The 222,394-nt window shown below is 36.7% G+C and overlaps 11 protein-coding genes and 2 long non-coding RNA genes across 21 annotated transcripts; 6 read left to right on the forward strand and 7 right to left on the reverse strand.

Annotated features, from left to right (window-relative positions):
* Positions 1 to 30,714: 30,714 nt before the first annotated feature.
* Positions 30,715 to 50,357, reverse strand: LOC124639628. The gene is made up of 10 exons (XM_047177068.1): positions 48,711 to 50,357; positions 40,194 to 40,406; positions 38,756 to 40,014; positions 37,978 to 38,112; positions 37,458 to 37,539; positions 34,588 to 34,692; positions 33,834 to 34,013; positions 32,017 to 32,184; positions 31,425 to 31,581; positions 30,715 to 30,955 (listed from the first exon to the last, which is right to left on the reverse strand). The coding sequence occupies exons 1-10, from the start codon at positions 50,355 to 50,357 to the stop codon at positions 30,759 to 30,761; spliced, it is 4,143 nt and encodes a 1,380-aa protein (XP_047033024.1). The 3' UTR covers positions 30,715 to 30,758.
* Positions 50,358 to 55,442: 5,085 nt separating this feature from the next.
* On the reverse strand, positions 55,443 to 65,299 carry LOC124639841. Its single transcript, XM_047177342.1, has 6 exons — positions 65,219 to 65,299; positions 62,670 to 62,856; positions 62,021 to 62,118; positions 60,992 to 61,082; positions 57,661 to 57,738; positions 55,443 to 55,626 (listed from the first exon to the last, which is right to left on the reverse strand). The coding sequence occupies exons 1-6, from the start codon at positions 65,297 to 65,299 to the stop codon at positions 55,532 to 55,534; spliced, it is 630 nt and encodes a 209-aa protein (XP_047033298.1). The 3' UTR covers positions 55,443 to 55,531.
* Positions 65,300 to 79,055: 13,756 nt separating this feature from the next.
* On the forward strand, positions 79,056 to 104,142 carry LOC124639582 (transmembrane protease serine 9-like). Of its 4 annotated transcripts, XM_047177015.1 has the most exons (11): positions 79,056 to 79,178; positions 88,889 to 89,107; positions 89,774 to 90,126; positions 92,155 to 92,253; positions 92,703 to 92,796; positions 97,595 to 97,699; positions 97,985 to 98,161; positions 100,472 to 100,639; positions 101,542 to 101,698; positions 102,370 to 102,402; positions 103,157 to 104,142. In XM_047177015.1, the coding sequence occupies exons 1-11, from the start codon at positions 79,176 to 79,178 to the stop codon at positions 103,348 to 103,350; spliced, it is 1,602 nt and encodes a 533-aa protein (XP_047032971.1). In that variant the 5' UTR covers positions 79,056 to 79,175; the 3' UTR covers positions 103,351 to 104,142. The 4 variants fall into 4 exon arrangements, with proteins under 4 accessions (XP_047032971.1, XP_047032974.1, XP_047032972.1 ...); XM_047177016.1 differs by lacking the exon at positions 102,370 to 102,402 and having other exon boundaries at positions 79,057 to 79,178; XM_047177017.1 differs by lacking the exon at positions 92,703 to 92,796 and having other exon boundaries at positions 79,057 to 79,178; positions 92,155 to 92,248.
* A 1,601-nt stretch (positions 104,143 to 105,743) lies between these two features.
* LOC124639474 (sex-lethal homolog) lies at positions 105,744 to 128,381 on the reverse strand. Of its 3 annotated transcripts, none has more exons than XM_047176849.1 (8): positions 128,246 to 128,381; positions 127,404 to 127,655; positions 121,329 to 121,544; positions 118,059 to 118,166; positions 117,677 to 117,858; positions 117,089 to 117,176; positions 115,035 to 115,107; positions 105,744 to 108,150 (listed from the first exon to the last, which is right to left on the reverse strand). In XM_047176849.1, the coding sequence occupies exons 2-8, from the start codon at positions 127,482 to 127,484 to the stop codon at positions 107,879 to 107,881; spliced, it is 1,020 nt and encodes a 339-aa protein (XP_047032805.1). In that variant the 5' UTR covers positions 127,485 to 127,655; positions 128,246 to 128,381; the 3' UTR covers positions 105,744 to 107,878. The 3 variants fall into 3 exon arrangements, with proteins under 3 accessions (XP_047032805.1, XP_047032806.1, XP_047032808.1); XM_047176850.1 differs by lacking the exon at positions 105,744 to 108,150 and adding an exon at positions 108,229 to 114,744; XM_047176852.1 differs by lacking the exons at positions 105,744 to 108,150; positions 115,035 to 115,107 and adding an exon at positions 115,914 to 116,212.
* Positions 128,382 to 128,748: 367 nt separating this feature from the next.
* On the forward strand, positions 128,749 to 151,357 carry LOC124639878. The gene is made up of 3 exons (XM_047177384.1): positions 128,749 to 128,962; positions 129,628 to 129,794; positions 148,278 to 151,357. Exons 2-3 carry the CDS (start codon positions 129,652 to 129,654, stop codon positions 151,123 to 151,125), a joined length of 2,991 nt encoding a protein of 996 aa, XP_047033340.1. The 5' UTR covers positions 128,749 to 128,962; positions 129,628 to 129,651; the 3' UTR covers positions 151,126 to 151,357.
* Positions 151,358 to 151,483: 126 nt separating this feature from the next.
* LOC124639879 (ceramide synthase 6-like) lies at positions 151,484 to 174,451 on the reverse strand. 2 transcript variants are annotated; one of them, XM_047177386.1, is made up of 8 exons: positions 174,169 to 174,449; positions 169,708 to 169,822; positions 166,515 to 166,736; positions 164,091 to 164,312; positions 163,200 to 163,318; positions 162,741 to 162,885; positions 162,193 to 162,284; positions 151,484 to 156,116 (listed from the first exon to the last, which is right to left on the reverse strand). In XM_047177386.1, exons 1-8 carry the CDS (start codon positions 174,345 to 174,347, stop codon positions 156,107 to 156,109), a joined length of 1,104 nt encoding a protein of 367 aa, XP_047033342.1. In that variant the 5' UTR covers positions 174,348 to 174,449; the 3' UTR covers positions 151,484 to 156,106. The 2 variants fall into 2 exon arrangements, with proteins under 2 accessions (XP_047033342.1, XP_047033343.1); XM_047177387.1 differs by lacking the exon at positions 151,484 to 156,116 and adding an exon at positions 161,490 to 161,655 and having other exon boundaries at positions 174,169 to 174,451.
* A 1,782-nt stretch (positions 174,452 to 176,233) lies between these two features.
* LOC124639684 lies at positions 176,234 to 179,362 on the reverse strand. Its single transcript, XR_006985479.1, has 2 exons — positions 178,147 to 179,362; positions 176,234 to 177,191 (listed from the first exon to the last, which is right to left on the reverse strand). It is a non-coding gene; the product is annotated as an uncharacterized LOC124639684 (long non-coding RNA).
* Positions 179,363 to 181,327: 1,965 nt separating this feature from the next.
* On the reverse strand, positions 181,328 to 210,312 carry LOC124639677 (ceramide synthase 6-like). 3 transcript variants are annotated; one of them, XM_047177125.1, is made up of 9 exons: positions 209,977 to 210,311; positions 209,123 to 209,243; positions 207,316 to 207,336; positions 190,616 to 190,837; positions 188,785 to 189,125; positions 188,014 to 188,158; positions 187,772 to 187,863; positions 184,352 to 184,612; positions 181,328 to 183,374 (listed from the first exon to the last, which is right to left on the reverse strand). In XM_047177125.1, exons 1-8 carry the CDS (start codon positions 210,153 to 210,155, stop codon positions 184,603 to 184,605), a joined length of 1,131 nt encoding a protein of 376 aa, XP_047033081.1. In that variant the 5' UTR covers positions 210,156 to 210,311; the 3' UTR covers positions 181,328 to 183,374; positions 184,352 to 184,602. The 3 variants fall into 3 exon arrangements, with proteins under 3 accessions (XP_047033081.1, XP_047033079.1, XP_047033080.1); XM_047177123.1 differs by lacking the exon at positions 181,328 to 183,374 and adding an exon at positions 187,202 to 187,340 and having other exon boundaries at positions 184,255 to 184,612; positions 209,977 to 210,312; XM_047177124.1 differs by lacking the exons at positions 181,328 to 183,374; positions 207,316 to 207,336 and adding an exon at positions 187,202 to 187,340 and having other exon boundaries at positions 184,255 to 184,612.
* Positions 199,537 to 200,604, forward strand: LOC124639683. Its single transcript, XR_006985478.1, has 3 exons — positions 199,537 to 200,077; positions 200,166 to 200,301; positions 200,438 to 200,604. It is a non-coding gene; the product is annotated as an uncharacterized LOC124639683 (long non-coding RNA).
* A 299-nt stretch (positions 210,313 to 210,611) lies between the features above and the next one.
* On the forward strand, positions 210,612 to 212,098 carry LOC124639681 (DNA-directed RNA polymerase III subunit RPC10). The gene is made up of 2 exons (XM_047177128.1): positions 210,612 to 210,946; positions 211,061 to 212,098. Exons 1-2 carry the CDS (start codon positions 210,806 to 210,808, stop codon positions 211,244 to 211,246), a joined length of 327 nt encoding a protein of 108 aa, XP_047033084.1. The 5' UTR covers positions 210,612 to 210,805; the 3' UTR covers positions 211,247 to 212,098.
* Positions 211,296 to 212,098, forward strand: LOC124639679 (yrdC domain-containing protein, mitochondrial). Its single transcript, XM_047177126.1, has one exon. It carries the CDS (start codon positions 211,296 to 211,298, stop codon positions 212,040 to 212,042), a length of 747 nt encoding a protein of 248 aa, XP_047033082.1. The 3' UTR covers positions 212,043 to 212,098.
* Positions 212,099 to 212,244: 146 nt separating this feature from the next.
* LOC124639680 (mitochondrial inner membrane protease subunit 2) lies at positions 212,245 to 213,283 on the reverse strand. Its single transcript, XM_047177127.1, has one exon. It carries the CDS (start codon positions 213,118 to 213,120, stop codon positions 212,629 to 212,631), a length of 492 nt encoding a protein of 163 aa, XP_047033083.1. The 5' UTR covers positions 213,121 to 213,283; the 3' UTR covers positions 212,245 to 212,628.
* Positions 213,284 to 213,525: 242 nt separating this feature from the next.
* Positions 213,526 to 216,611, forward strand: LOC124639676 (ataxin-7-like protein 1). The gene has a single exon (XM_047177122.1). It carries the CDS (start codon positions 214,026 to 214,028, stop codon positions 216,132 to 216,134), a length of 2,109 nt encoding a protein of 702 aa, XP_047033078.1. The 5' UTR covers positions 213,526 to 214,025; the 3' UTR covers positions 216,135 to 216,611.
* The last annotated feature ends 5,783 nt before the right edge of the window (positions 216,612 to 222,394 follow it).

The following is a 222,394-nucleotide window of genomic DNA, read 5'->3' on the forward strand; positions in this document are numbered from 1 at the left end:
AAGAGTAGCCGCACACTGCAGACTAAAGAATCGCCCGACAGTTGGCCCGATGGCTCTTCTTATTTTTTAAGGAAATCGTCATTTTAATTAAATTGTTTAGTAGGTCTGATACCGGCCCAATATCAGATCTTTGTAATGAGCGCGCTATCATTCATTTTCATACTGATTCATAAGCCCAAACAAACTATCGGCCGACTAAAAGTTTGTAGTGTGCAGATACTCTAACAGATTGCAGACACAACCAAAATATAGGAAGCTCGTGTAAATTGATTTTACTGAACAATAGCCATTAATACAAAAGGGTCGTTGTCGTCCCGAAGGCAATCAGCAAATAATAATTAGGACTTAACTATTCATACAGAAGCCTATTCTGTTGGGTAATAAAGTAATAAATAGCCTATTAAGTTTCTAAAGCCTTTTGGGGCGCAAGCTTCCGATTCGTGGTTATTCGGGTAGAAATATTTTTTTCATCGACACCGCCTTCTACATATTTTTATTAGTAGACAGATTTATTTTTCATTATAATAAATAATAGAAAGATTTTACTTAACTTTTTTTACTTATCAATAAACTCCAATACGTACCTGTATTGCAATATTTTTACATAGGTATTTAAAAAAATGTTAATTATCTCACAAACAAATTAACTAACTGACAATAGTACCATAGTGATTCTAAATATTTCTCTTAAGTTCATAGGAAAAAAATAAAATACTAAGTATATTATTAAAAAAAAAACGTGCTAAAAACTTTACACTAGCAGTTACAACTAGGTATAGCCCCCTTTTCCCACATAATTATTAGAAACACCCTATATACAAGTTACGTTCCTTTGACTGTAACTTCACGTTAGTTCAGTCTCGTTTCAGTACATTCGCTTACAGGAAATCCTTGATAACTGAAACTAAGAATCTAATCTAATTAGTATTCATTATGGAAGCTTGCAATTGTCTATTTCTGATTCATGCATGAAACAAATTTTAAAATAGCTATAGGTTAATAAGCACAAATACTTTTTTTGTCTTAGAAATGCGCTTACTTTGACAAAAAGTGTACTTCAACATTGATATAATTCATAAATAAGCTCAAACCTGAAACGTTTTTTTTACAAAAGTAGATCAACTAACCACGGTCATATTACAACATAAACAATAATGTTAATTTTCTTCCCCCTCTCTGCAAGAATGAGTAAGAATATTTTTACTGCTTTTCTTTTCAAAAACCAAAACTAAACTATCTATTTTATACAGAACATTCACAACACCTTGAACTATAACAACATTTACTGCCTACGACACTCAATCCAGTCATTCAAAAAACAACCAACACTGCAGTTTATCCGCAACATAATAACGTTAAACCCGCTTTGTTTGTAAATTAGATGTTTTCAGTTCGTATCAAGCATCCCCTGACCCGTCACTTATTTCCATAACAGTTCAACTTACACTCTATATACATTCAAATATTTTTTTCAAAACAATTTGAGTGCCTAAATCAAGAAATATGTGAAAAAAACATCATCATCATCTGCCCAGTCTTTTCCCAATTATGTTGGGGTCGGCTTCTATTCTAACTGGATGCAACTGGGTATCAGTGTTTTACAAGGAGCGACTGCCTATCTGATGTCGTCAACCCAGTATTCTTATCAACACATTTTTTTAGTGTGAAAGTTTTGAGTTACCTGAAAAGATTTTGATGAAACTCAGAATCAGAAATATCAGAGCCAACATAGAAGTTATTTTTATCACAGTGTGTAGTTTTTTCTCTCAAAAAATGGGAGCGTTTTTTTCATTATTTTTGTATTTACACTTAATACTGTAAAAATGACGTTAAGAGATAAATTCAGCACATAAGTAAAGGAAAAGCTTTAAACTTGACTAGTCAAGAGCTTCAAAGTTATCTTTCTATGAAGCTGAAAGAAGAGGGAATGAATGAAAAAAAAGAATGAATGTCTACTCTTTTATTTAACAAAAACATTAAGGTGCGAATGACAGTCAAATTTTAATAAAATAACCAATTCTATGCTATATTGCCTGGACAACAGGGTTGAGGAAGTCAGATAGGCAGTCGTTCCTTGTAAAACACTTGTAAGTAGACTACATCCCAATACAATTAAATACTACCCAAACATTGTTGAAATAAGACTACGCAGATGATGTATCTTCGTTCTTATCACTTTTTAGAAGTCAAGCAGAGTAGTCGACAGCCAACATTGCGTATTTTGAATACATTTGTTACGCCACGTTCTAGCAGAAAGTACTGAAACCACTTTATAGTAACAGCTTATTTAGGTACCATATTCCAGCTAATAAATTCTTGATATAAATAATTAGATGAGGAATTAAAAAGCCTACGATTTCAGCACAAATTAAGAAATCACGAGACTTTGTAATGCAATATTAGATACCTAAACATGTACACACGTGCGAATATATTCAATGTGTGACGTCGATTGACATTCATATTGAATCGGTAACACCTTCAGTTGTTTATTGCTATTTAGGAATAAGAATATTACGAAATATATGCCTATTTACATGGTATGCAGATTAATTGAAATAAGGATTATAGGTAGGATGTAGTGTACAGTGTGAAGGAAATCATTACCCCAGTATTAAAAACGATATTAATCCATTTTCTATGGGGTGCGATGAGTTTTACTCTGTGTTCTTCATACCCTTAGGAAGTAGGTGAAACTTTACAGTAATATATTATGGCTTATATTATACAAGAACCTACATGCGGATTACGTTGTGTCCGGGGCTGTATGTAGTATCCTCGAAAAGCGGGTGAAGCCGCGGGCAGCTTACATGAAAACATGATTTTTATGATGAAATAAAACTCATAAAATTAATTTCATTAAATTAAAGGAACACATAAGAACATGATTTCTATGATGAAATAAAACTCATAAAATTAATTTCATTAAATTAAAGGAACCTAGTCTCCATACTCAACACATACAAACTTAATCTTTGTCAACTCCAAATTATTAATAAGTACATATTATCAACATAACTTCCTTCAACCAAAAGGGGAGATATGAAAATCTATTTCGCACAAGCAACCAGCGAAGCAATTACTTATGCATTACCGAATCACCTGTTAAAGTATCGCATAAGTTTAGTAATCAAAGTTAACTTGTAATAGTTGCTTGCCGAAGCGAACTTCGTAACTTAGTTACGAAGTACGAAGTTACGAAGCACCTGTGTAGCCAAATATTTTGGGTCAGTACCCTCTGTGAGGGATAAAACTGATCTAAGGATATAAAAGTAGTAAGTAATAAGGAATTCAGTATGTTTTGGTTGTAATTTAGAGATTCAGAAAGAAATTTAGAAAGTTCTAAGTATAGATTTAAGTGTTTTGGGATTTTATTTAATGTCTATTTTATGCAAAAAACGTCTGAAGTAACAACTTTAACTTTTTAGTCTATGGTAAATTATAGTAATTATGGTATTTTATAGTCGTAAACTTTGTGAGAATGTACGGGATAATCTCTGGATCTACGTTTACCGTTAAACTAACAAGTTTATCTATTAAAAGTAACTGACTGTATGATATAATATTAGAGCAAACCACTGCATCGGCGAACCCAGATATCATTTGGAAAGTGCACGGCTAGAGACAGACTAAAAAAATGTATTTTTAGGGACGATCATACGAATAAATGAAAAAAAAATGGAATTAGAGTTATTCCACAGGAAATAATCTACTTGATGATCTCAGGAATCAAATAGCAAAACTCTCCCGATTACCGCATACGTCACTTTTGCCAACAACACAAATCCTTATAAAATAAATCAGTGGAATATTTCACTACTTCACAAAGGCCGTTGGCTAGCATAAAACCGTCGGCGACTTATCAATATTCAAGTCGAATGCTAATGTATGCATGTGTTGTATTTGGTATTCTAATACAATGTCTTTGCTTGACAGCTGCAGTCGGCCTGTTAAGACCGTCAATTGTTTTGTATGGTGTATGTTGACGTACACAATGGTTTAAAAAGGACCATGGCTTATAGAGGACCTCGGTTTATAGTGGACTATGGTTTATGGTGGACCATGGTTTATAGTGGACCATGGTTTGTGGAGAACGCTCTTATTTTTGCTAGACTATTCCCAATAAAGGAAGCTGTTTTGACGTTATTTTTTTTACTATTGAAACATATTGGAAATGATATGTAAGTTTATTAACCGTCAGTTGCACATAGCTTCATTAAAGTTAAAGCATTTTCAACAAGATAAAAGTATCAGCAATGGATTTAATGAAGCTTTAACTTTAATGGAGCTTTGTGCAACTGACGGTATAAATCCAATTTTTTTCGAGATGTTATACATAATGTATTTAAACATGCATTCATTCAATTTGGTTGGCTAAGAATTATGACTGATAAAGCTGACTAAAACCAGCATTGAATATCTTAATTTCTTACTGTTAGAGTCATAAAATGCGCCTGTTAAAAGTTACAATTAGTTTAAATACCAAAAAGGGTATAAATATTTCAGGTGTTCAAAACGTTTCTAATACAGGTACTTCGTTCCAATTTTAAAGTGCTATTAAGAAACATCAGCACAGCTTTATTTCAAGGAAAAGACTGAAAGCTACGTAATTAAATATGCATAATTAATAAAATAGGTGTGACACGTTTTACGTAACGCACTGAGTTAAAAAAACGCTGCGTTTTGTCTAAGTTACCATCATAAACGATTGATTTAAAAAAATGTTAAAAAAGAGTAATGCATTGTTTTAGTAGCTCCAATTTTGCAATGGAAATGTGTGTAGACATGTAAAAACTGCTAGAAAGATACAAGACACATGCAACAAATAATATCTGACACTGTCGGTCAATCTTTAAAGGTAAAGGTACTTTAAAAAAACGAAAGAATCGATAAACTGAACATGTTTTACTTTTATTTATTTTATTTTTTACATACAAAAATTAAAAGATAATTATATAGTTGTCTTTTAATTCTTAGATCAACATCATGTGCCGAGCCTATTCCCAACTATGTTGGGGTCGGCTTCCAGTCTGATCGAGTGCAGCTGAGTAGAGCTCGTCTAAGCTGAAATGACGCGCCCCAATATCACACCACATCAAATACTGTACCGCAACATACTATACCAAATACTGTATTAATAATAAATAAAAACGCAACCTTTATTTCACCCAGTGCATCACTTCCACAATGTCTATTAAGCGTTTTCTCTTCATCTCACAGCGCTGAACGCTACGGCTAATAATATATCGCGCTCCATAAAAGCCGACACTTTACCGACTGAATACGGCCTTAATAAACACCTTATCGTTACAAAATGGTTGTCTCAATATTACATAAGGATATTATGTGGTGAATTCAAATTTTATGATGAACTAGCATTTATCGTGGTAATATCCGTATCTAAAAGGGTTAAGAGCACAGTGAGACTAAACAGTCGGCCAACAGTTGATCCGATGGTTTGCAAAAAATGTTTCTTGTTTTCAGTCGGTTTGTTACTGCCTGAATACCTGATTTTTGTGATGTGCGCACTTCCACCTTCATACTAATTTATAAGGCCCAAACAAAATATCGGTCGACTCAAAGTTTGCAGTATGATGAAATGATCTTTCAAAGCTTTCGGTATGCATATTTCTTCTCACAATTGTATAAAAATAGGTACAGCTCTTGTAAAGTATAATCTTGATGAACGCTTAACTTATAAACAGACTTTCATTAGCAATACAAATCATCCAGTATTGGATTATTTAAGTTTTGTACCTGTAGTATTGGAAATAGCATTAAACTTTCGGTTTATTTCGTAGGGCAATGCACCCGGGGATCGTGTAGCCAACAGTGAAATAATTTTATAAATCGACTCAGTAATTTTGGAACATACATATCTTCTATTTAATAACTATCCCTACTATGTATGTTAGGATCGGTTTCCAGTCTAACCGGATGCAGCTGAGTACCAGTACTTTACAAGAAGCTACTGCCTATCTGACCTCCTCAACCAAGTTACCCAGGGCCTGAGTAAGACTGGTTGTCAAACTTACCGACAGATACTTACACGTAAACATACTTAATAGTATTTAATGATAATATAACAAAGTATTTAAAAATAAAAAGAATGGCTATATTGTTCTGTGATGACGAATTTCTTCAAATTGCCTATACATACATATTTTAACTAAACGTCATTAATTCTTTGAAAAAAATACACATTGACGTCATATTGGCAAGCTTTGTATGTGTGAGTATGTGCTATATTTTATTTATATTTACCTACATTCAATACCTTGGACTAATTAATTCTTTTAATTAGTTAGTTGAATGTTTTTCTTTGTCAGTAGATAATTATGCGTGTAATATTTATACAGTATCTATGCGGTAATTGGGTAGTAAGGATTTATGTCCAACAGTGGGCAAAATTGATGTAAAATTTTGTTTTCTCTTCAGAGAACTGTTTGCTTAACTAAGACTCTCTTACTGGCCCTAAGAGTTCTTCATCTAAAATCAGAAAGAAAATATTGTTTATCCCATTGTATACCTTAAGTTAAGAGCTATTAAGCTGAATTTACGTACAACAGTAATCAAAATAGCATATGTTCATAATTACATTTTATCAATTAAAATGAGACCGTATCCCTTAAATAAAGGCAATTTAATTAAATTACTAATCTCAGGAAGACCTTTTCCAAAAATAGTCTACTAATGTCATGTTCCAGCGTTGAACATATTAATACACGAATAGGAAGGTCAAGGAAAGCATTGTTCTCAAACCCTGACCCTTTTCCGAACCTTCAAATTTTATGTAAATCCGGCAAAACATTTATCACAATACACCGTTTTGTTCATAAAACTCGCCTACGTAAAAAAGTTGTTCTAATGGACTGAAGACGGAGTGACTTATATAATGCAGTTAGAGGATTATTGTATGGAATACTTCCTTATCTAGCTAGGACGTTCAAGTTCAAGGATTTTAACATCACATATCTAAGAACACTTGGGCTTTAGGGGTATCGGGTTGCCCGGGTTACTGGGTTGAGGAGGTCAGATAGGCAGTCGCTTCTTGTAAAGCACTGGTACTCAGCTGAATCCGGTTAGACTGGAAGCCGACCCCAACATGATTGGGAAAAGGCTCGGAGGATGATATCTAAGAACACTTGGGCAGTCAGAAAAAGACCAGAAAATACCCTGATTATTGCAATCCCATCACCCGAAAGTCACAAACTAGAAAGTTGGACAACCATTCTTACTAAGGGGTACCGGGTTGCCTAGGTAACAGGGCTAAGGAAATCAAATAGGCAGTCGCTCCATGTAAAACACTGGTTCTCAGCTGCATCTAATTAGACTAGAAGCTGACCCTAACATAGTTGAGAAAAGGCTAGGCACATGAACAAATACGACAAGCATATCTACAAGAAATTCTTCCTAGCAATCGGAAAAATATCCTACATTTTCCGTATCAGAATCAGAAACCACTAAGAAAAAGCAAATCCAATTAAAAGTAAACATTAATTAGAAAACCATTGATTAGTCTCTGCCGGCCGACGGGTGTAATTGAATAATCGGAAAAAGTCGAACGCCGTTTGGGGGCGCCACTGAACAGACCTTACGTCTGCCAGCTAGTAATGAGCAGAGGAACATGGAGCTACAAATTCGATGTAGAGGAACTCCAGTTTAATTTATACTCAGAGAAGCTTTGAAAACTGTATCTATGTTAGAGTACGCGTCGTGTTTTATAACCATGCACCCCTTAGCTATTGTAATTTGTAATCATATTTCATTCAGTAATTTGTGTCCTCGACGAGGCCCTTAGGACTCTTTGTAGACTCCCAACTATGTTACCTACAGAGTAGAAGATACAATATCTCTATTGTGCATGGCAAAACCGCGTAACAAGATTAGAAAGAAACCCTCTGTAAGAAATGCAAATACTGATGGAATCTCTTTGGTATTATTTAAGAAATATCTTTTTAGTTTTTCTTATCTACTTCTATACTTACCTAAGTCGTTTGAATAAGCAAACCTATTCTAAATCAGGAAACTCCATCACAATCCTTCTTCCTTCCTAAGTAGCTCCATGTCCCAACGTAAAATATTAGCAGTCGTTGACTGGAACGTCTATAGAACTAATACAGTTTCTCACAGGCACCCATTTGCTGTAACAGTGCTACAAATTGTAATTGTCACAGTGCTATTTTCTGTCTTCGAGTGTACCTCGACCTCGCTGGTTCTTTTTTCTTTCCTCCGTGTTTAAATTCTGGAGACATATTGGAACTGCGATGTTCCACTGTTTTGTGCTGTTGGGGAGTTAAACGACAATGGTTTTTTATACAATTTTATTAGGTCGACCTGTATGTTGCTGTGTACATAGTGTGAATCTTTCAAACATCGCAGGGACATGAGAATTGACAGTTGTATGCAGTCCTGATGAAAATATCCATATGGTACTGTCGGACTGATCTGATCTGATGATGGAGCTGCAAGAGAATGAACTGGAACTTAATGATGGAACATCCTGACATAGCTGTGTTTGTACTTGTTAGAAGAGTCTTGTTATGATTTTTACGTGCATTTATAAAAACGTGTGATTCTATTGTCGTTTCGTTTCGATGTCATCAGCCAGTTAGACTTGAAATCAACTCCAATATAATTATTCTTAACAGTGCTTTCACACCGGCGAATGTTAAGCCTTTTACACTCGGATAACCTGAACGGAAAATTCGCTAGTGTGGAAACTAGAGTTCATCAAAGTTCTATCCCACATCAGATATTCACGAACCTTTCCACCAAAACTCGCCATTTACATCACCTTTCGTTCATCGCTGAATGATTAACGAAAGAGCTAAGTATTTTCTCCACGTACCGTTCAGTTCAGATGTTCACTCAACTGATTGCTATTGGTATCCATTTTGTAAAAAGACGGCTAAGTTTGAATGATTCATTCCTTTGATAGCTGGGAGTTGAATGAAATTTTGATTTTACGAAACTATTTTAGCATTAAGTTTGTATGTAGCTAAGTTTTGTATTGACTAATATTGGTTTTTCATGAGGATAGATGGCAATATATATGTAATGATGCTAGTATCTAAACCAAATTATGAATGTGAAGAGTTTGTTTGTTTAGTTGAATATTGGTTGATATGAGACAGTGTTTCATTGTTAGATAGCCCCAATTATCGTGTGTGAAGTACCTAAAACCTAACTCAAAGTTAGGTAATTCTGAAACTAGTAACATAACAATACAAAGTCAGGCATATTTATGATGTCCCGTGGGATCTACTTCCTGCATCCAGATAAAAGAGTAGCCATTCTCCTGTAGCCATCCTCAATAAATGAGCTATCTAACACTGAAATTATTTTCCTAATCGGCCCTGTGGTTCCTTGAGATTAGTGCGTTCTAACTTCAGAATATACTCTAACTTTACAATATAGTATAGAACTGTAAATACAACAAACATTTAATTTCGTACAAAACATTAACTTACATAACAATAGTTTAGCACCATAGTTTAATAATACATCCTCTGTCATTCATTACCATGGTTCGCTCATAGAACCCATACAGGGCATCATTTATCACTCCCATAGCGTAAATATCTGTTTGTTCCTACCTCATGCGAATGATTAATTGGTTCAAACCGTCATTTCAAACGTCATACTCATTATCTCATATTCAGAGATCCTTTATTTTACAGTTTTGTAAGATTCAGTGCAAATTAAATTAGTAGTATTAAATTAGTAGTTTTTTATGCATGCAAAAACAGATGATCCAATTGAGTGAGTGGAAATTGAGATTGGGACGAAAAACACTGGTATAGGTACTGAATACGGAAATAAGTAATTTTCTTCTGGGTGTGGGAAGTAGTTTTCCCTCAATAGAAGGGTAATTTAAACTCATTAAAATTATAGTTTGTTTAGAAGTAAAGTAAGTTATGAGAATCCTACTAATATTCCTATTCCTATTAATATTGTAAATGTGAAAGTTTGTGAGAATGTATGTTTGTTATTCTTTCACGCAAAAACGGCTGGACCGATTGATTGGGTATGTAAATAGGTGATACCCTGAATAAGCATATGGGCTTTTTATCAACACACCACGCGGGCGAAGCCACGGGCGGAAGCTAGTAACAAATAAATTAAAAGCAAAGCAAAGTACGATCAGCGACATCTATCGCATCGACTACTCAACAACCAGACTAAGTCAAACTGAAAAATCTATTGAAATGTACATTGAGTAACCTTTCTACGTTAGGTATTCGCATACATTGACTAAATTAGACGTCTTTTACTGTATTGAACTGTTTTCAACTCGTAAATAACTTTATGTATGACGAAACTTTTTCACGTGACTGTACCTAATACATATGTTTTATTTACCGACTTCCCAAAAAGGAGGAGGTTCTCAATTCGGCCGGCTTGTTTTTTTTTTCTATGTATGTACATCGATTACTCCGAGGTTTATAGACCGATTTACGTAATTCTTTTTTTGTTCGACGCGGAATAGCTGCCAGTTGGTCCCATAGTCATCAGGTCACGGATCTGATGATGGAAACCCTGAGAAATCGAGGGCAAACTTCGAAAGTTGTAGGCATAATTAGGGTAAAAACTTGACACTCAGGTGTATGCCTGAAAGCACTATTCAACAGTGAAGGTTTAGAGCTGACCTGATGATGGAGACCAGAGGGGGTCGAGGGAACTCGACAACTGAATATGTAAACTACCCCGTGTTTGGGCTTATATTATTTGTATTGATGAGACCTTTGCAACAGTGAAGGCTTGGAGCTGATCTGATGATGGAGACCAGAGGGGGTCGAGGGAACTCGACAACTGAATATGTAAAATACCTCGTATTTGGGCTTATATTCTTTGTATTGAACAGAACTTTCGACTTATATGAATAGTGACAACTATTCCTATCACTGAAAAGCTGTGAATAAAAAACTTTTTTACAAAAAAATTAAACCGACTTCCAAAAACACTTAAAAGCAAAAAAAAACTAATTTTAGGTGCATCGGCCTAGAAGTCGGTGTCTAATGGATGTTACTAAGTTAATTTTGCCCCCGACTTCTAGGCGATGCACCTAAAATTAGTTTTTAAAAAATAAAAGTAAAATTAGGTTTAATTTTTTTGTAAAAAAGTTTTTTTGCGGTCTACAATCTCACGTAACTGTGACCTTGATGACCTTTATATTACTACTAAAATACGTACTAGGTACTGAAACCTTTCTAAAAGGTGGCCACAGGCCAAAGTAAATCATAAAACAACTTCTAACTCGATAAAAAAAACGGCATCCAGGACACACCTAGGAATTACATTTGAAACTAGCCGACTTCCCACGGTTTCACCCGCGTCCCATGAACACTACTGCCCGCACCGGGATAAAATATGGTCTACGTTACTCAGAAAGAGTGTCAAGTTTCTAACAGTGAAATAATTTTTCAAATCTGTTCAGTAATTTCGAAGCCCTTTAGGTACAAACAACAAAAAATGTTTCCTCATTACATTATGTATATCAATGAGAACCCAACACATTGAAGAATAAACACGATGCTTCAGACCTCAGAAAACTAGCACACATTCCAGACTTCAGCAAACCACCATAAATAATAGTACTAACTGAAAACATAAGCCCACTACACCACACACACATACACACACAACACAGTTCACCCACACATACAAACCGCCATGTAACACATACAGCTGTAAGAATAATGTGACACTCTGCTTAGTTGAGACTGCCTGTAATTCAATAACGACTCGCTTGCTCCGCAAACATACCTGCGACTGGGTGTATAGAGTTATGAATGTTTAGACAAATAGTTTTAAATAATGTAGAAATAATTGCATTGCAGTCATCGCAAAAACATAAAATGGTGACCAAAATTGCCATAATTTGGCTCGTTATACAAAGGCTTTATGACAGACATATTCATGGCATATTTTTTTTTAGGATAGTATAAAAATAAAACCGGCCAAGTGCGAGTCGGACTCGCGCACCGAGGGTTCCGTACAAATCCTGTATAGATAAAAAGTGAGTCGCGCCAACCGTTCAGTTTAGAACAATCATAGTTATGGTAATTTCGTGAGAGTCAAAATAGTTAATTTTTTTTATTTTATAATATAACTAAAATAGTAGGCCAGTACCTTGTAAAAGATATTTTATTAAAGTTATTTATATATAGGGCTGCCATCTCGAATTTCGCCAAACCCGGACAATCATTAAAAAAACCCGGACATTTGGCGTAAATCGCAATTTTTTCCCCGAACGAGTACGATTTTTTTTAAACAAAATAATACCTAATTTGTAATCCATTTACTATTAACAAATACTTAAATTCAATGAGGTGCTTCCTTACATGAAAAGTGTCCGGGTTTTCCCCGGACACTTCTTGAAACCCCGCCCGGACGGCCTCCAAACGAGGACAAATCTGGGGAAACCCGGATGGATGGCAGCCCTATTTATATACAACATTTTATAGTCATCATTCAGAAATCTGATTGAAAATTAGTAAAAACAAAGACATGAATCAAAGTAGATTTAAATCGTGGAGAATGGTATGACGTTTCTTTGAATATAAATATTTTATTAAAATTCCATGGAGACGAATGTCCAGGATCGTTTGAAAAATATAAAAGACAAGCAGTTTCAGAGGATTGTACAGGTTGCAATGCTAGTTTTTATTGTTAAAGACTTTTCATAAAGAAGGAAGATGCCAATTCGGATGACCAGGATCTGATGAGGATCTGGAAACCCTAAGAAATTGAGGGCAACTCTTGAATATTGTAGGCACGCATCGAGTCAAAACCAGACATGTGAGTGTATTTTTGAGGGTACTGGTAAACAGTGAAGGTTTGGAGCTGATTTGATTGTGGAGACTACAGAGAGTCGAGGGAACTCCTGAACGGTATGTTGCAACTACCACGTGCTTGGGCTTATTTTATTCGTATTGGCGGAGACTTTCCACATAGATAGATTTGACTGCCATTGTGGGATCGATAGCAAAGATCAGATATAGCTATGGGAACTCCTTTACAATTTATAACGTAACCTTGTGTTGGAGCTTATTTTATTTTAGGTAATGAGAATTCATTACTAATGGGATCTTTTATTTTTGAGGGATTAATCCCCTAACGAGCCCCAGGTTCAGGTTTTTTTCGAAACTGCCTGACGACTTGTAACTGTCGAATTGTAACAACGACTGCTAGAGAGTAGGATTCGGGGCCGCTGGCTTTACGTTTCTAGAGCCTTGACAAAAGTGTAATTCTGTCCCTTTCTTTGTTTTATAAAGTCGGCTTTATTTTATTTTGTAGCATTTTACAAACAAATCCAACTTCAAACATATAAAAAAGCAACAAGAAAACAAAAGCAAGAAAGAAATTAAAAAGATGTTAGGTGCATCGGTCTAGAAGTCGGTGTCTAGACTCTAGACAAACTCTAGACTCTAGACTCTAGAGGATGCATCTATATATTTATTTAACTACCGAGATCTAGACCGATGCATACCTATAAACAGTTTTCTTGTTGTTTTTAGAAGTTGTTTTTTTTTCGTAAAAACTGTTTATTTTTAACTTTTGTGAAAAGTTCTCGTCAATACGAATAATATAAGCCAAAACACGACGTAACTAAAACATACCGTTGAGGAGTTCTCTCGACTTTCTCACGTCTCTATCATCAGGTTAGCTCTAAATCTTCACTGTTTGATAGTATCACCAGATATACATCTGAGAATTAAGTTTTAATCCTATGCATGCCTACAATTTCTGATAGTTGCCCTCGATTTCTCAGGATTTCCATCATCAGATCCTGACCTGATTACAATGGAAATAAACGGCGAGTATACTCTTTCACTACAAAGAAATGATTTCTCAAATCCGTCAAGCTTGGTCGTTTAAATTCCCCATTGAAATGAGGAAAATATTTGATGTTTACACCTGATTTTCTCTAGATTCCCGTGGTTCACATTGATGCGACTAATGCCATAGTAAATCAGAGCCTTTATCATTATACTGTGCTTAATTTCGTTCGTATCCGCCGAGGGTATGGTTTCCATAGTAAGGTGCCCAACGACCTTTGAATGATTAAAAATTTTTCACAGTTTAGAGGCAATTATATTTAAGAAGCGTTTTATATGAATTTCAACTTGAATATCTCTACGCGTTCATGTGAAAAAGGGTAGGTAGTAAGTTTATAATTATTAAAAAAATATTTTATGTCATGTAAGCAAAAATTATATTTTAATACATTTTAATACATAAAAATGTAACTTAAAATTTATCATTTTCGCAATTTTTCCTTTATCTGTACTATGTGATGATGATGTCCTCCTAGCCGATTATCGGCTACGGCGGCTGTTCTCATGTAAGGAGATTAGCCAACTGCGCAGGACATATTATAGTGCACAAGCATTTGCGCCGACACAGGTGCACTCCCTATTCCTTCACTCTCATAGCCCGATGGGACGGCAATCCGACACGACCGGAAAGAGATCAGGCGCAGGACCGACATTTACGTGCTCTCCGATGCACGGGTGAATCAATCACCAACTTCCAGGCTTCGGGCTGCTTTGTGAAAGTCTTCTAAAACCCACAAAGCGATTTCGGCCCGACTCGGGAATCGAACCCGAGACCTCGTGCTCAGCAGCCACACTTGCGACCACTAGACCAACGAGGCAACACTCTCTCTCTCTGTACTATGTAACGTTGCTTCGTGCCGAATTTTAAGATTCTGAGTTCACGGGAAGTACCTTGTAGGTTTTGATTCCCTAGCGTGTGACGGAAATTCGTCTAAGGTGCCGGTATAACTGCTGTATCTTTTGATCGCGTTAACTTAGAAGTTTGATTTTTTCACTGCCTAAAGGGACAATAGACATAGGTATTTGGTATACATTTCAATTTGATACCTTTATTCGTTCGTGAGAAATAAGGTAGTAAGTTTCATTTTATTAAAATATTTTTATTATATTATATAACTAAAAAAATGTGATTTTCGCAATTTTTCCTATATTTGCATTATATGACAATGCTTCATGCCAAATTTCAAGACTCTGAGTTTACGGGAAGTATCCTGTAGGTTTTGATTCCTATGCGAATGTCGAAAATTTGTTGAAAATATCGACATAATCGGCTGTATCTTTTGATTGGCTTGGCTTAGAAGTTTGATATTTTCACAGCTTAAAGGGACAATAGACCTGAGTATTTCACGTGAATTTCAGCTTGATACGTCCACGCGTTCTTGAGATAAAGGGTCTTGACAGACAGAGGGACAACAAAGTGATCCTATAAGGGTTCCTTTTTTCCTTTTGAGGTACGGAACCCTAAAAAATATTTTTTTATTTACAACAGAAACGCCCAATGGTCAGTTACATTTGTTATACGAAATAAAGAGCATTTACACACTCATCTCACAGTACTCCTGACATACAGAGACAGTATCGTCTTCCAATCATCAGCAAGCAAATCACAGTTTTGTTTGGTGTCCAAAAGTGCATTGTGCAAATGTGTAATGCCTTATTTCTTATGATAGGTCTTCGAGTAAAATAAAAATAATTATCTATACAAAGCGAGATTTCACACTTTAGTTACCTGTTGTAACACAAAAATAATTTCCTTCCATTTCCATGATGCAAAGAATTACACGCCTAATGTCCGTTCTATTTTGTATGAGCTCTGTGGCTAACTAAACCAGTGTGCATAGTACGTCAATTCTAGTTTCTTAATGATGGCCTCGGTACCGTGCGCACGTTTTCATTCCCGCCATTCATACATCACCTCTTTGAAAAGGCAGTACCATGATTTGTAGACAGCTGAAAATTATCTCTACAATGTTGGTATGAATTAATTGTTTAATTAGTTCCGGCGTTTGAATTTGTCGCCATCTACATATTTAAACACTTAAAAATAACAACTTCTAAAAAAACACTAAAAAGGAAAAAAACTAATTTTTAAGGTGCATGGGCCTAATAATATATCTTGTGAATGGAGTCATCACTTCTCGGCCAATGCACCTCAAAATAGTATTTTTGTGCTTCCTAGTATTGTTAGAAGGCAGTTTTTTTTTCTTTTTTTGTAAAATATTTTTCTAAAACTCTGTGAACAAAGTAGTTAGTGTATTTCTCAAACGTATATCAAAAGAGTAAATAGAGTAAATTACGGCAATCGGTTTATGTAGACGCCTTGCAACAAGCGCAGACGTGCCGCAGACTTTGCTAAGCGGTACCGTTAAGGGCAACACATTCTGACACTTGAATTTACTAAGGCCACGAAGGAGAAAAGACTAGCGGAGATGCCCTAACGCAGGTAGGTCACGCGCCTTCAGGTAGGTCAAATACGTCACGACTACGTCACGGCAGGCGTGGCTGGACACCGCCCATATATCGTCCTTTACATCAAACTGACATCTTGTCATGGTTGTATTTTTACCACAATTTCAACAGATTTTATTTGTTACTCGATTAAAACGATGAAATGCGCTATCATTAATTGTAGAAATTGCTCAGGATCCAAACTCAGACATACCATAGGATAACATTTCACGTGTAAGTAATATTTTAGCTCTAAAACATATTTTTTGCTAGAGACATCTGTCGTCGAATAGCTGCATTTCTAGAACCTCTAAGTGAATTTGTATTATTTTCGTATCAATCTTGTATCAATGTATATTATTGGTACCAATTTTTGCCTTAAAAAGCAGCTTCATTTTCCCTTGCATCCTACAAGTTTTTTTATAGATTATTTACAAACCAAAACATATGATATATTATCATGAAAATTTAATATTATAAAAACACCATCTTTCGGTAAGTAGTCGACTTACGTATATTTGAAGTAAAATTGTGTTCATCAAGACAGAGAGACCCGTTACAAAATTAAGTGCTACCAGACATCGAAAATGCAATCACCCATTCTTAAAAAAGGTCTTATTTAAAAAAGCTGCAATTATCTTAAAATTAATCATAACTCTAACTATGTAGATTTATTTATATTCATCACTAGCCGTTTTCCCGCGGTTTCACCCGCGTACCGTGGGAGCTACTGCCCGCACCGGGATAAAATATAGCCTATGTTACTTGCAGATAATATAGCCTTCTAATGGTGAAAGAATATTTAAAATCGGTCCAGTAGTTTTTGAGTTTATCCATTACAACCAAACAAACAAACAAAGTTTTCCTCTTTATAATATTAGAATAGATCAGCAATGTTTTACATAGGTATATCTCTCTTGCCGTACATACTTTTTGAATGTACCTTTACTCAGAGCAACATCGGACACACATAATGTCAGCCACTTAGTGGATGCGCCGTTATGATATAGTTGTGAAAACTCTAATTTGATAAACACTGTCCCTATAATTTTAATTCCCATTTTTCTTGGTGAATTTCGTAATGTGGCAACATCGAAAATAACAACAGTCATCGCAGCACGGTTTTAGACATGTTCTAGAACAAATAGAACGAATTTTCGTGCTTGTGATGCCATAGTGGCTAGTAGACGAACTAACACAATGCCATAAGTTGATACTTAAATTACACCATGGGGGTATTTTAGACCCGTGGTGAATAAAAATGATTTTTCATCGAGTCTCCGTTTAATGGTTCCTAGATACCTATTTCGACTGCAAGCAAGCAATACCTCCTATCTGACTCCGGGTGGATTTTAAAGGGGAACTTAATAATATCCTTATTCCAAGGTATAATGAGATACTGAAAATCTAAGTTTTCTTTTTTTACGGATAGTATCGATTAATAAAGTTTTTTTCTTTTTATTTTGAGTCTAAGGGTAGTTAATAGTAAAAGAAAAAAGATACGAGTTTTTTGTAACAAAAATGTCAGATAGGAGGTATTGCTTGCTTGCAGTCGATTTCATTTCTGGAGGAGTAAATAAATTGTTGTGGGGCAAGTTCTCTGCACAAAATAATACTTATATAACAATTAATTTTCTAACTTTTTTATCTCTCTCTTTTTCTTCGTTCATTTCAAATGAATGCTTCTTTAAACTTTCTAATTGAATTACTATTTTAAAAGAATTATTAATTTTGAGTATTTACTTTACTTTTGAGTATGTCACTAGTGGTCGATGTTAGTTTAGGGTTAGATTTTAATCATCCTATTCCACGCTAGATGGATTTACAAAAACTGGGTGGCTTCCCATAAAAGGCGTATAAGGGTGGAGCACGGGTGGAGCCAGTAACGTTCCTCGTCCCCCGCTCACCCGAATTTTGGCGCGCTGCTTTGTTAGGAGATTTTTCGTTAGGGCATCTCCGCTAGTCTTTTCTCCTCCGTGACTAAGGCTAAGAAATAACGTCACTATTTTTTGCCGTTTAACATGTGCTCGGTTTGTGAAAATATTTTTGGTGGTGCAAAATAATGCACTACATAAACATGAAATGGTTTTATTTATCTTTATTTACATGGAAAATATTTACTCGCTTTTTGAGCGAATAGTTCCAATCTTTGTATTGCCGTCAAATACCTAAGTAATAAGTACTGTCTGAAGTGAAAATGTGAAAGATGTCTGAACGGTCTTACTAAATCCTATCTTAATTTACATTTTGCGTCCTACACCAATGGTGTCCCTGATACTAATCTAGGTGCACTTCTCTTTAACAAATGACACGGCAAGACATGCATAGATCACTGTATTACTTAGATGCAAATCATCTGTTTATACTGACGAGCTCTGAACTCGTACAAACGCTCATCAGTGGCATACTATGTAATGAGTTCCTGTGAGTGACATTATTACGTATGCAGTAGCAATCTAACATGCAGAAAATTATAGAGTACAGGTTTTTTTTTACCAGTAAAAATTGTACTTATAAAAGTACATTGGGTTGATTGTAATTGAGTCATGGAGAAAAAAATTTTTCTTCCCTCCGTGAATTTAGTCGACACAAAACGTTTTTGCGATACCCTTAGTCGGTTGGTGAATATTGTAAAAAAGAAAAACATTTTGTAAGCCTAATAGACCTGTCATACCCAACATTACATTTTTCAGATACCAAAACTAACAAAAATTCAAAGCACAAATCGTGAACTGGATTTTCAAAATGGCTGCCATTGCGAAGGGACCGCTGCGCCGCTGTCAGGAATGGGATCAGATGCTGTGTATCCGAATATCTCACATTGTTTCTTGCTTACGTTGGCAGAAGTAGTGAACCCGAATTTTGAAATTCAATTCGTTCGAGTTGATTTCTGATTGTAACTGTCATTTGTTTTTGGTCCCCGACACTGAATAAAGCTTGTGGCACATTATAGCAGCACCGCAACAGCACGGCTCCACACCAGCATTTAAGTTGTCATTCAATTTAGAGCATTAAATCGTGTATATTATAATATATTTCGTAATGTCAATATGAAAAAGCCAACGGCGAGCAGTCAGCGTGCTTGCCGCTTCCACACAACTCGACTCGCCGCCCGCGTGCTGACCTCATGCGTACAGCGCGCCAACGGCGTGCTAATTGCGCGCCGACTCCGAGCCGGCAGCGAAACAACGTCATTACGTCGTGTTCAATCATAACATCAATCATAATCGTCTTAAAATAATATTGAGTTTGCTGTGACAGCAAGCTTACACCTCGCGGCCGCGCCGACGGCGAGCGGACAGCGCGCCAGCCACGCGCTGTTCGCTCGTCGTCTTAATTCGAGGCGACGCCGTGCTGCAGCCGTGCTGTTGCGGTGCTGCTGTAATGTGCCACAAACTTAACTGTGATCAATATGTCTGTTTGTAGCAATGTAAGTCCTAAATGGATGAACCGATTTGGATGTGGTAGTTTTATTTGACTAAAATATATGTTCTGTATAAAGAGATGGTTCCAATGAAACCAGTTTCAAGGTGCGAACATAAATAAATAAATACATTATTTACGGTCCCAAAATAGTTACATAATTGTAGGATAAGACAGTCCCGTGAACATGGTCCATAAAAACCTGGAATAGTCCTTTTAATTACGTTAGACCCAGAATTTGTGATTAAAAACAACACCATACATTTGGTATTACCTCCTACAAATTCCTAAAGCATTCTTGATCTTCAAGAAAAACTTCGACATCAAAGTTGTTGTCATTCAGAAAGATAAAGATAAAAGATAAAGATACCGTTTGTAATCCCAAATAGGCTCAGCCGTTAATTTGTAAGTAAGGTAAGCTTGAAACACGTTGACAATGAAGGTTTCGGGACACTAATTTGTGATACTTAAACTAAGAGGCTGTTAATTACATTGTGTTTTTCCTTGTCTCTTGGGTTGGGGATTTAAGATAAAAGGTAATGTAATCTTTTTAAAGGTAAGATTATCTTTGAGACGACTCTTGTCGAAGTTCTGAAGGCTTCATGCATGTAGTAGTGTTTTGTTTGTACCTTTTGTCTCGTAGTCAATTCCAGAGCAAAGTAATTTAGCTACCGCGGCCCTGGTACATATTTTTTTAATTTTTTAGAGTCATTAAAAAAAGAACAAAGTAATTTGACGAGAGTTGTTACAAAGATTTTAAACAATTGATTTCACCTACAAGATTTAAACTATCTGTTTAAGCGTGTGGTCGTGCAATCCAAATGATTCTTAAGGTTACTTTTACCTTATCCAAAGTCTCCAAATCAATATGCACTCATTTCCCAAATCGACACAAACTATTGAATTTCCACTTTCCCAGATCCCAAACATTATCTAAACGTGAGGTCCATTGATTTTCCAAACGCTAATAGTAAACACTACTCAAGCTGTAATCACGGGGGACCCATTTAATATAACGGACCCCAGCGGCGACCGACATAATTAAAACCGAGGGTACCTGTGGAAAACAACATTATTTATTGAAATGTCCGGCCTGGCGGTCTCGGCAAACAGTCGTGAACTTAATGAACTTATGGTTTTTATTATTAGCTTTAAATTAAGATCTGTTGGGAGAAAATGTTTATTTTTATATTTTTACTTTAATATTTCCCAAAGCGTACCGTACCGTACCTACGTATGTACCGTGGGAACTACTTCCTGCAAACGGATGAAAAGCCTATAGCTTGAGTTATTATTTTTTCTAAAATCCGTTAAGTATTTCCTGAGATCAGCACTTTCTTACAAACAAACTTTTCTGCTTAAGTTTTAGTTAGAGGATACCATAGAGAAGGCGGCGACGAGATACTCAAAATATCGAAAATCTTTTGGTTACTTAAAAAGTACTCCGCTCTACTTTGAGGAACTATTGGCTAAGGCTATAATAAAACCATTTATTTTAAATGTAGATTGATTACTTCTTGTTTATTAACTATTTACAATGCAGACACGATTCACGCACCACAGTTGAAAAGAAGAGGATGTATGTACTTCAAGTTGTAGTAAGTAAACACTGTCACGTTACCTACGAAGTGGATCACTGAAAAAAGAAAATTCAATCTATACATATAATAAATCTGTAAAAAAACTGTGTCTGTACATTGAATATATCAAAAAAATAATAATTGGGTGGGGTTTAGAAACAGTAATGGAGCACAAATCCAAAAAAAAAATTCTGTCTGTATGTCTGTATGTCTGCATGTCTGTATGTCTGTATGTCTGTATGTCTGTTTGTTTGTACACGCTAATCTTCCGAACTACTGAACGGATTTCGATGATTTTTTCTTTGTTGTATCAGTATTAAGCCTGGTCAACATATAGGCTATAATTTATCTTCGAAACTTGAAGACCTGATGCAGAACTCCAACAGACCAACAAAACTATAAGAGATACAAAAATTGTGCCATGGCAAAAATTGTTTCATGTGATGAGCATTTTCAGCTGAGATAATAAATTTGAAGATCTGGAACACCTGATGTGGAACCCCAAGAGCCCAGCTTCTCTGTACCATATACAGGTATGATGTTTTAGCAAAAGTTGTTCAATTTGATAAGCACTTTCTATTGACTTATACAAATTGAAGATCTAAAACACCTGATGTGGAACTCCAGGGGCCCAGCTAGACTATAGCATATGAAGATATGACGTTTTAGCAAAAGTTGTTCAATTTGATAAGCACTTTCTATTGACTTATACAAATTGAAGATCTAAAACACCTGATGTGGAACTCCAGGGGCCCAGCTAGACTATAGCATATGAAGATATGACGTTTTAGCAAAAGTGGTTCAATCTGATAAGCACTCTCTATTGACGTATAAACATCGAAGATCTGGAACACCTGATGTGGAACTTCAAGAGCAATACTACACTTGAAATGTATAGAAATGAATGTTATGAAATAGGTATGGCGAATCAAAAAAAAGTAATTAGTCCGTCTTTTAGATAACCCTAAAATAATGGACACGTATTTTTCTTTTCTCTCTCTCACAAACAAATAATAACGAAGATACAACACGCTTGAATTTTGTGTTAAGTCACTGCTTAGTACAAATTTTACATACCTAGACGTGGCGTTACGAGCCCCCAATCTCCGACTTTGTTTCGTTATATCTCATTATTATTTTGTATGTCTCTTCCAGACCTCGGGACTACAGAGTTCCGAATTTTTGGGAGGCAAACGTGGGGCCGAAGCCAACACGCTGAAGCCCTTTTGAGACAACTTTAATGAAATGGTGACACAAAACCGACGATTATCCCTTTATACACTATAGAAATGAACCCAAGGACAATCCCCGGTGGACGTCGTTAAAAAAAGACAATCCCCGGTTCTGTGCTAAACTATTGCTGACTATGGAGGAAAAGTACTTGGGCTATTGTGATGGGATGTTAGTGGATGACAATGTATTAGGTACATGTAAAAATGGCAGGTGGAGACTTGCCACCTCACTTAGTGGGCCCCCGGGAACCAGTCACTGAATAGCATCAAGAGGGTAACAGGTACATGAGCGGCTGTAGGGTGAGGATACCTCGGTGGACTTTAAACGCTGATTACGCGCTCCCTGTGCTTACCATGAGGCACCTACCCTCCGAGCAGGGCTACTAATCCTGCTCTAGCGACTCCACTCTGGACGGCCAAGTCAAGCCAGAGGCGTGAGACCTACCCTCGTCATGGTTCACTCCGACCGGCCGGAGATGGGGGACAGTATACTCTCCCTGGAGAACTCAGTATATATAGCCCCGCGGGGTCGCTACTCCCCGTCATCAGCCTCAGATGTCCTGCGGTGCCTGTATCTCATTATTATTGTCGTTATTATCTCAAGAGCCTTTGTCCCACTTATGTTAGGGTCGACTTCCAGTCACGATGCAACTGAGTACCAGTGTTTTACAAGGAGTGACTGCCTATCTGACCTCCACAACCCGGTTACCCGCTCAACCCAACACCCCTTGGTAAGACTTACTGGCTTCTGACTACCCATAACGACTGCCAAGAATGTTCAATGACAGCCGGAACCTACAGTTTAACATCCCCTCCAAATAACGGTCATTGGTATCCAAAATATACGTAGAAAGTACATAAGAACTTAGAAAAGTTGCATTGGCAGGCACTTGCCAGACCTGGAATCAAAGCCGCACGCTCATACTTGAGAGATTGGTTCTCTACCCACTAAACCACCACGACTTCCACTAAGTCACCACGACTTTGTCATCTATTTAATGTTTTTTTACGTAATAATACGTGTACCTAATATTTTTGCCACTCACAACTTAAATGCGGACTAATTAGAATCACCACTTTTATCCCTATGGTCACGTCTATTGCGGTTCAGTTCTCAGCGTTTTGTTTAGTCTGCTGTGCTTTTGCCGTTAAAGTACAAAAATTAAATATATGGAACGTTTCTAATGGTTATGCGTATTCCGTTGTTTCCTAGTCAACGGGCCCTTAAAATTCAATATCAGACTATTCAGATCTTTGATTTTGCTGACCCCGTAGTCGCTGGCATAAGGGACAGGATCCGCGTACGAAGTCGCGGGCAGAAGCTAGTACGAAATAAATACTCATTTTATGATTTACTAGCTTCCGCCCGCAGCTTCACCCGCGTGGTGCATTGATAAAAAGTATCCTATGTTCATTCTATATAGTACCACCAAGAATATGTGTACAAAGTTTCATGATGATCGGTTTGGTAGTTTTTGCGCGAAAGCGTAGCAAACAAATGATTTTTTGCATTGAATATTATAGTATTTCCATCTTTTTTCTTCCATACTCTTCTATATGCCGTCATCTCACAAGTAACATTCTTTCTAACCATGTCAACTTTCACACAGTCTATCTATCTTTTCTTAGTTTAAAACCTTCTAATTTTCCAATTTTACTTCCAATTTTGATATTCTTTAATTGTCTTTTTAAGTAATTAATGCACCTACCATGCTATCTCTGCTCTACATTACCCTAAGGTTGACTAGTGAGAATGCCTATGACATTAAGTCCGCCTTTGTAATTTTAGGATTGCAGCTAAATAAATAAATAAACCTTCCTCCTTACAAAGAAATGCTCAAAATCTTATTACGAAAAATCTAATACTACAAATTGCAAATACAGGAGAACCTAGCACCTTCACCCGCAGGCAATATAAATGCATACGACACCGATCCTAGCTGGAAGTGGCACGTTTTGCTGAGTCGAGACTCAGTTCTGCCGGGTCGGCGCTACCCTTATATTTTACTGGAATTAAAGTAGCTAATGCACCTTCTAGAGGTATAAAATTGGTGGATAATATGTTGAGTTGTGTGTCTTGTAAGTTGCATGTGTGTAGAAATTTTAGACGTGGGATTTTGTAAGATAAGCAATACTTAGTTATATCTTTAATGTACAGACCTAATGTGAAAGATGCAATATCATTAAGCGTTAAAGTTTAATAATATCGAAATTAGTTTCATAAAATATTTTATGTGATTTAAACGGGATTTGCTGTATACATACATACGTTACTCTATTCTGGATAATAAAGGAATATTTATTTTATACTGAATGAGATGGATGGGTCCAGAGTTTATATTCAAGATGGAGCTTTTGCTGTGACACTGCTGACCTCTAAACTGTTGTTTTTGACTGGAGAGAGCCTATCCTTTGATTGGCGAGATATTTTCAATTAAGATTTGAAAAATATTTACGTAATCTTACCAGACCCCAACATAGTCGCTATACCGACCACACACGCTGTACTGAGGAGGAAATGACTGTTTTCTGTTTGAATTACTTTGTAAGTATCTGCAAATTAAGACATTTAGTATGACACGCTGATTAATGTAAGTCATTTCAAGGAAGAATCACCTCCACGAACCATGAATCCCTAAGTTTTATATGTTCAGGGCAAAAAAGGAGTTCAAAAGCAGACAAACTTAATTTGTTTTTTTTTTTTTTTAACTGGCGTGATTTGTTGTAAAAACATTCACCTATTCAAGCAAAAAGATTAACAAAGCCTTTTCAAAAGAAGCTTCAGGCAACAAGCGGTTTCTAAAAATACAAAATAAGTGGTAAACAACTAAACTATACTTTATGTGCTAAACGTTAAAATTTAATTTTCCAAGAAAATTTTCTCTAAGTTTCTGGGAGACAGGTGCAAAACTTGGCGGTATATTTTCAAGAGATTCACCAGATGCTTCGAGTTGGGTTTGTGCAATGGCTGATAAAGGCGTGATGCGATCCTGGTGTAAATATAATTCTAACTTCTTTTAAACGGGTTTTTTATTATGACTGTCTCAATTTTTTTAATCTTGTTTATTTTCAATTATACTTGTGTGAAATATAATAATAATGGCGTCCACGGCCGATTTTAGTCACGGCAGCTGTTCTCATATATGGAGATCAGCCAGCTGCCCAGAACATATTATAGTACACGAGCATTGCGACCACTTAACACATACATTAACACCATGATTACACCATGATACGCAACAAATGAATTATTGTATTTCGATTTCTATAAAAAACTTACCTCTTTCTAAGACCAGTAGTGCAAAATGTATCTCCATAACGGACAGCACGAATATGTACACGCACAGTGCTGTAGACATTAGTATGTAATACTGAAAATAGGAATACAAGAACAAGTATATCAGTCAATCACATTCCAATTGGGTACAAATCTCGCGCTCTCAACAAATGACCAAAAGAGTCCGTAGTTCCTGCGGTTAGTGTTCAAACAAAGATTATCTGCATGTACGGACACTCTTCATACAAGTATGGTAAACCCACTATCGTGAAATTTACATCTACATAACTTTGACCCTGTCAATAATCTTGCAGTAGTGAAAAACTCACCCACATAACTCTCTTTTTGTTCAACTTTATAGAGGTGAGTAACATCATCCCGCTGACCACGAGAATGACTAAACCACCGAAGGACATCAAGCTTATTACTGGAAATATAACAGTTAACAAATTTGATAATTATATAGGCTTTAATAAATAAAACCGACTGTCGGCTGTTCCCATAAACAGATAAGCCACTGCGCTGTACTTATTATTATAGTTAATAAGCATTTGGGCAGACATAGGTGCTCTCTCTATTCCTGCATTCTGATACTTTGATGAGAGGACAATCTGACACGACCGGAGAGAGATCACAAGTAGGACCGATGTTTGAGTCCGTGCTCTCCGATGTGGAGGTGTGTACTATCAACTTTGAGACTCGGAGCAGCCTTTATGAAACATAGTTAAAACCCACAATACGATTTTGGCCTAACCTGGGATTCAAACCCGAGACCCGTACTCGGAAGTCATGCTTGGCGACCACTAGACCACCAATGCAGTAAACAATTATAAAATACTTACACCTAGATTCCTCAGTAGCATACAATTTGTCATAATCACCAGCTATTAGCAAAACAACCAGCAACAATACCGCTCCTATAATTATCGTCGAAACACCAATTAACACGACCATGGGCCGAAGTTTATGCACAAACCCATTTTCTTGAGCAGGAGACCAGGGTTTTTCATCACGCTCTGATAAGCTCGTATGGGAATCCTGCCTTTCATCATGTTTTGGTAAATTTTCTACCATATACGTGTACAGTGTCTGGTCAAGGACTTTGTTGAAATCAAATTCTGGGGATTTCTGCATTTTTGCAGGTTACAGATAGTGTGTATTTGGTTATTATTTTGTACGGTTGTTGCGGTCTATATAATTTTGTGACATGTTTTTGTAGGTTATTTGACGTTTTAGTGTCATATTATTGTATTTTTAAATTATTTTTTCGAAGCCTTGACTTCAGGCATTGCCGAAGATTTGAGGTTGTCTTCATTAAGCAAAAATCTTTTAAAATGAATCTTTTAAGAACATTCCTAAAATAACTTCGTCTAAAATTATTTTGCTGGGCACTCAAATCCATGCTTAGTAATTTGAGTAGAATATTATCTAAGCTAATAGAAAACAGATGACTTTTCTTTCCTACATATACATAAGCATATGTATAAACTTTAATATAAAATTAAATAAAGCAATCAAATAATACCAAAACACAACAAATTCTACCATAAGAAATAAACATACATCTTCAGTTGAAACATTTCCCTGCTCGCTCATTTCCCCGAGTGAAACATAAAGGCCTACCCACACGTATGAGGACCGCACATTGGTTGCCTCAACCGAACGTAATCCAGCGGTGCAGTCAGCTCCATTAAATTAAATACTTAATGAGACTTCGCGTCGTGCTGTCAGGTTGTAACGTGATGCAGAAGTTTCAGGGAAAAATAGAATTTCAGGAATAAGTTGCAAGCTTTTTGGATGTTACTGGTTTGACCTTTCCGTTTGAAACTAGCTTCTACAAGTGGTTAAGTGCGAGCCCTGAAAGAACTTCTTCGTGGACGGAAACAAAAAGTAACTTATATAATCTCAACCTCAACCTCCTCAACAAATGGGCATAACACTGACAGAAGCTTTCAAATGAGACTATAAGTTCCCGAGATAAGCGCATAAAACTGGTATTTTGAATGACTAAATACCGATGTTATCTTTAGTATTTAATTGCTTCACCTTATCGGGATAAACTTTCCTCTGAAAAAACAAAACAAAACGTCAATATTTAACTAGCAGCATGACCCAAGCCTTAATCTCAAAATTTTGCAAAATATTCTCGTCCTTAGAACAAGAAAACTGGTCCTTCTGCATATATTCATCAGTAGTTACCAGTGAAATACTACTTACTTGCCAACTTAACTCTATACTTAAATATTGAGTTTCTATAATATAACACACGTGAGTAGTTCTTTTATGCCACGTATGTACATATAAGCAATTTATTTAATGAGAAAACTTACTTATTATACTTAATTCATCATTGCGGAAAATGCGGCTCAGAGCTTTGTGGAACAAGTCGGGTTTATTAATTTCTGAGAGAAATTACACTTTACTTTTAGTCGATAATGATTTATTCGCATTTTTTTTTCTTTTCTCAGCACTTTTCACTGTAAAGACGAAATAAGGTAAAATATCGTATGAGACTTGTGGGAGAAATAATAAAACGCACAGACTAAGTCAATACGTCTCATTCCAAGGTGCAAATCTAATGGTGGCTCGACAAAAGTTTTCGGGGCTGCGGGATTGTTTGAAAGATTGCCGCGGCTCTAGTACACAAAGGGCTAAAGAAGGAACATGATGGGTTTTAGTCAGTAAGAGTTTGACACTCCCTCATGCTGCACCCACAGTGGGAGAGGTCATACGATGATTTTCCATAAAAAAATATAAGCTCGATAAAAGGTAATTGAAGGCAACAACAACTGGGTGTTAGCCGGTAAGAGTCCGGCTCCAACCACACCCCTCCACCGACCACTGATGGAAAAAAAAGTGCAAACCTAATTCGACAGCTGTATTTACACACCAGCCGATAGTCCGTTCGTTTTTTTTACAGGCGAAACATTTCGAACGACAAAAAAACCTGTGAGCAGAAAATCCGCTGGTGTGAAAACGTTTAGATTCTCAGTAAATTAGCACAGTCCTATTGTTACAGTAGAGCGGTGTATCAAAGTAGCACATCTCACTGTTTACAACTGATCTGAAAGTTCGGCTGTTAGTTTCGCCAATGTTCGAGTACGGAGTACGGGTGTTTGGGTGTTCGACAGTAACTTGCTATCAGTTATTGCGTTGCAAATGTACTTCGTTCAGATATATTGGATTTTGTAGAATAAGATATTATGGGGGAATAATTAGCGATAATACTTAGTTCTGTATCTATTTGTTCTTAAAAAGGGTACCTAAATCTATAATTCAGTCCTCCATGTTATTTATTTCTTTTCAGTATTATTTGTCTTAGTGGCAACAGAAATACATCATTTAAGTATAAGAATTAACTGAGTAATTGTTTATTTATTACACTTTATGTACAATAAAAATGATATATTGGCGGACTCAATACAAGGTATTCTCTACCAGGGTTCGGGAGATAAAACCTGGTGGTACTCCTTATATCATGGGCCATTTAATATGTATTTGATGCCATAATCTTATGGAGGCGTGTAATATGTATAATGCTATGCAGAAATACAAAAGTATTATGAAAGACTAATCCCCCTAGTAAAACCACATTTAAAACAAAAGAGGTAGCTCTTTAACCCAATACAATGTAAGATAGATTCAAGCTACGAAATTAACCCTAACTTAGATAACTAAACCCAGAAGCGGCCAATCTTCATACATTACCTGTTACTTACCTACTGAAACTGCATATAGGGATGCAGCTCGACACTTACGGCCAGTTTCTTCATCAAAAGTTAAAGTTAAAGTAATATCTAAAGTAAAAGTAACGGTCAAATACGTTTTTTCAAGGCTAAAGTGACAGCAAAACTAATAGAAAAATTGAATTTGACCGTTACTTTTACTTCAGACATTACTTTGACTTTTACTTTGGTATTAACTTTTGATGAAGAAATTGAGCAAAATTTTAATTCTCTCAAAAGTCAAAGTAATAAAATTTATTTAAAGTAGACAAATTGCGAATTATTGGTAATGTAACTTAAAGTGATACATTAAAAAAAAATATTGACAGGTAAATCTGAATACAACCACGGCCCGTGGAAACTTCTTCGTGGACCCAAAAAGTACAGGCCTCCTGATAGCTGCGCTATATCTAAAACTGTTTTTTTTTTTCAAATCCGACTTAGTATGAAGAAAGATTCATAATTTTAGAATAGATGTAAAGTAAAAAAATTATGAATATGAGAAAAATATGAATAACAGCATTGTTTTTATTTCATATCGATATTTCATTTAAGTCAATTTTGCGTCCTCGATTAATTCAAAGTTTCATTTTATAGTTAGGAACTCCATCTATATTTTACTCAGAAGTTATATAAACTTTTATTAAAAGCGTGGAATATAAACTTAGAGTTTATTTTAATAGTTTGTGTGGTTTGGATCTCTAGAACTGTTTCTAACAGAAAATAATAATATTCTAGAATCGACTTCTTTATGTATTTTTAAAGTGCACTTAAGATGCATTCAATGCAAGTGTGAGTGGAAACTTGTCTTTCTAAATATAAAATAACTGGTTCTTTATTTTTGTGCTACTTTTCCTCGTAAACGCCTCTAAGGAGTATAAAAGATATATAAAGATATATAAAAAAGATATATAAATTAAGTTTATTTATTATTTTGACCTTTATCTCTACTGTTCTTAGCAAACACCCATTAAAAAGTGTTGTCCGATTAATATTTCAATGGAAAGACCCATAACCGAATAAGTATGTTTTACAAGCTTCCTCCCGCGGTTTCACCGACCTCCTGCCTCCTAGGGGAACTAGGTACTCCTATGACGCCGATATAAAGTAGCTAATGTCCTTTGCTATTATATATTATATGAGCGAGCGCTGAAAAATATAATATCCTTAAATAAAACAACAATATCAATTCTTAAAATGAACTTTATTACAAAAAATTACAGCTTAACCTAATAATAATAGTCAATATTGTCTTCTATCCAGGGCAAGAGTTTGGCTACATCAGTGAATATCACATAATGGTGGGGGTCACAGCGGTACTCGCCCTGCTTGGCCACTGACAAGGAGACAACTCCTCGGAGGTACCAACTTTCTCCTCGCTGGAAGACCATGCCGCCTCCGCTGTCGCCGTTGCACGCTGAGCCACCTGGAAATTGAGAAATAAGACCCGTGAATTTAATCTGTCTATACTTACAAAAAAACACTTTTTTTTTGTTTTTGTTTGTTTGTTCTATAGGCTCGGAAACTGCCGAACCGATTTGAAAAATTCCTTCACTGTTGGGAAGTTATGCTATGCCCGAGTAACGTAGGCATATTTCGTCAGCAACATTATTTGAAACAACCATCAGATTAGGCATTTTAATGTTCGCAGTTGTTTACGTACAGGAATATTTATGTTTATACACCTAGTCCGCAAATGAAATGTGTGCGTGGATACATTTTAACGCCTAATGTGTATGTACATTGTCTCACGCTCAAGACTCTAACGAAAACTATCAAAATCGAAGATATTTGTAGCTCTGCTAAGAGTTTGTCAAACATACAAAGCCTCCCTTTTAGAAGAATAAAACATCATCAACATTAATTAGTGAAACACTAAAAGCATAAAAACTTACTACTCCTATAACCAGCACAATAAGTCTTATCCGAGGTGAATCGACCGAAGAACTCGCGGTAGGAGTTGAGGCAGGTCTGCTGGTCTACCACCGGCATCTCCAACAGGCTGAGCTCCTGTCGCGCCACGCCTGCGTGGTCGTAACCCCAGCCTACCACCTGGAAACATCATCACATTATTACATTAGCTCACACATCAATTTATAGGAGTAATAAGCAGTCATTGTAGCCGAATACGGCGGTGAAACTATATATTACAATAGCTGTCTATTAAACACGGAGCTGGTCTTAATGTATAGAGGTGAATATGGTAAAAGTAAATGTGTGTAGAAAAAGTTTATTTAGTACCAATTCTTTGTAGACTAGGAGAAAACGCCTAAGACGTTACTTTGTACAAAATGTGCAGTAAGTATAAATATTTATTCCAATTAGGTACTGCAGGAAGATGTTTGACATTTTATAAGAGTCTAAAAAGCTTAAGTTAGGGTTAACTTTATTTCACCTTCCATTAAAATTACACACTTTTTCTGTCACTATCCCTTATGAGAAAAATCTGAATAAAAGTTAAAACAACGAAATTTTGCAGGTACTTACGGAACCCTTCTGTCCCACAATATTCTTGAGGTCCATCTCATTCTCAGGCCAGAGACAGGCTGGCTGGACCCAGTCGGAGTACGTGACCAGATCACGGAGCTCCAGTATAGCTATATCCGTGTGGAAGTTTACCGGATCATACTCTGGGGGCACTAGGACTCTGTTTACCTGAAAAATAAGTGCATGTGTTGAAAAATAAGTTCACTAGCTGGTTTTTAGCTGCTTTCCGCAACCGAATAAAGCCTATAGCCCTCCTCGATAAACTGAATATTTGACACTGAAAAACTTTTTGAAATTGGTCCAAAAGCTTCTGAGATTAATGCGTTCAAACAAACTCTTTAGCTTTATATTATTATATGGAAGCATATTGCGAGCGTGATATTGTCTAATTGTTAGGTTTTTATACTACAGCATCAAGTGGTTCAAAACACGCTTTTTGATTGATTTTCTAACCAACACAAAACATAGAATACGGTCCTGAACTTGAGAATAATTAACCAAATAGATTAGAACGCTCGAACCCAACATATTGCACAAAAGACAACCAGAGCGTCACCAAAATATTTGCATAACATTAAGACCCTTCAAATCAGACCTATTCAAATCTGCATTGGAGTTCAAAGCTTCTAAACATGACCGGAACATCACAGGAGCAAGGATCAATCACCGAATAATTAGTTATGTACACGGTCGAAGTTCTCTCAATCAATTAAACGTTACTGGTTCCCTTTTGAACGGGTTTTGATTTTCGTCCGGTGAGCACAAAGGGTGCTAATCCATTTTAGGTAAATCGGATTGAGTGGCCAACGGGAGCATCGCAAACTTTGTACAGTGTACGTTCATACAATATGTATGCAAATACGTGGTGGAGGAAAATATCTAGTAGAAACCAAGATTCAAGAATCTGAATTCGGCAAGCTGCCTTGAGCAAACATGATGCTGAACGCCTTCCTTTGTAGTAGGATAAAAAGATGCTGTAGGCCGATGCTGTTAAAAAAAAAAACAAAGTTAAGCAGACGTTAGGCACGTGTTTAAGAAAATTCTGTATGTATTTTTCTATGTTTGTTTACTTTGTTTATGTATCTATGTTTGCTTAACTTTTGTCGTTGAATCCCGCTAATAATGCATTTGCTGGATAATTTATTGATGCTCCATTAAATAAATGCATAGTTTAACCTACTGTGTCGATTTTACTATGACCAAATAACTCATGCTGCTGTAGTCATCAATATAACAGAGAGAGTGTGTCTTTGTGTCTGCAGTGTCGGAGAAATATGACGCCGAAACACAGGCTTTATCAAAACTCCATTTTGGGCGTTGATGCTTTGATTCCTGCATAGTTGATAGGCTTAAGCATAAAGCGAATTTACCATGTAGATATTTCTATCAGCAATACTTCTGTCTTTATTAAAAAGTCTGTCATATTCAAATTCAAATTTTACTTCTGTAAAGTTTATGTAACTTTGCCAAAAAAAACTACACTATAACCCAAAGTTATAACCATTCCTTGCACATACACCCACAAAACCTATTTTTCTCGTAAACGTGACTCCTTCTTCGTGTGAGAGGAGGCCTGTGTCCAGCAGTGGGACGATAAAAAAAGGCTGTAACAGTATCAGTAAACGTGACTGAATACATAAACTGACATAATGATCATTCAAAATAGGTACAGTTGAACCCACTAATCTCAGGAGCGACAAAACAATTTTGAAAATATTTCGGTATTAGATAGCCCATTCATCGAAGACAGCTATAGGCAATGGCACACACCACGGACTGAAGCTAGTTCTAAAATAGAAATGTATCTGAATACTTACAAATTTCACCTGCACGCCTTCAACCGAAGTCCTAAGGTTATGTTTCCCCAAGTAGACGGTCAGGGTGTTCCTGTTTACTACCCTGGCGGAACCCTTCTTGGTGACGCAGTGGGCTGCAGTGATCACGTGGCGTTTCGACACCAGGGTACCTCCACAAATGTATCTGAAGTCTACCGAGGTCTGGAAGATGGAGAAGAGAAGATGTAGATGGAATTTATGGAAGAGGAAAAAGTGGGGTGATTTGGTAACTGACATAAAGGATGTCAGATATATAAAATAAGAATCCAAATTATATAGTTGGCTATAGAATTTGGATTCTTGTTTTTATGCAAGCTATGTTTAGCTCTTTAATAGATAGTACTCGTAGTATATTTAGTCAAAGTTGCTTATATTTTAACAGCATATAATTGTATTTTATTTTAAGAGCAATTAAAAACGAAGGTATATCTTTTGTTGTGATGTAGTAAATATTGCAAGATGTTTTTACACAAAATTGATGAGAATTTATTATTTTTCCTATTTCATTCTTATAAAGTTTACAAGTTTTTTATTTCTCCGTAGAGTATCTTGCAATCAACATCTAATCAAATGGAAGATTCATTTTATTTGAGACAAAAAAACTATTTTTTTTTACATGCGTATTATTTCCGCAAACAAATGTTATTCCCTTCTTTCTTATTTAAAATTGTTAAAATGCTTTCGACTTAACAAAGTTTTGGTAATATTGTAGGTATACCTAGTTTAGTTAACATACCTGTTGTTGATATAGTGCAATTTGCCAAGGCCACTGACCTTCCAGCGTGGCGAAAGGCTTCCGATGCCTTATATCCTTGTTCAGTAATACTTTTCCACATTCAGGCTGAAACAACACATTGTGTAAATAAGTAATATCTTTCGGAATTTCGCCAGTATCATATACGAACTGCTTGAAAAATAAGATAAGTTCATATAAAAGTAAAATTTGAACGGCTGTCATTAAACATCCTTGGCAGTCGTTACGGGTAGTCAGAAGCCAGTAAGTCTGACACCAGTCTAACCAAGGGGTATCGGGTTGCCTGGGTAACAGGGTTGAGGAGGTCAAATAGGCAGTCGCTTCTTGTAAAGCACTGGTACTCAGCTGAATCCGGTTAGACTGGAAGCCGACCCCAACATAGTTGGGAAAAAGGCTCGAAGGATGATGTTATAAAAGTAAAATTTGAAAGTTTTTGTAATCTCTGGATGTTTTTAACTTAGAAAATAAGTTATTTAAACAAGAGTAAGCCACGTTATCTGTTTGTGTCATAGGCTATATTTTGTTTGGGTACGGGAACTAGTCATATTTATCTAGTTGCCATGGTTATTATCATCCGTGCTAGAAAATCCACCTTCTTATCTCCCCACTGCTGGATACAGGCTCCTCATGCAGAGAAAGAATGTAACCAAAACACTCGTATTTGAAAGACAGGTGCTTTAATCACTAGGCCACCACAAAAATCTATAAACTGAGTTATATGCTTAAAAACTTGTGGTAGCTGGTAGGAGGACAGCAAGTTACGTGCGTCAAGTTGAATTTCGGTATTTCCAACAGGTGTAACAGCTAATATTATTAAGCTATATACTATTGGGAAACTTATAAAAAATAATATAAAAATAAAATAATATAATATAAAATAATCTCATCTCAGTATCGTTAGCAACGTTTAGAATCAGAGTTATTTTGACATAAAGCTGTAGAGGTTGTTTGTTTGTTTGCTTGAGCACGCTAATCTCATAAACTAACAGTCCGATTTGAAAATAAATTACTATGTTAAATAGCATTTATCGAGGGCGGTAACAGGCTACTTTTTATACGGTTATGTGAAGACAAACTAGTTTCTGTTTATGTAGCTACATTATCATAAAATTACGTCAATAAAAATATCTTAGTCACAACGAAACCTAGCTAATCTAATATCTTCAATACAAGAATATACCTATGACTCAGATACACTATTGATCAATAAAATATCCACATATAAGGACTGGTAAAAACCGCAAACTGGAAATCTTGACATATCAATGCAGAACTTTGTCTAAAAAGCTGGCTTTTTGCCATATTGCATATCTAATGTTATTATGAACTATATAAAGAATATATACTGGTTTTCTTGACCTTAAATATTGTACTAGGTAAATATCTACACATAAGAGCAGGCATAATTTTCTTAAAAGAAGGAAAATTTGCAAGTATATTGAATCTTGGCTTTGCATGAGTGTATTAGTGAGTATTACACAAAGATCCGTTCAGTAGTTGAGAAGAATAATTGACTGACAGATCAAAAATACATTTAATAAAGTTCAGTCTATTTATTTATTTATGAGAGGTAGCTTGTCTAGCTAGAAACTTGAGCTATGACGATAAATACCTTTTTTGGAAGTACCCAAAGATCGTGGAAAACAGCACGTGCAAAACTAAGGAAAAGTTAGCTGTTTACTGAGCTCCTTTTATCTATTTTTAACATAAACACTTAGATATATTGAAACAGATTTAGATACAAACATTTCACCGAATCAGGCGTTTGTTTGTTTGCGGACTAACACTTCTAATAATTGTGTAAGAAACCCATCAATTACGAATTTATAGCTGGGATACAAATGTTCTTTTCTGCTTTGGCATTTATTATTGTTTAGGTATTTTATTTTATTTCTGTAACTAAAGGCTGTCTAATGGACGATAGTGGCTAACGTGCTTAAAAACAGTTGTAATTTTTTAGATTTCTTGATCAAAGTACTAGATATTTACATCTTGTTTCTTTAGGAAGCAAGCGAAACCTGTGGGAAGCCGCAAGTATTTCGTATTTAATATAAATAAAGACGCATCTACTTCCAGTTTTTAATCAAAAGCTGACTCGCTAAAATATGGCGCGGCTGGTTCCTGAATGTAATTAATTATGCTTTATATAAAAACGATTATAATATTAATTTCTTGACATCTTGCGGTTTACGAAATACCGTAGGCATGGGAGTAATGACCGAGGTAGATATTTCTGTTATTCAATTAGTTACTACTGTCAAATGGCCGACATTTTTATGTCAAAGAATCAGGCAACGTACCCCAAGAATTCTATAATTTCAAATTAGGTTCCAGTTATTGAAATTATGAAAATTTTCGCACACTTTTGGTGATGCATATCGCTAACTATTTCCTGGAATTCTGCTTTAAACTCTAGTAGTAGATTGAAATATAATAATGACGATAATTTAATTAACATAAATAATTAATTTAGTGGATAAGCTGGTCTTTTTAATATAGGCCCCGTTATATGTTAACAAACTATTTTAATATTCATATGTACGCCACAAATAACTAGACTTTTATAACCTGATTAACGCTCATTCCTTCTCTGTATGAGAAGAAGCCATACCATAGACTACCTGCTATATGGTATTTTCCTTTTGTCTCAATCCATCCAAAGGTTGTCAGCAAGAAATCGCATTTAACGATAAAACCGCCCATTGGGGCACCTACACTTTTAAGTTTTGTTTTTTGCAATTTTAATTCGTGTACATAACAAAGAATCTATCTATATGTATGAAGCCTGTGCCCTGTAGTGAGACAGTTAAAAGTCTGATGATGATGAAATAATAATATGTTTCTTTTCTTACCTCACCGGCCACGCGAGGTCCATGATTGGGTATGTAGAAAATCGGTAAGCCTCCAACGTAGTACTCATTTTTGTCTTCTTGTCTGAAATCATCAAAAATATTTTCTTTATTTATAAGCTCATCTGTAACATTTTTAACTAATATTGTATTTATAATCGTATTGAGATTTGGACATGTGATGAGACGATGTGAAACGCATGCTACAAAGAGTGTGCTAAGTATGAATGTGGAAGGATGGAGAGGCAGAGGTGGACCGAGGAATAGATGGATTGATTGCCTGAAAGAGGACATGAAGCAGAAGGGAGTGGATGTAAGTATGACGTCTGACAGAGAGGAATGGAAGAAAAAGACATTTTGCGCCGACCCTAAATGACTTGGGAACAGGGCAGGAAGATGATGATGATGATGTTGATTTGGACAGCCAAACACACAGAATTATCTTAATTCATCTTAGTCCATTATATTTTTTTTAGCAGACCTGATATAACTTCATAGTTAATTAAAATATAAAGAGTCTTACTTTGGGGCATCATATTCTTCAGACTCGGTCTTAAAAATGGCTGGAGCTGGGTATTCAGTGGTAAGCGGATGCTGGTAGAAAGGCAAATCATCTTCAGACTCAAACTTTTTGATTCCACCGCTATCTGCAGTACTGCTAAAAAGACAAAAAAAAACATCAGTGAACACTGAGAAAATTACAAAAATGACAACTTACAGCCAGTTTCTTCATATGACGAATATAGCACTCTTCCAACCGTTTTCGCTTGTCAAAAATACGAGCTAATTAATTCTTTAACAGCCACTTTCTTTATCAAAAGTAAAATCCAAAGTAATGTCATAAAGTAAAAGTAACACTCAAATTCGTTTTTTCACGATTTTAACTATTATAGTTCGGCCATTCAGAGAATGCGTTCCTGACACGTCGCGATTGAACTGACGACGTAACTTTGCAATGGCGTTGCAGTTACGATAAAAATATTTTTGCTGGTTGTTTACCGTTTTAACAATTGAGGAGCATTAAAACAACATTATTATATCAATAATCAATGAATGTTATTACGTCGTCAGTTCAATCGCGACGTGTCAGGAACGCATTCTCTGAATGGCCGAACTATAGTTTGGTATTACTTTAGCCTTGAAAAAACGAATTTGACCGTTACTTTTACTTCATGACATTACTTTGGCTTTTCCTTTTGATGAAGAAACTGGCTGTTAAGGAATTAAATAGCTCGTCTTTTAGACCAGCGAAAACAGTTGGAAGAGTGCTATATTCGTCAAAACAATAAAAATATACATACTATGCCGAAGGTTCACTGCCAGTTTGATAGTCATTGCTATTCTTAGTCTTATCGTTATAATATCCAGATCTATCAGCAGTCCAGCTCGAAGTCTTGTCTCCAGACCAGCCTTGTTTCTGCCCATCATTATCCCCAACCCTTTGAGTTTGAGAGGCACTCCAAGTTTGTGGTCTTTCGTACCTATTTTCAATTGACTTGTCTTCTGGTCGTACATAAATTGGAGTGTCTCTAGATGGAGTGTCATAAGTTTTCTGACTATCAGGCCACGCGTATGAAGTAGTTTCTGGTCTACTAGGTGACTTTTCTGCCGTTTCTATGTTTTTCTCAGTTGTAATTTTAGGCCAATGATGTGCCTGTACAACTTGTTTTACTTCAGTTTCTGCCTTATTGTCATTTCTTGTGCCTTTGTTATTTGCCTGTTGGCTGTCTGGTACTTTCACATTTGGCCAAACTGAAGGTTTTTCGGTTGTATATTGGTTAGCATCAGTCTTAGTCTGCTTGTATCCAGGTGTTGAAGTAGTCCTATTATCTTTAGGTTTGACAGTTCTATCTTGAGTTTTTGTTTGTTGGTTTCCAGCTTTCTGTATCGTCCAGGTTTGGACTTTCTGAGAATTCTTCTCTGGAGCAGACTGTTGCTTGTTTTCAATTCTAGTATTTTGGGGCCAAGTTTGAACTGGTCGTGTAGTAGTTGTACTTGTTTGACTGTTTTCAGGTTTTACGTATGACCAAACTTGAGCCTTTTCAGTTGTTTGAGCCTCAACTTTGGACTGTGTCCAATACGCAGGTTTTGTCGTAGTTTGTTGCCAATATTGAGCTCTGGTAGTGGATGGCGTAGTGCTAACAGTCGTCGCTTCTGTCCAAAACGGTCTTAATGTTGTCGTTTGTCTTTCATATGTCTTTAAAGTTGTTTGCACCTTTTCGGTTTGTTGCCAGTATGGTGACTTTGTAGTAGTACGTTGTTTATTGTTATTCCTTGAAGTAGTCACTTTAGGTCTTGCAGTAGTCGAAGTAGTGACATCAAGTATTGGCTGGTCATTGTAACCTGTAGCAGCTCTAATAGGTACTTCAGCTTGAGGAACTTCAACATTGCATATCTCCTTTCCATTAAATCTTATAGCCTTTAGCTTTGGAGGAGGTTTCTGGGTGTTGTATTGTATGAAGAATCGCACAGTTAGTGGAGGACCAGGACTGATCTTAAGTTTAGTATTTTCTATTTTAAAATCTATGTTGTCTTCTGTCGTTACTTCTCCGACCCAGTTCTGAAAGATTGGAAGACTCAATAAATTAATAGTTTTATAACAATTTAGAGTGACCGCAAAGAGAGTTGCCATCGGTATTCGGCACTATGAAGCTCACAATTATTGTTTCTTCCGGTCTACTTGCTCAGTGCAAATGATTTGATGATTTATAATGGTATGAAAACCTAATAAAAACTTACCCCAAGTATATCAGCCTTGCTTTCCAACACGACATTCAACCACAACGCATACAGTGTTGTATCTGTAGTTAAATTAACTACTCCATACCACTTCCCCGCTTCAGCTCCGGGGGGTTCATACGTGAACACACTTGGACATGGCGATATGAAGTCATTCTGAGCATTTATAGGTATAGCTAATGCTAGAATTACAAGAGTACTTATAGCTTTGATCTGCAAAAATGATGGTAAGTTAGAATTATTCTAATACACAACTAAAACAATTAGATGACGCGGTTTCACCCGCGTGCTAGGGGAATTCGTGCTTCTCATGATTGTATAAATTGGTGGTGGCCTAGTGGGTAAAGAACCAACCTCTCGAGTATGAGGGTGTGGGTTCGATTCCAGTTCAGGCAAGAACCAATGCAACTTTTCTAAGTTTGTATGTACTTTCTAAGTATATCTTGGAGACCAATGACTAATAAAAAGGTGAAGGAAAATATCTTGAGGAAACCTGGACTATATAGTCTGAAATCACCAACCCGCATTGAGCAAGCGTGGTAATTAATGTTCAATCCTTCTCCGTGTGAGAGGAGACCTGTGCCCAGCAGTGGGACGATAAAAAGGCTGTAACAGATCGTATAAATTATAGCTTATGATACTTGGAATTAGTGCAGCTTCCAAATAGCGAAAGAATATTACAAATCGATATAGTAGTTCGGTGTCTTGAGGGTACAAACAAACAAACTTGTTTACTCTTTTTATAGGTACCATTACTTAAAAAGTTTAGATAACATCATTGAATGTTTGATACACATATCGGATACAGTTACTGGGTTTTTCCGGATCGCCGGGGACTGGTTTTAGAGATTATTAACCCCCAGTTCCTTTGGGTTCATTTGCACTAGTGAAAGAACAAAAAGACAAAAATGTTAAAGTGATACATAGTCTATAAATATCATAGATAGAGAAAGATAGAGTTTTATACTTTGATAGTGAAGTCGTAAAACAACTTTTTTGTAGATCTGAATGATCTGATCTGAACCCTGAATTCAAAATCTACTATCCAAATTATTCTACTTACTTTGTTTGAAAAAATATATTTTTTTTTTGTACATATTTGAAAATTCATATTTTATTTTTTTCTTTGTTGCTAATCGACATAATATATTAAACAGTATTTAATTTAATGTGATTAGGTACGACACACCCCGTATATGGAAGTACATAAGGAAGTTTATAGATTGGAGAAGATAAGGGATTACAATATGGGAGTAAATAAGGCGAGTATATAAGGAGTGTACATAATGAGAGTATATAAGGACAGTCCACAAGGTGAGTACATAATAAAGTACATACGGGGGGCACATAATACAATAGATAAGGAAGTACATAAGAAAGTTCATAAGGCAAGTACATGAGGGGTGTACATAAGGGGAGTACATAATAAAGATCATAAGAAGAGCACATAACGGGAGTGCATAATACTTATACGCAAATGATATTTCTAGTGAATTATTTAAAATTTTATATTAGTTGCTGTGACCGGTGATTCAAACGTTATATTGAATTACTAGTTCCTTCCACAACCATCAACGTACAGAAAAAACATTTCTTTCTCTGAAACTTTTCCATTCTAAAACTAAACAATCATCTGTGTGTCTGCGCTTGGGAAAACGGCTCTTATCTATGGCGCCTTTTTATTGTAATAGATATGTTATTGATTTTAAATCAATAACTGTGATGCGGAAATATAATATTCTATAGATAGGTCATAGTTTATTTAATCAATAATATCTATTATCTATACTGTAGGTATATTAATATAGTAAAGAAGAAGGAAAATTCGTTTGTCTGTACCCTAAAAATTCTTTCACTGTAGGAAACTACACTATTCCCGAATAACTTATTAAGCTATATTTTACCCGAACACGGGTAGAAGTTTCCCTGGTCGCATTAAAACTATAATTACAAGTATGTATCAAGAAAATACCTATTTTCAACCACTAGACCCCTACCAAAAAAGAAGAATTTTAATTGTGTAAACGAAATTTTTTTGCAAACGACAAAAGGTATATTCCTACATATTTTGGACGAAAGCTATCTGAATAATACCAACAAAATACCAATCGTAAAATTTTCCCCATAACGTAAACGCAGTGGAATTTTAACATAATATTGCACAAACTTAAAAAAACAAAATAAGACAAAAAGTTCCTGTTTCACAAAATAACAAACCGGTCTCCTTATACGTAAGTATTGATCACCAAATTATTCCATTATTTTATTAAAAACATATATTTTTTCATCACTGCTCAATCACAGATATAACTTATTCACCATCACTTTAAAACACTTAATATAAATTTTAATACATCCTTACCATTTTGAAAAATAAAAGTTCTAAATTCAAAAAATATACGTTAGCGTTTCACCACACATCATGCGCGTGCGACTATATTTTCTAGAATGACATATAAAAAGGAACAATATTCGAGTTCAAGTTTCGAATGAAAAGAATGAAAAGAAAACATACTAGTGTGTGAAAGAGATAGATCTATATCGAGATTTATAAAATGTATGAAGATGTAAACCTGTTAGTTTAAGCAGACTGCATACTAAAAAGTCGGCCGACAGTTGTCCCGTAACTTGGAAAAGTTTTTGTTTGATTTTTGGTTAAAAAAATCGTGAATTCAATCAAACTTTAGTTGGTTTGATACCAACTAAATACCCGATCGTTGTTATGTACTTCCTACCATTCATTTTCGTACTGATCTAAGAGTCCAATCAAATTGTCGGCGGACTAAAAGTTGTCAGTGTGCCAGTACTTTTATAAGTGGATAAATATAGCTAATCGTCGTGCTAAGAATTTTAATAAAGCGGGTTTTATTTATTATGATGTTTTTGCATCATTTAATTTCTTGGTCAACAATGAAAAAATGTCTATGATAAACACTATACTCAATTGTGGCTTATTGTTTTAAAGGTCAAAGGGTACAACAACAATATAAACAAAATTAATATCGAGTGAGTTCACAATCAATGGACGATTGTAATATGTGACTACTAAGTTGCTTATATATTCAATAGAAACTAAGTACGTTGTGAATTAATCGTCTACCTATCCTCTTCCCAACTATGTTGGGGCCGGCTTCCAGTCTAAATGGATGCAGCTGACCAGTGATTTAAAAGGAGCGACTGCCTATCTGACCTCCTCAACCCAGTTATCCGGGCACCCAATACCCCTAGGTAAGACTGTTTGTGAGATTGACTGGCTTCTGACTACTCGTAACGACTGCCAAAGATGTATGACAGCCAGGACCTACAGTTTATCGTGCCATTAATGTCCAAGAACTTAAAAAGTAAATTCAAATATAGAAAAATTACATTGGTACTGGCCTGTCCAGGAAATATTTATTTGCATAAGGGTTAAATTGTTACCTCTCGTATTTTAGTAAATATTGAGCACTTGGGACCAATCCACGGAAGTAACAGCACAACGAATTAGTGAAAATATTGAATATCAAATGCATGTTTAACTATTACAGCCAGAATATTTTTCCGTACTTTCCCGTCATTGTCATTTCTAGCAACACTCGTTAATTAATAATAGACCTGGTTACAAATTATGAAATTACTAATAATAAACTATATCTTTGAAATACACCGAATCATTAGTAGTACACTAAAATAAAGCACTAATTAATTCAAGGAATCTTCCTTCAAGTAATACTACATGCTTTAGTTTTAACAAGTATTCATTTATTTCTTTAAGTAATAGGCAATTACCTACATAATAACAATTAGTCGATTCGAGAACGTTAGTGTGCTCTTTCTAGTAAATCAAGCACAAAAATGTACGTTTATTTCTAAAGGAATTAGGCAACCATTACAACGTTACTTGGAAATCTATAATAGAGAAAAAGTTCATATGAAACAAACATATAGTAGGCCGGGGTGGGCCGCATTACGCGGACAATTAGGCATGCGTAAAGTCCATGTACCTAATAAAGTAGGTTCGTAGGCATGTGTATCGATGGACTTTCCTGACCATCCATATGACAGCTAACAGGAACAGCGAAAGTTACAAGAAACTCTGTATTCCGATGGCGAGTGTTAGCGAGTTAAAAAACCGGCCAAGTGCGAGTCGGACTCGCGAACGAAGGGTTCCGTACCAGAGCAAAAATGATCAAAAGAATCACGTTTGTTGAATGGGAGCCCCCCAAAATATTAATTTTAATCTAGTTTTCAGTATTTGTTGTTATAGCGGCAACAGAAATACATCATCTGTGAAAATTTCAACTCTCTAACTATCACGGTTCATGAGATACAGCCTGGTGACAGACGGACGGACAGAGGAGCGAAAACAATAGGGTCCCGTTTTACCCTTCGGGTACGGAACTTTAAAAAGAACAATCTCAAAGAATACGCGTACTGCTATGTGTTTGGTTGAATCCCGCCATTAGAAAGCAAACTCGACCAGCCCTTGTGACATTATTTTGTGTAAATTTCTGTCCAAAAACTGGGTCAAAGATATTTTATTATAGAGAGTAATTAACTTTGAAAAGTAAAGTACTTCTAAACCTTGATATAACGGTTGGTTCGTCAGAAGGTATTCCCAACGAGTTTATTACAAAAGTTTGGAGGATTGTTCTTTGAATGAAAAAACCGTTGTAAACCAACTTCTTTTGCTTTATTTGCATACAGAATAAAAGCTAAGAAGTATAAAGCAAAGTGTTGATGAATAAATAGGACTCTGACCACTGATTACCATCACTGTTCTTACATAAAATTGTCTAAATGGTTTAACGGTCGACAATAACTTATGACTATCAAGCTCCGCCTAGGTACCTATATTCAAAACTGAGAACCATTTTTTTTAACTTTAATCCATCATACCGGCTTCCTCTACGTTTGGAAAAATGTTACATAGCAGAGATTGATATTTCAAAGTTTCGACACAAGAATCATTAAACCTCGTATGCAGTCTCATTAAAAATTTAAATGTTTATCTCCAATTCCTGTCAATTTGCTTAAAATAAAGCTCAAAAGGGAACCGAGCATTATAGTTACAAACTGAAAACTGTAGTTAAATGCACTATCTTGTAATTAGCAGCTGCAGAACCACTTAGCTGATGAATCAATCACATTGATTGATACTTTGATCAATGCTACTTTATTTAAATCGGAATCAAGAATATGTTTCAAACAAATTTTTGCAGATACCCTACTTATGAGTCAGACTGTTAATGAATTCTATGGTAAAAATGGTAGAATTTTGTTGTTTAATATTGGTGATGAAACACCATAAAATCAAGGTATACCTACCTGTAATTTCACGATACATCCTGAGGGAATTACTCGACCCACCATTTTCTGTATCAGAAAAGACAGAATAACCAAATCACTATAAAGATAAATTATCACAAAATATAGCTACCGTACGTACGTAAGTCCTTCATCACCATTCAAAATCCCAACCCGCATTAACTTTTCACGCCTAAAAGCTAGTCTGAAATCGCTAACCCATTACGTTCTGACATAGGTCGAATTCAAAGGCCACATTTTGGATTTTGGTCCACATCTGTTGATTGAAATTGACCCACATCTAGTAATCACCCGCGGCCGAACGTTCGCATGTCCGAAATTAGGAACTGAGCCATGGAGAACGAAATGAGCGGAGATGCCACGACGGAAATCTCCTAAGAAAATAACGTGCTAAAAGGTTCGTGAGACGAGGAACGTTACTGTGTCCACCCTTATACGTCTTTTTTGGAACTCGCCCAATTTCTGTAAAACCCAAAATCACTGATAAATATCAAGAATCCCGAACGCCTCTTCAGTTCACTTGTAACTGATCGTTTTGATCACGCCCGCCGGACGTATTTGACCTATAAGGCGACTGACCTACCTGTCTCATGGCTCCACTGCTCATCTTTCCTTCCTCCCTGACCTGAGCTTATTACGATTGCGCCTATCGCAGTATTTGTAGTGTCTTTGTTGATTAGCCTGACGTGGTTTGATGGTACTGGGTTTGGTAGCTGCCACAGCTTTTAGAGACAGATTTTTGATTTCTATATTCCCTTTAGTGGTATGCGCATTGCGGAACATGAAGATCAAGTTTTGATGATGGTCGTGAATGAGCGTGGGTGGATATAGACCAAAATATACTATGTAGGGGTTTTATGTAAAACGATGTGTGTGGAAATAATGTTTATAACTGTGAGATGGAGATAGTGTCCCATATAAAAATTTGGATAAGGAGGATAGAGATTAGATTTCTCTCTTTAGTGATGCTGCTGCTGATTTTAATTTAGGGGAACAGAACTGAAGTACAGCCTTTCCATTTTGCTATCTAAGAATCCCTTTACATGCTCGCTTATAAACAAAATTGATGCCAAAAAAAAACTAAGATCTCATTGATTCATTAAAATAAGAGCTCGAGCGCCCTTAATCATCTGCCAATAGCCATTACTTTAAACATCTGCCAAGCGTTTTCCCAACTACTTACATAAAATAAAATTTTACGAAGGTAACATACACGAAAACCTATACCTAAATATACACGAAAAATGTGGTGCTTGGGAACATAACTTGGTAATATTTACTGCAACTCTCATCTTATTTCTGGCTGAAAGCCAAGTACCATGTCTTGAGTTCTGCCAAAACTATGTAACTTGACCGAAAACATTTGCACAGGTTGTGTTACTGTAAAGCTAAACTTTGCTCAAAAGTATTCTTACTCTGAAGGTAACATGAAATTCATGAATACAAAATATTAAAAAAAAAAACGATTTCTGTAAACCTTTGATGATATGGCACGACCGACGATCTCATGTCTATGAGATAATATGGGAACTTCGAACAGGTTTTAAGACAAAAGTTTACAACATCATTCATTCCGTGGTTTTTGTGATTTTTTGCTTTTACTCGGCTTCTATTTAATTATGCAAATGAAAAGTGGAACTGTAAGGACACGGATGGACTGCAGCAAATCCAACTCAACAGTTCCAACAAATGAATCGGTGACTCCTTTATTTGCATTCAGGGTGCTCTTGAGGTTGCCGTGGCGATGTAGCGCGTCAGCGATGTTTGCGGATGCGTGTGTTGATGGGTTCGCCGCGATCATGAGGAAGCGATGCGCTTCCATGATGGCGCGCTTGTGCTCCTCCACCAATAGCATCCTGAATGTGTTTTCAGACTGGTGGGACTCTCCCCTGTTACGAAGGTGGGTAAGTGTACAAACACACTTATCCAAATAAACCAATGTGCCAATGTAACCTACCTTTAACTGTTATTTAAGACATTAATTTAATACTAACATTAGGCTAAGTTATACTAACAATAAAAATATGAAGAAATCCGAAATAAAATATTTGAATTTGAATTTATTAACCATCATCCTCCGAGCCTTTTTCCCAAAGTATGTTGAGGTCGGCTTCCAGTCTAACCGGATTCTTTTTTTTTTTTTTTTTTGTGTGGCAGGAGTGGGAAATCCTCATGGACACCCCGAGGGGTAGTGCCGGACTCTTACCGGCTAAAACCCACTCCTGCCGTCGAGTGTACCTCTGACATGATCAGAGACATTTTATGTCTTGTCGATTTGTGTCTCCTTTATGATTTTGGGTAGGAAAACGCTCGGATTTAGTCCGATGCGTTCCTTTGCACTACAGTCCTGCATATATCTTCCGCATATTCCATAAATTCGGCTCTTGTTCTTTTGCTTGCGACGAGCCCATAGGCTTCGCCGATCGTCACATTGTTTCCTATTTTTTGGGCGAGGTTGAAGCGTTTAGCCCCAAACACTGGACACTCAAATAAAATGTGCTGGACAGACTCTTCAACCGCAGGGTCGCAAACACATGACGGGCTCTCCCGACACTTGAAGCGGTGCAAGTATTGGGAGAACCCCCCGTGGCCCGTAAAGATGCTAGTAACGATGCCCTGCGGCTGTATTTTGCGGACCAAGCGATATGCCTCCCTCGCATCCGGGAAGAACACTTTCGTGACGGAGGCCGTCACGCCCGTTTTATACCTCCTGTTCCATTCGTCAAGAGAGTCGCTTCGAAGATCCCCCTTGACGAATGAGATCGGGCACCGGTCATAGTCAGGCTTCCTCCGACTCGAAAGTGCTGCTTCTTTTGCAAGCTCGTCGGCGCGCTCGTTGCCATCGATGCCGGCGTGGGCCTTGATCCAGAACAAGGTCACAGCTTTGCCACGGGTCAAGGCCACGCTGAGGTTTCGGCGCGCCTCGATTGCGAGGGAGTGCATAGACCCGGGATTGGTCACTGTCTGCAAAGCCGCCCGCGAGTCACTGTATATTCCGCAGCTCTCTGCTCCGCTGTTCAAGGCTTCGCTAGTGGCCCTGCATATGGCCAGGAGTTCAGCCTGGTAGACTGTGCAGTACGCTGGCAAGCTCAATTTTCGGCTCCGCAGTTCGGTCTGGTCGTCCCATATGGACAACGCAGCACCGACTTTGCCTTGGAGCTTGCTGCCGTCTGTAAATATTCTGAGCGACTGCACGTTGTGTTGGTCTACCAGGCTTCGGTCGTCTAGACATCTGAAGGTCAGGCCCATACGCAAGGCGGGATGTGGCAGCTCCGCAAATCCTACCACCCGCTCGACCTCCCGGTCTCCTAGCACTAGCCGGGTCGACCCCTTGCGAGCCTCGTATAGCCCGGCTGCTTCCTTTACACGCAGGTCCAAGGGTAGTAACCCGGCCAGTAGTAGGGCCGAGTTTAGGGAGACGGTGCGGTAGGACCTGCAGATTTTTTGTGCGAAGCCCCTCTGGACGGTATTGAGGAGCTTGCGGACACAGATCTTTTCGGCTGCGGGCGACCATGCAGCCGCGGCGTATAAGATGACGGGTTCCACTGCTGCCGTGTATATAGTACGGATGACATCGGGGTGCAGTCCCCAGCTGATTTTTGCAGCTCGTTGCAGCTGCTTCGCTATGTTTAGGGCCTTCCTACAGACGTTGGCGACGTGGGTGTTAAAAGTCAGCTTGTCGTCTATAGTCAGGCCCAAGATTTTTATATCCCGAGACATGCCAATGTCGACCCCGCCCATGCGCAGGAGTGGGGTGTCATACCTAAGTTTGTTGGTCAGCAGCATTGCGCAGGTCTTATGTGGCGCAAACTTGAGTTTATTTCTGACTCCCCACTCCTGAACAAATTCGAGGGCGGCATTGGCATGTCGCTGCACCTCCAGCGCAGTATGTCCGGCAAACAGCAGAACCACGTCATCGGCGAACGCCTGGCACACAACCCCGCGGTCCCGCAAGCTCTTGAGGAGAGGATCCAGGAGGACATTCCAGAGCATCGGCCCGCTAATCGAGCCTTGGACGCAACCCTTATATGTGTTCCTAAAGTGTTCGACTCCGGCATACCTTAGTCGCACACATCTGTCGCCAAGGTAGCTGTCGAGTAGCCGCCTAATGTTGACCGGACACTTTTCCTCCGCCAGTCTCACCCTTATGGCTGGCCACCAGGCGCTGTCAAAGGCGCCCTCTATATCCAGTGAGACGATGGTGACCAACTTTTTGTTCTTGATTTCGACCTTAATTTGGTTCACTAGATTATAGAGGGCGTCCTCAGTGCTTCTCTGGGGCATAAAGCCGTACTGGCGGGTACTCAGCCTCGGTACTAGGTGCCACTGGAGCCTCGTGACAACCATCTTCTCCAGGACCTTTCCTAACACGGGCAGGAGCCCGATTGGCCTGTATGATTTGGCGCTTGTGTAGTTGTCCTTGCCCGGCTTCCTCAGTACCACGACTGTGGCTTCTTTCCACTTCTTAGGGAAGTGGCCCAGACTGAGGCATTTGTTGGCCAGGGCAAGGAACGCCTCGGGGTCCTGGAGGATTACTTGGCGACAGATGTCCGCGGTGAGACCGTCCGCACCTGGCGCCTTCTTTGGGTTGAAGGAGGACGCCGCGGTCATAAGCTCATGCGCTGTAAACGGCGGGTCATGGTTTTCATCATGATCCGGGTCGTTTACCCGCATGGCCAAACGCCGGATGTTCTTGTGTTCTTCTGTGTCCTCTTCTTCCAGGTCTTCGGGATAAAAGGTCTCAGCCAGGTGCGACGCGGATTCTGCCGGAGTCAAATACACGCCACTTTTTGTTAGGGTAGCGTCTTCGTGTCGTGTTGCGGTTCGTCCGATCACCCTGTAGATGCCCTCCCACATCCCCTCCCTGTCCTGCTTGGTGCAGAACTCTGTCCAGCTCCTAGTTGAGGCGCATTTGGCCTTTGCCTCATATTCGTTTTTTAGTTGCGTCTAACCGGATTCAGCTGAGTACCAGTGCTTTACAAGAAGCGACTGCCTATCTGACCTCCTCAACCCAGTTACCCGGGCAACCCGATACCCCTTGGTTAGACTGGTGTCAGACTTACTGACTTCTGACTACCCGTAACGACTGCCAACGATGTTCAATGACAGCCGGGACTTACAGTTTAGCGTGCCATCCGAAACACAGTCATTGGTGTCTAAGATATACTTAGAAAGTACATACAAACTTAGAAAAGTTGCATTGGTACTTGCCTGACCTGGAATCGAACCCGCGCCCTCATACTCGAGAGGTTGGTTCTTTGCCCACTAGGCCACCACGACTTTTTTTTTTTTTAATTTATTAACCGACATCAAATAAGGAGGTTCTCAATTCAGATATGGTTATGTTTTACCACTTTGATTATCTCGATTTTCAATTTATCTCTGAATAATAAAATACCAGAAAGTCCTACCAGCTAAAAACTATAAAACTTACTCGGCCGGTTAAAAAATGAAACCAAATCCTATTATATAGAGGTTTTCACATTTTTATCCGGGGTTCGAGCTGAACCCACTTTATTGAGCCTATAACGACTTAATTATGCGTAGTGGGAATAAACATTCAGTTTAATTGAAAATCAATTGGTAGGAAAGTAGATAGTGGAATTTACAGTCAATTTATACGAAGTTGTGTTACTTTGTTTTCTATCGATATCGATATTTTTATATGATAATTTTTAGATTCTACAATGTAAGACGGAGTAATAAGATCTTCTTACCAAGTGACCGTGAATTACCAAACGAGCTTTATAGTGACGGCTGCGGGATTGTACCTACGAAAGAGTTACCGCGGCCCTGGTACATAAAAGGACTACGACGGAACACGACGGTTTTTAGTCAGCAAGAGTCTGACACTCCCTCACCGCTGCTAACCCACAGCAGGAGGAGTCATTTGATGATTTTTGACGGCCTTTAATAAAAACCACCTGCGACTCTTTTGCATGGCGTAGTGGGGTAAAGAAGGTTAGAACTAACTTTTGGAAATCAATGATAGAAAAATTTTAGCAGTGGATATCATATGGGTGGAATTTATGATGACATATAGTATTGCTCAAAACATATAATTCTGTTGTCAATCCAAAAAAAACGATTTCTTATACTTATGTGTCTAATCAAAACTTCAGACGTATTTATTATTTAAACAACTAAAAACTACGAACTTAAGTTAGAACTGAATAAAACTTTATAGAACAGATGTGACAATAATTGCTTAGCATCTGGCGTTGGTTCATACAACTCAAACAAGTTAGTTTATTGTATTAACTTTACGTGGACACGAGACGAATTACAAAATGACAAATGTTATTGTAAATATTTATATATTTTTGGCTGGTTTGGGACTTTATATTGAACGAGCTCGTCATACAACACAACATATGAAAATAACTTTCGGTTAGCAGAAGCGTTTCAATTGATTTTTTCAGTTTCAGCCACTTAAAGCCACTTTTTAAGAAGAAGAGGCATTACTGTGACTATATGAACCTATACTTAGATATGTTTTTCCTAATTGGCATTCACGAATATGGACTAGATTCCCAGATTAAACAGTGTAGTCAAGCAATATCGAGCACCCATCTTCAGCACCAGCCGACCTTGTGCCTCTTATTACAATTATTTTCAAAGGCACCATGTATCTAGAAACTTTATCTCAATTTTCCATAAATACTATTACAAATTAAGTTTCAAAGGCGTACAAAACAAATAACACTACAACTTTGACAAAACTGCCATTGTGTTACAGCAAAATAATCTTTTACACTCGTTGGCAGTCAGCTTCGGCTGTAAACCTTCATTTACATGGCGCGCATTTCTGTCACGTAGCCCAAATTTCGTGCTTCGAGTTTACATGTATGTCGCACATATTATTCCAAATGTTTTTATAAGCCCTGGATTATAACGTGCTGAAGGAAATATGTTGATATGGCTTATGAGGATAAACTTTTGCTTTTTTGTTTTTTTTTTTATAAGAATGCCGTGGTTAATACTGTTGTGTTTAATTCAGAAAATGAACGCCAAAGTTAATCGTGCATGAGAAATGTTTCGCAAATTAGTTGTCTACAAGACGTCAATGTTATCAGAGGGAAATATTCTAGGTACTTAATATTCTCCTTCGTGTGACTTTTATCCCGCATTTCCTCTTAAAATTTATGGATAGGATGTCTCCTATAGTCTACTGCAGGACACAGGCCCCTGTCAATAAGTCCAGCTGACTACACTTAAATAACGGCATTGAAAACCTTTTCTAACTTCACAATCATATAACAACTACGTTGTCTTTAAGGCTTTCATAGGACAGGATGAGAGAAGTAACTAGTACAATCACAAATCAATAACTAAAATGAAATAATGCGGAGCAGTCTAAAACGCCTCACAAATTGCAAAGACGGCCATTATTCCATCTCAAAACCAACTGTTCACCCCATCAATAAAGAAAAGTCCCAAAAACGACGATATTATTCGTTCTACAAGTAAAATTCTGTAGTATTACTACATAAAGCGCTTACTACAATCTGTTACTGAAACTTTTGAGCCGTTTTCATGGAGAAACAAATGACTAACGGAGGTGCCATAACAGAAAATCTCCTAAAAAAGTAGCGCGCCAAAATGCGGGTGTGCAGAAAAAGAGGAACGTTACTGTCAACGCAATCATACACCTTCTTGGGACCCGATGATTTTTTGTCATACTAAAAATCGTTGACTCAAAGAACCAGAACGCCTCGTTGACTCGTAACTGATCGTTTTGGTCATGCCCACCGTGTGTATTATTTATTATGTGACCTAGAAGGCGCCAGACCTACCTGCATTATGATACCTCCGTTCTTTTTTTCTTACTCCGTCGCCATTTTGAAGTCAGCCATATTGTTTATGACGTCATAAACCGAAGGGTAGAGCACGTGTTGGCAGCTCAGTTTTATGACGATAGTTTTTCCATTGAACTGCGGGTACTTGTGAAAATGTTTTTATAGAACGCCAAGTGATAAAGCTGTTATTTTTATCTGTATTCGGTTTTTTAGTTTGGGATTTTTTTTTATATATGTTCAAGGGATTGGCTTAGATTGTTAATATTTTTTTGTTTCTTCCATAAATCTACTAAATTCCCTGTTCCACAAGTCATGTGTCGTACACACCGATTGTTTAAATACTGTGTCTGCTTCGTGGACATTGTAGTGGCTAGTGTAAGAAAGGAAAACAATTGCTATTAGATTTACCTAAAAATAGACCATATTTCTCTTCCTATAAATTCAAAACTTGATCGTTATAAACCTAATATTTCTCGCCTTCAAATATAAATAGCCAGCTAGCTGACTACTATCGTAGCTCAAAAAAATCCCTTTGTCCGCAAAACTCAAGTAAAAACCTGATAATAATAGCGGCGTTTATCAATAAAAGAAAATACGGATTATAAGGGTTAGCGTACAGAGGGCGGTCACAAATCTTAATCGGCGGACCGTATTGTGATTTATGTTGCGTAGTGCGACCACCCTATATAAGATTTGTTGCGAACTACCTTTTAATTTGGGAATTATTGGTGCTTTTAGTTGTAGCGTAATGGCTGGTTTACACAGTACGAGTTAGCGTGCGGGTTAGCCTACCGAGTAGCTGCACTGCAATGACTCGCACTGTTTGGACGTCACTTACGAGTAACTCGCAAGTGCGAGCTGGACAGTAGCTCGCATCAGAGTTACTTCAACATTTTTTGTTTTCACTCGCCTGCTCGCACGGCAGCAACTCGCCCATGACAGCGACTCGTGCGTCGCTCGCATCGTTTGGACGCGTTCGGCAGTAGCTCGCCAGTGCCAGCAGGGCAGTTGTGAGTGAAACCCGTGTTTTTTTGCGTGCTACGCCTGTGTACTAAATTGAGTTCGAAATGGCTGCGGATAGATGGTCTTCTGACAATAATATTTCATTTATGAAACATGTTCACTCGACATCGCGACACGTATATATCGTACTGGGCTGTAGCTAGGTGTCGTGTAGACAGCAAAGGCAAGCCGAGCTACTGGCGTACGAGTAGATAAACCGAGTAGCTGTCTACTGGCCAGGCAGCAGCTCGCACTGTATAAACGAGCCTTAAGTAGTTCTAGTGAGTTCAGAGGGTTGAATAGGTAGTTCCTGAAAGTATTTTTAAATCTATTGTGAAACGCGTTCCTTGATAATTTTCCAGTATATGCATAGACCTACCTAGTATACCGTTTAGGCATCGATATGTATGTAATCAAATCGAATCACTAATTTCTTTTACAATAATAAAAAAAGATTAAGCCGGTACTAACCCATCTGATTACGTTGAGAACAAACACCTTAACAAACTCAATCAAACATTAGCATTAACATTTACATAAAAGGTAACATATTAAATAAATATCACATAGACAAATAAGGGTATATAACATCTGAGAAAGTTTGTTGGCATCTGTCCTCATAAAATTCAAAGCCTAATGTAATACAAAAAATGCTTTTACTGCGACATTTTTACCGCAAAGTTGAAGTACTTCAATTTCCAGATAAAGTAATTTAAGTATACAATACTAAATTGAATGTCTCTATAAAGCCCTTATTTACTCCGAAGTTGTTTCGTCGAAAACGTTGCCAATTTCTCGAAATCCTACTTACAAAACTATTCGACGTTCCCCGCAAGGCTTTCCACGAAAGTTAAAAAAGAATCAAAAGAATTATTTAGTTTTCTCACGGCCTGGAAGTGGGCTACACTGAGAAAAAAACTAAGGTAAAGTAGTACGAAAATAGAGCTTAATTTTCCTCCTATTTTCCTGTCCAAAAATACGTAACTAGGGTACGCATCTTTTAATGGAAAATGCCATTAAAATATTTTCGCAATAAACCGAAATCAAAACCCATTTACGTAATGTTTCATTCGCCATTAAGAGCGCTTCACCCCATTTGGCCAAAATAATAAAAAAGATCATAAAAAATAAAACTGCAGAATAAAATTCCCATTTACTATAATTAATTTAGAAATCTTCGTCAAGCCCGCCGAAAGCCGAAGGCCGAATGCCGAAGGACGAAAGCCGAAGTCACTCGCACTCGTTTTCGTGGAGAAGAATGGCTCGTCGGACGTATCGGAAATGGTAGAAGCTGAATACTACCACGATGGAGAAGAAGTATACAACTGAAACAAGCATACATTTATAGTTAGGGCCCTTACAAACCAGCGGATTTTCCGCGGGTTTTCGACGCATTTTACGGGTATGTGTACCGACGGGCAACTAAAAATTGTCAAGTATAACGGTGCGAGGAACGACTGGAACCATGCGATAGATTTCTGAAGCATGGAATGTAGGCCTACCTATTGCGGACGACAATATCTGCTAGTGTGAAATGCTACTATGGTGCTTTTCGTTAGACCTTTTGCATTTTTGTAGTAAATACGTGTTAGCCTTTTACAGCAATCAGATAAAAAATTCTGTACCCAAACTATTATCTTACAAAGTCTTACAAAGACTATGAAAACCGCGCACATTGAACACACTCAAAAAAGTGATCTAACAGAAACAATAGTAAGAGCATAGTGAGATAAGCGACTGTCATACCGTTTGTAAGAACTATTTTAAGCTACGTATGTAGGTGTAGCTTCGTATCAAACCCCAAAAAATCTGCGTAAATGCAAAAATACAAGTAAAGATTTGAGCCATTTGGGGTTGAAACCTTGAGACCATGGGGCCCAAGTGCCCACAGACTCTTTCGAGAAACAGACAAGCGTTTAGCAGGGTCAAAGAATATGCATTGCCATTCAGCGTGGCAACGCAGCCAGCCTTTTGGGCACGATCCCCGCTGACAGCGATGCGGATGAGTTTTTTGATACATAGTTTTTATTTTTCCTTATTTTTTGTAAATATTTAGATTAGGTAGGATATGTAGCTTTTTTACTAGAATAGTTTTGAATTTTAATTGTAAAAATAATTAAATGTAATACTTTTTAAAAGGTGAATAAAGATTACTCAGTAAAGATTTTATTTCAACTCTTTCATCATTTTATGGAATTCGTGACATCACCCTTTAATTGTATTACCATAATATTCAAGTAATCAGCCGAGTGGGGCGGTACATTTATTATAGGTAATTAGTACAGTGCGCCCCAGCTACTTTCATGATTGCTGCCTGAATAATGTTCCGACAGTGCCCGCATAATTGGATGTTATTAATTCATCCATCTTTACTTAATTATAAATAAGTTCGTCAGTTCATTTGCAACGTTTATGAGGCTGGTGAATCAATTTTCAGGAAATTTCAAGACGTTTAATTAAATATAGCCTGAATGCTCCAAATTGCTGTAAAATTACTTAGTCAAAAATGTATCGAATATGAATTTCTTTAAAATTGTAACAATCCTTAACTTGAAGTTAAAATTGTCTAAAAGTTCCATAGTTCGTCAACACTTTGTAAATAGAGGACTAGTCTAGTATCTATCTGTGTTACAAAACTTACAAATAAAATTCTGAGGACTTATCTCTAGAGGTCGGTAGCAAAATACTTGCCACAGTAAAATTCACCGACATCTTGAGAAATGTAATCCTCAGTACATTCATCAGAAAGTTAATTATTATTTTATCTTGTCAGTATATTTTGATCCAAGTAAAAATGGTAAAAAAACATAGTCCATTAATTCTGTAGTTAAAACAATATTACGAAATGAAGCCGAATGCAATTTACCCGGAAATTAAAACGGACGAACAGTGTTGCCATTCTATAAAATGAATTGATTGAATTAAATCTCGTTATTTCATCCAGGGACAAAATAAATTGTGTTGATACTAATTAGTTGAAGGTGAGAAATATATGGATGTAATGTCCCAATTTTAAGATCATTACATCCCTAATAAAAGACTACGATTTATTTGAAACTCCTTTGCAAAAAGAGATATACATATATTATGTATATGTGGCACCGTTGCTCTTTTAAAATGGACGAACCAATTTGGCTGTGGTTTTTTGGATAAAAGCTGCCGTTCCTTCTCTATAGTTTTTACATTTTTGCTCAGGTGTTTTGAAGTTGTTACTTTTACACAAAAAAATTGCACGTAAAAAAATGTCATTAATAACCAATTCATAAAATAAAATTAATTTAGCTATTCTTTCTCATATACTTATCGATTTCAAAAAACTAATTCTAGTGTCCAATAATTAAAAAAAATTGGAAACTAACCTGCGCCAAGGAATGTGAGCAGACCACTAACACACGCCAAGTTAGCCAGTCTGTGTTGCTCGTCTTTTATTTTAGGAGCTGAAATAAAAACAACATTATTAACAATGTAATACGAATTATCATCACGCTTTTAAACCTCGCGGGCCAGGACAGAATTGTATGTTGTATAAATTGTACACACTACATGTGTTTTAAGATACCTACTAGGGTACACCAAATTACCATCATCAGTTATGTACATGTCTGACTACACATCTGAGCAAATCATAAAAATTAATATAGAAAAGGTTACATGGTACTCAATATAATTTACGAATTAAAATACGCTTCAAAAGATTTATTTTGTATGTGTTTGTAGATACAAAAATCATTTTTTATCGAAAAATAAAAAAAGGTTATCCTAATTCGTCACATTCATGAATATTTTATCGTTCCCATATCATAGGGTTGGATTAACATTGATATGGATCACTCCAAATAAATAAATTAAAATGGAGCAAGCATATAAAATCAAATTCGGATAAAATTACTATCATATTGTAGCAATGCATGTTTAAAGAAATATTTTATTTTGAGAGAAACCTCAGAAAATATTTATTTTAAACATATTTTGGTCATTTTCTTAACTGATTTCCAAAATCCTGTATCCCCGAGAAAAATAATCATACAGCAAAATGTAGATTTAAGTGTTCACGAATATTTTTTATATCAAGATAAAATAAATACACAGCTTTATTCATCTTAAATAGGGAAATACAACTTCTTAAACTTCTTAAAAATCGACTGCCTATCTGACCTTCTCAACCCAGTTAACCGGGCAACCCGATATCCCTTGGTTAGACTGGCGTCAGTCTTACTGGCTTCCGACTACCCGTAACGACTGTCAAGGATGTTCAATGACAGCCGGGACCTCCAGTTTAACGTGCCATCCGAAACACAGTCATTGGTGTCTAAGATATACTTAGAAAGTACATACAAACTTAGAAAAGTTGCATTGGTACTTGCCTGACCTGGGATCGAACCCGCGCCCTCATACTTGAGAGGTTGGTGATCACGACTTCTAAATATTTCTGGATCTGAGTAGTATATATTTTCCAACTTGAGACACAACTGAACGTACAAGAAAAGGCCTCTTCAGACGTACATATAGCCGCAATTCTTATCAGTGCGTCTGTTTTGTACGAGCAACATTTACATTAGGTCTGAAACCCCGTTTGTTCCATACCCGATTACATATCGGAAATCATGGAGAAACAAACCACGACCGGATATGTCATAACGGAAAATCTCCTAAGAAAGTAGCGTAGCCTAAGTGTGAGTGTTCGGGGGACAAGAAAGGACTGGCTACGCCCAATTTTTTGAACCCGCCCATTTTTTTGACCATTTTTATTACCAAAAACTAAATATTTTCACCAAAAACGAAATAATTTTTACCAAAACTCTTTTAGATGACCGTGTGGCCAGAGTTATAAAGGTGACTATATGGCAATCCAAAATAATTTTTGGTTGCCTCGTTAGTTCACTCGTAACTGATTATTTTGATCACGCCCACCGTACCTAGATATTTGACGTAGAAGAAGGCATCTGACCTACCGGCGTCTGACCTACCTGCGTCATGACATCTCCGCTCATCTTCCTTCCTCCGTATCGGAAACCAATACGGCCCAATACTGAGACATAGTCAATTTATGTAAATGGCGGACGCAATGTAAAGAGAATGTTGGCGGAAGGCAAACGATTCTGTAATGTGGAGACTTTTATAAAGAAATGAACTTCAGAGGTGCCCTTTGTATGTAGACATACGCGTCAGTAGCTGAATTTTTATTGAATACTAGTTTCCGACAGCGGTTTCACCAGCTTTCTGACTACTTCCTGGTACCGGGTAAAAAGCCTATATTTTATTCTGATGTGTAAGCTTACATTACTGCCAAGTTTCATTAGAATCCATTTAGCGGTTTTGGGTGAAAGATGAAAAAAAAAACTATACATACATTTATTCATCGATGCATATACAAACTTTTCTTACTTTTTATTAAAATATTAATAGGATTTCTTTTGAGAAGAATTGCAGTTTTCCAAGAAGGAAACGAAAGCATTTTTGCATGGGTTTGAAAAAAAATTAAGTGTTAGATACCTATAGGTATTATTTAACGACAAAGGCACATCTTAATTTGGGAAGTACATTGTTCCCACGACGCCCATGCTAAATCTAATACAGCTATAATATCTAATACTTAATTCCACGTATTACTGAAATGCCACTTCATCCAAGTTTGTTTCTTTATGTTTCTTAAAGAAGTACATTGAATATCTACTTCTAAGAACTAAGTTATACTCTCTTAATTCATAACTCTTGAACAATCTCCCGGTGGACATTTATTTTGCTTTCCTATGAAATGGTCATTGATAGCAAGCGTTTCTAGGAAAACTAATTCTCTTGAAACTGACTAAAGTTGAGAGCTTTTCAATGGTAGGTATCTAAACGAAGTTTATGAGAAAATATCTGAAACCATTTAACAAGCTGGAGACGCTAGATTGCTCTGACAAGATCAAAATCAAAAAGCGTTTATTCAAAGTAAGCTGAAAATCAGCACTCTTCGAACCTCAGAATTACATGAGACAAACGAAAGAAACGCCCACACTTCACCACTGTCTATATATTATTACTTGGAAGAAGAAGGGCGCTATTGGGTCATCTCGGTTATAAGTACATTAAATTAAATTTTGTTGTGTTTGTCACTTTTTTAGTGTGCGTGCGAAATGACGTGAATGAAAATGCCTAGGTGAGCTATCACTGCTTTCATCACCTTACGTTAAAATGGGCAGTTTCACGCATAGAGATTTTTGCCGATGGCGAATCCTGTTGGTTATATGATCTTAGGTAAATATTACAGGGCTCTTTACGACCACAATTTATGAAATTGTTTCCAATATTTTGCGCTCCTAACTTTACAAGAGGCTTTACAATGAGCGGAGAACGAATAAATATTGATTTGATTTTATTTGTGTTGGTTATAGACAAAGATACGTAAGTTGTTTATGAATAAACCGAAGGCCGATTAGAAGTGTTAGTATTTCGTATTTAATAATACAGTTAGCTTTAAATAACTTTACCGCTCTACTGTTGGCTACTATGACTACTTACATAACTATCTAAATGTATGAACTATTGCGCTTATGAGAGATATCAGCTAAGTAATTAAAAGTCTCTTGCTTCCTCAGTTTCATATATATGCTTTTTGGTTTATGATTTTGAGCACTTCTATTAACATTACAAATGATGATTCCAATAATTTTAAGAGCTCACTGGACCAAGAGTTAAACTTCTTACCATCTTTAAACCTGACACAAGCTCGTCCAATCTTGGTGACAGCCAAAGACACCAGACCCAGCCAGACTAGAGTTGCGACGAGGAGGTATACCTAAGTACAAAACAGACAAATATAAATTTATACTAATATTATAAAGCTGAAGAAGAGTTTGTTTGTTTGTTTGAAGGCGCTAATCTCAGAAACTACTGGTCCGATTTGAACAATTCTTTCGGTGTTAGATAGCCCATTTATCGAGGAAGGCTATAGGCTACTTTTTATCCGGGTTCGTGCAGGGGTTCCCACGGGATGCGGGTGAAACCGCTGCCAGAAGCTAGTTAAAGTATAAAAATATATATGAGTTAGGTACCAGCTATTCCATCCAAGCCCACGTACCTCTTTACGTCATCCTCCGAGCCTTTTCCCAACTATGTTGAGGTCGGCTTCCAGTCTAACCGAATTCAGCTGAGTACCAGTGCTTTACAAGAAGCGACTGCCTATCTGACCTCCTCAACCCAGTTACCCAGGCAACCCGATACCCCTTGGTTAGACTGGTGTCAGACTTACTGGCTTCTGACTACCCGTAACGACTGTCAAGGATGTTCAATGACAACCGGGACCTACAGTTTAACGTGCCATCCGAAACACAGTCATTGGTATCTAAGATATACTTAGAAGTACATACAAACTTAGAAAAGTTGCATTGGTACTTGCCTGACCTGGGATCGAACCCGCGTCCTCATACTTGAGAGGTTGGTCTTTTACCCACTAGGCCACCACGACTTCAACGTACCTCTTTACGTACTAAGATAAAATGTAGTCTATGGCACCCGAGGATAGTTCAGCTTCCTAACAGTGAAAGAATTTTCCAAATCGGTTTAGCACTTCTCGGCGTAACTCGTCAAAACTCTTCTAAAGAGTATGGGAATAATTGTCAATCTTTTACTGATGCCCATCCAGCATAGCCCTTTTTGTTCCAGTACTCCTATTCCTGGTAGGACTTTCCACAAAGCATTATTTAAAACAATTCCATAGGAAAAAAGTTTTTATACCAGCATAGCCCTGCAGTTCTCCGTCAAGGCGACCACGATGAGGAGAATTCCTGCGCCGGTGATGCCGCTCAGAACGATGCCAGTTGCTGTACTGATGACTGCGGGAAAATAATACAAGTGCAGTACATTAAAAGCTGGGGATATAAAGATACGGCCGTGCCCGCTTTGCTCGAAACTTGGCTCGGGCACTGCCGTGCCCCCAGATTATTGTCAAAGTTGGTGTAGAAACATCAACTCTCGTCAAGTTTGCTGTTTCGAAGATGGCTTTCTAGTGATTTCACGATAGCCATATCTTATAGTCATTAGAACTTTTTACTGAAGAAAACAGATATAGGTACCTACTGCTACGTATGCTGGGGGCACCAAATGTTTGATTTGATTGGGGGGAAAGTTGTGTCACGAGAAATGGACACATAGCACATCAATCTACCTCAACCTGTCTAATATCTTCATTTGGTTTTTAACCTTATCACAATAGTGGAAGGTTAATGTTTGCTTGGTACAATTTGACAATTAGGGTAGGCTGACCTGCTGACATCCGTACTAATATTTTTATCTATACTTCTGGCGCACGGACACCAAAAAATAATTTAGTACAAAACCTTTAACCAACGCGATATAATGAGCAATATACTAATCCTCAACTTACATTGCGAGGCAGGCGTTTTATGCATCTCATCATAGTAGCCTCCATGAGTCAGTATTAGGGTAAGCAAGACGGATCCGATCAGGACTTGTGCGAAAGCTATCAGAAGAACTCCTGGGAAGAGGTTGCAGACTCCACAGCAGCTCTCGAAGTGGCATCCTGGCTTGTGGATGGCAAAGTGTAGGGGTACCTGGGAGAAGGAGGAAGATAGTTTAATCTTTGGGCTTATGATGATTAGGTATAATGATTTTGTTGCTGTTGTTGTCTTTCTGTTAGTTGTTGGGACTTGTTCGCATTCTTTCTGTTGTATGTTTTCGTTAATAAGTAAATTTTTTTTCTTTCTTTTTATTTGACATGCTTAATGACTACAGAAGAGAACTTAACGAACACACAGAAAAGAACGTGAAAATTAGGATAAGGACAGGAAGATGATGATGCCCAACTATGTAAGTAGGTAAAGTAAGTTCAACTCAGTCTTGCGCGCGGCCTTATGTGTGGGTAACCCTTGTACATATACAGTGACTTTGTGTGCGTGACAAGAGGTACAGTCGGGTACAAATACAGTTATTTAAGGGTTGTATACGGCTGTTTAAAGAAAAACAGTTATTACGTAATTTAATGTTTATATATTTATAATGATTCTGAATCGCTACTTGAAAAATCAAATGATGAATTTTCGGATTCGCTACTCTCCAAGGTGAATTATAAATTCTGACTCCATGTCAAAATGTCTATAGTATTCTTCTTTTTTCTTTTGTACATGTCGACAAGTATTATACCACATCCCTTCATCAATTTGACTTAAACGTTCATTTATGAGTTTCATTATTTCCGTCTTATTTTGGTCGACATTATGCGAAGCAATATAATTTTTAAAAATTCCGCACACATTTTGTTTACATTATTATACTAGATTATACGTTTTTTTACATTCTTAGTCCACACTTTTATTTATTGTCCGCGTACCCCGAGCTAGAAAATATGTAAGGAGTATTTAATTCATCTTAGATATTTCACCTCATTTATTTCTTAGATACTGTCAATGTCAATTTGAAAAAACGTATGAGAAAATAATGAAAAACTGTAAAATGTAATAATAAAAAGCTTTGAATGTTGTTTCATTTTTTGAAACGCTACCTGACTCCTTAAACGTTTTCTCCGTGAAGAACTAGACATTTTCGTAAACGACTGTACCCATAACAAAAGCGATAAGAACACGTCATGCTCGGACGACGTCACTGTCATACAAATGAAAGTTGTATATTTACAAGCCGACGCACACATAGGGCCGCGCGCAAATCTGAGTTGAACTATCTATACAAAACAAAAAGAGATTTGCTTTGCGCTGGTATAGTGTTTCAAAATTATACCCATTTAGGCAACTACGTAGAAGGTAGAGGTACATACAGTGCAGTAATTAATTAATAAGAAGCACTATTATTATACCAAAAGTCTTTTCGCCTATCACAAACGAAACATACATCGCCTTACAACACCGAACACACAATTTCTTTGACAAATGCCTTTTTTCCTCAACCGTACACATAATTTCTTTGACTTTACTCCATTGTTTTCGTCCTAATTCAAGGTTCAACCCTGAGGTTTAACCAAAGCGTGCAGTAAAGGAACAGAGTTGTGACCACGGAGAAAGGAAAGAAGAGCGGAGATACCATAAGGTAGGTAGGTCAAGCGCCTTCTTGTAGGTCATGGACGTATTATCAACGTAAGGCATCCGTCAAAGATTGGTCTTGATTAATTGGTGATTTTATTTTGAAAATAATGGGTGGTTTCGATAGTAGACGAGTAAGAGCGACGCTAGTAACTTTCCTCATCCCAAGGACATCCTCATTTTGGCGCGCTACTTCCTCAGAAGATTTGCGTAACATCTCCGCTAGTCATTTTGTTGTCCATGGTCCAAATTCAAGGTTCAGCCTTAGCATATGGCAAAGGAAACTTGTGACGTAGACATGAAAAGCGGTGTGCATGAAAATGTGTGTGGTTTGCAAAGCGTCGTACGAATGCAAGGTGCATTGTAGCGAGGATTTCATGCAGCCAGATGCACATATTCAGCATTCTTTGGCTTCGACTGCATTTTTAAAGGAATAGGAACTGCGTATTGTGCTTTGTTAGACTTTGAGCTGACTTTTTCGTCATATTTTCTTTTTGGATTGAAGAAACCTGGCTTTTTGTGTGTTTTTATGACCTCATATTTTTTTTTTAGAACAGCCTCCTTGAGCTACCATACAAATATTATTGTAAGCTGCATATATACACATACCTAATATACCTATATCTACCCCTATTTTACGACCTAAGTCCTTTGATCACTTTTTCAAATATCGTAGAAAATTGGCTCTATGTATGAGGTCTTACAGCCGTGGGTTAACATACATAGCATAGACCTTCTGTATGACGTAGAAAATTGGCTCTATGTATGAGGTCTTACAGCCGTGGGTTAACATACATAGCATAGACCTACTGTATGATGTTGAGCAGCAATGTTGATCTATAGAAAAAATATACTTCAAAAATTATAAGATTGTGTGGTCTACCTGCAACCCTGTAGTACTTCTGCTGGTACTCCTAGGTTTCTCACTAGACCTCGTATAGTCTTCTGTAACACTTTTTGGCATTTTGTAAATATTTTAAAAATATTTACACTATTGACATTGACATCGGACTGCAATTTTTTTTAATACCATTATTTTTAATTACTCTATGACTGCTTCTATGAAAAAGTACCATTCACATTAAAAAGTATAATATATTAAAAAGTATATTCACAAATATGCATTACAAGCTGTTCTAAGCGGTTCCATCCGCGACCCGAGAGCGCTACTTCGCGCACCCGGAGAAATAGTCAGGCTCCAGACTATCTATTTACCAAATTTTAATTTAATTCGAGTCAGTTTTTAACCGACTTCCCAAAAAGGAGGAGGTTCTCAATTCGACCGGTATGTTTTTTTTTTTCTATGTATGTACATCGATTACTCCGAGGTTTATAGACCGATTTACGTGATTCTTTTTTGTTCGACGCGGAATAGCGGCCAGTTAGTCCCATAGTCATCAGGTCAGGATCTGATGATGGAAACCCTCAGAAATCGAGGGCAACCTTCGAAAGTTGTAGACATACATAGGGTAAAAACTTGACACTCAAGTGTATGCCTGAAAGCACTATTCAACAGTGAAAGTTTGGAGCTGACCTGATGATGGAGACCAGAGAAGGTCGAGGGAACTTGACAACTGAATATGTAAAATACCTCGTATTTGGGCTTATATTCTTTGTATTGATGAGAACTTTCCACTTATATGGATATTGAGAACTATTCGTATCACTGAAAAGCTGGAAATAAAAACTTTTTACAAAAAAATTAAACCGACTTCCAAAAACACTAAAAAGCAAAAAAAAAAACAATGTTAGGTGCATCGGCCTAGAAGGCGGTAGCAAAATTAACTTAGTAACATCCATTAGACCCATTAGACACCGACTTCTAGGCCGATGCACCTAAAACTGTTTTTTTTTTTTTTTTTGCTTTTTAGTGTTTTTGGAAGTCGGTTTAATTTTTTTGTAAAAAAGTTTTTTTTAGCTTCATTGCCTGAAAAACAGAAAGCGTTATCTACTTGAGCATTTAGATATAAATCCTACGATATGATAACTCTGTAAATGCAAACAAATTGCACACAATTCCTGTACCTACACGAATTACACGATATGCACAAACCACCAAACAAATACTGAAAGCAAGCCCCAAAATTCATACACCACTTACCGACTATTTCGATTTTCCATCGAATCGTTGCACAAATTAGGGTTTTGCCACCTAAACAGCAATTCGATAAAGGTGTATCTCGGTGTATGAATAGAGAGAGGCAAACAGGGAGATAGGACGTCAGCAGAACGCTGGGAGGTAAACACCAGTTAGGAGCGAGCCTTTGTTCGACCAGGATGACCATGATTTTGGAATACTTGTAAAAAGATATTCTGTATTCAAGGTAAACGAAATGTTCTGTTTTTAACTGGATACAAAGATGTCTTGCTGGCTTGAGTGAATGATAGAAGCTTAGGATAACGGTGTTGTTACATATGCCTACATTATTATTGACCTCAACGTTAAGCTTCAATTTTTAATAACAAGAGTTTATTTGTGTGTTAACTTGAACGCGCTTACCTCAGGAACTACTGCACCGATCAGATAAAAAATCAGTGTCAAATAGTCCAGTATATTGAGCAGGGATATTTAACCGGGTACGTGAAATAATTCCCACGTATGCAAGTGCTAATAAAATAAAGACAGTGAAAATAAGTATTACGCGAATATAAATAAGTGGAAATGACCTACAGAACGTACAAATCGGTTCCTAAACTAAATTACTACCCTAACAAATGAGATTGTCCCGTTCACAGTCCAAAATCTGGTCACTAGGTATCATTTCAATTTGGCAGAGGTGCATTGTACCTGATTGTGAAACCAACGCGATTGGAGAACGATTCAACGATGTAACTAAATTTTGGAGCACTCTAGAGGAGAATACAAATAGGTAACATGTAGTGTTTGTGTTAATAGTGTAAATTCTACCTCAGTATTCGATAGTCGTCTTTTGTTCTTTAGTATCGATATGTACTTAGTTTACTAACCACCCACCACAGTGGATACCGAGCTTCATTATATCGCATCGCAACGACTTTTTTTCATAGATTTGCATTAATTTATGTTGACACATAATCTACACATTAATATTATAAAGCTGAAAAGTTTGTTTGCTTGCTTGAACGCGCTAGTCTAAAAACCCAAGAAAAGAAATGACTTTCAATGTTAAGTAGCTAATTTACCGATAAAGTTATAGACTATATTTTATCCAGATGCGCGAAGTAGCGCACACGGGGTGGCACCTCTCTATATATTAAAAAAATAAAGGTAAAACTATATATACTGGACACCATGCACCCAATTTCCCAAAAGCTTTTCACCGACATTTTACCAACACATGAACCTTTAAAACGCTCCATCACAATATGCCAAGCGCACTGTAGACTGGTAACACTGTTTACCACAGATAAGCTATATTAGCTGTCAAAAGGGTGACTGAGATACGGGCGTCGAAGTTCTGAGATAAATTATAGTCTGGCCAAACTACTGCTGAATATTAATGGCTAGCCTTCTCGCTGGTCAGGTATTTGCCAGTTGAAGAGTTTGTGGATGAGGTAGACATTTTATTCTTGCTTCTAGTATTTGGATCGCGGTTAAAAAGTTGGTACCTACAAGGATTACGTAGTAACTATTCAGTAATCTGTGACAAATAGAAAAGTAATAAGTAACAAATGATCATACTTTCCCAGTTATTTCAATAGATAAAGAAATAAAGGTAGGTATTGTAGTTAAAACTACATATAGTTTGAAAAAGCTAAGAAATATGACTACATAAGTTCCAAAAATTCACGTTATTAATAATTCTTCTTTTGCCCTGTCTTTCTTACGTTGACAAAATAAACCTACCTAAAATGTTTTTAATAATCATGTCTTTTGGTACTTAGCTAATATTACTTGGTACTTGGTACTTAGCTTAAGTGCATCCAATAAATTCTTGCTATTAATTTATATTTCGTCTCAGTTTCCGTTCCTCTTAATGAATGAAACGGCAGGCTTAAATTATTAAAGGCATAATCAGCACTGAAAGATACTTACCGATTGACCAATTATCTTGGTCCGGCTAATAGCTTCCTTACAAGGCCTTTGTTTAAGACCAAGAGAGCATTTTACACTGGATAACTTTTAAGAAAATTGTATCCGAAGATCAGTCTGTTCGTTCTTTAAAACCAAGCAAATATCAACCTTATGACCTACTGTTAGGGTCCATACTGAAATGAGGAAATGATACTCTTCTGGAAATTCGATACAATGGACTATCAATTCTATTTTAGAAGTAACAAGGTTTAATATCGATTCGTTCTTTGTTTAAGACCGTGTGGTCGCTAATCGGTCTGATCAGACGCTTTCCATCCGTCTCAGAATGTCGATGGAAGATTAGCGGGGTTGGGCTAGTGATGTGACACACAAAATTCCTAAAAGTATCGATACTTAATTTATCAAGTCTTCCTGTACAAGATTATCGACGTTACTAATAACCTATTAAAATATTGTTTAATCTCCAAATAGTCGAAATATTACTCACCTACACTTATTCTTTCTACAAGTGATTACGTTAAAACTAATCAAAACACAGTATTAAAAACGCTTTTTTCCGTCCGTCGTAGTTCATGGAATCCATTGTGTGTTTATGACAGTTTGACAGGTCGAACGGAAATGCAATTTTCGCGTACTCCCGTAGTTTCAACGTTTTGCCCGAAGATGTACGGAAAACCTGTCAGCGTTTAATAACAGGTCTGTTCGAACATGTGTTAGCGTTGATGATTTCATCAATATCCGTCCCGTCTATAAATAAAGGCAGAGGTTTGTGCACTATATTTATTGAAATCTACTAGGAAGTTAAAATTAAAGTCAGTTTCGACATCGTTTTAACTGAAAGGAAAATGAAAAATGCAGCTAAGAACCTTCACAATGTATGTACAGTTTATTAGCTGCATATACCTTTGTAAAGCGCTGGTACTCAGCTACATCTGGTTAGACTGGAAGCCGACCCCAACATAGTTGGGAAAAGGCTCGGAGGATGATGACCTTTATGACCTTTACAAGATCGTTGGTGTTCCTCTTGAATCAATTACATTTATTTAAATTAGGCTAATTACATTTTCACATCAATTACATTGGACGGTGGTGTAGTGCTATTATGGCTATAAAGCACATCACAACGATAACCGTCAAGAGAATAAAGCCTACCGCTTCTGAAACATTTTATAAAGAAGCTACTAAAAACTCTTTTCAAAAATTGCAGACTTGGCCCAATAATCGACTGCCGTGTTATCAAACAAAGTTGAATCCCATGACAGATGACAGTCTTTATTTAAATTTACAGTAAAAGTTTGTTTTTAAACACAATGTAAACAAACTGTATTGTTTGTGAAAGTCCCGCCATTTAATGACTTAATGGGGCTTATGAATTTCAATTTATATTTCGTGTTTGTACTTTGTTGTGTTGCTTGTCTTGTCAAATTGTCGATATCGATAGTTTTAAATACTGTATTGCGACTCTTGATCTTGATTTATAACTGTTTCGTGTTAATGACCTATTGCACCGATTATGAAATAGTTTAAAGTGTTGTTATTGTATTGATTATGAGCGTGACACATTAACTTACAGCCAGTTTCTTCATCAAGAGTAAAAGCCAAAGTAATGTCATAAAAGTAAAGGTCAAATTCGTTTTTTCACGATTTTATCATAAAACATATTTGACCGTTACTTTTACTTTATGACATTACTTTGGCTTTTACCTTTGATGAAGAAACTGGCTGTTAGTGTCAAAAACATTTTACAAAAAGTTTAAATTTATGGCTTTAATCCCAGTTTCAAGTATATTTTGAACAAAACTCATTAACACTTATTGGAATTAACTATTCGTTAGTTTCAGCGTTGCAGAATTTTAAGTTTTACACCTGAAAATAGCTGTCGACTGCATCTGGTTAAAGTTTTATTAACCTAAACTTAATTTATACGTAAACCTTACTTATCTCCGTTATTTTTATAAATGCCCAAATAACTACAAAAATAAAAAACGGACGGAAATAAATATAGAAAATGAATTCATCGATATTCGTCTGTCCCATCCCTAACATCGACAGATACCACTCGCAAGAAGCTTCTCGGTACAGTTGAGCGGGGTAATTTTGTTGCGAAATAACTTCTTATTGGCTAAAATTGGAAAAATGGTGTTATATATATCTTTTTTTGATAATGCAAGTGCCTGATCTTATATGTACTTCTCTGCAGACGTAATATGAATAGGTAAAAGTATCTTTTCGTATTATTAAATAGTATTACGCAAAATGGTATTTTTCAAAAGCACAGAAAAGTTATTTAGTTCAGTTCTTTTTTCATTTTTACATGGAAGTATTCAAATCAAATCAAAGTTCGTTTATTCATACTTGGCTGCAAAACAGCACTTTTCGAACGTCAGAAATTAACAAAAGACAGTTCCCAAATCGCCCACCCTTCACCACTTCCTATGTGTTTTTGCTGGGAAGAAGAAGTGGCGCAACAAACTCCCCATCAACACATGTCTGTCTGTAGGTTAGAAGAACCTTTCAACAAATTATTGTATTTACATTTGTATGCAGTATGTAATACATTATGCAATATACAGTGGTAGTATTTGGTGGGGTGTGCGCGAAACCGCAGGAAAAAAACTACTAAAAATATATTAAATAAGTGAAATGTCACTAAAAGCTATTTGATAAAGGTGAGGTAGTTTATTAAATCTAAGTGGCAGGTCTAGTTATGTGATATTAATGATTTCCCGAGGGGCCGCCATTTTTCCCGGTACACGCCATATTTTTTCATTTATTTGATTATGAGACGTAACTTTTTGCCGGTCATTTATGTTAGTTCTTTATTTATTAAATTGTAATTAATTGGTGTTTCGATGTTTCTGGGATTTTGTTTGTCTTAAAGTTACTTCTGAGATTTAAAAACAATAAGCAAATAATAACCAAATAAAAAAATATTTACTTTTTCATTGTCTAAATAAGGTCAATATCACCTAAACTTTTGAAGTATCTTCAAAGAAATCGATTAATGAGATCGCTTACATTTAGCAGATGGGACATTCTACATTTCCTTTTCATTCAAATGTGTGTGCAAGTTAACGAACCTATAATGCAATGTTCACTGAGGACAAAAAGTTTGTTGAGAGCTATTATTAAACCAAGATATTAATTGAAATGCAATGTTTATTACTTACTTCGAAAAACTTTAGAAGATAACACTTGCAGTTAAATTCTGTGTATGTATTACTATGAATAGTAATTATACCTACTCTGTTATAAGTGTCGCAAAAACCGCACGTCATATCAAACCTAATCAGTTTCATTAACAAATACCCAACACCAGATAGTGATAGTTAATTAATTTTTCATTACACTTATATTATAATCGTTTACCAGTTCCCTGGAACTTGATAACTGAACCGATAATTTCCAATGTATTTGTGGTCTCAACGTATATTCCATCAATTAACTTAGGTTCTAGAATGGAATTCTTATGAATAGGTATATTGGAAAATTGGTGACTTCATAATTTTGTGGGAAAATCGTTAAATTGGTTGTATTATCGCGTGGGCAGCGGTTGTTGTATCAGGCCGAATAGGTCCTTACCCAAAGCATAGTTTACTTAAATGTAAAGGTTTATTTGAATGCTTCTTGCACATACAGTACAACAGCGAATTTAACGCCTTATGCGTTCTCTACCAGTCTACTTTTGGTATATGCGGTCGAATTGACAATCGCCTTTTTATTAAGAGTTATCGGAAAAATCTTAATAAGTACAACTCTATTACTTACAAACAGGAGAACAAGATAAAGTTTTGGTGATTAATTCATCAATTGATAGATTGGTTGATTGATCCATATTCTATTGATGGATGCTATCTTGCACTTTGACTGAATTGTGGCTCGACATTGGCTAGTAGTTAGCCCAATTATTGCTACAAGTTCCCCTGACCTACCACAATCATTGTACCATTAATTCTAGGTCAGGTTAGGGATGTCAAATGACTATATTATAACTATACTATACTACCTACTTTCCCACTGACAAATATTCTCTTCTAATAAGTCAAAGGCTTGCTTAAAGCGGATTTTCATATATTCCAGTACACGCACTATGTTCTCCTTCACCGTTAGTTAAAGGCATAACTTATAAAGACTCCGAAAAAATACTAGCCAAACCTAACATTTTAGATTAAGGGCTGATTTTTCAATCGCCAGATAACTGTTATCTGAGGAATATGTTTGACGTTTTGACAGCTTTTGTATGGAAAATATGTCAAACCGTCATATTTATTCCTCAGATAGAAGTTAACTGATGATTGAAAAATCAGCCCTTAGAGGAAAAATAATTTGCCCCATGATTTTTTTACAGAGACATTGTGGCTCCAAAACATTGCTGTATAATTGTTTGTATACCAAACTATTTATAAACACAATTGAAGGTGAAAACTCCCAATATCGGTTATCGAAATACGAGAAATACAAAGACCCCAATACAAAAACCGTTTGAATGAATACCAAACATTCCGAAGTTTCTAGTTTTTTATCACACTGTATTCCATAAACAAACAAATTCAAAAATAGAACAACAATCAAAAGAGGCTAGAAACATTGAAACCTCCGACATTCAGACAGTAAGAATTACAGCATTACCTCGCTTAGCTGTTAACTATTTACTGATTCCACGGAGTAAGGAAAAATGATGCAGGTAGGATTCCATGGAGTAGGTAGGTCAAATACGTACCTATGATGGGCATGACCGAAACAATCAGTTACGAGTGAATTATCTAAGAGTTTTGGTTCTATGAAACATCTATCAACGACTTTTGTCTTTACAAAATATGGAAGGGGTCCAAAGAAGGCGTATAAAGAAAGAGACAGTAACATTCCTCGTCTCCCGCACAACCGTATTTAGGTGCGCTACTTTCTTAGGAGGTTTTCCGTTATAGCACCTCCGCTAGTCATTTTGTTCTCCATGCCTGATTCCCAGCCGCTGAAGCGCGGTAATGCAGCAGCTTAAAATCCCCACAGTAGACGGGGCGACGGTGAAGGCAATTCTTTAACTTTCTTTTTACTGGTGCCAGACTAGAGGTAAATTAATTAAACGTTTGTGACTGCTAAGCTTAAGTCACACTTGTTTTGTAAAAGGATTGTGGGTGTCTGGGTTTGCTTACTTTCAGGTAGTGGTGTTTACATGACTGGACGATTGGGGCTGTAGTGGCTTCGCACGTGTTAGATTTTATATAATCGTAGAGTTCTAATTAATCTATTTTACTGCAGGATGTGATTTTTTATTATTCAATTTACCAAAACCCGTCGTACAACAAAAACTTTTAAACAGCTGTTGAACTCTTGTCTATTTTTTTTTTTTACAGATTATGATGTTGAAGTAAGGTCCTTTTTTCAGCCACATATTTTAGACAAGTGTTCAACAGATGTTTAAGTTATTATATTAAGGCAAGACAAGTACATTGTCTTTTTCTGTTAGTCAAACTCCACTGTCGGAAGCTAATACAGGTTTCCGGTACAGACAAATCTGTACGGGTAGGTACCGATCAGCGCAGGTATAATATTTCAATACAATCCTATTCACTCACTTGTAAAGAAACAGGTTGTAACTTATCGGTGCCGACTACCTGGACCGTGCCATACGGGTTTAATTTTGATTGTCTTTAAGGACAGATTCACCTGTTTCTTTATACGAGTCAACACCGTACTGATAGGTACTGATCTTTACAGATTTGTCTGTACCGGAAACCTGTTTCTTTATGTAAGCACCCTAAAAGTTTAATATTTCTGAATACCTGGAGATTTGATTAGAATTAAAATTCTAACGACTCAAAAAGTAATAGAACAAAATTGAATCATTTAAATTGAGTTATACTTAGTCAAAACAATTGACTGTCGAAATTCACAATGGCTGATTTTAAGGCTTATTAGAATCGCCGTGTGTAGCGACCTATGCAAATCATATTGGTGATGCAGCAATAATTTGCTACGGCCTACGCATCGTTGCAGACTTAGGCATAATAACTAACGGCTGGTCGCAATTGAATTCCAGCAATTTTCACTTTGTAGGTAAATGGTGCTATGCAGAATGCCATACCTGCATGTAGGTAAGCTTTAGTAGTTTGATTTAGTTTAAACTTTTTAACTGACTTTCCAAAAAGGAGGAGGATTTTAATTCTGGTATTTGTATTTTTTTTTTTTGTTTAATTCATTCATCGTTACTAAAAGAAAACTCTCTCATGGCTGAACCAATTTGATGAATATTATTATATAAATTATGAAGACTAAAACTATTTACTTATTTTTAACATTTACAATTTATTATGAATATATACATAAATAAAATTTAGATCATGTTTTGTTTGAAAAAGGATTAAAACTTAGATAAAGTTTTAGCAAAACTTGTTGTACAACACATCAAGTGACTCACTTTAATCCCGGGAAAACATTAACAGGAATAACAGTGCCCAGAAAATAAACAAAAACCCCACAAAATCCGGACAAAATTATCTTCACATTGCCCAACGCGGTCAGGTGACCACAAATAAAACAGCTACGCACAATTTATAAAGCTATTTATAGCAAATGAATCTCTGGAGCCCAACCCTTCAGCCGCTGCGCTAATGTGTTCCCATGGTAACCGCCATCCGCCATTCAGCGTCACCTGTCAGACTAATCAACCTACCTCTTGTCACCCTGGACCGTATAAACAACGAGACACGCTACAACGGTTGTCATTGAACATCTTTGGCACGTTCATAACCAGTCTTACCAAGGGATATTAGGTTGCCCGGGTAACTGGGTTAAGGAGTTCAGATCGCCTCAAAAAATCGTTCCTTGTAAAACTCTGATACTCAGCTACATCCGGTTAGACTGGAAACCGACCCTAACATAGTTAGGAAAAGGCTCGGGAGATGTAATGATGATGAGACGCTACTGCCGACCCTCTACCAAGAGTATGGAACTGCTGGTCATACTCTTATTACCTACATTTGTTATGGTATGCGTATAGATGTGATCAAAAATCAGCCAAGTGCTGTAGTGTTCAGTATTTCTTGTCTGTGGAAATTTCATCTGTCTAACTATAACGGTTCATGAGATACAGCTTGGTGACCAGTGGACAGCGAAGTTTTAGTAATGTGGTCCGGTTTTTCCCTTTGGGTTACGAAAGCCTAAAAACACAAAAGTGAGCTATCTTTTTGTTGCGTTTTGCCTTGCATCCCCAGCGTAAATTGGCAGACTTTTTCACGTAGCGTGCTCGTGGTGGCTCCGGTTGGTTAAACGCTCGAAGCTTGTCACCCCTGCACCTTGCTTTCAACCTATTTCCACCCGTCGCCATGACAACAGCGCTCATTTGTCTCGTTACCTCATTTCCGTGTCTATTGTCTAAACCGCACTCCTTTGTGGCGGCCATTTTAGATTTAAGTGCATTTTCGCACGTGAACTGTTGGAGCGGTTTTTTGTTACGTTGGGATTAAAGGAAAAAGTAATGAACATTTTTTTTTCATGTGAAGGGAAATTACGTCTACGTATTATGTTCTGTTGGTAAATATAAGTTTAAAAGCATGTTATTAAATATCTGATTAATTGATGACTCACAATAACTGAACATTTTCCCTATTCATTGTACTAATCAATTTATACTAATTTTAAATCCAAGTATAAGTAAATATATCAAGGGCCCTCCACTTCACTACAAAGACCCATTACACCGTTGTCATGGGGGACTTTAACGCTAAAGTGGGAGTACAGATTTGCGGCGAATCGGCAGTAGGATCCCATGGATTTGGAAGCAGGAATCATAGGGGGCAAATGCTCGTCAACTTCCTTGAACGCGAGGGGCTGTTTTTGATGAACTCCTTTTTCAAAAAGCAGCCCCAAAGGAAGTGGACGTGGCAAAGCCCCGACACTATGACTAAAAATGAGATTGACTTCATCATGACGAACAAGAAGCACATATTCAGAGACGTCTCCGTGATCAACCGGTTTAATACCGGGAGCGATCACCGACTTGTCCGAAGCTCTCTGAATATCAACTTCAAGGCGGAACGTTTCCGTCTGATGAAGGCCAGGCTCCGACCAACACTGCTCCAAACCATGACAGGATCTGAAACGTTCCAGTCAAATTTGGAGAACCGATTTGCCGCCGTGGAAACCACAGCAGACGTTAACCAGAACCACGAATATGTGGTTCGGATCCTCAGGGAGGAAGGTTCGAGATTCTGTAACATGCAGCGTAAGGGCAAGAAATCAAAGCTTTCGGAAGAGACATTAGGGCTTATGAAGAAACGACGTGAAAACCCGCCTGTCACTTCGTCAGCTAAGCGGGCTCTAAACCAAGAGATCAACAAGCACGTACGACGCGACCTCCGGTGCTCCAATACTCTTGACATTGAAAGAGCAATTGAGCAGAATCGGGGGTCAAAGGTGTTCGTACAATCTCTTGGAAGAAGCCACTTGACGAAGCTGACCACAACAAGTGGAGAAGTCGTTTCTTCGGTACCGGCAGTCCTTTCGGAAGTGGAAAATTTCTATGGCCGGTTATACGCATCGCATGCATCTCGACCTGATCCCGGAAATGAGGATTCTAGAGCCACATTAACACGCCATTTCACCGAAGACCTGCCAGAAGTCAGCAGTGGCGAAATCGAGATCGCTCTGAGACAGCTCAAAAATGGAAAAGCCCCTGGCGAGGATGGCATTACAACAGAGCTATTAAAAGCGGGAGGTAAGCCCGTACTGGGGGAGCTCCAGAAGCTTTTTAATGCCGTCCTTTTCGAAGGGAGAACTCCAGAAGCGTGGAGTAGGAGTGTTGTCGTCCTGTTCTTCAAAAAGGGAGACAAAACCCAGCTGAAGAACTATCGACCCATTTCCCTCCTAAGCCACGTATATAAGCTGTTCTCAAGAGTGATCACGAACCGACTTGCGCGGAGACTCGACGAATTCCAACCACCGGAGCAGGCTGGGTTTCGGAGCGGATACGGCACCATAGACCACATCCACACAGTGCGGCAGATTATACAGAAGACCGAAGAGTATAATCAGCCCCTGTGTCTAGCATTTGTGGACTATGAGAAGGCCTTTGACTCGGTTGAAATCTGGTCTGTTTTGGAGTCCCTGCAGCGTTGTCAAGTAGATTGGCGATACATCCAAGTGATGAGATGTCTCTACGAAGCCGCTACAATGTCGGTCCAAGTACAGAATCAGCAAACAAGGCCCATACCGTTGCATCGAGGAGTGAGACAAGGGGATGTTATTTCCCCGAAACTGTTCACTAATGCAATGGAGGATATGTTCAAGACGCTGAACTGGAAAGGACGCGGCATCAACATCAATGGCGAACACATCTCTCACTTGCGATTTGCTGACGATATCGTCATCATGGCGGAAACGCTGCAGGACCTACAACAGATGCTGAACGACCTGGCTGAATCTTCTCTACGCATCGGCCTACGGATGAACTTGGACAAAACCAAGGTCATGTTCAATGAACATGTTCTACCGGAACCGATTGCGATACACGGCGCCGTTCTCGAAGTTGTTCGAAAATATGTATACCTCGGGCAGACATTGCAGTTAGGTAGAAACAACTTTGAGGACGAGGTGAATAGGAGAATTCAGTTGGGTTGGGCTGCATTTGGGAAGCTACGTCGAGTCCTAACATCGTCGATCCCACAGTGCCTAAAGACAAAAGTCTTCAATCAGTGCGTCCTACCTGTCATGACTTACGGAGCCGAAACGTGGACACTGTCGGTACGGCTGCGGCTGGTCCACAAGTTTAAAGTCGCTCAGCGGGCTATGGAAAGAGCTATGCTTGGCATTTCTCTGAGGGATCGCATCAGAAATGAGGTAATTCGTCAGAGAACCAAAGTCATCGACATAGCCCACCGAATCAGCAAGCTGAAGTGGCAGTGGGCTGGCCATATTAGCCGAAGAACCGATAACCGTTGGGGTAAACGAGTTCTAGAGTGGAGACCACGCCTCGCCAGTGCACTTGGAGAGGCCTATGTCCAGCAGTGGACTGCTATAGGCTGATAATTCTTTCAGTGTTAGGTAGCCCATTTATCGAGGGAGTCTATAGGCTCCTTTATATCCGGGTATATGAAATAGTTATGTACGCGAAGTGGATGAAACCGCTGACAAAAGCTAGTAGGTAATTAAAATAACGTGAATTGAACAAACTAAGGGTTAGTGACCTTTTATAAAATCTGTTTGAAAAATAATTATTCTGGGAGTTTCTAACGATAAATTGTATGTAAATACGTTTCCCTTTGACCAAATATTGACGCAGATGTACCGAAATCGTATTGCAAGAATAAAAACTCCACAAAATTGCTTAACCTCGCAGATAATTGATTAAGACGGCATTAATGCCACGAGCACACAAACATGTGTTTATGTAAATAATTTCCGCATAGATGAATCACATAGCTATAGTTCTCTCATCGCCATTATGCCTATATTTCCTTCATAATTTTGATATAAAATATTTTATTTACCCATAATATTACATTATATACATACATACTGCATTTAATTGAACCCCACCGTTTTGACGATCATTGCCAACAGGTTTGCGTGTGCGCACCCTCACTAAACGGCAAACCAATCAACATTTAGTCGTCTCGCTCTGTTCTTAGGTCAAAATCCTCCGTCTCTTTCCCCTGGCTATCGTAAACTTGACCTCTAAGATATTGCTATGATTTTCTTTTGTCATTCTTACAGACTCCGCCGCGGTAGGCGCTCGTCGCCTTTCGATTTAAAAAAAAAAACTTTTTTTTGTGTGTGTGAACTCCCACAAATAGTAGTTTCTTTAAGCAACGGGAAAATTCCTTTGAAAATGGTAAGAATGGTGATTAAGAATAACAGTGTTGTGTTATTAATAATTGTGCAATTATGTTTGTATGTGTAATTAAAACGTAAAGGAAGTTTTTAAGTGTTCAACGAATGTCAGTCGTGTTGTGATCAAAATGGTGGTGGACCGGTTTGTGAGACGATGGAGGTAGCCTTTTTATTATTTAATCCGAGCCTGGTTTACTGAAGATTTTCAGAATTCCTCTCCAAAGAGTTTGTTACCAAAGAAGATACCTACCTACTTACTTTCACGAAACCAAAGACATGCTTCAAATTTTTTGAAAGATGTCTGCGCCCAAAACGGTAACTGTATTATAATTTGTATGACGAAGGCAGGATTTAAACACAGAACATATGTATAATTCAAAACTTTTAATAGACCTTTGTCAATAACAATCGCTGTCTAACTTAATTTATCTGTTTTCTTTAAACTTAACTATGAAACTACCAAAGTTGTAAGTTTCCAAAATTGAATATCATAGTGGACCAGTATCAAATAATTTATAACCACTACTCACCGAGCAACTATGAAAATAGACTTGGTACAGAATACTTAAACTTAGACACAGCACATGATAAACAAAAACTAAAAACCAAAACAAGTTTTATAGTGCAGACACTTACTGACTAGTTCAGATTCAAGTCTTTCCTTAACGCACTAAAGTATAAATAAACTTGTAACTAGGAATACTCGCTGGAAAGTCTTAGAAACTTTGTTTTGAGTTACCTAGAAAGGAAACCAGTATTAATACGAAGAACCACTTACAGCTGTTCCCAATATTCTATCTGTTGTCACTGTTACTGTTAAAGCCTTTTCATCGTCCCACTGCTGGGCACAGACCTCCTCTCACACGGAGAAGGATTGAGCATTAATCACCACGCTTGCTCAATGCGGGTTGGTGATTTCAGACTATATAGTCCAGGTTTCGTTTCCTCAAAATGTTTTCCTAGCCATTGTTGTCCAAGATATACTTAGAAAGTACATACAAACTTAGAAAAGTTGCATTGGTACTTGCCTGATCTGGAATCGAACCCACACCCTTACCTATACACGAGGTTGGTTATTTACTCACTAGACCACCACGACTTCTATCTACATATCTGTTATTTTGCTGACTAGAGATAGAAATTTAACATCACTTGTATGGGGCCAAAGTAAAAATTCTCAGTCTTACTTATAAACGTGAATTAAATAATAAGTTATACTTAAGGGGTGTTTAAGAAAAAATCTTACTTATAAACGTGGCTGAAATAAATCATTTTCTTAGCAATGTCTTAAATGAGCTGTCAAATTAAGTAGCCTCACACGTTTTCATGACAAATATTTTTTTAAGCTACTAACATTCCGGTAGTGTTGAGAAATTAGTATGTTTTTATGTCATTATCTGTTCATTACTTAAGACATGCTTAAGCAACGTTTATAGGTCAAAATAATTTAATCACTACTTAAGGCTTTAAGTAGTAATTATTTAAAACAATGATTAGAAGATGATTAGTTGATTTTTATAAGTAAGGCTGTCTATCTTTAGTAAGTAAAACAGATATTGGTATAGAATATTGGGAACAGCCATTGCTCGCCAGTATATTGATACAGACAATTGAATGTTACTCATAATCATAAATAAATATGAATTCATAAACAACAAATGTTGATATGATATTTACATAAAATCGGACGCTGCCTACAAAAAGTAAGATACAACACGTTTCTTATAGATCTCCATTTTTTATTCCACTTAAGATCAACCACACAATTATAATAGCTCGACTCACGAATTAAAACTTAATTTTAGGAAACCACAATAATATTTTTGAATCTCCAATCAAAACTTTATTTGCCATCATTAAAAACGAAGAACAAAATCAACGTGCTATCAAACCGCAGAAACCATAAACAATTTAATTCTTATTTAGTAAGTCAAAAAACACATGTTTTTCTTGTTTTATTTTTTTATTCAAAATTGGCTGCAAAACAGCACATTTTGATCGTCAAAATTCACAAAAGACAGTCCTCAAAACGCCCACCCTTCACCACTTCCTATGTGTTCTTGCTCGGAAGAAGTGGCGCAACAAACTCCCTAGTGTGTTGTGGTGTTACCGACTTTTAGTGCAGTAGACTTCTGTCAATTTTCAAGGGAAAATATCATTTTTGGACTGACTGGCTTGACTGTCAACTGCACCAAGAAACGGTCAGACCATATTTAAGTTTGGAACTCGCCAGCCTATTGTATCGGCTACTTATCACCCCTAAGAAGGATTGAGGAAAAGATTTTAATTCGCTGCTCACCGCGTAACAAGGATTTATAAAGGGCACTCAGAAAATGCTCGGTTTTGGGTCAAGATGGCTTATATTCCGGCCGAGTAGTGTTTACGAGTAAAAGATAATTCTGCTTTAGTTCCTTCCTATACAATTACAATTATAGATACAATTATCTTAGAAAATCACTAACTTAATGTCAGAAACAGATTAGTTCAGGACTTCATAAACTTAAGTTAGTTTCTCAGAATTTTAAATAGTAGGAAAATTATCGTTTTTAAAAACATAAACTTGTATTACTTAAGTTGTTCTGTAACATCTCTCTTGACATCATTATGCAGCTTCTCCGAATCGTTCTTTGCTATTAATGATAAAAAATTGACCTATTCGATCATACCTTTGGCAAATACAAATTACATTGAGGCACATAAGTATGAATGATACATAGATAGGAACGTAATCCGTCTCCGTGTGAGAGGAGGCCTGTGCCCAGCAGTGGGACGACAAAAAGGCTGTAACAGTAACAGGAACGTAATGATCAACGTTGTTTACGAAACAATTTTTGTGAACTGACAAGGGATTTTTTACTAATATATTGTGTATCGCGCGTTTTGGGGTGTTTCACACCAATACTTCCAAACCAAATTAAATGTTTGGCACTATAGATATTCTATAGCCTGATAAGGACATACATTATGTTTATTATAAGTGCGCTTAGAAGTTCTTCAACACACAGGTGGAACCTGAAGTATGTCTAGTTCGTAAATACCTACAGCCTTACTAAATACACACTCTTCCTAAGCTCGCTAAAACAATCAAATAGGAAATAGTTAACCAACAAATACATATTTGTGCTTATGATCTTTGCATCCTACGCGTCACTTGCATGTGGTTCCCATGACGCACCACTGCGTCACGTCTGCCAGGTAAATGACTTGTTAAATAATTAGGTTGATCATACCTTTGTATATATCCTATGTAAATACCTAGGTACAAAGTACATAGCTGTCCAACTTCTTTAAGCTGTCCCCTGCCAGGTTCATATAACTTTTATCTTATAAAGTATCACCTGCATAATGCTAGCTGCTTCCCCTGTTTTTCGTCGCGTCCCGTAGAAACTTCTTCCCTTACCGTGATAAAATATAGCCTAGGTATGTTACTCGGGAATAGTTTAGTTGATCTTTGTTACATACAACATTTTTATAAACAAACACAAATTATGCGTCACGTCTTGTGTTCGTGGTTAGGTGAGCATTCCCTGTGTTACATGGAAAAATTGGTTTATGTTAAGTAGAACCGTTAGCCATGTTCTACCTAAAAACCAATAGGAATGTATAGGATCCACTGTTTCTTAAGAAAATTTGCAATGTTTAGTTTGATATGACCAGTAATCGTTTTTTTTTTTTGTAACTTACTTACGCCCACTATTTCTGCTTTGTCCCTTGGGAACTACTTTGCCCGTAGCCGGATAAAATGTATCCTATGTTACTCAAGAAATAGTACAGATTTCCGTCAGTGAAAGAATTTTTAAATGGGTGCAGTAGGTAGTTGTGGAGCCTTTGAGGTACAAACAAACAAACAAACAAATGTTTCCTGTTTATGATATTAGTGTAGAAGTATCTTTAGATAGATATTCTTCTTACTATATGTACTTAGCACAAAAAGCAAACATCCACGTGGCGACTCTCATTAATCAAATAACTTTGAAGCATGACAATCGTATAAGCAATAACGTGTTATCCTCATAATTATAAGACGTTATTACAAGTTCTCAGAATTGTTGTTTTTCCTCCACGATTAGACCAATAACTTGGCGGTTTGGATGTTAAATACTTTTTGGTATAAACAAGTAATTTTGTTTTGTTGGAGCAAGTCAAACTTTGTTTTGGGAACTTATTTGTTGGATATGGAATATCTTACTGGCTTATTACTTTAGGCCAATGTATGTAATATTGGACACAAAAAAGGTTTAAAGTCAATTCACGCAATACGAGTACAAAAACATTTACGTAGTACATTATACAAAAAATGTACTGCGTAAAAATATGTTACTACAGTGATTTAAAAACGGATCAAATAGTTTTATACTTACCTCGATTTATAATACCTGCCTGCTTCCCAAAAGCTTTACCTACAACACCGTAATTTTGCTACGAAATATGGCTACGAAACGCTACGGAACTACTGAGCCCTTCTAAGGGCTCGGCCGTTCATACAAAATGACGGACATTGGCAATATTTCAACTATGTACTTTGTATACACAGAGTTCTTTGAATCCATTGTAATCCGTATTATTCTCGTAATAATAATAATCTCAAGAATCATTTATTAATTGGTTCAGACATACTTTTATTTTAGGGCTGATTTTTCAATCGCCAGATAACTCCTATCTGAGGAATATTTTTAACGTTTTGACAGCTTTTATATGGAAAATATGTCAAACCGCCATATTTATTCCTCAGATAGAAGTTAACTGATGGTTGAAAAATCAGCCCTTACTGGAATATACTATCAGCCTCTTTTATATTATTTTTATTTATTCTATAAAATATTCTTATCAAGTGAAAATATTTCTTAAATTTTTATTAATTCAGATAAACCCGTATGTTGCCCGTACAAGTTACATCCAGATATATAGAATTTATAAAAGTACCAGATGCAATTTTTCAAAAGCAATGCAATACACTGAACCCTTACGTTTACCGTTATACGGAGGTCTGGCTTGAAATAACTTATTATGAAAACCGGTTGCCTTATGCAGGAGATATCAAGATTTTTATTATGATTACTAAGTACAAGATACTCGTTACTGGTTTTCTATGTATTTCTCATACATATTGATGCGTATATACGTAGGTTATCTATAAATATGTACAAATTCTGCAAATGCCTTTTAATGTGCAGGCACAAATTCTGGGAAAATGCCTAAGCGTTTATTAGCTATCTTACTGATCTGCTACAAACAAACTCACAAGCTTGCCTTTTGCTATAATAGTAGGTACTAGTGAACCAAAAACTTCGAATAAAAGTTAATTCTGAGTAGTACCTCAAGAATCTACTCATTTGTAGTCTTATAAAGAGTTCGCTTGTTCGGTTGAAATTGCTCATAATCAACTGGTCCAATTTGACAAATTCTTTCAGTTTTAAAATAGCCATTTATAGTTTTATCCCGTTGCGTAAACTAGTTCCCACGTTAAAATAATGATCTTACAAGAGGTATGCATCAATAAAAACAAAATAATGTAAATATTACCAAAACAAAAACGTCTTATCAATAAGTAAAAACGGAAAGTCACATTTCCAGTGATATTCTATTCGAAAACAACAATTATTTTCAGTAAACAATAACTGATAAGTTTTTATTATGTTATACTTCGAAATATCCCATTTTGTTTGTAAATAAATTAAGTTCTTGAGTACGTGACATTACAAGAACTTTAGGTATAATAAGTAGACAAACTCAAACCTTATTTAAAAACAACATATTTTTTATCATCAGTATTGTACCATCCAATTAGTTATCTGTTAATTGATCTTTGTCATTGAAATCTATGAAATATATTGATTTTTGATTTTTAATTAACTCCATTGTAATCTGCTATTGATGGCCATATAATAGTACATCTTTCCACATAATATTCACTATCTTATGAAAGAATTAGAAGCGAAACAAACTGGTGAGTATTAATTTATTCAAACTTCGTAAAAACTTATACGATTGTTTAACAACAAAAATTCAATAACAAAGCTTCTCAGGACATATTTATATACATTCTATTCTCGTTTCTGATGCTTAAACACAGTTTTTAATGAATTAATTATAATTATGTGCCATCGTGAACAATAAAACAACACTTCACAAAAATCTAGTTCAATGCACTTTTATGCTGAATGAAGAACCTTTTGAAAGTTTTATGACCTTTTACTCTTGATTTGGTTACTCCAATATGAACGGCCGTCTCCAATATTCTATCAACTTTGCTTATAACCGAATGTTTTGTGCAATTGATAGCTATCAGTTTTCAATGGAAAGTACCGTAATTGTTTGTACTGGCTGGCAGGAACTGTCAACTGCACCAAAAAACGATCGGGGTAGTGAAGTGTACTAGGATTTTGATATTAGCCCTATACAAGTATGGCCTTACTACAAAAACTTTAACCCCTGTTTTACACTTGTCTAATAAAATTTTGGCTGCAAAATGAACCGTATGTCAACGTCATAATTTGACATTTTTTTAGACAAGGCATAAACTGACGTTTAAAAGTTTTTGTGGTAAGACGGATAATGTCTAAATTCCTATCTCTAGTAAACAAGTCAAAAGATAGATAGAATATTGAAATCTACCCTAAATCACCAAAAACATATTCGTGTAAGCGTTACTTAACCCTTACACGCGCATGACTCCCATTTCTTACGCAAGCCAGTTTAAAGGGTTACACTCCGTACATAGGTACATAATAGGGGTATTTTGTAGCAAATTGTTTTCGGCTAATTAAGCAATTTCCTGTTCTGGTAAGTCTGATAGGATCTCTAATTGCTCATTCTGTTGTTACATTACATAATTGAGTGGTTTGTAGCGGATTTAAGGCGTAAGGGTTGTAGTTTGTAGTGTAAAGACATTGACTAATCGTTAAGGAAAAACCATTCCAGCGTGTCCGAGACCAATATTTTCAAAAACACGTAGGTGGTGAAGGGTGGGCTGTCTTATGTAAATTCCTGACGTTCAAAAAGTGCTGTCTTGCAGCCAAGTTTGAATAAATGATTTTTGATATGATTTATATTATCACTTTATTAAAACTAGCCGTTATCCCGCAAGGCATTTTACAACGATTTACGATACAAGGCTTATTCCATTATTCATGAACACTATACTTAAAGTATTATATCCGTCATCAAGCCTATGGTATTACATAAAATTGCAAATTACGCAATACGTCATTATGCTAACCTCTTAGGCAATATGTTAACGTTTTATTTATAAGAATGTATTTGTAATCTTTGCTAAGGAATGATATAATCTCTGCTTATAAAAGAAAAAATAATCAGTTTGCTTTAAAATTAAAATAATATTAGGTACATTGTTTTAGTATAATTATAGCATAAACATAGTTTGGTATATTAGAAACATAAACATAGTCAGAAGCCAGTAAGTCTGACACCAGTCTAACCAAGGGCTATTGGGTTGCCCAGATAACTGGGTTGAGGAGGTAAGGTAGGCAGTCGCTCCTTGTATACTGGTATACTGGTATACCAGTATACAAGGAGCGACTGCCTACTATGGTAGTATGGTACTGTTTTAAACTGCCTCGTTGGTCTAGTTGTCGCAAGTGCGGCTGATGAGCACGAGGTCTCGGGTTCGATTCCCGAGTCGGGCCGAAATCGCTTTGTGGGTTTTAGAAGACTTTCACAAAGCAGCCCGGAGCCTGGAAGTTGGTGATTGATACACCCGTGCATCGGAGAGCACGTAAATGTCGGTCCTGCGCCTGATCTCTCTCCGGTCGTGTCGGATTGCCGTCCCATCGGGCTATGAGAGTGAAGGAATAGGGAGTGCACCTGTGTCTGCGCAAATGCTTGTTCACTATAATATGTCCTGCGCAGTTGGCTAATCTCCTTACATCAGAACAGCCGCCGTAGCCGATAATCGGCTAGGAGGACATCATCATCATCAGTATGGTACTCAGCTGCATCCTGTTGGACTGGAAGCCGGCCCCAACATAGTTTGGAAAAGGCTCGGGAGATGATGATGATGAGTTTTTTTGATGAGGCCCTAGTTGCGGTTACTTAAGTTTGAATATATTGAAATATTTAAGTTGAATCAAAGCTAAAAAATGTTCGTTTAATTAGCGGCTCAGCATAAAACATGAACCGTCTTACCACAAAAACTTTTTAACGTCAGTTTAAGACTTGTCTAAAAAAATGTCAAATTATGACGTTGACATATGGTTCATTTTGGAGCCACATTTTTTTTAGACAAGTGTAAAACAGTGGTTAAAGTTTTTGTAGTAAGGCCACTTAAGTTTTACCATTTTACATAAGGCTTTAAATTGCGGATTATTTTTACATCTTCAGAAATCTTCCTTTTCTATGTACTCAATATTGTTCGAAAACAAAGACACATTTATTTTGAAGAATTGATCCTTTGATCCTATTTTCTCTGAATAAAAGAACAAAAAGGTTTGTCCAGTGTCCATTTTCACCTAGTCATGATACATTTCATTGTCTATTTTGATTCATACTGGTCCTTCAAGACGTTACGTAAAATAAAAATAGGAAACTGCTATCGAATAAGTTGTCGTTGGATTTTCGACTTTTTGGGGGTTAAATAAGGTTAAAAACTGCTTGAAAGTTCTAGTACACGAGAATAGGTTTCGAAAGTAACTGCTATTACTGGTACTTACATCGCTTTATAGATTAAGAGGCTTTATAGATAAATACCTGGAATACTGATTCCCATAAAGCAACCAAAGATCATGGCAATTATTTGCTCTTACCACTTATGCACAATATTGGCAACACTTTAAAAGAAACTTTCCTGAAAATAACATCTAAAAACAACTTTATCAATTTAGTGAATACACTACAAAACGGCTTAGATATAAACACCAAAAAGTACCCTATAAGTCGATATTTTTCCATTACCTTCATTCCTAAGCTCTACGCAGGTAACATCGCAAGTTCTGTTTGCCTCATCGACTAAGTTAACCTGTTTTCTAAATATATCTCGAAGTGAACGCACTTAGGCAGAAGAACTTGAACAACAGCAACATGTTATAGCTATTTTTAAACTCCATTTTTTGCCTTAAGCTATGGTGATCATCAATTTAAACTTCATGGTAAAATTCCTTCATCAAGTCTTTTGAAAAAAGCTATTTTGAGGTATTTAAAACAACCATACACACAACGATAAAAAACTATCTTAGTAAAAAAACTAAAACTAAAAGGCGTCAATTAAGCGTAATTAATTAATACGAGTTATATTTTTTCGAATTGATGATGTTGTTTCTTATTTCTACAGCCACGCTAAAACCGCAACAGTGCCCAAAATTAAAATATACAATACCTACGCCGAAAATCAAGATTAAGAGAAATTACAATCTAGGGTTGAAAGAAAAATATGCAAAAATAAAATCCCATTATTGTTCAAAAACCTTGCCTAATCGAAGCCAGCCACTTGATAAACGCGCACGCATAAACGCACATGCCTCGAGTTTTATTATGAAGTCAGTAGCATCTAGCTTCTGAACATTATCTACCGAGCCTCTCCCTAACTATGTTTGGGTCGGCTTCCAGGCAATTCCACCGACCGCCCAACCACCAGCACCGTATAATCGATCGATCGATACGCGCTCTGTAACTATGGCACGAGCTCTTCCTAAACCAAATTCGGAACCTCAAAAATTCTTACAACTGTACAAACTCATCTCACCTTTACCGTTTCAGATCACAGCACTCACGGTCCTAGCATTACTAGCCGTGCCCACCTTCGAGCAGGACTCTCAAGGCTCTACCCCAATCTCGCCATGTCCCAACGTGTTCATGTACGAGCCACCAGGGTCGGAGCCGGGAAGGTGGTACGGAGTGGTCAACCTGTCCACTGACAGCACGTTGCATTCGCTGTGGTTGAATATAGTACTGGATAATAAGGCTGATATACTTGGGGTAAGTTTCTCTTTTCTGACTTTAAGAGCTGAACTGACAGTTGCTCAAAGGTCCAATAAAGTTAAAGCTTCATTAAGTCTATTGCTGACACTTTTTATCTCGTTGACAAAGAAAGACTAAGCAATATATTTAAAGAAGCTTTAACTTTAGTGGAGCTTTATGCAACTGACGGTAAGTTATTCAAAAACCTGCTACGTAATTCAAATGTGTTAAATGTCTTGAGTATTTGAAAAAATACAAAAGTGGTTTGCACTAGTGTGAGACCCTGCTTGTTGACCATCACAAGAAATGCTAGATGGCAGAAAAATATCGTGGTATAATTTGGACTAATTCTTATTTAGTGGAATGTTCTCTGTGGTTATAGTATGTCAGTGACGATTCTGTGACAATTAAACCTACACTGGAATATTTGTTTCTATCTAATGCTTATAAAGAAAATATTCCACTACACTTCGACCATTTTATAAATACATTTTAATCGGCATACCAACCTAACATATGTTTGGCTTTTTTTGTTAAACCGAGTGAATCGTTTTCCTTAAACACATGAACTGGTCTTGCCAGTTTTTATTTTCGAAAAAACTGCACCAATAAGTATGTCAGTTGCTGATAAAACATTCAAGATATCACCAAAATTACCATTGTAACTTTATTAATTATTTCCAGAACTGGGTAGGAGATGTCTCAACAACGGATAATAAGGACTTCAAAATTGAAAATGCTGAGATGCAAATCAGCCCTGGCCCAGCTGTGGCCGTGCGGTTTTTCGTGCAATTTAACCCCCTCAACAAGACTCCAAGACTTCAAGCCATTAGATTGAATGGGAGGGAGATCTGTAACGCGAACACGCCTAGGCCAGTCGACAATGATAGGCCTGACTTACAAGAGCCTGTGAGACGGCCTACAACACGACCTAACATGGGGATTGATCTGAACACGACGCCCGTAAGAGTTCCGCCTAGGGAGTCTCCCAGTCCAGTATTTCAGAGACCTAGCAACAATGCTGTTCCTGCTAATATGTAAGTTATGTTAACTGTAAAAAAATATGCATTAAAAATCAGTTGGTTTCTCAAAATAACCCATCAGTCGTACATATCGCAACATAGACAAAAAAAACCCTTCATTAGAATTGAATAGAGAACGCTTAACGCCAACCAGCTATTCAGTTTGTCACAATGAGCGATACTTATCACTAGAACTTGCTTTCGTAATATGTTTACTACTACTAATAGTTTGACCCTATGAGGCCAAACATTCAGCTTTCTGATCTTCTCATTCATACACATAGTGTTACAGATTTTTAGAATTTCACAACATTTGTAATTTAAGTCCATATACATAAAATGTGGATCGTAAGGCATTTGTTTATTTTTTCCCAAAACGCAGCTAATTACTCTCCTCCTCTCATGACCTATGTAGAAAATTATAGTGTCTAAAGAGTACAGGTATTCATAAACCAAAGACAAAAATAACGAGCATTCCCAGAAATAATGACGTCACAGCTCAAATAAATCCATCATGGCGGCTACACGTCAGTGAGATGTAATGAGCAATTGATTGCCACGTTCATTAATATCATCTGTTATCTACCACTGTCATACAAATTACATTGTACCGCAAGCCGGGTCATTAATTCGCCCTTTGTTGAAAAAATATTAATTAGTGCTGTCGTCATCGGACCTCTAATTATTAAAACGAAAAAAAGATGGCTACCTGAACGTTGATATTCCTTTGTACTATGCAAAGTCATAATAATTTATTGATAAAAATGGAAGCTTCTTTATTGTATGAATACTACATTACATGTTTTAGAAGTATTCCTTGCAATGTGGTATTGCAATAACCATAAACATAATATAGTAAACAGGATTGCGCACCTTTAACCAAAAAACGAGCCGAGTGAAACAGTTAGTACGGAGGCCGTCTGTCCCTTTCTAATAGGGTAACTATGAGATTAAGCTATGTGAGACCAATCCGAGTTTGCTAAGATTATGAAACACAGATTGGTAATAAAGTTTTAACTTACGCAGTTTGTGACCTTAAAATACTAATATAGGCTTTTAATAATTAGCGGGAATTAGCAGTAATAAAAATAGGAAGATTCGAAGTGCAGACTGTTTTTTTTTTGTATTTTTGCTTCACATATAGACTGCTGAGCCATTTATATCACCTTTCTACATTTTTTTGGGAAGCTATAACAATAGTACATACCCATATACGTACCCATATTTTGACTCATAACAAGAATTCATGGGCACCCTAGTTGTTTGATTTCCGAAAATGTTATTATTAGCTTACCTGTGGAACGATATATTGCAACCACCATAGGATTCACTTTCATAAGTATAAAAGCAACACTTTTTCACCATTTTAATAGTTTAAATTGATTTAATACAAAAAAAATATAAACAACATTTTAAATGCTGATTACGCGCCAAGAATGTTCAGGGTTACCGTTAGAAAATAAAAAAAAAGCTAAATAAAAAATTATGTTGTTTATGTTTTAACAATTAATACGAATAAATTAATGCGATTGTTATTAATTTGTTGACTTATAATTATTAAAATAAGATAAAAATATAAGTGATTCAATTGTTTTTTTGGGAAAACAAAACTGTTGATCACAACATTTTTTTATGCTGGCAAGGTGTTAGAAAGAGACAAACGGCCTCCGTTTTAACTATCCCTCTCGGCTCGGATTTGCCTCTGTATATTATGCAACCAATTTAGTATCTTATTGCGTTGGAATAGAGTTCATTTTCGTAAATATATATTTTGAGAGTGCACAATCTTGTTTTAGTATATTACATCTATGGCAATAACAGACAATTTAGTATTTTTTTCAAAGATGCATGTCAATTGAAAAAATATGATATCCTTCTTTTTATTTAGACATATTTTACCATGCGGCACCGACTTGGTACTGCAATATGACCCTAGTATACTAGTATGCATTTCAAGCTTTTGTGATTTACAAGCACGCCTCGACAGCCGATATCTTAATATTAAAATAACCCATACCTATCTAATGATTAATCTTGTTTTAGCCCCAACGACAACCCGTCACAAGACCTAGACAGACCTGGCAATGGTTTTGTCCTCACCACGTTAAGACCAGACCGCTGGTCTACCAAGAAGCCCGTAAGGCAAGTATTTACAATTTCATGTTTTTTTTATTTACCTTTTAAAATACTTTATTTAAGAAAAGTATACAATAGGTACTAGTAAACATTTTGTGTTCAGCTTTGGGTTTTAACTTTGGCCATTGCAATTCTACGTGACAAAAAGTTTTTAAGCCTTAGTGAGTTGATTACTTACTGGTCTTTTAGACAATCAAATAAGGCTCATCTTCACAACCAGTCCGATTAAGGAAAACAGCTGTTTATTATCAAAATAAAACCACCATATTTTATATCTAAAACATTTCATTACTAAAATGAGATTGGATGACGAGAATTCCCGCTCCTTAGTTAAAGTATCAGCCAGTCCTTCTTATTCGTTCATTGTTTATGATCAAAGATATATTTTTTTAAATAGCAATATTTATGAATTTTTAAGATGCCTACAGACCATTAATTTGTTTGTATATTTTCAGTACAACATCGCGAGACACTGATTACTGGGAAGGCCCAGCGTTCATCACTTTACCAGCACAAGATAGTACTAACTCTAAAACTCCTGGTGGGCAGGTGAGCCCCTCTTTATTTCCTGCTTTACTTTCTTTCCTTTCACACAGAAAAGAACATTCAATCCATCATTCATATTACCTACGTTAAAAAATAAACAGGATTTGACAGTAAAAAATCTGAATAATATTTTAATTGACTGTCACTACTCTTATTAAAAGAAACAAAAGTAAGCAAAGTTAAATTAATATATGAAAAAGATTCTCAATTTTGAAGAAATTGAGCGACGCAACGAGACGACGATTAATCTAAGATGTCTATTTTTAGTCAGTTTGGAGCCTTTGGGCTATAATTGTAATTTCTGAACTTTTAAAGTCAGTTGAGTGACGCAGGCCCAAGTTCCCCGATGACATGAGCGTCAATTTTTTTAAAAACAATTTGTTAACTATGATTTTTTATGTTACTTTCCCAAAGTTAACAGTTGTTTTATGATCTAATTAAAACAATTAATTGACTCCAAATGTCAAGACATGAATACAGATAGACAAAGAACTGATTTTTAGATTTAAACTCATATGAAGCTAAATCAAACTCTAAATTGAAATCTGTAGATGGTCAGATAAATTCTTGACTTGAAAATGATGATCACACTCTCAATAGAACTACTTAAGTTTTTTTCGTCATACTTCTATGGTAGACCAAAGGTTTTTTTGTTTGATTACATCGTCTTCGGGGAATCCCTTGACGGCAGTTAAGTACATCTGTTGCCACATATAAATTAATTATATTTATATAATTTGCATACTGGTTGTTGCCTAGTTGGTCGTGTTGGGAATTTTAATGTTTTTGTTGAATGACGTTGAATAGTGTCCATTCAACTTGTCTAGAAAGTTTTTATTAATAATATTTCCCCATTTGATGACACAGATTTCGAATAGATTTTTCAAATACCTATGTGTTTTTTTTTGCAATCTACATAAATTAGTTTTCGTAAAGCTGTTAAAGTATGTCAAAGAAAAATGAAATGCATTTCTTACCGACTTTTTATGACTAGTCTTGTGGCAAAATATTACATACAAGACAGAAAATAATAATTGGAAATACCATCTGGTCACAAGAAAAACGTGATGCGTAACAAGATCTGTCTATCTAGAAATATTAATGCAAATCTAGAACAAATACATTTTGAACCAAAATTTACTTTTAAAGGTACAGGATATTCAAAAACAAATCCACACAACGCAGAACGTGTAAACCAAAAGTAAAAAAAAAAACCTACAAAAAATCTCGTCCATATTATATCGAAGTCCACCATTTTAAATGTCAAAGGGTCACCTCGAGTGTTGGTAAATGTCATTATCAAAGTCTAGTGTCCTCATTTGGGTACAACGGATGTGATGAGATAAATGAAGGGTCAAAAATATTTATATCTACGAAATACTCGCCTATTGTACTTAATGGAACAGACACCTTCACAATTAATAAAATGACTTAGAAGACTCGTTCGGTGCAAACGAAAACAAACAATTAAAAAATCTAAATATTAAGTAGTTGCTTGTTTTAATAATAAAAATGGTTATTGTTCAAACGTAGTTGCCATACTACAACACTATGCTATTACCTATTTATTTATTTTAACTAACTGTAGTTATACATATACACACTACAAACTAAATAAAACGAAACCTGTAAGTATTTTGAGATAAAAAGAGAAAACTTAAGCAGTTGCTTAAATACAAATAATCGCAATAGCATGTAACAATAAATACCGCATTCAACATTATGCCAACTGTAAATTAAATGCAAAAACTTTTACACGAATTCTTTTAAGCATAAATAAGCGTAACTGTTATTGTAAACACCAACACTTAGAAGACCATAACAAAATTATTTCTCGTTTTAGCTACGAGGAAACATCCGGGTACAACTAAGTAAATCCAAAAACCCTTTATTTACTTCAATAATTGTAGAGTAAATATTATTTGACCTTCAAATATGTTTTATAGTGAAAGGCTTTCCCAGCATTCCGTTTTGTTTATGTCTAGATTAAAACAAAGCGGACAAGTTTTGTATCCGCATTGCAATTTGTATTCTAGAAAACGAAATTGGAATTTGGTTCTTTTTAATGGCGGTAAGTGTAAAAGTACTGAAGGACATTGCAAATTATTATCTTGGTTTTAGTCAGTAGTGAAAGGAACATTATTGAAATGTATTTTATACGATTTCGAATATGAATTCCTGACATAAATAAGAGACTTTTTTCTGACAGTCATCCCCCTGCCTACTGGTGCCTATTCCTAGGCAATATTGATGATGAAAAAATAATGATAGGGTCAATAAAAATTCAGAGTGGGATGTCCTAAAAACTCAATTACAAAAAATAAAATATATATTTAAAAAAAAATCGTGTAATCAAATCATTTTAATACGTTTTATCATAGTCTTGATCCTCTGTTTACATGTTCACATATAAATTACAGCCTAAGCCATATTCACTGGGCTGTGACCAATGTATGTACGTATGGCTGACCTTACAAGCCGAGAGGTTCCGACCGTTTTTATTCAATCTACATTTAATAATTATAGCAAACTGGTTAAGTAGGTATTTTTGGTTTATTTGTGTTATTAATTGGGTAGTTAATATGACTATGTTGTGTTTTATTGAGTTAGTAAATCAATTGAACGAGAATTTATCAAATAATGCATTTCCTATTTATCCAATCAAAAATTATTATGCTTTAATTTTTATTACTAAATACAAAAAACAAGTAAACAATACATATACCAACAGAAAAGAGATGCAATATTATTTTATTTAAACTCAAAAAACAAAAAAGAAGCGAACGTTTCTTGGAAAACGTTATTAAAATCAATCGAGCAGGAAAATTGAATGACGGAAAACGCCAAAATTAATAAAGCGATGTCACCGGTATATTAAAAGTTCGTTAAGAGTAAACGAGGAACCACCTCGGTACTTTAAAAGCTCGTAGATTCGAACTAAATAAATGTATACCTACCTATTAGAGGGAACCAATGCATAAAACACCTCAGCTGCATCTGGTTAGTTAGACAGACAGCCGACTCCAAGTTAGTTGGGCCTAAAGGCCTAAATGATTGAGGGAGGAATAAAATATCTTAAGTGTCCAAAATCAGGTATCTAGGCTGTTCCTAATTCTAGCATCTTTTCAATAAATACATTTGTAGCAATCGATTTTATAGTGCTACCATAAAAAAATATTTTGCCTATGTATTTTTATTCCGAGAAGTAGTTCCCACGGGACTCAGGTGAATCCACGAGTGGAAGCTAGTCTATAAAATTTTAATCAAAATAGTGCTTTTGCGTCCAGTTAAAAAATAAAACCAAATAAAATCCTCTGAATATTTTTTTCCATGTCTGTTTATTATTTACACTGAATCGGCAATGGTTTACGCATAATCCTGAAACGGTAGACTATGTTGCATCAAAAATTATTACTCTTCAGGCGTTTTTATAAAAAAATGACTTAAAATAAAATCGAGCTCTTATTTTACGCAATTTTTTATAAAAATATTTTGTATGTTTTTTTTTTATCAAACGTATCGTGAACAGACATCAATACTACTCAGACAATTTATTTTTTAATACGTTTTTTAAATCAGTGTTCCCGCGAAAAAGTTTTAAAGCGTTTTACAAGCAATAAGACCTCTTTGGGTCTTCTTAAAATTAGAATATCTACTAGGTACCTATCAGTTTCAGCAAGATTTCAGATAACTATACAGAATTGCAACTTCGCTATTTTTCTTCCGCATGATACGATTTTTACAGCATTTTATATATTTCCAGAAGTTTCCATTCATCTACACTGAGATGAGAAACAAGAGTTTGTTGCATATTTAAATATTCCCCTCATGCACTTTTAGAAAGTAGACACACTCTTGTAGACTAATGTAGTAGAATTCCGTAATTTTTATTTCTTTCCGCTACTATGCTCTATGACCTATTTTGGCCATTAACTTTAATGATTTCTTTAAATATAAATAATTGCTAATTTACATTATCTACCTAGTATGCCTTTGGCGAAACTTAAAACACATTAAGAGGTTTCTTTCTTATTTCTAAATAATATTTGGACATTGTCATTGACGCAATAGATAAATGGAGCTTTGTACCTTTGAAACAGGTACCTATCTTTACATATTTTCTTAATGAGATCCAAAATCTAATATGTTCTTTTAAGTTTCGTCAACTTCAAATTAATATTAACGTTGTACCTTCTAGTATATTCTAATAGCATTACATCTACAATCGTTCCCATTAAAGCATAACTACACGATGTATCTTCTATCTTGAGTAACATATTTCCAATTAACCGAACGTTTTGTGGTCGGCCATCGTGATAGAATCAACAATCACTGTGGTTTGTGTGCCTATCAAAATTATTATTGTGCAATCATTTCATTGTCATGGAAAATGAATTGTTACTAATTAATTTTATTCGTATCAAGATGATTTGCGGTTGTTGATTGTGACCGCTAATTATTGAAAGGGTTTAATTGTTTTAATAGGACTACAGTTTTATGGTACCGGAAAGTGAAGAAAAATAAAAAGTATTGTGTAGCTTGCTCAGAAAATATGCGAAAGGATTGTTAAGAAACAAAAATAATCGAAAGCATAGCATAGCTTCGTTTTTGCTGTAATCAATTTAGCGATAAACCCACTCATTAAAAATGTATCTGGAACATAGGTACCTATATCAATGACTAACTAACAATGGCCGACCACAAAATCACAACATTCGTAGAAAAACCATCATAGAAAATACTAATGACTTACAGAAAAAAAACAATAGGTAGAACTAAGTAACTTTTAATATTTTCACAGGCTCAGTGCGGCAAAGTGGTGTTAAACCCAATACCACTGGTGGTCAATGGGACACCCACTTTGGAAGGCCAATGGCCCTGGCAGATTGCATTATACCAGACTCAGGTAAGAGTACCATATCGTGGTTCTTATTAAAACGAGATAAGGAATATTTTTATAAAATTTCAGGGTCAAGGAGGCCTGCTAATGTAAGCAAAACTGACTTTCAAAACTAGCCCTATTAGTGTCACTTTCTTGCCACTTTATAGGACCAACTTTTTTGGGTTGTAAAATCTTGATTCTCGTTTTAAACATTCTTAACACTGAAGTTAATACAAACTCTAACTAATATAAAAACCTACCAAGAGACCATTCCATTCTTACCCAGAAAATTCCATTCTGACTTTCCAGACTGTGGACAACAAGTACATCTGCGGTGGTACTCTAGTGACCCATCGTCACGTAATCACAGCAGCACACTGCGTCACCAGGAAGCAGTCACAGCGGCTGGTAGACCAGAACACCCTGACGGTCTACTTGGGGAAACATAACTTGAGGACTTCGGTAGAAGGGGTGCAAGTTAGATTTGTAAGTAGCTTTCATTTTGTTAAAGAGTTTGAGAAAGAGGTAACCATACGATTTATGGTTTAGGCATGTGTTTCTGTAGATACCTACAGTTGTGTTGTTACCAAAATAATAATTAATTGGGAAATTGTTACATAAGCAATACCTAACTTGAGCTTCAAATAAACAAAACCTACAAATTACATCTGATGCGACCGAATCGTAGGTATATAAAAAAGTATTGTGGACCAAAAATCGTAATTTACAGCAAAAACCGGCAAAAAAATATAGATAAAGCAACTATCATAGACAACTTTAGTCTATCAGCGAACTCTATCCCACTACAAAAGTTTTATGACTCGCTAATGAGCTCTCTAAACTTGGAACTCAACATTCATAGCACTATTTGTTCGTTGAACCACTTGAAGATCTTTACAGCTCAGCTATTCGCTTTCCGCTTCCTTTTCTATGAAAATCTTTTAATTAAAAGCTTTTTATTGCGCGCTAAAGTGGTTATTAAAGACTTTGATATCGGTTTTTTTTTATGTAAGGGAATATTTTCCTGCGTGTCTATGGTGAAGTGTAGAAATGATATGCGCCATAAAATTATAGCAATCGAAATCAATTGCATCATGATGATTCGTAATTCCCCATAATACCTACTTACCAAATTATATTTACAGCAAAATAATGACAATTACATGATACATGAATGATAATAGTAAAATAAATATAAAACATTTACGTACGTTCACACATCAGCTTTCACAAATCAAAATGTTCCTTCAAAACTTTTCTATTTATTTATTTTCAACATAAACACGCAACCACAATTGGATTAACCCCACAGCATTAATACCAAAATAAATTAGAACCCTTTGTCTGATCAGACGCTGAATTACAAAACAGGCTCGCAAGTCAAGATTAATTAACAGCGGCGAGAAGTTTGTTCGTGTCCATCGCTAAATTTACAACTGATCGATTTGAGCTTGCCCTTTCAGTCAGCTGAACCTTAATTACCAGGATGGCTGTTACGTACCTACGAAATGTGTGAGTAAACGTAATGATGAGCTGGTTAGATCTATTAGGTCCCGAAGACCCGAAATGCAATCGAAAAGTATTCCTATAACCGATTTTAAAAATTCATTGCTGGAATATAGGCTCTATTTCATCCCGGTACGACCAATGGTTTCCTCGGGACTCGGGACGCGGGTGAAACCGCGGCTAGTCTAAAGATAAATTACAAAAATTATGTCTGTAATTGTTGTTAAATTCGAAAAAGTTCTTTTATGATTAAAAGCATGAAACATATATTATAAAGCAACATCCACATTTGACAGCACGAAAAAGAGTACACAAAGCATTTTTCGAAACGAAGCCAGACATTCAGACTTTACACGGTTAACAAGGAAGGTACTCATAACTCATACCACTTTTAAATGAAACAAAATGACTAAAAGTGAACACACTACGGTTAAAAATGAAATGACTAAAAATGAGCAGTCATTTCCACGGAGGAAGGAAAGATAGCGAAGGTGCCATAAGGTCTGGCGCCTTCTTTTAGATCAAAGCAACGTACGGTAGGCATGATCAGTTACTAAAACTAACGGGATATTCGGAATCCCTGTCAAATCAATACCAATCTGTCTAAGATTTGTCTTGATTGCGCCGTGGTTTTATTTTGAAAATGAAGGCGTGTAAGGGTGGAGCTAGTAACGTCCTTGTCCCCTAACAGCCGCATTTTGGCGCGGTAATTACTTAGGAGACTTTATGTTATGACATCTCCGCTAGTCATTTTGTTGTCCACGGTTTACAAACAGAACGTCTGACGTCGGTGCGGTCCGAATGTCATATTAGTGACAATTAGTAACCCCCGTATGTACCGGGTTTACGTCCATCCTGACTTGAATATTTATTTATACAGGCCAGCTAAAAGCTCGTATTTCTAGCTTGTGTGTAGGAAACAGTTGGCTGCATTTAATGTTGGGTTGTACCTTTTGGACTTTGCGTAATAGGAGACGTAAAATGTTCATAGGTCAATCCAAAATAATATAAATATGATTGTGGGCGTTTGTTTGTTTTGAACCAATTTTTATGATTTTAACATGGAGATTTATCTATCTACCCTTTTTCGGTTTATCCACACCCTACACAACCCTGAACAACTTCACTTCATAAAATAAACAAATGTTCTTTATCGAAATTGGTTAAGACGTTTTCGTGCCAAAGAAAAAACCTAGTGTATGTGCTTTCTTTATTCATCATAAGGTAACACGTGTATCAGGCCTTTCGCAAAAAATCTATATTAACACTTGATTTACTCCAATTTTCCAGGTAGGAAAAATAACAGTGCACCCAGACTACAACGCGACGACATTCAGTCGTGATGTTGCCATCCTGGAGCTCAGAGAGCCGGTGCAGTATTCCGACTGGATCCGACCAGCTTGTCTGTGGCCTGACAATGAAATCGCGCTGAAGAACGTCATTGGAAAGAAGGGTTCGGTATGTATTTATTGGTACCTACTTATATTTTTAACATGATCAAAATCGAATGTTTTGCAAATATCTACTTTTACTAGCTTCGATGGAGTTAAGCTTCTGTTTATTTTTTAGTTTTTTCTTCTCGTTATGTAGAAAAATAATCCGTCTATTCGTATGGTTTCTACAAAACGGAAAATAACGGGAAATAAACGCAAAATGGAAGAGAAAACAAAATCTTAATTGACGTCAAATACAACCACAGATTAAAAGTAAAACAGCAAACAGATCTATAGTTCAGTCGTTCAATTAGCAACTTTACAGTACCTACGAAGCGGGCAAAGGCGCAGTCCATTCTGCCAACTCGCTGCAACTGCAGTTTTGTCGGAACACCGTAATTATCCGACGCTTTGCTGCAGAACGTTCAATTAACGTTCTTTCTCTTAATTAGCTGAAAGACGACGTGTAAATAATTGTTGAGTTGTTAATAAAGCATTATTTAATTATGCAAGCAAGTATTTAATTATGAATGAACTGCCTTGCAGATTTTTGTTTTCCTTTCAGAATATTGTATATTAATTAATTTTGTAAATATGTAGGTATAGCGCATCGGAAATGATGAAAGTAAATGCTAAAAGAAAAACTTGTTCTGTTTGTAGAGTCGATTGCTAAACTTAACGATTATGATCGTTAAATTATTATAAAAACGCGATTTAACATTTAGCAACCATCTGGCTAGGAAAATTAAGGATAAGTTTTTCATAATTCAGATAAATAATTTATACCTATAACCTAAACATTTTTCGATATTGTGACTACTAACAATAGGTAGGATATACACTTACAGAATTGAAACTAATACTACTGAATTACTACTTAATCTTTTTAAATCCTAGAATCCTACATAAAACAATCTCCATTTCTAGGTGGTAGGCTGGGGTTTCGACGACACAGGCGTGGCGACTGAAGAGCTAAGCCTGGTGGAGATGCCTGTAGTTAGCCAGGAGACCTGCATCAGGTCATACAGCGAGTTCTTCGTGCGCTTCACCTCGGACTACACTTACTGCGCCGGTTATAGAGATGGTGAGCGGTTATTGAAACTTTTTAGTGAAAAGGATTTTTTGTATAATTGTCCCTTCTTGTGAATATGGTTCTGTGTCCGAGGACTTGTTTAATGAAGTCGGGTAGTATATCTTTAAATACTTATTCGATGTGTTTTTGTAGATTTGCTGTTTTGAGTTTCTATTTAAATTGAATGTAATAAGTGTGAATGGAAATAATGTTAATTTTTTGCAAAGATAATTTTGATGTATTAGGTGCCAACTTACTTATAGTTTCCTATCCATATGTATAATTTAGCTATCTCATTCGATAGCGTTTATTTCATATTACCAATTTTACTAGGGCGATTTGTGCTTATTACCTCGCATACCTACCTAGGTACCTGAAACTTTTCTGTCTGCTATTTATATTATTTTCATCCTACAACCTATACCTAATTCTGTTTGCATCATAATAGGCCCTTCATCTTTATCTGCTTAGCCAGGTCATATGGTTTAGACTCGAAACCTGCTGCCCATAAGTGCCCATCCGTTTATATTTTCTTGATTCCCATATACCTATCATTTTAAAATCCTGATAAATTCGTAAATAACTATGTCTTAATTATGGTTTAAGTAGTTAGTGTATAAATAATAATTTATTACAGTTAAAAGTATTTAGAATTAGCGTAATTAATTGCTTGTTGCTTCCAGGACTCTACAATGAAAAAACCGGCGTTAGGGAAAGTATGTTTAGTTTGTTTCATAATAAGCTAACTAGGTAACGGTAGCACAAACGCTTAAGCACTTTCCGCTTATTTAATATTTCTTTTAATTTGCACATAAACTGCCTAACAATGCCTTCTAGTTAAGTCATGCTTTCTTTAATATGTAGCTACTTATGTAGGTATCACTTTACCTATCGTTCATAGATATGATGAATAAGTAGATTCTTAACTGTAGTGTAACCTACCTTTATACTTCGACAAATCGGTGGTAGCTATTAACGTGCTCCTTCTTATAATGTCTACCTTCTACTGTAGTGGATATGAATGTCTAGTTACGTATAACTATGGTTCGGCATACGTACTAAATACGACACCGCACCTACCTTATACTTAGTTAAGAAATACTAATTAACCAATCCCTATTAATGCATGGCAGAAAACCTAGAATTTCAATAACTAGGGATAAAATTAGGTAAGTACTTGGCATAATAAATAGCTGGTAATAAACTACTACTACTACTACTAGACTTAGCAATAAAAATAACATCAAGGTTCGTCGAAACGATACGTATGTAAATAATTACCCTGGATACGTACCTATGTACATTTTATTAACAGCTTTATAATCAAAGAGTGATTTAGCTCCATCGAGCATGGCATTGGAACTTGTGAGAAACCAAGTCCACACAGGTGTACCTCAATTACCACCTCAAAAAAATAACTTATCTGCTTGATCATCCAAAAATAACTAATTTTCCATTCTATATTTAAAGGTACGTCAGTCTGCAACGGTGACAGCGGCGGCGGCATGGTGTTCCGTCAGAACGGCATCTGGTACCTCCGCGGCCTCGTCTCATTGTCTGTGGCGAGGCAGAACGAGTACCGTTGTGACCCCACACACTACGTCATATTCACAGACTTAGCCAAATTCTTGCCCTGGATCTACGCTACTGTGTCAGATTTCTGATCTTTTTTTAAATAAAGATTAATTCTGTTATTGGAGATTTTCGTGGGAGATTTTTTTATAGAATATGGCAGCACCAATTGGTTACGAAATCAGATCTCGACTGTAGGTAAATAATGTTTTTTATCGATATCTGTCCTGTCCTATACAATTATATCAATCTAGACATGAATAAAAACTGATTGGTTGGTGAAAAGAACAATCCTAATAACAAAATCAATCTTTACAGTCGCCATTTTGGTAAGGCAGCCATTTTGTTGTAATATTAGGTTAACTTTATTATAGTATTTTCCTAATAAATACAGAATGAAACGGAATTTAAATACGTAATAGATAGTAAATTTACAATTACCTACTAGGTACAACTTGTTCTAAATGCGTGGGGATTGGAAAAAGCTTTAGAGCTGAAGGGATGTTTGTGAAGTTTAGGCCTTTTCAGACCCGAAGCCCTAGACAGGATCAAGTAGGTCTCAGCTAAGTTGTGTCAACAGTATTGTGTATGACAAAAGTTTGTGAAATTATATTCCTTAACCACGCAATGTGATGTGCTATTTGTACAAATTATGATCTTATAAACATTGAAATATTTTGTGATCAAATCTGTAGGTAGTTCCTTGATGTGTTAATTTTAATTCTATTTTATGATGGCGAACGGTTATATGTAAGAAACAAAAAATATTACCATCAATGGAAAATATGCTGAAGAATGATTCTTAAAATATTTATTTAGACTGATAAAATATTGATAATTTGCTCCTATTTCATGTTTATTAATATACAATTTTCCAACATAAATATACTGTTTTTTTTTTAAACTAGCTTCCGCCCGACGTTTTACCCGCGTCCTGAAGCCGGATGGTGAGAAAAACTATGCTATGTTCTTCTCCCGGGTCTAAGCTAATATTCAGCTTAATCGGTCCAGCCGTTTAACGCGTGATGTCATGACCAAGGGATATATGTAGGGCAGTCTTTCCCAAAGTGGGCGATAACGCCCCCTTGTGGGCGCTGCAGGTCTCAAGGGGGGCGTTAAGAGACCCAGAAAGAAAATGGGGGCGTTGTGTAGAGGCCTGGGGGATCATTTGTATTTTTATTTACTCTCAACAACAACAACTTGTGAACATCAACTAATATGAATTAAAAGATTGCTCAAGCTCGGAAAGTTGGAGCACCGAAGAAACAAACACATACAGCTGACTGTCGATCCAGTCACGGTTTCTTTTAATTTTTGTTTAATTCCGCGTTAAATTCGAGAAATTCTCGAATTAAACAAACACTACTTTTATAGCGAGCGCGAAAATTTTTGAGTTTTGGGACAAAACTCAAAAATTTTCGCGCTCGCTACACTCGCGGTTTCTTTACTTTCCACTTGGATTTTTTATCACATATAGCTACTTTTAATGTCCCATTACTCAAAATAATTCGCGCTCCCTTCGCTCGCGGCTTCTTCACTTCACAGTTACCTTTTATTATATATGTTTAAGATTTTTAGTGATCCAAAACTCAAACATTTTCGGGTTTGCTTCACTTTACAGTTGTTTTTATTTTTTAAATTTTTTTAGTCTACCCTAGCAAAAAGGTAGCGTCGTTTTTAAGTCCTTTTATTAATAAGAAAGTAACTTCTAGTTTCCATATGAACTTTCTTATTTACTGTACTAATTTAAGTCAGAAAATTTTAATACATAGGCGCCAACACCAACAAAGAGTAATGTACGTTTGGGCTACATTTTAATTAATTTTTCTTTTGCGTTCTAAAATATAACATTATCACGCTCGCTTCGCTCGCGCAATCAGAAGCTATGTTCCCGTGTTTTTGCATTCACCAACCAGCAATAACTTATGTACGATTGGGCTACATTTTACATAATTTTTGCTTTGACTTGTTAACTATAAAAAAAAAATCGCGCTTGCTTCGCTCGCGCAATCGGTAACTACATAATGTCTCTGTTTTTCGTATGGGTTTGAATTGCAGTTGGAGGGCGCCATAGAAATCTTACCCAGGGCGCTAGTAGAGTTAGAACCGGCATCATCTGTGAAAATTTCAACTCTGTAACTATCACGGTTCATGAGATACCACCTGGTCACAGACGGACGGATAGAGGAGCGAAAACAATAGGACCCCGTTTTACCCTTTGGGTACGGAACCCTAAAAATGGGGGCGCTAAAAAAATATTTATTCTCAAAGTGGGCATTAGACAAAATAAGTATGGGAGCCACTGATGTAGGGTTTAATTTTTATACAGATTTTTCTTCTTATCAAGGGACCCAAACCCTATATTCATTTTATGAGCCACAGATATGTGTAGGTATATCCACATTTTATTTAGATTATCAAGCATAGGTATATCTAAGCTACCAGCAAACAAAACCAACTATAAAACTGAAATAAAACAAACGAACAGTGTTATAACATTTATAATGTTATACAAATAGAAGAAATTCTTGTAGAAATAAACAAACTCAATGCAACGTAATAATAAATCGTAGTTACAAAAAAAATACACAAAATGTACAAAAAAAAACTTACGTTACACGTGAGGAAATACATATTAACCGTCAGTTGCACAAAGGTCCATTAAATTAAAGCTTCATTAAATCTATTGCTATCACTTATTATCTTGTTGACAAAGAAAGATATAGAAATAGATTTAAAAAAGCTTTCACTTTAATGGACCTTTGTGCAACTGACGGATAGAATGTTATTCTTCATTCAATGTGGATATCCGTTGTAACCGAACTTTACCGTTTTGATTGGACAAAATTATTAATTTACTTCATTATTTTCATCACGGACTTAAATATTATTATTTCATATTAAGAATCTCTTCCGGACTAGGCACCATTATGACGTAAAATAGAACAATAGTTCGTTTTAGTTTGTTTCGTGAATCAAAACAACACAAACTTTATCCAAAAATGTTTTTAAGAGATGCACATACGCTATCTCGATCCCCCAAATAGTATGATGCTAGAAAAAAAAAACATCCCAATTGAGGACGTTCTCATTTCTGCAAAGGTGGTTGATAGTTATAAACGGCATCAAAAATATTCTACCACATTGAATAAAGAACCCAAAACATCTAACACTAAATGAAATGCAAAATATTAAAAGTTATTTGCAATAACAAAATAAACCAAAATTTATGAGATGAAAACGAAACAGTTACTCGTCAAAAAACATGAGCAAAACTAAACAAATCATCTTCGTGACAAAGTCAGAAAAAATTATAGGTTAAAATTATGAAAAAATATATTCTGTCACCTTTACGTGGAAACATTTCAGGAGTATTTTAGCTGTCACTTACGTTATGAAGTAAGACAGCAAAGTTCATATCAATAACAATTTTATGAGCCTCTTAAAAAGATAAAAAAAATCTCTTTTAAAAAATGTTGCCACGTAAAAATGCATGACAATTAAAATGTGCAAACACATTTTACCTAGTACGTTTTGCCTAGATTATAAAAATGAATCGCGAGCCGTAACTCTTTCCTCACGATTTATTTAAATATCAAATTGCAACGGCAATGCATTAAAACTCATTACGTTTTAAATCGACTAAGACACACGCACAATTATACAACCTTATTTACAATTCTTTATAACCAGAAAAACATACTTGGACCATAGACAGCTTAAAACCTCCTTGTTTGCGACTAACCACTTGGTGATTACAGACTGCAAAACTTTTCCGTAACAACTATTTAAACTAACTTAGGAACTTCAAAATATATCTAAGACACTGCATAAAGTAGTGGAAGTCACAGACTACCGGATAAAATGGTCGACATCTCATAAAAAGTAGAATATAACAGCAAACTTTCTTGATATAAAGATAATTTTTGAACAGACATGTAACACTGGCGTCTTTCTTTCCAGATCCTAATCAGTGCCTGCACAAATCATAAGCAATGAATTATGATGTCTTAATAAAACGCCCTACATTAAATTCATTCGATTAGAGCCGCAGAGGCAGCCACAAAATAGTATCGATACTATTTAAACTTCATATTATTAGAACTAATTCGAAGGCAGAAAGCGTTACTTCAAACTTTTTCACCATTAAGAAGCCTCTTTGGGCCAGCCATTTCTAAACTTCAATGTTTCAAAAAAGATGATCGGCCATTTCATCAGGTTGGAAAAGGTCTGCTTCGTACGGTCCAAGTATGAAGGCTGATTACTAAAACAATTTGACTCAGCTCTCGTCCTCACACTATTTACAAAGTATTGAGATCAAATTCACAACTACCCACAAGTTATATACCACTCTATACTCGATGCTACGGACCGATCTATACTTCTTGTACTGGGTCTAAGAGTTTATTTATAACGAAGAAAGGTAGGAGGAATTATCCTAATCATAACTTCGCAGTCAATACTAAATATCTGTTTCATAGTCAACATTGACTTAGCTACCTTCCTCTTTCATCATGCTCAACCAGCATAAACCTCATGTAAAATCGGTAACCATTAACAAATCGAAACGTCTGAATTTTCAAACGTGGAACCGTACGCCTTTTTCAAACGCGATAACCGTTACCAATATGGCGACGGCGCGTTTCTGCATCGCTGACCTTTAAAGCGGTCCTCGGCACCAAAATTAGGGGCCCACGGGAGGTTTCTACCCCTGTTCGGTCGTGTGGCCCCCTTGCCTACGAAGTTGGGGGGGTACACTCGGTTGTTGACGCAGACCCCGGGGCGGCAGCCATTCCTAGGGGTGGTGGGGTGACTGCCTGGTAAGGGGGGCGATGAAAACCTGTCCCAAGGATCTGGCATCATGCAGTTACCGCATGTCCAAGCATAATCACCTGAAATAAATATTTTATCGATTATATCTTTTGTCTGTGATAATAATTTGAAAAACATGTGGTATTAAAAATACAAAATTCATGAATAATATTTATTTATACATCACTATTATCGTTTGGCCAAAGTTTGGAAGAATACTTTTGCATTTTCGTTCGACCTAACCTTAGTTTTTACGTACACTTTAATACAATCACAAAATACTATTTCATAATATTAAAAAGTTTTTCATATTATTTTTTTTTTGTAAATTTTAAAACATTATAACGCTATATAGGCAAAGTTACATTGTTCAATATAATGTGACAATATTCCTTGCTCGTGAGAGAGCAGTAAATTGCCTCGTGAACCCGTCACATTTATTAAACATTGTAGATACAGATTTTATTAGGAATAATGAAAGTTGAGAAAAAAATACATTCCTTGCGTGAGTTCACTAAATATCGCGGAGAACAATGAAAATTAAACTTCAATAGTTATTCATCAGTAAATAAAAATAATTGGTGAATATTCCATTTCATTAAATATATCGATAATCTCATATATTCCTCTCTCGATAAGCGAAAACTACAACATTAATAAATAAGTAATTTACAGTCAAATATATGTATGACAAATTAACCACTAATAGTACAATATACTAATAAATAATTAGTTTTACAAATATCATTATAACATCTAAAATATTCGTAATAATAATAATTGAATTATTATCATAAGTAAGAACTTAAATTATTATAATTTCATATAATAATCGTCATAAGGCCAATTATAGTGATAACAGATATTTAAGATGCTAAAAAGCAAACTCGACTAAAAATACGAACTATTTCAAGTCACTATTCGTTAATTCAATTTTAGAACACATCTATTTCTCTAGACATCAATAAATGTTGTCATTATACGATATTCTAAATTCAAAATTATATATTTTTTTAACAACAATTTGTTATGAAGAGTATGGTTGCAAATAGGCCGTATTTCTAGTCGCGTACCAACATTGGATAGAAAAACATGGTCACATCACATGCATAGTTTAATATAAATATTAAAATTAAATTGTATTATAACTAACAGACGCCACACAATATATTATAACTACAGCCACATAATATAACAACAGTACCGACAAGCATTCACGCAGACATTTTTATTTAACAATTTTTTATTTAAAAAATATTATAAGCGCTACAAGATTGACGAAGGTGATTGTCTTAAATTGTTCATGACAGGATATTTTGAGGACTTACTAAAAAGCTTGAAACACACTTTCTTTTAATATACAAAAGTCATTTGGACACTAATTTTAAATGACTTTAAAATCGCTTATCACAGCGAATCGACCTACAAAATGTATTTAGCGATTTTATTTGTACACACCCCTGTCCTTTGGAAGTTTATAATCGTGACGTATCTAATTCGAAGTAACATTTTTATATTCACAATATATCAGTCGCATTTTAATAATAAAAGCGAAATGGTCTTACAAGGGCAGTACGACAACTTCACTTACGCATTTTTGAACGTGCCTTTAGGAAATCTTGTTCCCTCATCGCAATTTTATCGTAGAAACTTATGAGTTAAATTATATGGGAATGTTTATATACAAAGAAATGTTCACACATCTGGACTCCTTTCTAAGTCGCGCTCATACAATCACATTCCTAATCTTGTCACACTTATCGTAAACAATTATTGGGTGCCTTCCCATGACCAAAGCTTACATTTACAACATTTTTATTTTAATAGCATATTGTTATTTATAATTCCCAAACATTCTTTGAGAACAGCACCCTACTTACACGTGTTCAGTTTTAAATATTAACTTTTAACAAGTTTTAAATTTCGTCAAACACTAGACTTGGTGAACCCGATAGTACATCACTTAGAGATACGCTTTATTTAGGCACAATTCACATTGGGAAACTAGTTCTAGCATTCTAGACCTACGTTCCGTGTTCAGTGAGGAATATAGAACTTAAAAACTTAAATGTCGTAAGAAATGCAATTAAAAGAACTTAGCACTAATAAATTGTTAAATAATTAAGATATTACTAAATTTTAATCGTCATAAACATGCAATAAAATTATTAATTATTTTTAAATAATTCCCTAAAATTAGAGGTGCTCAAGCACTATCCAAAAATACTGCTTCCTAGAAAAATAATTGAATTGTTGATGCTATCAACGCTTGTTCATTTTCATATCACGTCATTCAAGAGACAGCAATTCTGTTCATTTATTCGATAAATAATCGTAAACTAACCTATAGGAACATACTTATGAAAAACCTATCTAAAATAATAAGTACCTAGACAACCTTCACACAAAATAAACTACTTATAAACGTCCATTTAATCCATAGAAAATGCAATCACTTCAGAACTTTAATATCAGTTTCACACTTGGACAAGTCATAATATTTAAACGAGTATACGAAACAGTTTTATGACAGTCAGACTTTTGTCAGATACAAACTTCTTTCGGCTTACTTTTTAATGTTGACTACATTCAATAATTTATAATAACGCACTTTAATACTGGATATAATATGTTTATCCCCACTGAACTCGAGTACTTATCAAGAGTCTACAGTTACCTACGTAGTACAATATACAGTCACTAGCCTAGGAAGGGACGAGACCATGTGATGGGTATCGGGACGGTTTATCTATCTCTCTCTTTCTTAATACATACTTTATACACTTTTTTACAATTTTAAGTTTGACTAGATTTTTATATATTTTGATGATAATAATGCAATAGTTTCAGAGCGTAAATATCAGATGAATAAAAGTAATTTTGAACCCAGATTTCTTAAACACAATCCCTTGATTTATAACCATCTTTTTCAGTATTAATATGGCAACATTGAATCAGAGTTAAAAGTGCTGCCATGCGTAGCCAGGTGAATCGAGAATCGAATAATTTGATCCGAAAAAATGACGACCAAAAAGTATCAAGATTGTACAACAAAAAAATATCAATTTACTTTTAAATTCAATTTCAAACCAGCCTCCTTACTAAAATCTCATTAAATGTTAACACGATGTCCGGACACCCATCACATATAGAATAGGAACGTAGTCGATACGGGAACAACACTGGTAAACTCCGAACTATTGAACTTACTGATCACCGCTGCATATTGTCAATGTAATTCCGCCGTAATGAACGCGTATTATTATATTCTTAGCTGGTGTTAGGTTTTGGTGTACTGTCATTTGGCTGGCAAAAGAACTATGTACTAACATTTCATTTCAATCAGGTAAATATCTGCTTCAAAATTGACTTCATACACACAGTACAAGTTACATTAAAGTTACTTAAAATGAAAAATTTGACACAAACTGTAAATCATTTCGGAAAACATACAAACAGACTAATTGGATGGTGGCTATCAAGTGTTGGGTAAAATTCAAGATTTCTTGATGTTGATGTCGATTCGATTTTTATAGACTTACATCTTACTGCCATAATATCTTAAAAAAACTCTATAACACCATTGTTAATACTCCACTTGCCAGACGAACACCAGTTTTACAACCAAAACACAACCTTATCACAAAAAACTAAAAAAAAAATACATTAAACATTTAAAACAAATGTCTCAAACAGCATTAACACAATTTAAAGATGGCGATTGCATATGGCCGCCGGACGCGCTAGACCGATGCGTAGAGTTAGTCGGTCAGCGGAGCCCTGGCTGCAGGCCGGGGCAACGCTAGAAAGACGAACAAACATTAGATCAAATATACGAAACTTTAATAATATATTTTAATCAGCTGCTATTGTTAAAAGCTCGATAAAATAATCGATATAGAATCGGCAAAAACTCGATATTGAATCGAATAATTTAAAATCGATATTGGCCAAAGTATAAAGCGCTTATAACCGCTAAGCTCTCATGTTAATGAGTTTATTTTGTGAAAGCAAAAGCTTAATATTTGAAATCTGTCAAAAATAAGCGTTCATTACGTCAGAAGCCTTCCGATTACGTATCAAACTAACATCAATGTGTTTATATAACTTAATATTTTGTACTTATCTAGTGCAACAATGTGTAAATACAAAGCTTAGTAACTAAACGCCAACTTTAACGGCAAATGTGGATCACATTAAAAAGCGATAATCTGGAATTTGTAGAACGGATTGTAGGCGACATGTCTGTTCAAGAAACTGCTTTAATTATTCAATATTAATAGTCTGTGACAATTGGTGCAATAAAGCGATTGCGGCAGTATTCAGTTTTGTTTAAAGCACTACATATAAATACGCATACTTAAAGCAAGGCTCAAACTACTGCATTTGTTAACATCGCTTTTTAACGCAATCCACAATTCCCGCAGCGGTAACTTATATAGAGATCAACAGCCTAAAATATAACAATACAGTGCTTAAACCATATTATCATCTAGTTAAAACAAATTAATATTAACAGCATAAGATCTAGATACAAGCGCGTACCGGGTCAATGATCACATACTTTATAGTGAACTAGTGAAAATGTTTGTATTTATACAAACGACTAGCTACAACGCTGTTTAACAGACAATAATATATTTATTTCTATTGAGCACATTATATGTTTTCATAAGCCGATAAGTTGGTGATGTTGTTCACACAAATATTTTATATAAATAAAATATAGTCCGAGAAGCTTGTAAGCAACAATGCGCATTTCTTGCGCAACACTGCACATTTCTTGCGCAACACTGCGCATTTCTTGCGCAAAGCATTGCGCAATAACGTGTCAACAAAGCAGGCTTTTTAAGCTTATCAGCATAGAGTTGTTGCAAATTATTTTCCACTACGTGTATGACTATACAAATAATGCATACTAGACGTTTAAATTAAGCCAGCGTATATTTCTACAATTTGTATTTGTCTGCATACAACATACTTATCCGGTTAAGCACTCATGACTTGAATAATGCTATATAACTATAAAAATATATCTCCTACTAATAAATGAATTCAATTTGTGTGAACAACATTACGAAGATAAAATTAATAAATTGACATTTGCACAACTTATGTTATTAAATGATTTCGTTCGTAGTGTCAGACATACATATTCTGTTACAGTTCAGTTTAACAATATTCGATAGCTTACAATTAAAAAGAACTTAGAGGTAAAGCAAAAATATTTTGGTTTTAATATCTACATACGAAATGGCACAAAATAGTTTCTAATTTTAAACAAGGCGGCGAATAAAAATATTACGAGGCTTTAACGCAGAATAAGAAACATATCATTTTCGTGTAAAATCGAAAGCCGAAACTATTGTAGAATTGAGTACAAATACTAATATAATACATAAGTCCTTTATTATTTTCGTGTCTAAACATTCTCTATTGGTAAACGCTGCAAGTGCTTCACTATGAGACGTCTAGAATCTAGAAAGATCTAGAAAAATTCAATAACAGGATTTTTGTGCTGAGACAGGGTCCCTCAGTTTTATAGTATAACTTTCAGATTAGTTTTATAAATATTAATTTTATATCTTGTGCTGAGCCGGAAATAAGATGAGAAGTGAATGAAATGTAAGAATATTAAAATAGGAATTTGGAGTTTAATTCATAATAATGTTTTGAAAATAAATTGTTAAAATATTAATTTTTCAATCAAGAGATTTAATCAAAACAAATGAAATGGACAGGTCAATCTTTCTCAACCCAACACGAAGTAATTTTTATTATCCAAAATTTCAATTTTAAAATATTATTTAACAGCGCCTCAGTCGTGGCCAGAGCATAAACAACGAGAAAAAAATTTTAGTCTGGCAACAAAATCTGTTCCCGTTACTGGCAACTCCGTCAAACGTTACCATACTTCATAGGAGTCTTTTCTATCTTAGATTAGATATAAGAAGCTTAGGAATTCAACAATGGAGGGGGGAACTAAGCGCAAATTAACATTTAAACCACACTTACATAAGAACTGTTGTGGGAATTTTTGAGAACACTTTTACTAACTAATTATAAATTTTCTTACAGTTAAAACTTACGCCGAAATGGTGGTAGGACGTATAATTAAATTTTGTCAAACAGAACATCACATAATAGACCTACCTTTACTAATCTGAAGTTAGCTATTTCGCTGCTCAGTAAAACTTTTTGAAACGAAAATGTTTTCGAAAATTGGCCAAATACAGATGAGCTAAGACACTAGCCGTAGTGTGATCACTTAAAATACGCAAACAAAAACCACTTTCAGGAAAACGCAGTCGAATTCAGAACAAAAGAAAAACACTAAAAACTATTCTAAAATCCGCAATATACAACAGCATACCCACTCCTCAAAAACTCCCACAAACACTTAAATATAACACCAACACTATATTACACTACTAAAATGAAAAGTCTCTCCGTCTATATCCTTGAATCGGTTAGACGGAACTTCTTACAGTAAAGCCCTTTTCAAAATGGGCGGTGATGGCTCATATAAGAGGGCTGGTTGAAGTAGTCGCGGCGAAGGTAGCGGTTGGACAGGCCGCCGTACATTCCGTAGTTGGTCGTGTAATCTTGCCGGCTGTGCAGCATGTCGAGTTGGTCGAGGCTGTGATGGCGTTGAGGGATGTGGTGGACTGAGGCTATCCGAGGCAGCGTGCACAGGCGATTTAAAATGTATATTTGAAGTACACACACTTTTATTAAGTATTCCTTTCCGAAAATATCATAGAATAACACAAGAACTTATGTTAACGACATAGTACTTACCTTCCATTCAAATTTAAAACAACAATAAAATACACATATAAAAAAAACCTATTTCGGACCAGATTCGTTGAATATGCAAAAATATTAGTCAATATTTAAGAAAAAGTGAAGAAACCACATATCGATACTAGTCCTACTCGATTATCGATAAGTACTTACTCACCTCTATTATGGTGGAATCCCGCCGCCCATCCCGCATAGTAAGCAGCTTTCTGCTTACCATGCTCTTCGGCCACCTGGAACCATCATAAATCCCTAATTAAGCATTAAAACATCGTATATAAACGCTTAAAAAAGCAACATAATATTATTCATATCCACAAAGACAAAAATATTTCAAAAAGTACACAATGGCCAGGACGAAAAACGGTTTCGTAAAATCGTTTTTTTTAACATTTCCCACTTTTTAAAGTCACTATTTGATACTGGCCTAGCCATTGCGTCATTCATTCAACATTCTCTTGACACCGAAAAGTAAATAAAACACCTCCCTCAAAAACACCAATAAAATCTACTATAAGAAGCATCTAATCGAAAAACAGCACAACCGAGAAAAAGTAGCAAGACCACATTTAAAATTGAACACAAAAAGAAAAAAAAAATGAGCAATGAGAAAATGACGTAATTGGCACTTGGAGCTACCCGGCCAGAGACACAAGGTTGTCTATCTAGAACGTCCAAAGAAGTACGACCACGAAGGATTTCAAGATAAGCGGAGATGCCTTAAGGAAGGTAGGTCAAGTAACATACGATCAGCTGCTAGACCCACCGAGATGTTCGGGTTCCTTCGTCGTCAAATCGATACCAATCTTTGAGCGATCGGTCTATTGGAGGGATGATTTCATTTTGAAAAAAAAATGGGCGGGTTCGAAAGAAGGTGTAAGAGGCCTATTTGTAATAAAAAAAAATGATTTTGATTTTGAAGTAGTAACGTTCCTAGTCCACCGAACAGTCGCATTTTGGCTCGCCATTTCTTATTCGATTTTGCGTTATGGCATCTCCGCTAGTGATTTTGTTCTCCGTGGTACTACACGGGCAACTTAACTTGACACCTGGCTCGAACGACGTCATCGTAAAGTTCAGTTGACAGGTAAACATGCCATTAATTTCATGTACTTTGAGGACAAAATATTACTCGTTTAAATAGGTACATAAATTATTGTTAATAGTTATGGATTTGTTGGCAAATTTGGAGGCAGGTGTCAAGTAAAGTCGGCCGGGTTGTACGCCCGTGTGTCTGTCGGGTAGCCTAGCTCGCACCATTGTGTCACTGTGCAGTCGCAGGCGGCTGTGAGCGCGGACGGTGCCCGAGCGGCGCAGTACGGCGTCGCTGCTCGTGGGCTGTACACAGACAACACAATTTAGACCCCACCCCGCCAATAGCGCCCGACTCCTTGCTTTATGTAGGGTTGCCAACACAATATGGTATATTTAAAAAAATGAGCCGTTATTTTTTTCATGGTGAATTCAATATAGTACATATTTTATATTCAAGAAATATATTGAACACAATTTCGAAGTGAAAAAATATTACTTTGGCAAAATCAGATCAGATTTAGTCTAGTGTAATTTGGAGACCGAAGTTTTCATTCCGGCTATTTTTTTTTTAATTCTCAGTTTATTAAAAAAAAATACTAGTTTTGACCTAAAAAAATGTTGGCAACCCTATTCTGAAACAGTACGATGAGATGTGAGAAGATTAGTTTTCTGTACTAATAGTAATTTCGACGCTAAGCATTGAAGTCAAGAGATGACATATACAGGTTGCAAGCTCCAGTGGCCCTTTTTGTGTTCCTTAGTCCTCAAAGAGAATGTCAGCACTTTTTTATTTATTATAAAAAGCTTCAAGATACAACTTGCTTAGGCTGAAGCATAGATACGGTTGTGCTTTTTTTTTTGAGTATCTTAATAATTACTTACTTTTATTTCACGCTAAGATTAGTGCTTCGTTAACTATAATGACATGAAGTCAGTAGTAAGTCGAGTAGCCTTTCGGCTAACGGGGTTCAGGTTCTCAAGAAGAAATTGCATAAAATGTCTAATAGTCTTCTAATAGAGAGAAACAAACTCGACTAAATCAATTTAGTCGATTTGAAAGTTCACAACACCGAGCAACGAAATTTAACACACCCCTAGCAATCTCACTCTTAGCAATCGAATACTTCAATCACTTTTACAAAATGTTACTGAAGTGTTTCGATAGATGGCGTTACATACCTTAACGCTGAGTGGCTCAGTGCCGCCCTCTGGTATCACATTGTTTAACGCTGCTATCGCCTCCTGTGCCTCTTCACGCTTGTCGAATCTGAAAATAAATAGAAGGATATTTGTAGTTACTGTAGGGAAACGAAATTATCCACTCGTCGAGCTTTCGGTGAAGTAAGAAAAGTGTTCAACGACCTACAAAAACAGATATCTTTTCAAAAACAACCTATCCGATCAATAACAAAATTGACGCAAAAGTTGCAGACTCCTGGACTCCTCCTCCTGCCTCCCTTTTGTCGAGTTCTTTTTTTGTCTTGATGGAGGCACTTAGTGAACTCTAAATGGCATCTGTGCGGATACCCAGCCACGGTGGCTACTCTGTCTAAGAAATGCTTGGGTAAATATAAGAATGTTCTAAATAAGAATGTTCAAGCATTTCCAAGCATTTACGCAGACACAAGAGCACTATCTATTCCTTCACTCTCAAATCCGGACCGGAGAGAGAACAAGGGCAAATCCGACTTTTACTGGGCCTCCGATGCACAAGTATATTAATCACTTAGAGAAACTCTATCGGGACTCTAAAGATACTGTTCTTACCTCACAAAAGCGACTCCACGCGGCGTCCCATTACTCTTGTCCCTCAGTATATGCTTCTGCACTATCCTGCCGTATTTGCCGAATATGGTCTCCAGCTGATCCTCAGTGATGGCGCGCGGTAAGTTCGTCACGTACAGATTCGTGTCCTTTATGTCGTCCCCTGAAGGGCGCGCGTATGATACCTGAAAAAGAGTAGAGAGAGTTAAAAAGTTTGTGCTGTTTAAAATGACTCCCAGATAGCTTTTTGAGAAAAATATTATCGATTAAGAAGATTCTACGAAATACCTAATATCAAGACACTAAGAAAGAAGAAAAGAAGAAAGAAAAACAGTTTAATTGCGCAAAATATAGGACACTAGACAGATATCTATAAATAACCTACCTTTAACCGTTTATTTCTGAGCTGGTATCCATTGAAGGTGTCGATCGCCCGCGCCGCGTCCTCTTCTCGCGTGAAGTTCACGAAGCCGAAGCCATAGCTGTAGCCAGTCTGGAACCAACATTACTCAGTTCTCAGTACGCAGTCAGTAAGTTAAAACAAAGGATCAAGACAGTAGCGTGGAAAATGAGTAGCAGTCATTAAATAAGAATTAGATTCTTATTTAATGGCTGCTGAGTTTTCCCCATTTACTCCATAACACAACTTTCTTTTTCATCTTAAGTTAAGAGTACTTGACTGAATGTACTATGACTTGTCCAGGTAGGTTCTTCACAAAAATAGCGGTTGCATTGAAATACCTAATTGAACGGCATAATCTGGTGGTTTGTAAGATGATCGAAATGGGAGAAATGAATGAAAAGAATGTGAATGAATGCTGGAGTGGAATGGCGACGTGTATAAGTAAAGCGGCAAGAAGCATTCTAGGAGAATCAAAAGGGAATGGAGCGATAGAGAAGGAAACTTGGTGGTGGGTGGAAGAAGTGTAGAGTGTATTAAAGGAAAAGAAGATGAAATTCAAGGAATGGCAGCGGACGGAAGACAATGATGATAGTGAAAAAGCACAAAAAAAAGCTGAATATGATGAATGTAAGAAAGCAAAGAAGATTGTGGCTGTTTCAAGGGCAAAAGCGCACGAGAAGATGTATGACTCCCTAGATAGCCCAGCTGGTGACACGACTTCTACCGATTGGTTAAATCTAGGGAGAAAATGACAAGAGATGTATGCCAGATAAAGTGTGTAAAGAATGGAGATGGAACGGTCCTTTCGAATGATGTGGAGATTAAAGGTAGGTGGAAGGAATATTTTGAAAGACTGATGAATGAAGAAAATGAGTGGAGCGGTGTGCTCCATCATAAAGCGGTGAACGAGGGCCTGGTCAGAAATGTATATGAGGATGAGGTCAGAATAGCAGTGAATGGAATGAAGAATGGAAAAGCGATAGGGCCAGATGGAATACCAGTGGAAGTGTCGAAATTATTAAAGATGGATGGATGGAAATGGCTGGCTTTATTCTTCAATAAGTTGTTGCAAGAGGAAACTATACCAGACGAGTGGTGCAATAGTTTCCTGGTGCCCATTTTTAAGAACAAGGGTGATGTGTTGAATTGCAACAACTATAGAGGAATAAAGCTAATGTCACATAGTATGAAAGTGTGGGAGAAAGTTATTGAAAGGAGGCTGAGAGAAGAGAGTGATATCGCACGAAATCAATTCGGTTTTATGCCTGGCCGGGGTACAACGGACGCTATATTCTGTATTCGCCAACTGTGCGAAAAGTACAGGGGTGCACACAAAAACTTGCATATGGTGTTCGTTGACCTCGAGAAGGCATATGACCGGGTGCCTCGTGAGGTTTTGTGGTGGGCCCTTGAGGAGAAAGGTATACCAGGGAAGTATGTGCAGTTGATCCGAGCGATGTACGGCAGATGCAGTACACAAGTCCGGTCCGCAGCGGGCACTGATGGATGATGACCTCCTAGCCGATTATCGGCTACGGCGGCTGTTCTCATGTAAGGAGATTAGCCAACTGCGCAGGACATATTATAGTGCACAAGCATTTGCGCAGACACAGGTGCACTCCCTATTCCTTCACTCTCATAGCCCGATGGGACGGCAATCCGACACGACCGGAGAAGAGATCAGGCGCAGGACCGACATTTACGTGCTCTCCGATGCACGGGTGTATCAATCACCAACTTCCAGGCTCCGGGCTGCTTTGTGAAAGTCTTCTAAAACCCACAAAGCGATTTCGGCCCGACTCAGGAATCGAACCCGAGACCTCGTGCTCAGCAGCCACATATGCGACAACTAGACCAACAGCAACAACACAACAACACAACAGCGGGCACTACCGCCAGTTTCAGTGTAGGTGTTGGCTTACATCAGGGGTCGGCTCTCAGCCCGTACCTCTTCCTGCTGGTAATGGACGCGCTAACGGCAGATATACAGGAGGAGGCACCCTGGTGTATGGTCGCCGATGACATTGTTCTGGTGGGGGAGAGTGGGCCAGAGGTCCAGAGTAGATTGGAGGCATGGCGGCTGAGACTGGAGACAGTAGGTTTAAAGGTTAGCAGGAGCAAAACCGAATACCTTCATTGTGATTTTGGTGGTATTTCAGGACCCATGACCATAACCCTAGCCGGCATGCCCCTACCAGTTTGCTCCGACTTCCGGTACCTTGGTTCACTCGTCCAAAGTGACGGTGAGGTGAACAGGGACGTTACGCATCGGATCAATACTGGATGGATGAAGTGGCGACAGGTAACTAGCGCTATCTGTGACCCGCGGATGCCCCTCAAACTGAAGGGCAAAATTTACAAATCCGTCATTAGACCTGTCGTCCTGTATGGATCGGAGTGTTGGACATTGAAAAAGAGGGATGAGAAGAGAGTGCATGTAGCAGAAATGAGAATGCTGAGATGGATGTGTGGTGTTACAAGAATGGATAAAGTGAGGAATGATTACATTAGAGGAAGTCTGAAAGTAACGCCAGTTACAGAAAAGATGAGAAGTAAAAGATTGTCGTGGTATGGGCATGTAATGAGGAGGGATGATACGCATGCAACAAAGAGTGTGCTAGGTATGAATGTAGATGGATGGAGAGGAAGAGGAAGACCTAAGAAAAGACGGATGGATTGCCTGAAAGATGATATGAATAGGAAGGGAGTGAGTGTCAGTATGACGAGTGACAGGGGAAAATGAAAGAAAATGACATATTGCGCCGACCCCAAGTAAAATTTGGGAACAGAGCAGGAGAAAGAAGAAGAAGAAGAATCTAAGAATCCTGAAAAGACCGAAAATTCACTAACAAAACTGATACAAACCTTGAAATCCTTCATAACCCGACAACTCTCAATGGGTGGTCCTATGGTCATGAACATCGCGTACAAATCCTTCTCGGTCATGGTCTGCGGCAGGTAGTTGACGATGAGGTCGGTCTTGCACGAGTCCCCCACCAGCGGCGGAGACTCGCCTACTTAGAGAGAAGGGGCGGAGTCTTTTTGAATAAAAAAGCATAACAAACCTTGAAATCCTTCATAACCCGACAACTCTCGATAGGTCCTATGGTCATGAACATCGCGTACAAATCCTTCTCGGTCATGGTCTGCAGCAGGTAGTTGACGATGAGGCTGGTCTTGCACGAGTCCCCACCAGCGGCGGAGACTCCGCCCCTTCTCTCTACGTAGGCATTAAAAAGTAAAGCAACAAACCTTGAAATCCTTCATAACCCGACAACTCTCAATGGGTCCTATGGTCATGAACATCGCGTACAAGTCCTTCTCGGTCATGGTCTGCGGCAGATAGTTGACGATGAGGTTGGTCTTGCACGAGTCCCCACCGGCGGCGGAGACTCCGCCCCCTTCAGACATGCTGCCCCAGCAGCGCGCGCCGGCGCCTGCCCTCCCCCGGTACTGTTGTTGGATTTGCTGGAATGTGGAAACCAGGATCGAATGTAGACTGTCATTTGTTTTTGCATTCTGAACTTGCATTTGTACTGGGCATGAATATTTCATTGAACATGTGCTAAAGACAAGGATCGCGAAATAATGTGATGAAACGGGTAAGAGGTTCTATGAGCATGAAGAGGGCACGCTTAAGAGCAAGTAGTAGCTACGTCAGAACGAGTCCTTAGCAGAATAAGAAGAACTAAAACAAAAGTGTGTAAAAGAAAATCAATCAAATAAGTAAGGGCTCAAACCCACAAAAAGTATATAAATAAATAAGGCTAAGCAATTGGCTACATTTAGGATTCCAGAGAGTCCTTCAAGGCGTCTGTAATTTGCCAAGGCTCAAGAAAATCAATTGAAGTACCGGTACAAAAATAACCACTTATCTGTAATCAGGTCGATCTATCTACATTACTAGAAGGTTACAGAAAGCCAACCTTTGACCTATAGTGACCACTTTGCACGCATAGTGTTTATTTTCCAAAAAGATACGTAGGTACGTATCTTTTTGGAAAATCTGTGAGTAATTTGCTAAAGCTCGGGAAAATTTTGTTGTAACTACGAAATAATCCAAACTAGTTTCCATCCAGCTTCAGACGCGTGAAATTAGATACATCCCCACGGGAACTCGATGCTGTTATGATATTTTGGGCAAACTCGATTGACCTAATATTGCTATGTATAATATTGCTATCTATTGTCTATTCAAGGCTTTGCGGAGTAACAGCTCAACAAAAAGGGATAGAAAAGGAAGATAATCCATATTGGGAATATTTTCGCTATTAACTGAATGTCCAATTAATTGTGTCTCAGTTGAAAAATCCTCAATAAATCTCAAAAACCATTACCTAATTAACTTGATCCAGCATATTAACCTAATTATGCCGGAAAACAATAAAGGCGTCTAATAATACGTAGGGTTACATAAACGTACATAGAGATCTGACCGACTTAGTTCGGTGCAACTCGAAAACCGTTGGGCAGACACACCGTAAATCTTATCGCACGAACGGAGCCAAGAATTAGTTATAAAATGCGCAATCCTAGAAGTACCAACTGAAATTCCATTACCAAGTACGTTGAAGAAAAATACTTAAAAGTTTCGAAAAGTTTTGAGTTATGAAGGTCAGTTCTCAGATGTAACATTGCAGACCGAAATTTTTGGAAATAGCTTTTTATCTTTTTGATTCCATTTGGAAAATTCTGATATTAAGTTTACTTGATTTTTTTATTAAACTTTAGAGTTTCAACTGACTTGCTTCCAACATTGTCTTAATTATTTACTTAATTACCACGCGACACTCATAAAATATATTTTATTAACTTAATTAAAATCTTACAAAAACCTAACACGCAAATTTAATTATATCTTACACAAGTATCGTAAAACAGCGAGACGAATAATCACCATAAAATCAATTAAAATAATGAAAATAAAGGACTTTGCTTAATCATGCCCGACGCAAAAGGACCATTACAACTTGTGACCGCAATAATGGCGACAGATGCTCTCGCTCCTAAACACTCATTGATATTATTTATTAAACTTTGTCATATGGTTGTGGAGTAGACTAAGTCTTTTGGTAATTCTATTAAAAGCTCTGATAGAAGTATCAAAGACTTCATTAACATTTTAATAGGGCACATTCTAACTTTTCCTTAGGCGAATATTTGCGTATCGTGCTTGGTAGAAAACTAAGCACAATCCATAAGTCAAACAAAGCGCGAGGTTTCTCCAAAATAACGGGAATGCGTGAGAAATCTCTACAAACGGGAGTACCCAGAGGAAAACTGTAGAGACAGTCGATAAAATCCGACATTGACCTCTCTCGGGCGAAAGCTTTTCAAGATTAGAATTTCCAAAGGATTATAAAAGGCCGTCATTCTAAAAGCCCTCACAGGCAATTCAAAAGGATTACGTTCAGACGTTTGTCTGTCATATCCTACAAAAGTATAGTCTTGCCAAATGCAAACTAAGCTTTTTATCATAGGACGAGCAGCTTTTCTTTCAGTAAATGTCGAGTAATACATTCGGAAAGCTTGGAGCTATTTCATCATGAAGTCCGTTTGTTATAAGCTCGATTTTTATAAGGAAGCGTTTACACGCGCCATCTCGCGCGTATACGCACGTGGAAGAGCTAAAAAAATATATACGTATATATCGGATCAAGCTATGGCATCTTAATAATGTGTATGCGTTACAATATTTATATAGACATTGTAAACTCATTTTTTAACACAAAGAGTAGGGCAAACCCACCGAATATGGGGGCGGCAAAATATGCTAGCTTGAGATCACTTTAACAGATGCTATAACCACAGAAAACAATAGGATTTGTCACGTACAGCCTCCTTAAAATGGTAAGCTTTTGGAAAAATGGTAATAAACATACAAACAAATGACCTTTCAACCCAAACAAAACAAATGACCCCAAACGCCTATCTCCTAATTTTCGGCAAAGCCTCGGTTCTTTTATTGTACAATATGAATGGCACATCGTACAAGATACATATTCATCAGGGCCGGGCTGTGTCAATTTAGAACAAACAAGAGCCGGTAAACTTCACAATCAAACGAAAAAAACCGGGCAATACAAGCGGCCGTGACCTAAAAACCTGTATACGGTACCTACCACTAGATTAACTCACTCGATTTACACCTGATATAAAACAAACTATGTAACATTATAGTAACACATTCCAGCCTAAAATGTGATTTAAGAGCAAGCGAGAAGCTGTAATCTCGAAGTGAAAATCTTTTAGAATTCATGACTTCCAAAGATTCATTGCTAGTTTTCTGAAGTAAACTTTCCAAGGCAGTTACACACTCCCCCACCGTCTAAGTTCTTCGTGCAAAGTTAAAGATCGTGTGCATAGCCGACTAGATGGGATCACAATTCAGGGCCAGTGCGTGAATAAGTAGCGTACGCCATTATTAACGTCGTTATTAATAATGCGACCTCTGAAGTCCTCCCTTGGAGGTCTAATTAAAGGAGTTGGTGTTAGGGGGACATATTTCATGGGTTTACAAGGGCATAATATCAGCATTTTTACTCAGAAGCATTTTATTTTGTTTCAAAGAACGTATATCCGTTATGGACACAAATAATGAACGGTGAGGACTTATACAGTTGCCTCTGGCTATTGTAAACTGGCAATGAGTCAAACCTCTGTTCAGTCAGGACTATCAAGAGAAAATATTCTGAGAACTGTTTGCCTTTAACTTCCAAACTATTAATTTCCTCGAATTTCAACCATTTATTAAAATTAACTAGGTAACAATCAGTCAATCAAAACAGTGTTTGTTCTGAATTGCTGTTGCGTGCGTTATTGTTTTTAATTTTATTATTTTTTATCAAAAATCTTAAAGTTCCAACCATTCTTACAATTTAACCAAAAGAAATTGCCATAATAATTACTTGTTTGACAGATCAATTTCCTGCGTTACCAGCTAATTTTTACGTATAAACCCTTGGCCGACTTTCCCCTATCCTATTTCTAAGACCGACAAAATATACTTGCATTGTAGCTCGGAATTCGCGAACTGCACTATCAGATCGTGGTACGAAACGAATATGATAAAAGGCCCCGCAATCGATGACATATTCAACTGCAATGGTTACTCTAAGATGTAGGTTAAACATGCTTCGGGGTCACGCGGGATAAATAGAATAGATACTACTCTACGTGACCTCTTGGCATTCTGGCATGTTTTGTTCCAAAGAACTACAGGCCGGAGTGTAAAACCTATTTTTTCAAGCCCTCGCGAAACTATGGGACGCTCGTGCCAAAAGAATTATATTTATTGGCTTAACGTAAACTGTCGCAATGGTAATTTAATATGAATAAAACACAGGCGAAAATAGGTTAGTAGGTTGAGGTATTTCGCTTGTAAAACTAATCTTTCTACCTAGATTTGTGCAGCCTAGAATAAATCTTCTTTTTTGAGTGTTTTTACAATTTGAAGTCCAATAAAGGTTTTATGCGTAGGAAGACGCTACTTTGGGGCATCAAGGGGTCCTCTAGTTTCGTGTACAAAATTCTGTGTTGCCAATCAATTAAAAATAAAAATTCTATTATCCCAAACAACCGCAGGCACCCTACATCTCGCACTGGCGTTCTGTCTACAAGCATGCTGGCAACTTTCCAATGTAAAATGGAACTTGCCTCTTTACTAAAGCGTTAGTTACAGAGCTCATTAATAATGGCCTGTTGGAGTGTCATTAGGTATGGCTTTTTTAATACGGATTTTGTACACAGCAAAGTAGGCCTGGCGCGCGAAAATTAAATTCGTTAGGGCGCGACCCCGATATAATCTCATAAAAGAAACAATACTATTAGCCTGGGCTGGGGTGTATGCTAATATTCAAGCTCAGATATAGCCCGATTTGTAATGTAAGCAAGGGCTTACGTAGCCAATGGCCGTACTACATACTTTTACTTTTGGATCGCACTTCTGGACTACTCCAATTTTTTATCAATTTTGTATTGTGCCTGATCAGCATAAAGTCCTAGGTTCCATAACTTTGTAAGTCATTTTGTAGGTGTTTTCTATCAGTATTTATTGTTGTAGCCTGCAATACGAATATGTATGTGAATGTGCTAACATATTGCATTATATAATGTTGTGTTATATGAAAAAAAAACTGCCTTTGCTTTCTAAAACTCTTAATCAAAATGGGGTAAAACATACTTTTTCCTTGTATTAGATCAAATTACATAATGATTTGTTTTATTTTACGAATCAACTGCCAAAATATTTGATGGATCTGTGCTTTTATTGTCTGAAACTGTGTCAGCCTATTGTGACTTTCCTTAAGGAATTGGCATATGATAACTATGAATTTCATGAAAGAAAGCGTAGATAAGTAGATAGGTCAGATTTGAGTTTCAATTTCTGGATGCCCTTACAAATAATTTTGTAATTTTATTTTAGAATGTAGAATGGCTTTTATAAAGATGAAATAGAATGACCAATTGTAGATAGAATTGAAAATAAGTAAGCCAGAGTAATGGTGACTTAAATTTTTGGTCTTATCGGAAATACTTGACTTTTTTAGGTCAAATGAGTGAATGTAGGTGTAAGAGGGGGCATGTATATACTACGTAGGAGACTCCAAAAGTATAAAATTAAATGTACTTACATGAAAAATAGGAAAGGCAACAGATTATTGTACAATCAAGCCAACAATCTACCAGTGAATCACAAGAACAAGACAGAAAAAGATAAATTTGAAATAAAGTTAGATAATGAAAAAATCGCAACAGTTGCACTTCAAATAAATAACAAAAACTGGTACTTTTCAAATATTAAGCCATCTAGATTAACTCGCTAATCTATATGGCATAAATTCTAAAAATAATAATTTAGAAAGAGTACCTGATTAGCTATTTTTGAACTATTTAGAGCTGCATAGATAAATAATGAAACTATCAATTTTACTTTTAATTCTCACTAGCCAGAAAACTTATGTTTTCATCAAAGTTTGTTAGAAGTTTGAAACTTGAATACTTAAAAAAAATATTTTTTATCATGATTGGATTTATGATGCATTAATAACATATTGAATTTGGCAATATGTTGTGTACAAAAAAATACATTGAAAATGACAATTATATTTTTTGTATAATATGAATCCATATCATAAACCTGCATGTTTACGCATCAGAGGTCATTCCAATTAGTATAAATTGGACTAATTCAGTGAATAAGAAATGTCATTTTAAAACTAGTCTAATACAAAAAAAAAAAAAAAAAGATGAAAATGTAATGAGGGGATATTTTTCTCTTTTTAATAAGCATTTTCATACAGATGATATGATATCAAAAGTACTTACATTTTCCAGTGAATTGAAACTCCTGTCCCAACTACTGACAGGGGTTCCTCCGAACAAATACCCCGGATATCTTTCACACATTTATTACACTTATAACACACTGTTTTCAATAAATATAATATAACACTAACTTCTATTTATATATTGAGCAATTACTTTTATAACAACATTTTATTTATAACTACTATGTTACTTTATTTTTAATTAAAACTATTATTTGGTTATAGAATCTAATGAGTCTGCTTTCTATACCTGAAATTAAAAAATATATTGGTCAGTGGGTCGTCTTCTGTGGTCACTTTGTGGGCATAAATTCAAGTGTTGAGATAAACAAGGATATTGACCCCACAGGAAAAGGTCAAAATGCTCAATATAAAGTCAATGACACTAAAAACGCGGGAAAGTACTCAAATCAATTTTGTATACCAATTACACTTTTAATATTTTTTGGAAATGCATTTGATAACTGACACTTATGCAGTGATTTCTAACACACAAGATTATTTTTAACAATATTTTCACAAGGTACGAAACATTTTTACAAAAAGATTTATTTTTAGTAAACAAATTATATTGATTGCATTAATTAGGGAATCCTTACAAAGAATAAACCACGAGTCAAACTTGATAAAAAAACTGAATTGACATCAGTACAGAGTTCTTGGACCGGTTAAGCTATTATTAGTTTCATCTTATATATTTGTAAATATTAGAAGATACGGATAGAGGAATTAGGGAAAAGAAAATATCATTATTTACTTGACCATTTTTGACAGCGTGGTAAGAATCCTATAAGTATTATTAACCGACAATTGAGGCAAAATTGTAAAGTCATTACTTACGTTTCAGACCAGACAAGTGTTAATTTCTTATTTCTCTTGAATTTTAGTATCTCTTTAGATTTTTTCTGCAAATTATTAACAATAATCGTGACAAACGCAGATCTGAATTCTGAAACTAAATCCAACTCATTCGTTCGATCATTCACTTACTTCATTCGGTCGGTTTGGAAATGGTTGCCATATCGCATAAAATAATAAATACTAAAGAACTGAGAATACAAAGTCAATGGATTTTTTCACAAATTCAATCAAAAAGAGGACGAATACTAAGCAACAGTACTCAACCAGCCAGGGACACACGACTACCTGCGATGAAATCGGAAACTTTTCCTGTATATACAAATCTATGTTCTTAAACAAATATTGAAGGTAGCTGTAATCTGAAACGGTTTCATTTTAAACCAGTAAACCAGTAATAGCTTCTGACTATTTTATTAAATTACCAATCCATAGAGTATGAACCGTCATCGGCTTCATCCTTACTTTATAGTTTTTATTTCCGTTTCCGTGACTTCTCGCTGGTCGCTCGTCCGCCATTTTGGTGGGTTGCATTTTATTGCTGAAAAAATATTTCTTGCGTGTTACCTACTTATTCTGCTGGATTTGACTTATACAATTGAAATGGTTTCGACATTGCGTATGTGATACTTCTAAGTGAATACATTGTGCTAAGAGATGACTTGTAGTTAAACGCATTTAAGGTTTAGCGATTTCTAGGTAAGTCCGTGATGTGATATGTGATAGTGATTTCACTTTGGTGATCAAAAAATCTGAGATGACGGAATTCTTCCTATCTAAAATGTTTTCATCAGCAGTGCGTCTTAGTTGTGTGCCATTTTAGCCAAGGAAAATAGAAATTTAGGAAAATCGTAATGAGGTTCAAGTTTGTTTGGTTACTGCCATGCAAAATCGTAGACGTGCGCAGTAAACTACTCCATTCCTATAAACTGCTCAATGCTCATTGTATAATATTCGACGTTACCAACATCTGCAAATACTTGATGATTACTGCGTATGTGAGAATAACCGGCATCTGATATGGCTAATTATCCTCAAGGGATAAACGCGTAGTTAACTAGTTACGCGGTAAAAACCATAGACGCAAATCTACCAATAACAAACTTTTTCATTGTAGTGACTAACTCAAACGTTTATCATTCTCATTTCATTTGATATGATAACAATTTACATATTTGACTGTTATTGTACACTACCAGCTCAAATAAACACTTAAAAAATTAAATAACCATCATGCAACCTTGTAAAAGTTTTTATACTTGTATATGGAATGAACTTAGAGTGGAACATAGATTATCTTTACATATTTTATATTGAACATTTCTACAAATCAAACAATGGACAGGCTGTTTTCGTTTTTATAGGTACAAGCAACGTGAACAGCAACAATGAGTGTCATCATTAGACTTCAGAACCTGCCATGGTCTGCAAATGCCCTGGACATTAGGAATTTCTTTCGGGGCCTCTCCATTCCCGAAGGAGGCGTACACATAGTAGGCGGCGAGCTTGGAGATGCGTTCATTGCGTTCAGGTAGCTATACGTAACATTCAAATTATGACACATGCCATCTGGTAATATTTTCTATGGACCCATTTCATTGAAAATATTCTAGAAAACTTGATCTCACTATACTTAGCTGAAAATATTTAAGACGACTTCAAAGTTAGCAGTAAGTTTTGTTATGATATTTATTATGAATAAATGGACGAGATATGTCTGTGTTTATACCCAAACAGAAAAGCATTTATTACTATTACGTGATTGTCAAAAGAAATCTGAAATTTCAAATTGCTTGGATTAGAGCAGAAACCCTAAAACTTCAAAGTAACATTAAAACAAAATGGAATGCAAATCAATACGTACCCCTCGGATTGTTTATCAACAAGCAACCATTTAGGAGCTGACTGGTCATTATTTAATTTTACTTTTTTGATACTCTCATCTATATTACACTCAGTAGTATAACTACTAAAGGTGGACTCAATAATCTATTTATTTGAATTGCTTTGAGATAGAATTTTGATAGTAACTTCATACAAGTTATGTCAATTTTCTATCTCTAGTAATGAAAAAATGGATAGATCTATTGACATTGTCTGTGTTGTGGATATTCAGCTCGCAAGACGTTTTTGAATGAGAATTTACTGACGCACTTGGGATTCTCTACATACTTAGTTGATTCTTACCATTTATAATTTGCCTAGTCTGGCTAGTTCTGTTATAACAGTATATCTACACAGTGGACTTATTGGTGAGTATATTCTTAGAATAAGATTATTTTAAATTTTGCTTTGTTTCATTATTTCATCAACAATTATTTTACTTTATATGCTGAACTTCTAAATTTTTTGGTACTGGACTTAGGGAAGCTGTATATTTAATCAACCAAGTACACTAAAAATACTGCTTAAAAAAAATAAAAACGAAAACTTCTAAAATTACCAATTAGCTTTGATAAATTCTTCAAACTTAAGTTTTTCTTTTCACACCAAACAAGACAAAATACTTGATGAAAATATATAACATAAAAAATTTCCTAGTCTGAACTATTTTGACGTGTCTAAAGTTACCTGAATTGCTACTCAGTTTACTATTTTGTTGTTAAATATTACACTGCGCAGCCATGCAGGAGACTTCAGTCTCGTCAACTTATTTTGAACTGTATCCTCCAAAAACTGCCTAAACTAGAAAATTACCGACAGTATAAAAGGTGAGTTAACTATCAGTTGCGGTACATAGGAATCAATTGATTCTTTCTTAGCACGGTTGAATTTCTTACTACTTGCGTGAAAGTTGAATTTTAAAACGATGTCTAGGTATATGAATAGCCAATAGGATGATCAATCTTGGCCGATTCCGACCACAGCGACATGCATCTACGCTCATTATTAAGAGCTCGACTGATATGGTCTCCAGTGACAGAGAAAGTGATTTTTTCAGAGAATATCTTACTGCATTCACTGCAAGTCAGCACTCTTACGATATAGGAATTTTGAATGAGCGTATATCGATAGTGGGTTTAGGTATACGAAATTAGGTTACCTATATAATTGATATTATGTATCGTTAGTAAACGCTCCAAATGACTACATCGACTATGTGCTACAGTGGCGGAAACTACATATAACTTAAAGTATGTTTTTTCTAAAATTTCTATAATTTAGAATTGAAGTAGCCAAAACCTTATTAGTTCTTAGAATTTTTATTAGTTTTTAGGTTTCTTCATATCACTTCTGAAATCCTGAGCAAGCTCCCACGCTTCAAATACTAGCACAGCACTAATACTGATGCAGTAATATCTATCGCGAAATTATAGAATAGAAAGGCGTAATCTTGCAAAACCTAAATTACCTAAGAATAAGAATAGCATTCTTTAAAGATCGATCATGTACCTACACGAGACAGACTAAACCGAGACAGCCGCTCAACAAAAGCTCATAGGATACTGTAAGTAACCGCGAATATATTACACCTTGATCATTATCTAGCTTAAGACAGCTGAAACCCGGGGCAAACCACTCCTTAATCGCTTACTCTGAATTTATATAAACTTCACATCGAGAACAACAAGTTCGACACACCTGGACTATGAGACTGCGCTGAATGAAAACTTTCCCCTTAGATTATGGCGGGCTGATCGTGATAATACTCATACCTTTATTAGGAGAAGAAAACAATGATGCTATCCTATCTAATCCCTGAAATGTGAAATCTCTGCATACAAATAATATTTAGGCAATCCACCCGGGAAGCAGTCGAGCTGAAATATTTTAGGGACTTCAACCTTTTAGGCGCTGGCTAACGCAGCTAGACTGTATAGGAGGGAGGGTGTAAGTATTCACCTCCCCAAAAAGCTCAGATTTCAAAAGTTAGGCAATTGCTAACCCAATCGAAACAAACGATAGGTATTTTATTTTTGCCTGTGAAAGAGCAGATTTTTTATGGATTTTTCTAGCTTATCGCTCCAATGTTCTATTATTACAGTGGTTATTTTATAGCAGAATTTAATATTTTATGTTTTGCACACAGTACACAGCCACGATTTGATTATCGGCATTTCTTACTGAACTGACAATATTTGTTAGCTTTTGGTGTATTAGATCGATCTGATTAAAATTCGAATTAACGTTAAACTTTTTACTGCCGAATTGAATTATTAGGATTAGGGACATAGGTAATAATTCGTTTACACTTCCTGGATGTTTCATTGAAAAGTATAATGAGAGCTTGCCCGGCTTATTTAGTGGAGTCATTCGGTAAAAACCAATGCGATACGACCAAAAATGGCATTTGCTGTTATGATCCGATTCCTTCATACTAGAAGCGAATGAAGGTCTCCTTGATAAATTATCTGCTGGATTGCAGACGAATGATATGGTGGCAGATGCACTACGCAGCGTATACACTACTTGATTACAAAGGATTTTGAACCCTGACGAAAAAAATCTGTGAGCAAGTTCTCATGTTATGAACGGTTTCCAGCAAAACCTGTGGTGGACTGTTCAAAAATCGAAGAAAACTTATTCTAGCTCGTTACCAAAAATCGCACTAATAGAAATATTCATTATTACACGACATGGCAACGTATGTCGACGGAACCAAAACCTTATTCTTCACTGCTGTTGTCTTATTCTAGGACCACCGTTCGCGAGTATTTCGTCTAGCATATTCGGAAAAAAACTAATATGAAATGTTTTTTTGGCTACTTGAGCTTTGATAATCTTACTATCAATAGCCTACCTACTAATTTATTGAAACGGTTATAAAGGTATATACGATATAGAAATTCCCACGGATTTAATCTTTTCGTAACGTAAGCTTATTTTGAATGCAATGTTCTTGTTTCTCAGAAATACGCTATCATCAATCATCATGTATATTATTATTAATTTAACTACCTAGGTACTTCAATATCGATTTATTTACCTATTTATGCTTCAAAAATTGCTTACGTTTAACTTTACGGAGAGTTGATAAAGCAACGTGGGAAAACAGCAGATGTGTCAATAGGTGGCAAATTGAGAAAATCCTACCATCTATACCTATAACTTTAGGGTAAAGGTTGATCTCTGCTATTTTTTATATCCCTAACTATTTACGAAGAAAACGTAGGTACTCCGTTAGTCTACAACACTGCAGCGTGATAATGACCTGTTGAATTTTATGCCTCATTTACCCACATTCAGCTGCGGTGAGCAGGGAAGTGGGCAGGACGAGGATGTAAACGTATACTTCTCATGCCACTCGCGCTGCCCAGCGCTCCCCAAAAGAGCGGTTTTTAGTGCGGACTTCAAAGGACCGGCAGCGCGAGCGGTAGGGCGTGTTTACATTCCGCTCAAGCTCAATAAAATATTATCTTTAGCAGGTTGTTAGGTACTTATAAAGTTCTATTACGATGAATAGATAATCATCCACCATCTTCTACGAAGTCTTTTCTTTTTATTCATTTGATTTATTTTTAACTGACGCACATAATTATATATCGCTAAAAGACACAGCCCGGACGCTGCAAAAATTTCAACGTCTGCCATTGCCGGAACTTGAAAGCGAAATGAGAGGAAGGGCAGTATGTAAACACACATATCCGTCGATTCTGCCACAGCAGTATTTAGGGAATTATTGCCGGCAGCGCGAGGAGCAGCGATAGGCTGAATGTAAATGAGGTATTAGATTAGTGCTTCAGCTGAATGACATGTTCGCAGAAATAACACCATCAGTAATTTTAAGCAATCACACCCAGATATTAGGTAAACCGTTGATGACCTGGGTAATTAATGATAGTTGCAAAGAAAACTGCGTCAATCATAGCATCAAAGTCAAATAACAACATCTCTGAAATTGTTAGTTATGTGATGCGTTTCTTCAATGTTCAATTCACTTTTTTTAGGTTTTTTTCAAATTATCATTCCACTTTACTAGACTGATAGCTTCGAATAAAATCCTACTAAAACCTTCAAATCGCCGAGAAGGGGAGTATTATCTCTCTATTAGGCTTTTCTCTCAACAAACAGACAGCCTTAGAATCCAGGTTTGGTGTTTTTGAGGATGTAAGAAAGGATCCATGCCTACTTTTTGTTTGCCACATTTTTATCGTGTAGAATTATTATTCTCGTGTATCTTCAAATAGGTCACCCGTTACAAGGTCGCAGTAGTCATCAAATCCGAAAGGTCTGTACGTACGGCTATAGAACAGCCAACCTTGTTGTTTTTTGATCGGTAAAATCCTAACCCCTGGGCACATGAAAGTTCTCGCATCCCACTGCTGCCAACATGCTTGGGCCTCGACGCTTGTACGTCTGGACCTACATTGCCTCTGACTGCGAATGGGGATTTAGGAAACAGGGGTCAATCTCACTGAAACGCGCTAAGGGTGCATTCGACACTGTTGGAACACCTCGACTCGACTCCAGCTACTGAACAGTACCTACATACGGGCTTGATGTGTGCTACGATCTTAAATCGAATCTCTCACTTGGGATTACTAGGCCATATCTTATTTCTCAGATAGATAATAGTAGTCGATAAACAGTCATGCTTTAAATAACTGTGGGCAAATAGATTATGGCGTTGTTATTTCTGCATTGTATCTCAACACAGCTCGGCAGCGACGCGGCGTCAATAAGAATAAACCCCACAGTTCTTAATATTTAGCAAAGCTGAAATATACGGTAGTTAATATGACACCACGGTTTGGAAGAAACCGAGTTCCAAAGCACTAGCTGAGGTTACATTACAACCCAGATTATAGAGACGTTTAAGGTGTAAGATGTGAATTCATCTACGTTATCCGAGTAGTCGGTTCTAAAGGCGGGTAAGTTCTTTGGCATTCTGAGACGCTAACATTCAAAACTATGAAATGATTTACCTGCATATTAGGATGTAAGTTCATAACACTAGTCTTTCTCTAGATTTTATTATTGTTTGGCTGTCGGCAGAAATGTTGTACGATATCCCTACCTAGTTAGTGTGTGCAATTGGAAATACTGATTATGGGGATTTGTCGTTCTATCGTAGACTTTATCATCTTTCTTTCCATAAAGTTTTAAGTAATTTTATTTATTTATTATGTAGCTACTAGCTGTTTTCCCGCTGTTTCACCCGACTCCCGTAGGAACTACTTCCCGTACTCGAACAGTAAAATAGTTAAGCTTTGGTTTCCTAGGAAAGCGGTGCAGTCATATAGCGGCCGTAATATTACGGACGCAAATAGACGGTCGTCTTTACGGTGATGACATGTGGTAAGTTCCACGACCGTTTTAACACACCGTTATTGACTTTTTCTATAATCTTTACTTTTTATATTATATATTGCTTCGTGGTTACGAACGAAATCTATTAAAATTTCGTCGTCTTCGCTGCTCCAAGAGTTGGAACTCATTTTTGACGTTGTTCCGAAAAAAAAACAAATACGTATTAAAAAAGCTTCACCGCTTTCAATAAAACGTTCACCAAACTATCTGACACCGTCAAGACGGCCGTCATGCAAATGGCGGCACCGCTTTTTGAAGTTACGGCGCCAGTTACCGCTCTCCAGGAAACCGCTCCATTTTGTTTACATAGACAACGTTCTAGTGACATCGTTCACCGCTGTAATACGGCCGCTATATGACTTCACCGCTTTCCTAGGAAACCAAAGCTTTAGGTATTCAATTTTCTCTTTATCACATTAGCACCTATAAATAAAATTATTCCATAATTATGTTAAATCTTTCCGTTAGTTCTGAATGTCCAGGTCCAGTCCAGGATTGGTAAGCGAAATCGGACCTTTCCTTCTTATCTGCTAGCTAAGGAACAATAGGGCTATCACCAATGTAGATGATCAGTTAGTGGAATCGTTTTAGCAATGAACAGCATTTCTCAAAATTTGCTAACTATGCTGAATTTTTCAGAAGAGGTATTGGGTTGCCCGGGTAACCGGGTTGAGGGGGTCAGATAGGGCAGTCGCTCCTTGTAAAGTACCGGTACTCAGCTACATCCGATTAGACTGGCAGCCGACCCCAACGTAGTTGGGAAAAAGGCTCGGTGGATGATAGCTGAATTCTCCAGATTTAAGCAAGGTATGAAGACAAAAACGACAGGCTTCAGCAGACAGCTTTCGGAAGGCTCGAGCCTTCGTACATACGTTGAAATACCTGTAATAAGGAGGTAGCATATTATGCACTTCTTCGTATGCGCTACTATCTTTAGATTCCGGAGTGTCGATCAGTTTTTCAATACTCACTGCCTACCTACTTTTAGATCACTATCAGACAACAAGATCCTCATACAGACTTAAATACTGAATGAAACTTTAGTGAAAAGGTCAGCGGTGAAGTGATGTTCACTTCATTCAGAGAAATGCGCCGAAACTCCTCTACATAATTTAAACTTCTCGTCGAATTTGTTTGTCCGAAGATGGCTACTGTTGACTTGGCGATAGTCAAAAATATATAAACAAAATCTTCGAGCACATGCGCGATACCGTCAAAAAGCTTTCTCGTCTTTTTGATTAGCTTCAGATCCTAGAAATTATAACTGAAAGTCCGTATTTTTTATAAGTGCACCGAAAATTTTATTGGTAAGGACAACGTAAACGCGAGTCAGTCTGGTGTTATTTGACATGCTTGACTCCACTGATGAAAGCGGAGAAACTCGAGAGTTTGGAGTAGGTTCCTATCATAGTTCATAAAATTCCTCGTTTTACAGGTTAAGCTGCACCGCGCCGGCCATTCTAGACCTAGATTCATATTATAAATAGCTATATACACTAGATGTTTTTGTTAGATCGTAAGATGTAGGTATGTGACTGTTCTTTGATACTGGAATATGCGTGAAAACATTTGTGTTTAGGGGCTTATTCGTTACTAACACAGGCAGGAAAGATGAGCGGAGATGCCGTAAAAAGCCGTTACGAAAGAGATCAGTTACCTACTACTAAACTAACGAGGCGCTCGGGGTTCCTTTTTAAATCAAAACCAATCTGCGAAAAATTTGTCTTAGATATTAGCCAGCTACTTTCCTGTTCTAAGTTCTAAGTTTTTAGTCCTATAGTTTTAAGCATGATTTATGTTATAATTTTCGCATGCCTACTGAAGGCGAGATATGTTGTGACTTTTTTTGTTTTTACCACCTTTTGTGTAAACCATATCTCGGCGAATAAATATTTTCATTTCATTTCATTTCAGTTCCCCCGAGCACTTGCATTTTGTCGGGCATCATTCTTAGAAGATTTGGCGTTATGTCATCTCCGCTAGTCCTTTTGTTCTTCAGGGTTTTTAACATCTTTTACATAGTAAAGTACGAAACTTTGTACAGAGGACTGCCTAAAAGTTAAAACTTATTCGCTCCGTGATTCACAGCAATTCCATCTGCTGGAATTTTAAACTAATTTATTTATTTTATAGTTGGTAATCAATAATTTAATATAGTAGGTATTGACGGTAAAAGGAAAAATATTTTTGTGCATTTAATCACAAACTATGCGTATGAATATAAAGAGCTCGTCCTAAAATACTCCCTTGGAGCACACTAATTTTTTTACATCAACATGCTAGTCTGAGTGAGCTCCGATAATCTCCAAAGTCTGTGACAAAATAAGGTACTCGTATGTATAAGTATTTAGAATTAATATTTTCCTAAGAAGTAAGTGTTTGGGGGCAACAAATCCGAGGTGCTGTCCAATATGATGTAGGTGAACTACCTTGATAATGGAGCCCGCGAAATGTCGACTTCTGGTAACTTCAGTGGCTGAAAACTCGCGTCTTTCGGGAAAAAATATTAAGTAACAACTACCAGTTAGTTTACGTCATATTGAAAAGAAAATGCAACAAGCGCCGCGGTGATGGGAGCTAAAGTGTATTCACTTAAGCGGCTGCTTTTCCATCAGGTGTAATGTTGAATTTTTGAGCCTTCAACCTTACTGTTCTATTATAAGACTAGATGAGTCATAGTGGCGTCGTTTGGGGATAAAAAAGTACCTATTTTTTTACACCCTTTCATGCCTGTTAGCACACCTCCGCTGCGAAACCCAAAGGGCGAAACCGCCATAGTTTCGCTGTGAGTTGTGAGTTGTTGGGCGGCGAAACAATAGCGAAATTCCCTGCTCTAACGTACAAAACTGACTATGACGTTGTCTCTTTCTAACATGATTTCGCTCATTTGCTTAGGCGCCCGCGCCGTCTACATCTCCGCTATGGCGGACAACGGGCGGAGATGTAGGTCAGTTTTGTACGTTAGAGCAGGGAATTTCGCTATTGTTTTGCCGCCCAACAACTCACAACTCACAGCGAAACTATGGAGGTTTCGCCCTTTGGGTTTCGCAGCGGAGGTGTGCTACAGGCATCAGAGTTTTAGTTAGGTGCTCACATAAACTAGTCTCTCCTCATGTATAAGTTCGGCACAGTTAGTGTTTTCATAACTTCAGTAAACGGACCATTGAGCTAAGCGTCCACTTGTCGGTATCGTACGCAACGGACGCATCGTACAAAACGGATAAATATTTCACAGTGCGTCCACGTTACCGGCAGCGTACGGATTACCGTTTTACCGATTACGGTGAGTACCAGCATACGGATTGACGATGCCAGTTCATTCGGATTTTTATAGTGAACGCCCGTGTGCAGAAGAAGCAGGAAGATTTGGAAAAAAAGCCAACAAAGAAGGGAGATTCAAGAAGAGATCAGAACAAGGAGAATATCACACCCTATTTTGTTAAACGATGACACAAAGTTCTTCCAATATTTTCGACTGACGATGCAGAGCGAGCGCGCGGACTGAGTCCACTGATCGGCATTACGTTATAACGTCATCGGCAGGCATCGCAAAAGTTGCATCTCGGAGCATAGGTGTCGGCATTGTCTGTTGCGGACAGGTGGATGCACTTTTATGAGTTTCTATATAAATAATACTACGATCCGTTGCGTACGATACCGACAAGTGGACGCTTAGCTTTGTGAGGTGTTTTTGTGAAACGGTCACACGATGCTTCATTAGTAGCATTAAATTAGGCATCACATCAGTTCCACATGAGCCTGAAAGAGATTGCGGTGCGATTATTCTAAGATTTCCTTGGTCCTAGAATACAAAGAGTTCCAGAAGGTATTATTAACCAATGACCTACTTTGTCTAACTATTGACCTTATTGTCTTTACGAAAACTTGCATAAAGAGGGGCATATTCAAATGTCATTGGTTGTTAGTAGGTGTACATGTGGATGGTTTTCAGTCAGTAAGTCTAATGATCCCTTCCTCATCCACAGCTGAAGGGATCCTTCCGCGGCAAGTAGGTCTTTCGCTGTGCAGGTATTAGGGCACATTGGGCACCACAGAAGGTGCCGTTTTTTGTGGTGAGGCACTGCACCCGCATCTGTTGTCGTCGGTGTAACCCCACCTAGATAGGTTAGCTATACCAATCTCTCTACGAAGTCTGTTAAGAGACTTCCTTCCTATATGGGCCACGCTAGATCGTGACATGATGAGAGCCCTTCTACAAGTGGAAGAAAGTCAGGTAGAGAAGTTTTTCTCCGTCTGATGCGGGTCCTTTGATGGTTGACCTACCAAAAAAAGCATCCTGCTCGCAAAATGCGTAAAATGCGTTAAGTAAGATAGGTACGTTGTGGTGAGCGGGAGATTATTTAATGACAATTATCTCCCCAAAACAGCCAAACAGTTTAAAACTAGGAAAAACCAATGTTTTGTGCCTTAGGAACATTTATGGATGGAGATTAGCTGAGGCTTATGTATTTACTGTGATTTATTTTAAGTTGTACATTCTGTCTGCAGCTTATGCATTATTGAATGGATGTATCGGAATGCGATTCACTAGGGCAAAACATATTTACAACCATCGCTGTAACATCTGATGAAAACGTACCTTCGGTTAAAACTGCGCGACTGCAGCGCCTCAACGACGTTGACGGCGCTACATAGTACTAAAATATGGTTCCAAATGAATGAAAAACGGCTTCAGCAACACGAAATATCCTTGCCTTCAACATCAACGTCGCCATCAATTTTATCTGTCAAACCGTAAAGCTGGTAAATTGTGGATGTTTCTTTGGATGTAGACGCTGACAATTAGGATTATTTACTTAAAAAAATCTGTTTCGGTCCTACTTTACGATAATTGTCTATCTATAAGTAGGTATATTAGGTACTGTCGTTATGTTTAATCAAATCCAGTTTTGTTGGTTTCTCCTGGCGTGTGTAAACAAACAGCAATACTTTCTAATTAGGGTCACTTCAACCTCGTATAAGTTCGGCCATTCAGAGAATGCGTTCCTGACACGTCGCGATTGAACTGACGACGTAACTACATTCATTGATTATTGATATAATAATGTTGTTTTAATGCTCCTCAATTGTTAAAACGGTAAACAACCAGCAAAAATATTTTTATCGTAACTGCAACGCCATTGCAAAGTTACGTCGTCAGTTCAATCGCGACGTGTCAGGAACGCATTCTCTGAATGGCCGAACTATAATTACATATACAATACCTACTTATTTACAAATTATTGTAGATGCCGCCACTGTAGTGTTGATTTCACAATGTTCATTATTTTTACTTTCTACCGGGGTCCAGGCAGATAAAGATGAAAATAATCAATAGTTCGGTAATAATTCAAGAGATTTATCTCAATTTTCAATTCTATATTTCATAAAAAAAATAGGTACCACAATATTATTTAACGAGAGTCATGCATTATCAAATTAGTAGGTACATAACAATTCAAAATATAATATCCTCGTACTCCGGCGTATCGTATGGAGCCTGCTGACGGTATTTTAGGAAAAGATAACTGTTCGTAAAAAATTGCTTAACAATACATTTGATTGTATTGACTTTGTTGGGATTTCAATAATTATAGGTACCTACTAAACATTGAACTGACCACATGTATTTACTTACCTAGGTAAGACACTGTCTCTAGAAACGATGCTATCAAATTCAGCACAAACGCGATAAGGCAACGTCAAAACTATTATGGGTAGTCGACGAAAAACTAGACATAGGTACACTGCCGAGGAGTGGTCGAAGACTTAAGTACAAATTACGTTGTATACTCGATGCGGGGCTGTACTGCAACTGCAAGCGGATTGTCATCTGTTGCGATCTCGTGCTGGGTCATGATGGCAGTTTTGGGAAATCATCAGTGTATTCAGACGAGGGAAATATATGCCGTATAACTACCGGCTTAAACCAGTCCTGTCATACCATGCGCGCGGGGCCGCGGGAGTTAACATTATCAAAGCTCCACTCTAGTACACTTCGTGCACTAGCTAGTGAGGTGTTGAGCAGTCCCGTGCATCGTCTCAGGTCCTCATGTCATGTCCGCCCGGCTGCGCCGTCCTGTAACGACAGTGTTCGAGGTGGGAAGACGAAATCACGGATTGAATGAGTGCTTTAATGTAAAACAGGCCCCATTACCGGGGCTCCTAGGTACTTCGCGGAGTCCTTCATGTCAGTTGCCTTTTGCCGCAGGACATGGCAATGGATGAGTAGCTCCTGAAAAAAGAAGTAGCCTCATTATGTATCATCTTTTCGAGAATTTATTACCTAGGTTAAAGTTAACGAAATTCGGATTTCTATGAATTGGAAACTACCGAATTTGGTTTACAATAATAGGTACCTATGTATTCCTCTTGTATTGTCTTGGAAAAGGCAACGAATCTAAATCTAAATACTAATGTCATTTCCTGATACAGAAATATCCTGCTTTTGGACTCGGACGGGTTAATCATTCGGTATAAATCTTATTGGTTACATACCTGCTCTACTCCAAAGAAACCGCTTCTTTCAATATGAACCACAGCCTTGAAGAAGTAGGTAGTAAAATTTGAATATTACCTAGCTACAAATTAGGTATAATTTTTCTTAGTTGGAATTTAATTTGGAAAAAAGTGTGACAAAGGATTTTAATACTAATTAAGTTATTTTGAATCTTATTTCAATGAGTTTAGAATTTATGTTAGGTACTTAATTTGTATACCACGATGCCGCGACGTGCCGTAGAATGCAGCGGCATAAGGCGATTAACACATGGCACCGCGCACCGCCGCGGTAGGTGGTGAAGCGGATCTCATGTCGCATTGACCTGTATTAAATCCGTTGATGCCTAACACACGTATACCGCCTGACCGCGCGTTCGAGCGGTGCTCTTTTGTTAATCGCCTTAGGGGTCGAGGAATTATGATTGCTAGCTAGTTGAAATAAGGCTGAAACTTGTACAGCATTTCGGTGGGGCGCAGGGCGCAAAACTGATTAATGCCAGAGTGGCTGGGCTTTCAGCTGGATGCCACGACATGCCACTGGACGCCTCGGGATACCACTCACTGCACAAACTGCCGTGCTATGCTGTGCCACGCCGACAGTGAGCGCCAGCCCTTAGTTTAACCACAGATTACTGTTTTACTCTGTCACGGCTCCGACTCTGCGGGGCTCCGGCGGTCCCACGCGAATTTATCGCCTGCTGAGCTTGACGCTTACCACCGCAGCTCAATTACCTAGCTAGAGCAGACAAAGACTGCGTGGAGTCGGATTTACAGCGATTTGATTCTATCACTAAAACCTATTTTTTAGCAAAAGTTTTAGGGCTAAATAAATATTTAGGTACAATTAACGTGCGGAATAATACACAATAATTTACATTAGGTACTTACCTACATGACATAGCGGTCATGTAAAATTTGGAGATTCTATTATTATAAAAGGTACTTGGTATTACATACATATAACAGATGGCTTTTGAAACTAAAAAAAAAAAACGGCTAAGTGCGAGTCGGACTCGCGCAAGTAGGGTTCCGTACCATGCAAACTAATATTCTATACATATTTATGGATGTCAAGCAAAAATTAGCAAAAAAACCACGTTTGTTGTATGGGAGACCCCAAATATTTATTTTGTTATAGTTTTCAGGATTTGTTGTTATAGCGGAAACAGAAATACATCATCTGTGAAAATTTTAACTCTAACTATCACGGTTCGTGAGATACAGCCTGGTGACAGACGGACGGACAGAGGAGCGAAAACAATAGGGTCCCGTTTTACCCTTTGTGTACGGAACCCTAATGATGTTAAAATCGGGATTTTGACAGTATGGTTACTGAAGTTCATAACGGTACATAATGAATTTTAAACAAATTACAGACAGAATTTCAGGACAATATGTTGAAATATTACAAAAATATGAGTAGGTACCGCATTTCATATAATATTTTTCAATGCCCTCGGGCAGGAAATAGTCCTAAAATTCTAAATCATTGTAGCTCTATCTACAAAGGAAGCATAAACCATGAAGGAGTTCTCTTGACTCTCTGTCATCTCCATCATCAGGTTTGGTCTAAACCTGTCTATCATCCGATATACACATGAATGACAAGTCTTTGCCAAATGCGTGCTTTCAACTTTCCAGAGTTGTAACCACCTGGGAAGCATATCCAATTAAATAGAACCAATATTCCAAATTTTAGTCCACGTGTCGTCGAGTTTTACTAAACATAGGAATCGATAACTAACAACCTCCTTCTTTTTGGAAGTCGGTAAAAAACTTCAACAACTCATCTATATGCTGAAAGTAGGTACCTACATAGCTAGTTAACTAGATACCTACTTACTTAGCTCCCAGCTTATGGACGTTAGTACTTCATTTGCGAAATTACACTCACCAGGAGAGTCAGATCAGAAGGAATGTCGGTAAGCGTGGGAAACTACCTACCTATTATAGTTCTTACTTAACTTTATGGTGGCTCAGCAAATTGCACAAGCCATGAGACGTCATTACAGGTTGTGGGGCTACAAGCACATACTGTTGCAAATTAGTTATAAACTACTATAAAGTTTAACGAGAACTGTGCACTCCATCATTCATCTTTTACATCAGAAATTACCAGTTTGCAGAAGGCCTATTTATTAAAAACATCTTGACCAAACTTACACATTTATTTCGTTAAACTTAGTAACGGACAGAAAAAGCAGCGACATCTAGTGAGCGATCATGGCAACTGTTTAGATCCTTGTGATTCATTTTCATAGGAATTCATTATAAATATGCTAGTTAACGTTGTAGTACCTAATTAATAAGACAATGATGAGCTTGGTGACTCAGTGTTAAGAAAAGTAGAAGTCAGTAGGTATCTAGCTAGTAGATGTATCTCATGTTAAAATTGATTTGTTTTCCTTTTTACCTATTATTTTTGTAAGTCGGTTCTTTTTCGTAAATTGTTTTCTTTATTTAAAAATTATAATATTTTTAGCTGTCAGTGATTATAAATCTATATTAGTGACAAGTTCTCTTCAATACAAATGCAATAAGCCCAAACACGAGGTAGTTAAGATATCTTACCACTGCGGAGTTCCATCCCGTCTCCCATCATCGGGTCAGCTCTAAACCTTCACTGTTTCATAATGATTCCAGGCACCTGTTAGTTTTTACGCTATGCATGACTAAAGTCAACGGCTAAATTAGGTTCTATAAAATATGGTTCGCATTGGGCAGTAATTATTAGGAGTAGGAGTATGAAGTAATTCCTTTGGAAAGCAGGCAGAAGTTATCTACATACAGAAATCGAAATATCGACGGACGCGGAACGGACGTCATCTGCCAATGCTAAACCAATTATTGTACCTTATCAAAACTTATTATGTAGGCAAGCTGCATGCTGCATATGCTACATAGTGCAATTAATTACCTACAATAGTACCTACTGAAAATAATGCTGAAGAGGTTTGTTTATTTTTTTTACTTGGAAACGCGTCTAGCCAAGAACCAGAAAAATCTAACCAAGGATGGCCATAGGCATAGTTAGGATACTTTTTCATCCGGGTTCGTAGAGTTGTTCCCAAGTTTCCCCAGGACATTCGACTGGTGGAATCTATTCTATACTTACCTACTAATATTATAAAGATGAAGAGTTTGCTTCAAAAAATACATTAGGTATCTCAGAAACTGCTGGAAATATTTAAGTGCTTAGGTATACTTAGGTATATATATAGCACATAATTATATCGAGGTAGGCCTGGAGATATTTCCACAGAGCGCGGGTGAAACATTGAATGGGCCGTGTTTCGAAGGGCAAGTGACCCGGCTCTCATTTAAACATCGTTGTCAGTCATTACGGTAATCACTTCATAGTATAAAACAAGGTCACTTTTTCTGCCCCTTTGTACTTTTAAATCTTCAAAACTACGCAACCGATTTTCATGCGGTTTTTTTCTATACTAATATTATAAAGAGGAAAACTTTATTTGTTTGTTTGGTTGTAATGGATAAACTCAAAAAGTACTGGACCGATTTAAAATATTCTTTCATCATTAGAAAGCTATAGTATCTGCGAGTAACATAGGCTATATCTTATCCCGGTGCGGGCGGTAGCTCTCACGGGACGCGGGTGAAACTGCGGGAAAATGGCTAGTAATAGATAGAGTGATTTATGAGGAGGGTTTATATCAGTGGTTCCCAAACCTATTTTGTCTACTGCCCACTTTGAGAATAAATATTTTTTTAGCGCCCCCCTTTTTTGGGGTTCCGTACGCAAAGGGTAAAACGGGACCCTATTGTTTTCGCTCATGAACGGTTCATGTTAGAGAGTTGAAATTTTCACAGATTAGATTTTTTGATATTTCTGTTGCCGCTATAACAACAAATACTGAAAACTAGAATAAAATAAATATTTTGGGGGGGCTCCCATACAACAAACATGTTTTTTGACGTGACAACGTCTTATAAATCGATGGAGCCGGCTGCACGCACGAAAAAACATGACTCATGCGGCGTTACCTCGCTCTGAGGCGTTCCAGCGCACAATCGGCCTACGCGTTCGGCAGCGTTCGACATCTGTCTCTCTCCCACTTGAGTGAGCGATGCGTCCGCATAAACAGCTGCTTGAAAAGTGAATGTGGTGTAAATTGTTTATAGCAACGATAATTGCGACGATAAAGGTTGAATGATTCTTTCGATATTAAATATATGTTCAGTGATATATTGTCGAATATTCGTGCTTTCATAATTAAAATAAATAGCATCAGTCCGCTAGTGCAGCGATTGTAGGTTATGCTATAACAAAACTATAATAATAAGGTAATAGAACTATTTCACGATGAGTAAAAAATCAATTGCTTTACTATTCGATCGAAATAATTATGGAGCATAGCCAGTGTTGGGCAAAATGAAATCTAACTACTGATTACTAACTACAACTACATATTGTAGTTAGTAATCAAAACTGCAAATTACATTAAATAATCGTAAAAAGTAGTTAAAAAATTTGATTACTAACTACAAATTGTAGTTGCAATCACGATTACGAGATTACTTTTTATAACTACCTACACATCGCGCGTTCATGTCCTACTGACTTGTCGTTTGCTAGTTAAGTACAGTTACCGGCACGGAAGTCGAGCCCTGACTTTCACCTGCGCAGAAGTGATTTATTGGGTCCCGTTCGGCAGCGTTCGACATCTGACGATCAATTTCTTATGACGTTGTCACGTTCGACTATCGTCAGTAAACCGACTTTACAGACAACCGTTTTTTTTGCTCATTTTTGCTCTGGTACGGAACCCTTCGTGTGCGAGTTCGACTCGCACTAGGTCGGTTTTTCACCTATTTAAAAACCACTATAACTTCTTCGAAAATGTGTCTGTTGCCTTTTTATTTGTTTGTTTGTGTCGACTTTAATTACGAAACGAAGCGACAGACATTGATATGATTTTATTTTTTTCTATATTCAATAAAAAAGGACAAATATATGAACTACGCGGAGAGAAATATAGAACCGAGTTTGAGCAATCTTTTAATTCATATTACTTAGTTGATGTTCACAATTTGGTGTTGAGAGTCGAAAGCTCATGCAGTCGTTGTCTAAGAGGCCTCCTAGCTAAATAAAATTACAAATCACCCCCCAGGCCTCTACACAACGCCCCCATTTTCTTTCTGGGTCTCTTACCGCCCCCCTTGAAACCTGCAGCGCCCACAAGGGGGCGTTATCGCCCACTTTGGGAAACACTGGTTTATATGAACCTGTTACTTGCCTTTTTATCGTCCCACTGCCGGGCACAGGCCTCCTCTCACACGGAGAAGGATTTTTATATATGTATGATAACGTAAATTAAATAGCATTGCACCCTAGCGGAGCCGGGGTGGGTCGCTAGTCAATATATCGGGTGTGTCGTACCTAATCATATTAAATCCTACCACATATACTTTATGATATTCTATGGCGAATTGTAAAAAAAATAACCTAATCCATTCAGTGGTTTAGCCACAGGAGTCATTTTTCGTTATCATAATTTACATTTTATGAGTCAAAGTTATGAATATCAAATGTTTTGACCAGTTGACAGCTGTACTTAACGTATTTAATTTAATGTGATCAGGTAAGTACGACACACTCTGTATAATTATTACCTAAACAATAAGAAAATAAATAGGTGACTAAGTACCTATAAAAAAAGAATAGCCATTCGTGACCTTATCCTACTGTATCCGCCGTTTTCATGTCTGGTAAGGTCTACTGAAATCTGGACAAATATTTTATAAGGTTATTGATACCTGAATACTTTGCGTTGTTCTCATAAAATAGAACACACTCAAATAAAAGCTGAAACGTCACGCCACCGGTGACGTCGTTAATAGAAAGCAATAGATATTCATAGATATTTATTTGCATTCCTTAATGTTACAATATCCCCGTATGTATCAAACGTAATCAGCGAATTAACAGCTAACATTGTTCGCTTATCGTTATAGTTAAATGGTGCATCTCACCATAAATTAAAAAAAAAAATAACACTACCTAATATTAAATTCTGCCGAGTACGGTACTCGGCAGAATTTTCAGAATTTGTTAGCTTCCAGTTAAACCGTAGGTACTCGGAGTACCTACGGTTTAACTGGAAGCTAACGCCACCACAGGTGAAAAAAAAGTCGGACGTTGATGATTATTTTCAAAGTTGATTATAGTGGGATCAAAGTTTGGTACACATAACATAGCAGCAACAAAATCATTTATATTGTTCATTATTAATTGTTACAGTACGGACGAAGATGCTCGGCAAGCAATGATGTTGGACGGAGGTAAAATCAAAGAAATCCAAGTGAAGCTCTTGCTCAGTTCTCGATCTGAAATGCACAAGGTAATAGAGGCAGCGCGACAGAGCGTCCCACTACTCAGTCTAGCGACCTCCTCCCCCGCGCCTGCGCCTGCGCCCGTCCCCGTGCCCTCGCCGGCAACGATACCCCCCGTGCAGTCTCTCAGCATACCCGGCCTCAATCCATTCTCTACCGCGCTCGGTAACAACCCCCTAGCAGGCTTCGGCATTCCCGGTATCGGTAATCCTCAAGAGATCCCGCAACCAGCTGTCATTGAACCGCCTCCACCTCTCATAAGCCCCACCTCAAATAACACTCCCAATGCCGAAGAAGAGAAAGATGATGACAAGTCAGAGAGAAAGCGCAGCAGGGAGAAAGATAGGCGGAGATCCCGGACTCGCTCCAGGTCCCGCGACAGGGACAGGAAGGATCGCAAGAGGGACCGACGCGACAGATCCCGGTCACGGGAGCGCCGCCGCCGCGACCGCAGCCGTAGCAGGGACCGCCGCGACCGCAAGCGAGACAGAAAGGACCGCAGCCGCTCACGAGACCGCTCGCCGTCGCGTCGTTCCCGCGATCGAAGGAACAATCAAACCAGATCTCCAGAAAGTTCTCAGGAAAAGACTATCGTTATTCCAGATGGGCCTTCTGCACCAGGTCCACCTTTTGGGCTAGCAAAAAATCCACTTATGCCAATGCCACAACAACAGACCATAACCAACAATATCATGCAAAACAGTCCGCTAGGTCGCGACTCTCAGTTACCTCGCTTCACCGATGCCTCCATGGCCGATGCATTTAATAAACTGCAAGAACTCGGCAAAAAGCGTAATCCAAATGCATTCCAGGGAGAGCAAAATGGAGGTAGTAGGATGCCGGCGCCCGCAATGCGCGGTGGCCTGGGACGCGGCGGCGTCAACTTCCGACGCGACGGTCGTGCTAGTCGATTTGGAGACAGTAATGAGCAACAGCGGGACTGCTGCGTTGCTATACGAAATGCACCAAACCACACCAGCTACGGCGACGTCCGCCGTTTCTTCCCATTTTTGATTGACAAACACGGAATTAAAATGATAAACGATAATATGGGACGTCGTACTGGTAACATCTATGTCAGGTTCTGTGACCCTCGCTCAAAGCAACTGGCATTGCAGCACAAGACCAATGAGTTGAAGGGCGCTCAGGTACTAGTTGAAGCACTTGATGATGAAACTTATGAGTCAGCGGTGGATTCGTTTCTTCCTTACCGTGAAGATAATGATGAAGACGATTCTAGTCTAGCTATCGTTGAACCAGAAGAAAACCAACAGCGCTTTAACGTTCTTAAATTGACAGAATTACCTAATTTCGTGAAAGAACATGATATTATAAAAGCTTTCAGTGAGTATTCCCTATTATCCATTATGGTCAATGATTGTCGTTTAACAAGGACTAAAGTTGCTTATGTGCAATTTGTAAAGCCTGAAGACGCAAAATTAGCGTTAGACAGAAAGGAGAGATATATTTTTGGTAGGAGGCAGCCGACAATCGTGCCGGTTTCAGAAGAAGATTATGAAAAAGAGAAGACGATGAGTGATAAACAAATGGAGCAGCCAGCCGAACCTCAGAATGAAGTTCAAGTTCCACCAGAAGTGGCACCGCCACGCGACCCGCGTCAGCGACGACAATTCGAAAATGGCCCAGGAGGTCCTCCAGGAGGGCCAAAAGGAGGTCCACTCATGCAAAACCAGCCGCAAGGAGTACCGTTCTTCACTCCACAATTTCCGCAACAGCAAGGTTTCCCAGGACAGTTTCCCGGCCCGCAATTTGGGGGATTCCCATCTGCCAATCCAATGGACCCTCGAACAGCTGCTTCGAACTGGGCTAACCGACCTCAGTTTAATAACCAAATGGATCAAATGTCTAAGCCAATTCAAAATAATGTAATTTCTAACGACTTGGCGGACGAACCCCTGGACTGTGTATTGATGAAAGGTCTACCGAGAGATGCTACGGACAGAACTATTGTCACATTCTTATCTGATACGAAAGCTGTGCCTGCCCGAATACATCTCATGCTGGATCCGAACGGAATGCCGTCTGGTGATTGCTTTTGCGAGTTTAGATCGACACAAGAAGCGAGAATGGCGACCAGTAAACACGGACAGAATCTGGAGGGATGTCGCGTGACCGTAGATCTTGTGCCGCGGACTGTGGTCGAGGAAGCTTTGGAAGGTCCAAAGCCGCCTGAAATGCGGGAAGGGCTTATCAATAATGTGCCACAGCCGCAGTTCTTCGATCCCATGCAGGGCGGCCGCGGAGGATTCCGCGGAGGGTTCAGAGGACGTGGCGGATTTGACAGAGGAGGCTTTGACCGAGGCGGTTTCAATCGCGGCGGGTTTGACTCGGGGCGTGGCAATTTTAGAGGACGAGGTAACTTTAACGACAGAGGTCGCGGGTTCGACAGAGGTCGTGGCCGCGGGAGAGGCTTCGGCCGCGGCGGTGTCGGAGGGGGCTTCGATAACGGTCGCATGGACGACGAACGCGATCCCGCTCTTGATGATTTCGGAGCTCCCGGGTGCGTCGTGTCTATGGAGAATGTACCGTTCCGCGCTAGTATAAATGACATTATGAACTTCTTCTCGGAGTATGAATTGACCCAGGACGACGTGATCAGGCGGTACAACGAGCGCGGGCAGCCGACGGGCGACGCGCGCGTGGCGTTCCGCACGCCCTTCGACGCGCAGCGCGCCGTCAAGACGCGGCACATGGACATGATCCACGACAGGAGGATCAGCTTGTGTATACTATAGTGCAGCGCCGGGAGCTCCGGCTCCGACACAGAATAGTTTGTATCAGTGTGGATATGGAAATACCCGACCGAGTGAAGGACACTACCCACCGTGTGAAAGGGTACATGGTATTTCAAGTTCGTGCGTTGAATTATTGCAATAATGATTGCATAGATGTGGTGGCGTAAAGGACATTTTTATATAATTATCTAGGTTATTAAATTTATAATAAAAATAAGTCTTATGAATTGAATTCGGTGTTTTATTTCTCAAACGCAACACAGTATTATTGAAGTATATAATAATAATATCATGACGTTGTGTACAAAAGAGAGCATTTTAAAGAACAGCTGAGTGTGTCCAGGTAATCAAACACAACTTAATTCCATCAATTATTTAATGTATAATAATTATCGGGTTGCTTAGGTACATAATCTTATTTTAGTATCCCTTTGACTAGAACTTTGTTACACAAACTAAAGTTCGACATACCATAGCTCCTGGACACCAAATATAATTTTGATTAATTACATATACACAAGTACAAGTATATTCACAACATATACATGCAATTTGATATTTATATTAGTTACGACATTTCCTAATTCGGACAAATTCGTAATTCATGCAAATAAAATGAGCTTCAAACAGATACAACTTAACTAGATGACTGGCTAACATATACCAGTATTCATTGCTATTCAGAAATTATTTATCAACAATTGAAATGGCAGTATCTTTAGTAACATTGATTTCTAAAATACAAAGCAAAAATATAAATGTGCATCTTTTTATTCTTGGCTTCACACATGCTTATACATAATACAAAATTAAATAAATTGGAAAAATAACAAAGTCCTAAAAAACTTTTCATATAAAAAGCAATTTGTTAAAAAATATAAATAAAGACGTTAAAAAGACAGAATGTAAGAGTAAAATAAATTGGAAAGTCGAAGAAATGCCTCCATAGAAGAGATCAAGTCTTGAATTACAATAATGATGAATCTCTATGATTATGCATACATATATTATTATTGACAAAATATCAATAAAATTAATTTCAATTGTGTTTAAAATGTTTCATAATAAATTACACTTCAGCACAAGTATGAATAAATGGAGCATTGATAGTCACTTTCATTCTGACCCTAATTTTATAAACTGAAAGAAGCATTTAAATTAATACATAATAACATCATAAGATCTATTGTTAAACCAATGAATTAAGTATAAAATTCAAGCATGAGCTAGTTCCAATATATTCAAATAAATATTGAAAATAATTGCCCTTTCGTTATCCATACAGAATTCAACCAAATATAATTACAACTAAAACAATATTGTGATGCGACAGTTTACATAGGTTAGCGACAATAGCTCCACGGAGACTTCATTCATAAAGAGATACTCTTCATACAATATAAATTAAATAGGTTATTCTTAACAAAATGTACTACACACCGACACAAAGCAACATAGTGCAATAATCATAAGGCACAACTCTTTTGTAGAAAAGTACTTCACTGTGAATATCATAACTTTATTTCGTAAAGTACTTTTTTATACATACTAATTATGTATAATTTGTTACAAAAGCTATAAAAGATGTGTTAGATACAATTTTGTTGAAAACAACCCGAGTGCGATTAGCCAAGTGCAGAGTAACCCCTATAACGTAACGTAACTAAAGATATAAAATTAAAAACAATTAGACGAGTGTGTCAGATATTTGGATGTGAAGTGACCCGCACTGACGGATAACTTAGCTTCTGTTTTAGTTAACTATTAACATTAATAGTTAAAGTACCTGTTTGACCACTACCTAGAAGGTTTGTGGAAGTACTAAGATACACTACACTATAGAGTGTTATACTAACGGTCACTGGAAGGACCAATGAACTGAATAATTCATTATTGAAGTGTCAACTTTGTAACGTCATTATGGAAGAAATATGGGAAGTTGTGTTCACTACGGAAGATAACATATAAGTTCTCTTTATATTGATATGAGCATTGGGCAATTAAAATATGCAAACATAAACAATGGGGCAGTGATTTTTTATAATTGATTAAACTAGGCAGTGGTGACACAGGTACAAACATAAATACTTAAACAACTAATAAATACTATCATATTCAGCATTATTTATATAAATATGCATTTAATTATAGTAATATTATGGAATTGGGTGGAAGCTAGCACTGAGATTTCAATAGACTAAGTAATTTAGTAGATTTAAATGTCTTAAACGTTTATAACGTTTACAAGACACTTCAAGTTTCCCTCAAACTGACCTTCCATCTAATTTATTGAAATTATTTACGTTAATTATTATATCAATTCATAAATAGACATACAAAATATATTATTTAGTGCTAATAAGAGAAAGTTCACATTTCAACTGACACGAGATAACGGAACATTTATACTCTAAATTCTAATACATACATAGGCATTATATTATGTAGAGTAACAGTAAAGAGTTCCAAAACTGCTTATATAGTTAGATATATATTTTTGGGTTGGCAGTACCGCGCCGTATATTTACAAAAAAAAACTATTGAATCTGAAGATAAATTCCGCTTTAAATTTTAATCAGTCGAAATAATAACTGTATTTTAGTTTATTATTTAAATAACAAGGTACAAACGGAATGCAGTTATAAAGATCAGAATTCAAAAATATATGTAAAGGTACGGCGTTAATACTTATAGAAAAATAACAATATTTTGGGGAGTAGCCCAACTGCGTAACTGTACAAAGCAATATACTACCATCACTAAACTTATACATATATTCTTCACAAGTATATCGATTATACAATAAGTTCGATATTTTGCAGTAACAAAATATTGCCAAAAATGCACATAGATTTCAAGCTATTTAATTATATAAGGTACGCAGTCGGGTACACGTAAAAACTGTTTGAAAAATTCTAGTCCAACTACGTGGTCCCTGTTACAAGTCGTGGGCCGAATATAAGAGTTATATACCATCTTTTATACATATAGATTACAATAATATTGCCTAAGACAAAACAATACCATAATAAGTTTGTCTGCTTAATAGGGTCAGGCAGAGTTATGCCAAAAGCGAACATGAATACATACTTAGTGACAAAACATGTCTCGATTCTTACTCTTCATTGGTAACTTGACTTAACAATGTAAATGAACTCAAAATAGTCCACACTGATTTTCAAAGTTAATTTCTGTGGAAAAATATGTATATTTTTGTATATAAACTCTTATACCGGCCCATAGTTATTTTTGAACTACAAACAGCTACAATTTGGCTTCACCACACGAACAAAACCTATGTTTGGTCCGTCTCACTGTAGAACAACCGCTTACACCTACACATTGAGCTTACGCTACGTATTTATAAACATTAATATTAATAATCCACTCTTATATTACGCCACGTAAACAAGACTTTCCATAGAGTATTATGAGAATTTAATTAAGAAAAAATACATGAGAATAATTTTATAATTAGGTATGAACTCCTCAAATTAAAATGAGAGTAAAAATGGGCTCGTAAATGCGACGTAATATTTGAATGGACTTTAAAAGGAGTGCATTTTACCGTTAGATGGTGCCAGTGGTCTCTGAAAATATTTTAATATTGTGATATTTGATACATAAAATCCAGATATATCTTTCTATTGGTATTTGTGCTCAAAATAATAATATTATTTCTAATATTATAATATCTCGATCATACCGACTAGCACCATTGTCGCGGCAGTTTCTAGAACTAATGCCTCCATATTGTTCTAAGTGCTACAAGCCTTGAGGCCTCACTATCAGTTATTCCGTATAATCTCGATTACTTCATCGATTTAAATCGATAAATATGACTCGATTCAAGTTGGTATTATAGTCATATCTAACGAGTTAATACAATGTAAAGACGTACAAATACCAGCAATAGATGGGAATTACTATCGGTGTTTCATGTTGTATTGTGTGAAGGGTACTTGTATGAAAGTCAGTCCAATTTTAAAAAGGCAAGATCAATGCATCTTATGTCTCGCTTCTGGCCCACATGAATTAATTAATATATACTCAGGTGGGTATCCATTGTAAAGCAATATGTAGTTAACCCTAAGGTCTTCTTGAATTGGTTAAAAAGGTCATCCTGTCTTCATATAAGCACCCTCAACTAACCCATCCTCGCATTCATTGATTTAATATCAAATGGTATCTTATTTATATTCCTACACTAATTTGTTCTTTGCATAAACATTTTTTTACGACAACCTCACACATACATTTTCATCTGCAAAAATATAAAACAGGACTATTACTAATATAGGTTTAAAGATGTCGAAAAAAGCTCTTGAAATTACAAAATAATTTTTAATATCCGTACTAAGAAAGTATACATTAATAAAGTCCTGTGTAATAATTTACGGCAGATAAAAAATAAAAACCGATGACCGATAGCGACTCCCATCTTCCTTCACTAAACCCAATCAAATGACCAAAGCATCAACATTTCAAGCTAGACCTCACAAATACAATATATTACATAACTAAGCTACGAACTGACACGCAACAGAGTGTTAAGTTTTGCAAGTTAAAGTTCATCGTACAACTTAATTACAAAGCTTTAATTTCAGAACTGTTCATTTAATAAAACTGACATCTGCCTTTGGTCGTATTATAGACGCTCTCGTTTACGAAATAGTAAACGTTATTATCCGGCAAAATGAATAAAAGAGAAATATTTAAATCAAGTGATGAAACACACGACTCTTTAATTCAGCCGAGTTATAATTACGCTTCAACCTGCAAAACTCTGAATCAGCCCTCAAATAGACCATTTTGCGTTCCATTGCGTATTTTCAACAGTATTTTTTATGGATATTCTGGTGTTAATAAAGAAATGCCGCAATGGATGGTGCACGGTAAGAATTTCGCAAATGTTATGGACACAGCGTTTTACTGTGTTTTGTTGGTGTGAGACTCTGGTGTTGTATTGAAGACTAACTGTTTACGTGTCCCTGAAATAAAGGAAGATAGTGTTGGTAAAAATGTGTATTCTTAACTAGTTTGTTGGATTTTTTGTTTTTGTCGGACTCTTTAATATAAGTCCCTTTAGTCATGAAATATGGAAAAGATTTTTTGCTCTGTCACAATTTGTCACAACGGAGCTTCAATCGCTATTTTTAATGAAAGGGTAGTATTTAAACGCAAATCAAAAAATATCCTTTTTCTATGCAATAAGATTCCGAATTCCCATCAAAATTACTGATTGCACAGCAAAATATTCAACTCAAAATATCACTAAACACACTACAATTTATTTTCGCAGCGTACAGCGATTTTTCCTAAAGCAAAAGCTTTTTCATCAATGCACAGCTAATAATCTTAATGCACATTATACATGTTAACTCTTTTTCTTTTAAATATAGCTTCTATTTTTATATTATTTACAGCAGTTTTTCAGAATGAAACAGCATTTTATTTGTCTCAGTCATCTTATTATTTATTAATTACGGCATAATGAGACCAGCAAAAAAATATAAAATTAAATACAAAATTGTAATTTATTGAATTATTAAAGCGCGTCTTGCTTTCGCGGGGCGTACACGTTTCCTTTTTTGCCCTAATAATAATAGGCAACATTTTTAGCTTCTGCAGCTGGCGCCACGTACTTGAGTCGGATCGCAAGTCCGATGATATGCTTGCATATACATACTATAGTTCTTTAAAAAAATAGGGCTGGTGCATTGTCAGTCATTGTCAGTATTTCCTTTTGGCATACATTTCATATAAGTAGTCATTAAAGGCTACTACTATAATATCATATTTCAGAATGTTTATAGTCAGAATCATCTTTTGGCATAGTTTTGGAATTTTTATTTTCCTGTAAGAAGCATGCAAACAAGCCTGAAGCATGAAAGCAGGCATGCAGCATGTAACCAGGCATGCAACATGGAAGTAAGCATGCAACATGCAGCAAGCATCACTTCTGTCACGGCTCCGGCGCTTCGTGGCTCCGGCGGTCAAATGCGAGCTTATCGTCGCAGATGATTTTCACGCTCACCACCGCAGCTTCGGCTTACTGGCCGGCCGAGCCGGCCAGCCTCAACCGCGTTGGCGAGCGTTAAAATTACCTGCTCCTCAGCTCGCAGGCCGCCTCGCCCCTCCGCGCCTACGCGGTTTTGAATTGCACTCTAGGGGTAGGGCAGACAAGACTACGTGGAGTCGGTTTTGCAGCGATTTGTTTTCGTTACTAGCTTCAATTTTTAATACAATATTTTTTAATTGAACTCTATCTTACTCACTCGCGCCACTCTGCACTCCAGTGACGAAAAAGCGCGCGAAGCCGCGAACCTTTTTCAGTTAATTTGTTCTGTTTTTAGAAATAATGCAATGTGACAGGATTTTTTTGTTATAATAATCATTTAATTTGTCGAGCATGGCTTCTTGAAAATTAAGACAAATATGATGAACAGGTTTTGTTGTACTTACTGGTTAATATGCGACTGGGATAGTTATTTTGCTATGAAATATGGAAAATTTGCTGTGCAGTCAGTATTAATGCTATGTATGTAGTATTTTTGTACAAGAATAAATTTAAGTGTATTGCATTATAATAAAAAAAGCAATGTCATATTGATGTATAATTTCGAATTATCTGCAGTTTGAGTGTTGTTAAACATTTAGTTTATTTGTAGTGAACTAAGTTATTTGATGTAAAAAAGAATATAAATGATGAGTATTAATTGATAGGCGATTATTTATTTGATATGCAATTTATAATATCCCTTAACCCCTCTGCTCGACAAGATTTTGACATATGACTTTACCGTTGATTCGGCGGGATATTTTGAATCGCGACATGGAAGTCAAAAATTTGTACTAACTTTCAACACATGAATTCTAAGTCCGTAATGCCTGATCAGAAGTATTTTAACTATAACTTTAGAGCTCACTTATTTGAAAACAACGTGCAAAGGTCAAATGGGGTCAGTTAATTCAGAAAAAGATAATAATTACGGTGTTTTTAAGTCTATCGAAAAGTTAGGCATTTCAAATTTGGTGAAAACTTACCAATAAGTAATCGCATCACTTTCTCAAACACAACACAAACGTCATATTTATAACATTTTCAATCCGTTGCAATACATTTCGTGCACTTATTTATGTTCAATAACTAAAAAATCAGCACATAAAATACACAATAAAAATGAACAATTTACAAGATCAGTCAAGTCACAGACAAGTAGAGTTTGGAATGGAGTATTTTTTTTTTTTTCAATCAGCGGTGTGCATTCGATACCTAAATCGGAAATTTATTATAAATAATCGAATACCAATTTTATATATACCTATTTTTTAATAGCAACTTATTTCAATTTTATTTATTAATTTTAAATTATAGGTTCAATTTGTTTTTGTTGTTAAGAAAAAAGATATTTAAGTTTTTAGCATTAAATTTTTATATGTATTATTTATTTTGGTGTTGCGTCATTCGTAATAATTTTTAACTTTAATTGAATTTTTATTACCTATTACGGAATTTTAATTTATTCTTATATTATTTCTCAACAATTCTAACATTTTTGTTTCGGCGGAGGGTATGCGGGTGTTCTGAAATATAATGCAATTTGTAACTACCAAAGGTATGTACTTATTTGATGATGAGAAACAATAATAATAATTGATTGATTTGCCCCGCAGGGCATCTGAGGCGGATGACGGGGAGTAGCGACCCCGCGGGGCTATACAAGCTGTTGATTTGCATCCGTGCCATATTCAAGGAGGTAATTATGCTAATGATTCTCGACCCAAATCAATAAAAAAATTGGTACGTAATTTTTTTTCTTTAATTTTTTTTCGGAATTCCGTAAATGTCATCTAGCCTTATTTAAACTTGACGCGTATGTTACTGGCGTTAAAACCGTGCTGCACCCTCACACAAACGCAAACACAAAGCATACGCAACGATCACTCATAAATTTCATTCATAAAATTGGATTACTTCGGAAATACCACGACATTACAATGACAAAAAAAAGCAGTGCATATTAGTTATTTACCATCTACTGTAATTCCAATCGATTATTTACGTATTGTATGTCCTCCTCCTGAACTATGGCACAAATGCAAATCAACACCTTGTATATCCGAGTGCTCCAGGGCGAGTATACTGTCCCCCATCTCCGGCTTGCCGGAGTGAAGCATGACGGGGGAGAGGTCTCCCGCCTCTTGGCTTGCCTTCACCGGCCGGTCAGAGTGGAGTCGCTAGAGTAGGGTTAGCAGCCCGCTCGGAGGGTAGGTGCCTCGTGGTAAGTGGCGAGTGGGCCGGTGATGCTGGACCCACAGGGAGCGCGTGATCTGCGTTTAAAGTCCGCCGAGGTATCCTCACCCTTCAGCCGCTCATGTACCTGTTGCCCTCTTGTTGCGATTTAGTGACTGATTCCCGGGGACCCAGTAAGTGAGTTGGCGAGTCTCCACCTGCCATTTTTACGTGTATTTATTACATTGTTATCGGCAGGTGCCATAGTTCCCGTAGTTTCCCCATTCCTAGTCCACTAGCATCCCATCACAATAGCCCAAGTAGTTTTCATCCATAGTTAGCAATAGTTTAGCACAGAACCGGGCATTGTCCTTGGGTACATTTCTATAGTGTATACAGGGACAATCGTCGGTTTTGTGTCACCATTTCATTAAAGTTGTCTCAAAAGGGCTTCAGCGTGTTGGCTTCGGCCCCACGTTCGCCTTCCAAAAATCCGGGACTCTGTAGTCCCGTGGTCGGTTAGAGACATAATAATTGATTGATTTTAAAGTCACCAAATATTTTTAACCGAATCCCAAAAAGGAGGTGGTTCTCAATTTGGATGTTTGTTTTTGGTCGAAAGGGTATATTCCCCATATTTGTTATTAGGTCCAGGATCTGATGATGGAAACCTTGAGAAATCGAGGGCAGCTCTCGAAAATTGTAAGCATAGATAAGGTTATAACTTGACACTCAGATGTATATCTGATAACACTATGAGACAGTAAAGGTTTGGAGCTGACCTGATGATGGAGACCAGAGAAGGTCGAGGGAACTCGACAACCGTACTTCTCTCGTCTCCATCTCCTTCACTGTTGCAGAGGCCTCGTAAATACGAATAATATAAGCACAAACACGAGAAAGTTTAAATATTCAGTTGTCGAGTTCCCTCGACCTTCACTGGTCTCCATCATCAGGTCAGCTCAAAGCCTTCACTGTTGAATAGTGCTACCAGGCAAACACCTGAGTGATAAGATTTCAACCTATGTATTTCTGCAACTTTCGAAAGTCGCCCTCGATTTCTCAAGGTTCCATCATCAGATCCTGACCTAATGATAATGAGACCACCTCGGAAGTACACGCTATCAAACAAAAAAAGAATCATCAAAATCGATAAATAAATGGCTGAGTAATCGCGTAACAAACATACAAAAAAAAAAACGGTCGAATTGAGAACCTCCGCTTTTTGGGAAGACGGTTAAAAATAAGTCGGCGGCGGCCATCTTTCCATCTTGGACCAGCTTTCGATGAACAGCGAACTATTTGCCCCTTCAAACAATAAAATCGTCATAAAATTTTGCGATAACTACACCTAACTACGGCTCTCGTCAAATAGCTTTGCCGCTCAGTTAAAAAGTTGGAAGTAACGAATCGCCATTAAGTTTGGCAGATCTACAGGAATCCTGCACATAAAACACCCGAAGAATAAGTCTTCATTTGCCGTCTTCAGAAACCCTAAAAACCGAAGATTTTTTTTATTCCGGCTACAACGTATTTTCTACCACTGATTTTCTAGCATTTTTTTCAAAATAAATTAAGTCATTTTACTTTTCCTAATTTATTTTCAGATTATGGTAAGTATACAAAAGTGCAATTTAGTAATATTATAATATCAAATAATATAAAATTATTAAATCGATTCTTTATTTTAACGAATCGGATCATTCGATGCAAAACTTCTATCACCGTCGCCATCTTGTCTATGCGTCTTCAAATTTAAAAAAACAACTAATGTAAACAAACATGGCGAGTTCGATCAGAATTCCCGGTAATTACGATTGGATTTTAAAAAGGTATATTTCTAACGGGATGCTAAATATGAAAGGTTTGAATGCGTAATAATAATTTACATTTATTTAGTTATTTTATTTAGTACTCACAAATGTGGTTTGATTGGAAAGAAAATAAATATGAGCGTAAATAATTAGAAAAGTGTATGACTGATTCGCAGACCCCAATTGGGGTCTAAACCGAGCTTACGGTGACATTGATGTTCAGACCCCGATTGGGGTCCGCTACGGATTTGACGGTTAATGAAATAGCCGGTTATGCGTTTGTTATATACTTTCTATGTTTCGTTAGGGTCACGATCTCTTTTAATGACAAAATAAATAAAGTAAATAATATTCTCTGATCGGATTGTTGATTGATTGTTGACCTACATTTACAAAATAAGATCCTCCCAAGTCAGGAATTCCTTAGACGTTTCACTGCTTTCAGTGGGTGTCGGAGGTTTTGGAATTAACTCTTCAAGTCTGTGGACGTCAAGAAAGCCGGAATCCATTATGATAGGTAAAATATCTAGCGCGAGCTCTAGGCTTTAATTTGTTGATTTGCGAGCCATGATAAAGCGAAAATCATAGATCTATTTATTGCCAGTTTTTTTTTGCATACTTCGCTAACTAGTTAGAGCATTTATATAAGAATGTTGGCAAGCAGCATATTTATTAACTTTAATTATGCGCAAGCGCCTGTTTGTTGCTCAAGCATAAAATAGATACTACTGCAACGAAGTTAACCAATATTTTATCATGTCGCTCTGTGAGCATACATTTGTGAACTATAATAATGTCTTGCGCAGTTGCCTGATTTCCTTCAAAAACTGTCATTGCTCTATTACGATTTTATACGCGTGTTTTGTTTATGTTATAACATATTAATAAAAATATTCATTAACAAGACAGCAACTTCTTAAGAAAGCCAGCAGATTCTTCTCCTGCTTAACTTTAACGGTTTTTCACTAATACTGTTGCTAATGAATTAAATAACTATAAGCTATGTAAGGGACTTACTTTCTACTCTTGGAGCGGGTGGGCGAGCTGTGGTTGGAGTTGTGCGGGCTGTCGCTCAGGTCCGAGCTCGAGCTTCGGATGTCGCCGTCCATCTGCCGAAACAATTTCAATTTACATTACTTTATGTTTCTAAAACTGGCAATTGGGACCAGTAATTTGTTTTATTAGCTGTTTCACGCAGCTTCACAAGTGGCTCTGGTTCAGGTTCTGGCTCGTAGAAAATACTTATAATAGCTGGATAAAAATTTTATATTCTTTTATTTACATAACAGCGAGTGGCATAATGCGGAATACCTCCGCGATTTCAGTAATGAGTTGAAAATTTATTCTCGCATACATCTGTTTGCATCTGTATGAGTAGACCTTATAACGTTCTTCAGGACCTCCGTTAGCGAACCAAATCGGGTTACAATTTTGACATTTAATTTCAGCTACATACATATTTTAGTATGTACTAATAAACTTGAATTCGCTCTACGGAGGACAGAGAGCGAATTTCAACTTTTTACTTTAAGCCTTAGGGTTTTAAATAAATTGAGAAGCCTCACCTGTCCCGCCTTAATAGCGACGTAAGCGATCTGCAGTATGAGCCAGGTCCACACGATGTGCAGCACGAGCAGTAGACACAGCAGCGAGTTGAAGATGTAGTACGCCGGGAACATCGGTAGTAACATGGGCGCACGGATCGATGTGCTGGGGATTTAATATATAGGAGATTAATTTACTGATTCATATGAAAATTGACTGTCTGTCATTTAACATCCTTAGCAGTTGTTATGGGACGACTAGTGTCATACTTCTTAAGTCTGACACCAGTCCCGTTGAGGAGGTCAGAAACGTAGTAAAATGAGGTTATATCTGTAATACTTCACCATTATTTCAGTCAATACTTTTCGAGTGTTCATAGTTTATTTGGTGGTAGGGCAAATTTCACAATTGTAGTTAGTCTTTCAGTCTCCTTTCAGCTTAAATTCTTGTTCTATTAGGTTAAGTATAATATATGTTACCTCCAAATGAGGTAGAAGGGGTATATGCCGACTCGAGTGCCGATCCACACGACGATCAGCATCAGGAACAATGCATCACACAGCTTCTGGTACTTCGCATATTTCGATGCCTTCACCGACTGTAATGTACAAAACATATAATGTAACATTGTACCTAAACCGGAAAATATTTCTAAAATTAAATGCTAGGTATAAAAATAACCCAGACGCAATTCGTCTGTGTATTTACATCTATTTATAACATAAGTAAAATGACGTTACCTGTAAATTAGGTACAATTATTTTCGAGTGCTTGAACGCTATAAATTTAATAATAATGGATTGTATATCCGACATGGGAGAATGATTCAGTGAGGAAATCATGGGAGAACTATTTAGTGGGCTCGGTGAGGAAAAACGAATAGAAAATAACCATTTTCCTTTCATTAAAATATTTAATACTTAATTCTAGCCACAATGGTGTTGTTCAGGGGAGTTCCAATGTGTTTTGGTTGAATGCTTTAGGAAGACTTTGTTATTACATACACTTGAACTGACCTGAAGAGCTCGTGAGAAGAGATCGATCGATCATAACATTAGGCAAGCTTGGCATGGTCGATCCAGAGATGGGACCATCTGGTCATGACAAGTCCTTCCGTGTTTTGGAAGGCACAATGTTCAGCTGGTCAGTTCAGTGGGTCTCAGCTGTTCTTTCAACATTTTTGGCAGTCGTTACGGATACTCAGCAGCCAAAATATCTAACAATTTATTGGGTTTCCCAGGTAACTGGGTTGAGAAGATCAGGAGGGCAGTCGCTTTTTATTAAACACTGGTACTCAACTGCATCAGTTAAGACTGGAAGCCGACCTCAACATAGCAAAAGGCTATGCAGATGATGATAGAAACACTGACCTCAACAAATATATCAGCGCAGTCATGCAGCAAGAGCACCAGCGTGCCGATCCTGTGCAGGTTGCAGACCCAGCTGAAGGAGAGCAGCAGGATAGTGGCGATGTGGTGCACGAACATCTGCCAGAAGTCCTTGCGCCGCACGTCCCAGAACTGCGAGATCGTCAGCGACCAGTAGAACGCTGCCGATATCATGTAGTACCACCAGATGTCGTTTGTGAGGCCCTGGAAAGAGATTTCATAGTTCTTAGACCTTTTTTTCATTGGACTGGATCATCAAATGACTCCCCACTGTGGGTTTGCAGCGTGGGGGAGTGTCAGACTGTTACTGACTAAACCCATCATGTTCCTTCTTAAGCCCTTTATGTTCCAGAGCCGCGGTAACTCGCGAGAACAATCCAGCAGCCTATAGTTCTTAGTCCGCAGATTTACTTACGGATTACGGGAGATGTAAAATTATGTCATAAGTAAGGTGGTTATTTTATTTATTCAACCGAAGAAGAAGAAACTTGCGTTATGGAAAAAATATATATTTATTTATTTTATTTATAGCCCTGTCAAAAAACGCAAACTCTAAATATTTATTTGCTTGTTAATTAACAAAATAATAGCTTAAAGGATTTTATCAGCAGTTGCAAACACGGGCTTGCGAAAAGCTTTTAGCAAAGCCAACATCAGAGCTGTTAATTTATTTACCTTAGAGAAATAGAAATAAATAATATCTCCAAAATCTAAAGTAGTTCCAAAATTCAGATAGAAGTGAGTAATTAGAGTACAGTTATAGTTCGGCCATTCAGAGAATGCGTTCCTGACACGTCGCGATTGAACTGACGACGTAACTTTGCAATGGCGTTGCAGTTACGATAAAAATATTTTTGCTGGTTGTTTACCGTTTTAACAATTGAGGAGCATTAAAACAACATTATTATATCAATAATCAATGAATGTAGTTACGTCGTCAGTTCAATCGCGACGTGTCAGGAACGCATTCTCTGAATGGCCGAACTATAGCATAGCAATTGTTATGTTCCGAAATGTAATTAGCGTGACGACCACCTCAATTTGCAGCTGTCAGTTTTAACGTTAACTAATTGGAGTACTACATCGATTGTTCTCACTAGCCGAGGATTATGCGGTCCTATTATGGCTTCCTTGAAAGTCAGTTTTTTGAAAATAAATACCAAAAATGTTAATGCACTTTTTGATCAAGAAAAAAAGATAAAATTAAATGTCAAATTTGATAGTGAGATTTACATCGAATATGTACAATTTTGGAACAGAATAATAAACAATAACATACAATAAAGCAAGCGTAAAAGCTATAAAAAATGCAATCGCAATAAGACTCAGTCATAACATAACAGTTCAAGATTGAATTTATTTTGATACACTGGAGCAGTTATCAATATTCATGAGAAAAATCTAGCAAATGGTATTCGTGCTGAATACGAATACTTGTTTATAACGTCAAACGAGAATTTATTTTAAAGGTCAAGACATATACTTCAGTAAAATTATCTTAGTGTATAACTGTCTCGTTGGTCTAGCTGTTTGATACACCCGTGCATCGGAGAGCACGTAAATGTAGGTCCTGCGCCTGATCTCTCTCCGGTCACCGTCCCATCGCGCTATGAGACTGAAGGAATAGAGAGTGCACCTGTGTCTGCGCAAATGAATGTGCACTATAATATGTCCTGTGCAGTGGGCTGACCTCCTTACATGAGAACAGCCGCCGTAGCCGATAATCGGCTAGGAGGACATCGTATAACTGTGACTGTATGTACTGAATGAAGTTATGCTTGATGAATCAAACTTACAAATTGGCATTAATTAATCTTGAGACAATTTATTAAACGTTATTCGTTTCTCAACTTGATGTTCGCCCGTCATTTTAATTTAAGCCGTATGACAATGATTATACAGATCGTTTTTCTAGTGTTCAATTGCATAGATTTTTACCCACATAGGGCTCGGGTTCTATTCTTGCCGGAAGCAGATGATGGGATTAGAAACACGTGTCAGTCTAATTACTAGAATACTTAGTTTCATACCAGAATTCATATTTAACTCTTCTAGGTCGATTATACATACTGCAGGTAGGTAGGTAGGTACAATAAGATGTATGAGAACTTAATTGAAATGATAATGTTAGAGAATATTAGCGGTTCTTCATATGTCTGAGACTTCAAGAATTTCAAAGGCAACAGTTTTCATTGATCAAATAAGTCTTTGCAGACTCAAAACGTCACGCTTGTCCTAAGATAACAAAAACTTGTATTTTATTGTAATTAAGATTAAAAGCACGAATCGTTGCATGATCCACGGAGTAAGGACACGGATTAAGCAAAATAGTCTACCTATAGTTGGAAGGCGCATTTAAGTTCACAAGATTTAAACAAAATTATGATATGCACAAAAAATCCTTACCTGATGAGGATACCCAATATAACACTGGTCGATATCCCAAAGCCATTCCTTATCCCACAGAGTATAAAGCCCGAAGGTGAAGTTGCAAGTATAGAACACAACCTTCCAGGCATTCTCGCTGAACTTCACCAGGGTCGAGGGCTTGTCCTGGCCGCGGCGGAGGCGCCACCAGCGTTGTATCTCACGCTCTGATAGCTCGAGCTTTTTGGCTAATGCGGCTGGCTGAAATTGTGAAAACTTTTGTTGATTGGGATGAAATTATTAGCTTCGATTAGCAGTTTTACCCACATTTCATGAGAACTACGCAAATGGGCTGTCTAAAACGAAAAGAATTTTTAAAACCGAATCCTGATTAGCTAGTCCGAGCAAACAAAGTTCAGCGTTATGATAATAGTAAAGATTGAAGTGAAGTGAAATGATTGGAGTGAAGATTCGTAAAGAAACGAAGCGAAAGTAGTAAAAGACTTGAAAATTGAATTTGGCGAAGTGGGATAAACATGAACCATATCTAGCTATATTCGCAGCACATACCTACGTAGGAAACAATTCTTCGAAATCCCCACGAAGTTGGGACAAGTCACATTGGCAAGCTTATTATTTCATACGATACACCATTCCATATCATTTACTTGGCACTTTTCTCGATACCCCTTGTACCTACACTTAGTTACAACTTCGTCCTTCTAACCCTGACCTTTGATCAAATCGATATTCACGTCTGTCAGTGAGGTGAAATATTAACGACCATAGCGTGAGTACCATAATTTGCCTCATGCATATTTTCCTAATAGGTAAAGAGTTGTTACTCGAGTGTTTATCGGGGACTACGATCTGAGGCTTACGTGTCTGTAATGATTCTGAAGTTATTGGCCACTGGCTGGTAAATCAATATTGCATTAGGTGCCTGCTTCTATTTTACTTTTTGTATGTAGTTTATATTACAGTAGGTTGGGTAATTTGTATGTAAAAAAAGGGAAATCAACAGTTCTATTACAAAATTATGGTTCAAAGTCGACTTTTTAATTTTTGATTTGTCATTAAATTAAATGTTATTTTTTCTTCCATGCTAAAATAAGCATCCCGAAATTGTCGTCTTGTTAACTAGATGGAACTCCTCATATGCCTAAATTGTCATTAATTTTTTACTCTTTTAACCTGAACATAATAAGGCCCTTTGCAACAACATTTTGTACAATTCCTAGGTAATAAGTAGTAGTAGCGGTAATAGAGGAATCAATTGTAGTAATTCTTTCATAATGAAATCTAATACCGAAACTGAAATCAAAAGTACAAAAAACAATCATAATCAACTCAACAAATCAACAACGCTTTGGTCTCGTCTATAATGTCTTCAACGACATTGTTTACATGACATTGACCACGAACACAGCAATCTAAGTAATTTCCTAGCTACAGATTACGCCCACAAAGCAACATAGAACTAATGTAAGACCGTAAACAGATACCATATCAAATACATAGTAATTGTATTAAAAATGTTGATAAACGGAATGGAGTGGCTAAAGTAATCAATTACAATTCACCTGATTACAAAGAAAAACCGCAAACGAATATGTATTTCTTTTATAGATAAGTTTCTTAAGTTCTTTAAGTGCAGATTTTATTCTAATCGATAATTTTTAAGCCTATTGAATGTGTACTTTAAAGAACCGTGCCGAGATCACATGCCAATTATATAAATGCAAATGGATAGTATTAGTATTTTAGATAGTAATAAATATAAGCTAAAATAACAGTACTTCAGACAAACCAGTTCCAAAATGAATTACTATATAATGAAAGAAAAGTTTAAAAAACATGAACTAGAGAAAGCTACTAAAAATGTTCAGTCGGAAATAATTAATAGATATTTGGCTGAGTTTAAAATACTAATTGACTTCGCTGTGGACCAAGAATTAATTAAAATTAAGAATTTGAAGTATGTGTGTCAAATTGTAAGTAATTGATTTGTCCATCACCTCAAATGACTTAAGTAAATACTGTAAGCACTCAAGATAATTATAATGTCATATACAATTTGTTCGTCGTTATCGGGCCTCAAGTGCTGTTCACACATTTACCAAAGATACCATAAGATTACATTATTTACCTAGCATTTTGGGGACCACTTTGATATATAATGACAATTTGTTCTTCCAAACATGTCACCTGCATTCATAAATAAATACAAATACGTGGGTGTTGTAGTCCATGAAATAATTATTTTATCTGTGACATTTACATAGCCAAGGTCGACAAAGTAGAGAGGAAATGTTTTTATCAGTTACACTCAATTTTATTTTGATAGGAATATAATATCCCACCCAAAACAAAAATGTGAAAGGCTGCCAAGTTCGATAATATGGGAATGCTTCGCCTATAAAAGAAGTGAGATCTGAATAAGTACCAAGTTCCATTCACACACCTCAGTTAAAAATAGTTACTTTTTAATGATGTTACTTGGCAAGTTTTCACACACCTTGTTATAAACCTACTAAATGCAATGAATCAAGTATAAAATTTTCTATTAAAACTTGCCAAGTAATATAGGTATATTAATGAAATTTTGTATTTTAGATAAGTGAGGGGGTCTCAACAGATACTAGAAATTTGATATGCGTAAATAAAATAGATTTTGAGTTATAGGGGGGTCGAATTTGGCCCGAAATGGTTCGTGTAATATAACCCACGGCCGGTGTGTCGCTTTTTTTTGCTCGAACTTGGCGGACACACTGCCGTGTGTCTAGATTGTAACGCAGGTATCGACAATGAGATTAGAGGGAATCGCATAGTGATATCTAAAATACCGGCAATTCTAACGTTTTATTACTCCGAATGACGTTGAACTGATAAACTGGAATTAGATTATTCAATATTTATGACGCATTCTTTCGATCTGTTCGAAGCTCGTGAATATTTGAATATAACGGTCCGTCGATTCGAAAGTTAGAACTTTTTTGTATGAACCTTGTCATAGTTCTATCTGTAGCAAGCAAATGTACCGTTTCCAGTAATTTTCGCTACTTCAAAGATTGGACAGTTTGTTTAATAATCTTTATAACTAGATATTTCTAGAGCCGTGATGCGAAAAGTATCGATTGTTCTTTTATCATTTTCAGTCACGGTATTGTTTAAAAGGCGATAATAAATAAGAAATAAGCGAATACTGTAAATAAAACGTAATAATATTCACCTCTTTTAGTTTAGGCGAGGACTTGTATATCTTCTCAAGCTTGGGGTTGTTCGGTGCTCGTCGTGGCTTCGTGTTCTTTATGCCCAAATATGTGCCAAATGGAGCGATAACGAATCTGCAAAAAAGTACATAATCGGTAATTTAAATTGATGAAGTTTTGGTTTTAGCGTATCGTGTATTGTCACCTCTTTTCCATACATATAAATATTTTATCCTAATCTATCTAAAATTGTATCTGTACCTGTACTAGACCTATCATGCAGATGTAACAAGTTAGTCATGTTAAGAGATCTAACTGGTGAAAGTAAGTAGTAAGATGACATTTTATTCTTTAATTTTATGAAACGCTTGAATATTGGGAAGAAAAGTATCAATAAGAAGTCACAACGACTTCTACTGAAGAGTCTCAATTTGATAACAAAAATGGCGGGATTTCGAACCGCATGGCTCTTATCTGATATCTCGGCAGCTCTTATTTTGGATCAACGATAAGCATTGCTAATGTTTGATGAGCTTCTGATTTCTTCTCTTCTGGGTCATACTTCCAAGTTTAAATATGTTGAAGTATACATGAGGAGATTATTTGATTGGACGAGTAAAGTACTGAATTTAGAACGAAATACATTCTTGAGTACTGTTGAAGTAGGTGATATCGATCTTACTGCCTACTCAATTGCTAGGTAATAGGCCTAGGCTAGACAATTGCTTGAATAATAGAGATACATCCAAAATATAGGGTACGGTTACACTATTTTTTTTAACGTCAAGGACAAAACTATCAGGGTTAACACTTTAAACATTGTAGTTTATCACTGTGTAATAAATAAAATAGATTGATAGTGCGCTTTCCAACGACGCGAGAACTTGAACTAATAACCTTTTCACCGGGTGATAAGGAACGGATGTATGTTTCTGTTTTTATTTTATTCTCCGATAATACATGCAATATCCGAGTTAACGGCTGAGGTTTGTTGCTATAATTTATCTAGAACATGGTATTGGTAGTGGAAAATTCATAGTTTGTGTGTATTTGTATGTGCGCGAATAGTAGATACACTGTTTCACGCGGCTTCAACCGCGTCCCGTGGGAACTACTGCCATCACCGGGATAAAACAGAGCCTTTGTTACTCGGGAAGAGTGACCCTTTCCAACAGTGAAAGAAGTTTTCAAACCAAATAAAAAATCTTCTGTATGTAGATGACCTATTCAGGCAGCAAGAATGGCGCAATACGATGTTCTGCAACGTGCACTAGACAAAAAATATTTTAAAATTGTAATCCTAACGGTTCTAATCTGTAAAACCTCACAAAATCTCACGCTGGCACACCAACAATAAAAACGAAAGTATTTGCTTGACTTTCGCGTGAATCTTACAGTATTCTCGCAAGTTCAGGTGCGACATAAAAGTTGGTGCCAAGTACGGCTTCGTTAGTGGAAGTTTCTTACACTTTCAATTACTGAGGGAAGCCAATACTGTGCCAATTCGATGCTTTTGGCATGAATCGTAATAAATTATACCACGACTTTTTTTTGGAAAAGAAAATAATTAGGTACTGTTGTGCTCATATTGACATATACCGCCAGTTTTATGTTTACTTCTTATGTAGTAGCTGAAAAAAATTAAACGTTATGATGAAAGGCTCCCTCTCCATAAAGTTGTAAGAAAATGGGGAAACCTTTTCCATAAATTTAACAATTTATCAGTTTGTTGTAAACTCAAATGGCTCATGAACGAAATTAAATAAGTTCAAGGTCTACCTAATAATGATTTTTATTAATGTCAATGACAAATTAATCTTTTGTTAGTTTTCAGCATATTATATCAAACGATTTTCTCTCGTCACGGTTTAGAATTTAGACGAAGTAAAAACGTCAGTTGGTAATTTAGTTTGTCATTATTCTTGTAACGCCCTTGGCCTTGTATGACGTCGAATGCCCTCTGCGTTTGACATAAAATAGGCAGCATCTATCCATCAGTTCAAAGATCTTGCTTACAAAGAAATATGACCCTCGTAAACATGACATGACATCTAAGTTTATAAATATCTTTACAGTTGATCATAAAAACATTAGATAATTTATTTGTGGCTTAATGCAGTATTCTAAACGACATCCTCTGTTCTAAACCATTACACGCAAAGTGTAATTTGGGTTTACAAACGTTTTTAAGTATTTAAACGTAACGGTAAAAAATTGTAGCTCGTCATACATGCATGTATGATGCTACAATTTTTCCCTCCAAAACTATGAGTCAGGCGCATTCTCGCTATACGGTATACTAAATTGCATGAGCACTTAATCATAGCAACAAAACTAGACAAGTGTTCAACCTAAGGTTAACAAGAGCAACCATGTCAACTCAATTCGATCTAGCCAATCAATACAACCGCGCTGATAATTCTCACAAATAACAAATATAATTGCTGTTATCACTATCAATATACTTAATCTACGTACATATCATGAGTCATTTTCCCACGAATTATGATTTAATATCTTTCGGAAGTGCCGTCGTACTTATGTTAGTGACTGTACCGTTAGTCATGGCAATGTTAGGTATGTTCTCAATTACCTATAGATGGTAGATGTCTGGTATGTTTACTTACGTGGAAAGAAAAGTTATTCATGCATTGTAAAGGTTGATTGTTACGATTTTAGGTGCAGTATTGAGTGTAATCCATACATACCGCTATAGTCAAGCATGCAGTAATAAAATATTTGTTTGTAACAATACTAAATTATTTATTTCTTTTGTGACTGACTTTGCAGATCAACTTCAAAACTATAGAACACTTTGTCTAATAAAATTTTGGAACATACTTATGTTTACGAAGATTGATTTAAGTCTGTATTATTGAAATTCAGAGAGGTGACTGAATTCAACTTGACCTACATTTGTTTTTTTTTCTCCGAGTTAATGAAACATGACACACTTTTTCACTAGTAACACACTTATGCTAATTGAGATATCTCTGGGAAAACCTTCTTACAAATCTGTTCATTTCCTTCATATTCAAGTACCTAGTTTACCTGTTGAGATTTTATTGAAAAGAGGAACCCTTCTAAGAATCGTTTATATTATACTAGTTATTTATGGCTGATTTCAATAAGCTGTCTATCCTTGGATATGGTTATAAGAGATATTAGAAATAGCCTTTAAACATTGAGGATTACAAAATGAGCCAATATTTTAGTAACAGCAAGTATGTCACCAGAGTTAATAGCTCTGTAGACACACTTGGGGGTTACGAGTAACTATAAATATTATTTGTAAAGCTCACTGGCATTTACGACTTATTGTCTATTCCGTTTATTGCCACTTAGCAGCTATTATGATCGCTCATCAAACTTGTACATAGGTCATCTAAAAAATGCTAGAATAGATATTAAAAAATTGTCTTGCAATCTAGGATTTATAACAGTACACCAATGTGTTTTTTTAGATAGAATAGGAAAAGTCTATTGTTTAGAAAAAAATGTGGCCTTACTATATTATTTTGACATGGCAGACAAGTTTTATTATATTTAAAAATATGCATCTATGTTAGAAATCTAGAGCAAAATGCCAGGTGGTATATTAGCATTACATTTATTTTATTTTCCTCATCACAAATACTAAAATTTCCTAAAATTTTTGAACACTATCTTTATGCCCACCAATTAAACCTACAAGTTATCTATTTTATTAAACATATTATATTTTTCCTTATTGAAGATAATAACAGAATACCTATGGTATGATATAATAAATACTCCGACTGCCAAGTAGATGGAGGTTTACATAATATTGTCTATTATTGTTAAGAAACAATCTCAATTCTTAAACATATTTTATTTTGAAAAAATAACTGTTATACAAACTTCTTGCCTACCCTTTATGTTAAATAACTAAAAAGTTTAAAAGGAAACCATAGTTTAATGCTCAATCCTTTTTGGTTGTATGAGGTCATACTTCCTGTAAGGCACAGAATAACAAAAATTATGTACACCTACATCAATCAGGATAAGTTTTGTCTATAAACCATTACCAACATTGCTGATATTTTGTATGAAAAACATTAAATTACTTTCCCATTTAATTATTCCCCATATAAGGCATTTTTTTTTGTATATCATTATTTGTTGCCAGGAATTATTTGTTTCAAACTGTAATTTACATTCCAGCGATAAGGAAATTACGTGAACAGCCGCTATGCGAGAATTACGTTTAAATGAAATCGTTTGTGGGTTTATTCTGTTCTTACGCTTAAAGCTAATTACATTTTGACGTAAACTAATGTTACGACAGCATTTTTAATTCATGCTTCATTGAGTTTAGAGAAAATTTCAAAAAAAGAACGTGAATCATTTTTTTGCTCGTCACACGATACAGACCTCACGCGATATAGCGCGATTAGGTTATCACACTTGCTGTTTTGTATCACTAGCATTAACATAGTAGAATGTTTGTAGTTACTTACCTCTCTAACACGTAGCGCACCAATATAAACACAAATGCTAACGGTATAGGATAGAAAACGTGCGTGTGATCGGTGTAAACCACCGCCTTATCGGGACCAGGAGCGATGTCTGCCCATGTTGTATTAGGCGGTAACCACACGTCTTCATTCCAAAACTTGTCGAGGAAATACCTCAACATATTTGGCACTTAAATTCTGTCTTGAATAAAATTGTATTTATATTAATTTAATTTTTACAATGTGTACGAGCACCTCACGGCTTCATTGACAAAAAAGTGACAGATCGAAGCGAAGTTGCCATATATATGAAATCTGTAAAATACTAACGGAGATTAGAATTTATTGTATCTTGCTACCATTCTAATACCCTGATAATGTAAGATAAAATACAGAGAAGTTTGAAGACGTAGACTTATTTCTTTCACTTTGTTGTTTGTTTTAAGTATAATTTAAAATTATGCTTTCAGCTACAGACTCCGATTAATAGTTGGTAACCCTTTACCAGGGATCAACAACTCCCTAACTCCCAAATACGTAATCATTATTATTTTTTCCGTTATGTTTTAAGATTAAAATAAGAAAATGCAAATTAAGAGTTGGATACTGTTGTTTAATAATCGATCTTCATGAGAATTAGTGTTAAATGTTTATCGTACGTAAGAATGACATAGGAAAAATAACAATTGATAGAACGTAAGCTCTTGAACTGTAGGCACTTGTTTTTATGTTATTATCATCTATACTGCGCGCTACGACTAAAAAATGGTGGAATTATTTATTTTTTCATTGTAATTACCCAACAATGGCGTAGATATTAGCCCAGCGTCAATCGGACTTAAGTTGTGGCGCGGAATCTAATTGGTATTAATGTGCTCTGTAAGATTAGGATTACAATATTATGTCCTATTTATTTATTTGCATTATAACTTAATTTACTAGAGAAACTACACATTTCGGATGAAACTTGAACTAAGGCCTGTATCTTGGACAAGTCCAACCAAAATACTCGCACAAAAAGCCTCGGACTCCGAACTGTGAACACCTTCCACGTACGTTACCCAGCAATAAGTAGATAATCTAATCGAACCGGTACCTAATTTCAGTAGGTCTTGTAATAAGAAGTATGTTTTCCATTCAATTGAAATTAGTTAATAGATGGCGCTGTTATGATTGGGCACATAGCCCTTCTACAGTCAGCCAAAAAAAGTATTTCGCCTTGTTACATTCATTTAAACTTCATTAAAAAACTCTATTTTTGCTTAGCAAAATATCTTACAGAAACTTGTCAAATGTGGTACATTACTTTCTTGGCCGACTGTTCTTAATTAATGTCATTAGTTACTTACATATGTTTTCTAATCCAAGTGACGATCGCGAAGTGTTAACCATTTCTCTTGATCAATTTGAAATAAGTTTTCAAAAATAAAACGACGAGTAAAGTCCACTTCCTTCAAAGAAGACGTAGCAAGTAGCAAATCTGGGAACAATAAAGTATTATTATTTAGGAGTCTATAATTTGGGCCAATAAATTGATTGATATTATTTAATTTATACTCACCTAATGCCAGTACCGTGCATCTTATTTTTCTCAGTGGAATATATAAACTGCTAGGGGAGGAGGATTGTGTGTGTTGTGGGAGGATTTGATTCCCGGGCCGGGAAGGCATTGCTTTGTGGGTTACTTTCACAAAGCAGCCTGGAAACTGGAAGTAAATATTGGTCTTGCGCCTGCTAGACGGGCTATGAGAGTGGGTAAATAGAGAGGGCACCTGTTTCTAAATACTTCTGCATTGTAGTATCTTCTTGGAAAGACTAGCCACCGTGGCCGACAATCAGCCAGGACGCCATTCGTATATAGGTATATTTTCTATTGCCGACTTGTGTCGTACGCATGGGTCCAATTTTCCATTTTTTTTAGTAGCAGAAAGGTGTCCAGGATTTGAATAGTGTATAGTAGATTTGATAGTGTAATTAGGGTAATTAGATTGCAAAGTACTTTTATTATTCATTTCACAAACTTAGCAAGATTCAAGTGTTTACATCATGCAAATAAATGAAAAAGGTATTATTTGGTATAATTTTATTATTGTTTCTTCGCATACAAAACAGACCACCGCAACTCAACTCTCGTTACCTCGTCATAACATACACAGTACGACCTCGTTTATAACAATACACCTCTTTGCTTACAAATAAAAAAGTCATTCTAAACGTATTTAGTCACTGACGTCTCTGGCTGAGCAGAATAAAAAAAAAGAATACAATATTTTACCGATAACTGTTCCCTTTAACTGTTCAATTAAACATACAATTTTATGCTATTTATTTCGAAAAAGACAACATGAACATTTAAATCAAAACAGGCATAAATATTATGAAAGAAAATCCGCCACAGTAGGACCACAAACATGGTATCAGTGACTAAACTCGTGAACAAAACAAAAAAAACATTAACCTACACCAAAAACAACACCATAAGATACGCACATTACCATTTTAAATAAAAAAAACCGTGACAATTAAAATAAACCATGACAAATGCAATAAGGACAGAGATCAACACATACAATATACAGCATATTTATTATATTCAACCAACATACAATAATAATAATATTTCATCATATACTTGCACATACAGTCATCTCTAAACGTTAACTATATATCAACAATATTTAAAATATAGTGAAAGGCACGAACGTATCATGATAATGTTTTATTTGTACATTATTTAGTTGTTCAAGAGGTAACGGTACAGTTATATAGACAAAAAAACAAATATTACTTAAAAGGAAAGTGTACTTTCTTAATTAAACTTTGGCCCTCATAAGTAGTCTACAACAAAAAATATGACAGTGGAAAAAAAAAATTAAAACATCAAAGTGCCATATCAATATCATTATTTTTCAACTTTGAAATTGAACGTCAATATCATTATTTTTCAACTTTGAAATTGGAACATATATTTTTTTTTACTGGGAGAGTAAATCCTTTTTTCTACGAGTGTAATAGGCACTGTCTACCTATACCATAGATGTAATATACTATAAACAAGATTGCGCACTCTCAAAATATATATTTACGAAAATGAACTCTATTCCAACGCAATAAGGTACTAAATTGGTTGCATAATACACAGAGGCAAATCCGAGCCGAGAGGGATAGTTAGAACGGAGGCCGTTTGTCTCTTTCTACCACCTTGCCAGCATAAAAAAATGTGATCAAGTTTTTTTGCCCAAAAAAACAATTGAATCACTTATATTTTTATCTTATTTTAACAATTGTAAGTCAACAAATTAATAATAATCGCATTAATTTATTCGTATTTATTCTTAAAACATAAACAACATAAATAATAAATTTTTATTTCGCTTTTTTTTATTTTCTAGTGGTAACCCTGAACATTCTCGCGTAATCAGCATTTAAAATTTTGTTTATATTTTTTTGTATTGAATCAATTCAAACTATTAAAATGGTGAAAAAGTGTTGCTTTTATACTTGTGAAAGTGAATCCTATGGTGGTTGCAATATATCGTTCCACAGGTTAGCTAATAATAACATTTTCGTAAATCAAACAACTAGGGTGCCCATGAATTCTTGTAATGAGTCAGAAGAATGAGAGAATATGGGTGATGGATTTTTAAACTGTTGTACTATTGTTATAGCTTCCCAAAAAAATGGAGACAGGCGATATAAATGGCTCAGCAGTCTATATGTGAAGCAAAAATACAAAAAAAATCTGTCTGCACTTCGAATCTTCCCGCCTATATTAGTATTTTAAGGTCACAAACTGCGTAAATTAAAACTTCAATACCAATCTGTGTTTAATAATCGTAGCAAACTCGGATTGGTCTCACATAGCTTAATCTCATAGTCACCCTATTAGAAAGGGACAGACGGCCTCCGTACTAACTGTTTCACTCGGCTCGTTTTTTGGTTAAATATGCGCAGTCCTGTTTACTATATTATGTCTATGACCTATACATACCATACACATGTACACATAAAAACAATAATAGCAACAAATTCATAAGTACTTATAATATAAAATGTCAGACGTAGAAACGTAATGGTATCCCGTAAAACTATAACAACACTTACATGCACCGTTAAATTAAGTTTATCCTTACAATGTAAAGTTTGATATAAATATTATTTTGGTGTTTTATAAATATTTAAATGCTAAACTGGGCTGCAGGATACTCTGATAACTTACACAATTAACGAAGCGCACCACAAGTATTAGTAAAAATATTCAAAAATCAAAAACTTGATGATGTGGTTATATATAAATAAATAACTATATATCCATTGTTCAGCGTTTTGTCAAATTCTAAACCAGTAATTTTAGGTCGTTTTTGGTATACAAGTTTACAACCAAATAATAGTAAAAAACGCGAATTTAATGTTAAAAATATGAATGCACGTAAAATGCAAACAGCTTTGGTTTTTTTTTAATAACAGGCACAAATTACTAACAGTTCCTTTTATAGAAACAGAAAAACATATTGATATGACAAAAAAAAAGAAAATTGTAGTCTCATAAATGACTGCATTAGTAAATAAAATTATTATTTCCTTAAATCTATTAAAATATATATTCTTAAGCTTCATAAAGCGTCTTTGGGTATATTCGATAGTATCCCTTCTTTATATTTATTTATTACTTATAAATACTTGTGTCTCGAATATCGACAAGTGCGACTATCGGCCATTCTCAATTTTCTAATGTATCTGTATCTTTACTAGAGATAGGGATTTGACATTACTTGTATGGAGCTATGCTCGGTGTTTCTCTACGTGATCGAATCCAAAATGAGGAGATCCGTAGACGAACTAAAGTCACCGATATAGCCCACCGGATTAGCAAGTTGAAGTGGCAATAGACAGGCCGTATTGCTCGCAGAGCAGATGGCCGATGGGGTCGAAAAGTGCTGGAGTGGAGACCACGGACTAGCAAGCGCAGCGTAGGACGTCTACCAACAAGGTGGACAGACGACCTTATAAAGGTCGCCGGAAGACGCTGGATGCAGGTCGCCTCCAACAGGTGTCTGTGGAGATCTAAGGGGGAGGCCTATGTTCAGTAGTGGACGTCCTATGGCTGAGATGATGATGATGATGATGGAACTTATGTCGAAATTTTATCTCTAGTAAAACCACAGATAGAAAGAATATTAGGAATGACCGTAATTACTATTATAGTTCGGCCATTCAGAGAATGCGTTCCTGACACGTCGCGATTGAACTGACGACGTAACTACATTCATTGATTATTGATATAATAATGTTGTTTTAATGCTCCTCAATTGTTAAAACGGTAAACAACCAGCAAAAATATTTTTATCGTAACTGCAACGCCATTGCAAAGTTACGTCGTCAGTTCAATCGCGACGTGTCAGGAACGCATTCTCTGAATGGCCGAACTATAGTCGGAGTTTCGACTAAATAATAGTCGTTAAATATCTATTTCACTACTTAACATAATGTGCAATTAATAAATATACATTTTAAGTCAAATGATATGGTTGATATATTTTGTTCATTCTATATTATTATCAGCCTAGCAAAGTTAGCGAGAATTTCTACAGCTAAGTTTTATTTTGAGTTTTGTGAAATGGACTTCTTTCAACATTATAAATATATTTTTAAGCAAAAGCTATTAAGATTAAAATTAAATAGCAGCTTCTATTTTAGTGTAACTTTCAGAATATTTAATCAGGTCAAATTTTGTATTTCACAAGAATTTGATTAAATATTTTGGCGATATTTGAAAAATTTATACCATTGAATATGAATATTCATGCCTACTGTAATTTGTGATCTTTTTGCAAGCAATTAGCATTTTTATGATAATTATTTTATTCGCGATCCGAATTTTAGAATAAGCTGCAAACTCACAAAATGTAAGGTACCACTAAGGTATACCTCAAAATAACAGAATGTTTACATAATATGTTTTACCACTTTGGTACTTTTCAATTAAAAGCCATTCAAAAAGTAGAATTTAAACAATCAGGTTATAATTACAGATAAGGCAAGTCCACAGCTTATGCCAATTATTATGTTCACCATAATATAACACTACGTAAAATGTATTAAGCGATCTAGCAACGCAATACTATAGTTCGGCCATTCAGAGAATGCGTTCCTGACACGTCGCGATTGAACTGACGACGTAACTTTGCAATGGCGTTGCAGTTACGATAAAAATATTTTTGCTGGTTGTTTACCGTTTTAACAATTGAGGAGCATTAAAACAACATTATTATATCAATAATCAATGAATGTAGTTACGTCGTCAGTTCAATCGCGACGTGTCAGGAACGCATTCTCTGAATGGCCGAACTATAAATAACATTTTTACACCTAATTTTGGAATTTCAATAAGACAACTGTCGCGCGTGTTGAGGCACTAATTTATTTTATAAATACCTACATTATCCTATCTACAAAGGGGAGAATATTACGCAGATGATAAAAATTTGGACTAATGACAATTTAGTTTTATTTAGTTTCGTTTCCAAATAGTGTTGTACCTAATGCTCTTGCTTGAACTATCGATATTTTTAATCGACTTCGAAAAAGAAGGAGGTACAATAGCTTTTTGTTATTAGCAATTATAGTTCGGCCATTCAGAGAATGCGTTCCTGACACGTCGCGATTGAACTGACGACGTAACTTTGCAATGGCGTTGCAGTTACGATAAAAATATTTTTGCTGGTTGTTTACCGTTTTAACAATTGAGGAGCATTAAAACAACATTATTATATCAATAATCAATGAATGTTATTACGTCGTCAGTTCAATCGCGACGTGTCAGGAACGCATTCTCTGAATGGCCGAACTATAATTGATCTTCATTTTCTATCATCCAAATACGTGTTCTAAGATAATTTACCTAGTGTAAGATAAAGAGGGGAACTAAAAAGCTGAATTTATTAGCATAGGTAAGTAGCGTTAGACTAGCTCTTGTGTACTACGCTGTACAACTAATAATACTTTAAATATTTGTGTCATAACGTAGGTATTTGGATTGGAATAGAAAAAAAATCGTGTCTAGATTATTTACATGTTAAAATGATAAAAATAAATAACCCACTAACTTAAACGAAGGTGAAAGCGGAACAAATAAAAATGTTTCGAATTTAATTCAATTTAGTAATTTACTATTTCGGCATTTACGGACGAGACATAGTATGAAAGTATCCCAGATAGTTTTTATTTCGTTTTTTCTGACAACATGATAAATGGAAGTTGTTTTGAAAAAAACGCACAAAGACAGTTGACCTGCATATACGCAAATTCAAGCACGCATGCCTACACATCTCTGGTCTGTCTTGTAAACACCTTAACTTTCACGACTCGGTAAAAACCGAGTCTAAATAGACAGACATGTAAAACAATCACACTCTTACTTCAGTACAAACTGTTAAAAAAAGCATCTAAATAATCAAAGAATAATCACAACTTTTAGAATCGATAATGTACGTTGCTGGCTGTCAATATATTAAGCAATTTGGATAACAGACAGTATTATAAATCAATATGATCCAACTGTATGGTCCCCCAATAAATAGTGTACTTACTGTAATATGTAACTTCAATTTATCATAAGCTTAAAGTATTGTTCTCGCTTAAAACAACCACCTGCCTGCCAAAGCACGACGATAACACGATTTAAGTATCCTTAATTATCGTAAAAATAGTACCAATTATTCATTATTAGCGACCTAAGTATTGTGACTTTTAGAATGGCAACAGGGAATAATATGCCTTATTGTGTTAAGACAAATTCGTGTTTCATATGATCTGAGTAAAAAAAAAAAAGATTAAGACGTTAAAAGGAACACGTTTTAAGCTTATAAAATAGGCATAAAAGAACTCAATTGTCCCATTTTTGTTAATATTTTTGAGACACATGAACTTAGAAATCATAATCAATGTAGGACTACATAAAATTACTTCACGCATGATTCATTCACTTCAGAACTTCTGTATTAAGATCGTTAATCATGCGAAAAACTATTTATTTTTCTCTTTTAAAAAAACACAAGTTACACAAAAAGGCAACTACTGGAAACTACATAAGCTTACAACAAAGGAAGAAAAAATAAAATTAAAATACTTCAGTTATTGAAAACAAAATAAAGGAAAATCATCCTCGCACACAGCTGATACGTAAGTACTTATTTCTGCTATCATAAAATAAATGCTTAAATAAATGATATATTTTGTTCAGCACCATAGAGGTCATAAATATTTTTCTTTATGGGTAACGTACGTACGCGCGTATTTTTCACGTAATATGGAGTCAATAATATGTCAATTCACTTAGTAAAAATTATTAAACCACTTGCCTTGTTTTTTTTAAATAACAGAATTCATCGACAAGCATCTTGTAAATAGCATTAGCAATAAACTTTTTCTATGTTTAATGACTGAATTAGAATCTGTATTAAAAGAAAACATAAGAGCATTCAAAAAAATTAAAATATTCAATCTAATTCAGTCGTCACATACACAATTATATGTACTTGCATAGAGATGTGAACATATTTATCGACAAGAAAATATCGAATGTCGCCGCCATGTAAAAAAATATCGATATCGATAAAAATGCTGACATCATTAACCCGAAAAATCGTTACGTCTATCAATACTTAGAAATCTCACGTGTTTATAAATACGGACTTAGATATAGCTCGAATCATTCATGAACGAATGAACAACACAACAGGACGAACATTTTGGGGCCACACTACTGAACTATTTGTGCCTATATTATTAACATTATTACATATATTTATTATCAATCCCTTAACTTTTCCTTTATGCCTTGGTAACATAGAATAACCGTTTTCGTTGTGTTTAATTTGCAAACTAAGATATCGATATGTTAAATATTATCACTCGACTTTCATTATAGTACAAGTAATTTACGTATGTGTTTGAAATTTCATACATTGGAGATACTTTGGAGTATCTAGATATGCGTAGCTATTATTTAAACTAAGGAGAGAACTCTCATTATTTGGAATATAATCATGAATGATAAAAAGAATAGAAACATGTTTGATATTTTCCCTATTTCCCATAAAACTATCCCAAAACACCATTCCTGCCATTGAAAAACAATTGTTTTCAAATCCGCGTTTCTAAACGACTCGACTGTTCATTTTAAAACGACGTTACTCAGTTTGAAATACCCATAGATGTAATATAATAAACAAGATTGCGCACGCTCAAAATATATATTTACAAAAATGAACTCTATTCCAACGCAATAAGGTACTAAATTTGTTGCACAATACACAGAGGCAAATCCGAGCCGAGAGGGATAGTTAGAACGGAGGCCGTTTGTCTCTTTCTAACACCTTGCCAGCATAAAAAAATGTTGTGATCAAAAGTTTTGTCTTCTCAAAAAAACAATTGAATCACATATATTTTTATCTTATTTTAACAATTGTAAGTCAAAAAATAATAAAAATCGCATTAATTTATTCGTATTTATTCTTAAAACATAAACAACATAAATTTTTATTTTGCTTTTTTTTATTTTCTAGCGGTAACCCTGAACATTCTTAGCGCGTAATCAGCATTTAAAATTTTGTTTATATTGTTTGTATTAAATCAATTTAAACTATTTAAATGGTGAAAAAGTGTTGCGTTTATACTTGTAAAAGTGAATTCTATGGTGGTTGCATTATATCGTTCCACAGGTTAGCTAATAATAACATTTTCGTAAACCAAACAACTAGGGTGCCCATGAATTCTTGTAATGAGTCGAAATATGGGTGATGGATTTTAAAACTGTTGTACTATTGTTATAGCTTCCCAAAAAATGAAGAAAGGCGACATAAATGGCTCAGCAGTCTATATATGAAGTAGAAATACAAAAAAAAACAGTTTTCACTTCGAATCTTCCTGCTTTTATACTGCTAATTCCCGCTAATTATTAAAAGCCTTTATTAGTATCTTAAGGTCACAAACTGCGTCAGTTAAAACTTCAATACCAATCTGTGTTTAATAATCTTAGCAAATTCGGATTTGTCTCACATAGCTTAATCTCATAGTCACCCTATTAGAAAGGGACAGACAGCCTCCGTACTAACTGTTTCACTCGGCTCGTTTTTTGGGTTTATGTGCGCAGTCCTGTTTACTAATATTATGTCTATGGAAATACCAAACAACACGTTTTATTTGAATATCGAAAACGCCATTTAAATTTCGAACACAGATATTCTTTTTAACCTAAAGAGGCACCGGTCATAAAGCTAGCGTAATAATAAAGCGTAAATGTGGCCCCGCGTAATATTAGTGATATATTTATGTATATAGCTAGTTACAACCTCGTAACGTGGAGTGATTTAGTCATGCTTGCGGCCGCCGGGGGCCGCGGACGCTGGGCTCATCGCCTGGACGGTCGGCCGGGTCCTATGTCTCTCTGGAAATAAAAAATTGAGGGTTAGTTTATGATCGTGAGGTTTTGGTTAGGGTTGAAATGTGGTGGGTATGTTGGGACGGGCCAGATGAACGTAACTTTAACGTAAGCACCATTGCGACCTTTCCATTAGATTAGATAAACAATTATAGATAACTTTATACTCAAGACCCTAGACAAAAAATGTGAAATTGAAGCGAATATCCCTTTCAAACAAATCATCACTCCTTACATTCATCTGGCCCCAGTATTATTTGTAAGTACTAGCACTGTCAAAAAAAAAACTGTAAATGTCACCAAACAGGTTCAAAAACCGCCAATCGAAAAGCATCGGCAACTCTATACCACCACCTAGGTCAACGAGTCATGCCTGATGTTTATTTATTACTTGCTAAGTAAACTCTACGTCCCCCTAATTTTATTCCGCTGTAGCTAATTAATGTAAATCCTTCACGCATTAGTATCAGCCGAGGTATCGCAAAAACCACGATTCAAGATCATGTCCCTTTCACAAAGCACTTCTTTACCTAATTTCTGTTAAGTATTAGATCTTGCTACACAACAGGATTGTAGCGCAAAGCCTTCACCGGTGAAAAAAGATTAATTTTGTAAAAAATAAATAAAGTATTTTAATATTAATCTGATCCCCCATTATACAAGCTGTTGATTTGCATCCGTGCCATATTCAAGGAGGTAATTATGCTAATGATTCTCGACCCAAATCAATAAAAAAATTGGTACGTAATTTTTTTTCTTTAATTTTTTTTCGGAATTCCGTAAATGTCATCTAGCCTTATTTAAACTTGGTGCGTATGTTACTGGCGTTAAAACCGTGCTGCACCCTCACACAAACGCAAACACAAAGCATGCGCAACGATCACTCATACATTTCATTCATAAAATTGGATTACTTCGGAAATACCACGACATTACAATGACAAAAAAAGCAGTGCATATTAGTTATTTCCCATCTACTGTAATTCCAATGGATTATTTACGTATTGTATGTCCTCCTCCTGAGCTATGGCACAAATGCAAATCAACACCTTGTACATGCTGTTGAAATTTATGGTTGAGTCGCGATGCTCCCGAATGAGTATGTCAACATAAGATTTAGAAGTCAGTTTACAATCCGACTTGTAAGATTTAGAAGTCAGTTTACAATCTGAATAATAAGATTTAGAAGTCGGTTTACAAACTGACTAGTAAGATTTCGAAGTCAATTTACAATCTGACTAGTAAGATTAAGAAGTCAGTTTACAATCTGACTAGTAAGATTTCGAAGTCAGTTTACAATCTGACTAGCAAGATTTCGAAGTCAGTTTACAATCCGACTAGTAAGATTTCGAAGTCAGTTTACAATCTGACTAGTAAGATTTCGAAGTCAGTTTATGATCTGACTAGTAAGATTTAGAAGTCAGTTTACAATCCGACTATACTTCGGCCGTTCAGAGAATGCGTTCCTGACACCTATCAGTTAGTCACGACTAGTGATGGGCACAACATAACACTGAGTTCGTTACCGTTCCTTCAAAATGAACCGCCGCATTATTTTAAGATTATTTTCGTTTTAAATTGGCGGAATCATTTGTTTTATATTTTAGTTATTTAAGTGGAAACCAAAAAAAGGTAATATTCATATAATAAAATTGTTTTATTTATTCTTTGTTACAAGTACATTGAATTGAATGTGCGAACAGAATATTAATCAGACTCCGATTTGCTTGAGGAGGTGGTGTCTTCATCATCATCTTCGCCTACATGTATAATTATATTATTATCAATAACAGAATCAATCCTGATATCTCGGTCTAACAAAAGCCGGGTAATCAAATAAAAACAGATCGAAAACACTTGAAAAACGTGGTCTATGCGCACGAAACGACAACGGACGACTGTTTTAGCGTCACAAAATGGCGGCCCATAACGCCATTTGGGGTTACCATTTTTAATCTAAGTATAAAAATGCGGTTTGGTCATAGTTTTATTTTTATATTTCATAAACGTTATAATTAAGTCTTATAGTCCATTATTTTCCAATTCTTAAAAAGAAAATCAAAACGTATTATTTTATATTATAACTGTATAAGAACAGATTACGATACTTGCCTGTTATTTTTAGCACAGCACTACAAAATATAAACCGCTGACATAACCTTGTAATAGCGCAGTATAGATTTAGAAAAATATTGTTTACCAAGTTATTTGACACTCAGTTTGGCACAAAATTATAACATTCATTGATTATTGATATAATAATGTTGTTTTAATGCTCCTCAATTGTTAAAACGGTAAACAACCAGCAAAAATATTTTTATCGTAACTGCAACGCCATTGCAAAGTTACGTCGTCAGTTCAATCGCGACGTGTCAGGAACGCATTCTCTGAATGGCCGAACTATAGTAAGATTTCGAAGTCAGTTTACAATTTGACTCTTAACATTTAGAAGTCAGTTTACAATCTAACTAGTAAGATCACTTCCAATCTTAGTTGACATACGAATGCCACACAGGGAGTTTCGGCAATCAAAGCCGTTAGAACGCCATGCAGGGAGGGTAAAAATGCGGGTCACTTGTTTGTGACCGGGCAAACCTTCAGCGTTGCCCGGCTTGAGCCGCTAAACGTTTCATGGCACTTGCCGGCTAGCGGCTTGACTTGTCCCTAAGACGTCGGTGGACGACGATAGATAGATGTCCCTCCCGCGCATCGTGGGTACCTCGCAAGTCTGACTCTGAGGAGAAATGTGTTAACCTTCCGTTTAGTTCATGAGCAAGGAGGAAGGAATGAGCGGAGATGCCATAAGGCAGGCGCGTCAGGATGCCTTCTTGAAGGTCAAGTAAAGTACGGTAGGCGTGACTAAGTCGATCAGTTAAACTAACGAGGAGTTCGGGGTCCTTGAGACATCTGTCAATGATTGGTCATATTTGATTGGTAATTTTCCAACCAAAGCAGAGTCATGAAGGCGGAGCTAGATGCCTCGGCCCCTGAAAGTCCGCATGTCCGCATGCAACTTCATTAGAAGATTTTACGTTATGACATCTCCGCTAGTCATTTTGTTCTCCATGTTCATGACATATACATGTACAAAATGAAGACATTGAACATACTTGTTTAAATGAACATACGATTAGAAAAAGTATAGGTATATTTTGTTCTACTCACTTTTTATTATTGACACGATTCGGCGTGCTGTGGTTAGATTGGTGCGAACTGTCACTTATTTCTGAACTCGAACTCCTAATATCACCTTCCATCTGGAAAATATAAGTATTTTCTTTAATTTTATCCCTTTAAACTTATCGTAGTTTATACAAATGATTATTTTGTATGTTATGAAACCAAACAATTTCTATAAAAAAAATACTTATTAAAAAAAAACAATTAAAAAACTATCGATATCTCACCTGTCCAGCACTAATAGCTTTGTAAGCGACCTGCAGTATAAGCCAGGTCCACACCATGTGCAGGCCTAATAGTAGACACAGCAGCGAGTTGAAGATGTAGTACGCCGGGAACATCGGCAGTATCATGGGTGCCCGGATCGATGTGCTGGAAACGAAAATGTATGATATGAGAAACTATAATTCTTATAAAAAAATCTAGTGTATATTATAAAAGAAATACATCGGGAATTTTAGTCAATCAACATAAAAATTGTGTATGGTTTTTGGGTTCTGGCGCCCACCATGGGACTATCGCAACTTTTTTTGGCGGAAAAAATCAACTTCTGGCATCGTTAAGTATCTTGTTCTAACTTAAATAGAGATGGAACTTTAAAACAAACAAACTGATCATGAAACTGACTCGCATTAAAGTGGTCGTAAGTATTGAATTTTACGACTGCTTTATGACAGTAGATTTGGTATAAATAGCACTGATTTTTAACTGCAACTAAAGATCAACCCAAGAAAATGACGGTTTTGATGTTTATTGTACCATCGACTATCGCGTGCATACATTGTGATAAAAACTCACTATTTTTGGTTGGGACTCAGTCTAAAAACGTCCATACGAACAAAATCTATGTCGTCAATGTAAATGGCTCTAAACAGTACTTATTCTATTGTAATAAACATGTTTACTTACATCTATCTGAAACGTCATTGAATAATTTAGTGAAAAACAGTTCATGATAAATGATAACAAAAACTCGTTTCCAAACAAACGTTACTCACCTCCAAATAATGTAGAACGGATAAATAACAAGTCTTGAGAGAATCCACAGCACTGTGAACACTGTGAAAATGATATCACACAGGCGTTGGTAGCTCGCGTACTTCGCTGCTTTAGCTGCATCGAGGAAGATGTCAGCACAGTCGTGTAAGGCAAGGACGAGGGTGCCGATCCTGTGCAGGTTGCAGACCCAGCTGAAGGAGAGCAGCAGGATGGTGGCGATGTGGTGCACGAACATCTGCCAGAAGTCCTTGCGCCGCACGTCCCAGAACTGCGAGATCGTCAGCGACCAATAGAACGCTGCCGATATCATGTAGTGCCACCATACATCGCTGGTGAGACCCTGAAATGAGTTATCATTGCCAATATTGAAAATTAGCAGAAGCCTTACATAGTTCGGCATAGATTTTGCTGCGCAAATTCATAAAAATAGGTTCCTAAAAACGATTTTTCACGGGTGATATACTTCAGGTCTACCTAAGCCAATACGGTTTATCTTGGGTACAGATAATTATGAGACCCTATCCTGTATGCCAAACTTAGGACTGGATAAAATTGATTCCAGTTTCAAATTTAAAAGTCTAGCTATATCTTTTACGCAGGATATAAGTAACGGTTTCCAATGAACAGATAATAATTCAGAGGTCATCAATTTTTACTTTATGATAAAAAAATATTTAACCAGGCAACCCATATCTAAAAACATACATCGGAGTATTGGTGATAGTATTATCTTTACGATAACCTGCACCTGGTTTGATAACCAAATTTTCTACTACAAAAATAGTATGATTATTATCGAACACGACATTTTGTGTCGAGTTTTGCGTTGAGTTAACGATTCATAGGTGCCGAGATATTTATTATATATAAAAAAGTCTTTGGTCTCAAAAGACCTAATTGGAAGGAGTCTGTTCTTGAGAGATTCTATAGTGAGCAGGAATACATAGATTGTTTACGACAGTTTCGTTTGATTTATCGTAGAAAGTTTATAGTACAAGATACTGGAATTTTGGATTTGAATTTGAATTACGCAGAAATACATACTAGAGGATTTCTGGTAAAGGAAAAGTGAATTATGTTCGTGATTCTCGAAATGTCGAAACTGTAGCTGAGCAGAGCATCTCGCAACTATGTAGCATCTACTCGTTAAATCTTACATAATTAGGATTCGTCATCCATTAGTGGTATTCGTGCATCGCTATTTTAAGCCTTCTCTAAGTTGCGTTGCACTGAAACGATAATAGCCAAGCAATAAGGAGTATAAGATGTGGTACAATATGCTGAACAGTTGCCAATTATAAATATGTTGTATATGGTCATTTAGAGACATTATATTTGAAACCAATATCTTTAGGAACACTCAGGTAAATTAACTCCAAAATAATTATCCAAAAGTCGAATAACATTAAGATTGACAAGGGAAACATTAATGGCGTCCACGGCCGATTTTCTCGATTTCTGTTCTCATCTAAGGAGATCAGCCAGCTGCGCAGGACATATTATAGTGCACGAGCATTTGCGCAGACACAGGTGCACTCCCTATTCCTTTACTCTCATAACCCGATGGAACGGCAATCCGACACGACCGGAGAGAGATCAGGCGCAGGACCGACATTTACGTGCTCTCCGATGCACGGGTGGATCAATCACCAACTTCCAGACTACGGGCTGCTTTGTGAAAGTTTAAGAAAACCCACAAAGCGATTTCGGCCCGACCCGGGAATCGAACCCGAGACCTCTGGCACAGCAGCCGCGCTTGCGACCACTAGACCAACGAGGCAGTAAGGGCCCCCCCTTGGGGGGAAGGGATATATTATCAAAAATACGAACCTGATGAGGATATCCAATATAACACTGGTCGATATCCCACAGCCACTCTTTATCCCACAATATGAATATACCGTAGGAGAAGTTGTACAAGTAGAACGTGGTCCTCCACATGTTCTCGCAGAACTTCACCAGGGTCGAGGGCTTGTCCTGGCTGCGGCGGAGACGCCACCAGCGTTCCACCTGTCTCTCTGTCATATCCATCTGCTTTGCTAACGCACATATCTGGAAAGGGTAGTCATTTGTCATGGTTTGAAGAGGAAGTGTTGAGGAAGCAGTGTTTTATTTTTGCGAAAAGTGTTTGTGTTTTTGTGGTTTGTTAATAAATATATGTATTTTTTATATATAGAATATTATATTGTGAATAGTATGGTTCGATCCCAGGTTAGGCAAGTACCAATGCAACTTTTCTAAGTCTGTATGTACTTTCTAAGTATATCTTAGACACCATTGGCTGTGTTTCGGATGGCACGTTAAACTGTAGGTCCCGGCTGTCATTGAACATCCTTGGCAGTCGTTACGGGTAGTCAGAAGCCAGTAAGTCTGACACCAGTCTAACCAAGGGGTATCGGGTTGCCCGGGTAACTGGGTTGAGGAGGTCAGATAGGCAGTCGCTTCTTGTAAAGCACTGGTACTCAGCTGAATCCGGTTAGACTGGAAGCCGACCCCAACATGATTGGGAAAAAGGCTCGGAGGATGATGATATTGTGAATAGTACGGTACAACGCAAGCTGTGATAAATATATTATTTACTACTAACTATAGCAATAGCAGACATGCACCCTTAGGGTCAATTCCCACTGAAAGAGCAGCGGCCGGCAGCGGCCGGCAGCGGCCGTAATTGCAAGGGATTGAGCGCGAGCGCGGCGGGCCGCGCGGCGCCGCGTGGCGCCGCACCGCGCCGCGCTCTTACATTTTCCGTGCTCTTACGGCCGCTGCCGGCCGCTGCTCTTTCAGTGGGAATTGACCCTTATAATGCTACACTCTAAAATCTAAGAATACGTAGATAGAATAGTTCTCTACAATCTACACTACTTTAACGACTCTTTTAATTCACTGTGAAATAATGAAAAAAAGTAATGAAGATTTTCATACAAAAGTGAGGAAGTACTTAGAAACCTTCAGGTTAAGAAGGTCAGATTTACTGCAGGAGTTCCAACCTTTTGGCGCCACGGATCCAAAGTCAATGTCTTAAGATTTTGCAGACCTATTGGAAGGGTTTTACACCCTCTGAACACTTGTTCAACAGTATTGCTCCATTTAATATTCAGAACCACATATTTAGAATGCCACCACACAAAATCGTGTCATTACTTATTACGCCCAATCACGAATGTGCTCATCATTCCGTCTAGGATTTTATTCAATTTAATATTGATTGATCTGTTGCGTCCCATTGAAAGTAATCAAACTTTGTTTAGAACAACAACAATGGTGTAACATGTGAATTCAGCAGTGGACCATGGCTGAGCTGATGACCAGCATCAGATTGGGAGAGGACCTATTTCAATATGAGACATGTAAGAAGAAGCAACTATAAAGTATATAACCCTTGATAATTTAGGTCATTTGAACAGTCCCTGTGCGCCGTGTTTATATGTCTGTTGATCTATCTTCAAACGTTTGAAAGTCGAGGTCTGCTTGACAGTGCTTTTCTGAATGTTTAGACGTTCGCTTAACATGTCATGCCAAAAAATTATAATGAAGAGATAAATTCTTTAGAACGTCTAGCATTACCGATTTTATTTCTGGAGCAATTTAGGCCATGAACTCTTGATTCATTTGGGATCCTGTATCCATTTCGTACTTCGAATATTTGTTATTAATCAACGAAATTATGGTCCAGATTTGGCTCAAGCTCAGTTCATATGGATAGAACATGATCTAAAGATAGAATTATTTTTATACCAAAAATATGTATGATTCCAACAGGTAGCGACGTGGGTGAAAATGCGCGGAAGAGCTATATGGCGCGTGGTACGATACTTTTGACGATAGATCGATCCTACATATCTACCGTGCCATAATTTGAAGGAAACACCAAAATAATCGATAGTATTTTTATCGTAAATTATTAACTATACAATAAATACCACGGGCCTTGTATACATACGCAATACAATAACAAAACACAGGTGGCTTCACCTGTTTGGTAATTGGTCATTAATAACATAATTAGCCTTACTGCTTTATTGGTTTCCCGTTAGCAAGAAAAAGTTTTACCCCTCAGATTACATATTTTGTCATATATGTCAGTAGGTAATAATGAATCTAAATAAAAGGCTAGGTAATAATGAACCTAAAATAAAGCGTTAGGGGTTAACTCAGACTCAACTACTAAATGACATAGGAACTCATTTTAAGGTAGTTGGAGTATCGCTAGTGACGAGACCATCGCGCCAGTCAAAATACTTCAATAAATACCATATATTATAACTAGCTGATCGAAAAGTGATGTAGCTAACGTATAACAGTAACATTATAGGCTTATAAGAACCGTTCTCATATCGGCGTACGATAATATCGCATGAGGGTGCGTCCATGTAGGCGGTTATCAAATACGAATTACGGATAAACAGTAGCAACGTGGGAAATATACTATTTATTGATTCTACATGATCTTCGCATTATTGTGTGTAATGCTATTTTAAAAAGAGTAACCAAGGAGTTTTTAGCCCGTTTTTCTCCACAGAAAGCGACTAATGGAATGGGCAACTAGAAACAAGCATAAGTGCCTGTAAAGGCCTAAATGAAATAAATGATTTGATTTTGATTGCTCACGGCGATAATAGTCATGTGAAGCTGTTTTAGGTGTTTGTTTATTTTTTCACCGCCTGTAAAACTTTTTATATATCATACAGTATATTGACTGAAAAAGTGGCCTTTATTCCAAGAAGTGCAAAGTTTGACGTCCCAGAAACGTCAAAACTAACTTCGCGAAACTTTGGCATCAGTTGGTTATTTATTTACCGTTGTGAATTAGACCTAACTACATTATGCGTGACTTCGTAAATATTTATCGTCTATTAAAACGGTAGAATTGGCTAAGAAATGAATCCATTAGAGTAGTACAGGTAAGCAGTGCTCTTATCTTTCTCGGCTTAAGTATACAAAAAAATATCGATAAATGAAATATCGATAAAGACAAGTCCTTATCTAGTGGTGTGATGTTTGAGGTGAATCATAAAAGGTTGACGACACCACGTGCATTCCACATTGTCATCGCGATTACATTGAAATATATCGATTCTATTTAAATTAACAGAGTCTTAATATGGTTAGCAATGTCTGCCATTGAAATCTAGATTTGTGACGTGAGAATATTTCACAAACTGACTTGAGAAAACACGACTAGTCATAAACATCTATCGTATTGCCGACCCCATGTTAAAACCACTGTTAAAAGTGAAATTAAAGGTGAGGAACACTGCTATACAAAGGATATAAAACAGTTTCGGCATCACATTCTAACGAATGAAAAAAAGTTATGCCAAAACATCCGAGAAAAAAGCGCAAAGTTTGAATAGTCATGTATGATCTTCCTAACAAGGCCAGAGTTTTCTCAAATACGCTTCGGTCTCTGTCGTGGAAAAGTCATGAATTAAGTCAGGCAGTCCTAGATAGTGAATGAATTATAAATACAAAATATGTAATATTATTGCAACCATAATTAGATGCCACCACCTGGACCTAGGCCAACAATTACTCATTAAGAAACCCGATATGAATAACACGTAGTATGCGTACCGTATTAGCTTGGTCACTTTCAATATACAATATATAGACTACTTAACTTCTACTTAATAGAGCGAAATAATATAGTCAAATTGTACGTTCATTTAGGTATATACATAGTAGGTAAAATAAACTCGGAAATTATTGAAATGTCCTTAGAATTTCTAGTTAAACTGTCAATTTTTTTTCGTCTTCGCCCAGTTTTCTGCAGCATGTTTCCACATATCTAAGAATCTGTCACATTAATATTGCATCACATATCGTCTTAGCGTAGTCGGCTTGCGGTACTTAAACGTGTGACTTGGACTTCTCCGCAATGTACCAGAGGTGTAAGAACCCTGGCTGCGGGATTGTTCGAAAGAGTTACCACGGCCCTGGTACATAAAAGGCCTACGACGGAACACGATGGATTTTTAGTCAGCAAAAGTCTGATACTCCCTCACCGCTGCTAACCCACAGCGGAACGGGTCACTTGATGATTTTTGCCATCATTATAAAAAAAAGTGTAAGCCTTGCTTTACGAATAAATGATCTATCATCATCATTGACAATACATTACCAACTATAAATAATTCCATGTAATCTGTACGGTATTAATGTTTGTACACGTTTCTTGTCACTGAAGAGTTATCTGAATAATTATGTTTAAGCAATATGTAATAGGATTTATGTATGTTTCTTCTTGTAGTTATTTGCGAGGATTTGTTGTGAAATAAGTCTTAACTAAAATGTGGAGAAATACAAACATTGTGCCCCTTAGGTACCCAGCTTTACTCGGGTCTCGGACACAGTGCAAATACACTGAATTGGATGTGACACAGTTTATTCTGACCTAAAAAAAAATAAGTTTCTTTTAGGTACGCTAAGGTTACATAATCTATTAATTAACAATCAGTTTATATCAGTAATAGTTATCAGTTTTATTAGATTACCGCGTATTTTATCAATAAGGTATTGATACTGGAATTATTTTACATGCCTATCTCCTGTTTAAGCCTATTTACTACGCACTACTCTACCGAGCCAAATAAATCATGTATTCTCAACTGCAATTTTATCTATGACTCTGCGGCTAGAGAATTTTAAAATTCGAAAAAAGAAGCATTTTAGTCTATTGCATAATTGCAGGTCAAAAAACGGATTATAATCCGACAAAATCAGGACAACAACTAGATGGACATTAACACGGGTTCTACATGATTCACAATTTATTACTGTGTTCACGGTTGAGGTTAATTCCACAGTTAATAAAAGGTCAGAAAGGGGTGTGAATGTTCTGACAAGGAACGCACAAGGAATTAATGGAAGGCCGCCAACTGTGACTGCCCCATTCTAATAGAATTCGGCCGTTGCATTCTTGACAATGACATCAGACTGACAGCTTGTCAAACATTGCTTGGTCTTTTAACGAACTTTGAAGAATAAAGCAAACATAAAGCTTTAACAAATTATTTGAATGGATTTGCTGTAACTGAAAAATACAATCAATAAAGATTATAGGGACCAAAAAAACCCTTGTGAAAAACCGTACTTAGACATAATTACATCTTATAATCTATCCATAAAACGTCAACCCTCTTATTATAAAAACTGCCGCAAGTAGTGGTTTAAACCAGACTGAAGACGTCTTGGTTTGTTACGGTACTTACGATAGTCTTTACATCCTTATTACAAAACGTAGACTAAGAGAAGACTGTTTGGTACTTCGATTTGTCTGTGGTTGAAATAAAATCCACAGATTATAAGCAACAAATATTTAAATCATTCGTTCAATCGTTCCGGATTCTATGCGCCGTTCCTTTTTACATTATTTTGTTAAGTCTATTTTGATGAAAAATAATTAACTATGATAATAAAAAAAATATCTCTGCAGTTGAAAAGATTACTTTTTATTATTTAAAGGCAATTTTATATTTCTAGTATCTTTTAACGATATACATGATCCAATTATTCTCTTTTAAACAACTATCGAGTTTGCGCCTATAACGGAACGTCAGCGCGCGTATCCGAGTTATGTTTTGTTTTTAGGTTAGAAATAACTTGGATTATTTTCATCCCGATTTAAATGATTAAATAAGACGTTGTGCATCTCATTAGAACCTCTTCAAAATTAAGTGCACAATAACTTACACACAGAATATCGTGTGCATTAAATTACCAAAAGAAAATGAAACAACATAAAAGTAGAAAATTATATTTTATTCCGATGTCTATTTATACAGTTAAACGCACTGATACATGTTGGACACTGTTCTTCATCACACAATCTTGTTCCCTTTCTCATCTTGGCATTTTTGTAAATTTTAGCAAGCTTCCAGTCTTTTACAAACATTGCATATTACTGGCAGAGATACGGCGTGTAAAACGCCAAAATAGTCTTGAATCTGTAAATAAACAGTAGACTGTATGATAATCTGATATATTTTCGGAGTTTCATCAAAATCCATGTGGTAGTTTATGCGTGGAACATAAACAAACATCCATAATAAAAACTTCCACTCTTATACAATTAATTAGGATGTTTTGGCAACCTACTTGCACTGTAAAGGCTACTTACTTTATGGCGAGCCCAGTTGAGCATCATATCATCATCCTGGATCATCATGGATTATCATCATGCATTCAATTGACTATTATTTCGAAAAACATAAATCGATATTTACATCGAAAATTGTCGTCAGGTAATTTGAAGAGATTTTCTCGATGACGCACTCTGTTGGGTCCCCGGACACTCTCAATAGTATTCTAACACATCCAAGTATTCCAAATCACACATATTTATATCCACTTTCGTTTTTTTCATCACAAAACAAATAACCTCAAAAGTAAATAATGTCGGAATTTGACGTTTGTCGACTAAGTACTGCAGTTAAACTAGGGGGCTCGATGGTTTATCTTTTGTACTACAGATAGTAATAGGACTTGCGATAAACTGCGTTTTGTAATAACGTTTTTTCAAGGTCGTACTTAAAGCTGGATTAAAGGTAGTACAAAAGCCGATACTTATTTGATACCGCGTTTTATAATAAGAGGGCAAGAATTTAAACCTAGACTGACTCCCTCTTATTATAAAAACTGCCGCAAGTAGTGGTTTAAACCCGACTGAAGACGTCTTGGTTTGTTACGGTACTTACGATAGTCTTCACATCCTTATTACAAAACGTAGACTAAGAGAAGACTGTTTAGTACTTCGATTTGTCTATGGTTCAAATAATATCCACAGATTATAAGCAACAAATATTTAAATCATTCGTTCAATCGTTCCGAATTCTATGCGCAGTTCCTTTTTACATTATTTTGTTAAGTCTATTTTGATGAAAAATAAATAACTATGATAATAAAAAAAATATCTCTGCAGTTGAAAATATTACTTTTTATTATTTAAAGGTAATTTTATATTTCTAGTATCTTTTAACGATATACATATGATCCAATTATTCTCTTTTAAACAACTATCGAGTTTGCGCGTATAACGGAACGTCAGCGCGCGTTTCCGAGTTATGTTTTGTTTTTAGGTTAGAAATAATTTGGATTATTTTCATCCCGATTTAAATGATTAAATAAGACGTTGTGCATCTAATTAGAACCTCTTCAAAATTAAGTGCACAATAACTTACACACAGAATATCGTGTGCATTAAATTACCAAAAGAAAATGAAACATTTGAAACAACATAAAAGTAGAAAATTATATTTTATTCCGATGTCTATTTATACAGTCAAATGCACTGATACATGTTGGACACTGTTCTTCATCACACAATCTTGTTCCCTTTCTCATCTAGGCATTTTTCTACATTTTAGCAAGCTTCCAGTCTTTTACAAACATTGCATATTACTGGCAGAGATACGGCGTGCAAAACGCCAAAATAGTCTTGAATCTGTAAATAAACAATAGACTGTATGATAATCTGATATATTTTCGGAGTTTCATCAAAATCTATGTGGTAGTTTATGCGTGGAACATAAACAAACATCCATAATAAAAACTTTGACTCTTATACAATTAATTAGGATGTTTTGGCAACCTACTTGCACTGTAAAGGCTACTTACTTTATGGCGAGCCCAGTTGAGCATCATAGGATCATCCTGGATTATCATCATGCATTCAATTGACTATTATTTCGAAAAACGTAAATCGATATTTATATCGAAAATTGTCGTCAGGTAATTTGAAGAGATTTTGTCGATGACGCATTCTGTTGGGTCCCCGGACACTCTCAATAGTATTCTAACACATCCAAGTATTCCAAATCACACATATTTATATCCACTTTCGTTTTTTTCATCACAAAACAAATAACCTCAAAAGTAAATAATGTCGGAATTTGACGTTTGTCGACTAAGTACTGCAGTTAAACTAGGGGGCTCGATGGTTTATCTTTTGTACTGCAGATAGTAATAGGACTTGCGATAAACTGCGTTTTGTAATAACGTTTTTTCAAGGTCGTACTTAAAGGTGGATTAAAGGTAGTACAAAAGCCGATACTTATTTGATACCGCGTTTTATAATAAGAGGGACTGTAACTAACCTAAATGAGGATCTTAGGAGTTAATCCTCTAAATCCGTTTACCTATTTGCTGAACACGCAGATAGTGACGAAACTACGTCGATTAGGCGTTTGGATAACGCCACGGCACCCAGCGTGACACCTGATAACGTATCGTATGATCCAAGGTACCTAGGTACAAGGTCCGTTTTTGAAAAAAAAAAAAATACGCAATTTGGACGCGATTTGGTTAAAACTTCAACGATGGATGACAGGGCAATTTTAGTTCGACTTGTTTTAACTTTTTGCAACAGAGTGCATCAGTTTATAATCGCACTGCAGGAATTTTAAAAACCTATTTTAAGTTTATCGAGGATTGTTGACGGTTAATGAGTCATGTTCTTATCGTTGTTTTATTTAATTTCCTATTAAGTTATTTACGTTGCATTTACCTACCAATTTATAGGAAAAACTATTGCAAATATTGCACAGTGAACACGGAGCCGTTAGACGTGATCGAAATGCGAAAAAAAAAACAAAATGCTACATCTGTTATATTGGATCAAATTTTTCTGACCTTGAGCCATTGATCGCAATCATCGAAGCGTTTGATGAAAAGTGAAAATACTATAAAAATATCGTTGTTTTCAGGCTAAGGAAACTGGGTCGTGCGGCCAGCTCAAGGCCCATTTTAGAGCTCAGGGGGTCTACTCTAATTCACCGAAAAACGAAGTTTCGTACGAAATTTCGCGAACTTCTTACCACGGTTCCATTTCGTTCCGAAATTTCGTACGAACGAAGATTGTTTGACGTTTATTGTCTATAAACCTACTCTAATTCGAAATGCTACGAACGAATATTTGAGTTTGACAGACGAAACTTCGGAATTTTAACCTCAAATTCAACGAAACCAAAAGAGTTATCGTTTGATTTTCGTGTTACTTTTCGTTTTGTGAATTTTGTGTGAAAATTATTGGCAAAGGCTACAATAATGCTTTTAATCAAAGCAGCTTTACGTGAAGATCATGTAGAGCGAAGAAGGAACCGGCAGTGCTTGCGCAATCAATTAAATATTAGCGAAATTCCCGACGTAGAGTTTGTAGGAAATCACAGACTCAGTCGGCAATTTTTCGAAGGGTTGTGCCAGGAATTCGTGCCTTTATTACCTCCAAACAATGCAAATTGCAATTGCTAGACCTTCTGGAATCGAAAATATTTCCATTCTCTTAACACCCAAGTTGTAAGTATAAGAACTAAACATTAATGATTTAATTGAGGCATTGACTGTTGTTTATTATGATGCTGATCAATTCTTTATTATTTTCCAGATATTATGTGACAGCGATACTATATAACAAATGTGGATGTGTCATTTGGTGGAGCAACACACATGATGCTTATATTTGGAGTGTGATATTACAAGCCACTTGGAGGGTCTCCAGAATGAAACAGTTTATCTGTTAGGTATGTTTGACTTTATTGCATTTTGAATATATTTGTACAAGTTGGGACAAAAGCGGTACCCCAAACTTTCACATTTATATTATTAATATTGTGAAGTAGTGTTATTCACATATTTTCATATACATGTGTATTTTAGGTGACTCTGGGTATTCTCTCTAAGGGAGCATATGATGACACCGATAGATAAAGCTGTTGAAGATTCTCTTGAAGGCAGATACAACTTTGCAGAGCTTTGTTAGTGCAAATTTTGGAAAGGAATAGGTAGGACAAAGTTCTACTCAAGCACATCATAACATGCTCCAGAAAAACCGTATGTTTATTGATTTTAAGAATTTGACATGATGTTATTTATTTCCTTTAGAGTTTAATAAAAGAATAAATTATATACTTAAAGTTTTATTTACTATTACCCTGTTTAAACATTACAAATTAATAACAAAGAAATATTAAACACAATTAATGAACACTAACAAAACACTAACAAAATCTTAATCACTATCCACATATTCCCTTATTGTGTTATGCAGCTGCAACAGGGTAGGACTGATGCCTGCAAGCTCTGCGTTTTGCACCGTCTCTCTCTGTGCACGCTCCTCTTCATATTGATACAATCTGCTTCTTACACCTGTGCTGGCAGATCCTCTGTAGTCTCCTAGTAGTAGGCAGTCTCCTTGTAGAGTGTGTATGTCGAGAGGCTGCAAAACAACATTCCAAATTTAGTCAATAGCTCAGAACAACAGTGTAAACAAAATATGGCTAAGACACTTGAACGGGTTAAGTAACAACAAAAAGTTCTCAACTCACCACTTGACCCATTTAATACCATAAGCAAACATAATAAAAAAGATGCAATCATTATTCAATAGTATAATGTTAATCTGTATTCTTTATGAAGAGTATTTCTTATAAATACACTAAAAAAAATGTTATCTATATTGTGCACAATTTATTTACAATAGCATTACTCAATATACCACAGTAAAATACTTACAAGGTGTGAAAGTCGGCATTTTTGTGTCAATGGTGGTGGTACTTAGGCAGCTTTTACAGCTGGACTCTCAGGTTATCTTCCTGGCTGGGTTCAACTATTCAATCTCCCGCGAGCTAAATCTCTATGTTCGTCCAGGAAATTGACAACGGTTTCGATTTGTTGAGGATTTGCCGAACCCCGTATATGGAGCCATTTTAAACTGAAAATATAAATGATTAGTATTAGAAAAGGCAATGGTGTTAGAGCGAAACCAAATATTGCATTTGTATAATATGATATCTACTCACGAAGTTTTTAAATCCAAAACAAAACTTGTTGTGAACCAAAATACAGCAGACGTACGTAGAAGTCGGAGTACGTAAAGTACGACATAATACTTCCTTAGGGAACTCGTACCTTGGTATAAAAGCACTTGGAAACATGATTTATTAAATACGACACTTGAGAAACACACTTCAGAAAACTTATCAAAGTATTCAAACAAAAAATCTTAAGTCGACTTGTTATGATTAGATTGTATTATGTAGCTATTTTTGGTTGTCATCCGTGATTACCCATTTTTGGCATGAAATAGTACTCTTCAAATTAGTTGGTTAGCAATGACTGTCAAAGGGTTTTTTATAGTGTCGAGTCGAAAGTAGTTGAAAATATATTTTTTGCCTGAAAGTTTAGATTGTTTGCATGAATATTACAAGAAATATGCAATGAATCACATTTATAATGTTACATGAATAAGTAAAGCTGAAAAGTTTAATAATTTCAAGTTAAAGTAAAAACCGTAACTTAGTTTAGTCGACATCATAAAAGCCCCACACAATATTATAGATTCCATTCGTTCACGAAAATTGTCTATGGTTCCGAACTTCGTATGCGCATCCGAAAATGAAATAGAGTAGGGTCACTAACGAAACTTCGTTTGAATTTCGTTCGATATCGAAGTTTCGTTTCGTTGAATTAGAGTAGACCCCCAGGCCGTAGGCGCTAATTGCGTACTCAATGAACGTTTATTGTCTCAAACGTACAGTGATTGCTGTATACGTTAGCTTGCCTATCTAGGGCGTAGGGTTGCCACTTACTATATTACTTTAATCACTACAGTAAAATCCCTTACCATGTCTAGCAGTGTGTAAGCGATAAACTCGAAAATTACTGAACAGATCTTCATGGCGTTTTGACCAGAAAACGAAGGGGTTTATGAAAATGATTTTGGTACTGTTATGATTAAACATATTAATATTTAATTAGTCATCAAAAGAAAATCTGACGAAACTAAGCTCGTTAATTTCCATGATTCATAATCACAATAGGACTTATTTATATGTGTTTCAATTCAGGATAAGATATTGTCCCTTTGAATTTGAGAGTGACATCGAAGAAAAGACGAGACAAAATGTAAAAGTTAAATCATACAAAATGTATGTACCTAGTCGGTACAATATTTAGTTCCCATATCGTAAATCAAACCTATAAATATATTTTTTGACATGACATTATCAAGATAAGTACTCATTTTGTAGAGCATTTGATACGCAAAACATTCGTATTTACATAACATTTTCCCATTTATATGCAGCCCATAAAATTATCTGGTTAGGAACAAGGATTGATTCCAGACTATTTTTTAACTCACGTCAAAATTGCTCCATTAAAAATAACATGTATGTGTATATTTAGAACTAAGTGAAACCATAATACTATGGTGTAAGTATCAAAGTCACGCGAAGGCATAATTCCACTTGTGTAAAAGTCATTGATATTTTGTATTCAGCCCTTCAATTTCTATGATAACAAGGTCAGAGTCCATCACAGCCCTGATTTGATTTTACTACGATAAAGTGATCGATAGGAGACTCCTATGGTTAACATAGTGACTAATAGATTAAAGCTAAAAATATAGTTTCAAGTATTGATGAGCAATGTAAGATAGGATGTCAATTGACGTAGAACAGATATTGGAATGACACATGAGATCTGTCGTGCTAGTCAGATTAGTGATTACCTACAAGAAATGATAACGATATATTAACAGAAACGACGCAAAAATAACAGATAAACACAGACAAATTCATAAAGAATTTCCTCCTCTTTATACAATTATACAAAAATATTGGAATCAAATCCTAATTTCAACATGTAATCGATTTGTATCATCACAAACTGACGATTGACGCAATGACACGAAAAGGGACAAACTGCCATTAAGGACAAATCAAAAAGTAATATTTTAATGAAGAAGCAATAAGTTCTGGCAGCCCTAGAGGCGTGTAATGATCTTTATATAACCAGCCTAATGAAAACGGGTCGGGACCGCGACTCAAAGGCGCGTGGCTTCAAAGAGATCCTTCATTCATACCAAGTTTCAGTGCTGAAGTACCCACAGTCGTTAGTCTTTGAGTTCTGCAGTTACTGCGATGCAATCTAAACGGAGCATTTAATGACGGTTTAAGTTGATATACATAGCTACGTGGAATTTTAGAGGGAAACCCAGAGACTAAGAAGGCAGTAAAACCACAAGTAGGTAAAGATAAAACGTGAAACATGGAAGCCCCATTAAAAAAGCCCGCATTTTTATTTGGGTTCCTTTAGTTTCAGGATTTTAATTTAGAAATACGTCATAAAACCAAGGTAAACAAAGCATAAAACTTTAACGTTGCTCTCAGCTCCTAAGGGGACGATGTCAAAAAATAGTGGTGTGGCCATATTGAGTAAATGTGGGGGCATTAGGGGTGCGGCGACCTGTCGCTACGCCTTATTTCTGATTGTAAACGCTCCGCTTGCCTACCATGTAAATAATCACAACGCTGTTGAAAGTGGGTTATTGGGGAACCAGCTATATGGCACCGCGTTTTTGGATATCCAAGTTTTGATTATCTGGGGACCTTAAACTGAGACTTAAGCTGCTGGTAAAACACTGATCTTTATACATTCTTCGATCAAGTCCTTTCTAGTCATAAAAAGTAGATAGGTACTGATATTACGTAAGTATCGATATAGAGAGCCAATGCGTAAATATATTTTACAAGCTTATTATAATGATCAAGATAGTGTTCGATAAAAGGTTTTATTCTGTTTACGGAATCTTCGGGTGCTTGTACTGAGCCGTATGGACAATTAAACTCGTCAAAACTATATCGACACAAACGAAATTATTGTGGTGGAAGGGCATAGACAGAATACATTTTTTTAAAATTATTTTTGATTTCTGTTAAAAAGCACAGATTTTATCCAATAGTGGTACACAAAGTTGTGTTATCAAGATGTCCGCATTGAAGTTATGTTTAAAAAGGCACGTAGAAATGGGGTTACCATTTCTTATCAACTATTGAAAAGACAAATTACATATCAAATCTTGCGGTCTACCAACTACAGCCACTTAAGCAAACAATAATAACAATGGTGCGATAAATTCCTGCTCCTATTTAGTCAATTAATGGGTAACTGTTATACGGGCGGCTCTGGCAACACCATTTAGCTGGTTTCCAACATACAATCATGTATTGATCAAATGTTCCATATGTAACTACCTATAATTTTTATATTCATGTACCTACTTCTTTAGATTTTAGTAACTGATACAATCCAAAATAAGCCTAGTAGGTATATCTCGCATGTGAACTTGCTAAATTCTGTAATTATACCTGAAAAAGGCAAGTTACGCAACTACGAAAATATACATAATACCAATTTAACAACATAATTGATGTCCAATATTTCAGTAGTTCACGTCACCGCACATATGGAAAGCACGTGGTTCCAAATATTATACCTGGACTAGAAAAACAAAAGAAAACTACAACATATGAATTAAGAATTGTATATAATGAAGTTTTTTCTACAAAAGCAGCAGACAGTCGCAGACAGACAAACACACTTTTCTTACTACGATTTTAGACCGAAGCAGTTAATAATAATGATATATATGACTCTGGAATTACAATATTTTGATTAGATATTTTTTTATCGAAATCCTTGCAAAAATACCTAGCGTAGCATACCTATTTCATCATCCTTATTAAATCATCGTATTGAAATAAAAATACTATCTTAGTGCTTTATCACTATCATATCACTATTGTTAAAATATTTAGGCTTGTCACTAATCTTTTGATTGGTATAGGTAATTTAAATACCTGTTCCGGACTTAAGACGACAGATATGAACAAACTTGTGTAGGTAGAAAGCATCTCAAATAGCCTCGAGAGTTAAAGGTGACGAAATAAGTAATAAATAAGATATTAGTAAACAATTCATTGAAAATAGCCGGATTGCCTCGGAAAATAATAAAATCTGTGGAAATACAACATACATAATTAATTTGGAAAATCAACCCAATTTATGTTTTTCCTTGGTTTTTTCTCTCTATTTTCTTTCTACAGATGAAATAAATCAATACATTTTCTCTATAACATATGAAAAACCGATTACAGCTGTCTCTTTTTTTCATTTTCGATGTCATTTTTATCACTGGCAAAGTTAAGCAATCACAAAATAGGTTGAGTTCTTACAAAAATGGCCTAATCATTATTTATTTAGATAACACAATGTAGTGTGCATATGACGGTACGGCATTTAATAATAATCTTTTATGTATTTAGAGAAAGTTTAATAATGTACATTTTGCAGTATTTTCCAGATTCAAAGTTTTCTTTACCCAAAGTTCCCTGCTGAATTATAGATGCAGTTGCACGTAACTCTAATTATGTTTTGACCTCTCATTGAGACAACAAAGATTTAAATAGACAAAACCTTTTTGTTGACAACTCTTTAGACTAAAGCTCTTTCGGCCAGCTATTCAGTGGAACTTCAGTATTCAAAACATAAGACGTGACGTGCATAATTTCATAAATCGAAGGTTGTTTCTGGTCGAACAGACAGTAAGATGGCCTCTGATCTGATGAGAACATTCGACGAGCCATTGTGTCGAACGCAGAAATTGAAGACAAGGCTGTCGTAGATTAAGGCTTGTTTTATTTTTGTGTTACGAAGATAAAGGAGATTGCAATTTCATACGCAGGTGATAACCAGCCAGTAACGCGTACATTGTCACAGATAATTTTCAGACACAATATAAAAAAAAATGTTTCAAATATCGTGTTTTTTTTGGAAAAATGGATTCGAATCGGATTTAAGTAGAAGTAGGCTTTGTACGGGGACGTTCATTGCCTTTAGGAATAACTGCAGATATACGGTATTGTTTGTGCATAAAAATTAAAAGCTAATGATAGTTGAAGACTACAGAATAATTTATTAATAAAAAAAACACATCAACCAATAAAAAGTGTTCTGTCGAAGAGGTCGTTTCAATCATTATTTATTAGTGTGATAGGCCGCCGTAGTCTGCTTTGTTTGTTGTAAAAAAAAAACTATCTACAACTATTATCTATGGGTGAATATACTAACAATTACTGTGCACCGTGCAATATGACAACAAAGTTATTATAACTTTATGATAGGTCTGAATGTCCGCGACAAAGAGACTAAACTCGCCGATGATGTTACCAGAAATCTCGTACAATTCAATTGTTAACGTCCTTAGTTCTGCAGGAGTTGATAGTTACATTCCCAAAAAAAATTAGGGAAATAAATTACCTAAGAGAACTTTAATTAATTAATCTAAAGCTTCTGTCATACTTTTTCACCGTTGTAAACAGTACCGCACTAAGGTGCATTATTAAGACACAGTAAAGTAGGTCACAGCTTCCACGGCCTCCACGGGCATAGAAGTGTCTAATTACTAAACTAGGATATAGTTATGGAACTAAAATTATGTATATGCTTCAGGTATGAACACCATGATATATCGTTTGAGCCGTAATCGGTGCGATATGACACATCGATAGCCAGTGATCCGAGCTTTCGAAAATTTGGGGAGCGTCAACATGCTTATCAGTCATTCAAACTATTTCTACTTATCGCTGGGTATCAGACCACACCTCAAAAGTGCATGCAACTAACTACAAACTACACTACATTCGTTATTCATGCGTGCTTACGTGCAGAGTATTATGATGTGCAACATTTACCTCATCCTTGTTCAAAAAGAACTGAAAAGAAAGGAAGCATGGTTAGGGTTTAACAAGCTTCATTTAGCATTATTAGGTACACTTAAAGTTAATTAGGGTTACAACTATGTGTATTCATTAGGGGACAAATTGACAAATCGCAAGCAGTGACGGTTGAGGCTTCCATATTTAATTTTCGCGATAAATGGAACAGTTGTCCCCATTCGGAGCGGAAATCGATAGTGTGGCACAGGCTGGTCCATTTTTTTAGCCTCGGTGATTATGTGTATACTTTTCCCACCTTTGTGGATTTACTATTATGGTAATTACTCGGTAGTGGCGGTACGTTGTCCTCAATACCGCCGCTGCTTCGGATTTCAAATCATAGATATGATGACCAATTAGAATATAGCTCTTTTTAAAGACACCATAAAATGAATGAAGTTCTTTTTATTAAAGTATTAACATTGGACATGTTAAACGCTTTGGTCACGAACGCTGCATGAAAGTTACGTGGTCAGATTTAGGAATAATATCTAACATACAAGACTGACCTTGAGATTAAATAGGTAGGTACTGTCGTGTTCTCAATTTCTCTATTTTTATGACATCCTCATACCGTTGGATATCCCTCCCACTTAATGCAGCGTACTAATTCTAATTTTATATCGTCTAAGAGAATTTTATTAATTTACCACTCCCACTGGTAAGCCGAGACGCATCGGCAGACGCGAATAGAACTGTTTATTTTTTCCGGGATTCTAACGCTGCGTACACTTAGTACATTGCAAAAAAAAATTAACGCCGATTGAAAACCATTTTTTACGTTTTCTGAGCCTATGTATGTAGTACGACGAGTAATAATTTTTTATCGATTAGATTCTCATTACCGATTCTGATAAAATACTATCATTACCAGTCTACCACAGATAAAACTATCAATAAAATCGTAACATACAAATCTTGAAAGACTATTATCAATTTATCATTAAAAACTTATTAATTCCTCATCATTGCCACGCACGCGTCTTTAATAAAAGTTAATTTAGAATATAATGAAAATATCCCATAAAACGCATTGTGATACGAACTATAGTAAATACTTTTTAATTTCAAGCACACCACACACAAACCTGCACAACCATGCAATATAACACACCAATAACCATAAAAATAAATAATTTATTAGCAATAATAATTGTAAAATATATAAACAGCACATCCTTGTTGTGTCTAGGATATAAATACCTAACTTAGACATTTAATATTTGATGTATGTCTGAGAAGTACCTACTGAAAAATATCAGTGTATTTTCAAGCATACTATCAAGCAGATAAGAATACATGGAGTGTTTAGGTATAAAATCAGGACAAGTTTATTAAACATTTTTATCACTAGGTTGCAAAATGCAAAATTTATTGAATCAATGACACTCTTGACTTTTAGTTTCTAAGATATTGTGGATTGTTTTTGTTTTTTTCTTGAATTAATTTGAACAATATTGCAAATATGTAGGTGTATTTTTGTGTCACAGAATCAAAAAATTCAAGGGATTTGTAATATTTCATGATTGACAATACACGTGGTTACAATAATAGTAAATGCCCCCCCATAAAGGAGAATGCCCAAAAAGGCTTTTGATCCACACATTTTTAGGCATAACCCTTTAAAACAAAAATATTTAACAGATTCTGTCAGTTAAAATTTAAATGAGTTTCAAATAATATTTTATTCTCATTCAAGGGGGCTTGATAATATGCTTGTAATATCGTTAAATTACTAAAATATTTGGTAATCATTGCGTAGTGTGATGTTCACAGTTCATACCTGCTTATGTTTAATTTTTGATGATGCTTGATATGCAGCCTCCAATTTGGGATTAGTTGGGGCTTTCTTTGGTCTTGTATTTTTTATGCCTAATGATCTGCCGAAAGGTGCAAACCAGTACCTGGAAAAATGGAGGGAAAATTTTATTATACAAAAATATGTTTAATTTTTTTTTTTATGAAATATACATATAGTTGGTCAATTGTTATTAATCTGTAAGTTTATTAATTTATGCTTTTATACCCAAGTGGTGTTTAAAAATGTGTTATCAAAATAATGTTAGCACAATGATAGGAAGTAAAAGTTCTAAGAGATATTTTTATTAATTATGTATGCAAGTGTATAATTTTATTTAGTATTACTTAAAAAAACAGTATATTGTTTTTATGGTATTTGTATCAACAGACAGGTGTCCAAAAATTCTTCTCATTTTCTTTATAAAACAAAACACAAACTACAATTTTCTTAATTATAGATAGCAAATATTACCCGAGAAAATAGTGAAAATATTTTGACTATTTTTCTATTATAGTTAATGCTCAAATCAACCTTCTTCACTAATATTTTATTCTGGTTACTAAGATTTTGATTCATGACTATTTATAACTGAATATTTAATTCAATTGCAAAAATAAACGCTGAAAAATGCGCATGAATTATAATTTATTGTATGGACTCTTGACCTGATACATGAACTGGATAAATAGATTTTTCAATAAGAAAATGCGGAAAATGCATCGCTTTCGCCGAATTGATATCTCATGAGTCACTGAGTGCATCATTAGACTTTATTCATCCGTGAGAAGCAATGACATACATTCTGAAACCTAGCGACAGAAAGTAGGTTAACTTACTTCTCTAGAGTGCGCCGCAGGAATATCAGCACCAGTGCCAAGGGCAGGGGGTAGAAGAGGTGCGTATAGTCATTGTAAACCACGTCTTTGTCTGGTCCCGGTGCCAGATCTTCCCATGTAGTATTCGGCGGCAACCACACTTCCTCATCCCAAAATTTATCTAACAGAGCTCGCAACATATTAAGCACTATTTACGAATAAATCAAGACGTCTATCAATCACACTGCTTATTGTTCAAAATAATAATTTATCACGCCATAAACACACCCTTAAAATAATCAGCGACGCGACCGTCCGGCAGCCGACATGACACAGATTGATTGACGTTTATTTGTTTGACAGATAACAAATGACAAGTGACAACACTGCTTAGAGTTGCAAAGAAAATAAAATAACGTTGAAATTGGACCTATTTGCTATTATTTTGAAATTTAAAAGTTGAATTACCTCATTAACTATAGGTAATTAAAGATTTTCTTATATATCGATTTCGGTAAAGAAAGGCTAGTATATATCGATAAGAAAAACACATTTCATTGAATGTTTTTAAACGCGACGATTCAAACATTCATTCACAAATTCTGTCATTCCAGTGGTGTGAAAGAGAAGACTTATATCAAATAGTCAATCGGTCAGAAAGAGATAGAGGATAACCTTTACAAACTCTTATTTTGAATGTGTGGAATGGTTAAATTGCATGGTAATTTTTATTTTTATAAATAATAATTGTGTTGTTACGTTATGAAGAACCGTATAATGTTGCTTGCAAATGTGCAATAGTCATATCTGTCGTGTATAAATTTGGTGCGAAAACTGTTGATGGTCAATAATGTTATTTTGTCCGACGTGTGCCAACGTTCTTATGGTAGAGGAAGGTCCAGAGTCTGGACTACGGTACGCCTGTAACACTTGTCCTTATGTGTACAACGTTAGAAGGAAGGTGTCCTCACGCACATTCCCTAAACTAAAGGTAACTTCTTATGGTCTTTGATTGCATCAGCCAGCACTGACCGCTTTGAATCACTCCAAACAATCATATTGTTTTCTAAAAGTAATCTAATTTCATACTTATTCTCTTTTTCAGGAGCTTGACTATATTATGGGCGGAGCTGCCGCCTGGGAGAATGTAGACTCGACGGATGCTGTGTGCCCGAAGTGCGGACATGGTAGAGCATTCTTCATGCAACTCCAAACTCGCTCAGCCGATGAACCCATGACTACATTCTATCGCTGTTGCAACCACAAGTGTGCACATAACTGGCGTGATTAGTTCCTACTGTGAAAGACTAAAAGCAGTGAATCAAAAACTTGTACACCAAATGAGTATGAATTTCTTCCAAAAACTTAATTTATTTAGTAGTTTTTTACTTAGATACAAAAGTGCTTCAGTCAAAATGAAGATAGATAAGATGGCTCCAGTAATATCAAGCTTTGAAGATTATGCTTCCTCAAAAGCTGCAGAATTCTTGGGCAAAGGTCAGGTCATTGCGGTGCCAACTGACACAATATATGGACTGGCATGTAGTGCCAACTGTCCAGATGCTATAAAAAAATTATATGCAATAAAAGGTAGAGATTCAGCCAAACCAGTGGCTATTTGTGTGTCATACATTAAAGATGTAAGAAAATGGGGTGAAGCTGACCATTTGCCAGATGATTTACTTCACAGCCTGCTACCTGGACCAGTTACAGTTGTATTAGAAAAAACAAAATATCTTGACAATCCATTCCTGAATCCTACTGCTACAAAAATAGGCGTAAGAATACCTGACCATGATTTTGTGAACAGAGTCACCAAGATTTTTGATAAACCTGTTGCATTGACAAGTGCGAACTTCAGTAATGAACCATCCACATTGTCTATTAAAGAGTTTGAACACCTCTTTGGTCATTTAGGAGCAGTTTTTGATGGTGGGGTGTTAAGTCAAGGACTTGAACAGAATAGAACTGGATCTACAGTGGTAGACTTGTCGCTGCAAGGCACCTACAATGTCATACGAAGAGGTATCTCCTATGATAGGGTGGTGAAGATAGTCGAAAGTTTTGGTTTAAAAAGTATTGTTTAAGTTATTTATGGACCCTGTGATAGATTTATGTTTGAAATAAATGTTATATTACAATATTTTTTTGTTATTCTTTATGGAATGTAATGTTGATTTAATTACTTCCTCTTTCAGCGAATTTATTGTTATTATTGTCCTAGGGTCCCATGTAAGACTTTAAATTGGTAATAGAAATTCATGAGTAATAGGTAAATGAAACAAAAACTTAATTTAACAAGTTTACTCTGAACTATAACAAGAACAAGCATTTCATTCTTATAAAATAAAATTTTGGCTAATAGTCATTAAACTCATCATATAAATTCATTTTTACATACTTCAATGATGAAATTTACATTTTTTTAAACATTAATGGCAGTATTAGGAAGTAAGTACATGGTATCATATAATGAGAGAAAATCAAAGACTTTGCTTGAGATACATTTTTCGAGTTGTCAGAACAACAATCTAAGATTGTGGTCTTATATAATATTTACAGTTTTAGCAATAAATATAACTAATGATAATTACATTACTAATTTTCACACAGTGAGATGCCATCAAAATTAACTAGGATGTGTTTATCTATTACTATTTCTTATTAAAATTACTATTTTTCTACAAAGGGTTTTCTGTTTTCTGGCAACTTAGCTTCTAGTTTTTGCCATCTACTCGGTGGCCAGACGATGTATGCCGCTCTGGCGTTCACTAAGCCTAAGGAAACGGGCCCAAAAGTGTTGCTGTCCAGTGTGTGGCCTGTGTGATCGCCTTCCACCCAGCAGTGACCTTCAGGAACCCTCACGTACTGCGATTTGTAGCCCATAGTAATCACAACGTCTCCCGGCAAGCCAACGATGCGTTTTATTATCTTCTGGTTGGGATCTTTCGGAGACACTAACGATATCACGTCACCCCTCCGCACGCTATAGTCTCTGACTGACCACCGCGACAGGAATACATAGTCGGTGTTTTTGGAATCCGGGTTGAGTACCGGCTGCATGGATATGCCTTCCACTCTGGCCACATAGCCCACAGTGTCAAGAAAGGTTATACCTATCGGTACACCTAAAATGACAGACTTGCATACACTTTTGAACAACATATATATACCGGTATTTGATTTTGTAACCGAGATATGTCCGGCATAGTCATGCAGAACGTCGATTTTTCTATTTATTATTAAGTAACATTATAAAATTAGTTTTTTTTTACTGAGGTAGATGGGCAATAAAAATTTTGCGACATTTCAAACTTTGACAGTGACGTTTCATTTTCATTACAGTGTTAATTTTGAGTGTTTTCACCAGACGAAACATTCTGAATTCCAGTGCATAAAGAGAACACTGGTGGACTTTCTTGTTAAATAATAGTTAATTTCAAAATTTGAATTGATGAAATTATAATAGAAATTTTTCTGGTCATGTTAGGAGTTCATTTAGTTCATTCTTTGTATTGAAGCGAGAATATCTTCCCTGTCACGTCACGCTCATTCATCAGTGAATGGCCATAGACAAACTTTCGGTCTTTACAAATACTCAAAAAAGTGTTGATGCTTTCTATAGTAAATTACAACCAACCAAACAGAAATTTTGGACATTTTATTTGTGTGTAGCGAGTATAATATCAATTGAATTAAGTTGGATAAACACATGTTTCTATCAATCGGGACCAGTGGAGTGATCTGAAAACAATCATTGATAGATGGAAGTGTTCCGTGGTCGAGAAAAACTTACAATCTGCATAATCAGCTGTCAGTGAGATAGATCATCTGTCCCTGTAAATATAAAAGCTAAGACAATCACAACACGTTTTAGTTTGATATGTGTGTATAATGAAGTAAACAATCGAGCTACGATGTGACCCTGGTCGCGCTCGAGACAGGCAGCGATCTCGAAGCAGATATGGGGTAATAACCTAACAGTGGAGTGAGGCTGGTTACGATATGGCTGGACTCCCGTGAGGCGGACGCACGAGTTTCACGATCAGAATATTGGTGAATGCAGAAATATGTCCGGCGACTACCCGTTCACGGCGAAAATCGTGAGCCCGGTTAAGTGCAATGAGAAGCCCTGGGATCTGTGGGTCAGTGAAATAGGGCACCTGTCGCCGCGGCGGGACGATGACGCCACGTTCACGTCGCCGGCGGCTGTGGACGGCAAGGGCGGCGCGTCGGTGCGGCGCGGCCTGGACGCGCACCCCTACAAGCAGGCGGACAGGCAGGCGCGCTACCGCCGCGCCGGCCTCAACCGCCTCAAGTACGAGAGCATGAGCCTGCACGGCCTCTTCCCGCAGATGGACAACTTGAACGCGGCAGTGTGTCACATGTGTGGTGTCATCGTGAAGTGTAGTGCGGCTTACAGACACTTGCTAGAGTCCCACACGGGGGCCGAACCCCTCCCCCCACCGCCACCTCCCGTTTCCACACACAAAAGTCGGAGTCGACATAAAAAGGAGCCTCCACCGCCCCCTATCCCTGTAGATTTACTCCCAGTGAAAATGGATTCTTCCCCTGTCCATACGGCCACACCACCATTATCAAGGCTAATGTTACCACCGCAGCCTGACCTACAGTACCTGGACGAGGCCAGCACATCCTCCACTGTGCCGGGGGAGGTGAAGGTGAGCATGGAGTGTGGAGAGTTACCAGTTGTCAGTATACAGGACACAGAGGATCTGCCCCTCGGTGAAAATTTAACTGATGATATTTTTGCTATAATGAATTCTGAAGGCATACAGAGTGCAGATGACATCACAAATGCAGCAGACTGGAAAAATATTATCAGGGATATTGGAAACATGGGTGAGATTAATTTTCCCCAAGCTTCTGATAATGTTCCAGCACAGGATTTGTATGCCCCCATTCACACCTCATCACTATCAGCATATGCAATTTCAGATTCAGATTTATCCAACATTCAATTTGCGCCTAACACATCGCCGATGCTGCCGACGGTGATGGAAACGACTGTACTGAACCCTCCTCCCCTGAAGCCGGCTGTCACGCCGACCACACCGTCGACGAAATCATCCAGATCGAAAACTAGTAAAACGAAGTTTAATTTACGAGAATACGACCCGAACAAGCACTGCGGGGTGGTGACCGCAGAGAACCCCAAGCCGTGCACGCGGTCGCTGACGTGCAAGGCGCACGCGCTGTCTCTGCGGAGGACGGTGGAGGGACGCTCCAAGCCGTTCGACACTCTGCTGGCGGAGCACCGAGCGTCGCGGGACGCGGGCGCGGCCGCGGCGGCGGCGGCGGCGGCCGCGCCCGCTCCCGCGCCCGCGCCGCTAGTGCCCGCGCCCGCGCCGCCGCCCGCCGCCCCCATCACCCTCCCACCGCTCCTAGTCAATACGTCGATAGACCTGAGCTCCTTCAACGGCCTCACCGCCGAGCAGCAGGTCAATGACATCTACGCGAGTCTCCTCAACGTGGAGGACCCCAACTCGGTGCTACCCGACACGTCGAGCATCACGTCGCTGCTGAGCCAGCCGCTGGCTCCGGAGGCGTTCCTCATGCCGGACGACGCGGAGATCCCGGCCGACGTGCCCATCCTCAGCATAGCGTCGCCGCTGGAGACGCCGGCGGCGCGGCTGGACGACAAGCCGGACGAGGCGCCGCCGCCGCTGGTGCCGGCGGACGTGTGCTGGTACTCGTCGTGCCCGCGCCCGCTGGCCATCTGCACCTTCAACGCGTCGCACGCTGGCGGCGCCATCACATTAGGTAAAAAATTCGCGACAGTTCGAAGTAATATAAAGTCGTCGCTGTCGCGTTCGCAGTGCAAATCGTCGGGCAGTGTGAACAATTACTATTATAATCCTAACGCCCTGTCGTTATCGAAGACTGTGCATATGAACGCTAGTAAAACGAATAAGCCCGAAGTGCGTAAACTGATAGTGACGTGTAGTGGCGGGGCGGGCGGGGCGGCGCTGGGCGCGCACAAGGAGGTGCAGCAGACGCTGAGCGAGCTGTTCGGCGGCGAGGTGCGGCACGCGCTCAACGGGCACGCGCCCGAGCGCCGCCGGCCGCCGCTGAAGGCGCCGGGCAAGCGGCCGCCCGCGCCCGTGCTCGACCTCGGCTTCTCGCTCGACCCGCTCTTGGCTGATGAGAAGTGCTGAGCACCAATAAGCAATCACCGGTTGTGTAGTCACATAATAATTGTATATTTATTTTTCTGTAAAGAATCGAATCGGATTCGCGTATGTAAAATGTAAAATAATCACGAATTTTCCCGAACGGAATTTAATGTTACGATAATGTTAAATCTCATTTTTTTTCGTCAACAAGCGAACTAATGTTTGTATTATTTTGTATATTATTTTATAAGATTTTTTTAAATCCTTCTCCGATACGAGAGTCGGTATGTGTCAATGAAGAATTAAAAATAGATTATTACAGAATGGTTGTATTTTTTCGAAATGACATATTACTCATTGTTGATAATGAATTGAATACTGATAAATGGCCTAGGATTAATAATGGTTTAATGTGATGAAAATTTCCATGTAAAAATATAAATACTATTAAAATAAGTATATCCGTAATAGTAAATCGCCTCCTTTGGAAAATAAAGGCAAATACCTCAATAACTAAAATAACTTGTTTTAATTGACCGGTTCGCACCTAAAATGTGTTTTGATATGAATAAATCGAGCTTGGGAACAGGTTTCCCATGTTCCTATGAGTGCTTGCTGCTGGTTACCTGCGCTAGTGTGTGTGAACATTCGTAGTTAAATAGAATGCTGATTACTTTATTCGCGTCCCACGATTTGGGCGAGGACAGGCGAAGGTCTTGGAACAAACAGTCGTGCTTACAATAGTTTGTGAGCATCGGTTGAGTGTGCATGTTCAGTGGGCACCTTGGCGGCAGCGATGCATCTGTTATTATAATAGACGTGAACGATACTCCACAGTAATCAAATCAGAGTCACTACTTGCGTGGCATCCGTTTGATACGTTATTTTTAAACACAATAGGCTTGTGTGCTGCATGTGGTATCCGCTGTTGATGACGAGTTTTATGATTAACGCTTTATCCAGTACCTATTAAAAGCTTATTGATTCATTAATTTGATAGGTTTTTTGCAACCATAAACAAGGTAACATTCCTAAAACCACCTGTTAATTAAGATGTCTCTAACGCATTCATTCCTTCAATACTTGCATACAAGCTACTCCTTCCTACGTAAAGGCACACAAATCTAGGCCCCATGTAAGCTTAACTACCTCAACAAAGCAACAAGGATAACACCATAAATCTTGTTATCAATGCATTCAAGTCATATTCGTCAAAGTAACTTACTCTAGTAATTACACGATGCCACAGGTGTTTAACACCTGAAACCTGCAGCAAGGGTGGTCTTCATGGTTAGCCACGCTCCACAGGTGGCTGATGCAGAAATAAGTCAAGCTTATTACATAATTGTAGGAAAAACTGACTACTTTCAAAAAATATCCTAAAGAGCAAGCAGTAGTAACTTCAGGAAGACACACAAATCTCGATAACTTGTAAAGTTGTAATGACAGCTTATCGATATCTAGATAAGGGTATTTACCTTCCTATCTATCCATAAAAAACTTACGACACAACTATACCAATGCAATGTTAAGGCAAAATCCTAATTTAATAGCCCCTGTCGGTCCAATGGTCCTATAGATTTCGGGTTCGATTCCCGTCTTGTTGTCATGTCAAAACCGTTTTGTTGGTGTTAGTAACTTTCACAAAGCTCCCGGGGTCTGGAAGTTGGCGGTAAACACCCGTATCTCAAAAAGCAAGTTAAGCTGTCCTAAAGATGATCTTTGTCGAATCGATTTGATGATGAAAAGGAAGCCATCTGGGTTTTTGCTGGCTGATGTTCCTCGAAAATAGCCACCGTAGCCGAAAATCAGTTTGGTCGATATGGCAGTACCTATTGAAGAATATTACAAACCGCAACAAATTAAGAAGGATCTTAATGCAAAAATATTGCATTAGGTAGGTAAATCGGTTTTCCCCGAAGAAAATGTATCTCATCTAATACACCAGCTTTTCTTCTTACACATAGATAGCTAATCTGTGCCTATACCTAGTAAGTAGGTAGGTACATGTACGGCTGAATTTAAGTACCCTCTACAATTTCGCGAAGTCCCAGGCAATATGACGCGTACCAAGAATCGCTGTTCGTTTTGCCCTTCACGGCACAGTAATTAACTTAATTATGCTACAATAGGCCATAATAAAGCTCTATCGTACACACATAATGTACCTACACTGAAAAGTACGTTGATGTTACTTATGAACTTACCATGCATAAAATTAAAGATTTACCTTACGTATCTACGATATCTAATAAAATAATAATGTATGTAAAATAAGAACATAGTGTAAAGTAATAAAAAATTGTAATCCTAATTATAATTAAATTGTTATCAAACTTGTGCGAAGTTTCACCGAAGTTCATCACCGGTTCTTCTTTCCAGCCGTAAACTTAGGGTGGTTTTGAGGGTGCTGTCTTTTTGACTACCAATTTACCTACACAGCTACACGATAGGCCTTTGCTTAGGGACCGACTACGCTACTACATAAGTATTTACCGACCATAACAACACCATGTCACATAAGAACATGTCTATGGATGTCACAATCCCACAATCTATACATATAATAAATCTATACATATAATAAATCTGTAAAAAAACTGTGTCTGTACATTGAATATATTTAAAAAATAATAATTGGGTGGGGTTTAGAAACAGTAATGGAGCACAAATCCAAAAAAAAAATTCTGTCTGTATGTCTGTATGTCTGTATGTCTGTTTGTTTGTACACGCTAATCTTCGGAACTACTGAACGGATTTCAATGATTTTTTCTGTGTTGTATCAGTATTAAGCCTGGTCAACATATAGGCTATAATTTATCTTCGAAACTTGAAGACCTGATGCAGAACACCAACAGACCAACAAAACTATAAGAGATACAAAAATGATGCCATGACAAAAATTGTTTCATATGATGAGCATTTTCAGCTGAGATAATAAATTTTAAGATCTGGAACACCTGATGTGGAACCCCAAGAGCCCAGCTTCTCTGTACCATATACAGGTATGACGTTTTAGCAAAAGTTGTTCAATTTGATAAGCACTTTCTATTGACTTATACAAATTGAAGATCTAAAACACCTGATGTGGAACTCCAGGAGCCCAGCTAGACAATAGCATATAAAGATATGACGTTTTAGCAAAAGTGGTTCAACCTGATAAGCACTCTCTATTGACGTATATACATCGAAGATCTGGAACACCTGATGTGGAACTTCAAGAGCAATACTACACTTGAAATGTATAGAAATGAATGTTATGAAATAGGTATGGTGAATCAAAAAAAGTAATTAGTCCGTCTTTTAGATAATCCTAAAATAATGGACACGTATTTTTTCTTTTCTCCTTCTCACAAACAAATAAAAACGAAGATATAACTTGAATTTCGTGTTAAGTCACTGCTTAGTACAAATTTTACATACCTAGACGTGGCGTCACGAGCCCCCACTCTCCGACTTTGTTGCGTTATATCTCATCATTATTTTGTATGTCTCTTCCAGACCTCGGGACTACAGAGTTCCGAATTTTTGGGAGGCAAACGTGGGGCCGAAGCCAACACTCTGAAGCCCTTTTGAGACAACTTTAATGAAATGGTGAAACAAAACCGACGATTATTCCTTTATACACTATAGAAATGAACCCGAGGACAATCCCCGGTGGACGTCGTTAAAAAAAAGTCAATCCCCGGTTCTGTGCTATACCATTGCTAACTGTTGATGAAAACTACTTGGGATATGAGCGGCTGAAGTGTGAGGATACCTCGGCGGATTTTAAACGCAGATTACGCGCTCCCTGTGGGTCACTTACCACGAGGCACCTATCCTCCGAGCAGGGCTACTTACCCTGCTCTAGCGACTCCACTCTGGACGGCCAAGCCAAGCCAGAGGCGTGAGACCTACCCCCGTCATGGTTCACTCCGACCGGCCGGAGATGGGGGTCAGTATACTCTCCCTGGAGAACTCAGAATATATAGCCCACCGGGGTCGCTACTCCCCGTCATCAGCCTCAGATATCCTGCGGTGCTTATATCTCATTATTATTGTCGTTATTATCTCAAGAGCCTTTGTCCCAATTATGTTAGAGTCGACTTCCAGTCACGATGCAACTGAGTACCAGTGTTTTACAAGGAGCGACTGCCTATCTGAGCTCCACAACCCAGTTACCCGCTCAACTCAATACCCCTTGGTAAAACTGGTCAGACTTACTGGCATCTGACTACCCATAACGACTGCCAAGAATGTTCAATGACAGCCGGAACCTACAGTTTATACGTAGAAAGTACATACGAACTTAGAAAAGTTGCATTGGCAGGTACTTGCCAGACCTGGAATCAAAGACGTACGCTCATACTTGAGAGATTGGTTCTCTACCCACTAAACCACCACGACTTACACTAAGTCATCACGACTTTGTTATCTCAGTAACATTTAATGTTTTTTAACGTATTAATACGTGTAATATTTTTGCCACACACAACTTAAATGCGGACTAATTAGAATCACTACTTTTATTCCTATGGTCACGTCTTTTGCGGTTCAGTTCTCAGCGTTTTGTTTAGTCTGCTGTGCTTTTGCCGTTGAAGTACAAAAATTAAATATATGGAACGTTTCTAATGGCTAAGCGTATTCCGTTGTTTTCAAGTCAACGGGCCCTTAAAATTCAATATCAGACGGTTCAGATCTTTGATTTTGCTGACCCCGTAGTCGCTGGCATAAGGGACTTTATCCGCGTACGAAGTCGCGGGCAGAAGCTAGTGATTGAATATGGAGCGCATTCAACTGCTTGTTACGCGCGCAAATTACGAGACAACTCAATGTAATTGGCACTGTAGCGATGGGTTGCTAACGTACCATTATTTAATGATCGTCAGACCACATAGACAGAAAGCCAAGTGCGGTTACTTAAGTACCTAGTTGTATGCTTCCTTACTTAAACGCTATAACATAAGCAGGTATGTCGTGTGGTTTCCGGCAAAGCCGCAATTAGTACCTTTAGGCTATGCATTTTCTAGTGGTCAGACGGACGTAATTAGCTCTATGGTCGTGAAAACAGGGGCAGATCCGATATGGTTGAAAATTCACATAAGTACATTAAATTCATGTGCACGAGGCAGAGATGATGGTGATTTCCTCCTAGCCGATTGTCGGCCACGGCGGCCGTTAATGTTAGGTAATGCGACGGTACATAAGGAGATCAGCCAGCTGCGCAGGACATATTATAGTGCACGAGCATTTGCGCAGATGCAGGTGCAATCTTCATAGTCTGATGAAACGGTAATACGACACGACCAGAGAGAGATCAAGCGTAGGACCGATATTTTACGTGCTCTCCGATGCACGGATGTATCAAACACAAACTCATAGACTACGGCTAGATACGGCTACGGCTGCTTTGAAAGTTTCTAAAATCCACAAAGCGGTATCGGCCCGACCCGGGATTCGGGAATCGAACCCGCAGTGGCGTAGCGTGGAGGGGGGAGGGGGTGGGCAGGGGGGGCAAATTCCCCGGGCGGCAGCTTTTAGGGGGCGGCAAAATTTACCCAATTAAAAAAAAAATGTTCGCAACTAGTATCTGCGTCGCTACATAAAACTGTCTAACAATAACAAAACATTAAACAAGAAAGTTGAAACTTTTTAAACTTAAAATTAATTATTGTTAAAATTTGGTACTTAAAACACACGTTTAAGTCCGAAAAAAATGTCGGGCTCGCTTCGCTCGCCATTTGGATACTACATAGGCAAGTTTTTCTTCATTTGCATTTGCTTACCTACACAACTGCCGACATGCATTTAGCAGAGTGCTAATTTAGGTAAACCGATGAGGTGGTCCCCGGCATGACAAACTTTAGTTAAAGTGGTCCCTCATGACTAAAAGGTTAAGAACCACTGGTTTAGATAAACTTGAATGCTATAAGCCAGCGGTTCCCGAATTCTTTTGGCTTCGGAACCCTTTTCGTTTCGCAATTTTTCGGCGGAACCTTAGCAGTCAACTAAAGACGTAAATACACTTAGGTACGGCTCGTAGCGTATGGTAGCGCACCAAATGGTTATATGGTTAGAGACATACTCAGGCGTAGCATATCTGCCGCACGGTCCAGAAAACAATTTAGCCGCCCTTGACTTTGTGTATTATGTGAATAGTTTTCAGTTTGAAGACGGACAAAGTAAACGCAAAAAGAAATAGATTGGGTTTGTACAGGTGCGAGGTGAGCGAGCGCGTTTTCTTTTTTACTAAAAGAAGAAGTTCCAAGCACCCGCTAGCATTGAAAGAAACCCAGTGGTAGCCGGTATCGCGAGCGAAG

Source organism: Helicoverpa zea, chromosome 19 (assembly GCF_022581195.2).
Source record: "Helicoverpa zea isolate HzStark_Cry1AcR chromosome 19, ilHelZeax1.1, whole genome shotgun sequence".
NCBI lineage: Eukaryota > Metazoa > Arthropoda > Insecta > Lepidoptera > Noctuidae > Helicoverpa > Helicoverpa zea.

Bases quoted from the DNA above. Each gene is read 5' to 3' on its own strand.
- LOC124639628 (XM_047177068.1), bottom strand. From the start codon at position 50,357: ATGTGGGAGGGCATCTACAGGGTGATCGGACGAACCGCAACACGACAC. The intron at 38,113-38,755 runs GTATGTATATTT...TTGTCTTTTTAG, and splicing joins GGCAGTGAACCTTCGGCATA to CAGTACTGCAGATAGCGGTG. The intron at 30,956-31,424 runs GTAAGTTTTTAT...CTCAATTTCCAG, and splicing joins TTGTGCTGGTTATAGGAGTA to GTGGCTCAGCGTGCAACGGC.
- LOC124639841 (XM_047177342.1), bottom strand. From the start codon at position 65,299: ATGCCAAAAAGTGTTACAGAAGACTATACGAGGTCTAGTGAGAAACCT. The intron at 62,119-62,669 runs GTAAGTTGAGGA...ATTTTCCCGCAG, and splicing joins TAAAACGCCTGCCTCGCAAT to TCATCAGTACAGCAACTGGC. The intron at 61,083-62,020 runs GTATAAAAACTT...TTTTGTACTTAG, and splicing joins AGAACTGCAGGGCTATGCTG to GTATACCTCCTCGTCGCAAC.
- LOC124639582 (XM_047177015.1), top strand. The intron at 100,640-101,541 runs GTATGTATTTAT...CTCCATTTCTAG, and splicing joins TCATTGGAAAGAAGGGTTCG to GTGGTAGGCTGGGGTTTCGA. The intron at 101,699-102,369 runs GTGAGCGGTTAT...TGTTGCTTCCAG, and splicing joins CTGCGCCGGTTATAGAGATG to GACTCTACAATGAAAAAACC.
- LOC124639474 (XM_047176849.1), bottom strand. From the start codon at position 127,484: ATGTGTGAAAGATATCCGGGGTATTTGTTCGGAGGAACCCCTGTCAGT. The intron at 118,167-121,328 runs GTTTGTTGCTTT...TGTTGGTTCCAG, and splicing joins GGGTTATGAAGGATTTCAAG to ACTGGCTACAGCTATGGCTT. The intron at 117,177-117,676 runs GTAAGAACAGTA...ATTTATTTTCAG, and splicing joins CGTGGAGTCGCTTTTGTGAG to ATTCGACAAGCGTGAAGAGG.
- LOC124639878 (XM_047177384.1), top strand. From the start codon at position 129,652: ATGAGTGTCATCATTAGACTTCAGAACCTGCCATGGTCTGCAAATGCC. The intron at 129,795-148,277 runs GTAGCTATACGT...TAATTGTTACAG, and splicing joins GATGCGTTCATTGCGTTCAG to TACGGACGAAGATGCTCGGC.
- LOC124639879 (XM_047177387.1), bottom strand. From the start codon at position 174,347: ATGTTGAGGTATTTCCTCGACAAGTTTTGGAATGAAGACGTGTGGTTA. The intron at 169,823-174,168 runs GTAAGTAACTAC...ACTTTTTTGCAG, and splicing joins GTGCGCTACGTGTTAGAGAG to ATTCGTTATCGCTCCATTTG. The intron at 161,656-162,192 runs GTAAGTCCCTTA...TGACGTCCACAG, and splicing joins ACCCGCTCCAAGAGTAGAAA to ACTTGAAGAGTTAATTCCAA.
- LOC124639677 (XM_047177123.1), bottom strand. From the start codon at position 210,155: ATGTTGCGAGCTCTGTTAGATAAATTTTGGGATGAGGAAGTGTGGTTG. The intron at 209,244-209,976 runs GTAAGTTAACCT...CCATTTTTCCAG, and splicing joins CTGCGGCGCACTCTAGAGAA to GTACTGGTTTGCACCTTTCG. The intron at 190,838-207,315 runs GTAAATGTTGCA...TACCCTTTCCAG, and splicing joins TCTTTTTGAACAAGGATGAG to ATATGTGCGTTAGCAAAGCA.
- LOC124639681 (XM_047177128.1), top strand. From the start codon at position 210,806: ATGTTATTTTGTCCGACGTGTGCCAACGTTCTTATGGTAGAGGAAGGT. The intron at 210,947-211,060 runs GTAACTTCTTAT...TCTCTTTTTCAG, and splicing joins GCACATTCCCTAAACTAAAG to GAGCTTGACTATATTATGGG.
- LOC124639679 (XM_047177126.1), top strand. From the start codon at position 211,296: ATGAGTATGAATTTCTTCCAAAAACTTAATTTATTTAGTAGTTTTTTA.
- LOC124639680 (XM_047177127.1), bottom strand. From the start codon at position 213,120: ATGTTGTTCAAAAGTGTATGCAAGTCTGTCATTTTAGGTGTACCGATA.
- LOC124639676 (XM_047177122.1), top strand. From the start codon at position 214,026: ATGTCCGGCGACTACCCGTTCACGGCGAAAATCGTGAGCCCGGTTAAG.